At 39.6% G+C, this 222,027-nt stretch overlaps 2 protein-coding genes across 4 annotated transcripts; one reads left to right on the top strand and one right to left on the bottom strand.

The window, feature by feature from the left end:
* Positions 1 to 316: 316 nt before the first annotated feature.
* VIT (vitrin) lies at positions 317 to 101,771 on the top strand. 2 transcript variants are annotated; one of them, XM_026018949.2, is made up of 15 exons: positions 317 to 870; positions 22,049 to 22,118; positions 30,988 to 31,053; positions 43,607 to 43,763; positions 49,710 to 49,843; positions 54,828 to 54,905; positions 60,420 to 60,611; positions 65,608 to 65,664; positions 72,355 to 72,399; positions 73,908 to 73,970; positions 77,657 to 77,804; positions 90,810 to 90,913; positions 93,675 to 93,901; positions 96,422 to 96,935; positions 100,426 to 101,771. In XM_026018949.2, the coding sequence occupies exons 2-15, from the start codon at positions 22,067 to 22,069 to the stop codon at positions 100,602 to 100,604; spliced, it is 2,016 nt and encodes a 671-aa protein (XP_025874734.1). In that variant the 5' UTR covers positions 317 to 870; positions 22,049 to 22,066; the 3' UTR covers positions 100,605 to 101,771. The 2 variants fall into 2 exon arrangements, with proteins under 2 accessions (XP_025874734.1, XP_025874735.1); XM_026018950.2 differs by lacking the exon at positions 72,355 to 72,399 and having other exon boundaries at positions 593 to 870.
* A 28,540-nt stretch (positions 101,772 to 130,311) lies between these two features.
* On the bottom strand, positions 130,312 to 220,721 carry STRN (striatin). 2 transcript variants are annotated; one of them, XM_026018916.2, is made up of 19 exons: positions 220,309 to 220,659; positions 190,251 to 190,354; positions 181,975 to 182,048; positions 172,828 to 172,906; positions 170,107 to 170,274; positions 168,055 to 168,190; positions 162,390 to 162,525; positions 158,488 to 158,598; positions 156,371 to 156,457; positions 155,782 to 155,925; positions 152,144 to 152,280; positions 145,666 to 145,841; positions 143,703 to 143,750; positions 142,799 to 142,920; positions 139,408 to 139,575; positions 137,491 to 137,631; positions 132,942 to 133,046; positions 131,729 to 131,815; positions 130,312 to 131,622 (listed from the first exon to the last, which is right to left on the bottom strand). In XM_026018916.2, the coding sequence occupies exons 1-19, from the start codon at positions 220,540 to 220,542 to the stop codon at positions 131,453 to 131,455; spliced, it is 2,427 nt and encodes an 808-aa protein (XP_025874701.1). In that variant the 5' UTR covers positions 220,543 to 220,659; the 3' UTR covers positions 130,312 to 131,452. The 2 variants fall into 2 exon arrangements, with proteins under 2 accessions (XP_025874701.1, XP_025874702.1); XM_026018917.2 differs by lacking the exon at positions 156,371 to 156,457 and having other exon boundaries at positions 220,309 to 220,721.
* Positions 220,722 to 222,027: the final 1,306 nt, after the last annotated feature.

Genomic DNA, 222,027 nt, shown 5'->3' with positions numbered 1-222,027 from the left:
TGTTTTGCATCTGAATCCCTTCAGTTTAATCGGTGATACCAATAATAACTAAAATCGGCAGATTTCACTTATGATGTAAGCTCGCCACCATCAGTTTTTTGAAACATGAGTCAGGTTTTGCCTTCCACTATTCTTATCTTGTGTCCCGTTACTAGCAGCATGGACTACAGTCATTTCATTAAGCTTGCCAAAATGCAGAAAGGACCTAAGCGAGCTAAACAAAGAAAAAAATAAACAAATAACATTACTATGTAGGAAAAGTGTTTTCAACTCCAAGACTGAGAGTCCAGTAGGACCAGCTTTGTATTGGCACAGTGTTCTTTCCTTATGCAGTTTAATCAGCTGCTCACTAGCATTTGAAAAAGAAAGAGAAAATTTAATTGCCCCGTTTAAGTCCTTTTTAAAGCCTACTTTTTATTTCCCATTTTTTCTAAGCACGTCTCTTCTGCTTTTTAGAATTTCTAATTATAGAATTTGCTTACTGAAAATGTGTGCTTTAGGCTAGAAATGAATATTTAGAAATCCTTACCCCAAAGAAAAGCAAGTGGGAGTGGAAATTTGAAAGAGGACCGCCTAATTCAGCACTAAAACCAGTGTGAGAAGCAGTGTGTGAGAGTGTGTGTGTGTGTGAGCATGTGCATGTGTGTGTGTGTGTGTGTGTGGCTAAATGTGCTTTTCAAAGTGCTGAGAGGTTGATGGGAATGTTTGATTAGCTCCTCTGAGAAAAGAGAAAAGTTGCTTGGACCTCTCCTTGTTTCTTCTTTAGAATAATTTGGATGGAATTTGTGATGCAGAAAAGCTTAAGGAAAAAAGGATATCCATTCTGTGTGGTGGAAAATTTTTGAAAAAAAATTGCTTTCTTCAAACAAGGTATGTCTGATGAATTACTAAGCTATGTAGATAGTTTGCTTTCCATTCCTTATTATAAAAACTTTAAAGTGTATTTATCTTTAAGAAAGTACAATGTATACCTTGACCAAGTCATCAGTCTGTACAAACTTTAGTCTTAGGAGAATTGGGAGGGGAGTGGGGGTAATTGACATCCTTGTAAATGACTAATATTATGTATATCAACTATAACTAAATTGTGCTGAGATAAGATCAGAATAAAATTTTTGAACATATTTTTAAACCAATTTAATGATGGTTAAAATAAGTTGAAAAGTATGACCTAAGTCTCTTTATTCTGCTGCCCGTTTTTATACCTTGCTTCCTCTATGGAATATGATAGCAATGTAACAAATTGCTTCCAACAATGGATGAAAAGCAGTGCAAGAAAGGGATTCATTGATGCTAAGTGAAGAGAAATTATTTAGCGTGGATCTAAACTTCTCTCAGACAGATCTCAGTGGAATGTGGCTAGATGTACAATTCTGTATCTTGTTTCCACTAGAAGTGTTTTCTTAGGCTGAATGCTTCTTTAACTGATAAGCCCCAGAAAGGGCTGGCATTGTTAAGTCTACTATTGTAGCTCAACTTTGCACAGCGAAACCGGGTACGAAATCTCTTTTAAGCATGATTTGTGTCAAACCAGTATAAACATGAAATAAATGCCTCAAGCACAGGTTAAACAGAGAGGATAAGATTGAACAGTTAGCCTCAATGGTTTGCTCCAAAAAACCCAGGCATCTTTGCCATCCCCAGATTGAGAGTGGAATTCCAGATTTTCTTTGGGTTTATTGTAAAAATAAAACCAGGCATTCTTGGCCATGGTGGTTATTCAAAAATGTGAGCGCTAAGAAAATAGCATTTTGCCATTACGTTGTGTTGCAATAAATTTGGAAGTTTTGGTGGTAAAGTTCTGAGGTTGTTTTTCCCTCGTCTCTTGAAAGATGAAAACACCCCATAGCAAAGCAAGATCAGACGCTATTTGTGTATTTTCTCGTTATATGTGTTAGCTGCAAATGGTAACTATGCATCCTCCGGTAAGGAAAGCTGGAAGTGTCTGTCTTTTATTTTTTGAATTAAAATACCCTCTTTTGTGAAAGGGCTTTTGACAGAGAATTGCAAGACTAAAGGGCTGCATTTTTAATTGCAATGTGCTAGTTTCCCAGACTAAGCTTGATTTAAATATATCTTACACTTTACCATGGAAAGGAAACACCTAAGGAACATTGGAAATGCTTAGTATCTATCCTGAAATAGCATTTACTTTATGAATATCACTTGGAAAATCTAGTTATCTTTTTTGCCAACTTACTGATTACATGAAGAATAGTTTCTTTCAGAAAAAAAATACATGGGGTTTAAGATGGCTTATGAATAACATTAGGAATACTTGTGCTCTTCTCATCTGTAATTCCTGTATGACATATTGGTACACAGAAAAGTAGTAGGGTTGGGCGCACTGTTCCAAGCCAGGTAACAGTTCTGTCACTACCTGGCTGTGTTATCTTGGGAAAGGTATGTGGCATCTCTTGGTTTTTGTTTTCCCATCAGAAAAGCAGAAATAGCAATGTCTGCCCACACCTCTCCCAGGGTGGTCATGAGGTCCAATACTGATTCTCAGCTCCAAAGGGTTTGGAAACATGAAGAGCTCTATAGAAATGTAATCGTCCCCCCACCCCATGTATTCAAAAACAGATTACACTGGAAGGAGTCATTGATTTCAAAATAAATGTTTTGTGGCCTCCGGGATGTTACTTGTGCCCACGTGTATAACTTCTCTCCTTGCTTTACTTGGAAGCATAAGCCAGGTTGTACAGCAGTGGGTACAGGACAGAGCACACACTGATCTGTCAGTAGGGCATTCTAGCTGTGTGACCTGGGGGAGGTTACTCAACATCTCTGAGTCTCCATGTCCTCACATAGGAAATGAAGAAGGTGGACAAGATAGTTTCTAAGTTTCCCTCCTAACACTATGGCTCTGTGCACTGGGACCTCTCCAGTATCAAATATGGGCAGGCCTCTGTATATTAAGAAGTGAAGAAGTATCAAAGTGGGGTTTGGAACCTGTGGTATATTAAAAATATTTATGTTTACCTAACCTAAAACTTTTTGACATATACACAAGTGAAATGTACTGTAATTGCATATTCTATAAGTGTAACACAACTGTGTATATATTTACTATAATATAATAATAAATATAATATAATATAATATAATATAATATAATATAATATAATATAATATAATATAATAAATATATAACTGTGTATATATTTACTATAATATAATAATAAATATAATATAATATAATATAATATAATATTATAATATAATATTACTAAGGACAGTGTGGTCCAAACTGTATAACAGACTTCTTCAGTTTTCTGGTGCATTTCTTTTTTTTTTTAAGATTTTATTTATTTATTAGAGAGAGAATGAGAAAGCACAATCAGGGGGAGTGGTAGGCAGAGGGAGAAGAAGAAGCAGACTTCTCGCTGAGCAGGGAGCACAATGCAGGGATGTTTGGGTGGCTCGGTGGTTGGGCGTCTGCCTTCAGCTCAGGCTGTGGTCCCTGGGTCCTAGGATGGAGTCTCGCATCAGGCTCCCTGCAGGGAGCCTGCTTGTTCCTCTGTCTGTGTCTCTGCCCTTCTCTCTGTGTCTCTTATGAATGAATAGATAGAAAATCTTTAAAAAAAAAAAAAAAAAGAGAGAGAGAGAGAGAGAGAGAGCCACCCTTGCACCCCTTCTGGTGCATTTCTATGACTTATCTGTGTACCCTCATGTGGAGATAATGTCAAATACCTAAATTTAAGGCCTTCCATGCAAGGCCAAGGCCACGTGGCCCTCCTGTGCTATGTGGATCCTGTGGAAGTTTGTCTGGCAGGAGGATCTGGCCTTCCTTAAATGTCTTAACTTCGGCAAGTTCCTTACACTTCCTTGGGTCTCAGTTTTCTCATCTGTAAAAGGTGTCTGTTATTAGCACCTTCCTCATAGGATTGTGGCAACAAGCTTCAATTAGTGCTTGCTACACCATCAGCACCGAATGTTAGAAATCTCTTCTTTATTATATATGACTAGAATGAAGAAATAAGATCAGCTGTGAAACAAATCAGTTGTAATATTCTTCAGACTTTTAAACATTAACTTTGTGGATGTGGTAAGCAAATGGATTTGTGAAATTATGTGATATTAATATAATTATTAGACACGTGTTGCCATTTCTTTGTCCAGAGGATGTGAGCTAATTAATCAATCAGCAAAGAGAGGCAAGCTCTGTGATGCCTGTAATCTGAGAAACCCCAAAGGCCCCCCTCTCTTTGCCTAAGAATGGGTCCCTCTGTGGTCTGTGGAAGGTGGGTGGAATCCCTGACCCTCTGAACGTAAGGAGGGTGGGCAGGAGAATTGCACAGGGAACCTGCTCCATTTTGCAGGTACAAAAGGTCCGGGTGCATGTGATGATGGGCAGCTTCTGTCAGTGCAGGGAATAGGTAAAGAAAGGAGCAACAGACCAGGACAAATTTAAGTGAAGCATCAGAAATGGCCGTTTGATATGGTGCTGGCTATTAATTTTTAATTAAGCTGCAGGAGCGCATGCCCATAGCCAGGGCCTCTGCAGCCACTTGTCAGCCAGGATCCAACCCTAACTCCTGTCACTTACCTGTACCACTGGGCTCACCTGCAGCTAGCCAATCCAGCTGTGCACCTGTACCCTGCTGGCCTGACTCCTGTCACCAGCCTCTACTGCTGTTCACAGTCCATGGCGAGACTGCAGCCACAGGAGTACACGAGGACGATCAGGGACCTACACCTGCTAGTGCACCAGCAGGTGGGCCTGACCCTTGCCATGACATATGTGTCTGCACCTGGCCCACCCACAACAGACCCTGGAAGCCTCTGCGTGCACACCACCAGCACTGGCCATCACCACTGCCTGCCCTGGTCTCTAGCCTCTGGATCCTGAGGTATCACTAAGGACTCAAACAGCCTTTGCAGATACCCCAACATGCTCAGCAAGGACTACTCAGTTGTCAATGTTGTGGACCCCAGCAGCCAGAGCTGTCAAGACATCACACCTCCCTGGAACTAGAGCTACCACGAGCCCCTACACTTGTTGCCTTGCACCACCTGCCTACCCCAGCACACCTCTATCCGTCCGTGAAGTCACCTGACCAAAGTAACATTCCTCACTGGAGTCAGGCCATACAGTCTAGAAGAGGTAACTGTATACCTATCCAAAGCTATGAGCCTCATTAAGAACCAGGGAAATGACATTGCCAGAGGAACACAGTAAACTTCCAGTAACTAACTGACCCTCAAGAAATGGAGATACATGAACTACCCCAACAAAGAATTCATAAGAGAATACAGCTAAAGAATTTAATGACATCAGGAAAACATTACAAGAACAAAATAAACTCAACAAAGACACGGATGACATAAAAAAAGAACCAAACAAATTCTGGAACTGAAGCATTAAATTTTAATTAAAAAATACACACACTCACACACTTAAGTCAGTCTGAGATCACCTAGATGAGTTCCTGTTTACAGACCAGGAGGTGAAGGATCAAAATCCAATGAGATTCCCAGGGCCCCATGTTCACAATGGAGCAAAGACTATTTCTGTCTTGTTTATTGCATTTTTCTACGGTTACCTCAACCATTAAACAAACAGTTGCGGATACGGGATTTAGAATTTGTTTTTAATCAACTAGAAAACTTTTCCACTTCAACAGTCTGCAAATCTTGAAGAAATCCTTAGAGACTGCCTATCTAAAGTGCTTGGGGCTGCTTGGGAAGTGCACAAAGCAGGCACCAGGTGATGCTCTGAGTTGAGATCTATAAAAGCTGCACATCATGTGGCAACCTGCACGCGGCAAATCACCCAAGCAGCAGGTGTTGTGGCTCAGCTGAAATCCATTGCCACATTCCAGGGCTAATACCTTGAGGGAGAAAGGTGAACTGAGATAATGGGATGCCAAAGTCCTTTTCTAAGTCAAACCTACAAGCCATGGCCTTGGAACAAAGGAAATAATGGTTTGGCTTAGATTCAGGGTAGGGAATATTTTGGTGTTTGTGTTTTATTTTGGTGTTACAATTTTTTAAGATGGGTAGCCTCAATCCTGCTTCCTATGGCTTCACTAGATGCTTTTTGCAATTCCTTTTAAAAAATACTAGATATCATCCCTCAGCCATTCGATTGGTTCAGTTGTCCTACAGTCATCTAGAAGATTTTCATGAGAATGGGTAGGAGATCCTTATAAATCTCTGAGAGAAAAGGCAGGAACACAAGTGTAGAATTGCTCCCTCTCTGGGGCCCTAGAAGAATTTAGCTTAATGGTAGTCACAAACCCATGTGGTTCCTTCACCAACAAGTCCCCAAATCAAGCCATGATTAACCTGGGCAGCACCTTGTTGAGAAAGATTCAATTGGTTGCTTCACCTCTGTAAAGTCTTCAGCTAGAGTCTAAGTGCAAGAGGATATAGATAAAAATGATGAGAACTATGATGGTACTTATGATTAATCACCACTGAACAATAAAAAATAGTATTTGCTAGCACCCACACAGCTTTCTTGTGTGCCAGACAGACACTGGTTTAAGCTCTCTTCATATATTCACTCATTTAATCCTAACAGCAATCCTATGAGGTAGGTTGTAACTGCTCCTATTCTCCAGATGAGAAATCTGGGGCACTGAGAAGTTAAGGGAGTTGTCCAAGGTCACACAGCTAGTAAGCAATGGAGTTCAACCTCAAACCCCAGCAGTTTGTTTCTAAAGTTCGCGTTCTTAACATACCAGGCAACAAGTGCACATGGTCCTGGTTCTTCTGTCACTGCACCAAATTAATCTTTGCCATCCCTAAAAACATCACTTTCAAGCCAAGGAAATTCCAGAGAAACCATTCCTTTTCTGCAAGTAGAGACACAGGAGTCATAGTGATGGGGAGGAGTAGGAACAAGGACCTCACAGGAGATGGGCTGTCAAGAAGAGAGGTTTTTATTTCTGTCATTTGTACATGAGCTCCTGACTTAAGAATGCTTTTCAGGTGTTTTGGGAAGAGCTGACTCTCGGGGGAAAGGCTGAGGGAGCAGACCTCGTTATCAAGCCCTATGAGTAGCTGGTCCCTAGAAAGGTGTCCTTTATCTTCACTCCAGAGCTAAGTTAGCAGCAAGTCACAGAAACTTATTTCCTAATGATTCAGACTACTTCAGAAAAGCACTTTCCCTGATAAGGGGCTTTACACTGACAAGACTCTAGTAAAAATTTCTCAAATTCCTCCCTTCAGTGAGAGAAAGGCTAAAGTTTTGTGTGGACATGTGGTAAAAATTCATAAAAACTACCCTTCAGGCTATAGTGAGAAGGGACTCTTTCTGCATTCTTTCTTCTCAGAGTCAAAAAAGAAAAAAAGAGAGAGAGAGAGAAACTATTCCTTCAGGGGAACCCAATGTATAGTTTCCAAGAGATCAGGTCACTGGCATCTCAATGCTAAGTGAATTCCCTCCTCTGGATTCCTTTGTGTCCCAGACAGAGAAAACAGGCTTTGGAAGTAAAGGTGTGAGTCAGCTTGCCCAGACTGGCTTTGCTTGTATAACAGAGTGAGTGAATCTATAGTCCAAAAGGTAAAAGGAATTTGGGGAAGCAGAGACAACACCAAACAACAGGAACAACAAATATTTATTGGGCCACCATCATGTGCCATGCATAATTCTACAGGCTTAGGAAGAAGAGTGAACAAAATAGTCTCCATCCTCCTAGAGGTTGCTGATCTGAGGAGCACACAATAAACAGACACACATGAGCGGTCCAGTAGTCTTACAGGCTATGAAAACCTAAGAACATAGAATAAGGGGGCTGGGCAGAGCAGTGAGATGAAAGTGATGATTTGCCTTGCATGATTAGATAAATGTCTGATAAAGGGATATTTAAACAGAGAAAGAGGTGAAGAAAACCGGGGTGCAACCTATGTGGATGCTTGGGAGAAGAACAATCCAGGCAGACAAAAGAGCAAATGCAAAGGCCCTGAGGTAGCACCATGCTTGGGAGGGCTGAGTTGTCTGAAACAGGCAGAGAGAATGAAGAGGAAAGGTAATGTCGAGGTATTTGGACAAGGAGACAAGGAAAGCACTAGCCTAATGCTCCTCAAGTTCCCCCAGAAGTCCCCCCACCCCCGTCCAGTCACACACTCCACATGCAGTTCTTGCCTCTGCCCTGGATGAAATCTGAGTAGGTCCCTTAATATTTCAGGCCACATTCAGAATTTTTAAAAAGGCCTTACCCACATTACACCCCCGCACAATCAGTTTAGTCATCAATATGGGTGTAGCACTTACATAATGCTTAAAAACCTCACAGTGGCTTTCACAGTTTGAAGTTTCTCTCTGTCCTGGGCCTAACTGCTGCTGTGGGGAAGGGGGCGGGACTAATTCTCTCTTCCTCTGCCTTGTCCTCTAACCCCCTTCCCCTCGGCTGCGGGCAACAGTATCTTCACACCCAGAGGAAAGGTAAGGGGACAGAAGGGCCTTGTCAGTGATACTGCCATAAACTTAGCATCCGGGCTCCTTGGGCTTGGCAGGCTCGAACAGGCATTTCTTGTTCTGTGGGTTCAGAGATGCTCCCAGTGCGTTGGGCACCCCAGATGTTGCTAACATGGATCTGCTCTGGCACATCTGGGGGTGTACGGTTCCTCACGCAGCCTCTGAGCTACCTGCAGTCTCTCCGCCGAGCCTCCTGCTGTGGCCTCCTCAGCCCTCCACGCGCCTGGCTTGGGCAGGACCTAGAGGGACCCCAGGCTGACGCTCACACAGAGCCGGGTTTGCCACAAGCTCTTCCCTCTCCCATAGATGTCTTAACCACAAGCCAGACACCACTCTCAGACACCCCCAAGCCCAAGAGACACAACCACCCAGTCATTTCAGATGGGGCTACTGGACACCCAAGCTGGACTTCCAAAGAGAGTGGCCAAGAGCCAGGATGCCTGGCTGACGGCCTCCCTGCAGACTATCCCAGCGTTGTAGCAGCCAAGAGGGAAGCTGGAGCCTGGACAGCAGGGATGGCTTTAGGAAAAGTTGTTGGCATTTCCCCTCCTCCTCCTGCACCCCAGATGCAGGAGGGGAGCAGGAGCACCAGAGAGAAGTGGGAGGGCCGGCAGGGAGACCGCTTGGGAACATGGAGTGGTTCTCATGTAGTCTCAGCTGAAGCTAAGACAAAGGGTCATCCCATTTTAACATCTCATTACACAGTCAATTACAATACACTCAAATGTTTATTTAGATGGGTGTGTTATGCCTGGTTAAACTTAAAAATATGCCTGGTGCATCACTTTACCCTAAATAACTTGTGTGTGAGAGAGAAAGCTCTATGTGAGTTCAGGCCCAGATAGGAATCAGAAAATCTTCTGACCTTACAGCCAAGACAACTGTATCACACAACGTCTGTATTTGAGAGTGTGCATCTGAACTATTGTCAGTAGAGTATTTCAAAAAGCCTAGGATTGTGTCAGGATTGAAAAGGAAGGTGAACCCATCCTGGAGGGTGATAGAATGAAGCAGTGAGTGGGGTTAAATGTGAGACCTGGGATGGGACTCTGGTGCTGCCCCGTGTCCATTCCAACCTTGGACAGCTCACTAAATTCTCTAAACCTCAATGTCCTACTCTGAAAAATGGGCATAGTCGTGCTTAGCCAGGAGGATCAGCGCGGCCATTAAACGAGATGGCCTGGGTGCAGTGGGGGGCCCGTGGTAAGCGTTCACCAAATGAAGTTGTGGTTATAGGGGTGGACTACGAACTTCTAAAGCTTCCAATGAAGAACAAAGAAACTGACCCCATCTCATGTAGCAGGCTACTAGACAGCAGGATGAAAACTGTCGAGACATCAAAGGAGGCTGGAAGGCTCCCACAGACCTGAGAATGGTCTGGAAAGGGCCTCTGGAGTGTGATACTGCATGCTAGAGACCTGGGTCCTCTGCTTCAAAATGACTCCTTCTGCTGGTCCCCACCGACTGCCAGGACTTAATCCTCCATCATCTCAATTGCTCAGCCATAGTGACAGCCCCCCCACACCCTGCTTCCTTCCAACCCCCCACCCCTGGAGCCTCTGGTTGCTGGGATTCCAGAACATGCTCTGCACTCGCCTCTCTGCGGCCTGGGGACAACTGGGACCCTGTCATCTGAGATGAACCCACTCGTTAGCAGGAGGCTGACGAGAAGAAGATGCTATGGATCTTACAGGCACACCCTCATCTTCCTTCCCACCTCAGCTGGAAGGCTATACAAGACCTGAAAATGTTTTTTCTGTGCCTCAGAATTGAAGGCGGACCAAAAAGCACAGAGTGTTCGGGCCAGTCGAGGCTCTGGGGATGGCAGCTGGACTGATCCAAAGACACAGCTCCCAATTCACAGTGCATGGCCCCTTGGCAACCACAAACCTCAAGGCCCAAGGGAGAAAACCCACTGGGAGGAGGCAAGACTAATCCACAGTGTCAAATGCATTAGGTAAAGAAGCTTCTGATGAGAGAAGCTCATCTTCCAAAGCTCTATGAGAATCTTTTAAATGCACGCGGTTTCCAGAGTAACTGAGAGGAACAGTCACGGTCCACCTCGTCTTTTACTGAGGTCCTCAGCCCTTCCCCCAGATTTACTGCCCTTCCATTACGGAGGATAAATAACTCTTGGAAGGAGTTCTTTAGAGCTCATCTGGGGCCATGCCTGCAAACTAGTATTTTTTTCCTACTGGCAATATAAGATCTAAACTACCACTTCAGAAACGTAATTACTGTTTGCAGCCTCACTAGAAATCACTATTGGTCGAAGCCTTTGTGGATGTGGTAAGCATTACCATATGTCAGGTTCTTAACGAGTTACAAAATGATGGTCTGCAACATGCACACCAAAAAGGCTTTCCCTTTTTGGTTTTCTGACATGTAGAAACAGGCCACATGGATCGCTGAACCTAACGGCATGGGCACATCTCCGTCGTGGAACACAGGGACGACCTGTCTCATCCAGCCACTGCCCACGAGTAAATATCTCTGCTTTAGGATTTGACCTGACTGTGCCTGGTAATCAAAAGTGGTCCTGGAGAAAGTGATCCTGAGTTGTTCACATCTTAGTTATTTTTGAAAAATCACCTATATTTATAGAAAATTCCTAGGTTGGAACATTGGTAAGCATAACATTTTCAGAAATACTTAGAGGGGAAAAATTCTCGCAAACCAGAGTTTCTCAACCCTGGATAATTCTTTGTTGCGGGGGCTGTCCTGTGCCCTTTAGGATGTTTAGCAGCATCCCTGGTCTCCACCCACTAGAGGTAGAGGCCCCACCCCGATTTGTGACAACCAAAAATATCCTCAAACATTGCCAAGTTTTGGGGGGCAGGGGCTGTGAACTCTTGGTTCTGAACCATGGTCATAAGTATCCCAAGAACCCCACAGTGACATTCTGATGGCATAGTGTCAAGGTTACCCACTCCCATGGTTGCCTCCCAGAGCACTCCAGGTGGGTGGGCCATGTTCCTTGTTCTCTGTGGGCTGCCATAGCTTATGGGATTCTTTGTCACACTTCTTCCCAGAGCCTCACTCCAGAGCTGGATACAGCCTCTCAAACCCCTGCTTGATGCTACCAACCGGCAGGCAGACACAGGTGCCCTTTTTATTTTAAGTGTTTTCATTTTGCTACTAATCATTTCAGGGAAACAGATAACTAAAACAACAGAGATGAGAAGGGTTTGAACCAAAGCTTCAAGAAATAGAAACCAACGCCAACTGGCAGGAGCCAAAGGGCCCAGAAACATCTATGTCATGCGCAGGAGGCTGAGGCCAGCTGGACCTCCTTCAGACTGGAAATGGGATCTGGGAGGTGGCCAGAAACCAAAGCAGCATCTCCCCCTGCTTCTCCCAGGGCCACAGGCTTTCTCTTCTCTCTTTCTGCCTTCACCTTCTATTTAGGATCCCACGTGGCCTTCAGGTTGGCTCCTACAGTTTTCAAGGCTTTCAGGGTCCGGATTCCAAAATCCCAAGGGAGATCCTGATTGACTTCAGTTATCTTTTCTTGCCAGACCAGCTGAGTCACTTAATTTCAGCAAGTGTTATTTCTGCAACTGACTATAGAGACATTTATTTCAGGGGTCTTCTTAAAAATTTTTTTCAAATTTTATTTATTTATTCATGAGAGACACACAGAGAGAGAGGCAGAGACCTAGGTAGAGGGAGAAGCGGGCTCCTGATGCGGAACTTGATGGCAGGACCCTGGGATCATGACCTGAGCCAAAAGCAGACCTTCAACCACTGAGCCACACAGGTGCCCTCAGGGATCTTTTGAGATTAAAGTCCTAGATGTCACCAGGCACTTAAATATGCAAAATACTACACAAATGAAGAGTGGAGTTTTTATTTTATGATAATATTACACAATAAATCATGGCATTATTTGGAATTTACACTAACAGTTATGTGAGAGGTTCATAGAGTAAAAAGAGCACGAGACTAAAATAGAGATCTGGCCTTAGACAAGTCACTTCACTGCTCTGAATTATAGGGAGAATAATGTCCATTCTGTCTCCTCGAGAGCTTTGTAGGTGACTCAGATGAGAGAATTGTTGAGACAGCATCTCACAGTCTCTGGCATTATTACAGCCTTTTCTAGTTAAAAAGACAGGTACTGTGAGTTAGGAAGCAGTCAGAAAAACATTTTTAGCTGCAAGCCCAACCGAAGGGGAAATACATGATCTCATATGTCAGGTGGTCCAGAGGTGGGCCTAGCTCCCAGGCACAAGACTGGCAGAGCTCTAGCTCCATTTCTCTGTGATTCACTTGGCTACCTTCCCCCTTTTTGTATTGGCCTTTTCCTCACACTGACTTGTCTCATGGTCACAAGATGGCTGCCAGCAGACCAACAAGGGAGGCAACTTCTCTCCCCAAAAAACAAAAGACTAAGTCTTTCCGTTCTGTGCATCTGATACAACTCAGAACACGGCCCACCCTTAAACTAGGCGCCATCACTTAGGGAGTGTTGCTGTGCCGATGCCTTCAAGTCTGAGGCAATCCTCAGCAAGAGGGAAAATGTATATGAGCAATTCTTGGCTTAGATTGGGAATCAGGATCCACCTCAGAATCTGGGGATGGAGCAGCTTCCTCTGAGTCATCTGTGTATATTTATTCCTTTTATCAAATTGGGGTTGTGTTAAGAAAGAGGAAGTGGAGGCGCCGTTGCTCTGCCTAGGCAGCCAACAGCATCCAGTCTACACAGCCTGATGCAGAGCACATCTTCAAGTAGCCTGGTGCATTCTTCGGAGCCAATGTGGAGAAAAGGCAAAATCTCCCCTGCCTTCCTTGCCTATTTGGCTTGCACTTTTCTCTTGGCATTTCTTTAAGATAAAAGAAGGCTCAGTCGGTTAAGCATCTGACTCTTGATTTTGGCTCAGGTCATGATCTCAGGGTTGTGAGACTGAGCCTTGTATTGTGCCCCGTGCTGGGCATGGAGCCTGCTTAAGATTCTCTCTCCCCCCTCCCCCTTCCACCCCCTCTAAAATTAGTAAATAAATCTTAAAAAATAAAAAAAGATTAAAGAAGGAAGGAATTGGAAACGGAAAGAGAGAAAAACTACCATGCTTTCTGACTCACTCCTATGTGCTCTTCCATCCTGTGCCCCTTCCCGCTCCTTCACAAAATCCTAGGGGATTGTAATAGTGACTGCTGGTGTCATGGCAACAGGAAATGCAGTGTTTCAGGCCCAACCCAGAGGAATACGATCTATGTGAAAGTTTATACGCAGATTGAGGCTGCCTCCATATTGTAAAGGCCCCTCCTAGGACTCCTTCCTTTTTCAGACCTTGTTAGATCAACCCACATCCATTGACAAACAACTGAGGCTTTATATCAGGCAGAGATGGAGAAAGCAAGGCTGCAGATGTGGCCTCTCCCCATTCAGAGATGTCTGTCCTCAGGGAATTTCTGGCATTTTGGAAATACAGCACAAGCCTCTTATAACTATTAAATGTTTCCAGATGGACACTGGTTCTTTCCGTTTTGTGGACAAAGAGTGTTATTAGGTGCTCCCCCTTGTAGCGTCATAGATCAGACGAACACCAGCATTGCATCAATCTTATACGCCCACTAGGGCCGATTTTCTGCAAGTGAGGGGCTCAAGTAAATCTCCAGGGGGCTTATTAAAAATGATGAATGCAAAAATCATTTTTAAGTCTTCCATGTCTCCCTATTGCCTAAAGGATCAATTGCACATTCTTCAGGCGTGACATTCAAGGCCAACGTGGCCCCTTCTTCCCTCTCAACAATCTGATTCCTCTCCTGGCCTCTCAGAGCACCTCCCACTTCCTGAAGCTGCTCCATCTCCTGGGTCCTGTCCTTCCCTCACCACTCATTGCCTTCCAACCTGCCAGTTCAACTAATTCAAGCCCCTTCTAATCTCTGTGCCCCAGGCCTATTTGACCATCCACCCCTTTTGCCATCACTGTTTGCTCTTCGGCAGGGATTCTCAACTCTGGCTACACAGGAGAGTCACCTGGGGAGCTTTAAGACAACATCAATACCAACTCAGACCAATGACCTAAGAAAAGATGAGGGAAGTGCACTTGCTTATTATGAAACAACCATAGTAAGTGGTGAAATGCAAATGTAAGGCTCTGGACTCAGGATGACTGATTTGAAGTCCAGCTCCTCTTCTGTCCAGCCTTGTGACCTTGGGCAAAGTACCCACCCTCTATATGCCTCCATGTTTCTACCTCTAAAATTAAGGCAGAAAGTATCCCCCGCCTCATTGGGTTGTTATAAAGATTAAACAAATTAATAAATTACTGACTCTTAGCATGTGTTAGTTATGATAAGGGAACATCAGATTCCCTCTAGAAGACTCCAGGCAACAAATGTGATGAGTGGACCTACGTCTTGTTCCTCTCTACCTAGCACAGAGCACATATACAACTTTTTTTGAATGATGAATTGGATGCACAAATGAAGATGAATTTTGGGACGCCTGGGTGGCTCAGTGGTTGAGTGTCTGCCTTCAGCTCAGGGCATGATCCTGGGGTCCTGGGATCAAGACCCATATCAAGTTCCCCTCAAGGAGCCTGATTCTCCTTCTGCTTATGTCTCTTCCTCTCTGTGTGTGTCTCTCATGTATAAATAAATAAAATCTTTTAAAAAGTGAAGGTAAATTTTGACTTTAGGAGATCAGAGAGACTTCTAAGGAAGAGGTGGCATCTGAGCTGAGCCTCAGATAGGCTTGTGGGAGGCAGATGAGGAGTGGAAAGGTATTCCAGAAAGAGCAATAGCATGAGCACAGGACAAGACCCCAAGGTGCTGCATGTAGAAAAAGACCCTTCTCTGACCTCAGGTGTGCTGGGGTCTAAGGAGAGGATTATAGGAAAGAATTGCAGTGTGATAGTTTGAATTGAAGTTGGGCCAATTTCAGGAAGAGTTTTAATGCCTAACTGGAATTCAGGCTTTACTCTGTAGAGGATGAGTGGACGGTGAAGGACTCGGAGAGGGTGAATGGACAATCTGACTCATACTTTAGGAAGCTGGTCCTCCCCAGCTGGAGGGAAGGGTGACCTGGAGCCAGAAAGCAGAGAGCAAAAAGTAGGTTAGGAGATTATTGCAGCTTCTCATTTGATATCATTATCTACGTTCAATCTTCAAAAAAAAAAAAAAAAGGTGTTCTATTAATTTCTGACTTATTAACGTTTGTGCATGAAGTAAGGATTTAAATAGAACAAAACCATCAGACTCACTTCTGTCTCTGATCACCACTTACCAGATCTCTTTCTCCAAAGCAATCATTGTTATTAAAATCTTTAAAAACTATAGGAGAGTACTATAGACCATTGTACACCACCAAATTGGATAATCTAGCTGAAGTGGACAAATTCTAGAAACACAAAGCCTACCAAGACTGTGAAGGAATAGAAACTCTGAATAGATCCATAGCTAGTAAGGAGATTGAATCAGTAATCAAAAATCTGACAACCAAAAGCCCCAGGTCGGATTGCTTCTCTGGTGAATTCTACCAAAATTTAAAGAACTAACACCAAAGCTTCCATACTTTTCCCCAAAAATAAAGATAAGGGACTAAGTCATCCTATGAGAGCATCATTATCCAGATACCAAATCAGATAAAGGTACTACAAGAAAACTACAGTATCCCCTACTGATACAATAGTCCTTATAAATACTGATGCAAAACACTAGCAAATTGAATTCAGCAGCATATTAAAATAATTATACAACATGACCAATGGGATTTATTCCTGGAATGCAAGCATATTTGAACATACACAAAAATTAATTAATGTCACACACCATGTTAATAGAATAAACAGTGAAAAAAACAAATACATGATCATCTCAACCAATACAGAGAAAGCATTTGGCAAAATTTAACACCTGTCATGATGAAAATACTCAGCAAACTAGGAATAGAAGGAAACTACCTGAACATAGTAAAAACCATATAGGAAATCTCACAGCAAACCTCATGCTCATGGTGAAAGACTAAAGGTTTCTCCTCTAAGATCAGGAACAAGGCAGGGATGCCCACCTGTTTTTCCACTTCTATTCAACATGGCACTGGAAGTTCTAGCCAGAGGAATTAGGCAAGAGAGAGAAATAAAAGACATCCAAAATGTAAGGAAGAAATGAAATTATCTCTTGCAGATGATATGAACTCATGTAGAAAATCCTAAAGATTCTACAACAAAATTGTTAGGATGGAAAAAAAATTGTTAGAATAAATAAATGAATTAAGTCAAAGTAGTAGGATACAAAGTCAACACACAAAAAACAGTTGCATCTTTATACATGAACAACAATCTAAAAAGGAAATTAAGAAAATAATTCCATTTACAATAGCATCAAAAACAATAAAATACTTAGGAATTAATTCAACCAAGAAGGTTAAAGACTTGTACAATGGAAACTAAGAACCCTGCTATGACATCCAAAGAAACTAAAGAAGGCATAAATAAATAGAAACATATTCCATATTCATGGATTGGAATACTTAATATTGTTAACATCTAAACACTACCAAAATCAATCTACAAATTCAATACAATACCTATCAAAATCCTCGTGATTTTTTTTTTGCAGAAATTGAAAAAACCCATCTGAAAATTTATATGGAACCTCAAGGGACACCAATTAGCCAAAACAGTCTTGAAAAAGAAAAGGCAAGCTGAAGGATGAACAATTCCTGATCAAGAAAACTTACTACAAAGCTATAGTAATCACAATAATGTGAGATTAGCATAGAGACAGACATATATATCAATGAAATAGACTAGAGAGCCAGAAATTAACACTTAAACATCATGGTCAAATGATTTTTGACAAGGGTGCCAAGACCATTCAAAAGAGAAAAGATAGTCTCTTCAACTCAAGTCTCTTTCTTGCCAGGAAAAGAGATATCCACATGCAAAAAAGAACAAAGTTGGACTCTTACCTAACACCATAAATAAGTACTGACTCAAATGGATTAAAAATCTAATTGTAATACCTTAAACTATAAAACTCTTAGAAGAAAACAGATGGCAAAAGATGCACAACATTGGATTTGGCAATGATTTCTTGGATATGACATCCAAAGGCATAGAAAACAAAAGAAAAATAATTAGTCTTCATGAAAACTTTTAAATCTTGCGCTTCCAAGACACTCTAAACAAAGCACAGAAAAAGGGAGAAAATATTTGCATATCATATATGATAAGATTAATATGATCCAGTGATTTCCCTTTGAGGTATAATCATGAAAGAATTGAAAGCAGGGTTTCAAAGAGATAGTTGTACATCCATGTTTGTAGCAGTGTTTTTCGCAAAAACTGAAATGCAGAAGCAACCCAAGAGTTCATCAACAGATGAACAGATAAGTAAACTATGGCTTATATATACAATGTAATATTGCCTTAAAAAGAAAGAAATTCTGACATATGCTACAACATGGATGAGCCCTGAAAACATTATACTATTTGAAATGGGCCAATCACAAAAAGACACTATGACTCCACCTAAGTGAAGGACTTAGAAGAGACAAAATCCTAGAGGCAGAATGCAGAATGGTGGTTGCCAGGGGCTTGGGTGAAGGGGGAAATGGGGAGTTTTTGTTTCATGGGCGTGGAATTTCAGTTTTACAAGACAGAAAGAGTTCTGGAAATGGATGATGCTGATGATGGCATAATATGAATGTATCTAATCCAGCTAAACGGTAGTCTTAAAAAATGGTTAAGATAGTACATTTTACATGTGTGTATTTTATCACAATAAAAAAAATGGGAGAAAAAAACTGAAGAAGTATATAAATATAAGGCAATGTTATTATTTGTTACCAACTTGCTCTTACCTAACTCGGGGCAACAAGAGATCAAATTAAATTGGCTGGCTACTCTACTTACATTAGTATGTATTTTTATCTCACAATCAAGCTTCATTTGCCTAATCAGAGCTTCATACTCAGGATTCCACATTACATTTCATGGTACAAGCCATAAATTCACGAATCAGTAACATATTCTTTTGGAAACTCCCATTGTTTTGTTTCTGTTGGAACCTGTGTGAGCACATGGGATCGTGGGGTTCCAACATTACTGCACATGCCACAGGTTCGTGGCAAAGGACAGCCTGCAGGCACTATGTGACAGTAGTGGTGGCCATCCTCATTCCCACCTCTGGAATGGCTAAGAGACGGTTCAAAAATTTTACACATATTTCAAAAGGCACATTTATATTTTAAGTGTATGAGTCAATAGACCAAGCAAGGAGAGAAATTGGAAGTGGTGAGAAAGAGGCCTGAAAACATTCTGATTCCAAGAGATCAGAGTGATTCTGGTCAGGTTCCATTAGGAGCGAGTCAGCATTTGGGTGGTAACTCCTCCAGGGTTAGAGTGTTTCCTGGAATCCTGTTTGTTTTTATCCACCCCTCCCAGCATGTAAAGATCAGATCCCTCATGTCTCCTAAAGTTGTAAGACTGAAAGCATTTCTCTCTACAATCCATCTTTCCTGTTCGTGGACTATCGATAATACTTATTGAGATATAAATCACATGCCATAAGTTGAAAGTGTACAATTCACTAGTTTTTAGGATATTCACAAGATTGTTTTGTTTCCTTTTTTTAAATTTCCTAGGGAAAGGAGAGAGCCTTAACTACTCACTCACTGATTCATTGTGTATTTATTGAGCATATTAAAAAATCAAATAAAAATCCCTGCCCTCATGGAGCTTGCATTCTAGTGGAGAACACAAACAATAAACAAGTAAAATAAGTAAACTGTAAAGTATGTCAGTGGCAGTAGTGACATGAAAAAAATAATAGAAAAAATAGGGTATACCAGTTGGTGATGGATAGGACATGGATTATAAATTTAAGCTGGGTGGTAAGGGGATGTCTCAGGAGAAGGTAACATTTAAGCAAAGACTTGAAATAAATGAGGGAGTAAATCATGTTCTCATTTGGGGGAAGACATCCAGGTAGAGGAAACAGTAAATGCAGATACCATGAGATGTATGTTCTAGAAGCAGCCAGGAGGCCAGTGTGCCCAGAGCTCAATAAGTGAGGGGCATATGGAGGGGTGAGTGGAAATGAGGTCAGGGGGCCACTTGTCATAAGCCACTTGTCAAGACTTAGGCTTTGATTCTGAGTAAGACCACTTTCGAGTTGTGATCTGAGAAATGCTGTGAACCGATGCACTTTGAACTGGGTCATGCTGGCTGAGGTATGGATTGTGGAGCCAGAGGGAGAAGGGAACAGCCTCATTAGGAGACTGGTTGCAATAATCCAGGTGACAGGAGGTGTAGCCTGGAGCAGATGGCAATGGGAAAGGTGAGAAGACAGGGCCGGTTTCTGCATAGAGTATAAATGTAGACCAACAAGGCTTGGCTGCTAGATAAGATATGGGGAGAGAGAAGGAGAAATAAAGGTGACTTGAAATCTGCAAAGCTGAACAATAACAACCGATTGGTGGGACTGGGTTAGGTGGATGCAGTAGGGTAACTTCATATACTGCATTCATCCCCTAAGAAAGGTAATTGTGTAGGCCTGAAAACGTGTGTCATTCTGGAGCTTCTCAAAATAGTCAAAGACAAACAAAATTTTACTTATCACCCTATTTCTAAAACACAACCCTCCCCCCCAAAAAAATAAAAATAAAACACAATCCAGCTATTTAAAATTGCAAATAGATTGTATATACGGTTTTATTTCTATTTTGAAGCTAAAAACTGTTATCTGCCTATTATGTAACCAATAGTCAACTACCTTTATCAGGAAATTTAACACATTGCAATTGTTGCTGGAAATTAGCAAAATCATCAGTTCCGTTTGAGGCTACTCTTACTGCCCAATTTAATTGTTTGTCATAAAATCTTTCATATACTAAACAGTTTTATTTAAGTTAATTGCATCAAGTACATGTAGTACTACCTCAACCATAATTTTATAATTGCTTTTTGTTAATAAAATCTGCATAGTCCTGAATCTAAATGTTGGATATAAGCTTGCAGTGGACCTAGCCAGTACCAGATTGTGTTTCCAATTCTCTACTTGGTGGCTTCAAAATCAACCATGGAAGATTTACACACAGAAATCAACAAACGCTACAAATTGGGGCTCTCCTGCCCCCACCAGAGAGCACATTTAGCAGCTCACCACTGGGCATAGGGGCATGTAGAGTATGAATGCCAGATTTAGGCTCCACAGTGGTGGCACTGGGCAGAGAGGATGTAGCAGGAGCCATCCACCCCAGAGGGTAGAGGTGCTTTATTCTTGACATTGCTTAGAATTGCTAGCCTGGAAAGATAATAAAGAAACAGACCAACCTTAAGCTTTAAATTCTCTATGGACAATGTTCTTCCTTATTGCTTGTGCCCAGGGCAGATCCTTCCTACCACTCTCACCTCCAATCTGGTCCCACTGACTGTCTGGTCACCATGGGTGTGACATTCAACTTTTCTAAGCCTTAATTTCCTGAAGGGATCATAAATTTACCACACTGGCTTATCGTGAAGATTCGAGACCATGCAGAGTATATGCTCTGTATGTAATGCAAAATGAACAAACCTTTTGGGGTTTCTCATAGCCTCAAGAGAAGGAGGAAACCCCGTATATATCAACAGTATCTTTATATCTACTCTGATTTCCAACTTCTGAGCCCCTGCCAATGCTGTTCCTTCCACTTGAGGTCACTTCTCCCTATTTCTGCATGTTCAAACTGTCTTTCAAAATTGATCTAATTGCTATCACCTCTAGGAGACTTTCTCTTATTCCCAAGGCTGACATAATCTCTCCTTCCTCTAAAATTCCCTTGCTTCTTGGGGAACCTCTGGCACTATCTCAGACCTACTGGATTAGAATCTGCATTTTGACAAGACCCCCAGGTGATTCCTGGGGTAAGATTCAGGAAATCTTGCTCTGAACCACCACCAGTCCTCAAACTTGTCAGCACTTTGGAATTACCTAGGGAGTTTTTAAAAACTTAATGTCTAGATCCCACCTTGAGAGATTCTGATTCAACTGGTCTGAGGTGCAGCCTGGGCAACCAGAGTCTTTTAAAACTCCCAGATGATACTAATATACAGCAAAGTTTGAGAACCACTGGTCTACAAACTCCCCTTACACTCCTTTATGGAGCCTGCACACTTTCTAATGTTATGGTTACTTGTGTCTACGTATGTTTTCCCACTTCTCTTAAACTGTAAGTCTTTTAAGAGCAAGAACTATTTCCTCGCTCGATTTTCATTACCTCCTCCCTAACAATACCTAGCCATATAATAGGAATTTAATAAATATTTATTAGATGAATGATACATGCATCATTTATTTATAATCTAAAAAGGTCCTCTCAATACCATAAGTGTAACTTTTCTCTTAATTTGAAGACTGATTGAACATATTCCTGAAATTATAGAGTTATATCCTCTTCAGTTCTAAGACCAAATCTCTGAAGAATGGGGGCTGGTGACTAGAATGGGTTTTCTACCTAAGGATGGACTGTCTGCGTACCAGTGAGGCTGGACTCCTTAGAGAAAGTTGCAGCTTGGAATCCAGAGACTCCAGGGAGCAGTGCAAAATGAAGCAGCCCCTCCCTACACTCCACACATCCAATTCAGAACTCTTGGCTGAAATGTGATGGTGTTATTGTTTCTTCCTCTCCAGGGTGCCATTTTGATATTTATGGGGATTGTTGTCCTCACTATGAAGGCATCTGTTATTGAAATGTTCCTTGGTAAGTACTTTTATATGTGTATCTGGATACACTTTTAACATTTTCCTAAGGTCCAAAGGATCTTGCCAAGAAAAGGTTTAAACCAAGACAGAACATATAAACAGCACAGCATATCTTTTTATGATAAACATTTTAGAGAGAAGTTTAAGTGATAATGTTAAGTGTAGATCAAATTCAGGATGTACATGTGTATATATATTTGTATAAAGCAAATATATGTAACGTGTATATATATATATATCACACGCATATACACACACATTATCTTGCATTCTTCAGCAACTAGCAAATATTTCAGATAGAGTGTATTTATAGATTCTGAATTTGCGAATCTTGTTATTTATTTCTCAAAAGAAAATTCTTATCACTGACATGGCCTTATTCATACCATCGGTGACTCATGCTTTTAGAGATGAAACCCTTATCCATTATCAGCAGAGAACACAATTTTGGGGAGGCTCTCTAGAAGCAGCAGCTCACCCAGAAGAGAGAAAGGGGTTGATGGGTTTAGCATTAAGCCCAAGGGTAACCTTCTGTTAATCTTGACCCTGCTGCGCCCTGGCCATGTCAGATAGAGAGACTCTGTGGGTCACTGTGATACTATTGCCAGGGAAGACGCCAAGAACTTTCAGGCAGTCTATTCATTTGCTGGGGCTGCCACAACAAAATACCACAAACCGGGTGATTTAAAATGGCACAATTTTATTCTCGCACAGTCCTGAAAGCTAGAAGTCCAAAACCAAAGTGTCAACAGGGTTGGTTTCCTCAGAGGGCAGTGATGGAGACTCTGTTCCATGCCTCTCTCCCAACTTCTGGAGGTTGACTGGCCATCTTTGGCACTTCCTAGCATCACCTCAATCTCTGCCTTCATCTTCACATGGCATTCCTCCTCTGTGTGGTTGGGTATTCCCTTCTTATAATGCTAGTCATATTGGATTAGGGGCCCAACTAACCCAGTACAACCTCATCAGAACTTAGATGATTATATCTGCCACCAACCTATTTCAAAATGAGGTAAGATTCGGTTTTGGGGCCTGGGACTTCAACATATGAATTTAGAAGGGACAAAATTCAACCTATAATGTAGTCAGAATGTTCAAGGTCTGTGAAGAAGGAGTCTACACAGCAGAGTTGAGGAATGGAAGAAAAAGAGGTGACACTGGGAAAGCAAGACGGCTCTCATGTGGTGGAAGGAGACTAGACTGAGAGCCAAAGGGAACATACGGGTTCTGGTCCAGACTCCTCCACCGACCTGCTAAAGATTATTCACCCTGGAAGCTCAGGCTCCTTCATTCCCCTTTGAGAGGCTGCCCCTCCCCCACTCCCCCAATGGTTAGTAGGTTTCTTTTTTTTTTTTTTTTAAGATTTTATTTATTTATTCATGAAAGACACACAGAGAGAGAGGCAGAGACACAGGCAGAGGGAGATGCAGGCTCCATGCAGGGAGCCCGATGTGGGACTTGATCTCGGGTATCCAGGATCATGCCCTGGGCCAAAGGGAGGCGCCAAACCACTGAGCCACCCAGGGATCCCCTGGTTAGTAGGTTTCTTATGCAGGACAGATGGAGAGTCAGGAATAGGAAGGCCTTAGCTCCTGTAGAACACACAAAACGGCAAACCCTGAGGCCATTTCATAGTCTGCGTGTCCCCATATCACAGAACCAAAAAGAGAGATTTGACTGTCCTTCCTTGTCCCCAGCCTCTCACCGCCTGCCTTTCTGCAAAACTCTCTCCCCTCAGGGCTCCTCACTCAGAAGGCGAGAAATCAAAGCAGGCAAAGGAGACTCCTGTCACACAATGCCCTCTCTGTGTCCTCACAGGTCTGCCTCCCCAGTATCTCTCTTATTCATCTGCTCATCTCCATCCCAGGGCCATTTCTGTTACTCTCCTCAGTACTGAGACAGCCTCACTGCCCCAAATCCTGACTCCTTCTCCACCACACCTCAATTAATCTCTCTAGAAGCCATGTCTGATCACTACTCTTGATTTAAACTCCTCAGTGTTTCCCCTTTGTCTTTGGGATGGGGACCACATCTCTAAGAGTGCCTTGCTTGCTGGGGAGGCCTTCCTGATACAGACCTTGCTGTCTTCTCTCCTTGCTCCCCACACAGTCCACTCTGGCTTCCAAAGACCTGAAAAGTACTGACCTTCTCAGTCCCCTGAGGCTCACATCATTTCTCCCTTCCAGCCTCTGACCATACTGCATCCCTGGCCTGGAATGCTCTTCCTCTTGCCCCCACACCCCCACAAGCCCTACTTGTCCTCAGGGAGCTTCCTTCCACCCTCCCTCTGATTAGGCCATCTTCCTAAGGGCTTCCACTGTGTCCTGTATTGATTCTCATCATACCTGCATGGTATTCACCTTGACACACTAGGCTGGCTCCCCCAAAGCTGTGAATTCATTGAAGACAGGAGCTGTGTCTTGCTCATTGCTGCATTTTCAGTGCTCAGCACATCTCACAGGCACTCAGGAAATAATGTGAAATAAATTACTTTCCTCAAGGATGGTAGATTTATAAGGTATCAGAGTCCAACTCTGTACCCAATTCCAATGTGTGGGGTTTTTCTCCATACCACGCAATTCACCAACACCAGTTGGGTCTCCTACGTTTGACTCAATTTTGACACTATCTACCTGGAAACATCATCAAATTCTACTGGCTAAGAGCTCAGTCCTACGAGACTGCCACACACAACCCCCCTGCAGATGCCAACTGCCAGTCCAGGTTGTCACTGTGCTTCTGATTGATTGACTATAAATCAGAGGTTCCCATGATCCCCTCTTTGGATTTGATTACTTTGCTAGAGTGGCTCACAGAACTCAAGAAACCAATTTACTCACCACTCACCAGATTGCCAGTTTATTACAAAGAATATTAAAGAATACAAACTAACAGCCAGAAAAAGAGATACATAGGGCAAGGTCCCAAACAAATGAACTTCTGTTCCCCTAGAGTTTGGGATCCAGCAGAGTAGCATGTAGAAGCATTCTGATTCATCAACATGGAAGCTCTCTGAACTCTGTCTTTTTGTTTTTTTATGGAGGCTTCAGTACTTAGGCATGATTGATTAACTCATTGGCCTCTGGTGATTGATTCAAACTTCAGCCCCTCTCCCCTGCCCAGAAATCAGAGAGTGGGACTGAAACCCTCTATTTGAAGTTGGTTCCCCTGGCAACTAGCTCCCTCATCTTTAGGGGATTCTCAGAAGTTATTACCTCATTAATATAAACTCAACTGTGATTGAAAGGCACTTGTTTTAAATAACAAGACACCTGTCTCACATTTATGGCTCTGATTTCAGGAACAGAGGACAAGAAACCAAATATTATAACAGCAGGTGCCCCTATTGCTCTTATCAGTCAGGAAATTTCAAGAGTTTGGGAAGCTATGACCCAGAAACTTGGCCAAAAGACTCAAATAAATATTTACTATAAACCAAATTCCACACAGTACTATCCAATGATCCCCCCAAAACCATCTAAATTAGTGTCAATTAGGTGTTTAATATTTTTCAGAGCTAGCATGTTTGTTTTAGACATAGATGAATTTCTGATACAGCAGAGTTTTGGAGCACTGCATATAATCAACAACTGCACTTACCAGGAGCAAGTGGAATAAATGGGCTGAGGCAGTAGCCTGCAAATTTCCATTCTGGTTCCAAGTTCTGCCCCCAAAGAAGTGCAGCTTTAGTCAAGGTGTTAACCTTGACCTTTGTTTCTTTTTTATAAAATAAAGGGATAGTCTACACAGCTCCTCTCAGCTTTAATATTCTGTGATTTGAAGCATAATTTTATGATTTATGTGATTGTAGAGAATAAGTTGTCCTGTCTTTGTTATGAAGCTCTGATTTATTTGATGCTAGATGTTTCATTGAGTACATAGAGTACATAATACCAAATTAAATCACGGGGGAGATCTGAACTGCTTTAAAATGATCTGCTTTGTAAATCAGTATTCAGGAAGGCATTGTGGACACCAAAAGAGAACCAGGGCTGGACAGCGTTTAAAGTGATAAAAACAGATTTTAATCAGGAACTACTGTAATAGAGGAGATCTCACTATAGAACCGGGCTCAATTCCAAAGACAACAAGGAACATGGAGATTTCTACCCAAGCAGCAGGTTGTAGGAGTTGGTGGCTGGAAATTACTGAGAGAAGACATCAAGGGTGGGGGATTCTTGCTAAATCTACCTGACATGATTCTTGCTAAAGGCAGACTAGGGTGAATCAAGAATGGGGGATTCTTTCTAAACAAGATTCTTGCTAAAACCAGGTGATGCAGGACCAACAAAGAAGGACACTAAAGCCCAAGTTCAAGGGCCAGTTGAGAAAAGGACTTGGAGGAGCCCCATTAAAGTTTGGTCAAGGATAGAGTCCTTGTCAACACCATTGGAGTTAGTATCTGGAGGGGCTCTGGAAGGATCTAACCAGGAGTTTATGGGCTACACTGGGGCATTTCTATAAAAGTTACTGATACATAATAAGTAAGTACCTCCTGATTTGATCATTGATTAGATATCCTGGCACTTCATGTCTTTTCTTGAAAGAAAGTGAATTCTGATTGTAATTCATTACTGGCCCGGAAAACTGGGATATGAGTGCCCATTAACTCTACTGATGATTTTGGTATGCATCTTTTATTATCATAAGTCTATAGAATTTCAATATGACCCAATTAAAAAACTATTTATCTTGCCTTTTTCTAATTGTAAAGGAAATGTATTCTACATAAAGTATGGGATTTATATATGGAATATACTATAAAATGGGGAAAATATAGAAAATATAAAAATGACAATTCCATCATTATCAACATTTTGGTATGTTTGTTCCACTTATTTCTCTCTGTATATATTCTAATTTTGTCAGAATCATTCTTCAGGTTAGAGCTGAGCACTTGCCAGTTCATCTAATATTCTTTAACACATCATTTGTAATAAATGCTCAGGATACTCCTACTGTTGGGACATTTCCAACATTTCATTATTTCTAGATTGCTGTTATAAATAATGCTGTAGTGAACATTTTTACATAAATTTTGTCTCTATCTCTAATTACAACTTGGGATATATTCCTAGGGGTATATTTCCTGGGACAAAGAATATAACTATTTTTAAGGCTATTGAAATACATTACCAAATGGCCTTCCAGAATGACTCCACCTGCTTAGACTTCACCTGCAGTGTACCTAAATGCCCTAATCTCAAATCCATGCCAGGATTAAATATAATCTTGTGTTCAGTATTTACTGACATGGTATGGGAAACTATCCTATTGTTTGGCTTTAGCTTGTATTTTTTACCATTAATGAGACTGAACATTGTTTTAAGCTAATTCATTTGCATTTCTCTATCCATAAACTATCAGGATGATAATTTATTTAAATTGAATTTTAAGGGCAGCCCCGGTGGCGCAGCGGTTTAGCGCCGCCTGCAGCCCGGGGTGTGATCCTGGAGACCCGGGATTGAGTCCACATCAGGCTCGCTGCATGGAGCCTGCTTCTCCCTCTGCCTGTGTCTCTGCCTCTCTCTCTCTCTCTCTCTCTGTGTGTGTCTCTATGAATAAATAAAATAAAATCTTTAAAAAAATTGAATTTTAAAACAATTATGCATCAGCCATCTTAACTATACTGATGGTTCCTCTAGAGGAAGTGAGAGGTGGGAGGAAATCTTTTATTTGAAAAAGTAATTTCAACATTTAGTTTGTTTTGAAATTTCAAGCAGCACCACTGTCAAAGGATGAGAACTTTATTCAGTATTATTCAGAACTAGAACACTAAATTTTTAACAATTGGAAAGTATTGCTGCAAATTTCGTAAACCATGATTGCCTTGGAACTTTGGACTCTAGACTTAATTTCCTCAAGCCTTCTAGACACTAATAGCCTCAGTAGCCTGATAAAGTGTTACTTGTGGTAGATCTATAGTTCACTTTGTACTTGGAAGTGAGTATCAGCCATCCATCCCCATGCTCTGCCTGGCTTCCTTAGAAAAGCAACACAAGACTGATTTTTTCCTTTCCCAAATTCACCACTTCCAGCATGGTAAGAGAAGCCTTACAGATGAGGAATGAAGACTCTAGGGCACAAGCATATTTTCAGCCTTATTGACCAACCCTCCCCCTGAGGAGTGGTTTCTGGGGAGTTTTAATTAACAAGCATCTAAGCTGAGGAGAGGGCCTCTGTGTACCATTGAAAATAATGACTTTATTAACCACTGTGGTAAAACTGAACCCAGCTATGCATGTTTTCAGCCTGGAGGGTGGTGGGTGAGCAAATGCAAGTGATGGGGAGGTCTTACTGAAATATTTATAGTCCTAATGATATGGAGACTTATAAACCACTTGCCACAGGCACACAGGCCCAGAAGGACAGTTTTTGGTTTTCCACAAGAACTGATACCCAAATGTATTACTATTTCAATTATTTCTTCTAATTAACTTGCTTAATCTTCTTCTACATTTTTATTTAGTACTTGTTTTCTAAAATATTCTAGGATTCGTCATTTTTTGTGTATAGAATGAAGATGTATCTTCACACAGAGGTAAATGACATAGAGACTACTATAAAAATTAGACCTCCAGGACGCTCACACCCACCCAAACCCCAGAAGTAAACAACACCTAAAAAATGTCTGCCTTCATTCCTCTTGGCTAGACTTCTGGTTCGTATTCAGTTTTCTTTCATGTGTCTGTTCTTGCAGGACATGGTATGTCAACTGTCCAGCCTCAGCTAATGGTACTGGTCAAAACTGGGGATAATTTAGGAACTGCATCATTGGTGCAGATTAGCTAGATAATCACAAGATAAATAAAAATTTTCTTAACAAACCCTAGTGACAGTTTACTTCAAAGGTAGTTGCCAATTCAAGAATTCCTAAGTCCATGTATGCCTAAATTGAACATCTATGTTGTGTTCACACACACACACACACACACACACACACACCAGGAAGTAGAATGCCTATTTGATTATCTCTCCATGGACTCTGGAGTGCCAGCTCTACCCAGAAAGTGAGTTTCTCAAAAAAGTAGCTACAATAGAGGCAGGTTAAGCAGTGGGTAAAGTAGTAGGATGCCCAGAGAGGAAGGAAAGAAGAATGGAGAATTGACTAGCCTTTTGAAAGGAAAATATTGCTTTTCCATCTACAGGTAGAATTAGCATTGGTACAGAGATACGATCATTGTCAGATGTTGTTAATAAGAAAATGCTATGAGAGGGCAGCCCGGGTGGCTCAGCAGTTGAGCATTTGCCTTCAGCTCAGGGCATGATACTGTCCTGGGATTGAGTCCCATGTTAGGCTCCCTGCATGGAGCCTGCTTCTCCCTTTGCCTGTGTCTCTGCTTTCTCTCTCTCTCTGTCTCTCATGAATACATTTTTTTAAATGCTATGAGAAATGTTCACAATACATATCAAAATTTTAAGTGGGCATATCTTTCAGACAAGAAATCCTATCTGGTGGGATCCCTGGGTGGCGCAGTAGTTTAGCGCCTGCCTTTGACCCAGGGCGCGATCCTGGAGACTCAGGATGGAGTCCACGTCGGGCTCCCTGTGTGGGGCCTGCTTCTCCCTCTGCCTGTGTCTCTGCCTCTCTCTCTCTGTGTCTATCATGAATAAATAAATAAAATCTTTAAAAAAATAAATCCTATTTGGAAATTTATGTAGAGGAAATAACAAAGGATCGAGGCAAAGATGAATCAGAAGTTGATTAAATTATGATCCATCCATACAGTACAATACCATTCAGGCCCTTAAAATTATTGTGAAGGAACATTTGACGACAAGAAAAAAATGTTTGTATTTTTACTTGTACTTACTTAAGTACAAGTAAGTTATAAAACATTGTAAACACCATGAGCATGATCAAATGTTTGCTTAAAAGTACTCTCATGAATATGTAGATGTATAGAGAAAAACGAAAATGTTATGCTTTTGTCTCATCTATGTTTTCTGCACCGTTCTTTGTGTTTTTTACATTCTTCTATGAGGAACATGCACTATTCTGATAATAAGAAAAAAACTGGTCAATTTTGTTTTGTTTTTTTTTAAACACAAGGCTCAAATTGGTAATGCAACTCAGAATTTAAAAGGATAAAGACGTCCCCCTTCTTGCTCTGTTGTTATATTTCCTGAAGAGAACAGTATCCAAAAGCTGTTCTGCTCCTGTTTCTGAGGAGGAAGGTCATCTACCTGCAGGTGGCCTTGTGGGAGCACAGAACAAGGTGCTGTTACAGTGGACCACCAGAGGTCACTCAGGTCACCCCTCAGACCTTGTGACCAGTCCCCCCCTCTTCTCCCTAGCCCCCTTTCCCCTTGTCTTCCTTTCCTAGACAGCCCTCCCTGGGGCTTTTTACAGATCCCCTCCAATCCACTCTCCTTCCCGCACACACGAACACACAAACACACACACACACACACACACACACACACGTGGGTACGTGCGCACACCCATTACACAGTTCTCTGACCAGTTGGAAATTAGTCATTTGGAAACTCAATGTGGAACAGAGGAAAGAGTGCAAGCAGGGCCTGGTGCTCAGCCTACCTCCATCGTTTATTTCTGGCACCAAGCAGTGAGTGGCTTCTCAGATCCCACATTTTCTCCTTTGGGGAATAAAGAGGGCAGAGTTGGTGTGGTGAAACACAAAGAAGCAAAACAGAGAACAGGTGCCCAAGAGGCATTTTTGGAAGCCTCCTTCAGCAGGAGCCAAGACAAGTACACAAACTATTCACCTTATTTCCCCAGGGAACATTAGTTCCATCCATAAGAATATTGTAACATGTGATGAAAGCCGAGATAAGGGTCAGAAGGGAGAAAGTATTTAGGTAAAATGATATTGACTAGATTTTCTTTCACTTTCTCCATGTAGTTTTGCTGGTGACTGGAATACACTCAAATAAAGATACGACCAAGAAGATTAAAAGGCCCAAGTTCAGTAAGTAAAATTGCAATTCCTTATTAGCGTAAGGCTTGCGTCTCCCATGTAGAGGGCTGTTATATTTGTTTCAGATAATTTGGAAGTCTGGGGGTTTTTCTGTCTTACTTCGATTGCTTTGCATTCAGACTGATGACTAATGATCATTGTTTATCACCTACTTTGTTCCAAAAAGCACTTGAGATAGGAGTGCTGATTTTAGGTGAAAGATATATGGTTCCATTATACTGGAAAATTTGAAAATGCACATACAAAGACCAGGCAACACTATATCTCTATGGCTAGGCTGGAGTAGGTATTTTCTTGCCATTGAAATGTCAATTCCCCATACCAGAAAATTCAGTCTCGCTAATACAAACCAGCCTTCCTTCCAGCATGCTCTGGGATCAGAAGGTAAATCTCACAGAAAAGCCCATAAAGTTTCACATCTACTCAGTGGAAAGAGGAAAAATAAATTTCATTTTTGGATGGTATATCAGTTAAGATTAGATGCCAGAAAATCTACAATAACAATTGCTTAAATAAGACTGAAGTCTCTTTGTCTCTCCTGTAAACATAGTCAGTCTGGGCTTTAATGGAAGCTTTGTAATCTTCAGAGACCCAGGCTCCTTCTGTCTTGTCATTCTGCTTTCCTCAACATGGCTCTTGACTCATTGTCCAAAATGGGTGCTTCAGCTCTACCCATCATGTCTACATTCCAGGCAGTAGGAAGGGATGAAGAAGGATGCAAACCCATCTTCTTTAAAGATAAGCCTAGTATGAATAAAGGACATGGAATCTTTAAAAAAATAAAATAAAAAAAATAAAATAAAATAAAAAATAAATAAAGATAAGCCTAGGAAATCAAATACACCGCTTCTACTTAAATACCACTGGCCAGCATTAAGGGAGAATGAGAAATGTCTTGATTTCAAGCATCTACATGCCTAAGCTAAAAGTAAGGGGTTTGTATTACAGGAAAGAAGGAAGAATGGATCAGGAAATCACTAGCAGGACAGGACATAGATGGAAATGCTCACACTCAAATGGTATAAGCACACTGAGATATCTGGACCTAAATCTGTAGACTTGATGGAGGCCTAAGTTAAGGCATATTTATAAAGGACCATAAGAGAAATGCTATAGATACGGTTAACTTTGTGTGCACTCCGCAACCGAAACTTCTTTGTAGGCATCAAGTCTAGATGATTGAAATCAGCAACATTAATAATTCGAAGTAAAAGAAAGATATTTGCTTCGCACACCATTCTTTTTTCCTTTTGCTCCTTTAAACCCTCCATGTGGGATTTCCTGTTGAAATGAGACCAAAAGGGCAGCCAGCCACAGCCTCCAAGCCGAAAATACTAAAAAAGGAATCAGTTGCTTATTTATTCCTGTCAGTACCAAGAGCCAAGAGAATCAGCCCAGGGGCAGATGTGTGTTCAAAACAATGATTGGGTTAATATGGAGACAAATGCACACCCAAGTATGAATTCCTTTGGGCTGTTCCCAGTATCTTCATTAACTCATATACAAAAATCTTGAAAAGGTCCATGATTACCATGACAACGGTTTTCAGTGACTATGAAAGGCTGTGCTAAATGACCCAAGGGCAAACCTCTTTGAGAGATCTCAAATGGATTGAGTTTCTGATATGCTAAATTCTAACCTTATACTCAAAATCTCCCTGGTGATACAGCACATTTGAATCAATAAATGCATGAGGCCTTTTCTCTAATTAGAAACTCTGGCACAATCATTAAATAAGTGGGGGGGAGGGGTGGAGATACAATGAAGGTAATAGGATATTCCCAAACCATGGCAGTATCTGATTCTTTACCTCAGGAGTATTTCCAACTGACTGTCTATAGCTTGAGGCCAAAGCAGTTTTTCTTTTTTTTTTCAAGGTTGCCAGTCTGCCACTAAGGTCCAGGTGACTGATGGCAAGGAGGCATGCCATTCATTAATTTTATAAGTATTTATTGGGTGCCCACCAAGTATCAGGTACCATATATGATACAACAGTGATTATGACTCTGTCTTTGCCCTCACAGAGATCAAAATCTAGAACGAAAGACAAGTCACCAGGCAGCAAAAGGTACTCCAAGAATGTGGAGGAGAAGCTGTATATCTGGGAGGGCTTCCTGGAGGAAGCAACCTATCTACACTGATATTTGAAGACCAAATAGGTATAGACTGGCAGAAATGAGGAGAAAAGAGTGTTACAAGCAGAGAGAAAAACAGCATGCCCAAAACCTAAAGAGTGGAAAGAGCTAAAAAGCAGTCCAATATGACTGAAATATAGAGTAGAAAGTAAATGTATTGAGACTGAGATGGAGGGGTAAGCAGGTGTCAGATCATGGAGAGCTTTGTTACCACCACGTCCAGGAATCGGACTTCCTGATGAGGGTAATGGGAATATCTCAGTACAGTTATTTTGATATAATTCGCATAAATCCAAAGGGGATTTTTGGGAGAACATGGGGTGGCTCTTGGGGTGGCAGCTGGAACTCCCTGGAACTGTTCCACCGATGAAAAGTCCTCAAGAATCAGTACTTCTGCTTCTCTCTATTGCCTCACTGCTTCCTTCAACTCTCTCTGTGTTCCCTCTCTCCCTTCCCTCTATTTTCCCTCCCCCAACTCTGTGAACACTGTGTTTTTCAATACTGAGTCCAAATTCCTGGGAGAGAGAACCAAATTGCATCATCTCAGGCTACAGGGTGGTTCTCAGAGAAGAGGAAGCTGGTTAGGGTTGCGCTAGGAAAACGAGACCATCCTGCCAACAACAACAACAACACAACCCTTTCTGCCAACAAATGAAGAGAAAGGAGAAAGAACGCAATTTGTTAGAAAACGCATACAGACTTATGTGCATGTGCAGGGACAGTGAAAGTATCTACCAAGTCTGAACACAAAGGTGTACAGTGAAGTGGAAGACAGAAGAATTATATCTTCTCTCATCTCCCTGAGAGATGAATGCATGCACCTTGTGGCTGTCCCCTGTCCACCTGGACCCCCCCTGAGCCCCTCCTGGCAATAAGTATACACGGATCCATGGATCAGAAGGTTGAAGACTTTGCATCATAAAATCAAAAGGTGGGCCCTTTTTCTGGCCCAAATTTCAAGGAGACACCCTACCCTACAAGGAAAAAGTAGGGAGGCAGTGGCCTCTGTCTCCCTCCTCCAGGGAACACTTCATCATTTTACTCTTACAGCTGACATCTCAAAGTATACCTTACAGGGAGCTACTAAAGAGTTTTAAGCAGAAAGGGGAAATCATAAAAGCAAGGCTTTCAACAAATCACTTTGGCCTCAGTGTGAGAACAGACCGAGTCAGGAACCTTCAGTTCCTGGACCAGCAGCACCAACCCTGCCCAGCCCAGACTGTGGGAATCAGGCACGCGTGGGCCGGGGCCCAGCCATCCGTGTTTTAGCAAGTCCTCCAGTCATTCCAGTGCCTGCTGGAATCTGAGAACCCGTGGAACAAAGAGCTATCCCAGATGAGGGTTGCTTCCAGATCCGAATGCAGAATCACAGGTACTCTTCATTGCCCTCTGAGCTCTCTTCTAGCCAGCCCTCTGCTAGCGCCTGTTCATTTAAGACTAATGGTTCTCACCACCCAGAGGAGTGAAGGTAAAATAGCAAGAAGAAAGTAATCTGAGAGTTGGTTAGTGGACACTGCCCCCTACTATGCGTGCAGCGCTGCTCTTGACTCTTGAGGATCTAGTACCCAAGACCCAGTGCCATGAGTTGGCAGAGCCAGATTGGAAATGCATGTCTGTGTGAGGTGCCACCCCAGATGCTTTCCCTGTGCCTCCTCCCAAACTACCAGGACCAAGGAATGAAATACCTGTTGCCTGGAGCCAGAGGAGGGTGTGGGATGAACACAGGCTGACTGAATAGGAATAAAGTAGAAGAGATGTGAAGATAACAGGAAAAGGAGGAACTAGCATGGATATCTTCCTTTGGTCTGGCTGGAAGCCATACGCTATATGAGTGCATCTCTTCGGCATACAGGTAGGGTTACTCTGCTTTAGGTAATTGTCACATTCTCTCCTCCATACTTCTTTTCATTTCTATTTCTTCTCATCTCCTTTCCTTTTTTTCCATCTCTTTGGTCTACCCATGGCCCTCCAGAGGCCCTCATGGACATCACTTAGCTCCACTGGGGGCCCTTTGGACCAATAAGGTAGTACATGTAGAAAATAATCTGGCATGGGGGTTTTACAAAAGGGAAAGCAAAGAAAAGAAGGAAGGAAGGAAGGAAGGAAGGAAGGAAGGAAGGAAGGAAGGAAGAAAGAAAGAAGAAGAAAGAAAGGAAGGAAGAAAGAAAGAAAGAAAGAAAGAAAGAAAGAAAGAAAGAAGAAAGAAAGAAAAGAAAGAAAAAGATCATTTCTCACAAACCTACTCTTCCCACTTACACAAGATCATTCATTTCAAGCTAATATTTTGCTTTCACTTACACAGTTGTATTGGGCACAATGTTATTCCATCATAGTTGGCTTATCACATTGCCTCATTTTCCACATCAAATCAAGTCTGACTCCAAACTGCCAACTCCTAGGGGCTGAGAAATTAAAATTCCATCACTACAGGGGCTTCCTCCTTCCCTGTACCAGCCCCTGGAAGGCCTATGCAATCTACAACACTCAGAGAGGTCCTCTGCACTGCTCAGCATCCAAGCCCATGATACCTGTAGAAGTTGGGCCCTCCATTGTTTCCTGAATGGTGGCAGCTTGGGAAAGATGGGGAAGTCCCACACCTAAGGCTTCAACCTAAGAGGGCACCACACCAGGTATTGCTCCAAGATGATGCTCCTCCAAGGCAGCTGTCAGGGAACAGGGACATTTTCCCTACTGGGACCTACCAGCCCACTCTCACCTTCCCAGTGTTGGAAGATCATTTTCTCTACATTGCTCTTTGGGCTGACCAAGCCCAGGGCCCTCAAACAAGGGGAATTTGTAGAGACTAATTATTAATGCCTGAGGGAGAGTTTTCTTTGGGTAATTCTGCCTCCTCTCTTGCAATCTTGACTTTGGGAGGTGGGAAAAGACAATTGCCAATTTCTTCTAAGAAGAAATACCTTCTTAGAATAGTATGAGGGGGAAAAATACAATGAAAATAAACATAAGTTAATGTCTCAGTAAATTAACCTGCTGTGTGATCCATGGTAAAGGTCACCATACTATATGAAATGAGAGTTTTACCAAGTTTATTTTTAGAGGTGATTTTTCAAGGTTTTCATTGCTCTGTTATGTTTCAGAGCCATGGAGCTGACCTTACTTAGAGGAACCTCAGTGGTAGATTTAGCCAGCACAAACCTACTCAAGCAGTTTCTAAGAAATGACCAAAATGTGGCTGCATTTTTTTTTCTTGATTGTGGAAGGCTACAAATAATGATTGAAGGGTTTAGGTGTGTTCATAACACTCTTATCCTAAAGCAATCACGATACCTTATGAATTTTAAGGTTTAACTTCATTTATGTGTAGATTACACATTAAAAGGGTCTACTCTTCAACTCATGAATATTTCAGCCCACGGTGTAAAAAACACATCATAAGTTTCCCCTTAAATTATGTCCATCAACTCTAAAACAATCCCCGCCTGTCAGTGTCTATAGAGAAAGAAAAGCTTTCAAGTTATCAAATCTCAATAGCTTTTCTACATGTAAGAAAGCCTGAGAAGAGCCTCAGAAGCAATGGCTTCAGAATTAAGTGGGTTTAGCTGAGTTGCCATCACACAGGCGAGAGCCATGATGATCAGCTCCTTGGAACATGTTACCAGCTTTCCATCCTGCAGTTTCTCTGACTTTATTGAGCACTTGATCTTATATCAGATAAAATAAAAGTATGCAAAGGTGAGACTTTCTGGACCCAATTCCCATTGCCAAAACACACACTAAACTGGTTTAGATGGCTCCTGTGTACACTGCACTTCCTCTGCTCTGTACTTGTCACATATCTTATAGAGCTTTTTCAGTCTATCTTGACAGCTAGACCAAAAGCAACATGAAGACATGATTAGTGTTCCCTGAGGGTTTGCTGAATGGATGGACAAATGAAGAGCAAAAACCCACTATAAAAAAGCAAAATGTGGTAAATTATTACATAAGAATAACAAGGGATATATAAATAGGATTCCTACTGATCTCATAAAGGAGCCTTTGAGGTAGGACATGAATGATAAGTAGAATTTTACAGGCAGAGGTAGGTGGGAGGGCTTTCCAGGTAGACTAAGCAGAAACATCCTGGGGAAAAAGTGGAAGATGAGGTCAGGAAAAAGTGAGTGATGCAGTTGGTTTAAGTGTGGGAGGTCATGGGAGATGCAGCAGGGAGGTAGAGTAGGACTAGTCAAGGCCAGTCAGAGGAGCTTTGTTCTTGGCCATTCATTACTGCGGGGACCCTCAGAGTCTTCTGAGCCATCTACATGATGAAGCCAACAGTCAGCAAAATAAGCAATAGTAAGATATTCTCCACAGGCAGTGAAGCTACATTCTGAAATATTTCCACTACGTCTGAATCTGTTGAAATAGGCTTAGCTTGTGGTGAAATGTACAACATTTAATTCACAGAGTTCTCTCCAATAAGTTAACCTTAATACCTTGTAAGGCATGGAAAGATCTTTGCAATCAACCCTGAAAGGTTGATGATTCCCAGCGGTACTGCCTTGGGCATGAAGAGGTAATTGTTCTGGGACTTGGTTATTTAGTGCATCGGACACTGATGAAGAGATACACAGCTCTAGGTGGTTTTCAGATTTGGGTATAACATGCACACAGCTTCTTGAGTAGGTTCACATGTTGTTAGCTGTAGCAACTTGTAAGGAATCCCTGGTGTGTGCTTGCTTCCTCAGATACCAGTGCCTTCTCCACACAAATTGGGGTGTGTGTGTGTGCCCTTTCTCAGACCATGAAAAAGGAAGAGGATTAACTTTCTAGCCCTCCTTCTGATGTGGGAGTGAGAAGTGCACTGTTTTGCAGATTTTTAGTTGAATAAACTCTATCATGGCAATTCTCAATAATAACAGGAAAACAATGGGATAAACGCACAGATGCATACACACATGTGCGTGCACACAAATACATAACCTATACACAAGAAATATTCACCTGGTGATGGTTATCAGTGATCTTTGCATTAAGAAAAGCCCTGTAGGATCAGAGTATAGGGGACACCTGGGTGGCTCAGTCAGTTAAGCAGTGAAGCCTCTGCCTTCTGCTCAGGTCATGATCCCAGGGTCCTGGGACTGTGCTGCCTGCTAAGCAAGGAGTCTGCTTCTCCCTCTCCCTCTGCCTGCCACTCCCCCCAGCTTGTGCTCTCTCTTTCTCTCTGTCAAATAAATAAAATCTTTAAAAAAAAGATTAGAGTATGGAACAGCAATTTAACTCTTTCTCTTCAGTTGGAAGAAGCACCCAGGTAGAGGTGACAAAGTCTTGGCTTTAGAGCCAGAGGGCCTGAGTTCAGGTGCTCCCTCTGCCACTTACTTGGTATCTGACCTTGAACAACTTACTTTTCTGAAATACAGCAACAATATACCTTTCAAGGTTTTGGAAGGGGCAAGTGAAAAAAATGTGTACTAGAGTCCTTTGTAAACTAAAAATAGGTTATTTTTAGAGATACAAACTTTTGCAGTTGCCCAAAAGCTCTGTTGCCCAGATAGATTAACCTCTGTTATCCGATCATGCCTTCATCATTGTCTTTCCATGGCATATGGATAAAGGTATTTTCTCAAACCTGATTAGAAGGACCAACCTTCACAGATTTTTTGAAGTACTTAAAGCTTGAGCTTGGAGTTACCTGTTGTGGGATATGCTTCTTACTGGGCCTGTCCTTATAAACAATTTCCATCATATGTCTTATTTTTCCCTCAACTGTTGCTTGATGTGTCTCAGGTAGATTCCCCACTGAGCATAGAGATTGATGTGGGGCTTGATCTCAGGAACCTGAGATCATGACTTGAGCCAAAACCAATAGTCAGATACTTAACTGATTGAGTCACCCAGGTACCCCTCAGCAGACATTCTTGATCAGCAGTAAACAAAACAGACAAAAATCCCTACCTTTGGAAAGTATATATTCTAGTATATGAATGAAGATACAACTGAAACTGGGACCTTGAAAAGTAGTAGCATTTAAACAGATAAAAGGAAAAGGGTTCCAGGTAGAAATGATATGAGGCAAGTTTGCAAGATAATATGCATTTGAAAAGTACCAGGAACAATATTGGCAATCCCAGAAGTTCCATGGAGGAGACTATGGAAAAGTCTTAAGAATTTTAGAATTTTTCCACAATCAGCAAAAAAGGTACTGATGGTTTTTATCCAAAGATTCAAGTGGTTGAGGACTGTTTTTAAAAAATGGGAAAGAATGCTTTGCAAAAGAATTCAGTGTAAAGGAAAGATTACCATGATCTGATCACTGGGTGTCAGGATCAGGGATAAGGAAACATTCATCTTCAAATTTTATTTAATGGTCATTTCTATTTCATTAAATTAACATTTTTGTATAATTCTCCCGAAAGAGGATTTTGCTCTAATTAGATATCATAGTCTAACAAAATCAAATTTCATATCAAAGCTACTTATGTGTAAGTGCTTTTATGTTATAACAATTCCTCCTCATAAACAGCCAGGAGGCAAGCTTACAATGGCTTTCTCTTAACTGATTAAGAAATCTGTTTTCCAAAAGCAATGTAGCTTGCCTGAAATCAGCAAAAAGATGAATGGAAAACAGCAAGTAGTAGAGTATTCCCTTTGATTTGGCCTGCAATGTCATAGGCTTATTGTATGTGACATCCCCCTGTCTGATAACCCATCATCCGATCCGTTATTAGATCAGGCGGGGGACCCAACCCAGGGCAGAAGCATGTGCAGTCCTGCCTCTAAGATTTCAGTGTTACATGAAATAGTGGCTCAGACAGTACCTGTTTTGCCCAGGAACCTCCGAGATCCATACTGCAAACACAGGACCTCAGTGAGCAGCATCTGTAGGTCATCCTTTAGTTCTAAACATCCAGGTTGCAAGTGGTTTTCTTTTGCCTGTGGCTGGTGCCAAGGACCCCTGCAAAGAAATCCTTGGCAGATTGCTGGATGCTCTAATGTTGAGTTTGGTCACGAAAGTGATAGTAACCATGAGAAGGCAAGGCATCCTCTGAGGGAGAAGAAGAGCACATGGCCAAGGAACAGGTCTCTGTGCAAAGATTCCACCCAAGCAGTTCTACGCAACCCCAGGATCTCTGTGACTTTAGCCCAGGGCTCCCTCACTATCACGGTAACTATTCACTCAGGAAGGAATGGAAGAGGCTCTTGCTCTTGCCTTACTTTCTGCAGAGGTTCCTGGTGGGAAACCTTTTGACGACTTCTAAGTGCTCCTCAACAGTGGTCAACAGTGGGAAGGTAGTGCCCTCCCATCCCCAAACTCTGGGCATTGGCCAAATGTTGGCCAATGTCCTGCTCCCTTCAGACCTGAGGACAATACCTCTTGAGCTGCCTTAATTTTGACTTGTCCCCTGAAGGAAGTCTTATGCCTGCACATCTGAGGTAACACCCAGAGAAGGATAAAGGGAGATATGAAAATGAATCCAAACAACAAAAGAGAAAGAGAAAGAAAACCTAAGCTGTAAGATCAAGTAGTTGAAAAGTGCTCCAAGGAAATGCAAAGAGAATCACTTAGTTTGGGCCTTAAGCGGATGGAGGAAAAATTCTCAGAGGTTACAAGAAAACAGACTACTTGACAAACAACCGGGAGAATTCTGGAAAGAACTGAACCGTGGTTTCCATACTCAAAGAAGAGTGGCCAAAAAGACGCAAATGGCTACTTCTTCCCGAGGCTGGATTCAGACATTACACTTTCCAGTGATTTTGGCAATTACTGTTAATTAGCTCACTCTCTCCAGCTTAATTTTCTGTGCAAATGTAACAAACATTTGACCTTTAGCCACACTTTGCCATTGCACCCTGTTTTTCCAAAACACATGAGCCTATGTGCTTGATTCCATTTTTCCCTGCTATGGGTTGAGTTAATTCACTGATTTTACTAATCCAACTGGGTGCAGTTAAAACAGATCTTATTTTATGTACTTCCTTTGTAAAAACTGAGACAAAACAAACAAACAAAACCCCTTAGGATAAAGGGGAACTTGATTAGCAGGAAGCAAAATATTCCCCTGTGATGTTTTTCCCCTTTGTCTTTTTAAACCAACTCATTCACAGAAAACCCTTTGCATGTACTGTGAACACCCTGAATCTTTCAATAGCTTTGATCCTTAGGTCACACACATGCAATTAAGCTTCTAGATAGGCCCCCATATATTCCACTCCGGGAGATTGGGGTTGGCCTGCCAGGAGAGCCAAAACCTCCAGGAGCCAATGTCACATCCAAATTACATCCCAGTTAATGGAGCTGGTCACCTCCTAGGTCAAATACCTAAGAACCAAGAAGACATGCTCCATTTTGTGTCCGTGTGAAGGAGCAGATGCACTTGGGAGCAGAGAAGTGGTGTGCAGAAGGGAGGAGAGCTGAACACATCCGATTACACCCAGGGATCAATGAACTCATTTAAGGAGAGACTACCCTGGCATCCCCAGCCCCCAAATTGCCTTAAAAAAATATGTGTGTGTATGTGTGTGTGTGTGTGTGTGTGTGTGTGTGTATTCTAAGGCTCAGAATAGTAAATGCAGCCTTGAGTATCAGGATTTAAAAGAATGAAAGATAAAAGGAAAACAGCTTTGGAGAGGAAGCAACCTGTGGTGGGCAGGAGAAAACCGCACGCTGTTCCCAGCGCAGCTCTCTGCTTCTTAACCTAGACCACAAATTGTCTGAGCCTGTGATCAGCCTGCCCACCCCCACCCCCACCCCACCCCCACCCCCGCCCCCAGGGTAAGGGCTTCCACCCCTGCCCACCCCTGCCCAGCCCTGCCCAGCCCTGCCCAGCCAAGGTCGGCTGGGAGGAGTGTTTAGGAAAAAGAGCAGGAGTTCTAACTTCACTTCTCTCTGCCCTGAGTGAAAACCCAACTCTGCTCTGTTCAGGTACATAAGGGTTAAAAGGAAAAAAAAAAAAAAAAAAAAGAGTGTGTGTGTTTTGGATGCAGCTGGAAGCCATTAACAACTCTGAGACCATCTCCTAACCCAGTCAGAGGGTGGGTGGGCTGGCAGAGAGCCTGGATCCCTGTGTGTAATCACGGACGCTTAGCCCTGGGCGGGGCTTGATTCCTACCTCCCGCCCAATGCAGAAATCCCCTCTCCAATTGCTCAGTCCCTGCTTGCGCACTTCCCGCTCACGCACTGCTTCATGAGGCAGCCTGTTCCTTTGGGGACAGCTTCAGTCACTAGAAAGTTCTTTGCAAAATTTGCCTCTGTAAGAAAGTCTCCCCTTTAGTTCTAGCTTGGCCCCCTGGTGTCATTGGCACATAGCAGTCCTACTTGTGAAGGCAGTGACCACTTGACTCCTCCAAATACCTCCTTGTGGCCACACAACCTGGTGGGCTGGCCAGCCCTCACATCTGATGGGTTCTGGACTCCTCCTGAGCCTGCTCAGTCTCTGAACTAGGCTCCCATTTCAGAGTCCCCTGTGAAGAACAGGGCCTGAACGGAATATATTCCCAGCTACGGGGCACCAGTACAGCATCATCTAGGAGGCCTTTACTTTCAGGAGTTTTGAGGGCAAGTTTTTCAGGAATGATGCAGCTATGCCCCCTTTTGGGTCCTGCCACTAGAGAATCCATGCCACCTCATTCCTAGGCAGGTTTTCAGCTCTCGAAGACTTGCCTGATGGATGGTTCTAGACTGGCAATGGCTGTAACAAAGCCAGAAAGGAGAGACGAAAGAATGAACTTCCCCTGGATGCTCCTTGGGAGAGTTCCTAGCTTTCCACCAAGTGTTGAGGCAAATGAGTAAAGATCACTCTCATCTTAACCCAGGATCCAGGACCTGTTATCTAGGACCATGATCAAAGATCTCTTTCATTATCTCTCTCCCCTGCCCAGAAACCTTCCATTTGTGCCCCACCTCCTGAATGGAACACAAGCACTGAAGCCTCCCTTGCCTGGCCTAGCCCTGTTAATCCTCGTTCTCCTACCCAGCTCTAGCATAGGGCCTCCGCACCAGCAGGCCAACCTCGTCCTGGCCACCTGGCCCTGGGCCCATGGTCCCTCATTTACTCTTCCTGAAATACTTTCCCTTTGTCCTGTAAGCCTGTCTAAGAGGTCTCTTCCTGGACTAGCCCCAGAGCATCTGAAAAACCAGTGTTCTCCAGCCATGGGCTTAAGGTGACATTTCTGACCCCTTGAGGCAGTCTTTTCCCAGACCTCTCCTCTTCAATTGTCTGGAGAAGCACAAGATTCCAACTCTGTTTTTGTTCTCAGCAGGTTAAATGCAATGGATGGTGACTGTTGTTCTTTTAGTCTGAGGAATGTCCTAATTATATCTTTGCTTTCATTATATGGAAAGGACTCAGGGTCAGCCCAGGCTCTGGCTTTTGGAGATTAAGCAAATGAGCAGTTATGACCTAACAGAGTTACCCCCATATAAAGTTGATACCACTAGGTGTAATTTTGACCTCATTTTGCTTTCCCAGATGTGCCTCAGATCAACTGTGATGTCAAAGCTGGAAAGATAATCAATCCTGAGTTCGTTGTAAAATGTCCAGCAGGATGCCAAGACCCCAAATACCATGTTTATGGCACAGACATCTATGCGTCCTACTCCAGTGTGTGTGGTGCTGCGATTCACAGGTGGGTAACTCCAAGCAGTCAGGCTGTGGGCAGAGAGTTCCCAGTGCAGGGTTGCCTGATTTAGCAAGCAAAACGGTACAAATGTAACTGAGTATCCTGTACCACCTATGGCTTATGGCAACCGTATCCCAAGGGATTACCAGAAGCCATGTGTGGTCCTGGATCTCCTTTCACAGCGCTCTGTGGAAAGCAACGACTTCCCTTTACACCAAGGAGGAGAATTCTTACTCTCTCATGTTCGTGACAAGGAAACCAAAGTTCTCGGTGACATAAAGCACATTTTTTTCTACCTGTGTGTGCTGAGTAAGGAAATAATAGGGATGCGACTAAGGATGGCCTGTAAGTCAGAAGAAATGTCACAGCTGCGGTGAATGGCCGGGAGACAAGTAGAACAGGAAACATGAGGAGGAGGGTGACAGGTGGTACTGCTTAGTCAGCTGTTGGTTTAGGATCCAGGGAGGAGGACAGGAAGCGGGACATGCTTCAAACTAAGTCGCTGCCTAAATGAGGAGAGCCAGAAGTGACCTTCACAGAATTCAAAGGCCTCTTCTGCTCAGGCTGAGAGTCCAAACACAGGGGAGAGCCTGTTTACTTTAAATCTTTGACAACAAGGCTCACGTGTCTGTGTCGTGCACCTCATTTATATCACCTTACGTAATCTTCGAGGTTCCCTGTGCAGTAGCTGCTACTTGTAACCACATCCTAAAGAGGGAGAGGCTGACTAGCTTTTCTAACACTGCACTAGTAAAAAAAAACAAAAAAAAAAAAAAAAAAAAACACTCAAGTGAGGTCTCGAACCTCAGTCCAGCACCCACACTCCTAACCACCACTTTGAGACATGACTGCCAAATCAATGCTCAGCCACTGGATACTGGGAAAAGTTACTTCAGTCTTGGACTTCAGTATCTTTTTCCTTCTATTGTGTACTGGCCGTGTGATGGATCTGCTATAGCCCTGCCAGAGAGAGGGGGAAAGACAGAAAATTTACTCCTTCTGGAGGTCTCGTCAATAGCTTCTCAGAAATTTGGAGGGGCAGCAAGAATGAAGTCTACATGTAAAATAAGATTTAAGAATTACTAGCAGCAAAAAACAAAAAACAACAACAAAAAAAGAATTACTAGCAGCATCTGTGGGTCATCCTCATTTTACCACTGCCGCAGGGGGTTGATGAGCTGACTGATTCTTGAGTGAGAGCAGAACTCTGAAGGCTCTATTACGGAGAAGTAGGGAACCGTTCAAGAGAAACTATACCAAACACTGTTTCTTTTTTTTTTTTTAAGATTTTATTTATTGATTCATGAGACAGAGAGAGAGAGAGAGAGAGGCAGAGACACAGGCAGAGGGAGAAGGAGGCTCCCTGAGGGGAGCCCGATGCAGGACTCAATCCCAGGACCCCAGGATCACGACCTGAGCCAAAGTATCAACCACTGAGCCACCCAGGTGCCCCTCAAACACTGTTTCTTAACTCCAGACTATGGAAAAAATATCTTGCTTTCAGTCTGAAAGAAATTTCAGGCAAAAAAGGAAAGGTACACAAGTCTACACACACACGCACACACACATGTGCGTGAGTACACATGAGCATGCTTACACAAATGCATGCTCACACGCATCCTTATACACACATGGGCTTGCCCAGACAGCTCCCGCACCAGGAACACTCTCTAGTCCATGTCTATGCAGACACTGATGTCTGCTGGCAGGCCTGGGCCTATCTTAAGGCCGCCTCTGTTTTTCCAGCAGGGATCCAGAATGGTTGGCACTTGCTTCCTCTGGCCCTTTGCCGCCTCTGTCTCACCTCTCGATGTCTCCCATGCAGGACAGAGTCGCATGAGTTAATTCAACCTCACAGAGATGTCATCATAATCACAGTAATCCCTTGCACTACAATTTTCTCTCCTTCTAGCATCATCTCAGCCCCAGGAGGCTGCTGTTAACATCCCCATTTGTTAGAAGAGGAGCTGAGAAATAGGGAAGTTAATTAAATTGCTAGTAAGTTGCACATTTGGGATTAGAGCTCATGTCCCCTGACTTCCAGTCAAGAGCTGGAGTGACACATTTATGTAAGAATGGAGCGGTGGGGGTGGGGGTGGGGGTCCCAGCACAGCTTAATACACAAAGTGAGGACAGGAGCTGGATGTAGGACCAGTAAGAGCTGGGAATGGCTTTATGATGGATGGACACACCCCTGGGGACAGAGTAAGAAGGGCGGTTGACAAGGACCAGAACCCAGCAATCCCAGTGTTTGGGTTGGAGTGTAGGAACCTGTGGAGAGAATATGGAGGAGGGGAGGTGGCTGGAGGAGGAGAACTTGAATGTTTCAAAAAACAAGATTTGCTGCTTGAGCAACCAAGTGCCCTAGTAGCTCCCTGGACCAGGGTCTGCTTTGGTGGGAAGCTCTATTTGGAAAGAAGCATCACTGTCCATGGGGAAGATGAATAGAGGTCTTAAGGCAGAACAGACAGGAATTTTGGATGCTCTCAGTTTTGTTCTTCACAAACAGAACAAGTCTCTTTTCAGAAGGCAGAATTTAAGGCAGAGAAGATGAGTAGAAAATGCACATGGGGCCTCGATTATTGGCCTCTCAGAGTGCCCCACGGTCAGGGGAGGCTGAATAGAGCTTACTTTGGTTTAGACATTCAGATTTAGTTTTAGGATTTAATATTCATATAATATATCATAATCAGATGTCTTATTATGAGTGATTCCCTTGATTCTTTCAAACCAAAGGAATGATGAACATATTGGAGGCATCGTGTTTTGGCTCCATCTCGTCCTGAATTAACCTCTGCTTTTAGAGTGGGACTAAGTGCTGGGGAGAGGGAAGGTTTCTCCCCAATGGGGCAACAAGGAGGCCTCCCCATGCAGAGCACTCTTCATGCTGATTTCTGACTAGATGCTCATCCCAAATGGCAACTGTCCCAAACCAAGCCTTTTCCTCCAAACCATGCAGTTGACCCTCAGCTTAGCCCAATGCCCTGGTCCCAGAGTGAGGAAGGTACGTCCAGAATCACTCAGGGCATCTGAGGAATCTAAGGAAGTAGAACTGGTTTTGCTCTTTCAGAGAATATATACAAGGTGCCTATCTCTGATTGAATACAGAAAGGAGATCACATTTACATAAATTTTCCAAAGTACCATGGCTCCTGTCTGCTTCATAAGTGAAACCACCACCTCTTGCAGGATCTTTCTCTTCTCCAGTGTTTCCTACAATGGTTGAGTCTCTGGTACATTCCATCTTCATGGACTGCTGTTAGCCATTCCCATTCCCATGGACCATTGACCTCCCCGGCATCTACCCTCCTCTAGAATATCTGAGAAGATCCACATCCTCCACTCAAGTCCACTCTCAAGATGAGGCATCCCTCTTGTCTGCGACAGGGCAATCTCATGAGCACACCAGAGTTCTGCACCAAACCTTCCCCAAAGTCTGGGTTTTCGGTTTTACAACACCTTCATAAGGGGCATCAGCAGCCCTGTCCAGCTTGAGGGTCCTTCCGATTTCCTTGAACAGCCAGGGGGAAGCTCAACACAGGGCCTCCCTTCCCTCAGTCCAAGTGGTAGCAAATGTGCTTCTGATCTTACAGGAACAAGTGCGCACACACACATTTCCTCAATACAACTGACTTTAAAACCAAAGGCAGAATAATTTCTCAGGAGGGAAAGAAAAAAGGTGCTACTTCTATCTTCCCCCATTAATTCTAAGTAAAGGGAGCATGGATAATTTTTTTAAATAATTAGAATTTTCAGCCTACATGAGTGCCGTGCTTATAAATGTTGAACTACCAGCAACCCAAAAGCAAGGGAAGTGCTCATTTACCAACTTCAGCGGTATAAATATTCCCACCATGGCTGATTTCAAGCTACAGTGTGAAATGAACCAACTCTCACAATCCTGAAATGTCAACAATTGGTTCTTATAAACCAGTGTGGGCAGCATCCATGCACCACTGACAGGCCTTCCAATGCAGAAGCATAATATACTGTCTTTTCCATAAGAGCATTTCTAATCCAGTTGGGAGACAAAATCAACTCAAGCAAACTTTAGGAAATAGCACAAGACTAAGTAAAATCAGAGTCTTGGTTGAGAGACAAGATTCTAAGGCCTCATTGGGAAGGGATGTAGCGGTCTTTTCAGAATCTCTGTGGAGAAGAAAGTGTTGGGTGCTGATGGGCCCAGGCCTCGTCAAGCAGAAGTGGGAGTTGGTTTTCCAGAGTGAAAGAGCAGTGTGAACAGACACACGAGTGGAACCAGGTGCTCTGTTGGAGGAGCAGAGACCAGCCTGGCTGCAGCTGGGAGACATGAGGTGACTGCTTCTGAGCTCCCAAAAGAAGAGAAGGCAGGGTTGAAAAGATTTGGGAAGATGAGGAGTTGGCATCAGGAGGTGCTTATGCTTTTGGACTCTGAGAGGCAACTGTGACCAAATGGAATAAACCCAGGATTCCAAGGTCAGCTAGACCTTGGTTTGCATCCCTGCCTTGCAATTTTCTAGTTACAAAATCTGGGCTGAGTCACTCCACCGGTCCAAGCCCAATTCTGTGAAATGGGAGCAATAGCATTGCCCTCCGCTCTGCAACTCACAGGTCTGCCAGCAGCACCCAGTGAGAAACCTTACGTGGGCATGACTTGAAAGCAATTAAGTGTTCTACACGTCAAGTACTATTAGCACTTTCTTTCCTTCTGGGTCATTGAGCAGTTGAGCGTTGAAAATTCTTGACTCATGGGGGTGGGAGGGCAGGAAACGGCAACGCTCTCATTCCTGGAGGGAAGGGAGGGTGTTAATGAGAACAAACCTCAGCGCATTTTTAGCTCCCTCTGTGCCATAAATCACGGATACCCACGGGAGCCATTTTAGGTTTTGGGGCGAGGAAATGACAATGTGAAGTGATGCTCAGGAACCAGAAGGAAGGCCCTGCTTCACAGGACAAGGCAAACACATAGATAGGTCAGTCGCTGTCATCTCGGGATTTAAAACCTTCAAAATCCTAGAAATTAAAGAAACAATTGCTAGTCCTTGGGGAATCTTTTTTAATGAGTTCGGTTTCTCTACACACCTTCCTTCCCTGGCCCAGAATGGAAGGAGTAATTTGCTTGGTAAAATGTCATGGCCGCCTTTCGAAATAACCGGAGTCATTCTGCGAGGTCACGAAACCACACTAGAAATTGTCAGGAAAGAAGTTTTACTTAAAAAGAACTAGTGGGAATGAGGAAACCAAGGAAAAGAAATTTGAGGCGTGGTGACCAAGAGAAATTGCTGCCTGACAGAACCACCAGGTCCCTGTGATAAGAAAGAGGATGTCTGACCTGGAGGTCAGATGCTGGGCCATGTGATGGAGGAGCCATTCTTGGGGGGTACAAGTAGGGGGCTGCAAGTTAAGGCAAATCTTTTCTTAATCTCAAAGCTTTCATATCTTTATTTTTCTTTTTAAGATTTATTTATTTGGGCAGCCCGGGTGGCTCAGCGGTTTAGCACTGCCTTCAGCCCAGGGTGTGATCCTGGAGACCAGGGATCGAGTCCCACATCGGGCTCCCTGCATGGAGCCTGCTTCTCTCTCTGCCTGTGTCTCTGCCTCTTTCTCTCTCTCTCTCTCAAATAAATAAATAAAATCTTAAAAATATTTTAAAAAATAAATGAAATGCAACAAAAATAAATAAGGTTTTTTACAAAATATTTTTTTATTTATTCAGGAGAGACACAGAGAGATAGAAGCAGAGACATGGGCAGAGGGAGAAGCAGGCTTCCCACAGGGAGCCCGATGCAGTGCTCAATCCCAGATCCCGGGTGCCAGGATCATGCCCTGAGCCAAAGACAGACGCTCAACTGCTGAGCCACCCAGGCGTCCCCACCTTCGTATCTTAAAATAAAGATAGACGCTGGTTGGATAATCTGCTGATTGTGTCAAATGATGTTTTCCAGTTCTTCATATTTTTGTTTCTCCCCACAGTGGTGTGCTTGATAATTCAGGAGGGAAAATACTTGTTCGGAAAGTTGCTGGACAATCTGGCTATAAAGGGAGTTATTCCAATGGCATCCAGTCGCTGTCCCTGCCACGCTGGAGAGAGTCCTTCATCGTCTCAGGTATGCCCACGCTCTGGGAAGCGCTGCCATGCCTGGGCGCTTGGCTTACGTGACCTCGCGGGATGAAATGTGCTCTACATTCTGTTGGTTTTAGTTTATGGCTCAGCTCATTTCATAAAAAATCTGAAGCATTAGCTCTTCTGATAATTAAGATCATGAAATAATAAATTATAATTACCGTGATAAATCACTACAAAGTCGGGAAATATTAAAAGGCTCCAATTGCTCATTTGAAACACACTGAAGCTATCTGTAATCCAAACTTTTAATGAAGTGAATTATATTTCATAACTTGGGTTTTTTTAACTACTCCTTTGGTTAGGCCAAATATGTCTCATATCTCGATCCTCATTCCTTAATATTTCTGATAAATGGATAGGGATATAGGCTCTTAGAGAACCAAGCTACAATTTTGAGATTTCTTTTTATTTCATTCATTGTATTGCTAGTCAGTTCCTGCTATCTAGCTCCTTAGGATTTTTGCAGATAATCATTTTTACTCTTTTTGTCCCTCTTCTGATGAAGTAATATCAGTGAGGTAATGACTAGTGTGCTTTCACAGCAAAAAGGTGACTGAGTATCTCTGGATTATCATGACCTGCCCTTGCCCATTTTTGTGAAATTACCCAACCTAGCCTTTTATTTTGAAATGTTTTTAGTTGAAAGAAAAATGGAAAGAATACTACAATGAATACCCATATTCCCTTCACCTAGGAACATTTGCTTTATCTATCTACTTATCATTTATTTTATTTCATTCTAATCCATGTGAAAATAAGCTGAAGGCATTATGACACTTTATTCCTCAATACTTCAGGACAGATCTGGTAAAAACAAGAACATTTTCTTAAATACCACGATACCAGTACCAAACCTAAAAAATTAACATTGACATAATATTATCTAACAAATAGTTATCCAATTATATCCAGTTATCCTAAAATAGTCTTCATAGTAAATTCCTCCTCCTCCTCCTCTCTCCTTCCCTCCCCTCTTTGTTTCTTTGTTCCTTTCTTTTGGATCCATGATCTAATAAAAATCATCTGTTACATTTAGTTATCACATTTATCTACTCTCTTTTAATCTAGAACTAGCTACCACCACACTACCTTCTTTGGTCATGAATGACAATGGCATTTTAGAAGTCCTAGCCAGTTGTCTAGTCTATGTCTCCCAATCTGGACCACAAACATGTCCAACTATTTCCTCATGATTGGATTCAGGTTAAATATTTTGCCAAGTTTGCTACGCAGGTAGTATCATAGTATATCCATTGTGCGTATCACAATGGCCATCTCAGAAGGCACAATAATGTCAGTTTGTCGAATTGTTGTTGATGTTAAACTTAACTGCTTGGATACTTTATAACATCTCTCCATGTTAAAGATTGTTGTAATTAATAAGTAATCTGTAGGGTAATACTTCCAAACAGCATGAATAGCTCATTCCCCAACAAATTCACCCAGTGGTTTTAATTTCTGTTGATGATCCTTGCAGTAGCAAGAATTGCACTAGAAATTGAAAAAGCATAATTGTTCTAATTCTGTCATTCCCATTTATTAGCAAGTATTCTTATATAAAGAAAAGAGGTATTTCCTCCTCTCCACACCTATTTTACAAGTACCAATATGGACCCATGGATGTTTTCGAAAATATGTTATAATCAATTATCATCATTATTCTTTTTGGCACTCAAATTTTCCATGTTTGGCCAGCGGGAGCCCTTCACGCTTTTCCGACATGTCCTCGTTGGTATTTGAGCACAACACAGTGTTCTATCATTGTCTTATACTTGCCTTACTCTCGGCCTTGAATCTCCATTTTCTTCAAAAAGGCTTCACATGACTTTAAACTATATTCTAACAGAGCTTCCTGGCATCCCAACAAGATTAGCAGCCATGCGACTCTCCTGAGCAACTACCAATGGAAGATCAATGAAGTGAGGAAGAGAGAAATGTTTTGTAATATAGTAGGCCTTCCAGTCTAGGTATTTTTCTGGTACCTTTCTGTATCCCATACCCCAACTCCTACTATCCTCCCAATTAGCAGAGTGTTAATAGAACTACAAACAGACCTTTTAGGATTTTTCACAACTTGAGCAATACCTGTTTCCTCTTGCCTGCCAAATTCTGCAAAACCAGGGTTCAAATTATACTGGTTTCTCTGTCAGATTTGAACCAGGGTTCAAATTATACTGGTTTCTCTGTCAGATAGTGACAGTACTGTGAGTATTTAGATTAGGGGCCATATGAAAATGCTAATATCTAGAATACAAATTTGTCAAGTATAGAGAGAAATATAATCTATACATAGGTGTTTACCAAACAGCTCCTGGCTAAATAAGAGTGTTTTCATCTTAAGTGTATAGCCTGCAATTTAAGAATCCCAACAGGGATGCCTGGGTGGCTCAGTGGTTGAGCGTCTGCCTTTGGCCCAGGGTGTGATCCTGGAGTCCCGGGATCGAGTGCTACATCAGGCTCCCTGCATGGAGCCTGCTTCTCCCACTGCCGTGTCTCTGCCTGCCTCTCTCTGTGTCTCTAATTAATGAATAAATAAATAAATAAATAAATAAATAAAATCTTTTTAAAAAAAATAGAATCCCAACAGAGGTTTGAAAAGAAAAATTAACTCCAAGACAGTAGAGATGTTTTGGGTTTTGGTTATTTTTTTAAAGATTTATTTATTTATTTATTTATTTATTTATTTATTTATTTATTTATGAGAGAGAGAGAGAGAGAGAGAGAGGCGCTTCCTTGCAGGGAGCCTGACATGGGACTCGATCCCGGGACTCCAGGATCATGCCCTGGGCTGAAGGCATGTGCTAAAATGCTGAGCAACCCAGGGATCCCTGATGTTTTGGTTTTGTAAATGAAAATCAATCTGCTGAGATTATTCCCTGTGGATTTCAACCTCCATCTCCCCTCATTTCACCTAGTGACATTTAACTCAAACACTTTTTGCCAATTATAACAAACATGTGTGCTTCTGCAATGGCTAGGAGTCTCTTTCGGATGGGTGAATTGGGAGAGCACAGTGCCCATAAAGGCATTGACCAGCCAACAGCCAAGGCAGGCTCCCCACTATTTGGAGGCTCAAGGCTACCAAGTTTAGCTGGATTGGGTCAGAATCCTCCTCTGAAGGCCCAGATACCTCTATGACCTCTCTCTAGGTTTTAATTTCTAATCTTCACACATCACTGTGCTCCTTTTAGTTCCTTTACTTCGATGGGCTGGGATGGGAGCAGGATATAGGATGTGCATTTTTGCTCTGCACAAACTTTTGACAGTCCAGGGATGGGAAAGGTCAGAGAGGAACCTCCTAATACTGCCCATTTGTTCTTTGATCCACATTTCAGAAAACTGAGCTCATGTTCCTTTTCCTTTCTGAATAGAAGCAGAAAGAACCATAGGATTTTTAGATGTGAGAAGAATAGTAAACAAAGGGAGACCATGTCTCTGCAGTGGCTCTCTGTTGAAAGAGCAAGGCACACAGCCGTGGGGCCCTCTTCAAGGCCGAAATAACCTCAATCACTGTTATTTGGAGGAGGCTCAGACAAGGGTGGGGGACCTGGAAATGCCAAGCTCTGTTCCCAGGGGACTTTAATGAGATGAAATAACTCCGTAAGCCCAAACATTGTGCCTCATTCCCACTTTGAGTGATATTTATAGGTAATACCAGCATAGAATCTTCACATCTCTCTGGTAACATCTAGTTCCAAAACATTTTAACTTTTTTTTTCCATTAAATCCCTACAACTTAATGTATGAAATTGGTCCATATCGTTGTCCATATTTTCCGAATGAGAAAAATGAGAGTCTCAGGGATTGAGGCAATTACTTAATGGCAAATAGAAACAGAAACTGAGATGTTCTTATTCCCAGTTTCAGACCCGTTCTGAACCCCTGTCATTCTTTCTACTTCATGACTCTGCAATCCCTTGTGTCAATAGGGCTTTTTGCAAAATCTTCCGCTAGACTCTTGCACCCCTCAGGCTCTCCATACCATCTCCTCCCTGAGCCTATCCTACAAAACTACTAGGTTGCGAGTTAAAATGCTTTCATTATCAGATGTAAATATTAGATTACAGGTGAGATGCCTCTGAACTGTAACAGAGATCTAGGCATTAAGATATTAATTCTCTGAAGAAATAGTTAGTGAGCATCTCCTGTGTGCCAGACACTTCTCTAGGCCCAGATTCAACAGTTACCAAGTGAGACAGATTCCCTGCCTTCAAGAGGGCTTCTAGACTCCAAGTGACACTTTCCATCTCACTGTGGGGCAAAACCCCTATGGTGGAATGTCCAGCATTGTCTCCTGACAGAGGAAGGCTTTGTAGGAAGCAGCCTTCTCGGGGAATTTCCAGTCCTATCAGGTTTGGTACCTTCTTAACCCAACCCCAATCACCCGATAGTTTTTCTTTTTTATGCCTCCTTTGTTTCCCTGATACATATTAACATTCCTTCTCCTCTGGCCTCTAAATTATCTTTCCCTAGGTGGGCAACAAATGCTTATTTTGAAATCTTTTAGGTTTTTCTAGTGTCATGGCTCCCACAGGGTCTGGGAAAGGGAGAGAGAGCCATTCTGCACAGCCAATCTGTGACCAGAGCTCTGGAGCATGCAGGAGGAGAGAGCACGGGGAGTGTTCTTACATTCATCTACTGACCTAATTAAACATTCAACACCCCATGTACGAAAACCTTAGCTTATGTGTCACATCTCCATGAGTGGAATAAGGGTTGCTAGTGTGAATCCTAAGTCATGGAGATTTTATTGCTTCCTTTCTAATATTAATAAAACACAGGCTATACAGGAAAACAAAACATCACTTGACTTTCTTATCATAATCAACAATTCAGCTGGGGGGAGACCAACAGATTTATTGAACTCAAGAGAGAGACATAGGAAGGAGGGAATCAGCTTACTAGAACAGAGCCATCTAAAACTTCTAGCTCTAGAAATAAATCATTCTTTTTCTTTTTTGCAGAAGGTAAACCCCAAAAGGATGTAACCTACCCATCGGCTCTTACATATTCATCATCAAAAAGCCCCACTGCCAAAACAGGCAAGTGTTCATGAGAGTTTTCACCTACATTGTCTGAGTTTTTAAACGCTGAGTTTTAGGAGGTAGGGTAGAAATTGAAGGGGGGATAACGAGTGGGGATAACTGGGTGATGGGAGGTAAGGAGGCCACGTGATGTGATACACACTGGGTATTATACTGTATGTTGGCAAATTGAATTTAAATTTTAAAAATTGTCTGAATGACAACAACAAAAAGAAATTAACATCCTAAGTGGTCAAGCTCCACTGACTCCAGAAATATTTTAGCAGATGCCAAGAACAGGGGCACAGACATCAAGGAGATAGATGGCTATGCATATGGCTAAAGAGTGATGCTTTCATTTTGGGGTTTTGTTTTTGCAATTCCAAGATTATCTCTATGTTTGTGTCATTTTCATTCAGAATGATTGTTGCCTTCAATTGTACTGTATTGTTGCTTTAGAGGATGACAGGACATTCTGTCTAGAAATGTCCCCCTGACAGCTGAAAGCATACCTCTCTGCTAAGGTATGAAATAAAGGGCAGCAAAGGGGATGGGGTGGTGTATGTATTCACAGAAAGCAGATAATCGAAATAACCCAGACAAAGATACACTGTTTATGAGGTTGAGCCTACCCAGCTTCATGTGAACCACAAGCGAAGTACAGGTAGACCTCAGGCCAGGAAAATACCATTTCCTAGGTTTCTGTGTTAAAGTGGGAACTTGGCCCTGCATGACTATGTCTTTGAGGACACTTGGATTTCCCACACAAAGAAAAGGGATCAATTTCCTTTTCTAACATAAACATAATAAGGGTACTTAGGGTTCACCAAGCTTCTAGAGGAACTGCTCCTTAAAATTATAGTCTCATTAAAGAATAAGTTTCGCTAATTCAAATAAAAAATTCCTGTGAGAACCATAAAAGGATGGCCCCCTTTGTGGCAACCCGAATGATAAAATTCCTATAGGGATTAGGGGGAGCAGATTAGATGAAGATGTGAGGGCCAGCAGTTAGTTGTTCTCGCCTTGCCCCCCCCCCCGCCCCCCCACAAAACCGCTTCCTAATCCCTCCAAGACTGTGAGTTAACAGGAAAATCAGGTTAGGATGACCCCCTCAAAGCATAATAACCTTCTTCCATGGGAAAATATCTCACTCAAAAAATAGAAAGCACCTTAAAAAAATAAAAATAAAAAAGCATCTTGATGTGCCTGGTGCAGCTCCTGCTGGGGATGGATGTTCCTAAGATTTAAACGCTATTTCCCCAGGCAGTTAGCAACCATCAGGCAGGCAGCTGTTACTTGGCTAGAGTCTCCAGCTACTCCGAGCTAAATAAAAACAGGTAAGTGTTGTTTTGTGGAAGCTCACCAAACCTGAGAAGGCACATTGCTGGCACTCCAGCAAGAGAAAGGATAGTAAATCTTTACTAGAGGCTACTGAGCTAGTGGTGGGAGGATCCTCTCCTGGTTCATCTTGGCCACCTGCCCAGCCTCTCCCACCAGAGGAAAATCAAGCTGAAGTTTATGATAATATGCTTGACTTCCTAACACCTTCCTGCCCCTCACTGCCTGTGCTCACTGAGGCTACCCGTCCTTGAGAGTCAGCCAGCTTCCACCAGAACTCTAGGGGGACTTTGGGCCACCCTCTGATGGGAACCACATCTGGGAACCTTGAGGCTATTCATGACTTGCCTTCCACCTTGTTCCTCTTTTGAGGAAAAATATATGGAATTTGGAATCAAACAAATGTGGGTCCAAATTCTGGCTCTGCTACCTATGGTCTGTGAGACCTTATGTATAGAATTTCTTGGGCAGCCCGGGTGGCTCAGTGGTTTAGCACCGCCTTCAGCCCGGGGCGTGATCCTGGAGACCTGGGATCGAGTCTCGCATCAGGCTTCCTGCATGAAGCCTGTTTCTCCCTCTGCCTGTTTCTCCCTCTGCCTGTGTCTCTGCCTCTCTCTCTCATGAATAAATAAAAATTAAAAGATCTTAGAAAAAAAAAAAAAAGAATGTCTTGATCTCTTGGAAAATATACTACTTACCCTAAAAATAGGAATTCTTGGATTGGCTTCCAAGATTATGATTAATATCAAATATGAATGCTTATGTAAAAGAGGCGTTCAGAGTGGTGCATAGTAGATGCTCAGTGAATATTACATTTCCTGCCCTCATGTATAGCCTTGAGGCCTGTAGTGAGTATTGGCGAGAAGATCCAAATCCTCCCCATCACTCTGAACTCCAGGCATTGCTATAAACTGGCTTCAATGCCTTTTTCATGGCACCTCACATTTGACACCTACGGAAACACTGGGGGAAGGGGACATGATATATAACATGATGATAAATGTCAGCTAGTGCTATTTATCGAGTACCTACCATGTGCTAAGCACTGTGCAGGACCCTTACAGACATGATCTTTAATTATGACAACAGCCCTGCCGGGTAGGTCTGACCATCTCCATTTTACAGCTAAAGAACCGGGCTCAAAGAACTTTAGTGGCCAAGCTGGTGAGGGCTGAAGTCAGGAGTCCAGGTGCTATGAAGAATTCACTTTGGGGATCCCTGGGTGGCTCAGGGGTTTAGCACCTGCCTTTGGCCCAGGGCACAATCCTGGAGTTCCGGGATCGAGTCCCGTGTTGGGCTCCTGGCATGGAGCCTCCTTCTCCCTCCTCCTGTGTCTCTGCCTCTCTCTCTCTCTCTCTCTCTCTCTCTCTATGTCTATCATAAATAAATAAATAAATCTTAAAAAAAAAAGAATTCACTTTGGTCACATCAGGCATTATGTTCAATGAGGAATTGGGAGCAATTGGAGTAGAGCTCTTTCTCTGTTTTCATCTTAAAGACAGTTCTATTCTGTGCAGGAGAGCAAGCAGAAACAACAGCCCATGGAAGACCATGGAAACCAGAGATGGACCTGTTGGTTGAATTGATGACATGCTTGAAAATATCTGTGTTTTAAGCAAGTAACACAAATGGCTGCCATCAAGATATTTAATGTCCTCCAGAAATCAGTATTAGCAAAAGAAGACTAGGGTATTTAGAAACCTCAGTATTAGCCAATGATGTGAGAAAAAGATAATTCATAGTTTCAATATCTAATAAGTGTAAGGCGACAAAAATGTTCATTATTGCTAGTAGAAATTTTATTTTCAATTGTGGCTTAATGAATAATTTTTGCAAGTAAAATATACTCACTGTAGGTTTTATATATTTCTTTCTAAATTAATAATTTTATCCTATTTCATAAACTATACAAGTCATCTGTTAAATGGCTTTTCTCTGTATGAAGTAGATCCAAGCTGGGCCTGCATCCCCATGCCAAGGCGCAAATAACTTCAGAGCACTTACCGGAGGGTAAGATAGAAGACTACTTTGGAGAAACTAGAAACTCGCCTAGGACTTATTATGAACACCCAATTCCTTTTGAAGTTACGGAAATATCATAAATCACGCAGGTTCAGTTTTGCCCAAAGATGTCATGAAGACTGGGTGAACCCCCCAAGGCCAGTGCCAGCACTTTAGCAATTTGTCTGGCAGGCAGATTTAAAGGTGACCAGATGTTAGCAACCACAGGGTAAATGAGAGATCTGTGTCTTGCCCCGATGGCCTAACGTCTACAAGAGCAGACCGAGTGGCCACACTCCAACCCATGCCTAGGCACCATCTGTCAACCTGCTCTCCTGAGTCAGTGCTGTGATTCCCACAGAAGGTGACAGCCGCAGGGTGGCAGACACACACATGCCAGAGCTGAGTAGTGGGCCTAAATGCCCCATCACACATTTGTCTGCATGGTTGGTCCAAGGCCAGCATGGTGTACACTGTCAAAGGGGAAGTTGGATGGTTCACAGGAAGAGTGCAGCACCTTCTTATCTCAGGTGCTATCCCCTTGGCTGCTGTTCCGTGTGCCAAAGAATGCAGTATCCCTAAGCAGAGCAGGAGCTAGAGCTAGGATGCTGTGGGTGAGCTGAAAAACAGCCCCCACCAAAGTACCCATGTCCTAGTCCATGAAATCTGTGGATTCTTCTGCATATGGCAAAACTAAAAATGGAGGAGGGAGATGGCTTTGTGGATGGGATTAAGTTAAGGATCTTTCGTGGGGAGATTATCCTGAATTAGCTGGGGTGGGGGGCAGCACAGAGGGAGATTTGATAACACACGGAGGAGAAGGTCATGTGAAGATGGAGCAGAGAGAAACCTGAGGATGTCAGCCTTGAAGCCTGGAGGGGTATGGCCACCAGCCAAGGAATGCCAGCAGCCAGATGAGGGAAGAAGCAGAAAGCAGAGCCTCCCGAGGGAGCCTCAGAGCCTCCCGAGGGAGTTCAGCCCGGCAATACTGATTTCCAACATTTGGCCTCCAAAAGTGTGAGAGAATAAATTTTTGCTGCTTTAAGCCACGGAGTTTGTGGCAATCTGTTATAGCAGCCCTAGGAATCGATTACAGATGCACTGGTATTAAAGCTGGCATACCCCGGCCGTGGGGCTCAGGAGATACATGTAACTGGGAGCCTTGTTCCCTCCCAGGACTGGGGACCACTGTTCAGTTTCAGAACCATTTTGTGTCTCCTTCTGGCACAGACCCACGGTTGTCAGTTCAATATGCAATGCCCAGTGGGTAGCCACTTGCCCCCTTGCTCTGAACATTCAGAGAAGCTGTCAGGGCCCCCAGAGTACTAACAAATTAAGACTTGTTTAAAACCATGGAAACAATTTAAATCATTACACATGAGTACAATTTAGAAGTAGAATCTGGGATGGTCCTTACCATCCAATTATTTCTGTTACCCTATTTTACAGATGAGAAAATGGGGGCCCAGAGGAGTTAGCTGACTAGTCATGAACCAATTTAAGCCAGAACACCTACAATGTATTCTCTAAGAGTAAGTCGTAGTGAAAGCCCCGAAGGTTCTTTCCATTCCTAGGTCAGTGCTAACTTCCACAGAAGAAAGGAAGGAAGGGAAGAAGGGAGGAAAGGAGGAAAAGAAAAGAGAGAGAGAGAGAGAGAAAGAGTGGGAAAAAAGAGAGGGAGGAAGGGAGTGCCTGGGTGACTCAGTTGGTTAAGAGTCTACCTTTGACTCAAGTTCCTGGGATCAAGCCCCACATCTGGCTCCCTGCTCAGTGGGGAGCCTGCTTCTCCCTCTCCCTCTGCCCCTCCTTCACTTGTGTTCTCTCTTTCTCTCTGTCTCTCAAATAAATAAATAAAATCTTTAAAAAAAAAAAAAAAAGGGAGGGGGGAGAAAGAAAGTTTATGAACCACCGCTTCTGGTGTCTTGCAAATTAATTTGGCAGTTAATCGTGTTCTACATTGCTATAGTATTTAACCGCTGTTTAAATAGTTTATTGTTATTTAGTGTTTGGTTTATTGGCTCATTGCTCCATCCAGATTGTACATTCCTTTCAGACAGGTGGTTTTTATCTTCCGCAACAACTAGCACAGGTCTTTGCTCAAAGCCAGTATTCAATAAGCATTTATTTTGTCTCTGTCCTCAAGAGCCTTCCAGCCATTTTGTAGGGCCCAGTGTAATTTTGCCTTCTTTACAGGTGAGGCCACAAAGGCCTATCAGAAGCCATCAGTTCCAGGAACGACTGCACAGTCAGTAACCCTGGTGCAGGTAACGGGAGCCACTGCCAGCGAAGCCAGCCACACCAGTCTGCCAAAGCCATCCCCATCTGCAGTTTCTACCACCAGCAACCTCAGATCACAGCCCATGGGCTACAGGAGCTGGGAGCTGGGTCAGTAGGTAGACTGTGTGTTGTCATGTGCTAGAAAAGTAGGAGACTGGGCTTTCAGAGTAACGGTCTGAATGCTTGTGTGGAGAGCCCATCTTGAGAGCCAGGTGAGAGGTAATGTAAGACCTGGGCCAGGAGTATGTCCAGACTCAAGTGTAGACTTGAACCTAATACTAATTCAGGACCAGGCTAAGAGCTAATCAAACCATGTAGAAGGAGCTGAAGAGACTTAATAACAGGACTACTGTTGTCATACTGTGGAAGGTAGGAGAAGGTAGGATCTTACATGAAACTTTCCCATTGCAAAATCCTCATTTCTACAAAAGCCAAGTTGAAGGAATAGTAGGTTTCAGCATAAATACTGTTGGGTTTTGTTTTAAGTGATGCACTGTATACTCCTAGAAGTCTTCAAATATTACAGGCAATATTACAATATTACAATAAAACAAAAAACTCCTATGGGAATAACCAGATAGCTAAATTTTTATTCCTTTTCTGATTGCTTCTTAGGCATCCATCTCTTAAATCATATTTTAGGTTTTACCAAAGTCAGTTTTATGAAATTAATCTTGGCATTATATCAAAAAAGGGTCTTAAGAGCTCACCTGGTAACCCAGTGTCTAGTTTCTACATGCTTATATGCAAGCCACCCTTGGCTAATAAGCACCCATCTCACTTCTAAATGTCTGCTGATAAGAGTCTAGAAAATTCTGCAGCAGCAGGAGTGACACTACTGTCTTAGCAGGTTTTTCTAAATATTTCCCACCTGGGGCTATTTTTCCCTTCTAGGAGAAAGTACCTGGGACTTGTTCTCCTTAGCCTCACCTCCAACTTCCAGACATTACTGCCACACAGCATGGCCCTTCCCCCTTCCATATCAGAGCCCAGCCATCTATCTATTCATCTTTTTCTCTAACAAATAACATCAGCACTTGTAACATGCTAGATACTCTTCAAAGCACCTTACAAATACCAGCCTAGGAAATCCTCCTCATAGCTCTATGAAGTAGACCTACAACTTCTACTTTGACTAATCCCTTGTACTGGTGAGGAAACCAGGGAGTAGAGTAGGGAGGATGTTGGCCTAGGCCACCCACCTGAGAAGCAGCAGAGCTGCGATGGCACCCCAGCAGCTGGGTTCTCCTGTGACTGTTCTGCAGGAGGTACTCCTGCCATAAACAAACACCCTAGGCACAAACAAAGCTATCAAAGAAGCAGGGGCCTGCTCCACCTGGGCGTGCATGGGGCATCAGACACTGTCAGATGTCAGGCACCAGCAACTCCTACTATGATTAATACTAACAATGATGAAGCATACAGTCTGGGTTTTCCTGTGCCCAGCACCCTGTGCACCATATTATTCAATGTTCCTAATTATGAACCAAGGAGTATTATTAGTCCAATGAATGACCCATGGAAAAAGCGATGGTACAAAGTCCCCAAATAAAAATACCATAAAAATAGCATCTGGAACGCATAGGACACCCCCCATCCTGTTCCTATGGACCCCCAGATGACATGAGCACAGACACACAGCACCTGGCAGCAGCAGAAGTAGTTGGGAAGAAAGCATGCCTGGTGGGGGAGTCCCATGGCCAAGAGTTTTCCTTTTTCTGAACTTCAGGCTCTTGACTTTTAGAGCCCTTGATTCTTTCAAAGACCTTGGATTACTTGAGTAAGTTGTTTGCTCCTGGTGCCTCCTTGGAGGAGGGTCAGCTTTTACACAACACATGTAACTAAACACGTGGCATATTTATTTGGCTACGAAGGGAGCCTGGAAACTCAGTGCCACACTCACTGGCCTGTGCTTGTAGAAACCTCAACCACCTCAGGTTGTGGCTCCCAACCTGGCAAAGCCTCATTATTCCTGGCCAGGGAACAGGGCCGTTGGACAGCAGCCTCCCAGCCCACTGGCTTTCCTCTTCCACCTCGCCCAGCACCCGCGTCCTTGCTGCCCCACACACTGCCAGGCAAACACTCGGAGCAAGCGCTCCATGCCATGCTGTAGCCCCTGTGGCTGCCAAGAAAGGGGCCAAACTGGGAAGAGAGGACAGAGAAAAAAATTCTATTGCCTACTCAAAGGATTTTCTGTAGGAACAAAGAGAAATGAAAGTGGAGGTTTGAGTGCCTGTGTCTTTTTGTTAATGACAGTTAACTGAGTTACTTTCCACATCTCACACAATTCACCCATTTAAAGTGTACGATCCAGTGGTTCTTAGTATATTCACAAAGTTGCGCAACCATCACTATGATTGAGTCTAGAACATTTTTTCATCCCAAAAAGAAGCTCTGTGCCCCTTAACTAATCCCAACCTCCCCAGCCCCAGGTAATTGCCAGTCTACTTTCATGAGTGCCTGTATCAATGTATGGCTATAGATATTTGCTGTGATATTTTAGCTCAACTATATTAAATAATATTTAGTACACAGTTAATCCCTTTTCCTCTTCAAATGAATTGAGAATGTCCTGCCAACTATAACAGAGCAACTCTCCTACTGCTGATAGACAAGTGAGTTGTTGTTACTGCATTTATTAAGGGCTTTTTCCTCTCTTTTATATGTGACCAACCTCAAAAGATTCTAGAAGCTGGTTGTGGAAGGGATGTCCAAGTAAAACCTAACTTATTCATTCAACAAAAATTTATTGAGTGCCTCTTATGTGTCATGCACTGTTCTGGGATCTTGGGCTACACCTGTGAACACATCCTACCAAAGATCCCTGCAACAGGTCACTTCAGCTTTGGACATCTAGAAGAGTGTGTCCAGAATAGAAACAATCTGCATTTGGAGTCTGGGAGTCATCTTTGCTCTGCAATGAGATAAAGAGCTGCCTCTCAGACACAACATAGGAAACTGCAGGGAGTCTAGTGGAAAGTGGAAACTTTGTAGTGGGAAAAGACAGAGGCTCTCCCAGCCCAGGAAGAGGAGTAGTCACAGGTGGAAGAATAAGGAAAATGAAGGGGACACCCCTTAACAGACCGATGAACAGGCAAACCTAACAAGATAGCAAGGAATGAGTCAAGGCTGTGGGCAAGGGAGCCAAGAGCCAGAGCAATAGAGACTTCTCAGAGGGACAGGAGTGAGGCTATTCCTCATGGGAGACGCCATAGAAACCCACAGGGACCAGGCACCTGCAGAGCCGCATCCCAGGGCCAGAGGGGGCAGTTTGTAGAACCAGATCCACAGATATGCCAAAGAACGTGTTCTGGAAAAGGCCTGCTGCAAGGTCAGCTGTATCTACCATAGGCTTACGAGGGTTGAGGTAGCTCTGCTGAACATTATTTTAAGAAAATCCTTTCAAGAACTGCCACAGTTGCCTCAGGAGACCTAACAGATTAAATCTGCCCACAGGGTAGACCTGGGAAGTGGAGTGGGAACTGCAGAGTGCCGCCTAGTGGCAAGGCATGCTGATGGCCATGGTCATTCACCTTTCCAGGGAGGAGCAAGACCAGCATCAAAAACTGCCCATCCCCTCCACACACGATTTCCCTTCTCACCAACATTTATCTCCTCTTCGAAAGTTCATCTTCTTTTAAAGTATCAGAACTTTTTTCTTAAAATCCAGTCTTACAAGTAGTAAGGAAAAAATGAACCTTCCCATAGAAAAATAGGTGAAGGGCATGACCAGGCAAGCCACAATGGAAGAACTAGAAAAGACCAATAAATACAACAAAAGTTGTTCAACCTCACCAGAAGTCCAATAAATGCAAATTAAGCAATAACATGTCTTTTTTTTTTTTTTTCGCCAATTCACGTGAGAAACTAATAATACATGGTTTGGGCAAGAACATGGGGAAAAAACAACCCTAAATTTGCACTTACCACAGTATATCCTAAGGTGATTATCATCTGAGGGTGAAAAGGAGCCTGGACACAGATGTCATTTCTAATAGAAAAATAAGTATAAGTGGATTAATTGCCCACCACCAGAATGGTTAAAGCAATTACCACACAGCTATTAATATTTTGATGAATATGTGCATTTACTGACATGAGATTGGCCTGATTGACTTAACGGATCGTTAAGTTAAAGAAGGAGGCTACAAGACAGCACAGGCAGTGATCTCATTTTGGTGCCTATGTGTCGTATGTGAGAATGTGTGCATAGAGAAAGGGATCCAATGCTTTGTACCGTAGTTGTATACCAGTACCTGCAGGATAGAGGGATTGCAGGCGAGTTCTTCCTATCATGCTATAGATTTTTACAGTGAGCATGTGCTATCTTTACAAGTAGAGGGAAAACAAAGGTATTTGGACATTGTATTCAAGTAATTGGAACAAAGTCAACGCGAGTGAAACGTTGATTGTGGACAGATTCAGATTTTGGAGGAACTGATATTATTCCCTGAACTTCTCTCTCTTCCTCTCCATGAAACTTGGTTCTTTTTCCTCAGCTCATTTTGACATGGCTCCCTTCCCGGCCCCAAATGGACTTTGCATCTCTCTACAAAATCCCCCACCCCTCTCCTCCCTTTCAGAGCCTTGCTTCAGAGAAAGTGCCTGATAAATAATGAATACTGAAGTGTACTTGATTTTCTCCCAAAGTAATTAAGGATAACCCATTGTGTACCTTTAAAATGACTGAAAACTAATGTTATTTGCATCAATACCGTGTTCACGCCATTTAAGCAAATTGCTAAATGTTAAGTGACATTGCTACTGGAGGATTGCTTTCGCCTCCTCAGGAGTGGCACCGTTGAAGAGAATTTTTGTAAGTATAGTGACGTGTAAAAAAACAATATGGCACTTTAATAAAAGATACTTACTTTGACAATCGTGAAATACAAGGGTTGTTATTACCTGGAATTTTGAGTCTGTGTTTTGAGCTAACTCCCCTCTCTCTTTTTTCCATTTCAGTGCCTCCTTGGGGCAGGTCCAGACCGCCCAAGGACAAAGCTTTACCTTAGTTCTGACCTTGGCAGTGTCTTGCTGGGTTGGATCATGGAAAGAATGAGAACTGATTAAAATTCATGCTCTGACCAGTCCCATGTTATTACAGATCTCTGGTCTACCAGCAGCGATGCAAGTGGCCAAAACAGCCCCCGCGCCAATGCAGGTAAGAGCCTGAATTCACCTTTCTAGCTTCTGGGGGAAGTTAAGCGTTTTTATGTAAGGTTTGTCTTTCCAGGTCCTTGCCATTTGATTTAGGTTTGGACAGAGAACCTTAAACCAGTGATTCCAACAGAAGATACCACTCAAGGGCCCAACTTGTAAGGAAACTTGAAAGGGAAGCAAGGGAGCTATTAAATAAGCAAGGCTTTCACCAATTGCCATTCCCTTGAGGCAGTTTTGTGGAGGTTGTGATAGAACTTCCTGAGGATTCAGTAACTAGGCTCTTATAAAGCTGAAAAGGGATACTCTCTGGGGTTTGTACTGGAGGAACTAGGGTAAAAGAAAGAGAACATTTTGTAGTGTTGTCTAGGAAAGGGCAGAGCTGATTTGCCAGGGTGCTCCTCTGATAGAGGGAATAGAAACGCATTCTCTCGCCTCCAGGAATTCTATGAATTATGACACCCCCGGCTCTCCTTTCCTCACTTCTGTGTGCATCCTTTAAAGGTTTGGCCCAAACACTGAGATTGCAGAGGGATGAGGCAAATGCCCTTCTTGCAACGCCCGGAGGCCAGCAGAGATTAGAAAGGAAAATCGAGCAGGGCTGGATGCTTTCTACAAATTCTGCTCAGGGCTTGGGCCACAAGCTGATACACTTGATAGAAGTACACAATACCTTTTTGCAGCCACGGGGCACTGCCCTGGGAAGCCCGGACCTCCCAAGGAAAGGAGCTCATGTCTTACTTTTGCAGGGGGCTACTAGGATGTCCTCCACACGTTAAAAGATTCCTAGAGACTGTAGGTTCCGTTTTGCTTTGATACTGGATCAGAGCAGCAGCTCCATGTGGTCCCCCAAACAGGACTAGCATCTAGGAGTGGCACAGGTGTACCTTTGCCAAAGCACATGTTGCTGTCCTGGACAAAAGATTTTAAGAATCAGGTCGCTGGGCAAAGCAAGGACTCCCCTAGGCCATCTTAGCCCTCTCCCGGCCCATGGGGCTCTTCAGGCAGCCAAGCATGGGGCACTCTCTCCTCCTGTCCCGTTGGCTAGGATCTTTGACTCCTCCACAACTCTCAAAAGGAGAGCAAACCACAGACAGCTCAACTGACTTCCAAGGAAAAGCTGACCCAGGGGCACTTTTTATCAAGAGGAAAATTAAGGGAAGAGAGCAGACTGCTGGTTGCATGTAAATCAGCCAATGCTGTATAATCCCCTCGGGTGGCCAAAGTCAGGATTATCCCAGAGCTGCTTTCCAGAAACCTACCAGAGCACAGGTCAACCTGGAGACCATTGCTGCCCCAGGGCACTTGCACATTCCCTACTCCTCACATGCTCCCTGCTAGCCTCTGCAGCTCATCTCCACATCACCAGAGTGTGCGGGCAGGCCAAGGGGTTTTCACCTCAAGGGAAATGTCTGTTTGCTTTGTCTATTCTTAGTGTGCCAAAGAGAAAAGCTCTAGCAGTCCGGACACTCAATAGCGTTCCTGGGCTGAGTCTGTTTGAGAGGTCCCAGAAGGGCAACCTATGCCCTCACCTTGCACACCCCAGAACCTGCCTCTGGGATTGAGCTCAAATTTGACCCAGACACACCACCGCAAATCAGACATGGTTCAGGGGGTGGTCGGCATCGAGGCACATTACCTGATCTCCAGCTCCTATTTTTTTTTACTGCCAACAACCCCAGGTTATTTTCCGTGTTTGATCCCATTCCCTTTTGCTACCCTTACTGCCTCTGGTTCTCTAGCTGTGAGCCCCTGTTTTGTTCCCATTCTCCTGCATGCTCCCAGCAGTTATGTTCTCTCTCAAGCCTCACAGATGCTCCCCACTCCCTTTGTACCCTCAAATCCTACCTGTTTCTGTCACTCCTCTCCCTCCATCCTCATATCCCTGGCACTTTGCTCTGAGCCTCCCACCCACTCCCAGGGAGCCCTTGGCCTCTGGAGTGCCTCCTAGACCGAGGGGAACCCAGACTTCACTGGTCCCATAGCCTCCTGGGGGCTCCTGCAGGCTTCTCTCCCAGGACAGAAGCTACTCGTACACTGTGCGAAAAGGCAGCCCAGAACGTTTGGGGTTCTTAGATGCCCTCTGCAGGCGCTCACACCAGAGGTAATCATGTCTATCAGGCAAGTCACCCAATTCTTTGGCTAGAAAACCATCAAAACATGGAATTGGGAAGAATTGCATAAAGTGCATCTGGTCTCATTCCCCATCAAACAAATGAGTCCCTTGTGGCATGCCAGATAGAGGCCTTTGCCCCAGGTCAGGTTACTTTGAGTGAGCAGCCAGGGGATTCCCTGCCCCTCACTGTTAGACAGAACTATCTAGAACTTAGGGCCACAGATCTGAATTTGTCTAACTAGAGCTTGTCCGAGGACTCTGCTTTCAGGGATTCTGTGAGGACCTCGCATCTCCTACTGCACAATTCTTTGTGTACTTCAACCAAACACATATCACACAGAATGATGAACAGATATCAGATCTGGGAGGTCTTTTATTATGCCAGACATTGAAGAAAATTGTTACACTTCTTACCAAATTGTTTTTAAATAACAGCTATTTCCATAGAAAGTATGTTAAAACACAATAGCTCTATTTTTAAATGGGAAAATAGTTAATATTTTTTTCAAATGAAAGAATGCATTATTTCAATTTCTAACATGATTAAAAACAATAGATATGACCCCCACAAACAACATCCCTTTGGAGTCTTCAATTATTTTTAAGAGCATGAATTTGAGAGCCTTTCAAATATACGAAAGAAGCTTTCATGTCCACCTTTAGGGCTCATCTTTTCTAGGATAAATGTCTCCAGTTCCTCCCACAGGTCCTTCTGTGACTGGTGGTACACCCAGTTAGCTACACTACAGTCCTTTCATGACTCAGAATAAGGCAGAGCAGGTCATGATGCCACAGGGGCCGTGTGCCAGGGAACTGCCTCTCTCAGCCTAACCTGCCTCCACTAAAACAACTCAAGTTGCATTTGGGAGATGTCCTGTCAACCCATCAGTTAATCTCCTCCTGAACTGGCGATGACTCAAGTCACCAGGACTTTTTTCTCCTGCACTTCTAGAGAAGTGGGTCACACCAATCCCACTTTTGTGCAGTTGAGTTTTTGAACCCAACTTAGAACATCACACTTATCACTATGAAATTCTCCATTAGTTTCATCTCTTGCAATCTTTGTGAATTTAATTCTGTCATTTAGTGTATTAACTACCCTTCCAACTTTTCTGTCATCCACAAAATTGATTAACATGCCGCTTGCTTCTATTCTTATCACTGATAAAAATACACCTCATTGGACCAAATCTCATGAGCCCCACTAAATACCTCATCTGTGTTTAGGGCAACCAATTAACAGATACAAGCAGCTATATATGGACCTAATGAGGTAGTCATTGACCTCAACACTTCATCCTCTGCTCCACAGGACACCAGACTTAAAACCAATGAATGATTCCTGCTACCCTTCCTGCTGTGCCTTCTGCCCACAGATGTAACCTCACCTCCAATTTAAGCCACCCCCCCCCCCCTGCAGAGGAACTGTTCTACAATTTGAAATATGTATGTTTACTGAGCATGCTGTATGTCAGGCACTGTGCTGTGGGTTAGAACTACAAAGATGAACTGGATATTTTCAGATCCTAGAATGGTGCCTCTACGGGTAGAAGTTCCCATATTCTGGTCTTCCACAGTCATTGGCAAGCCCACTGCCCCTTCTAGCCCCCACTGCCAGATCCTACCCCCTCCTCCAAGCCCTCTGGGTGGGGACAGAGGCCACCTTGCTAGCATGGCTGCTCCTGCTATATTCCCCAGGGGAGGGAGGGGTGCTCCCGATGGCTTCAGTTAGAATGCAGTGACTTTTCCTCAGAACCATTCTGCTTCATGCTACCGTATTTGATCGAATAAGCTTCACTGGCCTGGAAAGCGAACCATGGAGTTAATGTTTACATGAGAAAAGACTGCCAGGTCCCAAACCAGTATCCCCCACTGAGCTTGGAGGGTAACCTGTGTGTAAACCCAGGACCACGGATGCTTCTCAGGGATGACAGCTCATGCCCAGAACCCGCGGCCTATCCTCAGCCCTCTCTGATAGCCCCTGTGCAATAGGCCGTGGGCACGGTGACACCTTTGGCACAGCCAGCTGCTCTCTGAGCACCCGCCGTTCCACTATAGCAAGAGAGAGTTGTCCAAGGGAGACGTGTGGCCCAGGGCAGGAAGCCAGGCTGAAGGGCCAGAGGTGTGGAGGTGCCCCAGCTCCAGAAGCCTGCTGCTTCTCAGACTGCCACCTCCTCACACCCCCACTCCAGGGGAATCTCCGGGTGGGGGTGGGGGGAACCAGGGGGCTGAAGGGGCACCTGTGCTTCTGCCCCATAAAACTTTAGAGGCCTAAGGGCCATGTGTTGCAGCTCCCGCTTGGGTCCTGGGCTGGTGGCTTCCAGATGTGCAGGGAACAGAAGCTGTAACCAGTGCAAAGGTCACCTTCAGGGTCTCAGAGCAGGGATTTCGGGCCCTCTCCTTTAGTATGAGTTGTGGTTTCTCTTCAGGGCCTATCCCAGTACCCTAACATGCTGACGTGGCCCTCACTCCTGTGTGACAAACAGGTGGTGGTTAATCGCGGGCTCCAGATCCCAGCCTTCCAATTCAGCTCCATCTCTCCCTGTGCATCAGTTTCCTCACCTCTAAAATGGGGGTCATAGTTCTAACCTGACTCACAGGGTTATTGTGACTTAACCTTGCAAAGTGCTTGGTCATTGCTTGACACTAAGCACGCTCTCCCTGTTAATGGTTCTACGTTCTTACCACGGGAATCCTTCAGAGCCGGCACCTCTTAGACACTGATAGTATCGATGCGATGACCAAGAGAGGACTGCCACAAAAATAAGTCCCTGTGTTGTAAGACTGCCTTACACTTTTCCCTCCATGGGAGGCAGGGCAGGACAAGTGCTGATGACCTCAGCTTTACACAGGAGAAAACTAAAGGTCAGAGAAGGTAGCGAGTCCCCCCAGCTCCCGGCTGGGTTTCTGTAGGCACCGGATGGGCCTTCTCACGCCTTTTATCCTCACATCACCTGGTTCCTCCCGACACCAGAATGTAAGTGTTCTCACAAACTTACGTGCCATTACTACCAAGTCCAAAAACACCAAGCCTCAGCTGTCCAAATATTTGTCAGCCCTCAGCTTTTGGAGAAAAATGATTTGGTTCATACTTGTCCCAAATAAATAGAAGCGGCACCAACAGAAGGACCAGCTCGCAGGACAGGATGTGAGGGCGTGGAGACCCCTGCTGAAATATGTTGGGCATTCTGATTCTCTGTAGCCTTTGAGGGGACTGAAAGCTTCAGGTGAAAACAGAGACACCACCAGCCCTCCAGGGTGGGGGGGGGGGGGGGGGGGGGCGGTCATTTGTTGTTGTTGTTCCTGTAGGGAAAGGACAGGTTTTTGCCAGTAGGTGGCGATAGAGAAATAAGGCTAAAGAAGCCAAAGGTTTAAACTCTAAAGCATAAATTTGAACTGGGAGATCATCTCATCCAACCTGCTAATGTTATTCAAAGAAATTAAGGCTCACAGAAGGTGTGCAACTTGTTTAAGATCACACACCTGAGTAATGGCTGAGCCAAATTAAACTCCGTTCTCACCGTGAAATCTGAATGTGCACGAACACAGTCTGCCTTTCAAAACAGCCTGGCATCTCCATCATACAAAGGGAAATATCACTTCTTTCCAGTGTGTTAATCACTGCAGCATGCAGCGAAACTGCTGGGCTCATTAGGCCCTCAGAGTTCGGGTTTCTGAGCTGGAGAGTTGGGGAGAGGAGGAAGGGACAGAAGGAGAGAAACAGCTATCGTTGGTGTCCTCAAGAGGCTTCATAACACCTTTGTGCTGCCTCTGAGCCCCTCCTGGCCATGACTCCCCCAAAACCATCAGGGACCACAGGCTAAGAATCCCCCCCTTCCTGACCACCCCTTCCACTTTATCAGCACCAGTTTATAGTGGAGGCGTTAAACATTTTACTGCGGATAGAAATGCCAGGTGCCGCTCTGCTTTCTTCTGCTTGCGGCGCGCAGTGAGAAGCAGAGACTCAGGAAATGAATGGACTACCTGCCCCCTGAAGCGGCCAGATTTGTTCTGAATAGTTCTAAGGAAGAGAACATAAACAGATGGGTGAGTCAAATGTACCTCAAATGACTGTGGGCACATATTGGGTGCTGAAAAAGTGTGGATGGAGCGTTGGATTAAGATTTTAGATCAAAATGAAAAAACTTTCTGACAGTCTCAATGGTTCAAGAAGGAATGTACTATCTTGATTGGGTATATGATGAATTCCCTGTCTCTATTTAAGCACCAACCATCCAGTCACTTGGTACGGATGTTGTAGAAGCATGCTGGGGGGATTGGTTTGGATCGGATGAGCTTGTAGGTCCCCTTGAATCCCTGGATTCCTATTTTCTATGATTCTTGATGCACAGTGAATGAAAGGAAAGGGCAAACACGTTTCTGTCTTTGGTTTTCAAAGCTTTCCAAGGGGAAAATCCTATAGGTTTTAGGTGGCCTCATCTCAAAGTCTGGTCCCATGTTCTTTTACTGAACTTTCTGCCACAGCTGGAAGATGTCATCATCCTGGCACTTCATTTGAGAGCTTCTGCTGGTTTTACCTAAATAACAAGTTTGCTTCTTTTTAATTTTGAAAATTAGGGGAAATGGACTTGTGGAAACCTGGATCGGTCCTTTTAGATGCAGGTAATTATACAGCCCAACCTCCTGGCCATGACTAGATGGAGACACATAGGACTACAGAATTAGGAGAATCTGATAACCCAGCTGGTGGTGCAGAGGCCACTGCTGTGCATTGGATAACAAAAGGGAAATGAGAAACATGAAGACTAAGACCCACAGGGGAGTGAGTTCCTTGCCCCAGAATTAGGTTTCGATGCTCACTCCATCTGGAGGCACACCCTGACTTCCCTCTATTCCCTCTTCCTTCCTTGCAAAGTGGGATCCAGCTTTCCCTTCCTGTGAATGAGTGTTGTTCACTGTTTACTGAATTAAGTGTTTGGAACTCCAACAGCAAACCCAGCTCTTGGTCTGCGGGCAGATTTCACTGTTAGGGGGAGACAACAGGGTGGAGGAGAGAACGCTGGCCTCTCATTTCTTCTTCCAATAGGGAGCCTCAGACAGTTTCCCTGAGAGGCTCCTGGCTGAGAAAGGCCATTAGACACCCAAAGCGAATTTTTAAAATGATGCGAGGAAGTGGGATGAGCAGACTGACCTTTCATGGAAAGATGAAATCATGTGCTTGGCAAATTGGAAAAACTAATAAGCCTAGAGAAAGCTCATGGCAGCCAAGAGGGAGCAGAGCCCCCTTCCTGCTCTGCTAGAGCCTCTAGGAGGATGCTCCCAGGCATCCGGAAAACCAGGAGACCAACTGACCAACTTCTGGTGCTGCCTGAGAAACTCACTGGCCTTCCCAAGCCTGAAAAGATTCTTATTGATCATCTTTATACCCTTAGATGTTACATGTGTGAACTTGGCTCCCATGTAAATGGCTCTAAAGACCCCAAGGATGAAATTCAACATACACACACACACACACACACACACACACACACACACACTCCCCAAGCACAAAACCCTTTTGCAGCTTTACCTCTAAACTCAGGCTGTAGAGGGGAGGGATTGCTTTCTGGACCCTCTTATTTATTTGCATTACTGGATCTTAGGTCCTCCCCTGCAGTCTATATCTGCACTGCCCCCCCCATTAGACTGTCTAAGTGTCTCACCCATCTTTGTTCATTGACTCAGTCACCAAATGTTGACCAAGGACCTACATGTGGTAGGCACAGTGAAGGTTTACATGATGAGCAAGACACATGCCCTGACCTTGAGATTTTCAGAATTTTACAGAAGGATAATTTCCACTGGCAAAGTGCTTACGGCTTGCAGATAAGGAAACTAAGGCTCAGATAGATTCAGTTAACAGGCAGTAGGGAACAGACCCAAGTCTTCTGACTTCAAACACTCTGAGCACCCAGGAGAGTCCTGTGTCATTAGTAGGCTGTCAGTAATTCATTCTTATCTCTGAAGGCGGGGGTGGTGTGGAGAAGAGCACAGTCAGCCTTAAACCAAGCCCCCCCCCCCCCCCCCCGCCCCCAAGCTGGGTGTGAATATCCATTATGTCCCCATCCCTGGGGTAAAGCCAGATGCTTCCTGTTCTTGTAAGTCACCAAAAGTTTTACTGCTCTTTCCAGGATTTGTTCCAAAAGAAGAATTAAGCACACAGTCTTTGGAGCCAGTATCCCAGGGAGATCCAAGTAAGTGAACGGACAACTAGAAACCCAGAGTGACTGTGACATCCGATCTGCTCCCCTCTCTCCCCACTCCTCCCACGCAAACCCACTTCTCTCCCACCCTGGATCTATTTATCTCCTCTCTTCTGTCACTTTGTTCTAAGGGGAAAGGGGAGCTAATGGAGGATTTAAACTGTGTGCACCAGGGGTAAAGGATCAGACTTTTTAAACATTACTATGGCAACAGGGTGGGATGTGAAGGGGAGACAAAGGAGTGGGGGTAAAAGAAGAGACTGCTTTGCCAGGAGGGTCAGTAGCCCAGTGGTCATGATGGCAGACAGAGCCATGAGCTGGAAGTGGATATGGGGAGAAATAGGCAGATTTGGAAGATAGAGAAGGAAGACTCTAGAGGATTGGAGGTGGAGGTATGAGAGAGGAAGCCAAGGAAGATGATTTGAGCAACTGGGATAAATGGTACCTCCATGAGGACCTCTAGGGGTGGGGTCAGTGGGGGCAGGGAGGTTGTTTCTGTCTGCCATCTTCCACAAGACATCAGGTCTAGGAGACAGTTGACTACCCAGAACTGACTGAGAAGGAGCAGCCCACCTGGGAATTCAGAGTTGGAAGATGATGAGCTAAGGTTCAAAACCAAGGTTATGAAAAACAGGAAAGGTGACCTAGGGAAACCAGAGGCCTTAAACCCGAACACCAGCACCAAACAGGTGGAGGAGCCACCTGAAGATACCAGGGAAGAAGGAAAGGAGGAAAATCAAGAGGCAGTTGACTGTTGCAGGCCAAGGAGATCACCTGCAGATTCCTTCAGAAAGTTGTGGCAAGTCAGCCACCAGTGGGCCATGAGTCCCAACCCCACTGGGTATGAGAATCAACTGAAGACATTTTTAAAAAATCAAGAGGCCAAATTCCTGGCTCATACCTCCTGAATCACACTCACCCTAGATCTTGCTACTCTGGGTATGGTCTGACCACATCAGTGTCACCTGGGGGCTTGTTAGAACTGCAAAATCTCATGCTCTACCTCAGACCTACTGAATCAAGGGATTTCTTTGCACATCAAACCTTGAGAAGCACAACTCAGAGAGATTTCTGGGCACCTTTATTTGTTGAAGCTGCAAAAGTGACTCTGATATATATTCAAGGTTAAGAAATACTGGCCTAATGTATTGAACAACACAAAGCATTAATCTATAAAATTATATCATGTTGGATAAAACCAAAGCAATTAAGAAAATTGGTAGATTGATTCCTGTAGACACTATATCGTACCTTTTCTTCCTTGTCCTCCAACCTCTGTCCTCTGTGATAGCAATAAATTGCTCATGCTGAACGCTTAGTAACTCAATCCTGTCCTGTAGTATTGATGTCATCTTCATATCGGCATGTTTTCATCCCAATATGAGAAAGCCACCGGGTCTCAGGGAGCGCACGCTCAGAGCTGAAACCAGGATCATTAGAGCAGCCTGGGAAATGGAGAGCACAGGTGATTCCAATGTCAGCCGTCAGGGTCATGAGTAAAGAGAGCCAAGCAAGTAGAGAGCATCTCAACTTCTTAAAACCTAGCTATGAAATGAATACTTCCATCTTGAGCATGGTTCCAGATGTAAGAAATAAGAAAAAAATGGTCTATGAAGAAGTGAAACAGGGTCTCAAGATCCATGTGCTTTATTTACTGAAAAAGAAAATCACCTTTGGGCCTTATTCTAATTAACCACTTTTTTTTTTTTTTTTTTTTGAGTTTTTATTTTAAAAGGCATATTGAACTAGTCTGCTGACAGCTGGAAGAAAAACCCCTGTTCAGGAGTGCTTCTCAAATTGTAATGGGACAGAGATCACCTGGAGATCTTGTTAAAATGGGGGGGATCTGATTCTGTAAGTCTGGGTGGAGCCTGGGGGGGTCCTCATTTTTTAGCAACCCGCAAGCGTGGTGAGCAAGGAGCCCTGAAGAACACCACTGCCACCTGCTGGCAACAATTCTCATTGCAAAGCTCAGGAGTAGGAAAGAACGGGTGGGCCTTGTGTAGGATACAAATCACAAGCCATAGAACAGTTCTGCTTCTTTTCTCCTTTTTCCCAGGCTTCCGTGGTATCTTTAAGCCTCACTTCTTGATTTTATTTGATTCTTCCGGTCTTCATCTCAAGGATCATGCTTTGGCATAGGCAGTTTGGGGGCAAAGGACAGGAGAAGTTAGCTGAACAGGAAGAGTTGTCAGGCACCGACTGTCCAGGCAGACAGGAAATAAAAGTTTGCAAGATCCGCTAATGAGCCAAGGCACTAATTCCAGATGGAGCAGAGTCAGCCAGGCCCAGAGAGGTCCCTGTCATCGCCTACTTCTCTGGCTTTTATTGCCATGCACCAGAGCAAGATAATGAAGCACATTCCCAGATATAACTTATTTCCTTGATCTGCCAATTCTGTAGTATCACTCTTTCATAAATATTTCTCATCAGTTCTGCTTAAAACTGTGTCAACTCATATTCATTTCTTGCTCTCATTTAATATATGCATATATCCCTCCCTGCTTACTGGTCTCCTTCTGAGGATTGGGAGGACCCAGTCACATGGAAGCGATGCAACACACATGGGAGAGAAGAGAAGCCTGAGAGTGGCCTCGTGAGTGATCATGAGGCTGCCTAAGGAGATCCAGGCTTGTCCAGGCAGCTGCACGCCCAAGCACAAAGGGCAGCACTGGCCTGAGTGTCCTTGCGGATTCTCCAGCCCAGAAATTCCTAATATCAGAGTGTCCTTCTCTCTCCTTTTCCCCATAGAACTCTATTTTGAAATATTTTTGTCTCTCAGACTGCAGGTGTTAAACGATTCATTCCCCCACTTGTTTATTAATCAAAGGGATATATATAGCTCCCAATAAGAACTTCTGATCAGAATTGAATAATCAGTTTTATCATACTAAGATGATGTAATTTCAGTGAAGAGCAGAGAAGATACCATATACCAGGTTATATGGCTTTCGACCAATTCCCACAGTGTTTGAAAGGTCTAGAATAGCTTTCAGCCCCCACCTCCATCATAACCTTCATATATTCAAAGAGGTCCAGAGATCCTAGCCAGAACCAGCCCTAGTCTTTATCACAACTAAAAGAAAGGAAAAAATTCGAAGACTGCTACAAACAAGTACTGATATGTATAGATACATGTGGGTAATTCCATGGTTGCCTCACCCAGGAAAGTGAAGGAGAAGATTGGTATCAATTTCTCATTCTACCGTTCCTGACCTTCCCTCCTCACTAGCCTTGCAGATTTCATACCTTTATAAAAATTCAACACATAATTCTACAAAATTAAGATGAGAGTAAGAGACCGCAAGGTCCTGAGACTCAGTCTTGGTGAATTCTACATCTGGGGGTTGACACTGACATGGTCCGAGCCGAGGAAAGTATCCTTAGGGCTTTCCCACACTTGACTGGAAGGCCATTGCTTCTGAAGGCTGTAAGTGTGGCTGATACAGAGAATTTCTAAAGTTATAGAAATAAGTACTAGTCCAAGTGTCCCGGACCTTGGTGCCCAGGGAAAATCTGTCAAGAAGTTAAATAAATGAATATACCCTGCATCTTGCCACAACTTTCTACTTTCTTTTCATTGGATTCTCAGGGGGCTCTGGTGGAGAGAGGAGAGAAAGCCCAGGTTAATGCAATGAGGGGTCATCAGAATAACAGAGCCCTTTTCCATTCCTCAGACTGCAAAATCGACTTGTCATTTTTAATTGACGGGAGCTCCAGCATTGGCAAACGTCGATTCCGAATCCAAAAGCAGTTCCTGGCTGATGTTGCCCAAACTCTTGACATTGGCCCTGCTGGTCCGCTGATGGGTGTTGTTCAGTATGGGTAAGTGCTGTTCTTAATCCAGAAATCAAACGATGTTGCATGCTGAATGTTGTGCCACGAATCATACCAACGCATCCTACAGCACATATTCATCCTCCTCCCTGATACGGATTAAACAACAGAAATGGAAGCAATTCAGGTGATATTTAAGAAATCTGACTCTTCCAGGAGGGAAGGACAGGTTAATGAACATGTGGAAGTAAATGGCATTTGCACTCATGCTTGGTAGAGAGAGTATTTATTTGGGAATGAGGAGAGCTGGATTCAAGTCTTAGCTCAGTCAATAATACGCTGCATGGCCTCAGGTCAGGGCTTCACCTCTCTGTCCTCAGTTTCCTTACCTGTAGACCAAGAAGGTGGACTGCACCCAGTGCTCCCTCCTGTCCACTTATAAGTAAGAGGCATCAAAAATATGGTGCTGTAGGTTGACTTTCTCTTTTCTCCGTGTGACCTGCTACTGGAAAACCTCCCCAGGTAATGGAGCAGACAGGCAGGCTGGGGAGTTGGTCCCGTCGGTCAGCTGAGCACCAGGTGACTGTGTCCATTCCGTTATTCTAGTTAGGGTAGAAACTGAGCATTCATACTGACATCCACTCTCAACCTTTCCTCTTATTTGGGGTCATAAGTCAATCTTATTTCATAATAATAGGCCTTTCTCCAAAGCAGATATACAGATGTTGGCAGATAAGCAAACAATTGAAAGAGCAAACAAGCATAAATCTCAAATAATTGATGGAACCATTAAGGGCAGGAGAGCAATCTCACTTTCCACAAAGGACCTTCGTACACAATATGACCTCTTCTTCTCCACAGATCTTCAGCTTAACCTTAGCAATAGAAACTAACACAGACCCTGGTGACTCTTGCTCAGAAGCCTCAAAAACGTAAGAACACTTATACCTGACAACAATCAGAGGATCTCCAGATCTTTCAAAATTTCCCAAGGATCTCCAGCAGTAGTATTTTAATCAAGGTTGTTATAACAAAGGCCCTAGAATATTTATTTTTGAACTGTAAAAAGAAATAATCAAAACCCCTTTATTTTCATAAGAACTTATAACATTTGTACTTTTAGCACTAAATCCCAATAACACATTTAGTAATATCTTCTATTCCCGTGAAAAATTTTTCCCAAAGAAAAATTAGTAGTTGAGCTACCTGGCACTTGTATATAGTCAGAGTCAAATATATGAAAATAACCAATTGCTGCAAATGTCAACTCTCAATGTCAAAGGATCTATCTTGAGGACTTTAACTTGAAATAGAAAAATAAGATTTTTCTTTGGTCATTGTTTTCTTGTTTTCGAAATGTCAACCTATTTTCATTCCTGCATTACTTTTTAAAGATAGCAAACAGAGAGCAGGCTTCTCTAGGGAGGAAATGTAAGCATTTTCGTGCCAGATGTCCCCAGTCAATTTTATGGGGGGGTTCAAAGCTTGGTGTGTCATCTTGCATTAAAAATAGCTGCTTTAAAAGCTGTGTATACCAAGGTTTATAGTATAATATGAAAATAAGGTAATAAATATGTCAAGGAAAAGAAAAATGGCAGGAGAATGGTGCGTGTGCCAGTGAGAAGGTGGATGAACAAGCAAATGTAGCAAGGAAGGAAAACCATTTTAGTCAAGGCCCCCCACCCCACAGAAGACCATCCCCCAACCCCCCACCCTCTGCCATTTTCCTAATGTGATTACCAATTTCACTTTCTAAAACTGCCTTGCTATTCATCTTTTTTGCATCCTGGGTCCTTACTTAATTTAGAACACTTAAGAGAAATTGTGTCTGTTTTCCTTCACTTGATGCTCATAGAAGGTAATCAATCATCTGCACCCTCCTTAGCCGCGGGGTGGAGTGGAAAGTACAATGAACTAGTGACAGTATATCTTGAATTCTGGCCTTAGCTCTGCTGTGTGACCTTAAGCAGGTCCTCTAACCTCTCCATGTGAGTGCTGCCATCTGTAAAGTACTGGGGGTGCATGGGATGATTTATTAGGGCTTTGCCAAACCTGACGTTCTGTGATTCAGTGACTGGCTCTGTACTGGGAAGACAACCAATAAATGAATGTTGGGCTAACAGACTAGATGAGCCGCCTCTCCCCTCTAGCTTTGGTTCCGGTTAGGTAGAGTGATTTCTAATGACACAATGTTTTGCACGGAGGTAATGGATCCGTCAGTGGAATGTGGGAAATACAATAAATTGGAGGGTGGTATAAGAAGGGTATGATGAGGTGCAAGGGGAGATCCATGTGCCCAGCTAAAATTGCTTTTGATTTCAGCTGCCTGGCTCCCTCCCTGAGAGGCTCCCTCCAATCCTTTGACTAACAGTCTTAGTGTATAAAGAGGGAGGGAGTGGGGCAAGAAAGGGGAGGAGGCAGGAGTCCTCCCAGATGTGGGGCCTGTGTTTCTGGCAAAGGAAAAGCAGGAAGAGCCAATACTTGGTGGGTTGGGAATCTGATTCTTCTCCTGGTGTTTTGGGTTCTCAGCAGATTCCAATGCCCACCTTACCATCCCTGGGATCAGCCCTGTTCTCTCAGAATCGCAGAGCCTTGGGACCATAGATAGCTCTTGTTTTCAACTCCTCATGTTATAGAGAGGAAATGAGGCTCTACAAGAAATGGCCAGCCCTGGGATGCCTGGATGGCTCAGCTGGTTAAGCACTGCTGCCTGTGGCTTGGGTAGTGACCCCAGGGTCCCACCTTGGGCTCCCTGCTCAGCAGACAGCCTGCTTCTCCCCCTGTCTGCCACTCCCCTTGCATATGCTCTTTCTCTCTCACATAAATAAATAAAATCTTTAAAAAGAAAGAAAGAAATGACCGTCCCATAAAGAATGAGCACTCCAAGGAGAGGCATGGGCTGGGAAGGAGCTGGCCGGGCAGGAGTCCCCACACCTTGGAATCTCTGCTCATGCATGCCACGCTTCTGGGCCCCCTGCCCGCAGCCACCAGCCACCAGCTTCCCAGAAGTTTCCTTTTCTGCTTTTCTTTAGGAGGGCTGAGTCAGAATTTAGACTTCTACAGCTAAATTAAGACTTTTAAATTTAGAATTTAAAAGCCTCAACTATTAACAGGAAACAAAACGCAAATACAAAATAAAAATACTGGAAGTATTAAAAATGGTCTGATTTATGGAATGCAGTACTCATTCCGAATCCTGATTCTGACATATCCTACACAAAAATCTTTCGGGTGCAAGAAACAGAAAACCAGTCCACGTAAGCCAGGTGCAGGGAGGCTGATGTCATAGGACTGACAGGTGTTTGATCCTTCTCTCCCTTCTCTTCCTTGGCCTCTCCGTGTCCTTCTGTCCACTCCATTCTCCTCTAGGCTGACCAACAGGCTTGTGGTTTCTGCTCCTCCATAACTTCACCTTGCACAACCTGGGTTTCTTCTCCTGATCCAGGCCAGGGGGAGCCTCAACACTGTGGTACCAGCATGTTCCCTTCCCCAGGTCCCATCTTCCCTGCACACAAAGGAGCCCGTAACCCACAACTGCACTAACCTCTCAGCAAGCACAGATTTCCTTCCACAATCATCACTCCCCTCCCATAAGAGAGGCGGTGCTGCCCTCAGAAAAGTTGAGTGACTTTCCTAAGAGCACACAGCTAAATGCATGACCGCTGGGGAGAGGGCAAATACTAAATCTTGGGTTAATCCCTAAAATGTCAAACAAAATTGACTTCAAAGTGAAGATTTTGCTCATCTGCCCAGAAAGCTTCTGATAATTGAGGTTTTCCACCAAGCTAAAGACCTAGATGCTGTGCTTAGACAAAAAGCCAAGGACCAGGGCACTTTGGTGGCTCAGTGGTTGAGCATCTTCCTTTGCCTCAGATCATGATCCCAGGGTTGATCCAGTCCCACATCGGGCTCCCCCCATGGAGCCTGCATCTCCCTCTGCCTGTGTCTCTGCCTCTCTCTCTCTCTCTCTCTCTCTCTCTCTCTCTCTCTCTCTCTCTGTGTGTGTGTGACTATCATAAATAAAAATTTAAAAAAAAAACAACAAACAAACAAACAAAAAAAAAAAAAAAACAAAGAAAAGCCAAGAACTAAGCCCTTGTCTTAGTTCTAATAGAGAAGTACACAGCCAACAGGCTCGTGATCACACTTAATACCAATAGAGACACTGAAAGGCTAAATGAAAGGACAGCCAGAGCAAGTAGCTATTAGGTGAACTCGAATCTGCAGAATGAATGAAGCCAAGCCACTTGCGTTTTCACTGCAGCCTGGATCCACGTGTGCTAGGTGCCCCTGGACCTTCCAGATGATTTTATTTTCGTCCTCAGTTTCAGTATAAATGGAATAGAATTGCACATGTTCTTTTGAACTTTGTAATCAACCTTGGGATACCAACAGTGGGAAAACAGTTATAGAACAAAGCCAAATGTTGGTTTTTCTTCATTTCAACATGAAATAGACTTTTTCTTTGCTCACAATTCTGTAACAGCTGCCCAGGGTTTTGGAAAGTGGCTCTGGGGTGGGCTGTGCATCGTTACTCTTCTTACCTAGCAGCCCTGGACCGCAGAGCTTCAGTGGCACACTCAGCCGCCCCCTCCCTCCCTGCCACCCCGTCCCGGAAGGAAGGATGCCCAGAGGCTCCCATGGATTAGCTGAGCCTCCATGTGTGGGACAGAGTGGAGGGGAGAACAAGTATCAGGACTGGTATCATAGGCAGAATAGTGGCCCCCAAACTTGTCCACCTGGAACATGTGAATATGTTGCCTCACATGGCAGAAAGGGACTTTGTAGATGTGATTAAAGTTAAGGACCCTGAGATGGGGAGATTATCCTGGATTATCAAGTGTTCTAATCACCTGAGACCTTAAAAGCAGAGAGACCTTAAAAGCTATTATCAGTCAGAGGAACATATGACCATGGAAGAATGGTCAGAGATAGATGACTGCTGGCTTTGAAGATGGAAGAAGGGAGCCATGAGCAAGGAATGCAAGCAGCCTTAGATGATGGAAAAGACAAGGAAATGGGACCCGCCACCCCCGCCCAGAGCCTCCAGAAGGGAACACAGCCCTTCCAGGGAGACCATGTCAGACTTCTAACCTCCATAACTGTAAGGTAATAAGTGTCTAAGCCACTGGGTTTATGGTCATTTGTTACAGCAGAAATAGGGAACTAATTCACCTGGCAAGGAGGACCATTCTGGCACTTTCTCTTGAGTCTGCAGCAAAGGAGAAGTGGATAGGGCTGGAGCATGAGACACAACTCTGTGGGGCTCAGAGCAAGAAGGTGCTGCCCAGGCCCTAACTTCACACTGGTATTACCTAGGGAGCTTTAAAGCTGTCTATGCCCGGGTCCAATTTCAGATTTATTAAACCAGCATCTAGTAAATACCCAGGAATTGATGTTTCAGTCTGTAATTCCAGTCTGTTGCCAAGAGGGTAAGAGACAGTTCAGCTTCCCAGGAGTAGAGTGGCCCCACTGCCCAGAACCCAGATCTCTCCAATACCTATGCTGGTCTTCTTGCACCCTACACTGCCTTTACAGAAACTAACAGGATCCCGGAGCAGCTGCCTGTCATCCGCCTAGAAAGGCTCTCCAGGGCCTAATGGCACTTGTAAAGACTGTGCCTCTACCCTCCTTTCTAAGAGACAGGGACATGAGCCCTTCAGCCTCATTCCTCAGGGACACAGTCTCAAGGCTGAGTGAGCTATGAATAACATTTATACAAAAATCCTATGCTTTTTCTATTTCTCACCATTCAGTTCTCCCGGAGGTACAAATAAAACAAAGACTACAATTGACTTCCAGCACTTCCACTCTAGGGTTCCCCATATAGCCCCATCACACATTGACTGGGCTTATCACAGAGCTCCCCTGAGATCATTCACCCTACATCCCTAGATCCCTAGATCATTCTGCTAGAGAAGCAGATGGCCACCTTAATGCACATTAGAACCACTTGGGGAGCTTTTGAAAATCCCAATTCCCAGACCAAACCTCAGATCGATTAAATCAGAATTTCTGAGTGTGGGACCCAGGCAGCATTAATTTTTAGGGCTCCCCAGGTGATTCTATTGTGCAACCAGAGTGCAGGCACAGATATTCCCATAGGCCTGTGCCGTCAACTGGTGAATCCTCTCCCAGCTATGTACCTCCTCCTCCTTTTCTTAGCCTTTTTCACACTTTCTCCAGACTATTTCTCCCCCTCCTCTTATCACTGGCCACCCACTGCTGCTTTTCTTAATTCTTACAGCATCCTCTAAGACATTGCTACTCAAAGTGTGATCCACGGTATCCACTGGGAGGCTGTTAGGCAGAACCTCAGACCTCACCGTGGACCTTTAGAATCAGAATCTACATTAGACATGGTCCCTGGGTGGCCAGGCACATGCCTGAGTTCAGGAAGTGCCAAACACTGTGTCTGTTGCAGACATTCCAGGTCACAGACAATGCTTCCAAGCTCTGTGACGCAGTTACAGACCAGCGAGCCTAAGAGTCCGTTTGTTCCAGAGTGACTCTCAGATTAGCAGATTGCATGTCCACATTTTCCCCAGCAGGAAGAGGTATGCAGGTTGATTTTCTACTTTTTTGGTGGATGAATTGAATTACTGTTATTAATTACAAGAAACGTTCATCTAAAAACAAAATTTGATTATAAGACCCTGCTTCCCATCTCTGATCCTAAGAAATGTAAGACCAGTGTCCTTTCCAAAGGAGCTGGTTGTACAAAGTCCATCAGCAGGTTGGCCCAGGCTACTGGGTTGGCCATGTCCGCTCAGTCCCTTGAGAAGTTGGTGGCGAAATAATTTTTGTTCTGAGCCAGGTAATGCACTCAAGGAGTAAGTTTGAGTTCCCAACCTGCAGTTCCTGGCATGTCCTTGGGCAACCAGGGTCACTTTAGAACGTCTCCCTAATTTCACAGGCATGGTTCATCTCGGTGCCTAAGGCCATACATCATTACATTTTAGCATTAAGAAAATGAAAAGATTCAATATACTCAGGTTATTTTATTGCTAACCTCAGGGTGATGATGCCTTGTTGGAGGAAACAGTTTTGAAAAGTCTGAGCTATAGGAGATCTGATCAGTTAATATGTCTCTACTGGCATGAAAATTCCCTTGAAAGGCTCACTCAGTGTGACTGGAAACTACTTTGGGCTAAAGCAGTAGCATCTGGGATATGAACTGAAGGGGCCTCAGAAGTCCTCCAGACTGCAGGGCTTCCCAAACTCCCCTGAGTATAGGATTCACTTGGATCCCTTGCTTAAAACAAACAGACGAACAAAAATGCCCACCTCCAGTGCAGACCTCCTGAATTGAGCTTCTTCTGAGAAGATCTGGTGCCTGTGGATTTTAACAAGTGCCTCAGGTGATTTTTACCATCAGGAAAGCCTGGAAATACTGACATCCATCCCAGTGCCCTGCCCCTAGGTCCCAAGCCTTCCCAGGGATCACCTGCAACTATTTCTAACAGGCATTCTTTTTTCTTAAACATGCACAGGGTAATAATTTCCTGTTGCATAAAGTATTCCTTTCTGTGCAAAAATTCTCACTCCCTATAATCTCTCAGCTTCTTTTCCAAACAGAACAATTAGTTATGTATTCCTTGAGCTATAAGCCTTTGTTTGTTTTCTTCTTTTTCCAAAGGAAATCTTTGATATTGCTCGGGAAAAAAAAAAGTTTTCTTTTAATGAGATCTTGTAATAAAATTACAAATTAAAAGTTTGCTTATGGGATGTCTGGGTGGCTCAGCAGTTTAGCACCTGCCTTTGGCCCAGGGCATGATCCTTGAGTCCCAGGATGGAGTCCCACATTGGGCTCCCTGCATGGAGCCTGCTTCTCCCTCTGCCTGGGTCTCTGCCTCTCCTTCTCTCTCTCTGTGTGTGTGTCTTTCATGAATAAATAAAATCTTAAAAAATAAATAAAAGTTTGCTTACATAGAAATATAGTTGAACTTTTAAAAAAAAGATTTTATTTATTTATTCATGAGAGACGCAGTGAGAGAGAGAGGCAGAGACACAGGCAGAGGGAGAAGCAGACTCCATGCAGGGAGCCCGATGTGGGACTCAATCCCAGGGCTCCAGGATAACGCCCTGGACCAAAGGCAGGCACTAAACCACTGAGCCATCCAGAGATCCCCCATAGTTGAACTTTTTAACTAGTCTCTGTCTCTGAAAAGTAACCTGGTTAGGGTGTCAGGCCACCAGCCCATATTTCCTGAAAAAGAATACATACACCCATGTGTTCTAGTACCAGGAGCTGCTACAGTTTGCAGATTAAAGACATATCAATCATTCTTATGATTTAATTACATTTCAATTTAGCAAAGATTTATTGAGTGTTTACCATGCACTAAACTCTATGTCATTTGCAGGGGATACTAATGTAAAATTCTTCTAAGTGGTTTGATTACATTTGTCTATAAGTCTCTTGATGGATGGCTCAGTAGCTTTGCCCCTAATAATAATTGTAGCAATGGGAGAGTTTCAAAGGTCCTCTGATCCAAACTTTCAGTCCATTAAAAATAAATCAACAAATATGTCAGAGATTATATTTTTCAGGACTTCATCTACTAAGGGAGGCAATATTTTTAAAAGAAATAACATTAAATAAAATTAAAAGCATCTATTCATTGGGTATGTGAATAGCTCATCTGTCTGCCTCTGTAGATGGATTCATCTACCTCTGTGATGTAATAAGGGAAGAGAAGGATCAGTGTGGAGCTCTGAAGCAGTTTTCAACTCCACTAGGGATGATCCAAGAGAGGAGAGGACATTTGAACTTTCTTCCTGTCATTTATTTATGCCACCACTACCTATTATCCGCTGTATGCTAAGCACTAGGGATAGAAAATACTAAGACATAGCGCCTGTTCTCAAATAGGTTAGCAGTCGATTTTCATGACTTGTGGCTTCCATATTTGCAAGCAAATTCTCACTGTACTTCTATAGCCATCTGCAGACTACCATAGCATCGGGGTGGGATTTGAGTTGCTTGACATATGGTCCCAGCCAAGGTCAAACAAGACAAAGCTCTGCCTTCTTGTTTCAGCTGCCATACTGTAAATTCCTTGTTGCAATCTATTTAATGCCACATTTTTCATATGTTTGTGCTTTTTATTGGTGATTTCACTATTTTAAATGGCCCCCAAGTATAGTGCTGAAATGCTCACTAATGTTCTAAGCACAAGAAGGCTATGATGTACTTGAAATTACGACTCTTCAGTAAGTTTCCTTCAGGCATGAGTTCAGTATTAATGAACCAATGATTCGATACTTTCAGAAAAAGAAAGAGGAAAATCACTGATCTGTATGTGATTCTGCTCCGAAAAGTGCTAAAGTAATGACTAGAATGCCTGATGAAGCTATGGAAAAGTAGTTGAACTTATGAATTCATGAAGTGACAACTGATGTGAAAAAAACCCGAAAAACATAATGGACAGCATTGTGAGGCTTAAAAGCCAAAGAATTTATAGTAACATTACCCAGGGTCAGAAAGCTGTTAAACCCTTCTCAGCTGGTATTTCATTAGACAGAAATATTACATGTAATTAATTATTTTTAAATAATTAATTTTTAAAACATTAAATTAGATGTCTTCCAACAGAAATGGACATTAAACAAGTTTATATATCGATCTACTGCGGAAAATGTTGGACCAGAGGAGCACAGGACCCTAAGCCAGTATCTCCCCTAGGAGCAATGGCTCAGTATTTGCTCATATGAAGTTTGCAGCAACTTTATAGAACATAACTACTGCAAATAAGGAGACCTGGCTGTATATATAGTATGGGGAAGAGACAGGTAATCGATTGCTCTGCAAAGGGATCAATAATAAGGCAGCCTCCTGAGAAGCATTCCAGGGGATGCCACAGATGTGATGAAGCAACTAAATTCTACATTTAAATACATTTTTTTTCTGGAAAAACTTTTGGAAGAAAATTTTATATTTTTGCTTTTTAAATTATTTATGTATAAGCAACACCTTATGATTAGCTATGATTTCTTCACAACCATCAGACATTCTCAGGAAATCTTGCAAGGGAGAAAATCCAGCCCACAAATCATTTTCAAATGTATTAAACTTTTAAGAGTTTAAAATTTTGCAATTAATGAAGTATGTATTGTGTTATGTTTGGTAGACAATTATATAGTTGTCAATACTGATTTTGCAATTTTTCATTTTATAGCCAATAATATTTTGTTTGTTTTGGCTCGATTCATATTTTATTTTTCAGGTCTTGAGAAAGTTCATTTTCCTTGGTCACCAAGGGAAGATCAAGACTTTGGGAACTCTGAAGCTTATGCAATAACCCTTTTAAGAAAAAGAGTACAAAATTAGGCCCCTTGGAAGAGGTATTATTAGCTCCCACATTAATTTGCCTCTGATCAGCATGACAGCCTATTGAATAAAAGGTCCTCTGCAGAGGCTGCTCTGGGTACAGAAAGACCAGGTAGGAAGCTATAGCAATAGTTCAAGATAGTAAAGCTCAAAGTCCAAACTTGAGGATAGAAAGGATGGGAGAGAGACAAGAGATATTTAAGAGGTTGGTCTGACAGGCATTTGGCAAAGAGGGTATGTCAGAAGGTGTCCAGAATGCATTCTGCTGGGCTGAGTCAGAAGAGGGAATACAGAGGGGCATATGGGTGGTGGTATAGAGCAGATTTTTAAGGTGCTGTGGTGTGCAAGGTGCTGTGGGTAGAGAAGCAGAGTCAAGTGTGGAGACTGTCTGCTGGGCAGGGGGCAGGTGGCAGGGAGCAGGAGCTCGAGGGTGAGCAGTTTGGGTTTCCCAGATGAGGAGATTGATGAGCAAGAACACAAAGCTAAGAAACCAGGAAATAGTGAGACACGAAGACAGCACCATATGAACGTTATGGGTTGGAATTAAATTATGGATGGGCTTTTGAAAGCCAAAATAGGAGGTTTTACAATGAGAGCCTCTGATGATTTTTGAGCAGAGGTATTTTCCACGCAGAGCTGAACATGAGGAAGAGGGTTTATTTTTTAGCAGATATGCGTACAGTTGGCTTTGCAGAGACCAAATAGAGACTCTCATCATAGAAACAGCAAGAAGCAGAGTGTATGAGCTCGGAGGGTCCCTGCAGACATTTGGAGGAGGGAGAAAGGCAAATCCTGCATGGAGGAGCCTCCAGGACTTTACAGACAGGACTCACAGGCCCTGTGATGAGCAAGTAAAGGTGGAGCCCAGGGTTTGAGCCTTGATGGCAAGGGGGCAAGTTCAGCATTCACTGCAGCAGATCTGTAAAAAGCATAAACCCAGAAGCCCTTGAGCCTAGAGGGAACGGAAAGCACAACCTGCACAGGGGCTGGGTGACCGCAGCTCAGGTGGGCCAGGCTTCACACCGCACACGGGTTGAGAGTCACCCACGTTCGCCCATTCTGCGGTTTGCTTCGTCATTGTTGTTGTTTGTTTTCATTTAATCCTTTTCATCTGGTGGCATTTCAGCTGGCTGGGTTTGGCGCCAACACCCATCTCCCTGAGCTTCCTTGAAATTTGCTTGTGTTCCCCGAAGGGAGCCGGTCCTCCTGGTTTCCTCTCACAGAGATAAGCCTGCCTTCGGGGCACTTGGCTTGGGTTTCGGCTAAGGACCAGCCTGTGTCACTGGAGGACAGAGGGTCACACTACCAGCCTCCAGGAGTTCTTCCCAGAGATCACCTTGAGATAGTGAGAAAAGTTGGAAAACAGGTATAGAGCAGGGAAGGGAAGTGGGGTGAGGCAGAGGATGACTCCTGTCTGTCCTAGAGAAGCTACATCCCCCAAAGAGCATGCTAAGAATCTACTGTAAGTCACCTTGGATTCCCACCTCAACTGCCTAAAGCTGTTTCTCCCAAGACCTATTCCTGCTGTGTTTGTGGAAAGGCTACTTTTAAAAGTCTTTTCCCTAAAAAAAAAAAAAAAAAGTGGGGGGCATCTGAGTTATTCAGTCAATTAAGCAGCCAAATCTCAATCTCAACTCAGGTCTTGAGTTCAAGCTCCACATTGGGCTCCACACAGGGTGTGGGTCTACTTTAAAAAGGGGGGGGCTCTACCTCCCCTTGAAGGCTTAATAACCTGTAGGTATGACCTGCTACATAATTTGCAAAGCCCTATTTTCAAAAATTAAGGATTTCAAGAAGGCAGCATCAGAGCACGGTACCAAGTGCAGGCTCTTCTGGAGTGCCTGGTCCCATGTGACCCTAGAGGTCACACTCACTTGAAACCTGGCCAATGGCTAAGTGTCAGTGCTTTGTGAGATGTATTTTTACTGTGCATCCTCACTTAATCATGGGTGTGGGAGTGCACACCCACCCAACAGGGAGCCCCCCTTCTGCCCAGCCCCCTTTCCACCTAGTCATAAAACATTCACACCCTCTGCTCAGCTGCTGCTGCCCAGCTTACCTGCAGAGGCTCCTCTCTAGAGAAGGATTCTCATTCTGGTTCTCTACTTAATTTACTCCATCTCCTCTCCAGCTGACCTTTTGGTTAATAGAAGTTAACCTTTTGGATAAGATTTGAATATTCTCACCCAGTTACAGGAACCATAAAATGAAAAAATGAGGGGATGTCTTCTCCTGGATGCCACAGTTAAGATGCAATTCCAGTGTAGGGGTAACACAGGGAGTGGCTATTAGCTGGGGTTTTCTCCCTGGAGAGGAGGGTCTGGGGCAGCCTAGGGACATCCTGACATTTGCAAAATCCTACTTGACAATCGTCTTGTTTTTTAGCAGTATGAATGTTGCAATCTTTGCTTTTACCTAGTTAAGGAAACTGAAGCCCAGAGAAGTTAAGTGACTTCCCAAGGTCACACAGCAAGAAGGCAGCACAATCAAAACTAGAACCCTGAGTCCTAGATCAGACCACTTTTCTCTACACACACTGAGGAGGACCCCAGTCCATCTCACTGTTACTTCTGTCTATAGTGGGGCATTTTATAAAATACAGCTTAAGGCTTTGAAGCAGCTTCCATTCTATTTATATGTAAAAGAATCAACTTGATTTCTGCTTTCCTCTAAATATAATAAATTTCCAGTAATTTTTAATTCTCATTCTCACTCTTCAGAGACAACCCTGCTGCCCAATTTAATCTCAGGACTCATATGAATTCCCGGGATCTGAAGACTGCCATAGAGAAAATCACCCAGAGAGGAGGGCTTTCTAATGCAGGTATGCGATCTGAATTCAGATCATTCTATTTTGTTTCCACAGTTCTCCTCTGTGTGATTGTCTTCTAATATCCTATATAGGAGGAGGAAAAAATAGTGATAAGCCATCAAGATATGACTCACATAATATCTGTAACTTTTCCAAAGTATCATCATAGATTCAGGGGCAAGAATCATTATTACACGTATTCTGGAGAGCTCCAGAATGCCTAGTTCCTTGAGTCAGCAGCTTTCTTCCGGACAAGCAGGACTACTATTATAACTGTTTCCTGATTGGCTGACAAATTATCAACTATGTAACATTAAATGTTATAACCAATTCCATTCAGAAAGCTCCGCAGCACCCCTTGGGGGTCTTCTTCCAGTGAGCTCCTGTTACAGTGATGACTCTACAAAGAGAAACAGGTTCTTTGTTTCAAGCAGAGTCTCCTGAGATGTCTGACTGAGCCTTGGTGGCTGGGAGGTGGGGTGGCAGGTTTACAAGAAGTCTAAGTCTGGCCCAAATTCAGTTCGGTTAGTGAAAAATGCTAACCAAACTTGGCCGAGTCACTGCTATCCCAGATTCCAAATCAATATCACGTCATTGCAAATATGGTGGAGTTGATTTCTGATTTGTTTTCAATTGAATACTTAGATCGGTGACATTCCAGTAATGTATCATGGAATAAAACTTTGAAACTTCAGAAGACACCCTAGATCCTTGATGGGATTAGAGTGTTATCTTAATAAAATTACATACCTTTTTCAGGAGATAACGTGTTCTGTCTCTGCCCTGTACTGATCAGGCTTTGGCTCAGAGAACAGGATCCATTTTAGCTGGTTTAAGTGGAAAGGGATTTATTCCTAGGTACTAAACTGTTTTGAGGATAGCCTAAAGGGCTGAAGAAACTAGCTCAAGGCTGAACTTTGAGAGATGACTTCTGACGGTCTCCTGCAGAACACAGACCTCCAAGGAGCTACTGTGTCTTCCAAGATCAGGAAATTGCATTCTCAATTCTGCCAGCAGAGCCTCCTGGGAGATCTGATCAGCCAGGAAGCCACTACACTCAAGAAACTTCTGCTACAGCAGTCAACCCCAAAACCAGGCCTTACATGCTCCATTCACACCCACAAAACACATGTTCTGCATGCTCCGACTTCATTAGCAACAAAACTAGAGACCAGGCATAGATTCTTCTAGCACCACCCAGAGAAGTCAAGTACCTACAGGTGCTCATCAGTAGAAATAGGAGAGTCAAAAATATGGTTTCTTCCTTATTTCCATCTTCTAAATCTCATGTGTGTGCACTGATTCATGAAATTAGCACAAATCCAGGGCTATAGCTGCAAGGGAGTCTCAACAATGTAGTTTTCAGATTTTTAGCCTCAGCTTTCAAGACTTGCTGGAAGGTGGATGGGGTATGGGTTAAGCACTAATGGACCATGTCCTCCAAATTTGAGATTGGATGAAGCCAGAGGTGTGCTCTGTTTACAAGCATCTAACATTTAGCTAGATGGGACTGCTGGGTGCTTTGGGCCTTCAAGGACATTATTCCTTGGCCATGAAGACAGTTCTCAGCAATGAAGAGTCCCTCTTAGCTGTTGTGCTCTATGCAGCCAGATCATACAGGCCTCCGCAACATTTCTCCAGTTCCTACATATGTAACTATTTGAACTCTTCATTTAATGGGTAAGATTACAGTAGCCAGTGGAGCCAGGATCCTGGCCAAAACCAAAAAGCATGGAGTATAATGACATTAATCCTAAAGACTTAAGATGGTTGTTCTTAACTTTTATTTAGATTGAGAACCCCTTTGAGAATCTCCTGAAAGCTATCCTCCTACCCAACTAAATACTTAGGGACACAAACTATGGTGTATCATGTCAGGGGATTTGTGGAGACACACCCCCAATGTCCCACAAGGGTCCAGAGAGCCTGGGTAAAGAGCCCTGCCTTATTATATACAGTCATGCTAACTCTACAGTGACCTGGTCATTCCAATTTGTCCAGGAGCATATGGGGCTTCCAGCACTTAACCTGGGAGAGTCCCAGTAAACTGGGACAACTTGACTGAAAAATTTCTGAGGTCCTGGACAATGTGAAACAAGTGCTTTGGGAAGCCATGGTGGCAGCTCTGTTATATACCCCCAGCTGTGGCTTTCAGGTGAAATGGAAATCTGGAGACCCACCAGGGTCCCCATGGCCAGGGCTAGAACACAGTCCTCAGTTCTCAGTGGTACAGTACTTCCTGGGCCAGCCAGACCCATGCCCCTCACCTAGAACTGGACAGAAGACATCATGGTACCTGGAACACAGCCTTCCACCCCCAGCGGCTCGTGGTGCACTAGGTTGGCGAACCCCCAGCTGGAGGCAGGAAAGAGGCTCCTGCCCCACCAGGCCAACCCCTCCCAGACAGAACTTTGTGTGCTTCCAGCACCCACACAAAGAAGAGACCCTCTTACTCTCATGGAAGTCTTTCTCATGTTTGCTGGTCCCTAAATTTTTTTTTTTAATAACAGAGATTTAGAAGTGAAAGACTTAAAGTGAAATGAGAGAGGGAAGCAGGTGGTGGTGATGGTTTTACAACATTGTGAATTTGCTTAAAACCCCTGAACTATACACCTCAGAATAGTTAATGTGGTTAAAAAGAGGGAAAAACAAACACATGAAGGGAGGGCAGGAGTGGGTTTTTCTGACCCTCTGGAAGCCACTGGGATCTTGCCTGTATTTCCAATCTGTGTGATCACTGTCACTCCAACCACAAGTTCTCTGTTTCTTCCAGGCCGGGCCATCTCCTATGTGACCAAGAACTTCTTTTCCAAGGCTAATGGGAACAGAGGCGGGGCTCCCAATGTGGCCGTGGTGATTGTGGACGGCTGGCCCACAGACAAGGTGGAGGAGGCTTCGAGGTTCGCAAGAGAGTCAGGAATCAACATTTTCTTCATCACCATCGAAGGTGCCACTGAGAATGAGAAGCAGTACGTGACAGAGCCCAACTTCTCGAATAAGGTATGGAACTGCCCCCAGGGACCCACCCGAAGTCCACATCCACTGTCTTTTGCACCCTGTAAACAGCCATCAAGACTGTTCTCATTCCTTCAAACAAGCGTGGAGCTCACTTCTAGGCAGGGAAGCCTCCAGTGAAGGGCTAGTAAGTCTGGAACCTGGAATTACTTTCTCAGGGCAAGACCCCTCACTGACCCTGTGGACTGAGCAATAGTACCTTGGGAGGAGGGGTGTCCCCGAGGTCTCAGATAGAGGCTCCCCAGGCTCCCCGCACAGCCCCAGGGAACCTCCACCAGACGGCCCAGGAGGGCTTCACATGAGCATGCACATGGGCACACATGTACTTGCTTACCCACGTGTGCATGCATGTGCACACACACACACACACAACCAATTAAACAACCTGATAAACAAGAAAAGGAAGACATTGGATCAGGTCAGGGAGATCAGGTTTTCAACCCCTGCTCCTGGGTTCTGTGGAGAGCTAGCAGCAGATAGAGGCAAGACAGATAGGGATCCAGGCCTCTGAACCCACTCCACCAGAGCAGCTCACCTTTTTGTACATTTTACACAGTGGGACTCCACACAAACCTGCCTCCAAAGAGAAGGCCCCAGCTTGAAAAAGAAAGGAAGGGAGGAAGGAAGAGAAGAAGGGGAATGCCTTGTACTAGCTTGTCCTTGATGCCCTTCCAGTTTTAATCGTCTGTGTTCCGAGAGGGCTCAACCTCCTGCACCGTAGCACGCTGCTGACCACTTCATCATCCGTGAAATTCTCATCTCCTTTGACTTCCAGGACACAGTGTGCCTCTTATTTCATTTTTTCTCTCCTCTTTCCCTACTTGTACCCTAAATGTAGACTTCCCCAGACTCATTCTTGGCCCTCTCCTCCTCTCTCACTAGACTCTATTCCCCTGGAGTCCATCCCAGGCCGCAGCTTCCATCTTCACTCACAAGCAATAGACACCTCATCCTGTGCCCATCCCTGGGCTCTCCCAAGCTCTGTAGCCATCTGTTTCCAACCAATTGTTTTTCTCCACCTGATGTCCTGAAGAACCTTAAATCCTACATGTAAAAATCTAAGTGCATCCTCTTTCCCACCAAATCCACTCCTCCTCTGGACTGTACGAGAATGGCCCCGCGCTGTCCCAGAGGTGCAGAGTCATCCCAGGATGCCTCATCAGCTCCCAGTGCCACCTCCCTAGGTCAAGCTAGCATTCTACCTCTGGTCTCTCTCCCTCTTGGGGCTCCTCAGTTTAGTGTAAATTTCACAGTGAAGCCCGCTCATGTTTATGATGGCTTTTCTAGTCCCATGGGGTCCCTGCTCCAAACCCTTCATCATCCCCCATCACTCTTGAGGCCTTCTGGAGTGTGGTCCTGCCCCACCTCTGCAGCCTGCTGTCCCCTGCCCACACCCAACACCACCATCCTCTCCATCCGCAACCACAACTAGTGCCTGATGGGACTCCCTCTGCTCCATCCAGTGGCTAGAACTCAGTTCAGCCTAGATACTCATCTCAAATACCACCGAGTCCATGGAAAGATTTATAACCCCCTTTTAGGTTTTACAAACAAATCAAACATATTTCCTAAGACATTTTAAAATCATTTCTTGTTTTAAAATAAATTATTATTTCTACCACTTTATCTCTAGTCACCAGGTCTCTGTGACTGTCCCCATGACCCCCAGAGAGACAGCAGCAAGGAGAAAACACTCCACTTTAGGAACATAGGCCAGGTCCCTTCCAGGAGCACACAGGCTCAATGTTTATTTGCAGCTGCCTTAAGTTTTTTCTGGAACAAACTTGGGCACAAGTCAATAAACATTCATTTGTCTGGAGGCAGGCTCGTCTGGAGGCAGGGTCATCTGGAGGACGGAGCTTGGGTTTTGAAAGCAGAGAGATCTGTGTTCCAGTCTCAGGGACTCAGGATATCCCTTCACAGCTGGCCTTCAGTCTGTTCCTTCATGAAGGAGGGTTACATCCACTTCATAGGGTTAGGGTGGGGGTTTATGAAAGAATCTCTCCAAGAACTTCTAGTGTGACTCCTGACATATGTGTGGGACCCCTTGTTGCTGGGCACAGGCCTGCTCTGGAAACACTTCTTTAGCTATTTCTCATGTGTCTTGTTTTCCTGATCAAAACAAAAACTTTCCTTAATCCGCTCGTACGGTGGTGCCCACCAGTGCCAATCTTCCGGCCGGCTGCCAGTACAAATGAACCGAGGGGCCCAGAGAAGCATAAACAGGAAGCCAAAACCAGTGATTCACCTCTCTCTAAGGATTGGCTTAACCAATGGCTCTGCCCTAACGCAGAGACCCAGCTGAGGGAGTAGGACTGAGTCCAGGGGGCAGTTGGGGAATCATTGCCCCAGTGAGCACCCGACTGGGTGGATGGAAGTCGAAAAAGAGCTGTAGGAAGATGAGTGCAAAAATCCAAGAGTCTGTTGCTTCTTTCTGCACCTGCCCCGGTGATGAGGGTAACAGTGATAGACTGGGGCATCCGACACCCTCCCCCTGTCTTCCAGGCTGTGTGCAGGACAAACGGCTTCTACTCGCTCAACGTGCAGAGCTGGTTCAGCCTCCACAAGACCGTGCAGCCACTGGTGAAGCGGGTCTGTGACACCGACCGCTTGGCCTGCAGCAAGACGTGCCTGAACTCCGCCGACATCGGCTTCGTCATCGACGGCTCCAGCAGCGTGGGGACGGGCAACTTCCGCACCGTTCTCCAGTTTGTGGCCAACCTCAGCAAGGAGTTTGAGATTTCAGACATAGACACGCGAATCGGGGCGGTGCAGTACACCTACGAGCAGCGGCTGGAGTTTGGATTTGAGGATTACAATACCAAGTCCGACATCCTCAATGCCATCAAGAGGGTGGGATACTGGAGTGGTGGCACCAGCACGGGGGCTGCCATCAACTATGCCCTGGAGCAGCTCTTCAAGAAGTCCAAGCCCAACAAGAGGAAGTTAATGATCCTCATCACTGATGGGAGGTCCTATGATGATGTCCGAATACCAGCCATGGTCGCCCATCACAAGGGTAAGCTGGTCCCCCTGACCAGTCCAGTGCTGAGCATCTCCGGGGCATGGTGGGCCAGTGGCACAAGGAAGGGGCTGGTTTGTGAGGCACTGGTTTTGTCTACCGCTTAATGAAATGCTCAAACTCGTAGGGAACACATTAGGGGTGGTGTTAAACACTACCGGCCTCTCTGAGCAGCAAAGGAAAAAGGCAGGGAGCCCCAAGGCGGTTTCCAAAGTGTCATGGCGAACCCCAGGCCTACAGATGACTAGGACCAGTAACCCTCTCTTTACATCCAACACTCTGAGGCCTTACACACGGAGGTGTGACACACTAAAAAGGAATTTGACTCATTATTTTAAGCTCCCCTGAAGACCACCAAATTGTGTTTGAAATTTGAAGAAAAGTAGTGTTTTAAAAACAAAGTACTACTACTTATTATTTTTATTCATGAGAGACATAGAGAGAGAGGCAGAGACACAGGCAGAGGGAGAAGCCAGCTCCCCATGGGGAAGCCTGATGTGAGATTCATCCCGAGACCCCGGGATCACAACCTGAGCCAAAGGCAAATGCTCAACCACTGAGCCACCCAGGTGCCCCCAAGACTACTGTTTGTAAGCAACTGCTAGCCAGATGTTGGAGGTTTTGAGGAGATCTCAAAGAAATTTTCATCCAAAATATTTATAGAGATACTTCCAAATAAAGATTTGTAAGAGGGCAACAGACATTTAAAACCATGAAAAATAGCAAAATGTTTTTGTAAATGTTTAGAAACTTAGCCACATTAATGCCTTTTCCACATAATCAGTGTTTAATCACCGTTTTCAAAAGTACCATAAAATATCATGAAAATACCAACCTGAAGAAAGCCCCCAAGTGATAGTAATAATAGTAATGATAATAAAAGTAAAATAAGTTGTCAGTGAACACCAAAGACCCAGAGATAAGTGCTAGTGTACAAGACTCACTTCTGTGCCTGCATTCGGTTGTTAGCTTGCAGGATTTTTGGTCTTCTTTAAAGCTGCTTCTAATCCTTCCCTAAACAAGGAGAGGCAAAACAAATAAGCCTCAGTGAACCAGCAGTTCTCCCTTCTGGAAACCAAAGTACCAGACACCAGGCTCAAGCAGTGATTTACCCTTGTAGAGCCCGTGGGGGGTACTCACGTGGCGAGATGGTGGATGGCCTGAGCGCCTGCAGACACGGCAGCCCTTGAGCTCATGTCAGCAGAGTGAAGATGGTTTCAGGCTCAGGAGCAACCTACTCAAAATTCTAAAGGGAGTGGGCAGAGCCAGGTGGGCCAGCTTTGACTACAAGCCCAGGGCTCTCCTGTTACCTCCAAACATCTGTCTCCGGCTCACATTCAGCTCCACTCTTACTTATTTTTTTAAGTCGACCTCCTTTGGGCCTCACCCAAAGGATATCCTTGGCATCCTCATTAGGAGAAGAGAAGATTGAGGGAGATGTTCTGGGAAGCTTTAAAGGGCTAGGAGCAATAGATGCAAATTATATGGCGACAGTCAGCTTTGTGTCCCTAGGAGTGTCCAGGCCAGGTCTGGGTGACCATCTGTTGGAATTGCCAGTAGAAGGTTCTCTACAAGAGTGGACTCCAGGATCTGAAAAGCTAAATTTCTAATACTGTTTGAGTTGTCTTTATTGGGGAGCAGCCTTTCAATCTTTGTGCAAAAACAAAGGCTTAGTCAATTTAAGCCATGCTCTGCAGCAAATCTGTTCCCACTGCCAGCATTTTTAAGCCCATTGGCAGCATTTTTAAGCCCAATGTTCGTAGACAACAACATAGACATATTCAGAGAGAAGACACCGGAGAGGTTAAGAGAAGGGCCTGGCAGCTTAAATGCAGCTTAATGAGCCACAGCTGAAGAACAGCATAGGCCAGAACTATGTGAGGTGTGGATGGCTCTCCAATCAGCAAAACAAGACACTGGGAAGATGCTGGAGATGGTGGCATGGGCTGCCGTGGGTGGCTAGGCAGAAAGGCCACACCCTGGCTCCTTCCTCTGTTTCATGGCCATGTAGCTGACCCTACTCTGCCAGCCTGGAGGTGGCATAGGAACAGGCTATTGTACAGCAAGGTTAAGCTCCTGCTGACCAGTTGCCCCCAACCCCAGTCAAGAACCATCCACCAGACAGTCTCCTGGTTTCCCCACTGAGAATAGATGCCTAGTCTCTGAGTCTGTCCTTTCCTCCCTGGGGCTTCTTGCACCCCACTGCAGTCCTACACCTGTAATCCCCTTGTACACTTTCCCATTTGCATCTAGACATGTTTGGATCCCTCCCTAAAAAAGCAAAAACAAACTCTGACATCATGTTCTGCTCCACTTCCCACCTACCTCCTTCCCTAATAGCCAAACTTTCAGAAAGGGTTAGCCCTATGTGCTATGCCCACATCCTCATTTCTTTTTCACTCTCAACTCACAGAAACTCATTTGGTTTCCGTGGCATCCACATTCCTGAAATTGCTCTTACCAAGCTACCAATGTCTTGGTTTTTCTAAACCCAACGAGCACTTTTTTATTTTAATCTCTTGTGACCTCCCTGCAACATTCAACCTTGTTGATCACTCCCTTACCTTGAAAACCTTTCTTCACATCAGTGATGGAGCAGATGCTAGGTCACCATCTCTCTGGGCCCTTGTGCAAGGGCTTCTATGCTGGAAATGACATTGCATTTTATAGCTTGTAAAGTCAACTTCAAGCCTTAAATAATTCAATTCCACTGTTTTAGTGAAGAAGATCTTGACCTGACTTTTGATTCATTTAAAACTGAGGGGAGGGGTGCCTGGATGGCACAGTTGGTTAAGCATTCAACTCTTGGTTTCAGCTCAGGTCATGACCTCTGGGTCAGTAGCTCAAGCCCCACATTGGGCTCCATGCTCAGCACGGAATCTGCTTAGAGTTTCTGTCTGCCTCTCCCTTTGCCCCCCCAACCCCCAGCTAAAATGAATAAGTCTTTAAAAATAATACTAAAATAAAATAATACAATAAAATAAAACTGAGGGGAGCCTGGTTGGCTCAGTCAGAGAAGCATGAGACTCTTGATCTCGGGGTTGTGAGTTTGAGCCCTACATCGGGTGTGGAGATTCCTTAAAAAAATAAAATAAAATCTTTAAAACAAATAAATAAATAAATGAAACTGAGATTTTGTTTGGCTTTACACACAGGTAGAGCAGGCATGTACTATGTGATGGCATCAAGTTTTACTTGTCCCAAAATAATATCACCTCTATTGCCCCTGAACAAGAAAATCTTATATATTTACTCCATTTTGCCTGGGTTTTTTTCCTCCCAAAGATCATAAACTCCTATGAGATAACAACTATATCAATTCTGTTACTGTTGGCATATAGCAGATGTTTATGCTTTGGGGAATATTTCTGATTTTGAATTTGTTTGCATTCCAACACAATAGCCGACAGAACAACAGAAAGGCAAGGGTTCATTAGCAGTACCTCTTCTTGGGCACATTTGCTTCATCTAAACTTTGTCCCCACAGGAGTGATCACCTATGCAATAGGTGTTGCATGGGCTGCACAGGACGAGCTGGAAGTCATCGCCACTCACCCTGCCAACGACCACTCTTTCTTTGTAGATGAGTTTGACCACCTGTACAAATTTGTTCCCAAGGTCATCCAGAGCATTTGCACAGAGTTCAACTCACAGCCTCGGAACTGAATTCAGAGCAGGTAAAGCACCAGTAAATGCTGCTTTCCCAACGGGCTCTGGTGCAACCCCCAATGCTTTATGGGGCAGCAGGTCATGTAGGGCTTGGAGAACGGATGTGCTATTATTATTCTCTGCCAGTGTGGTTTTGCATGCTTCAAGAATTGAGGTGAGGAAGATGATCATAAGTTTATAGAATGAGGCTAAATGATACATCATTTTGAGGGTGCTGGGGATTTACATTTTGACAATTGTTTTCAAAGTAAATGTTCAGACTAGGGTGCAGAACTTATGACAGGCTTAACTAGAGTTTTGGTGAGGTTTTTTCCATTTTTACTTCTAATTAGGATTCTGTAATCCTCAACAAATTTCCCTTTTACTATGGCAGTATAGGAATTGCTTAATTAAGTATTTTAAAGGGTTACATGCAATCATTCTGACTGTGTCAGGGAGAGATGGAGAGTGTTCACAGGGTTTGTGTCAGGACCGCTCTCCACTCTTCTCATTCCCAGAGCACCTGCTACGCACTCACTCCCAGCCCACAGTAACAACACAACCATGGGCATGCAGATAAAATGTGGCAGCAGCATAGCCACTCCTGATTTACCTCCTCTTCTCTATTATCTGATTCACTGTATACTGCATCCTATAGCTTTAGGAGCAGTTGAGGAACGGCCCTGGAGGACTAAGGTGATCTGGCCCAATAGCAGTGCATGAGGCTGCTGCTCTTAGCCCAAGCTGCAAACTTAGAATCTCTTGGGAGACTATGATGCTGGTTCCCAGGCCCCATTCCAATAGCTATGGAATCTGGATCTATGGGGCTGAAGCCTGAGCAGTGGCATGTTTGAAGAGCTATCTGGTAACATTGCTGTGCTGCCATGGATGGAGAACCACTGAGCTACTTCTGAGCGGTCAGCATGATAGAGGTTTCCTGGGAGAGCCCCTGTTTATGCCTGTTGTCTTGGGTCCCACCCAGTGTTCGCATTTGTGCTGCATTTGTCATTTGTTAACCAGATGGTATCATTAATAGTTGCGTTACAATAAGCCAGGACGGGGTTTAGTTGAGCTCCACTTTTTATTTCCAGCTTCTGCCAAGGATTCATCTATTAGGATATGAAGTCTGTGTGTGATGGGGGAGTGTTCAAAATAATCATTAATAAAGATGACTTACTTAACAAATCATGTCTTGTAAAAATGTGTGTTAAAAGATGCTGCTATGAATGGAGGAAAAGAAATAATACCTGTGCTGATTCTTGGGACAAAATATTTATATAAGCAATTTGAAGATCTCATCCATTTAGCAGAATTTGCTTCAAGCTTACCAAATTTCTCAGTACCTGGAGAGTGTATAATCAACTCAGTCAAAAATATTGATGTCTACAGAGAAGAATCAATTAAAGGTGTCAGCAATTTCAAATTCACTAACCATAAATTTTACCTAAAAGCAACTGCCAACAAATTTGTTCAAAAACCTCAAAATACAAAAACTATTTTCAAAAAAGAAATTCTTTATAAAGATACCAGTGACACAACTGCTAGTGAGAGATTCAGCTAAGAAACTGAACTTAAATAAATATAAGGGAGAATTATTCTGCCTATGTTTTTGAATATGCAGAATCAAAAGTTTCAATGTCTCTTCAATGTATACATATAAGTTTTTTAATTTTTTGAAAGAAAATTTATTTTGAAAAATAGTTTTGGGGTTTTTTATTTTGCTTTTTTGTTTTTAGATTTTATTTATTTATTCATGAGAAACACAGAGAGAGAGGCAGAGATATAGGCAAAAGGGGGAAGTAGGACTCAGGGGATGCTCAACCCCTGAGCCACCAAGGTGCCCCATGGAAAATAGTTTTTGAATATAATGATTTTATAGGGGCCTTAACACAAAAGCCAATTTGTCATCAATACATAAATATTTCCAAAAATAATATAATCTTATTATTTTGGTGTCCTCTTTCATTAACAAAATTGTCCCAAGTGGGAAAATAAATTATATGGCTACTCTTGTTATAGGTATCATAGTTGTTGTTTTTTTAAGATTTTATTTATTTATTCATGAGAGAGAGGCAGAGACAAAGGCAGAGGGAGAAGCAGGCTCCATGCAGGGAGCCCAATGTTGGACTCCATCCCAGGTATCCAGGATCCCGTGGGCTGAAGGAGACGCTAAACCGCTGAGCCACCCCGGCAGCCCTAGGTATCTTAGTTTTAAAGATAAATGAAACCTCTCTAAATGGGTCCGTTGTCAGCAAATATTTGAGTGTGTGTGTGTGTGTGTGTGTGTAGGAAAGGAACATCAGAGGTGAGGTAGTCAAGGCACCTGGAGGCTGTGGTGTGGTGTCATCTGAGTTGTCTGAGCATCCGTTCAAGTCACCAAAGATGGCAATGGGAGTTGGGATGGAGAGAGCAGAAGTGAGCCAAGCTTCACCACCTTCAGTGAATGAGAAGTGATCCAGCTGGGAGGAAAACAACAGTGATAAGGTTGGATGGCTGAGGTCAGATCTTCAAGGGAGCTGGGGACTTTGTGGAAGGAAGGAGGGAGACTGGAAAGGGGGCAAGGAGCAGGCCTGTCCTCTCCCAATCCTAGGCCTGAATATCAATAGCCTCCCCTTGGAGGTTGCAGATGAGTGGGAGGCAAGAAAGGGCTGAAGCTTCTGGGAGCTCACTGGCAGCAGAGGGGAGTGCCCCACCATGCAGTGGGAAGGCTGACATGGGAGTGGGGCTGGATCAGATCAGAGTTGCACAGAGCAGTTTGGAGATAGGGGTCCTGGTGGTGATGGGTGACCTGGGAAGCTTGTATATAAATCCGCCTTACTCAAGCCAAACCATGCCTACCTAATACTGCTGGGGTAGAGCCAGAATCTGAATACTAGAAACAGAACCTTAGAGATGTCAAACTGTCCAATGGCAAAAAAGGAAAACCAGGCCAGTGGAAGGTCACGCAGATACAAAGGGACAGAACTACAATTCAGATCTCTGTCTTCCAGTTGACTCATTTGACTGCCTTTCGGTGGGGTCAGAACTCCCACCCCCGCCTCCATCCCTGTGTTACACACACACACCTGGGTCTGCCCTCTGCAGGCTCTGGATCAGCCTTTGCAAAGCATTCTGGTCCTGCAGACTCAGAGCCAATCTCCTAAGGCAATTCTAACTTTCATTCCATGGTCTCAGCAGAAAAGCTCCGCTGTGCCCTCTCTCCTCCAGGGCAACCCACATAAGCAGACAAGGAGCATTGGGCCAGCTTTTCTGTGTACACATGATGTCTAAACTCCACTTAAACTTAATTTTCCCAACTCTCAGGAGCCCTTTGAAAAAGTTTCTTTGCTAAAAGTTTCATAATAAGGCTCTGCTAAAAATGTCCAGCCAAACGGATAAGGTTGAGGGTTCAGGTATTTCTTATTTCTTTGGGCTCTTTAAACCCTTTTGAACAGGACAAAACCTTCATGAAGCAAGTTTTCCAGCAACAATCTCAAGGGTCTGGCATGGGTTTATAAAGAAGACAATGCTTCAGTGTGCAAGGACTTTCCAGCCTCACAGAGGAGTTTCCAACTAATAATGTTATTTTCTCCTCACAATCCTAAGAAAAGTTCTCCCCTTAGATTACCAACAAATAAATGTAGTAAGTAGGAAATATGCTTGAAAGCATGAATTCAATTACTTTGGAAGGAGGCATTTATTCAACTAATGCCTTTGAGGAATTCAGTCCAGTGGGAAACACCACCAAACGAACAACTAAAATCATGTCATTATTATCATGGGATCATGCACTAAGTGTGCATGGCTGGTGATTGTAAACAATCTCATGAGTAATAAAAATCATCCTAGTGCCTGACAGTTAATTTGCTGCACACTGGACACTATTCTAAGGGCTTCTCACGTATTAACTCACTTATCTTATCCCTATGACTTGCTGAGAGAGTTACTATTATTCTCATTTTACAGATCATGAAACCGAGGCATGGAGGTGTCAAGTAACTTGCCCAAGGTCACAGAGCTGGTAGGGGCAGATCTGGGAATTAAACCCAGACAATCTGACTCCAGGGTCTATATACTTAACCACTTTGCTTCTTGTTAATGGTGGCTGCACAGAAGGTTCTCTAGTAAGCTTGACAATTTAAAGTACACGTATAATTCTGCAAAGCATACTCTCAGGATTTATTAAACATACAAAGTGAAGAGTCTGTTTAATGTCCAGGCACACGATGCTTCTACCCATCACTCCCCTTGACTCTCTGGACAGCCACTTTGCCCTCACTTTTTTTTTTAAGACTTTGTTTATTTGAAAAAGAGAGAGTGAGTGACTGAGAGAGCACGAGTGGGGGGAGAAGGAGAGAGAGAGAGAGGAATATGCAGACTCTCCGCTGAGCAGGGAGCCCAACATGGGGCTCAATCCGAGGACCTTGGTTGGGATCATGACCTGAGCTGAAGGCAGATGACTGACTGAGCCACCCAGGCGCCCCACACCTTGTCCTCACTTAAGATAAGTGATTTTAATCTATTGTCCACAGTCCCTGCAGCTCCCTGAACACATCAGGCTCCCCCATCCTATTGTTAAACTCCAATTATCCTTCAAGTCTTAGTCCAAATGCCACCTCTTCTTTGGAGTCCTGACTTGCTCAGATAGACTTATGCTCTCTGGATACAGAATCCTGACCCACCCACTTTCTAGCAACTTCCTTAGTCCCTTATTAGCAGACCCAATTCATACGTGTCATCCAGGGACATGGAAGGCAGGGAATGAGAACTTTAAATCAAAGCCACCCAACAGTGCCAACCCCTAATTCAATGGCACTGGTAGAATGGGAGGCAGAGATAATTCAGGAAGAGAGAAACAGGGTATGGGGGCAAGAGGAAAAGAGAATCTTCTTCTATCCCCTCCACACCACTCTTTAGAATGCCCTTCCGAGGTTCACTGCAATATCTTACCGTCACTCTTTTTCTAGGACCAGAACCCCCTTTGGGTATCTACCCACAGGGTAACTCTGTTCCTCACCTTCTGCTCTCACTTTCTGCAGAAAGGAAAACTCTTTTTTTTTTTTTTCCATTTACCTTCTTGGGTCTCTTTCAACATACATGTTTTCTTTCAACAAATACCTATTATGTGTCAGGCATTGTAATAGGCACTGGGGTACACAGCTGAATAAAACCTGGTCCTGCCCAAGGAGCTTAGAGGCTAGTGTGGGAGATACACAGATCAACAGCGAACATCTGGTTAATACGATAGGAGACGGCACACTTGGGGAGGCTTCCTGAGTTGTCTGCTTTAGCCAAGCAAGGAAAGATGGAGAAGGTGTCCCAGCAGAGGGAATGACAGGAGCAAAGGTGAGGAGGCAGGACACAGTGTGTCACACAGAGTGACAGCATGAGTGTGAGGTGTCAGGAAATGAAGCTGGGGAGAAAGGCAGGGGCCAGGCCATGGGAGGCTACATTGGTTAAAACTCTCTCCGTGGCAAGTAACAGAAACTCCATTCATAGTAGCTCACGCAAAGGGAGTTTTTGGAAGGAATTGGAGTAACTCATGAACCCCAGGGTCAGGGAGAGAGCAGAACCTCAGAAAGGGGAGGAGAGACAGGAGCAGGACAGATGAGCCCAGCAGCCCTCTCATTCTACTCTCCTCCAGAATGATCTTCATCTGGAAAGTGTTGAACAATCCTGCAGAGAGGGAACAGAGCGAAACTTCCTACCCATTAAGGACTGACCCCCTAGAGCAACCTCCTTTGGGAGTGGCAGGACCACCCAGGAAACCATGAGGACGTGGCTGTGGGGACAGGCACTCACATTGTTCTATCTGACCACCTTGCAGTTCATAACCTTGGGAGGTTCCTTGAATCACCCAGTTGTCTTGAATGCTAGTACCTGCATGTGCACAGGTTCCAGCTTTGGGAAAACCAACTACAGGCTGAATAAAAGTCTTCCAGCGACACAGTCTCCCTCTGCTTTGTTCAGACACTTCACCCCCAGGAAATCAATGACAGTCTCTCTAAGACTTTCACTTCTCTCCACTTTGATGGCTACACTTCTGTTATTTGTCTGTAGGCCAGTGGCCTTTGAAAACTGTTCAGATGGTCAGGGAAGCCGAAGCGTTGATTCTGGGATCCACTCCTGTTTTAGTCTGAAGGCCCGACTGAGGAGAAATGTACTATTTAAATGACAAACCACATGGAAAACAGTAAGGTTGAAAGATCAGCATTTCAATGCATGCTTTTCTTCCCTCCCTCTCTCCTTTCCTTTCTTTTTTCTTTTTCTTTCTTTCTTTCTTTCTTTCTTTCTTTCTTTCTTTCTTTCTTTCTTTCTTTTCTTTTCTTTCTTTCTTCTTTCTTTCTTTCTTTCTTTTTCTTTCTTTCTTTCTTTCTTTCCTCCTTTCCTTCCTTCTTTTCTTCCTTTCTTTCATGTCCTGTAATTGAAAACTTCTGAGCTTAGCTTTATCCCCACCATCCCTCTTAAACAAACTGGGCCCAAAGGCACTAAGCTGCCCAAGTAAGCAAATGCTATACTCAGCTTGGCAGCTGAGACTTTCTTATAAAAAGTACAATTCCAGCTGAATAGCTTCTTTCTGTCACTGCTCTAGTTTCATGCATGGTTGAGGTGAGCAGGGTGTATTCAGGTTAATGGCAAATTTGAACCTGGGTTCTCAACAAAGAGCCTTTACATGACTGCCCAGGATACAGAAACTGGGAAGGTCTGGAAGCCATGGAAACTGTGCAAACACCAAAACAAGACCCAAAATCAATTTAATTGTTGTTAGTCTGACATCCCCAAGGCATCTGTAAACCTGTATCCTGATACTACGATATCGATTTTTTCAATTATCCTAATACTCTACAAGTTCCCCCATGAAATCTTGGTGAAAGGGAGTTTCTTTCCCACCTCAATAGGGAGGTTGTGTGGCATTTTAAAGCCAAAGAGGGAACGGGGACAAGTCAAAGGCTACAAACCACTGTGGTAATGACTGTCTAAGACACACACCAAGCAAAATAAATGAGCAGACAGCAATTTCTAAAGGGCAAAGTGGCAGTGCAGTTTGGTTTTCTCCTAGGAGAATACCCTCATTGAACCAGGAGACACCCATCGCGTGGAAACCCTAGGGGACCTTTTCAGCTCCTATGACCCAAATGCAAGGCCTGGAACACCCACAGGCCTGTTTCCCTCTGCAGGGAGGCGGCATTCTCCTGAAGTGAAAAATCACCCTTTTCATCTGGGAGTTGTTCTGATCCTGGACACAAAATGCTGGTAAAGCCATGGCAGCCTCAGGCGGAAAGGAAGGATGCCCACATGGGCAGCAGCCAAGAGTGTCCTGGCGTGACCACAGGTGTGTTCATGAGCCGTTCTGAAGCATACCTCAAGTCCCCAAAGATGGTTGGTCCTGCAGTATGCCAGTGAGGACAAAGCAATACCATTGAGTAATCAGTTACTGTTCATAGGATTTGCCTTCATATCCACAGGCTGAGGATGCCTGGGGCAACCCTGGTGACAAGAGTAAAACCAATCAGACATCAGTGACAAAGTCCCAATGGGGCACTAATTGTGCTATCAGACTTGCACTCACCATGTCATGCCTAGGATTTATTTTCCATCCAGCCCCTTCTTAGGGTTTAACTGAAGCTTATAAAGAGAATCCACCGCTCTCTAGAATTGGTGTCCTGCCACTCATGTTGCCTGTCATCTCGCTTCTTTCGTTTTGATGTCCTGTGGGACAAGAGAGCCTGACTGTGTAATAGGCTTTCTTAATCCAATAAGGTTGGTTGTGTCCTTACCTGTCAAACCTATTGCAGAGTGGCAAGCCCACCTAGCCATGAAAGTAATTCCTGTTACATGGGGACTACTAGCTACTTGACAGCTGCTGTTTTTTCCAGATTTCTGCAAAGCCCTTCCTACCACAACAGGTTTATTTTACTCTCCTTTGTCTAGTTTCTTAATGTGAAAGCTGAGGTCACTGAGCTGAGAGCTTTCTTCTTTTCTCATATAGCTTAGTGCTATAAATTTCCCTCTGAGTGCTCTTCAGTTGCATCCACAAATTTTGGTATGTTGTGTTTTCATTTTCATTCAGGTCAAAATATTTTTCCCAAATATATTTTTCAAAATATTTTTAATCAAGTTTACTTTTTATTTTTTATTTAACCCAAGAGGTTTCTGGTTGTCCCTGATCCTGCATACTCACAAGAATGCCAAGGCCTACTACCTCAGTCAACTATCCCAGATACAAATGATCTGCCAGTGGTTGAGGAACTCTTTCTTACTAAAGAGTAAAGTGGGGACTCCTGGGTGACTCAGCGTGAGCGTCTGCCTTCGGCCCAGGGCATGATCCTGGAATCAGGGGATGGAGTCCCACATCAGGCTCCCTGCATGGAGCCTGCTTCTCTCTCTGTCTCTGTCTCTCTCTCTCTCTCTCTTTCAGAAATAAATAAAAATAATAAAGTAAAATAAAGAATAAAGTGCAGAACAAAGAATTCTCTCTTCAGATCTATGAATGTTTGCAATTATACGGCCTTCACCACACTAGGCTGGTACCCTGAAAGCCTGGGCTGGGATGATGCATAAGTTTTGCCTGGTCAACTGATAGTAATGACTGCCTAAAGAAGCATATGAAGAGACATTTTGAGCCCAAGGACCCTTAAAGAAAGAGATGTTAAAATCAGTTAGTGATATCGGTCATAGCAGAGGGATGGGGCAAGGTCAGCTCTCATGGTTGGAATCCACTCACTTCTATAGTTTAAAGAGCAAAGCTGCATCTTGAAAAGCACACTTTGAGAAAGAAAAGGGAGCTTTCTTAGGTTTTCCTCCTAAATATGGCATTGCCTATAAATTCTTTTAAATAAATCTCTTCATTTTCTGGGAAAAATTAGAAGTGGAGAAAATTAGTTTTTAGTTTGACTCCTTTTCTAAGGAGGTTCCTAAATAAATCACCTGGAAAGATTCAGGTTAAGAATGTTTTTAAACCAAGAGTTCTTTGTAATATGTTGCTTTTGGTTACCAGGCCCAGAATTCTCCACAGTGAAGCTTCTTGCAGCAGGCCAGGCACTGTTAGCAGCTGCCTTAGGTTTAATGGGGTGGGGATGAGGAGAAAGAGAGCTGAGAAGCTGGCTTTCCTGAGGGGCTTCCGTATGCCTGGCACTATCTTTGAAGGACTTAATTAGGATAATAGATGTGAAGGTACCATTTTTTAGAGGGGAAAGTAGACTCAGAGAATCTCTTGTCCCAGGGTCCCATATCAGATAAATGGCAGATTAAACCCAAGTCTATCTCAGAGGGGGGAAAAAAATCATTTAAGTAAATACAGTATAATTTAAGTAAATGCAATAAAATCATGCATGAATATTTTGGGAAAAACAGCAATTATTTAAGGTTTGCTACCTATAAAAGAAAACAAAGCCAATAAGCTAAAAAGCCATGGAACGAAATAAAGTGAAACTATGAAGAAAGAAAGCTCAAATTTACAAATTCTGAATAAGAATGTGGATGAACAAAGGATGTCTAAAATGTGAAGTCAGAAATATAGAATCACTTAAAGAAATACTGTTTTCGAGCTTGCAAGTATATATAGAAACTTCTCAAATACTAGGTAAGAACAAGTTTCCTGATGAAAACAGAAATCTTTTATTTTTCCCTCACTGAAGAACACAGATCTTCTTGACTCTGGAAGCAGATCAGCCACCTGGATGGTAGTGGCTATTTCTCATTACCCAGAGAGCCCTTTTGTCATTTTTCATGGGTGTGGGAAGCTCCGGTTCCTCCACCTATGTGGACAGGAGCTTGTTTGCAGCACTTGCCAGAACAGCCTTCATTTTATTCATCTCCTCAAAAATACAGCTTATGTTTTCATTGACTTTCTCTTTCGTTTTTCTTTACATTTTATTGATTTCTGCTTTTATCTTTGTAATTCCCTTTGTTTAGCTGACTTTGGGTTTATTTTACTCTTTTTTGTCTAGTTTCTTAATGTGAAAGCTGAGGTCACTGAGCTGAGAGCTTTCTTCTTTTCTCATATAGTTTAGTGCTATAAATTTCCCTCTGAGTACTCTTCAGTTGTATCCACAAATTTTGGTATGTTGTGTTTTCATCTTCATTCAGGTCAAAATATTTTTTCCAAATATATTTTTCAAAATATTTTTAATCAAGTTTACCTTTTATTTTTTAAAAGATTTTATTTATTTATTCGTGAGAGACTCAGAGAGAGGCAGAGACATAGGCAGAGGGAGAAGCAGGCTCCCTGCGGAAATCCCCATGTGGGACTCGATCCCAGGACCCCAGGATCACGCCCTGAGCCGAAGGCAGATGCTTACCCACTGAGCCATCCAGACGTCTCTCAAGTTTACTTTTTAGAGTTTTATGCTAATAATATAATTGAGCAGGAAAGTACAGAAATTTCTTATATACTCCTTGCCTCCTCCCCCCCACACACACACAGCCTCCCCACTGTCAAGTTCTCAGAGCCAGGTGGTATATTTATTACAATAGAGGAGCCTACAGGGACGCATCCAAAGCTCAGTTTACGTTAGAGTCCACTCTTGGTGTTGTACATTCTATGAGTTTGGACCAATGTATGAGGACATGTATCGGCCATGATAGTATCATACAAATAGTTTCAGTGCCCTAAAATTCTGAGTTCCCCTATTCATCCCTCCTCCCCCAAGTCCTCGAAAATGACTGATCTTTTTACTATCTCTGTAGTTTCCAGAATGCTATACTATTGAGATCATATCTTCCACTTGGTGATATGCATGTAAGTCTCCACCATGTCTTCTCATGGCTTTACAATTCATTTCTTTTTAGTGCTGAATAATATTCCATTTTCTGGATGTTCCACCGTTTGTTTACCCATTCACTTACCAGAGGACATCTCAGTTTCTTCTAAGTTTCGGCAATTATTAATAAAGCTGTTATAATATCCTTATGCATGTTTTTGTATGAGTATAACCTTTCAACTCAGTTGGGTAAATACCAAGGAGCATTATTGCTGGATTGTATGCTAAGAGCAGGTCTAGTGTTGTAAGAAACTGCTTAACTGTCTCCCAAAGTAGCAGTAGTACCATGAGCATTCCCACCATCAGTGAATGAGATTTCTTGTCCCACTTCCTCACCAGGCAAAATACTTTTTAATTTTCCTTTGACCTTTTGGTTATGAAGAAGTGTGTTATTTAGTTTCCAAATATTTGGGAATTTTCCAGACATCTTTTTTTATTGGCTTCTTATTTAATTTTACTGGGGCTGGTGAACATGCTTTGTATGATTTGGACCCTCTTCAATATATTGAGACTTGTTTTATGGCTCAGAATCTTGGTAAATGTACTTGGCACAGGAAAAAAAGTGCTTTCTGCTGTTGTTGGGTAGAATGCTCTATAAATGTTATTGGGGTGGTAGTGTTACCCAAATCTTCCAACCTAATTACCTTTCTGCCTGCCTGTTCTCTCAGTTATTGAGAGAAGTATTGAAATCTCCAACAATAATTGTAGATTTGTCTGTTTCTCTTTTCATTCTATCAGTTTTTACTCCATTTATTCTGAAGCTCTTGACTAGGTGCATACACTTTTAGGATTGTTATGTTATCTTGATGGATTAAACTCTTAGTCATTATGAAATAAACCTCTTCATCCCTTTCTATGAAATCTATTTTGTCTGATGCTAATATAGTCACTGAGGCTTTCTTTTGATATGGAATATCTTTTTCTATCCTTTTGCTTTTAACTTATTTGAATCTTTATGTTTAAAGTGGATTTCTTGTATACAGCATTTTATGTAGTCAAGATCTCATTATTTGTATATAATTTGTCAATCTTGCCTTTTAATTATGACGTTTACACCATTTACATTTAATGTGATTATGTGGTAATCTAGCACCTTGATATTTGTTTTCTATTTGTCATACTTGTTCATTGTTCCCTTTTCCTGTCTTCTTTTGAATTAATTGAATATCTTATTATTATTCTATGTTGTCTCCTTTTGTTTTGCTTATTAGCTATTGTTTTTTGGGTAGCCAATTGGGTGGCACAATTAACCATCTGACTCCTGGTTTTGGCTCAGGTCGTGACCACAGGGTAGTGAGATCGAGCCCTGTGTCAGGGCATGGAGTCTGCTTAAGACTCTCTCTCCATCTCCCTCTACCCCCCTCTCCCCCTAAAATAAATAAATCATAGGGTTTTTTTTTAAAGTGGTTGCTTTAAAGTCAATGGAACACATCTAAAATTTATATTATACTACTTCACAAATAATATAAGAAACTTCCAATATCATACTTCTATTTACCCTCTTCCAGCCTTTGCATTATTATTCTCATATATTTCACTTCTACATTTGTTTTCTAATCCTCTGTATATTATTTCTTGCTTTTAATTGTCAATTATCATTTAAAGTGATGTAAAAAGTAGGAAGAAGTAATTTTTCTTACCATCCTGCACCAATTCCATTTACTATCAATTTCCTCCTGCCTGAAGGACTTGCTTTAATGTATCTGTTAGGCATGAATACTTTTGGCACTTATGGATCTTTGCCTTTGTTTTTCAAAGATACTTTTACTGGGTATAGAATTGCAAGTTGACAGGGTTTTCTCTTTCCAGTGTTTTAAAGATGTTGTTTCTCTGTCTTCTAGTGTATCAATATAGTTATGAAACATTTAAATGGCAATGTTCACTAATTATACAAAATGTGTTAATTCTGGGTTATTTCCAATGTATTACATTTACTCCTCATTTGGGGTTGAGTTTTCTCCTTCTTTACATATTGATAATTGGATCCCAAACATTATGAATTTACCTTTTTGAGAACTAGGCTTTCTTGTACATGTGTATGTGTATGTGTATTTGAGATTTTCATGTCTTACTTTTAAACTTTAAGACAGAACCAAAGCAACCTTTAACCTAGGGCTGAATTTTTATACAGCAATGAGGTAATAATGCCCTTCTGAGTCCTTTACATCATGCCTCAAACTTTATAATATATTCCACTGTGCCTGGTGGAAACATGAACTATTTCCAACCCTGTGTGACATCAGAGGATTGTTCTGCATATTTATTAGGTGACTCTTTCCTCAGTCCCTGATAGGTTTCTCATATACTTATACTTATCAATACTTACCTAAAGACTTGGGGAAGACCCAGTTCAGATCTCCAGAGCTTTCCTGTAGCATTCTGTCCTGCAAACTCTAGATCTCTTGGATTCACCAAACTCCCAACTCTCTCTCTTCAACTCACAGAGAACTCTAGAGTCTGCCTAAGTTGTTCCTCCCTGCACTGGGTCATGGACAATTTCTTTACCTCTCTCTCAGGAATTATTGCCTTGCATTTGGCTGTTTTTCAGTGTCTTAAAACTACTGATTTTTTTTCTCCTTTATTGTTTAAAGGGGAAGATCAATCTGGTCTGATACTTCACTTGGCCAAAAGAATAATTTGGTCTTTCATTTTAAACAGCAAAGGAGGTCTATACTTTTTATATCATAAGGTCGAAATTTAGGTGTTTTGGGGTACTGGTTGGCCCAAAGAATTTGTGCCTAAGGATTATTTATTTATTTATTTATTTATTTATTTATTTATTTATGATAGTCACACACAGAGAGAGAGAGAGAGGCAGAGACATAGGCAGAGGGAGAAGCAGGCTCCATGCACCGGGAGCCCGACGTGGGATTCGATCCCGGGTCTCCAGGATCACGCCCTGGGCCAAAAGCAGACGCTAAACCGCTGCACCACCCAGGGATCCCTGTTTATTTTTTTACGATATTTCTTAAGGTGGTTTTTTGCTTTTTTTTTTTTTTTTTTTTTTGTTGTTGTTTTAGCATCTTCAGGAAAACAAACCAACTTCTTCTAAGGTATAAAAGACAATCCTCTTGGAATAGAAAGAATACAAGACTCATGCATCAACTGATAGAAAATTTAACAATCTTAGAGACAAACTCAAGGCTATATCTAAGACAACGGGGTTCTTCAGGATTTGTGTGAAAGGAAACCTACTTATGAGGGTTTGTATGATCATTCTTCAGGGAGTAAGTGAATCCAAAACAGGGAACGAACAAACTAGATTAAAATGATTGTGATATCATATGAAAAAAGCAAACGTCTCATTTAGGAGGTGATCTGAGGCACTGTTCTCAAGAGTTGGGATATTAGGACTCAGCGTCTACAAATTACATATATTACCTTTTATAATTGGGGTGAGAGAGGAAAAATGAGGGAAAATCCAAAATAGAAATGAGCAATTAAAGAGATTCCTGTTTAATGGGGCATTTGTGAAAGACAACATTGTTGTCTAACCCTAAAGCCATTTGAAATCAATTTCTCACTGCTATCTCCTGCTACAGAAGCTAAAAAGTGAGATACTAACTTTTTCAACATCCATTAAACATAGAGAGGCAATGTTGTGGCCAGTTAGATACATGGAGATATCTGCTGGAGGGCCACTGGGGCAGATTTCCTTTGTTGCCAGAAAAAGAAAAGTCCTAATTAGTACTACTACCTTTCCCATTCTTTACCTCCTTTTTGCCTTGAACTTGGATAACATGACTGGTATTGTGTAAGCCATCTTCAAATCAAACAACAGATAAAAATCCAATACTCTAAGAAGCGCAGAAGAGGACTAAAAAGAGCCTGGGTCCTTCTTGACATTTTGAACAGTTGAACCAATGCTAACAACTCCTTTACACTGAACTTCTATTTTTTAGGCTATTCTCTGTTGGGTTTTCTCAAATCTAAAAGCTATTCTATTCCTTGCTGATACAGAAACAAAAGGTAAATTGGCAGGGCTGCACTGTGTCATCTGCACATTGAAGACAAATTAGTCCAATATTAATGACTAATGACCTGGTAATAAGACAGTCATAGTGGCTAACATCCATGACCCTTTCCTTATTATTCTTTGCCATTTGTTTTACATGTTTGTACCTAGAGAGATTGTTTAAATTGGTGGAAACTGTCCACTGAATATATTATCAGGAAACAAACTACTCTTCCAAGTGACACACAAAAAAGAGATGCTGGGTAAAGCAACAAGACTTGAGGAGAGGGGAAAAAGAACTGGTGTCCTGTGTTTCTAGGTAAGGGAAGGGAAATGGATAATCTGAGTAATATCTCCTCAGTTACTGATGCAGAAGTCTTCAGACGGGATTCTGAGCAAATTCTTGATCCACCTTAGTTTTCTGCTCCTCGTTCTTCAACTTGCCAAGAGGAATTGGATGTGAAAAATGAGTACTTTTTTTTCCTGAACTTCTTGAAAATTAAGAAACACACATAGATAATCCTTGGGTGGTAAGAATAAAAAATCATAATGCCACAAAGAGAAGAAATGACAAGAAACATAAAATACACAGACCTGTAGAAAGTAAATGTAAAAACCTAGAAGAAATGAAATATTTCCTATGAAATATAAATTATCAGAATTAATCCAAGTAGTGAATATTTTGAACCAAAGATATTGCAAAAGCAATTAAAAATCCTACCTCTAGAAAAGAAGGCCTCAGGACCAAAAGATTTCTCAGCCAAGTTTCATCTAATCTTTAACATAATTTCAATGATCTCTTATTTAAACAATTCCAAAGTGTAGGAAAAGATGAAAAGTTCCCCAATTCATTCTAAGAAACACGTATTGCTTTCTAAAAACATTTTATTCAAGTATAATATACATACAGAAAAGTGTACATATAAGTGTAAATTAGATGAATTTTAATGAACTAAATAATCCAACATAAACAAGCACCCAGATAAACAAAATATTACCAGCACTGCAGAAGTCCCCCTCAGACTCTCTTTCAGACACTATCTCCTTCTCTACCTATTTCTCACTGAAGATAACCAATCTCCTGACTTCTAACAGTTAACATAGATTATTAGCTTTGCCCATTTTTATACTTTATATTATGGAAAGCATACCGTATTCTTTTATAGTTGCCTTTTTAGGCTCAACATGTTTCCAAGATTCATCCATATGTTGCATGTACTTATAAACTGTTCATTCTCGTTGCTGTGTAATATTCCATTGTATGAATACTAAAATGTATATCTATCCATTCTACAATAAATGGACTTTTAGGTAGTTCCTGGTTTGAAGCTATTAATGTTGCTATAAACATTCTAAAACATATCTTTTGGTGTACATATGTGTGCATTTTATTGTGTTTGCCCAGAAACAGAATTACTAGATTTCATATGTCCACTTTATAGATTCATCAAAATGGTTCTCCAACATGTCTGAATAAATTTGCATTCTCATTGGCAGTGAGTGAGTGAGCCTTCTGATTAGTCACACATTTTGTTAGCCTGCATAATTTTTTACACCTAATAAAAAGTCCACTGAAGAAACCTATAGACCAATTTCACTTAGGAATATGCATGCTAAAGTTTTAAATAAAATATTAGCAACTGGAAAACTGATTTATAAAAGAAAGAGTAACACATTATGACCAAGTAGGTTTTATTCCAAGAAGACAAGAGTGGCTTAATGTCAGTAACTCCACAATCTAGCTAGCCAACCAACAGATTAAAGGACAGTAACACAAAACCACATCAAAAAAAAAAAAAAGCTGAAAAGGCATTTGATAAAATTCAGCAACTATTTCTATTAAAATCTCTTAGTAAAACAGTAAAGAATTTATTTAAATAAGATCATTTATAAAATAGCAACACAAACATTCAAAATAGCTAAATATGCAAACTATTTCAATTAAAATCAATAGCACTAGAGATGCCTGCTCTCACCATTATCACTTAACACTATAAGGGAGTTTCTAGACAATAAAGATTCTTTCAGAAGAAAAGAATCTTTCAAACACTGGAAAAAAGTTATGTTTGTGATTGTGTGAGAGTGTCATTATATTTCCGACTGTCATTACTATATTTCTAAAAATCCCAACATACTGTAGTGAAAACTTCTGGAATTAATGAGAAAATGTGGCAAGTATATCTAATAAATGTGTTGTATACAAGGTAACCACGCACACACACAAATAGGCTTTTTATTTATAATAAGCCTTTAGAAATGGAAATGGAAAAAAATCCATTCTCAATAATGACCAAAAGACTAAGAAACAAGACTACATTTAATAAAAAAAAGACACAGGACTTAAGTGAAGAAAAGTCTCAAATCTTAATCTTACTAATGATATAGACAAGATCTAAGCAAACAGAAAATGATACAATTTTGTTAGTTCTTAGAAGACAATACCAATATGTCAAATTTCTCAAAATTAATCTTTAAATTTAATGGAGTTTCAATCCCTAGTTGTTTGAAATGATCACAAACTTAAAATTCCTGATTATAACCAATAAAGGTAGTAAAAAGAACAGTAGCCAAGAGTAGGGGTGGGACAAAGCTCTGCTGGGCCATTTTATAAAGCCACTGTATACAAACATAAAGTCACCATAATTAAATCCATGATATTGCCATAATAAAGAGTACTGTAAGTGAAAAAGCATAGTATATTGAGAAATCTCATTATATATTAAAAATTAATATATGACAAAGTCGGGATTTCACTTCATTGGAAAAAGATAATTTAGCAAGAAGTGCTGGAGCAAATGGCGATCCACTTGGAAGAAAGTAAAGCTGGATCCAAAGCTTGCATTCTATACAAAAACAAATTCCAAATGGAGTAAAGACAAATGTAAAAAAACACTAACAACAAAAACCAAGAATAAAATGCTAAGCCATTCTAGAAGACTACACATGCCACCCAGGGGAGAAGACCTTAATCAATACAGAATACTTTGCAATTCTTATATGTCCATATTTTTAACAATAATGTAAGGTTTTGAATGGAAAAAGGTAAATTGACAAATTACAGTTTGGAGAAAATTTGCAAATAATATGATGAAGTGTTTACATATAATGTAGAAAGAACACATAATTTTTTTAAAAAGGGGCACATATAAGCAAAATGTTAATAAAAAATGAAGTGGATGAAAAATAAAAATGAGTAAAAATTTAAAATGTGAATAAAAAGATGCAAATATGCAATTCACCTTAAGAGTGAAATCCAAATGGCTTGATTTTCTATGGAAAAAGTACTTACTGATATTAGTGGTCAATAGATAACTTATAAGAGTTGCAAAAACAGTTTGCAACCAATGGTAGAAAGGCTTAATATATGTAATATACAACAATCTCCTATGGACTAGTTAAATAAAAAGATAAAAAGGCAAATACTATAGAAACAGGGACATAAATGTAAAAACATAAAAATATGAATATTTGTGGTAGACAGAATTCTAAGATGGCTCCCATGATCTTTGCCCCTGGGTTACTCCCATGATAAAGCTACATTTACAGAGCAAAGGGAGTTTGTGGAAGTAATTAAGGTTACTAACCAATAGACCTTAACATACAGAAGTTATCTAGGTGGGCCTACTTTAGGCACATGAGCCCTTTTAAGTAGAGTTTTCTCTGGTTCTTAGAAGAGAAAACACAGAATCAAGTATGAGAAGGATCTGATGAATCTCTGCTAACTTTGAAAATGGCAGGGGTGTAGTGTTACATACAAGGACTAGAGAGTAACCTCTAAAAGCTGAAAAGAACCTCTGGCTAACAGCCAGCAAGGAAAGAGACCTCCATCCTACAACCATCCTCCAATTGTAAAGTTTGAAATTCGGCCAACAACATGAATGAGCTTGGAAGTGAATTCTTCTCCAGATCATTTAGTTAAGAGCCCAGCCCGGCACACACCTTCATTTCAGCCTTAGCGGACACTAAACAGAGGGACCAGTCAAGCCTGCTTGAAGTTCTAACCTACATAACTATGAGATAATAAATGGGTATTGTTCTAAGCTGCTCAATTTGTAGTAACTTGTTATACATCAAACAAAAACCTAATGCAAAAGGTAATTGAATTATAAATGAAATCCAAATAACTGAAGAACATATGAAAAGTTATATAGATTTACAGGAATCAGGAAAATGTAAATAAAATAATATGGAGAAATCACTGTACACACTACCAGTCTTTTTTTTCTATTAAAAAAAAAAAAGCTACAGCAGCTACTGCTAGTGGGTATAAAGGGTAACGGTATTTTTATACTGTACCTTTGCTGATGAAAACATAAATTGCTCCAGCCTCTTTTGGGAAAGTCTGTCAATACTCATTAAAATTTTTTAAATCTGCATCTGTCTCAACCCAGCAATCCTACTACAAGGAATCTATTCCATAGAAGTGAAACCATCATAGTCATGAATATATGCCCAGGCACAATTACCATAATAGTAAATCTGGTAGCAAAGTAAATGTGCAACAATTATGGAAAAAGTTTAAGACCTCATCATCATCATATTCATCATTAAAAAGAAGGAAAAAACAGCTATAAGATAGACGTGGAGGAATTTCCACCACATATTATTGGATGAGAAAAGATGCAGAGGATATGTATTACCTCATTTATTTAAAGCAAACAGACCCACCAAAAAAACTCATTTATATAAGATTGTGTGTGTATTTTAAGGAATGTAAAAGAAACCTATGTATGTACAGACTTGTAAGTTGCTCAAAATACACACTGAATTTTAAAAGCAAGTTGTGGAGAACATGTAGAATAAGATAAAACTCCTGTGTACACGTATTTGTTTGCACATGAATAGAGGTACATATATCACGTTATTCTTACAAGGGCTGTGGGAGTGAAATGGCGTGGTGGGATGTGATGAGTTCTGCTATTGTGTGTCTTCATTACTTATTTAATGCTCTTTTCTGTTGCTCTTTAAGTTAATTACTTAGGTAATTTCTATGGCCAACATGAGGCTCAAACGTAGGACCCCAAGATCAAGAGTTGCATGCTCTTCCAATTGAGCCAGCCAGGCACCCCCTTGTGTTGCCCTTTTAATTAATTGTATTGATTTAGATTGTGTCACTTTTTATGTATTTATTTTTATTTTTTAAAGATTCATTTACTTATTTATTCATGAGAGACACACAGAGAGAGAGGCAGAGACACAGGCAGAGGGAAAAGCAGGCTCTATGCAGGGAGCCCGATGTGGGACTCGATCCCAGGACTCCAGGATCACAAGCGCCGAAGGCGGCGCTAAACCGCTGAGGCACCCCAGCTGCCCATGTGTCACTTTTTACATCTGAGAAACATCATCTCCTTTCCCTTTGCTTATCCTTAGCACTTCACTCTAATATTCTATATTTTTAAACCTATATATTATTCATTGTTTTCCCCAACGAAATCGTAAGCCACATCAGGTAAAGGATTTTGTCTGTTTGCTGTTGAACGCCAGCACCTGGATGGCCTGGCACATAGCAGGTACTGGAATATTGAGGGAAGTAATGTTTTATGTACAACTTCTTCTTTAGGGCTACTCTTAATGTTCATTTTAAGACCTCACTTCTCCTAAATACCTCATATTCTAGAAGTTATCAGGAGTGTGACAGAAAAACATGACAGGAAGTCTGAATTCAGGAAGGGAATAATTATTATTTGTTGGATGCTTATTACCGCCCAGCATTTTATGTTTTGTATCTATTACCTCAAATCAATTGACCAGGCAGATTTATAATCTTTTCATAGATGAGAAGCCAACTCAAGAGTTAGCTTGACTAGTTTCACTGACATTAAATGTCCTGTATCCAGGCCAAAATCCTGTTCTTTCCTTTGTGCTGTACTGATCTTAAAAGAATCGTGTTTTGATAATTAAAAAAGAGATAATAGTTCTTACATAATACACAGGTTTAGCATTGAGAATTGAACATTCTATACACACAATTCACTTAATGATTTAAGTCATCTGATTGTTCTATATAAATAGTCTGTGTCTAACTTGTTGACTAGGTTACTTCTGAAGCGATTAAGCTCTTCAACTCCAGGTGGCAAGCCACCGGGGCCCTGGCAGAGTGGTAGCAGCAAGCCAAGACAACACAGAGCTCTTCCTGGGACAGTTAATAAATATTTAGATAATTATCATCGACTGTTCTAGACAAAAAAGCAGCCCTGAAACCGTCCTGAGGGATTTGTCCTAGATTCTTCAAATTTAAGGCAAGCTCCCCAGAGGAATGCCTTTCTTGACAATCTTCTGCTGGGAGGAGCTTCAGACTTCTTTGGGTAAAAAAGCAGCCAGTTTGGAAAAGCAGGACTGAGGGTCACAAGGAAAGGGTGCTGGACTTGGCCTGGACCCAAGACAGTCCTGGCAGGTTGAGGTTTCGGACTGCAGGAGCTGCCCCTCAGGGGATCAAAAGCCACTGGGGTGGTGGTCGGAAGGTTGGGGAAAGAAAGGGCACTATTACCGGGTTCAGACACATCTCATTTCCCCCCAACGTGCTCTGCTCAATTCCAACACAGGCAGACCTGAAGTGTGCAGCAGCAGGAGGGTGGTGTCTTTGGCATTCTGTTGCCACCTTCCAGGTGACATCCAAATTCCTCCCTAATTAGGGTGCAGACCTCAATCTTAGGATCAACTTCACAGATCTAAATACATTTGAGATTGGCTAGGGACTGGCAGAGATGGTTTTTTTTTTTTTTTGTCTTTGAAGATCTGATCTGGATAGAGTTTTGAAAATGTGCTGATTACTCAACCAACAGTTACTGAGCACTTTTTATATGGTAAGGCTAAGTGGACTGTAAGAAAAACAAATGAGGAGTTCATGGACACTGAAGCAAACACATAATCCTAAACTGTTATAGTTTGTTAGGTGACAGTGAGCAATACTTAATATGTAAAATCTGAGTTGAGGATGGCATAGAATGAAGGCATTCATAAAAAAAACTCATCACAACCTGCTCCCTAAACCACAAAAAATCCACAAGATTTTGAAAGATAATATATAAAATAAACACATCTTCCTTGCTAGTCTTTGCACTTCCAAAATAATTTTTAAAAATCACACAAAATAAAGTTTGGGTTTATCTGCAGAGGCAAGCTGTATGTGCCTTGCATACATCAAGAACACAAAACTGTGTGGATCTCTTTCAATTTCAAAAGTAAAATCATTTCTGCTTCCAGAAAGCAATGATGTTCCTAAAGAGAAAAAAAATCTGCTTGTAGGGCTTATTTTTTTCTAATTGGAATCATTAGAAGTGCATTCCCAAGTTGTCTTGCTTGTTTAAAAAGGCTGACCAAAATGAATAAAAGCAAGCTTGAATGTTTTAGAGTTGGGAGAAAGCTCAATTCTCCTTTCTTCTGACCCTGAGATCTACAAGGAAACTGAATAGGTACTGTTTCACTGAAAAACAAAGTTTCCACTTAAATGAATTAAGTAGTATTTTAGCAGAAAGTGTGTACTTTCAAAACTCCTGAATGGCAATCGGCAGAATCTAACCCTAAGGCTGATGGCTCTAAGGGGACATTGCTAATTAAGATTATTTATATGGCACTTATTAATTTTATCATACTAGTCTCCATGTTGACCCGCAAACTATGTACAAACATACTGCTTTTCCAGGCAGTGCAAATACAGAGACATTTACCAGTTGTCTAACAAAGCAGTTGAGTACTGTATCAGGAATGTTTTTCATAAATGATTGTCAAAAGATATGAGAACAATGATTTTTTTCATACACATTGAATGAAATTATTCCCACAGAACATCTGAAATATGAGTTCAAAAGTCTAGAAAAATACGCAAATATATTTTTAAATGCTTTTGAGAGCATAGTCAAAATCACTCAAAACGGAACTCATCCTACAAAAATGATTCTCCAATCTTTTCATGAGATAATCACTTGGCCACATAAGAACATTTCTTTCATGTCTTCATTCTGACATGCAAATGGTGTAACATACCTGGGCGTATATTAATATGGCTTCCTAAAATATAATAAAAACTATGTTGTCTGACACTTTACCAGGGGGCCCTAGGACACTTTTGATGTAAAAAATTTTAATTTAGGTAACAGGGACCAATGACAAGCCAGAATTGGAACCATTCACTTTTGTAGGCCAAAAGATCTCAAGAGGTCATTGTTGTAGGCCATTAAAAGAGAAAGGAAGACAATGAGTGGTGAGTCCAGATTACAGGGCTGGCGACTTTTCCTTCTTGGTGTGGTGCTTCTTTGCCACACACTCACCCAAAGTAAACTTTCTGATATTTCTTTTGCTTTAAGGTAAATTAACCTTGTTTATTTATGAAATGTTACTGCCTTGGTCCCACTTCTATCAGAAGTAGCTAGATGTCAGTATACTTTAACATTTCAACACATCTAAGTCACAAGCTGCTTGCTTTTACAACTTACACTTAACACAAAATTTTGCGGGGATCCCTGGGTGGCGCAGTGGTTTGGCGCTTGCCTTTGGCCCAGGGCGCGATCCTGGAGACCCGGGATCGAATCCCATGTCGGGCTCCCGGTGCATGGAGCTTGCTTCTCCCTCTGCCTGTGTCTCTGCCTCTCTCTCTCTCTCTCTCTGTGACTATCATAAATAAATAAAAATTAAAAAAAAAAACATAAAGTTTTGCTTTCCAGGGCACTTGGGTGGCTCAGTTGGTTATGTATCCAACTCGATTTCTGCTCAGGTCATGATCTCAGGGTCATGAGATCAAACCCCACATCCTCTGTGCTCAGCGGGGAGTCTGCTTGAGACCTTTTCCCTCGGCCCCTCCTCCACTCTCTTGCTCTCAAGTAAATAAATCTTTTAAAAATCTTTTTTGCTTTCCATGCAGTTTTTTTAATTAAAGAAAGTTTTTCAGTTTGGGAAATTTCATTTGTGAATGATGGGTTTCTCTTACCATTACCCTTAATTTGATGCTATTATATGAGGTAATTCAAAAATATCTTTGGTTTGAGGTTGGAGATTAGAAAGCTGGTCTATATACTGGATCTTATGAGGGCATGTAAAACTTTGGCACATAAATGAACAATACTAATTCTAGTACTCCAAGTGCTATTTAACAGATGTTTTACTGTGGGTTCTCCTTTACATTACTGGATTAATTACCTCTTTAAAGAGGCACACAGGAAAAGTCAATGTGGAGTTAGCATCTGGACCAACCTTCAATGTAAGGTGGATGGCTAAATCAAGGACAAGAACATTTTCTACAAAATAGGCCCTTCCTGTTAACAGGATATTGCAGATTTTGTTCACTCAAATAGATCTTTCAAGTCTGACTGAGGCCACCATTACCTTCGGTCTAATTAAACAGATAAGATTAAGAAAGGGCTTTTTAGGTTGTAGGATCTTAGTGAAACAAAGGGAGTCATTCTCTGTATGGTGGATTTTGAACTGTTTGGTTTTGAAAGCATACAAAATATACTAAATTAAAATTTGTGTTCTGGAAAATATGGATTCCAATTTTCAGACCTGCAGGTCTGTGCTTCCCCATAAAACTGGAGTATCCCGATCATTGTAAGCAACAGGTGTAACTAAGAAGTAACAAGTGGAGGGACGCTTCATGGTTACTGTTTGGATTAAATGATGTTTCCAGATCCTTAGGTGTTCCCGGGGACTACCCTTCTTTGCCACACTCTCACCCAAGGCTCCAGAACAACTCCAAGGCCCCTCAAAACTTCGGTGATGGTCTTGAGAAACCCAATGCAGGTCAGAATATCACTCTGAGGTACCCCAGTGGGTCCACCAAAGTATGAAATTTTAGCATTCTCCTACCTTCTGAACTAGATTACTCTAAAATCATTCCAGCAAATGTCTCAATTCTCATTAAAAGGGACAAAAGGGATATCTCTGACACAACTAAAAAAATGTGTACATGCTAAAAAAAAAATAACACTCATTACTACAGCAGCATACAAAACATCAAGGAACAGCAGATAGTTTCAAGGACACTCAGATTACACATAACATTATGGCTTCAGATTGGAACATAGATTGTGAGTTGTGGGCAGAGAAAGCCTTTGAAAAATGTTGATTTGAAGAAGGGGAAGGGGAAGGCTTATGTTTAGTCTGTTAAGTAGCCAAAAAACCCCAAAGTTATTAAATTTATGTGTGTATAATTTTTAAAAAATATGTAATTGAACACTTGAAAAAATATACATGTCCCTGAAAATATCACTGACCTAATCTTATGGGGTATTTTAATTTTATTGGCTTTCCAAAGGTTCAAACTCTATAATGATAAATTTCTCTACCTTCCTCACAATCAATAACTAGGACTGGGTCATTACTTTGAACTCACATCTACTTTTTCTAATATCCCTTAATTTCTCTGCATGCCTCTTCTACCCGCCCCCACCAAAAAAACAAAACAAAACAAAACAAACAAAATTAAGATGTATTAAAATATTTTAACTGCAAATCCACTAGGTTCCAAAATATTTCAATTCATGAGACACCTATAGCACATTATCTATATTTGTACACTTTATTTAAAAACAAATAATACACTTAGAGCCACCAAAAAAAAAAAAAAATAATTAGCTTATCCATACCCTGAATTTACAAAAGAAACTTCTTGCACCACAAAAATTAGCATTTGGATTAATTTACATTAATTAGTATTATAACTAAATTTAAAAATACCTGAAGATCAAACAATCTGGTCCAGGGCTCACCAGTTAGGGGGATGGGGAATTGAGGGTATGGAGAAAAGAAGTTACTGAGGAATCTGAACTGATGATGCCCTGAAGTCAGCTCTAGTAAACTGAAGTTGAAAAGACATAAAGTAACCAGTAGATTTCAGGATTACAAAGAAGTGGTTCCTCCTAAAAACAGATATTAGATCATATAGTTGGAATGGGTGTAGGGATACTTCTTAATTTGGATTGAAAAAAGTGTGTGGAGAGGGGGGTTGTTATTTGTTTCTCACAAGAGGCAAACTTCAGCCAAACAATGAGAAGAAAGTAGGAAGGGGGGCATGTGGTAGACCGAAGGCTTTCTGACTGCTGATAATACCGAATTTAGCAGATCTGTACAAGTCAACTAAAATACCATTCTCTGAGACATTTTCAGAAAGGAGCTACCAACCAGGGAAAAATCATTCTACATTAACAAGGCACTCACTGGTTCACAGCCTGTTAAAAATCCAGGCAGACATTAAAGTTAATCTAAATTAAAATGAACTTTCTAATTTGCATCAGAAGGATGACAAGCATGTGGTCCCAGTTAAATCAAATCTAAAGCTGGACTAGCAAAGATCCAGAAAATTCTGACCCCTAAGCACCACTTCAGGAATACTCCTATAATAAATAAGTGGAATCTAGGGATTTCTATTTGGCCTAAATTTTTTTTTCTTAAGATTAAGAACAGAAACAAAAATGGAACAAAAGCAAAAAACAAAACTGATGCAATCTGTTAAATACTTTGTCAATCTGATGTCCCTGACACTGACATGGAGGTCCAGCTGGATGATGGATATGGCCAATTAAACTTTCAGTGCTGAAAGTAAAAATGATTCAAATCATTTATGGAGGCCTGTCCTTTGTTTTTAAAGAGGAACATGTTTCCTGGACCTTCCCCTTAAAGGAACTTCTGGAATTGATACATTTCACAAAAATATACATACAATTTCTGTCAGCTACTACTTTTGTACAACCTGAATCCCAGTGTCAAACACGTAAAGTACTACAATTATATAAATAACTAGACAAATAACATAGTAACAAAGGCAACTTCTGAGTAAATAAAATTAATGATTATGGACTTAATAGCCTTGAAATAGCTTTCAAAGAATAAAGCAAGCTGAAGAAAACTGTACTTAGAGCTCTTTTTCTTTGTAACTTCAGTAACAGTTTGGCTCTTGGTTGAAAATATCACATATACCAACCACAGATTAACTATATCCACTCACTATCAACCTTAATGATAAATTTTAAGAAGTTCTTTCAAAAGAAAACCAAAACTCTATTAAGTCTTTCAATCTGATTTGTGACATCTTAGTTCAATATAACTTAAATGACAAAGCCTGAGAAAAGCACCAACATAGATTTTTAAATTGCATCCAATCATCATTTCAGATGTCATAAAGATTTGCTTTAGTTAAAATGGCAGCAATGACAAAGAGGTAGATATGAAAGATGTCATTTAAACACTACTCTTAGGTGGTATTTTAACTTTTAACTAGTTCAGGTATCTAAAAATAATTTTTACTAGCTGAATCTTCATCACATAAGAATTTCATGGCATGCTTTGAAGGGAAATATATGAAGTACTAAAAAAGAGGGCCTTTAGAAAGTACATTTTTTAAAAAATTAATTTACTTAGCCAACATTTGATGAGATCCCATAATTTTGGTGAACCGAGTTTCTCCTTTTACCTGAACTTGACTATAGTGAAAGAATAGTTATTTTCCTCTCTACTGAAATTTCTAGGAATTCACATTCAAAATCCTTGGAAAGTACATGTGGTGCTCAGAAGAGCACAAAGACAACGCATGAAATGTCCCCTGAAATCCTAGAAGTTGAGCAGATACACTGAAGACACTGATGGTCACAAATCAGGACCGTCACAGATTGGCAAACACACACCCAAACATACACACACACACACACACACACACACACACACACTTTCTCTCTCATAGCCCCCCGCCCCCCCAACTCAATCCTCATCCTCACTGTAAGGCTGCATTTGTATTTTATTTTAAAGGCACCTCTCATTCTCTAGCTATTGCCTTCTTGATGATATCTGTTTTGTTAAAAATCCTGAATGTTCAATGGAAATAGTTCAGTACTGAGAATGGAATATTTTTCAATTCACATTTGAATAGCCAGGTTTTCTTACATTCAGATTTTAATAAACTAGAATGACAGTCTTTAAAACAAGCATGCTAGCCTATAATGAATATAGTATATACAGTAATTTAAACATTTAGAACTATATATTATACTGCAAAAGCAAACAGCACAACACTCATCATACTCATTATTACCTGCGGTGTACACTATCCCTAAAAACGAAAATACAAAACAGTAAAATGCACCTATGGTTTATATATATATATGTGTGTGTGTGTGTGTGTATGTGTGCGTACACACACACATACACACACACACATATATGAAGTCTATATATATTATATATATTCCTACAATATATATAATATATATTTATAAAATATACATACATTTTAGACATTTTCAAATAAATCTTTATCATTATCTCCAAAACAAATTTATAGCAAGAATACTGAAGGAATGAGAGTCAGATAAACAAAAAATTTTTCACAAAGTTCATTATCAGTGATGCAGCATAATTTCCCCCCTTTTAGTCATAACTAAAATGATTATAAAAGCTAAATACTTTGCATAACTAATTATCTGTTTAATGGCAAAAATTGCTAAACTTGTTCAATAGAAAAATACTGAAGGTCATTATATCACTTATGTTAAATATATGTCTAGGGTTCGAGTAGCAAATGAGCTCCATATGACAGTTGGGTTTTGAGAAGGGTGCTGCAAGCTCCCAGAGATGTATCCATAGCATATGAAAATAAGGCAGGGACCCACATCTCCTGCGGATTTTCAGACTATCCCAATACGTTTCATCCAAAATATTTACAAACCAAATGCTATGAAAGCATTTCAATGACTGTTTGAATCTTGAATTTGTTCGTTTTGTGGATTTCTGTTAAATTCTCAATAGGCTGGGAGGAAAATCAGACCCATGTTTATGCTTCTGGCTGGTTGGAAGACAGCTTTGGCTCATTTCTAGGCTGGGATTATACAGTGCTAGTGGAGAAGAATCTGTTTCTGTGTACAGTCTCCAATGGCATGGCATTGGCTTGCTAAAGAACTTTCAACAGTTCCATCATTTGCACTATGGTCTACGTATCTCATGGTCATTTTCCACTCACTAACAGAAAAATTTCAACCATGAGGTATAAGATGAAGGGAAAAAGAATACCTTGGTTTTGCGAATTTCAGTGACATTAAGTAAAGCAGGCACTGAAGACCTTGGGAGGTAATTAAAGCAGTAACTGGTAGAACAATAGCTTAAACCATCATAAATATGCCAAGTGAGGGCACCTGACTGAATTTTCCAGTATCCTTCTATAAATGTTAGGTTAGCAACACCATTTTTTCACTCAGAACCAAAAGAGGAATGCACCAAATAAAATGTGGAATTTTGCATCTGCATGGGAATAATATAAACATTCACCTGGTAGCTCAAGTCCAGGTCAATTCATTTGATTATACAAAGGAGTCCCTTGAGCCCATTGTTAACCAAAGCACAGATGAAATGACAAGGTTGCTGTGTCAAAATATTAAAGCATATCTGTATATCGATCAGGCAAATCCAGCACACATCTTTAAAGAAAATTTGCCTGTATACTGTAAAACTCTAGAGGCAGAAAAGCAGAAATTTTAATGAAAAACTGTCAATTACTATCCATATCACCACCAGAATACATCTTCAAGAAGTAGATATACATGTTATCAGAAGTGTCATTGATATGACAATGGAATATGTAGGGAGAGGAATGTAGGAATTATATTAAAAGATTAAATTCTTTATGGATATGGATTTAAAGGTGAGGAACTATCATACATACATTTTGCTGAAAATTTGGGCATTAGTAATTTATTTCTCATTTCTACATTGGTCTCTGACATTTGGGGTAAACAAGAGAGTGTGAAGACAAGTGAGAGAGCTGTAGGGATGATGTCTATATATTCAGTCCAAAGAGTGGGGTCATGGGAATCCCAAGACATGTAGGTCACAGGATAGGTGAGCTCAGGGAAGCCTGGTCCTTTATGACAATATTCTCCAGAAATGATATTGATATATTGCCTATTAAAACACTCTGGGTTTTCCAATTAAGGAATGGAAGAGAAGTAGGGGAAGGGAAAGAGAACGAGAACTCTTTAGCCAAAGTTATGCACCAAACTCTTCCATCCAGATTTCCAGATTCCCCTTATTGAATATATTAATGGAGGACTTCTGGGGTACAAAAGAGTTGCTTTATTTAGTCCAGCAAAGACAGCTGCCTGACATTAACCAAACCCTTTGGGTTGTTAAAACATAATAACTTTAAACTGTTTTTGGTAGATGTCAGATAATTTGAACATGAGAGACAAAGAGCAAGAGGTCATCTGAAGCATGGTTTGTGGGTTTTGACCAATGTGAGTACTCACAGATAATTTCCAACTTTTCAACCACTGAAAGGTCTGATTTCATCGATAGGAGATAACCATTCTGGTACTATAAATATCACATGAATAAAGTGAATTTTAAAATTAACAGAGAGTATTATAAAGATATGCCCTGCCTGCCCTTAAAAATAAACAGAATCTCAAACTTGAATAAGTTAAACCCATTAGTAAAAGCAGACTCTATCAACTATTCATAACGGTGACTGTTTTTGACAGCTAAACTTTACAATGGTACCAAATCTATTTTCAAAAATGTAATACAATATAGAAATCTGCTTACAAACTAAATATTTGTTTAGTATTTCTGAATAATAATATATTTAACATATTATTGCATTTCTTTTTTTTTCCCCTAATAGGTAAAATGCTTTGCCAGGTGCTTTATGTGCACAGATGAAAGGAGAGCTAAATTAAAAACTCATTTTAACACTGCCTGGTCATTACGCACATAGGGGTTAGTACAGCAGATATGGTAAAGATTACTGTTTTGACTACCTAATGTGTTTAACAAGATTCTCAGGGGAGAACTAGGTCTAAATTTCTGTTCTTCCTCTACTCATTCTCAGTCATCAAGCTTTTTAATTATCCCTTAAAGCATGCCCTATTTACTCAATAGGGACAGGCTAAACTTATGTTCGCTCAGGCCTGCCTAGCGAATTAGAACAACCTCAGAAATAAAAGCTCCTATTTGGGGGAAAATTTGAAACAGTTTTCAGGCTCACAGATTCAGCTGAGCTTGCAGCAACCTGAACAAACCTTAGTTTTAGAAAACAGTATACGAATTGCAAAACTATACTTTAACAAATGTTCTCTGTGCTCCTTCAGCAGAACAAAAGGGCAGGAAAGGTTGATTCTTGCCCTGGTCTTCTGTATCTCTTTTGTGCAGTTGATTATTTATAAAGAACTAGAAGGTGAAGATGATGCATTGTGTCATACAAAGACTTTAGCCAGTGCATCAGCCCCAGCACTGGCTATATAGCATTTGGATGGATGGAAAGCTACATCATGAATTGATTCTTCAAACTTTTTCCGATGAGCTGTGAATTCTTGGATACATGTCTTACTTTCTAGGTTCCATAAACGTATTGAACAGTCATGGCCTGCAACAAAAGGAAAAAAAAACAAAAGAAAAGAAATTGAAAGGAAATATTACATTAACATGAAAATGATAAGGATAAATAAGTAATCCATAGTTGATGTACTTACTGCCAGACATCAAGTACAAGCCATTAGGATCAACTGCTAGACTTGTAACAGCTTCTAGGTGGGCTACCATGGAGTGGATGAGTTTGCCTTTGGAAAAAAGAGATTATTGCTCTTTATTAATAGTTTTCCTTATCCTGAATTATACGCCAGCTACCACGTTACACTGATTTCTCCAGTCACCTCTCTGAATACTTACTGCATTAATAGCTTTTTCCATCACAGCTCAACAATGTGTCTCCCTCCCCACTCTAGCCATGGTAATGAAGAAAAACAAAAGCTCAAATTTCAGATTATATTTTTGTCTTCCAAATAACAATATAAAAGTCATTTGTACACAAATATTCTTCGAGTCATGTTCATTAACTCAGACATTACTAAACAGCTACTTTGCATCCTTTAGCTACAGGTAAATTATATGGGTTGTGAGAACAGAAGAGACTGAGACAAAGATAAAGGAACAGAGAAAATCTGGCCACAGTTTTAGTGGAAATAACATATGGGAAGGGATTAAAATATTAAATTACTCATCACTCACAGCTAAGCAAAGTCAGCAAAAGTCAACAGTAGATACTCAGGTAAATTTGGCTGATAATATGGAGTGTTCTCCTATCAACACAGCTCTTCAGGAATTTCTTTTAAACTAGTGAAATGCAATTCAATAAAAAAATGGGAAAGCCCACACATCCTAATTCAAATCAATCAGAACCAGACAGTCCATATAATAATACAGAAAAGAGTTGTCCACAGGACATCAAATCAAGTCAACCAAATGACTTGGGTTTCCAACTCCAATACTAAAGCTATGCAAACACTGAACAATTTTAAACAAAATATGATAGAATGATCATATGCCTCTACTTCCAACATGTTTCTACTTTTTCCCAATATATTCACAGCAAGAGATCCGTTTTACTGCTATTTGAATGACCTTTTCATTGTATCCCTATTCATAATCTTGACTCTAGGGACAAAACATAGTATCTACTTATTAAATAAACCAAGATGATTCTATATAGTACCATGAAGACTAGTTCTTAGCAGATTTGGACAGATTAAACAGAAATTGAGCTGGGAGTGTCTATATCTGTTTTCATGCCTACTCTTGGACTATGCAGCCACTAAGAGACACCCAAATCAGCGTACTTATAGTGGGGTTTGTGTTTTTTTGTTTTTTGTTTTTGCTTTATCACTGATCACTTTGCAAAACACTTACCTGTATTGTTATCATAGAATTTGATGTGCCTGTCTTCATGAGCAGTAATGCTGATGGGAAGAGTGGGATGGCTGATGACTCTATTTATTTGGCAGGAAGAACTGGCTGCAAAAAAGAAAAAAAGAGCAACAAAGTTAGTCAAAACTACTAATTTCTTCACACAAGGGAACTGAATATTCACCTAGGAGACTAAAAAAGTAAATGATTTGACTTTAATTTGTTTTTAGTTCATTTTTAATGTTTTAGAAAAGAACTGCCTGAGCAATACCATACTAACAAATACAGAAGTACCCACAAACGAGAATTTTCTTTTCCACCTGCAATCAATTGGGGCCACCCAGGCTTTAGCCTAGGGTCACTGACATATCTCATTCTCTGATCATCTGCAATACTTCTACTGCTTTAATAAAGTTCCATCATTACTTACATGTAGACGATACTCAAATTTAAATCTCCACCTTTCTAGATACAGAGCATTTTTTTTAAGATTTTATTTATTTATTCATTCATGGCAGACACACAGAGAGAGAGAGAGAGAGAGAGAGAGAGAGAGAGAGGCAGAGACACAGGCAGAGGGAGAAACAGCCTCCATGCAGGGAGACTGATGTGGGACTCGATTCCGGGTCTCCAGGATCACACCCCAGGCTGAAGGCGGCGCTAAACTGCTCGGCCACCGGGGCTGCCCGATACAGAGCTCTTTATCACATAGTTATCATCTGAAGACAAATATGACAAAGAGAGCTTCTGACCTCTTCAATTTCTTTCTCGTAATAGAAATGGTCATCAGGGCAGCTGGGTGGCTGAGTCAGTTGTGTCCAACTCTTGATTTTGGCTCAGGTCATGATCTCAGGGTGGTGAGATTTAGCGCTGTGTCAGGCTCAGTGCAGACTCTGCTTGAGATTCTCTCTCTCCCCCTCCTCCTACTCCTCCCCCAAAACTTGCGTGTGCACATGTGCACACACGCTCCCTCTAAAATAAATAAAATCTTAAAAAAAAAAGAAATGGTCATCATTTAACAGGCTATCATGTTTGGAATCTTAAAACAGCATCCTGACTATTATGTGCACTATATAGTAACTTTAAAGAATTTCAATTATATGCACAATGAGACAGGCAGGCCACATGTCCTTAGGTCCTTATCACAGTGTATGAACCAAGGTCTAGAAAAAGTTGTGACTCCCCCAAAATCATGTGACAAAGCCAGTACCAATATTAGATGGCTCATGCAAATCACACTGCTGCCAAAAATGGTACCTAAACTATCACAGGTCCTTCTGAAAATCTTTTATCAAAAGGAAATCAATCATTAAAAAACCCTTTTAATTAGTAAGTTTTGTTAAGACCCCCCTTTTTTTTTTCAAGGAAAAAACTATATATAAAGGTAACACTAAAGATATATCAAAGTTAAAATAATCATGTCATGGTCCAGGGAGAGGAAGGGATGACCTTCTTATAAAGCACATTATTGGGAGATCTAGCAAATTTGAATATAAATGATAATTTAGACAATAGCATTTTGTTACTGTTAAATTTCCTGATTTTGATTATATGCTATGTCAAAGAATGTCTTTTCTTTTTTAAAAAGATTTTATTTATTTATTCATGAGAGACACAGAGAGAGGCAGAGACATAGGCAGAATTCTGGAGAAGCAGGGCCCTCACAGGGAACCTGACGTAGGACTCGATCCCTGAACTGGGATCATGCCCTGAGCCAAAGGCAGACCCTCAACCGCTGAGCCACCTAGGCATCCCGACAATGTCCTTATTCTTAGGAATTACACGCTAAAGGCTCTAGGGCTCTACACAGTGTTATGATGTCTCTTAAGTGGTTCAGAATCTAAAATTATATACATATACAGAGAATGATAAAGCAAATGTCACAATGTGCAAAATGCTAAAAACTGAATCTGGATGAAGGGTGGCTAGTGGCTAGTTTTTGTATTATTTTTGAAGCTTTTCCAAATATTTAAAATTATTTCCAAAAAGAGATACAATTTTTTAAATCTTAGAATAGTTATTATGAATTTATATTCACATAATGGAAAATATAGATAATTTTGGTAAAAATAGCTGTAATATTAAGTGTACTCTATTAGATTTTCTTGTGGTTCCTAAAAATATGACATCTTAAAAACTGAAGATAGTCTTTTCCCAGTGTTAATGGCAAGGGGCCATCCAGCCTGTTATGTAAGAATAAAAAAAAACAGTCATTGACCATGTAGAGTAAGCTCTGGGTCAGTTATACTCAATTTAAATGGACCTAAACAAAGAGTTTAGTTTCAAAAGTCAGCCTAGATTTTTCCCCCCTCCAGAGATAACACACCATTGAGCAATATCCTCTGTAAGATCTAGCAGGAAAGTAACAATAGAAAAAAAATACTTTAAGGAAAACATCCCATGTATTCTGAGAAAGAGGTTTCTGAGAATTGTGTTGTGATTTAGAAAATAATTATGATAGAAATCAAAAGATGGAAGCAGGTAAAAGAGTTTTTATTTAATAATACCTTTAAGGACATGTCTCCACTTAATGGTAAATCAGACAAGTAAGCAAAATGCAAAGAACACTAGAAATCAATTGAAGGCCTACAAGCATCATTCTAACAATGAATCTAAATCCTCCAAGTATTCATATTCAGCTCACAACTTAGAAATACTTTACTTTTCACTGGATCAAAAGTACTCAATTACCTGCTTCAACTACCTATGATGAGTTTTTCAGTCAAATCACCACTGAAATTAAAGAATAGAAAGCTAGTTTATTCTGATTTTTTAAAACAAAAATCCTTCACCCTTTTAAACTCTATAAGAAATTTACTTTCACCTTGAAACATGTTTTTGGTCAGAACTTTAATTCAAAAAAAATACCTGCTAAATTCCAGAAAAGAACAATGTAGTCAAATATTAATAGGGGTAGTCATGGTAGAAAGGAATAAAAGACTAAATTAAATCTGCTTTATACAACTCTAAAGTAATAAAACTGATAATTTAGGAAATGTCAAGACATATTATAACTCAAAATAATTATCAATTACTCCAATAATGCTGCCTTTGTTCAAAACATCTTTGGCAGTTTTCTTCAGAAAATGTTTCCAGTATAGGGCAAAAAGATCTATGACTTTTTAGTCATATGCTTTAGGGATAAAATGGGATTGCCTAGCTCAGTTTATCCATCTCATCCACCAGACTTGACGTCTTATTAATTTATAGCAGTCATTAAAAATCAATTATTTACCACTCAGGACATCCAAAGAATAGACCAATCTCGCGGTAATTCCAAAATGTTCACATTTTTCTTAGTTTTATATTGTTTTCTGTATTTTACTCCTGTAACTTTAGGTCATATAATTAAAATGGCTTTAAATTTACTGAGAGCCTAAAACTTGTATTTCTTGGCAAAAGAAATTCTCTTATTCCTATTCCATAATCTCTTATTTTTTGTCTCTCTCTTTTACATCCAAATAGTTCAAAACTCTATTAATGTCTACTTCCCAAACAATTCTCACAGGACCTCAGGAAAGAACAAAGGACAATGGACTGGGAAGAGAAAACGAAGAAAGCCAAAACGGAATGAGGGAAATTTTTGAGAGAAAAGGAGTAGAGGGAGAGAGAGACAGACAAACACACACACACGAGAGAAATTTTTGAGAGAAAAGGAGTACAGGGAGAGGGAGAGAGACATACACACACAGAGAGACATGTGCACACTGCAGTAATTCTTTTTAAAGCTAGTTCTTAGACTAAAACAGTACCTGTGTACACAGTTTTCTTTATCAACTGCAACCTAAACTATCACTGCCTAGATGAAGCCTGAAGATAGAAAGCAATGGTTAAAAAAACCAAAAACCAAAAAGATTCTTCTTCACAATCTGAGAAATTATTTCCTGATTTTCTAGTATCCAATAAGAAGCTCCATATTTGAGATTCTGAAAGGCAAAACTTGATCTACATTCTAATCAGGCTGTGTCAAATTACATTACTAATAAAAAATTAAGTTCTAATAGGCTATGTCAAATTACATTATTAATACAAAATTAAGTTGATTTAGAAAATGAAACTGAGAAATGAAAAAGACTTACTTTATATTCAGAATAAATATTATTTTCTTCAAATAGAATTCAAAACTAATCATTTGGTATAAAATAAAACTTGACTCCTCTTTGGAATAGCTCAATTGCTATTCCGAATAGTTCAGTTACAAATGTTCATAAACAGCCCAAAGTCTTAAAATCAACTGTGTTCTGTGATTTAAAAGGCAGAACTCTTTATAATAACAAATATTTTTTGTAGTTGACTCTGGCAGTTATGATTCTGATAAAACTTAAAATTTTGATCCAGGGCAGCCCGGGTGGCTCAGTGGTTTAGTGCCACCTTCAGTCCAGGGCGTGATCCCGGAGACCCGGGATGGATTCCCATGTCGGGCTCCCTGCATAGAGCCTGTTTCTCCCTCTGCATGTGTCTCTGTTTCTGTCTCTCTCTGTCTCTATGAATAAATAAATAAAATCTTAAAAAAAAAAATTGATCCAAACGAAGACTAAGTTGGAATACATACCTGAATCTGGGTTGGATTCTAAAGTGAGAATGCGCTGTTGCGTTTCCATGTTAAAGATGCTTGTATATCCTTTGCTGAATGATGCTACCATATGGCTTGGGTCACTGCTCACCAGATCCACAGAGGCAGGGATTCCCAATTCTAAGAGATGCAAAACATATTCAGAGAATGGCGTTCAGAGGATCTACTTGAAAATGTCCTTATTAATATAGCAAAACAAATAGTCACGAGATTTCCTTAAGAAGTAAAGAAGACTCAACATTAGAATAAAAATTAGCTCATAGCCATTCAATGGAGATTACTTCTTTTGTTACTTTTAGCCCTATTTTATTGTTATTACCTGTTCAGCAGGTCTTCTACCTGTTACTCAGCTAAAATATTAATAGAATTCAAGCCTTTACTAAGTAAATAAATGGAAAACATGTATGGACTACAAGTTTTGTTGCTGCCACCTAACCTGAGGTTTAAAGCGGCATCGTGGAAATTCTTTATTTTAAAAGCCTCTTTTTTTTTTTTTTTTAAATTTTTATTTATTTATGATAGTCACAGAGAGAGAGAGAGGCAGAGACACAGGCAGAGGGAGAAGCAGGCTCCATGCACTGGGAGCCTGACGTGGGATTCGATCCCGGGTCTTCAGGATCGCGCCCTGGGGCAAAGGCAGGCGCTAAACCGCTGCGCCACCCAGGGATCCCTAAAAGCCTATTTCTTATTAGGAATTCTAATTTCAAAGTATTATTATTATTATTATTATTGTTATTATATGTAGAATCATACAAATATCAGAGGCAGGCAACTCATCAGAACCCAGAGGGATAAAGAAGGTATTTTTTTTATCTATCATTTAGAATATGGTAAAACTTGGTTAAATTTGGAGTGTATTTATAAACAGAATAGAATATGTATACATAAATAAATTGGCTCAAAATCTAAAGTAAGGAAACAGTTCAAAAATGTGTATGTTACAGAAGAAGAAATATTAATGGCTAATGAGTACACAAAAAGAGGCTCAAAATAATTAGCCACCAAACTAATGCAAATTAAAACCACAATGAAATACTGCTAAGAACCCACCAGAATGGCTAAAGCTAAACATACTGACAACACCAGATATTAATAATTAAGGATGTAAAGCAACTGAATTCTCACACATTGCTGTCAGTGATATAAAATGGCAAAACCACTTTGGAAATTGGTTTGGCAATTTCACATAAAGATAAATGCATAATACCACTTCTAATACCCAGCAATTCTACTTTTAGTTCTTTATTAGCTCATAAAAAATACATGAATGTTCATTGCAGCTTTGATCATAACAGTCAAAAACTGGAAAAAACCCACATGTCCATCAAGAGGTAAAGAAGCATACACTGATTTAATGAAATACTATTACACATAAAAATACTTACTAGAACATGGATGAATCACAGAAACATTATAGAGTAAAAAGTCAGATACAAGAAGAGTATACATTGTATGATTTCATTTATATGAAATTTTAGAACAGATAAAACCTATCTATGATGAAAGAAATCACAGCCCTGACTGAGAACAGGAAGAGGGACTGGGAAGGACATAAAGAAACTCTAAAAAAGTGAAAGAAATGTTCTAGACTTTGATAGGTGGAAAAGTGATGTATCTGTCAAACTCAATAAAATGTATCCTTAATATCTGGCTTTTACTGTATATAAATAATAACTCGATTTTTTAAAACAATTTTTAATGTGTGCTATTTCACCAAATACTGTGCTTTTAAGAATCACTAAGTTGGAAATTCAAGCAAATATATTTTCATTGCTTAAACACACCCCTTAAAATTAAACTTAGACTGTAACAGCTTGTAGAATCATTTACCTACTTACTTGTTGGATTAGATGTTTTATAAAAGATTCATTAGAATAATTTTTTAAAAGTATGTACCTTGATTATCATTAAATACACTAAGGGCTGGAGCAACCTCAGTTGTATTCCATAAACGGAGAGTGCCATCTGCTGAACAGGACAACAAACGCTGATGTGCTGCACTGTAAGCCAAGCCCCAGACTGCATCAGTGTGACCCAGCAGAGGGCCTCTTAAAACAGAAGGATCTGTACAAAACAGCAAGAATGCAAAGTCAAGAGAAAAAAAAAAAATCATAATGGTACTTAGGTCCCAGAGAAACTAAATATACAGAAAAGAGTACCTGAGAACAGTATAAAACATGCTTCCTAGTTTCTAGTATTCTTCTGAAATGCAGCTATAACCAGAAATAGGCTTGGAAATATGCAAATGTAGAGTCTAGAGTTTATAAGTTAAAATTTTAAAGTATATATTTCTCTCCTTAAAAAAATTAGGTATTTCCCTCACTTCTCCCTTTTTTTCTATTTGTTTAGATTTTTAAAAGGCAGGTTAACACACATCACATGAATTTTATCTACCTTCAGTGAAGCCACCACTCTTCCCTAAGGAAGTGAAGAGGGATCCTTCCTCCCCTGGGCTCTCTCAGGCCACTTCTACTCTTGTCCCTTCTTACTATGAATGGTGGTTATTCCTGGGAGCACCAGACCTCTGCTATTCCTAGTGGACAGGAACTGAGGTCTAGAGGAACCCCCAAATCCTCAAACAGTAATAATGTGTATAATAGGGAAAGAGTAGGAGGAAGGAGGATCACTTACCACCGTTTCATAATAAAAGTCAAACTGGAAACTTTATTACTCCTCACAGTGACTCTATGAAGCAGTACTTTCATGATGGCTCACACATTAGGCTTAAAATGTCAATAATGTTATCTGTCCTCTAGCCTCTCTCTGTCATACCATAAAATATTTATTGAAGACACAATGTGTCAGGCATGATGCTAGGTGCTGGGGCCACCCAGATAACTAAGACACAGTACTATCTTTGTCTCAAAAGACACTGTGGTAAGTACAATAATTGTGACAGACACCAGTTTCCATGGAGAGTAACTGGAGTGAGTGAGAGCTTCCTGGGGAGAACGGCACCTCAAATATATAGCCATTGGCCACTCAAAAGCTAGAGGGAACCCACTGCTGGCAAAGAAGGCAGTACCAACAAAATCATAAGAGGGCAGAAAGCAGGACATGTGAGGGAATTTATCAGCATTACTGAAGCATGAAGTTTAAGGCAGGAAGTAGAAGAGATGCAAGTAACTAGATTAAGGTAGGATTTCTTTTTTTTTTTTTAAGATTTTATTTATTTATTCATGAGAGACAGAGAGAGGCAGAGACATAGGCAGAGGGAGAAGCAGGCTTCCTGCGGGGGCCCCATGCGGGACTCGATCCCAAGACCCCGGGATTACGCCCTGAGCCAAAGGCAGATGCTCAACCACTGAGCCACTCAGGTGCCCCTAAAGTAGAATTTCTACAACATATTAAGGTACTTGGAAATTATTCTGAAAGCAAAATGAACCACTGAAGGGTTTTCGAGGAGCAGTAGGTTTAAGTATTTAATATGGTAGCTTTCACTGTAGTGCAGAAGACAGACTGGAGAGAATCAAGATGAAGGTAACAGGACTGCTTCAGTAGACTGGGAGAATGATGATGTAGACCCAAGAGAGGACAGTGGCAAAAGAGGCAAAACAGAAAGGGTAAATTCAAGAAATATTTAGGGGGTAATATAAAAAAGACTAGGTAATTAATAAGGTGTGGATAGTAAACAGAACAAGGCAAAAAGGATAACTTGTAGGTTTCTAGTTTGGGTAATTTTGGTGGTGCCACCACTAATAAAGAATATATGGGAGAAGAAACACAACACTTGTGGGGAATTTATGGACAATGAGGTGGCCACTTTGAAAAGTTCTGTAGGCAGTGTGAGGCTTAAAGAAGAGATTTATGAGTCAACAGCATGCAAAACCATAGAAGTAGATTCAGTCTACCAAAAAATACGTGTACAAAGCAAAGAATGAATAGGTTCTGGGCCTTGATAAATGCCAATATCTAAGGTGGGAAAAATAAAAGTTTAGGAATGATAGGAGACAGAAATTGTCACAGACTTAAATGTCAAAAAAGCCAATAGTGGACACATTTCCAAAAGGATGGAATAATCTACAGTTTCAGATAGCCAATATATCTAGCAAAATAAAGACTGTAAAATACTTCTTAGATCAGCCAATTAGGGAGTAACTGATAATCTTATCATATTTAAGTGGTACAACCAGATGACAGAATGCACAGTGATGATGCACAAGGAAAGGACATGGAATTAGTAACTCCTGATTGCGTTTTCTAGTCATTACCACCAGAGACAGATGATGAAGAAAAAGCCACACACAGGAAAATGGAATCAAGAAAAGGCTTTCCTTTGCCCACAATAGGAGTTACCTGAATTTACTTATATGCTGAGGGGATAAAAAGAAAAGAGGGCAAGGCTTAAGATGAGATTGAAACAGAGCAAGAGAATCAAGTTCAGTCTCACCAGAAACAAGAGAGAATGAGGTCAAGAGCAAAAGGGGAAGAACTGGTTGGCCTGGGACAGAATGAAGACAACTGATCCTCTTGACAGAGAGATAAAGGAAGTAAGGAAAAACACAAAGGGGGTTTATCTTTCACAAAAGATATGTTAACTGCTTATTAAATAAATGTTGGGAAAAAAATTTTTTATTGAATTTCTTAGGTTTGGTAGTAAAATTATCTAAAGTGAAAATGAAAATAAATATGGTTTTAGGACATATATGACACTCCACTTCATTCTAGAATTTAAGAAAGAACGTAAGAGGAAGCCAAAATAGTCAATTCCTAGACAGTTTTTGCAAGAGAATTAATTAATGGTAACATATAGTGATAGATTATAATGTGGATTTATGTTTCATGGTTCCCAAGACTGAAAAGGGGCACTTCTTACTTTTTAAGGCTTTTCAAGTATTTTGGTGTCATGGAGTTTAAACCATGACATCATTAACCTCTACACACTCCAATAATTGATCAAGAAGATGATGCCAACATTCATTTTCCTTCAGTTATTTGTCAACAATAGTAATGAAACATTATTACAGATTAGTAATAATCTATCAACTAGTGTACAGATGCCTATAAAATGAAAAAAACAACTGCCGATCAAGCCAGCATTTCCAATCAATAAAACTTTGGAGGGGAGGGGTAGAAACTGCTTTTTTGGGAATAACATTTTTTTTTTCTTTTAGCATTATATATCAAATTGATTCCTAAATGCAAGAATCCTTTTTAAGAAAATAAAGACCTTATTCTCTTTTACCAATTTACTTTTAAAAATATCTCATTTTATCCTTGTATATGCTATGGAAAATGTGTAAAAAGAAAACAGTTTATTCTTTCATATCTTCGGGGAAACACCTACCATAAGAGTCATAGGGATCAATGTTGGGGTTGGTGGTATTCCAGCCCTGGATCAGTCCATCAGTACCACCACTGTAACACTGCTCACCATTGCTGCTCATTACCACACAAAGCACTGGACCTCTGGGAGATAAAAATCAATTTCTATTCCCAAAAATCAATCTGATAATAGGACTTGTTAGAAATAAGAATGCTTAATTATTCATATGGCTATTTTTCTGCTTTTTACAATGAATAAAAATACTATAAAAGCATTGCTCATTTTTTTTTCTGCTAAACCAGAGATTGGCAAACTATAGCCGGTGGGCCAAAGGCAGGCAGTTTTTATACAGATCTCAAGCTAAGAATGGTTTTTACATTTTTTAAGGGGTAATTAAACTAAGCTAAAAACAAGAATATACAACAGAAAATATATGGCCTACAAAGCTGAAAAAGTATTTACTATCTGACCCTTTATATAAAAAACATGCCAATCTCTGTGCTAAATCAAGTGAGTTAGTGTATTTCTTAAGCTTACATGAAAATAGGAAAAGCATGCAATATTATCATTATTTAAAAATTCTTCATATTTTTACCTAGATTATCTTTAAGGGAAAAAAAGGTCAGGATTTTTAATATATAGACCTTATTGCATCAACATATTTTAAGCACAAGATATGTAACATTTTAAACATCATCCAAATAAAATCTAATTTCAGCAAGGATCTCTGGTAGGAATAAAGTTGTTTTTAACATTGCATTATCTGCCAGTTTCTTTTACATTTGCCAGAAAAAAAAACAAACAAAACCAAACAAAAATGCTACTAAATACAAAAAATATGTAACATAAATACTCAAGTGAAAGAAAATAATCAGGCTGATATACAGTGATGCTGACTTAAAACAGAGAAAAAGCACATACTTACTTATGAGCCCTGAATGTATAAATAGGTTCCACATCAAGAGAAGTACTCCTAAATCAGAGAGAGAGAGGACTTTTACCACTCCAAGTTTCAGTAGTAAACAGTATTAATGAATATATGCTGCAAAATTGCCTTTAGAAATACCAACACTGTACTAATATACCATTCTCAACCTAGGACACTTAGGAAAGTTTACCTGACACCAATCACATATTTCTGTGGCCTTAAGAAACAAAATCCTTGTTTAGTAATAATACCTGATTATAGTGCTCTTAGCATTGTCATAGTCTATTTGACTATTTGAGAGAACCACACTCAGAAAACAGCATGGGCTTTGAGGAGATAAATTTCTGGATTCAAATAACTGGCTAACTCTAGGCAACTTATCTATTCTTTTGAAACTTCAGATTCCTCTCTATTTAAAACAAAACAGAAAAACTGGGATAATATCAAATACAGGATTAAATGAAATTCTGTAAGTAAAACAGCCTAGGACAGAACCATGCACACAGTAGGATTTCAATAAATGGTACTTTAATTTCTTTGCATTTCCATCAATGCTAATATGTCTGTCTTTGATACTTGGACAAATTGTCCCAGTCATCAGTTTATTCAGTATTCAGAACACTGAATGTATTGATACTCTACATTGCCTAATACTGGCCATGACTGTAAATTGAAACTGGATTTAAAGTCAACTATTTACCATCTCTTATATTGTATTGAAGCTTTTTATAGGCATATGCTTTCTCTCCTCAAGCATTTCCAAAATGTTAAGCTCAAGGTAAACAGACCATGTTAATGTCTGTCAATGTCACAGACCATGTGAAGGTATTATTACTAAGCTATCACCAGCAAGAAACTTGTTTCAATATTTTTCTAAGTTTTAGTCAAGAATATATGAGACATTCACATTCTCTGATCTAATGAGATGCACACTGTAACCAGAGAAATAGAAAGACAAAAGGCACAATTTATAACTAAGAAATAATTTTTCTCTGCTGAAGATATCTGATCCATATAAGAATTCTCTTGGTGTCAGCAAGATCTGGTTGAGCTATCTGAAGAGGAGGGATAAATCAAGAAATCAAGTATTTTATATAGTCTATAGATGACTCACAGTGGGAATGTCACTGATCTCTCAAATTCAGCAACAGCTATCCTCTATCAGTAATAAAACTTCCGTAATCTCCTCCAGTTCACATTTATTTCTACTCTTCTAATAATAAAACTGTCTGACACTGGAGAAAGGCCCTTGTGGGCACATGCTGGGTTCTAGACCACCAGATTCAAGGACACAAGGACAGGGACTCCCTGTAAGCACCCCAGCAAGTGGGGCTAAGACTAGTTTGGTGACTGATAAAAGCGTCTATACCAACCCATGTCTGTTCATGCTTACAGAGGAACGAAGGGACCAAGCCAAGAGCTGGCAGGTAAGTGACAGCAACAATGCTGCCTTTCCAACTATACCTTTTGTGGGTATGAAAAGTGCCTAATGGGATCAAGGCAAAAAGACAAAACCAAAGAGAAGTCCCTCACCCCTCTCAATCAGCCTTCCTTCCCTTCCACACCCTAAGCTCAAACCTAATAAACAATAGGATGGTGTTGGGGTGGGGTTTGAGGATTCTGAACATGCCTACACCTCTTTATAACAGTAGAAATCTTCAGTACAGATAAGGGACTCCACAAATATGACAACCATTTAAAACACTGTATAAGGATTGTAAACAGCATTCAGAAGCTCTGGGAAATTATCAGATAATACCATCTCTCTCTCAGTGTCAGTTTTCCAACCTAATATCAGATTGTGAGTATGAGGGAAAAAATTCTAATTATGTGACAAGGTAAAGAAGAAAGAACTAGAAGAGATACTTGAGAAATTTAATAAGCAAATAATTTGAGCATTTTTCTGCTGAAAAACTAATAATTAAAATACTCAAATACAGTTAAAATAGAATATTCTCACTTTTTGGCTGGGGCTGTTTTCTGCAAATTCCACATTTTTAATGTGTGATCCTCTGATGCTGTTATCAAAACAGGCTCAATGGGGTGGAAAGCAAGGGCTCGAATGCCATCAAAGTGACTTCGTAATGTAAACTTAGGGTTCCACGTCTTCCTCAATGCATCTTTATTATTTGCTATCTATTAAAGAAACAAAAGAAATATACCCATACATTTAGTTCAGGACAGGAAAAAAAGTATATTTCAACATTAATTCTTGCTGATTTGTCATTAAATCATCACGTTTTGCAACTTTCAAAACAATATAATTTCTAAATGTATATAATCAAATCAATAGACAAAATTAATATGCCAACAGTGCTTTTCTTTGAAGAAATATGAATCCTGTAACAAGAAAACAGGTAACAATTCAACATTGAAAGAAAATAACATAAAATAGATCTTCACTAGGATGACTTAAAAAAAAAGATAAGATTTCAACCTAAATTATAGAATAGAAACTAATCTGGGATCAGAGCTGAAAAACTAAGTTACCTTTAAACCTGTTAACAAAAATAAATAAATAAATAAATAAATAAATAAATAAATAAATAAACCTGTTAACATTATAGAATACAATCATACTTCTGAGATTTTCTTTTTTTAAATATTTTTTTTAATTTTTTTTTTTTATTTATTTATGATAGTCACAGAGAGACAGAGAGAGAGGCAGAGACATAGGCAGAGGGAGAAACAGGCTCCATGCACCAGGAGCCTGATGTGGGATTCGATCCCGGGTCTCCAGGATCGCGCCCTGGGCCAAAGGCAAGCGCCAAACCACTGCGCCACCCAGGGATCCCTACTTCTGAGATTTTCAATACTTTCTACAAAGACCCAAATTTTCTTCATGAAATTGGAACAAGATTTATAAACTGGAAACATAAAATGTTAACACTGTAAGAAACAATCAGATGTTACAAAACAATAGATTCCACTCGCAGAACATGTCATGTTGCTTTTCTCCACAAAAACTTCATCCCAACAACTAAAAAAATGCATTTTTTCTCATTCCAACTTTTTTTTTTCATTTCCAACTAATGGTAAAGCCAAAGAAGTTCATGTTTAACTTTACACTAGCACCACATATGAACTCTTCAAACTTTACAACTAACAATTATGCTAGGTTTAAGTAAGAGTAGGGCAAATACTGTTAACACTGGAGAAATATTACCATACTTACAATGACAAAAACAATGATACTAATAATAGCTGCTATTTTAAGCACTATTCATTATTTTACATATTTTTCAAAATCTTAACATGCATTAACTCACTTAACTGTCACAACAACTATGAAGGAATTAACATTATTCCCACTTTATAGACTAGACATATAAGGAAAGGAGAAGTTAAGTGACTTGTCCCCTAGTAAGTGGAGGAGTCAGAATTCAAATCCAAGTGGTCTGGCTTTAGAGATTACATTCTTAATATAAACTATAACTTAGGACCCAGAAGTTTAAAAATTTGCAGAAAAATTTGGATAGAGCATGTCACAATTGGGGCAGTAAAAAGACAAAACAGAGGATGCAAGGAACTACTGTAAGAATTGGAGCTGGTTATCCTTGTGGGGGTAGGGGGGGACCGGGCAGGCAACTAACTAAGTTGACTCTTGTCTGCTCTTATTAAAGAGCTGAAAGATTTCCATATATAAGAACAATTCTATTCTTTCTGAATGTCTTAATGTAGTAGACAGCCACTAAGATGGTCCTCAACTAGCCCTAGCTCCTCATATTTATGTCCTGTGGAGTCCCCTTCTACATCACAGGATTACTCTGTGACCAATAACATAGAGCAAAAACTTTGCATCTTAAGTGTTCTTGCTGACACTGGAGGAAGCCAGTTTGCCATGCTGAGGAACCCACAGAGACCCATGTGGTGTGGAACTAGTCTCAAGCCAATAGCCAGGAAGGAACCAAGGCCTTCCAACAACCACATGAGTGAGCTTGGAGGCAGATCTTCCCCAAGTCAAGTCTTCATTGAAGACTGCAACCCTTGACTACATGTTGACTGTCTCGGACTGTCAGGTCTCTACGAGAGACCAGAACCACACAGCTAAACTATCCCAGACTGCTGACCCCCCAGAAATTACAAAAAATGTTGTTTTAAGTGGTGCAGTTTGTCACACAGCAATAGATTACAACAAGTTTATTAGAACTAGAGACTACTTTCAGAAGTGCAGATATAACACTAAGTTTTTTTTAACTCAGATATGTTAAAAAAAAAAATGACATTTCTCTAGAGACATGACCGAGTTCCATAACATATTGAACTAAATCTTTGTGGGGTTAGTATAGAGAGAACACAAGTTATCTAATGGGAACTTCTGCTTCTAGCTATGATCGACTAGATCATTAGGATCAAGTATGCACTTGAGGACAAGTAAAAAAGCAGAGCTAAAAATTTTTAAATCAAAACCAGCAAGATAGTGAAGAAAAAGCAGACCATAATCCAAGGGAAGACAGAATTCTAAAATGCCTAATATTTGGACTTATTTTTCCCAGAATGTGTTTAGTGATTCCATAGGGATGGCTGAGAGGTCAAGCTGTGCTTCTGACAGTTGTGCAGTGCAAGGAGATATAAACTGGTGTTCAGTGCCTGCCAAGAAAGTGGGGCTTGATGAACCTTCTTGCTTTTTAGGTTTTAAGTTCAAAGGGCTGCATTCTAGATAGAAGAGTTAACTATAAGAATACAATCCCTACAAAAGACATGCACAGAAATCTCACAGAGAAAGACATAGACATGGCCAACAAGCACATGAGAAAATGCTCCGCATCACTTGCCATCAGGGAAATGCAAATCAAAACCATAATGAGATACCACCTCACACCAGTGAGAATGGGGAAAATTAATAAGACAGGAAACGACAAATGTTGGAGAGGATGTGGAGAAAGGGGAACCCTCCTACACTGTTGGTGGCAATGTGAACTGGTGCAGCCACTCTGGAAAACTGTGTGGAGGTTCCTCAAAGAGTTAAAAATAGATCTGCCCTACGACCCAGCAATTGCACTGCTGGGGATTTACCCCAAAGATACAGATGCAATGAAACGCTGGGACAACTGCACCTCGATGTTTATATAGCAGCAATGTCTACAATACCCAAACTGTGGAAGGAGCCTCGGTGTCCATCGAAAGATGAATGGATAAAGATGTGCTCTATGTATACAATGGAATATTCCTCAGCCATTAGAAACGACAAATACCCACCATTTGCTTCGATGTGGATGGAACTGGAGGGTATTATGCTGAGTGAAATAAGTCAATCGGAGAAGGACAAACATTATATGGGCTCATTCATTTGGGGAATATAAAATATAGTGAAAGGGAATAAAGGGGAAGGGAGAAAAAATGAGTGGGAAATATCAGAAAGGGAGACAGAACATGAGAGACTCCTAACTCAGGGAAACGAACTAGGGGTGGTGGAAGGGGAGGTTGGCGGGGGGTGGGGGTGACTGGGTGACGAGCACTGAGGGGGGCACTTGAGGGGATGAGCACTGGGTGTTATTCTATGTATGTTAGCAAACTGAACACCAATAAAAAAAATAAATTTATAAAAAAAAAAGAATACAAGCCCTACAAAGACTACAGATCAGCTTTAGATTATCTGAAAAACTGAAAATGGAATGAGATGATCCAGATTTCTAGTGGCTACAGATATGAGAGAAGCAAATTAAAATATGCTCCCTAAGGGAAGATATCACTCTAGGCCTGAAGTTATTGCTACAGACAACTTTTCAAGTATAGTTATCTGGACATAAAAAAATGCATGTGTAGGATATACATATGCAGGATAATACAGCATAAATGAAAATGAGCAGAAACATAATCATAATTAATGTGTTCAAGAAGAAAAAAGACAACCTTGTAAATTTTGGAAGAAATCTATAAACAGTTAAAAAAAGAATTCTAGAAGCAAACAGTGTAAGACCTAATAGATGGGTTTAATTACAGATATGCATAACTGAAGAGAGAATTAGCGAACCAGAAGATGGGTCATAAAAACATCTAGACTAAAGTATGAAAAACAAAAGATGGAAAATATCCGAGAGGGAGTTGGAGAGAGGATATAGAAAGATTTAGGGATGCCTGGGTGGTTCAGCAGTTGAGCATATGCCTTTGGCTCAGGGCATGATCCCAGGGTTCCGGGATCAAGTCTCACACTGGGCTCCCCGCAGGGAGCCTGCTTCTCCCTCTGCCTGTGTCTCTGCCTCTCTCTCTCTCTCATGAATAAATAAATAAAATCTTATAAAAGAAAAAGAAAAAAGGAAGACCCAACAATAGAGAGTTCCAGAAGGAAAAGAGAGAGAAAGAAGCGCAAAAGCAATATTTGAAGATAAATGGCTGAGAATTTCACACAAAATTGATAAAAATATATTAAGCCAGGGAGGTCTGAGAACTTCAAGAAGGTTAAATAAAAAGAAAACTAAGCTATAGCTGACATTCAAGACATAGGGAGATTATCAGAGAAAAAAAAAAAAATCAGACTACCACTCAATGTCCAATAATAGAAATGACTGATTTTAGCAGAAAACAACAGTGGAAAAGATGAAATTATATATTTAGATTGCTTAAAAATGAAACAAAACAAAAAAACCCTTGCCAACTGGAATTTAATACCAGATGTAATAGTTAACCCACTCAGGCGAAATACAGACAATGTAATAAAACCAGAAACTGAAGAAACTGGGCACCAGCAGACTTTTACCAAAGAGAAATATTAACTGTTCTTAGAGTAAAAGAAAAGTGATCCCAGATGGATAATCAGATGTGCAGGGGGGAATAGAATAAAGCAAAATGAGTAATGTAAAGTGGATAATCCTAACTGAATACTGAATGTACAAAACATTACCTTGTAGGAGATAAATGTCTAGAGAAAATACATAACAAGAATGATATATATTCAGGGTAGGAGGCTTTTTTCCCCCCTTTTTTAAAAGATTTTATTTACTTATTCATCAGAGACAGAGAGAGAGGCAGAAATATTGGCAGAGAAAGAAGTACACTCCCTGCGGAGAGCTTGATGTGAGACTCACAATCCCAGGACCCCAGGATCATGACCTGAGCCAAAGGCAAATAGATGCTCAACCATTGAGCCACCCAGGCGTTCCAGGGTAGTTTAAGTAGTTAAAAGACTTAAAGGTCTTTGCATTAAAATTTTGATAAGGATGTGTGTGGTAATCTCTAGAATAACAATAAAAAAGAGTAATGAAAGAGTACATAATCTCCAAATAATGGGTGCGGGTGAAGAATTAAAAATAATCTGAATATAGGCAAAAATAGAAGAAAAAGGAACATAGAATAGGTAGCACAAATAGATGATGGACTTAAATCTAAATATATCAAGAATTACTTTAAAAAGAAATGGCCTCAGTGCTCCAAATAAAAAAGTTGTGAAAGATTTGATAAAAAAAACAAAAAACAAAAGTCAACTGAGTGTTTTTATATACACAGACATAAAATGTAAAGATATTAAAAACAGAAATACTTTTTTAAAAGGAGTGGAAATGAGACCATTTAAAATTAGGTTGTTATAGTTCCAGGTGAAGAAGAATTGGAGTTGATGGGAGGTTTTTAAAACAAAAAAGAAACAAAACAAAAACCCAACTATGGATTTTAGCTATTTTTGGAGGGAGAACCCAAAGACTTACTAATGAATTTAGCAAAAAGAGTGAGAATTTTTTATTTATAGGAAGAGAAGTGAGTAGTGAAGTTGCTCTTTGGAGTACTTCCTTCTCATATCCACAGTCTGCTTAAGCATCCATCCTATACATCCTATATGGCAAGAGCTATACTGTGTTCTCCAACAAAGATAATGAAGTACCAAAGTGAGAGGATTTTATTTTTTTTTTATTTTTATTTTTTTAGTGAGAGGATTTTAATGGAGATAAGACAGATTGTAAACACTTTATAAAATAAGCAACTGTTTTTCTGACAGTTTACTGTCATTAACAATTATCAATGCATTTATAAACAACTGCGTTGGGGATTAAGTAAATGCATGCATAAAGGCATCAAGATTTCAGTTTTGGTCCAAATCATTGATGGGTCTGCCTTAATATCTGAAAAGAACCCTCTAGACATCGCTGCCTATAACAATAGCTTAAGTCATTTGTAGGCAGGGTATTCATTGATAATATACTAAAGAAGAAACATCTATGTTGGTAGCCTTAAACACAAAACCCAAACTTGGTAATAGAAAAGGAATTCTTTGCTGTATCTAAAACCAATAAACAAGCTATAATGACTTATGGATTTAGGCAAATAATTTTAATCTCTAAGCAATGTGAAAAATACAATCATTTATAATATTTTTATATTTTCAAAGTTTGCAATTAAAATGGAACCAAATTCTATACTTGTGAAGAAGTTTTACCACTGTCTTTTTCTAAAAACTTTTTATTTTTAAGAAATGAGAAAAGAGCAACAAAAATAAAACCACGACTCACATCATAAGTTAGTGAGTCTGCTTCATTGGCCACTGTAAGGCCTGCCAATTCTCCAAGGCCCAGTTCACTTTCCAGGGCTTCATCTGCTCCCATGATGAAGGACTTCCCAGAAGAAGGAGGAAAAGTCAATGCTTCCACTGAAGGGGAAAGACAAAAGAAACATTAAAAAAAAAAAAAAAAAAAACTTTTAAAGTGTAAACAATTAGTCTCTTAAGGGGTATATCTACATTTGATTACTGTTAAATGCTCTTAGACAAAATTCAGTGAACAGAAAACCCTGAAGAACTAGCTGTTTGGTTTTTTTTTAATAGATTCTATTTATTTATTTGAGAGAGAGAGAGAACATGTGTGCATTAGTAGGGGCAGGGGCAGAGGGAGAAAAAGACTCCCCGCTGAGTGAGAAGCCCAACTCTGGGGCTTGATTCCATGACCCTGAGATCTTGACCTGAGCAGAAATCAAGAGTAGGGTGCTTAACTGATTTAGCCACCCTAGGCACCCCAGAACTGGCTGCCTTTTCCATATCTTAACCATAACTAAAAGTATCATCTAATTAGAAAAGTACAACATGAAACAAATCAAATAGATCATTGTCCTTTCTTTTTCACAAAAAAAAGGCTTTTCCTCATTTGATAGTTGTTAATTACTCAAATTATTTCTTTCAATTATTAAACATATATAACAAGTGATCTGAACACTGCTGGTCTCATTCAAAATAAAATTGTTTAATTCTATAACCTAAAGGAATACATAAAATTTCAAATGAAAGTGGTTACAACTGTAAAATATGCCTATATGAGGTAAAATTAATGCTGGTGTTAGAAGTCAGGATTATGTCTGGAGACAAAGGAAGGAGCAGTGATCTGAAGCACAGGCAGGACTTCCAGGGCCCTGGTAATGTTCTGCTTCTTGACTTAGGCAATGGTAAGACAAGTGAACAACTCTAACATTTACTACTGAAAAGGAGGGTTGTCTAAGTTTTAATTTTAATTAATTTTAATGCCAAAATTTCAACCAAATGACCCACATGAGACTAGGAGGCTGGGTCTTCAGCCAGGTGTTTTGTTTGTTTTCATTTCTACTATTTCCAGACAACTTTGTTCAGGCATGAAATAAAAATGATTCTTTAAAAAAAAAAAAAAAAAGACTAAGATTCATGGGATGTGAGCATGTACAATGTTTGGGCTAATTTAAAGAATGCTCTAAAAATAACCAAGTAAAACCTGAAAACAAAAGAAGACAGCAACTCCTTCTACCATGCACCACTGCCTAAGCCAGTAGATGTGAAGGCCAGAGAGAGGGCAACAATGAGCAGAACTCACTTGATTGATCTAGATCTAAGATGCCTTAGAACTTAAGACTACACATGACATTTTATCTGGTATCTAAACATTAGCTCTAATTAGCTTTTACAAAATTACTGAACTGTACCTCTTAAGTATGGCTCTCTGTCTTCTGAATTATTAAAACAAAAAGTAATAAACATTTATAGCATATACGAGCTATAGATGTTTTTTTCTGAAATCAAACTGGAAACCAAGACGCATCAGTCATGGACAATTAAATACACAATATATTTCTTGCCTATTTTTTTGATGCTGAAAACCTTTCACTGAGGAGGAAAGCTTAGGACCAACGTTATAGACCGTAAGTTAGATATTCAACTCCTCAGTTTTAAGGTTCTTAAATATCTATCAAGGGCACTTTCTGTGGCTTACGTAATACTTTCGCACATTTGTTATTTAGTATATAGTACTTAGTCTGCCTCTATTATTAGAATTCTGTCAGATGAAGTCTCTGATAAAACTCTTCAGGAGTTATCAGAATAAAAGAACTAACTTTTCTCCTTATCTAGACATGATCTTAGAATAAATGAAACTGATTAAAATTCTCACATTGACAGTGAGAAGTGAATGTATCTCCTAATGAACAAAACATACCTAACTAATGAGGCCCATGACTTCACATCTTTAATTCAAAAGACATGTCTACATCGAAGAAATTGTACATTTAAACTATAGAGGTGTAAAAAATAAAAATAAAACTATAGAGGTGTAATGTACATGTCTTTGTTATTAAATGTATAAGTAATAAATTCCAAGTATACTATAATTAACTCTAACAAATAACTAACCATGTCATGGTCAAAAATTTCATTTAAAACTTACTCTAATCATAAGTCTCTCCATCAAGGTTCTATCGGTTTAGGTCTCTCTAAAATGTAGTTTAATTTAAAAACCAAGAAAGAAAAACATTTAAGATTTTTCTGTGGCTTTTCCCTGGCTGTTTTGTTCAACATTAATAACTTGAACTGATATGTTCACTGAAAATAACTACAGTATTTCAATTCAAGACAATTTTTAAAAATAGGTTTTGAAAAATATTTATTAAGATTATTTTATGTCATACTAGATTTTTAGCTTATGTAAATATATATATTAAAATCAATTTCTAAATATAAACATTTTATATATTTACAAATAGATAAATCAGAACTTGTATCTAAAAGAAAGAACTGGGCAGCCCCGGTGGCACAGCGGTTTAGCGCCGCCTGCAGCCCAGGGCGTGATCCTGGAGACCCTGGATCAAGTCCCACGTCAGGCTCTCTGCATGGAGCCTGCTTCTCCCTCTGCCTGTGTCTCTGCCTCTCTCTCTCTCTCTCTGTGCATCTCTATGAATAAATAAATTAAAAATCTTTAAAAAATAAAAATAAATAAATAAAAGAAAGAATTGTATTTATATACCATAAGATGGTGCTATGAAAACCTAGGAACCTAAATTTCTAAAAAGGAAATGGTTAAGTATCAAGTGTAAAATATAATATGTAGTCTTAAAGTTATAATTATGAAATTATATAATAAGTTATATAATTTATTTTTGTGGTTTGATGTTAAGTGAATAAAACAAAATAGAATTATTCTATCTGGGAATTGTAACTTTGTAAAATATATATATATGTATACTCATTTAGATGACTGAAAGGACTGAAAGGGAACAAAGTAAAAACAGAAAACAGAAAATGTGACTAGACTTTCAGGTGTCTTTTTTCCCTTTCTCATTTATCAGTGACAAACTGCTTAAATAAAACATTTGAAAATATTTATATGAGTCTCAGGGTAAACATTTACTACTATTTACAGCCTTAATTTTCTCATTGTTGCAATGGGATAAATAAAACAGCCTATGTATACCAATACATGGCTTCTGTGGAGCCAGGGCATGTTCTAAACTAGAATTTAGAGTTGGTCTTTAAGTTTACACACCCTTTTTCAAGTCTAAAAGATTGAAATTGGAATCAAACCCCCTTGAATGTAAGAAAGGTTACATTTGGGAATGCTATGTAGATCAAACATTTGTAAAATAAAATTCTTTTCTTAGATACGTATATCCTGAACTTAGATATGTATATCCCTGTACTTTTTGTGCTCCAGTGTCTTTTTTTTTTTTTTTTAAGAGGAGAAGGAGAGAGACAGAGAGAAATGGTGGGGAGAGGCAGAGGGAGAGAAAGAGAGAATCCCAAGCAGGTTCCACACTAGGCTCAATCTCACAATCCTGAGATCACGACCTGAGCTGAAATCAAGAGTCAGACACTTAACTGAATGAAGCCACCTAGGCACCCCTAGAGGTCTTACATACTTACCTTCATCTGCCCTATTTATCTCATGTTCAGGAAGCCTGGAGCTCGTGGGTCTGGAAGGTGAACCCACAGATGGCTGCAATGAGGGAAGTTCATCAACATCTCTCAAATTAGCAAGCATATCTTGTAGTTTTGACCTATTGGGCCCTAACCCAAAAAAAGGGAGGAAGAGAACAAAAAAGAATAGAATTATCCAACTGCATCAAAATGGTGCCACATATCTTATTCACATCTTCCTACATTCACCTTTAAAACTACCCTACCATATTAAAAAGTATTTTCCAAGTTTTCAAATTATTTTAAGTTTATTTCTTGAGAAGAATTATGTTTTATATATGTTTTAAAAATTAAGCTAATGGAATAATACTGCTATTTGCATGAAAAACAATGTTCATGTGCAATTTGGACCGTTAAAAATACTATTCTATTATCCCTGTATACTGCTCTAAATGCAGATACCACAGATTGTGAAGCTACAGTGTACTGAATTAAACAATAACATCCCTTTCTGTTTGTTTAAGTTGCATTCATTGCCTTACATCCTGAAGCTATGGTACCCGAGGTGAAGTCTCATGCCCTACTGATTACTTACCTGAGCTTTGATTCTTCATTCTCCCACATCCCTGTTTTGACTGTTTTATATAGGATAGAGGCTGAAACAGATCTTCGGTAGTTTTTCCTGTTACAAGTTTAATTAAGAATGGGAAAATCTTACCCATAGTCCATTATGGTTTTTTCCTATACCAGCAAAGAATACAACTACTTTTAAGCAATTTTAACTAATACCTAAAAATATATTTCAAGACAGTATGATTGAAGTACACAATCTGACTGGAAATATTTCTACTAGACCATATCAAAAGGACTCAAACTTTTCCAGAATAATTTTTAATTCAATTAAAAATATTAATGGTGATTTATAAATCCATGCTTCATGTAACAAGTCAAAGCACTGCTTCAGTTCTGTTTCTATCATGTCTTCACCTGTTCTCAGATCACTGTTTTATTAAGATAACATGAACTGATAACGATGACCAAGATGTGCTGAGCCTCACTCTGCAGTCCCTCTATCCACAATGAAACAATTTAAAATTCTCTCCTTGAAGTCAATTTTCCTCCTTATCCAAAAAAACTATATGCTATTTGCCTGCATACTGATCATAATCCCCAAATTGAGAAAACCCAATAGCTTCCATTAGTAGGAATACTGTTCCAGTCAAATGGTGCCATTTTAGATCTTAGGTGCTAAATTCTAACTACAGCAATGCCTTGATATTTGACAAGAACTGAATAATCAATATAATAGATGGATTCTACATAAGACCTAGATATCCTTCCAATTGAGAGATGTTTAACATTTGAAGACATTCATTATTGTAGCATAAAGACATGAAGAAATACCAACTTTAAGCCAATCTGAAATTTAAAATATTTTCTCATTTATGATATTTGCATTAAAATTTCAGTGGAACTGGTTTTGCCATGGCTCTGAAAAATCCTAATAAAGCATGTCTCATTACGGTTTGTTAAGATTAAATTTTTTGTTCATACATTTGGATAAAAGATACAAAATGCTCTTATAATTTAATATTAATCTTTCTCATTGTGATTTAATTTATATTGAGGAGACATCAAATAACATCATCTCTCAGTTATTTAATAGTTGGTATAATGATAACATCAAAACTAGTCACTGACTTTTTATCCATTCAAGCTAAATACTTGTAACACCTAAGATATTTTAAATAAAGATTTAAAAGTTTATCAGTAATGACTACACTACTTTTTCCAACTTTTAAATATATATTTCACTAAAGTGGATTTTATTAATCTTACTTTATACTACTTTAACATCTCAAAGGATGCAATTCCTCTTGCCACAAAAGGGAGACCCATGTTCATAGTGTCAATGAAAGTAGAAACACAAGGAAGTATAGTTTAGCCTTGCTCTCCTAAAAAGGTGTTTTAGATGGGTTTTCAGGGATGCTTGAAAGCCTCTGTATTTCTACTTTAATACTTAATTAACTCTACTGCTAAACCTAATAATTTGTATAATGAGTTACATATGTATATATGATTCACAGGGCTAGCAATTTCATTTTAGCTCCCATTTTTTATATAGTAAACATCTTATCAAAAAGAAAAAGGCTAATTGGTAATATTACTATAAATGAAATTCACCAAAATTTTTAAATTACAAAATAAATACTTTTAAAAGTTGTGTATTTGACTCTTGTGCCCTGTATAGCATATAGTGGTGAGAGCAAATAAACTGTGTGTTATGAACACATAGAATATTCAGGGGTAGAAATTAACTTTCTAGCTCTAGGTCCTAAAAGTATATGCAGTGCAATAATTTTGGTGGATTGCCAGAGGGTCATACTAAATCAGATTTAAAATTATCAAGAATGAAAAATCATTGTGGTAATTAAGCATATACACTTTAAAAATGAAATTAGTACTATGTTTTGAATATAAAGTCCCAACTCTCATGAGGCTCTAGATGTACTATTGGGATATATTAAGATTCATAATCATATGCATAGCTAACCATTTAATTTCAACCCCTGAGAGCAGATGAAAAGGAAAGATATCAGGAGCAGAAAAGAAAAAGAGTAAGTGGTTTTAGGAAAACATTGAAAAAAAAAAAATTGGGGGATGTAAAAGAGGCAAGATTTATGATTTACAGATACAATGTTTTCCACTTACTCTTCACCCCCTTTTTCCCCTTTCTCTCCTTTTTGTATTGTTCCTTGAGTTTGGTAATTACTCCCTGGTCCACATTCCAGGCTTCAGGCACGAGACACTGGTCTTCCTTTTCTAAATAAGTGAAACAAAAGAAACAGCCTTTTTAAATAAAATATTGAACACCATAAATCAATTCACTGTTATGTCACTGAATGACACAACCATTTTCTTCATTGTATCACTAATTTTAAAAAGTTATTGCTTTTAGATGTGTAAATCATAGAAAATCTAGTATCTAAGAAACGACAATCAATTCAATTTCCCAGGTAATAATAAATTTCTCCTGAAAGAAACATAGAAAAAAAATCCTAGAAGATCTGTGTGACTTTTAATAAATTAAGCCCAAAAACTCTAGAAGAAAACCCTCATTTTCTGAATTCAATTAGGATTGACTCACAAAAAATTTATGTAATGAGAGGTTATTATTAAGAGATTATAGAAGTCTTCAATAACCTTTTCACTTTAAAATTTTTATATTTTTGGCATGTGTTCAACTAATGATCTTTCTTTTTACAGTCCTTATAAATAGCACTGTGTATACTTATTAATTGATCTTCATTCAAAACTTAAAGCAATGTAAGTGATTTGTTAATTTACAAATTCTTAAGTAGGAAACTGAGCTTCTAGTAAATAGTAGATAAATTCAATCAATAATTTTCACTATTATAGAAGAATATTTAAAGAATGAGTTATATATTTTATACTTAGTACAAAATTATTTATATACTATGTAATGTGTTAGCTCAGAACTCTCACTTGAACTCCAGAATCATATATCCAACTGCTTACTCTACATTTCCATTAGAAAGTCTAACAGATTATCTCAAATTAAACATGTAAAATCAAATTCCTAATCTTCCAAACCCAGTATGTTTCATCATTGTTGCATTTGCTCAGACCGAAAAATCTCCCTTTCATACTTCACATCGAATATTTCAGAAAATACTGTTTTTCCTACCTTCCAAATATATCCAGAATCTGACTACTTAGCACATGTACTACTTCTCTAGTTATTCTGTCTCTTGCTAGAATTACTACAATAATTGTCCCCTCTCTCTTCACATCAATACTATTGTCAACATGGTGCTCTAGGTAATCTATTCTCAAAAAAGCCAGAATGATGCTTTAAAATAAAAGTGAGATCAGTCACCCTTCTGCTCAAATTCCTCCAGTGGTTCCCCATCTCCCCTGTGTTCTAAAGCCCTACATGATTTAGTCATTTCTTACCACCATATTCCCTTTAGAATCACTCTGCTCCAGCCATTCTGATGATCCTTGAATTCCTCAAGCATATCAAAGTTGCTGCTATCTTGGGGCCATTTGCTGTGGCTTTCTTTTGCCTGAATATTCCTTCCATAGAAACCATACTGCTAACCCACCAATCAACTTTGAATGTTTTGTTCAATGTTACCCTCTAAATTGGACCTACCCCATTACAATTTTAAATTGTAATCTGTCTCCTCCACTTCACCCTGACCCCAGCACTCTCTATCCCCCTTACTCTGTTCTACTTTTTCTATTCTCCAAAGCATCTAACACCTTCTGACATGCTCTATCACTTATGTTTATATTCTCTTAGTAGACTATATGGACCACAGGGGTAGGGATCTTCACCAAATGACTTGGCACACAGAAAGACTTGAGGAAAATTTGTTAAATGACTGGAATAAACCAAAATGAATCAGAACAAACAGGAATCTATGTTTAACAAGTTAAATTTCAATCTGCAGTTTAAAAACCTTAATTGGGCCTCTGAATAGATTAAATACAATAAATTTAAGACTCAACATTTTTAGGGCTCTAACTATATAATCTATCAATAATAAAAAGTCTCTAATTTCCCAGAAAGACCTAACAATTAAAATTGTTAATATTTCACCAATCACGTAATAAATTAAACTGGGTAGCTTTTGAATCCTACAATGTCTTCAGTTTTTTAAATTAAAAGGTAAGCCTTATTGTAATCTTCACTAGACTCTCAACAATAGTAATGGAAGATCATGGAAGATGTGTGGTAAAATCTATTTACTTTTTAGAAATTAACAACATTCTTTACCTAGGTATGTTCACTCCTTTTTTTAAGAGGGTGGGGAGAAATCAATTAAGCACTTTATACGGTTTAAATGTCCATTCAACTAAACAGGATTTGCAATCTAGTTCTATTAATTGCTTAAAAGTGAGTATTTCTGAATATGAATAATGAAATCCTAAAAACATGTAAGGCTAAACTCCTGGTAAAGAAACCTCTAGTCAACTGAAAGATTCTATTCACTCATACTCAGAAATACCCAGTAAACTACTAAAAAGTGAAACAGCTCAAAGGTGGGACTAATCACTCACTCATGTTTTCACCAGTAACTTCACAGAAGGTTAGCTTAAAACATACACATGTATCATAAAATACCCTGGGCTGTGACTCACACTATAAAGCAAAGGAAGTGACACAAGAAACAATGTAGCTGTCTTTGGAGAGAAATGAATCAAAATACCCTAGCAATAAGACTGGCAATGAAAAAAAGCCAACTATCATTTATGCAGATGTATGATTCCTCAGAGAAAGACTTCTGTGTACCACAGTGGATCTAGCTATGCTGGTAGAACTGGTGCCTAAAATACCTGAATAACTTGATATATAAGCTCAGTAGTAACAATACAGAAAAGAGACTTCAATTTCCCCCTGGTTCCCAAACTTTGTTCTGTTGCCAAAAAAAAAAAGAACTAGTCGCTATAAAGCCATTATATACTTCAATAACTAATTATCCCATATAATAATTACCTCCAATTTGCCACAAAAAAAGGGAAAAGTGGCATCATAAGAATTCCTGACAACAAAACCCCAAGGAAAGCCCCCAATTTAAAACTAGACTAGTTGGGCAGCCCTGGTGGCTCAGCGGTTTAATGCTGCCTTCAGCCCAAGGCCTGATCCTGGAGACCCGGGATCAAGTCCCACGTCGGGCTCACTCCGTGGAGCCTGCTTCTCCCTCTGCCTGTGTCTCTGCCTCTCTCTCTCTCTCTCTCTCTCTCTCTCTCAGGAATAAATAAAAAAATAAAGTATTAAAAAAAAACTAGAATAGTTACTGATTCTCTAACCTTACCTGTCTTTAAAGTACATAAAACCACAACTAAGGGAGTCCTGGAATTCTTCAACCTCAAAAGAAAATTTTCCTCTCATTCTTAATATCTCTCTCTCTTCCTCACTCACACTACATATACACACACCTGATGGAACTGATCACTTTGGAAGAACTCATCACAATGATAACAATTCATTTCCAAACCTCTAGAATAATCTATGCTGTATAAGTTTTCCCCAAAATAATTGTTTTACCTCCTGATGTTTTAAAATTTTAAATTTGTTTACAATAATTTGCACCAAAGAATTCTATGCCTTGCACTGATGAAATCTTCCTAGAATGAGTTAACTACAGATTTTTAAATTTATACTTCTTTTGCACAGAAGATGCCAGAGATAAGTCTCTAAAATTCTTTATTACATTCTCATACTCAATTTCCACAATCTAGACTTGCAAGTTCTACTATCTAGGCAGGAAACAGAACATTCTGTATATGGGTTCAAATGCTTTTCATGGTTTATTGCTTATATTAAAAAAATATACATATGAGATAACTAGTTGTATAACTTTCTTTAAATACACACACACACACACACACACACACACACACACACACACACACAGATATACCCTGGATAAAAGGTGCCAGCAGTAAAAGGTTCACAGGATATTCAAAATTTCAACATTATAAGAAATTTGCAGTGTTCTTCAAGATGTTGCCCTTCTGGTAAAATACTAGCTTCTTTTATTTACTTAATATCTCTGGCTGGATCCAGTATGCTTCCTTACCCCATTCTGTTCCATCGCCTGCACTTCTAGACTCACTGTCTCCTTCCTCAGATGCAACCAAGAAGTCAAATTCCTTTAGAGCTTCTTTTGTATCTCGATCTTCACTGCTATCAGGCAATGCTTTTTTCCTAACGATCTAATGAAAAAACATGCTAAATTAAAATTTTAGGATATTTATGAAATTAACTTAAATAAAGGAAAACAGTATCTCTTTATCACTGAATGAGAAAACCCAATTATTGGCTTCTTGAGAAAATATATCTTTGTTATGTTAGTTATAATACTTAATTCAATGTAAAACAGATAATCATTTTAAAAAGATATACATTATACATTTTAAAGTAGTAATTTCAACTTTGTTCAATGATGGCTTGTTTTAAATAAGCTAATGAAATCATATATTGAAAATACTGGAATATAAGACAGGTATTTATAGATAAACAAAAAATGTCCCTGACATACTATTGTACTGAGAACCACAACCATATCTTAACATTTCTTGGATGCAGTCTGTCATTGTACAGACATTCTCATCTAACCAAAAAGAGAAACATTTCATAAAATACAAAAGTTTTACAGAATATAACCACAATAAATGTTAACTCTACTATATTATCCCTTACAAAATCTAAAATCACGAAAGCTACAAACTCAGAAATGCATGCCTCAAGTGTATGGTGCTAGAGAAGGGGAAAAAAACAAAAACAAAAAAACAATCTCCCTGGTATTTCTACTATTGCAACCTTGCATCAATTTTCTCCAATAACTCTCTATATATTCAAATTTTTCTAAAATACTGATCTTCCCAAGTGGGACTTGACTTATAGATTTAATAGTACATATGGCTGCTATGTACTATTAAATAGTTTTATGTTTATGTATTTATGTACTACTATGTTTTATGTACTTAGGAACATTTCTGGATTCACATTTCTGGATTCAGTTGGAGGATTGAAATTTAGGCTGAATGCATGCAGAGATAATTTTTGAGATCTATATGCCAATACTCTTTATGAATTATCTTCTTTTTAATCACCTCCAACACCAGGAGTCCAAAGAAATTAGGATGAATGGTTTGTAGCTTCTTTTGATAAAATGGACTCACTATCTCAGCTTCTCAAGGCCTTAGGTTCTTCACTTCATGTAAAATGGAAATATCATGATCTGATCAAACTTCATTGCTGGGTTACTGAAAGTGTTTTAAATTCATAAGGGTTCAAGAGTGATCAGTAGAACAGAATAGTCTAGAAACATTATAAGAGATAACAAATACCTGACTTGTATGACCCTGTTCTCATGCTTATTCCTAATCAATCACAGCACTTTTCATCTAAGATGAGATACAGACTCAGAAATCCTTCTCAGTGAACCAATATGGAGGATCCTTAAAAAGTTAAAAATAGAACCAACCTACAACCCAGCAACTACACTACAAGGTATTTATCCAAAGGATACAAAAATGCTGATTTGAAGGAGCACATGCACCCCAACGTTTATAGCAGCACTATGAACAATAGCCAAAATATGGAAGAGCCCAAGTATGTCCATCGACAGATGAATGGATAAAGAAGATGTGAGATATATAATGGAATATTACTCTGCCATCAAAAAATGAAATTTTGCCATCTGCAACACCATGGATGGACTACAGTATATTATACTAAGGGAAGTAAGTTGGAGAAAGACAAATATCACATGATTTCACTCCTTTGTAGAATTTAAGAAACAAAACAGATAGAACATAGGGGAAGGGAAGGAAAAAGAAGATAAAAACAAAGAGGGAGGCAAACCATAAGAGACTCTTAACTACAGAAAACAAACTGAGGGTTGCAGGAGGCAGCGGGGAGGTGGGGAGCAGTATGTGCTAAACGCATGATGGGCATTAAGGAGGGCACCTGCTGGAGATGAGCACTGTGTTACATATAACACATAGTGATGAATCACTAAATTCTATTCCTGAAACCAATACTACACTATATGTTAACTAACTTGAATAAAAAAAAAAATCCTTCTCAGTGTAGAACTCCAGGAAGCCACTATCAGGAGAAGAAAGCTGGTGTAGTAGATGAAAGCTGCCCTCACTGTCCTGTTATATATAAAAACTGAACAGGAGAAATCTAGCAATGCTGCGAGAATAACTGATTTATCTATTCAGAATATTTCCCTAAAATCAAGACATACTTTTATGTATTCCATATTCCAATCCCCATCTAGCAAATCTAAAACAAAAAAGCAAGACCAGCTTGACATACTGTGTACAGAAAACCCCATGCTGAAGGTGTATTCTTTTGTAAACCATATGCTAAGATTTTTTCTAATTTTCCCTGGGCAGCCATACTAAGGTAGAAAAGTATCTCTGAAGAGTTATAACAACAGAAGACGATGACCTTCATTGTTCCACAAACTAACATACTGCCTAATCTGTTTTCTTTTACCCTAAAGGCTTGATCCCTCCTTTTTCCTGACCCTGACAGGACACCAGATATGAATTAGAGGGGCCATCACCAACATCCTGTAAATAGAGAATTCTTGTTCTCAATGACTGATGAAAAGAGCAGGGAAAATACAGACGTACTGAATGTCTGAATGTAATTTTCACATTCTAATTACTAAATATGGTATGAAGTCACAAAACTAACTCCTTGGGAAAAAAATGTTTCTAGGTCTCCTCTCCTCCATATAATCTTATGAATGAAGATACAGCAAATTGCAGGCCACTGTCTATCAAGTCTTCCACTTAAATAAACAAAAACTCCTGTGTTTTTAATGGTTAGGTATAGAAGAAAAGTGTGACTACCAACAGAGAGTAGAATTAGTAAATGGGAAGGGGTGGGGTTTGTTGTAATAAACACCTATCACTTTTCCTTACATCTAAGGTTCCACTCCACTCCTACCTCCAATGAGTTTAGAAATCAGCTTAAGATTTATGGCAAACACAAAATACTTATAGGTTGTATAGGGTGACATGAAGATTAAAAAAAGGGATAGATGGCCACTTTGAAACCATTAGAAGAAACATAATACAAATGGGGATGGGACTGTGACTAACAATAGTTAATGATTCTTAATCCCATTCCTCTTAAAGTATCTGAATATAGAGACTAAATCTTGCTAATGAAATTATCCTTCAAACACTTTAAAGTTGATCACTTTTATACACATGTATAATGTTAAGATCATTATTACACTTAACTAATGATACTATGGTGAGAATGCAAAACAATGATGGTAAAGAAAAATAAGGTGAAAAAGTTGATTACAAGGAAGGGAGAGAAAAAGAGGAGGAAAATGATCCAGAACCCAATGAACAATCAAACTCCAATAGAGGGCAAAGAGCAAGAAAAGAGAGCATATGTGGCTACACACAAATGACAGTTACAATACTCTATGTTTCTGCATTTTCTTAGTTGAATCTACTCAACTGTTTTGATTAACAAAATAAAATAATGGTTTAAAAACCTGTTTTAATAAATATTTTAATATGATGATTTTCAGCCATTCTCTCTCTCTACAGCATTCCAATAAATCTTATAAGTCATGCTTAATCATTGCAACATTGAGTTAAACTGCTGGAAAGTCCTTTTGGTATGTAGTTATTAATCTATACCTATGAAAATTAAGGTAATATAGCCTAAGAATTAGCAAAGTTATTACAAAGAAACCAATTATTCGTTTAGAGATATTTTTCCCTGAAAAACTAAAAGGATTTTTTAATCCAGTGCTTAAATGGAGTTAAGCATGTTTATATTAGCTATGCCTTCACTGCTTAATCACAGAATTGCTACAATCTAGCTGCAAGACAAGACTTTGTGAATTCAATTACTTAAAAAGAAACCAGTTTATGGTTAGGAATTTCTAGTACGACCATACTTAAAGTATCATAATCAGTTATCATTTATCAATGAGCCAAAATAAAGTATTTTGATGGGAAAATACCATCTCAATGCAGTTGGCCCAGAGAAATCACAAAACAGTACAAAATTTCCAAATGAACAGGACAGAGAAAAGGTATCATACAAGTTTAGGCATTTTCTTTTACTACAGTAAATTAAAACACATGCTATTACTACCTGTTTAGATAAGAAAAAATGGGGGTGACTACTTGAAGTTCTAATAATATCCATGGCAAGGCTATATCAGCAGAATACTACTGAAGAGTGGTTCAAGGAAACAATAATCTGGAAGTAATAATTTGAGAGTCACTGATGGAGGCAGAGGGCATAAAGAACAGAGAAGCTATACCCAGAAAGCATTTATATCATTTTTCATATATAGCATCTCATTTATTCCTCACAAAATCTTCTGAGGATATAAGATAGGTTTTTATAGTCCCCATTTTATTTATTTTTTTTAATTTTTATTTTTTGGTCAGGGGCAGTCTTTTTTTTTTTAATTTTTATTTATTTATGATAGTCACACACAGAGAGAGAGAGAGAGGCAGAGACACAGGCAGAGGGAGAAGCAGGCTCCATGCACTGGGAGCCCGATGTGGGATTCGATCCCGGGTCTCCAGGATCGTGCCCTGGGCCAAAGGCAGGCGCTAAGCCGCTGCACTACCCAGGGATCCCTAATAGTCCCCATTTTACAAACTAAAACACTAAGCCTGAAGGGTAAGAAGCACAGATAATTAGTGACAGAACTGAGACTTAAACCCAAGGCTTTGAACTCTAGGTCAAGTCGGCTTCACTACCTTGCTTTCTCCCTTATACTCTTCTTAATTAAATAAAATGAAAGAAGAAATGTAAATATTTTCCTAGACAAAGCAAGGAAATCATCCATTACTTAAAAAAGAGAGAGAGGAGGAAGAAGGAAAAAGAGAAAAGAGGAGAAGGAGGAAAAAGTAGGGAGAAAAAAAGAGAACAACAACAACAACAAAAAACAAGAGCTGAAGGTAACAGAATGGAGAAGGGAAGAAAAGGGAGAAGCAGCAAGAGACACTACTTATTCCAAGAACTATCATGGGAAAGTCAATGAATTTATAAAGATCTAAACAAAACTACTGAATAATTCTAAGCAAGTTTGAAGGTATCTAATGAAACAGTTCTAAAATTTTGTTAACATTTGTCTACCAAAGGAACCCAGACAAGAGAGACAAAACCACACTGATTAGAGGTGATGCCAGTCACTATCAGGTACTATAACGGGTCTGTCATTTCTATTGTCTTAAAGCACCAGTAACACTGCACTGTTATAGCACACACATTTTTACCATATTCACCAGCTCTATCAAACTATTAAAATGTTTAATGAGTTAACAAGTCAAAGAGTGAGGACCTTTGAGGAATTCTAAAATTTTTTTAAGTAATCTCTTTACTCAATGTGGAGCTTGAACTCACAACCTGGAGATCAAGAGTCACATGTTCTATCAACTAAGTCAACCAGGTGTCCCAGAGAGTGAAGACCTTTAAGAGAAAGCTACCATCCTAAAAATATTCTTGAATTTGAACTCAATACTAAAACCTCTTAGATTAAATTTCCCCAAATTCATGAAAAAAAGTTAAGGATTTTGGTTGAAGCACATGGATTTTTACTTTAAAAAAATTTTTTTCATGTTGGCAAATTGAACTCCAATAAAAAATTTTTTTTAATTTTTTTTCATTTCGATTATTTTTTAAAGTAAGCCTAATGATTCCTAAAAATATTAATATCTGAGTATCCAACTCACCGTTGAAGTATCAATGATACTTTTCTCTCTTCCATCAATGTCATCATCTTCATCTTCATCACTGAAATCTGCAGCTGCACTTTCAAGGAATTTGAAATTATCCAGCACAGAGGCAGAATCTGTTAACTCGGATTTTCTGGTTTAAAACATGTACACCTTGCTCAGTTAATCTTTAAAACTCAACATTAAGAATTAATCCATGATATGTTGCACTAACTTCTGCTTATATTGTAACTATATCCCTCAAATAACATTATGAACTACACTGATTCTTATCCATTATATTTCCATGGATTTTAATTTGAAAAGCACTATAGGAAGTAGTTACTCTTTTAAAAGTACTTTGCAATCATATCTATTTAGACTAATGTTACTATAAAGGACTCCCTCTCCTGATTCAGTATTCTTTTGATCCTTAAGTCAACCTTGATGTACTTCTTTTTAAAAATATTTTTATTACCTCTACTTCTATTTTTCTCTATTTTTTTCCTCTCTGTAATTATTCCTCTGATATATAAATTTCTATAAAAAAAATAACTAGTGGATAGGTCCGTTTACTCTGACACAATCTTATATCTCTACTGAACAGCTAAGGAGTTGAAAAAATATGCACATAAAATAATGTACAAAAAATATTACTAAAAATAACTTAATCAAAATAATATATTACAAAACTTGATCCTGTTAATGACTATACCATTAACCTTTTTGAAATAGTTGACTTTTCAAATATGTAAGATTTTAATTTAGCTCCCTCAAAATAAATCTAGTAAACAATTTCCTAAAGGCCAGAATAGGATGATTTCTTTCCAGTTCACTTGGAAATGTTTTAGATAGAAAGGCATCTTCTTAAAAAAAATTTAGCCACAACTATGGAAAAATTTTCAAAACAGATAAATATTAAATTTCAAATCTGCTAGGAGCTATGTTTTTTTCCACCCTATTCTGTATCCTTACACAAATCAGACTCAAAATAATCAGACTTAGAATAATACCCTTGCCAGTTTCAAAAGTCAGGTCAAGGGCAAAACACAGACAACTAGAGTGGTCTTTTCTGAACATCATTATAATGACTTACAACAACCCTTTAGGTAAAAGTGTAACCAAGAATAAGGCCTACATTGTTGATGCCTACACAAAGAAACAATAATCTGACATTTGTGTAAATAAGTTAATGTAATCTTAAATATTAATGAATATAGAAGGCTCTAATGATCTTTGTTTATAGAAGTTTGTTTATAAAAGTCCTATTTGTGAACCTTTACAAAATTATGAAACTCATAATTTTAGTTAATGTTCCAAATAACAGAAACTATGTTCTCACTAGAAAATGTACAGAGTTCAACTAAAACCATTCTTATAGTCCAAACATGCATTAAAATGAAGCAAAATAATATTTAGACTTTCAGAGTCTTTGGCTTTTTTATTTAAGAACCATGCCAATTTCTTTTCAATAAAGAATCTCCTTATTTAACTGTTCATGTTCATTTTAAGCAGAATTCCATATGACCGTATGACATGATCCAAAAAAAGCAAAATAAAATATTTCAAACAGCTACTGAATTTTTAACTTATTCTATCAATTAAAAATCTACACTTAAGATATTTTCAAAGGAAAGATAAGTCACAATATTAGTAAAAACATAAATGTGGCTAAGAAAAGATTTACTTCTAAAAAACTTGAGAAATTTATATGATTTCTAGGTCACCAGGATTGAATTTCATTCTTACAGATTTGAACTGAATCTCCAAAAGATGGCCTTTTGTGAAATTCTAATAGTAAGTGACTGAGCTTCAAGATATTAAGATGTTTAAACCCATAAATTTCAAGCAAATAAAAATATCTTTAAAATATTCTTAAAATAATAAGTAACTAATACCTATGGGTTATCTTCTATCAAATGAAATTTCAATTTTTTTATTAAACTTCATAATGAATTATTTCTGTAGCAGTATCTAAAACTGCAAGTATCACAAATGTCACCCAAAAACCAAAAATATTTAATAAAAACTAAAATTTTAGCTAAAAAGCTTTCTAGACAAAATACTTACCCAATCATTGCTGTCTCTTTAACTTCAGCCTCTGTGCCATTTATAACTGAATCCTGATTTTTGTCATCTTCCCTGTCAGTGACATCACTTGAAAAGCCCAACAAAGCTCGCACTCGTTTAGATTTCACATCTAGAATAGTATCTGTGTAACCCACCTCCTGTAGATACCTGCATGTGAAGAAGATCCTTACAATTCAGACATATTGGAATCAGTATTCTCTAACTTAATATGCAAATAAAAGTATTTCTTTAAATTCATTGCCCGCATAAGACTTAACAGTACAGTACTATGCTAGTAAGACTTGCTAATAAATAATCTTCCAGCTGCAGATGGAGCTGTCTCTTGCAGTACCAGCCTCTATGGTCACTGAAAAAAATCAAAGAACTATACAATACACCATTCATTACATTTATCATAAGAAGAAGCTGTTCCTTAATATACCTAATAGCACATTCTTTCTTCTAGGCAGGAATGGAGCAAACTCACTCTCAATTTCTTAATGAAATACTATTTTGCAATAGCAATTACTATATCAGTTTTTTCTTTACATTTCTGATATACAGTGTTATCAATCAATGTCTGAGATCTAGAGAGGATATTTCTAGCATATTTGGTTTCCTCCATGACATACAAGAAAAGTATATTCCAAAGAGTCATTTCGACAGAAAGGAAGCTTTTATCCTAAGACAACTCTAAAATAAAAATAGCCCACAATTCAACTGTGGATGTGGGATGCCTGTGTGCACGTGGGTGTGTGTGTTACAGAGAGGCAGAACCACAGAAAAAAAAAGGGAATAGGTTTGTACTGAAAGCTAGAGCTGGTCTAACGCCCATTTCTGCCATTCTTCCCGTGTAACATTAATTCTCCTGAATCTCAGTTTTCTTCACCCTAAAAGCAACACACCCAGGACAGTATAGAGGATGGCATACAGAAGATACTTGATACCTATTAAGAACAAAGATGACCAAAAAAGACCAAAAGTAGTAGTGGCAGGAATATGAAAAGGGCAAACATAATTAATAATGTCATTAACAAACATGATAGACAATTATTAGGCGTGAACCTGTAAGTAAGCATCAAGTCTATGAAATTGAAGAGAAAACAAAGGTGGACAAGATAACCAGTCTGAGGTCAGTTTATTTCAAGATCTGATATTAACAGATTACAGCTCTAAGAGTTATTTCACAAGGATGTGTGACCAAAATGGAGTAAGTGTATCTTATCAAATCAAGATTCTCATTTTTCAATACTATCCAATATTTATAGAAAGGTTTTGATTAAAATTTGGATAATAAATGTTTATTTAACTTTCCTGAAGTTAATCAGTTCTTCTTACAAACCAACAGAAAGGTGTTAAGTTTTTCTGTTCTTAAACATTTGATTTAAAAAAAAAAAACATTTGATTTATACCTTTCTTTGGCAACAGAACCACATTACAGATAACTGTTTCAAAAACTGCTCTTTCCATAGGTAAGTCGGCTTTACCAAGTAGTTACCTACTTATTCAGTGATAAAATACCACCTTTAAAGGGGCAGATTATGAGTCTTTTATAATTTTTGAAAATTATATCTCAGATTGCTTGCTACGATAATCACTTCTCATAAAAAAAGAAAATCAGCAACTTTAAAATCACTTATTTATGAAAGAAAAACATATACATCATATTTAAGACCAAAGTGAGGGCACTATGAAAACCACTTATTAAATGTTAGTGAATTCTCATTTTTTCCTAACTTTGAATAGATAACAAATACATAAAAGGAGACATTTTAATATTCTCTTCCCATTATTCAAAAGGAATGGCTGGCACAAATTCACTCTGAAAACCATTGGTGTGGACTACTCAAAGGAAACTCAAAAATCCAAAACAGGTAAGTAAATTTTATTTTAGTGAAGCACAAATCAGAATAGCAATTTCAAATATGATATGCAAGAATCAGGCAGTGAGCCCGTTAAGTGGGTTGTAGGCTACCACCTGACATGTGAATCTCCTTCCAGCTTTGTATTCCTCTTTATAGTCTCAAATACATATTTTATTTTTTTTCCTAAATAGTTTTTTTTTTTAAGATTTTATTTATTTATTCATGACAGACAGAGAGAGAGAGAGGCAGAGACACAGGCAGAGGGAGAGAAGCAGGCTCCATGCAGGGAGCCTGACGTGGGACTCAATCCCGGGTCTCCAAGATCACACCCCAGGTGGAAGGCAGCGTTAAACCACTGGGCCACCGGGCTGCCCATCAAATACATATTTTATAGGAGGTATACATGTTAGTGCAAAATTTGCAAATTTGGGAAATTAAAAAAGTTCTTCAATCTATTTAAAATAGGAAGTTTAAAAACATAACACAAAATTACATCTGAATATTATATCTGCAAAAAGTAACTTTAAGAGTATAGAATTCTTTCAAATGTAAATATGTGTATATATTAAAATCTAGAAGCTTAATATTATACTCTGATAAAGTTCACATTATAAAAAGAGAATTTATCCTTGGCAACTCTTATTAGTATTTAATGAAAATAAATTCTACCACTAGGAACAAAAATGTTTACTATGAAAAAGGAACAGTAATTCAATTAAGTGTTTTCATAGCAACAGTCTAATAATAAGAGATAAAGTTATTCTGAGTTGAAAATGAAAATTATATATATAGTTATATATAATAATATTATATATATATATGAAAGTATACTTCTCTTTGACCATGGGATACTTACTGTCTGAGTAGTTGTCGACCCTGTTTCCACATTAACTGGCTATTTTGTTGTGGCTGTACCTCTGTTTCATTACCTTCATCTGGAAAACATTAAATCATAATAAAAGTGCCTTGTTTTATACATTAGAGGGCATCTCAATTCATAAAATTATGTCCAATAAAAAATTTTTAAGATTAAGAATATGCAAACATTCAACAAACTGTAAGGTATGTTTTAGGACAATGTATATTGTTTTTTTTTTTTTAAATCTAATGTCCATAACAAAAGTTATATGAATTCATTATTGCTACAAGATTCGCCTGAGAGTAGCAGAATTAAAATAAAGACAGATTCCCAATCTCTAGTAGCCTGAGAATTTTCTTCCAGGACAAAGACCTATTCAAATCAAGTCACACAATAATGGTCTAATGAAAGTATTATGGAGCACCACATCAGAGCTAGAACAAAGCACTCAGGAATGATGATAGAAAAACCAGTTTGGTAAAGAGTAGATACAGAAGAAATAATTTCAATCCAAATCTATTTCCTTCACTAGTTATTAAATGAAAACTTCAAATATTCTTTTGAAGGCATTCCTTCTTTGAATGAAAACCACCTAAGCCTTGTAAAGCTTAATTCATCATTTGGTAGAAGCTGAATCCTTTCAGGAAGATAGTATAATAAAAAGAGCCTTCTCTGTGACAAATCTGGACTACAGAATTTCCCAACTATACTCTGACTCAACTTTAAAAATACAAAAAAGTTCACACTTTCTATCAGTCCTTGATCAAACTGCAAGAAACTGTGATCTTTTACAGAAGGTTTTATTCAACTGGAGATGTAAGAAAGACTGGGAAAATTTGTTTTATATTTGATGTAAAGCATTTACTGTGTTCCAGATGCTGTGTTAAAAACACATACATTATCTCTTTTAATCTTTACAACCTCAAAAGATAGGTGTTATTACTAACCCTATTTTAAAGATGAAAATGATGAGTTTTACAAGTTAATTGTACTATTTCCAAGTTAGAAACATAGTTTTAAGTACTGAAATCACGTTTGACTCCAAAACTCACATATTTCCCTCTACATGCTATTCCCACTACAGTAAGAAATTAAAATATGTCAATAAGAATTTGATCTTCCATTTTCATTTTTCACCTAAAATAATTAGGCCAAACTCTGTGATATACTAAAGAAATAGCAGTAGACCAGATTGTGGCGGGAGGATTAAGTTACCTCAAAAAGTTAGATTACTTGGGATGACTTTAGAGTACATACTGTAAAAAAAAAAAAAAAAAGGCAAAAATAATGTCCCCATACTAAGGAAAAACAACACACATTTTGTTTCCATTGACTCACAAATTCAGGAACTATGGTTCACAAATGGTTCCACAAATTCAGGAATATAATATGGTATGTTCTAATATATCTCCTTTTGAAGTCAAGTAAATAACCTATACTTGCCAAGTAAAAATACTTACACTGGCATTTTAAAAGACTAAAAATTTCTTATGTGAAAGAACTTTTGAGGTCATCTTATTTCTCATTAGTATAGGCCTCTCTTTACTATCTCTTTACTCAACTGCCTTTGCCTACTTTGGCAACTAGTGATGTTACCGAAGTGTGCCACATGCACTCAATGGAATACTATTCAACAAGGAATGAATTACAGATACACATCAACATGAATGAATCTCAGATTTATTATGCTAAATGAGAAAAGCTAGAATCAGAAGACTTCATATTCCATATCATTCTGGAATTCATAGAACTTTCTGGAAAAGGCAAACTATAGGAACATAAAACAGAGTAGAGGGAAGAAAATTGAGGTTCAGGAGAATTAATGTTACATACGAAGAAACTGGCAGAAACAGGCTTTAGACCCAGCTCTAGCTCTCAGTACAAACCTATTCTATTTTTTTCTATGCTTCTACCTATCTGTAACACACACCTCCACATCCACACAGGCATCCCACATCCACAATTGAATTGTGGGCTATTTTTATTTTAGAGTTGTCTTAGGATAAAAGCTTCCTTTCTGTAGAAATGACTCTTTGGAATATACTCTTCCTGTATGTCATGGAGGAAACCAAATATGCTAGAAATAGCCTCTCTAGATCTCAAACAATTGATTCAATAACACTTTATATCACTTTGTATCAGACGAAGGGGTTGACTACAAAGGGTAGTAGTAACAAGACTATATATGTTTGTGAAAACACTAAAAGGGTAAATTTTACTTATGTAAATTATACCTTCATAAAAAATAAATTAAGCCAAATCAAATAAGAATACATCTTAACCCTCTTTCAAAAAAGTGTATTCACATATTGAGACAAAATCTGACTTCTTGGGTAACGTTTTAAAGAAAAGTCTGAAGTTAAACGAAAAAAAAATTCTTGTACATGTAAACTTTATTTTTCCCACATTTCCTTATCCAAGCTAAAATTCACAACACTGTCTCAATCAACTATCACATTTACTCTTACTTTATCAAGTTTAAAAAAATGACATCATACAAAAGTAAGGATTTTAAAGTGGTAAGAGTTAAACTGCTTGGTAATAAAAACATAGTTCACTGGTACTTCCAGTCAAATTGGAGTAACAGGGATCCAATTTACCCTCCTGCTTGAAACAACTATAAAATGAAATAGATGAAATCATGATTAAGACCCTGAAAGTCAGGCCACAAAGGACAATGATCCCTGAGAGAGAGGAAGCACACAGGTGAGCCCTGTGATCAATCCAGCTTGCTCCCTTGACAGTGTTTCTATATCACGGCATAGAGAGGCCCAGGAACAAAAACAAAAACAACATCTGAAGAAATAATGGCTAAAAGGTTATAAATTTCGCAAAACTATAAACACACAGATCTAAGACACTCAACGAATCCCAAGTACAAGAAACATGGGATGGGGGGAGCACCTGTGACTACACCAAAGCATATCATAATGAAACTGCTTAAAACCAATGACAAAATGGAAACTCTTAAAAGTGCCAGAGAAAAAGGTCACATTCTACATATAGAAGAACAGAGATACGTTTAGTAGAAGATATCTCATCACAAACAATGCAAGCAAGGATGACTTATTCAGACACAGAAAGGCTGAAAGAACTCATTGGCAGCAACCCATATTACAAGATATGCAAAAGTCCCTGAGGCAGATGGAATTGGATACCAGAAAATATGAATCCATACAAAGGAATGATGAGCACTGGAAATATATACTCTTTATATTATTTAAATCTCTTTAAATGAGAATTGACTGTTTAACAAAAATAATAATGTAGTGTGACTTATAACATAATTGAAGCAAAATATGTGAAAACAACTGCCAAAGAGAGAAACCCATGGTTACAAGGCTCTAGAAGTGGTATACTGTCACACTTAAAGACAGACTGCAGTAAATTTTTTAAAAAGTATATCATAAACCCTAAAGCAACCACCAAAATAGCAAAGAGTTACAGCTAATAAGTCAGAAAGAGATAAAATAGAACAACAAAAGAACTACATTATCACAAAAGAAATCTGTAAGAGAGGAAAAGGGATCAAAGAACAGAATGAACAAACAGAAAATAAACAGCAAAAGTGGTAGCTTTAAATCTAATCATATCAGTAGTCACATGAAATGTACATGGTTTAAACATCTCGATTAAAAGGCAGAATTTGTCACTTTGGATAAAAATATTCTATTTTTAATATGTACCTGGCTTCTAATATTAAATAAAGGAAGCTGAAATATGGAAGATAAACAGATTTTAACATAACCTGGGGTAATATTCTCCTAAGGTAAAAATGTAAAGATATGGATATCGAACAAAATTAGGGGGGGAAAGTGAGAAGGGAAACTAATTTTATTATAAAAAATGCCTCAGATCCTTTCACAAAGATGGAGCCTAAGGCAAAGAAGGATGCCCCTGCCCTTCCCAAAGCCAAAGCCTTTGAAAGCCATCCTGAAAGGTGAAAGGCATCCAGGGTCACGAAAAAAAGAAGATCCGCATGTCACCTACATTCCAACGACCCAAGACCCTGAGTCTCTGAAGGCAGCCCAAATATCCTTGAAAGAGAGGCCCCCAGGAGAAATAAGCTTGATCCCTATGCCATCATCAAGTTCCCCAACTACCAAGTCAGCCATAAAGAAAATAGAAAACAACACATTTGTGTTCATTGTGGATGTCAAGGCCAACAAGCACCAGATCAAACCGGCTGCGAAGAAGCTTTAAGACATTGATGTGGCCAAGGTCAACACCTTGATCAGGTCTTATGGATAGAAGAAAGCATATGTTCAACTGGCTCCTGACTATGATGCTTTGGATGCTGCCAACAAAATTGGGATCATCTAAACTGAGTCCAGCTGGCTATAAATCTAAATATAAATTTTTTCACCATAAAGAAAAAAAAGGTCTCAGAAAATGTCTGGATTGTCACTTTAAAAATAAATACTGTAAATGAATAAAAGGACAAAGACTAGAAGAATTCCTGCTTCTTTAAAGTTTACCTTGTTTGGATATACCAACCTCTCCCAGTCATTGTCCTCATCACTGTCACTCACAAATCTCTCAATAACCTGTCACTCACAAATCTCTCAGGACCAGGTTTACCAAGCTTCCTCTGCAACCAAATGTTTACCTCTCTTGAGCAAAGTTAATATTCATGTGGGTGCTCCAATTCAGCCTCCCCACAACCACCACCCTCTCTAGCTGTCATACCTCAGATCTTGTCATGATGAAGAACAGACAGAGACAAATTCCCTCACTGAGCACATCCTTCAGGCTCATACTCCCACCTCACTAGATCTGTCATTTAGCTGAGACCTTAGACCAGAGGCCAGCAAATTACAACCTGCAGGTCAAATGTGGCCTGCCGTACACACTCATTTATGTGTTGTAGCTACCTTCATGTTAGGACGTCAGAGCTGAGTAGCTGCAACAGAGAACGTAGGCATAAAAAAGCCCAAATATGACTATCCAGGCCTTTAAAGGAGAAGTTTGCTGACTAGCTCCAGACCACAGCCTAGCCCCTCACTTTTGCTCATTAGCCTCCTTTTGTCTTCACTTCCTTCCCTCTTTAGTTTTAGTTTGGCCTATCACTCCAATTATTCTTTAGTCAATGTCTCAAATCTCTCATCCCCTTGGTCTCTCCATGAATTCAATGAATTCCATTATGAACTATTTTCATTCTATTTAATTTTTACCCAAACTGTCAAGTATTCAAACCATGCTTCTATATAAACTCATGATCACACAGCTCACCTGGACTCTTAGCTTTTCTCAATCCTACTATTTGTTACAGTTTGCCCTCTTGCTCATTATTATTTAAACCTTCTCTACTTTTCTTAAACCTGTCATACGTTCTTAGCAGGTAATCCAGTCTTACAAATAAAGTTATCATATTAAATACCCATCATCAAAGTGAAACCCAAACCTACAAACCGATCACCTAATTTCTACATTCTTTCTTGGGAACAAAAAAGACATGCTCTTCTCACCACTCTCCAGCTAATTCAGAATCCAATCCCTGTGCTTCTTTAGATACCTTCCTATTTTGAATATCTCTTCTCTCTTTTTATATGCTCCCCCTCTATGAAACACATCACACACACACACATACACACACATACACACACACAATTTCCTTGATCCCATGTGCCTTTTCAGCTCTCTCTCTCCTTCACCTTCACAGTCTAAGCTTCCTGAAAGATAACTACACTTAGTCTTCATTTTCCACTTATCTCTTTGTTTCTACCCTTAACTTTCTCCTAAAACTGCCCACAATAAAGACCCACATGTCACTAAATCCTGAAGCTACTCTTCAGAACCTCTGGCCATTAATCATGGTGCTTTATAGTCCTAATCCCTCTCTTCTCCTGGTTTCTATCCCACCATTAAGATAATTCTTATCATTTCCTTTTCAGCTTTCCATTCTTCTACCAGTTTTTTAAGTGTTGCCATTCCTCAAGGCTCCAGTTCAGGTCCTCTTCTCACTCTGGATAAAGTCTGGAGTTGGGGTGGAAGGGCACCTCTTCCTCCTGTCCAATGACCCGAGTGCCTTTGGTACAACATGTTGATGCCTCTCAAATCTCCATATCAAATCCATACCCCTGGTTTGAGCTCCAGACCCAGAGAGTCTACCAGCCATCTTCACTTGATTGTATAACAAATAAATCTAAAAGTAAACCCATCATCATCCAAATCTACTTCCAATTGAGTTTTTAGAACTATAAGTGTGGGGGTCATCTTTGAGTGTCCCTTTTTTTCATCTCCTACATTGAAACCAGAACTCATTCCTGCAGATTTTACTAAGGATTTCCTGAACACCCAACCCCCTCCTTCATGTCCAGTCAGTAGTCAGTATCCTATCAAGGCAGCCTTCCTCATTTAGTTAGGAGACTGCAACAGTCCTCTCACCAGTCCCCCACCACTGATCCAGCTGCTCTCTGATCCACCTGTTACTGCACTGCTGCCAGTAGGATCTAAGCAAATCTGATCACAAGAGTCCTAATTAACATCCTTCAAATATCTTCTCAAAATTAAGATAAAATGTAAACTCCTTAATATATTTTACAAGACCCTTGTAAGATACTTTACCATCTGCCCCCCAGCTAACTCTCCAACTGCATCTAGAAACACTCCTTCCCTCCCTTTCTCTACTAGCCAATTATTTCTCAAATGTGCCATATTCTTCCCTCTGCCTTTCTCCCACCTCTCATTCAGCAAATATTTAGTAAGTTCACATTCCCTGGCCAATTCTTACTTGTCCTTCAGATGTTAACCTTAAACACCATTTGACTACTTATGACTAGATCTGGTTCCCCTACTATTGTGTTCCATAACACCCATTATCTTCCCCATTATACATGTCATTTTACTGTAATCACTTTTTTCCTATCTTCCCTATAAAAATCCAATAGGGCATTGTTATCTTATTCACTTAATTTGATCCTGGGTTTGACAAGCATTATGTATTTAGTATTTGTAAATAAATAGTTTGAGGGACACCTGGGTGGCTCTGTTAGTTAAACATCTGCCTTTGCAGGTTGTGATCCCAGCATCAGGCTCCCTGCTCAGTGGGGGGTCTGCTTCTCCCTCTCCTGCTGTGCACATGCTCTCTCACTCTTTCTCAAGTAAATAAACAAAATCTTTTTAAAAAGGTATTTGTAAATAAACAGTTTGAAAGATCAGTAGATGGAAACATACTAGGTATTAACTATGTGTTATATATTAAGAAAATAAATCTGAAAGTTAGGAGTTATTTCCACTATTTTTCTCAGTTTCAGATAAGGAGCAGAGTGATCTCCAAAAGATTAAGAAATACCACGGGTAGTGGAATCCCTGGGTGGCTCAGCGGTTAAGCGCCAGCCTTCGGCCCAGGGCGTGATCCTGGAGTCCCGGGATCGAGTCCCACATCAGGCTCCCTCCATGGAGTCTGCTTCTACCTCTGCCTTTGTCTCTGCCTCTCTCTCTCTGTGTGTGTCTCTCATAAATAAATAAATAAAATCTTAAAAAAAAAAGAAGAAGAAAAGAAAAGAAATATCACGGGTATCTAAAGTGTCGAGCAGAGTTAAACTTACATGTATAAGAGTCTAACTTTTTCTAGAACCACACTGTTTACTTATAAACATTTTCTATATGTTACAACTAGACCTTTATACTCCTAAAATGATATCTAAAAATTAGGAAACAAACTTTTTAATATAAAAGTACTGATTAAATCACTTCTGTGAATCAGACAAGATACTTTCAGGACAGCCTTTAACAAATAGTCTGAAATTTAAAAATTTAAGTGCATCTCAAGTCAAAAGAAGAGACACCACAGTAAGAACAATTTAAAAAACAAAGGAAAAAAAACATGCCATTGATCAACTGGTACTGCTCTAAATCTCAAGGATTCAATATTCAGCTGTGGGATTGTGTTAATAACATTACCAAACTAAATTGGTAAAATTGGCAGCACATTCAGAATTTATTTTGTAAGGTTTTTTCCATACATTGTCAACACCAAAGCAGTGTAGTAAAATGGGACTAACATGACTATGGGCCAGCTGGCTGGCTCATCCAAAAGAACACATGATTCTTGATCTTGGGGTTGTGAGTTCAAGCCCCATGCTGGTATAGAGATTACACAAATAAATAAGTAAACTTAAAAAAAAAAAATATATATATATATATATATATATATATATATATATATATATGAATGTTGGGAGTCAATAGACCTGGACTCAGATCTATATTCCCATTACTTAATAGTTATATGACCTTGTGGAAGTTTCTCCACTTTTCTGAGTTCAAATTTCACATAGGTGATATGAGTATAATACCATCCTTATGTATAACTATTTTAAGAATTAAGGTTAACACACATAAAGCCCCTAGAGTACAAGGCATGTATTTCAGGAAATGATATAAACAACGATTGATATCTCCAGATATTTGATCTAGAAATTTAATTTGAAATTGTCAAAATACACTCATTTGAAACATGAATCACTTTTGAACAACTTTTCTTACTATCAGTTATACCTACTAATACGCCAATTGTATCTATATTCCTTCATATCTGATTGTTTACAAAGTGCTATTTTTGTAGAGATGAAGAAGTAGAAGAAGAAAAAAGAAGAAATAACACAAAAAGATAATAAATGTTTTAGCTGTTAAAAGATGGTCTGCCAGCAGAATCTTCTAGGGTAAGAAAGTCCAAAAACAATTTTGCACCTGCCAACTGAGGGATTACGTTGAAGGAATTAGGAATTCCCTGTACTTGAGAAGAGATCTCTGAACTCTATCATTCCTTCTCTTTCTCTCAGGATTTCAAGGGCACGATGTACTTGTACGGCACATCTCAAAGTTCCCATTAATACTGGAGAAACCCAGCAAGACACAGTTATGTTAGTGTTTTACTGTGTTACCCCATGAATTCTGATTCTTCTAGTAAGTATAGAACATAAGGAGAAAATGGGGAGCTAAAAGAAAGGGGAAGAGGGAAAAGGAAGGAAGGTGATGGAAAATCATCCAAATGACACTAAATGATTAGTGTCAAAGTGGGTCAGAAAAAATAATAGCAAGTAATTAGAAATTAATTTGCAATATTATAAATATTGTTGCTACAAATACTGGATATCAACTTCTTTTTAATCACTTAAACTTCCTTTAAAATTAGCTTACCAGAATCATAGCTTGGAGGCTTCATATCTCCCTGATTCAATTCTGTCCCATATTTCAACTTGTGGTATTTGGCTCTAACAAAGAAATAAGAAAACACAAACCATCTTAAAATATATTTAAATGAACTTTAGGATATATAATAGGAGTAGTCATCAATACACAGTAGTCCTGGCTACCTTTCAAAATAAAGAGTCAAAGTCATAAAGTGCTTGTCATTATTATTTTATTGTTGTTATACCATCATGTGTCATTATAACAAATAAAAGAATACTGGGAACCATAAATCTTTCTATAATTATATATAACATTCTAGTTTCTATAGTATTCAAATTTTCTTGTTGATTGCCAAAGTACAATTCTACTATCAAAAGCAATAGATAAGTTTGGATTATGAAACTAACTTGTAGAAGACTAACCTTTCTCAAAATGATGTATTTAAAAAGAAAAGTCATCTAATGGTATGTATATACAACGAAATATTATGCAACTACAACAAAAGGATGAGATCTTGCTATTTATGAAAACATGGATGGACCCAGAGGGTAACATGCTAACAAGTGAAATAAGTCAGACTGAGAAAGACAAATACCAAACGGTTTCACTCACATGTGGAATCTAAAAAACAAAACAAATAAATAAAAAACAGAATCAGATCTACAAATACAGAGAACAAACTGAGAATTACCAGAGGAAAGGAGGGAGGGGCAGGGCAAAACAGGTTAAAGAGACTGGGAGATACAGGTTTGAGTTACAGAATGAATAAGTCACAGGATGAAAGGTACAGCATAGGGAATATAGTCAATGTTATTGTAATAGCATTGCATGGCGACACACAGTAACTACACTTGTGGTAAACACAGCATAACACAGAAATAGAGTCATTGTGCTGCACATCTGAAACTAATATAACAATATGTGTAAACTATACCCAAACTAAAGGTTTTAGGTCATCCATAATACTCTATGCCTTGTCAGGCAATTAAGATTTACCAAGTATGCATCATAGCAAACAATTCAAAGGAGGGAGGGGGAACCAGCCCAAATCACCAATATTGAATAAGTTATTGAAGAAGGAATGAATAATTTTTTTTTAATAGTCAAGATATCCTTTGCCCTTTCAGGAAGAACTGTGAACAGAAATTCTTATCTATTTTCCTTTTAAAGGTAGTTGAATCTATTTTCCTTTTAAAGGTACTTCTGGCTAACCTGATTTCACCATTTCAGATTTAACCATTTGAGACCAGAAAAATAATCCAGATAAGGTTAAAAATTTTAAAGGTCAACCAAAAATGGCCATAACTTAGTAATGTACTTGTATATTTGACTTGTTTGCTTGCCCAAAATATTGAGGCCATTTACAATAAATATTATATGTAATAAGGTTAACAACAGTAATAGTAATTTGAAAAACCAAAGTAAAAAAGTACTAAGGAATATAGCCAAATTTCAAAGTTAATTTTTTTATTACAATATTGAGCACTTAACAGTTTTTATATTTCAAAAAGGTATAAAGGAAATGAAAATTATTTGCTTAAATGAGCAAAGTACTTGAATTCATACTATTCTGCAGTTACAACAGAAAAATAAAAGTCTATATGGAGGAGAATTTTAAGAAAACCTATGAAAATTATTGACAGCTGATGTTTAAGGTAGGTAGCAGATATAGGAGTATAGTCTTTATACATTTTGCGTATGCACAAAATGTTTTGCAATAAAATATACCCACTGGGATCCCTGGGTGGCTCAGCGGTTTGGCGCCTGCCTTTGGCCCAGGGCGTGGTCCTGGAGTCCCGGGATCGAGTCCCACATCAGGTTCCCTGCATGGAGCCTGCTTCTCCCTCTGCCTGTGTCTCTGCCTCTCTCTCTCTCTGTGTCCCTCATGAATGAATAAATAAAATCTTTAAAATATATATATATATATATACCCATTAAAAATAAATTATAAAAATAAAAGAATATTTGTTTTATATATGTGTGTCATAGATATATTTCATATATATAGATTTCTGGAAGATTACATGATACATAAGACATTAGTTAATAAGATTTCCTTTGGGAAGGGAAATCAATGAACTGATACATAAGGGAGACCACAATGTGTTATTTGGTTAATTAACAACATGCATATATTTCTTCTTTATTTTAACTTTTAGTAAATATTTTTGTTCCAAATTAAGTAGAACATCTTTTTCTCTATCCCCAATGCTTCTGTTAATCTTAATGTTAAGATTTCATTACCAGACTAAACATTTCCTAGTTATTTCAATATATTTGTTCCAAATTAAGTAAAACATCTTTTTCTCTATCCCCTATGCTTCTGTTAATCTTAATGTTAAGATTTCATTACCAGACTAAACATTTCCTAGTTATTTCAATGTATTTGTAATACTGTTGATTATTACAGAATAAGATTTACAGCCACTTTATTTTGCTTAGTTACTAAGAACTAAACAAGGTTCTTAATGTAACTGTCAATCTTTAGATTTTTCACCTACCACAAAACAAAGTAACAATACCTCCTAAAAGTCAAATAGCAATTCAAAGTAACTGGTCTGAGGAGGAGGGAATAAAAGTGGCAATAAAATATTATGGAGTTCATTTAAATATACATATATATAGAAAAACATTTCTATACAAAAAATACTGCACTATAGTGCATTCTAGTGGTCTTAGGAAAAACTGCAAGAGTTTATATTAAAAAGAAACTAGAAAATAATCTTTACAATGTATGTAATAGAAATAACATTATGAACTAATATTTCATAAATATTAAACAAAGACAAAGGAAAGAACTATTGTGTTTACCACAGGTTATATTCTCTTGAAGCAGGGTCTCCCTACTGAACTGTTAAATTCACTGAAAAATAATGTATTCCCAGAACCCTTCTCAACTTAGTAACATTCCTTTTGAAGTCAATACACTAAATACCTTTCTCACTCATATTGTTTCTCATGGTTTTAACACTTCATCTCACTGTGTTATCTACCAATCCTCTTGTTCCCTTATCTTTTTGTCTAAATGTGACTATATAAAATAAATAGCAGATCTCATGCCAAACAACTCTATAATACACAGCTAGGCCTCCCAACTGGCCTTTACTGGATAAAACAGCATAAAAATTGTATAATAATAAAAAAAGTCCTATTATAGCTTTGTTTCAAAGTCTATTATTATATAAAATGTGCTAGGAATATAACATAGCACTCCAATTACACTGTAAATATTGATGCTAAAAATAATTTGATGAAATCAATGAATGTTTCTCAATTCTTATGACATGTCAGTCACTGTATTGGCTACTAGGAATAACCTGCAGTTTATTTTTTTTTTTTATTTTTTTATTTTTATTTATTTATGATAGTCACAGAGAGAGAGAGAGAGAGGCAGAGACACAGGCAGAGGGAGAAGCAGGCTCCATGCACCGGGAGCCTGATGTGGGATTCGATCCTGGGTCTCCAGGATCGCGCCCTGGGCCAAAGGCAAGCGCCAAACCACTGCGCCACCCAGGGATCCCTAACCTGCAGTTTATAGTCAATGAAGAGTGGAGGCAAGGAAATGCCTAAGAGAAATTAAAATAAATAAGACAGCATACTGTCTTATGATAAGAGTGATAAGAGTTATGAGTTCTATCAGATGTTGTGGGAAGAGCACCTGGGTGGCTCAGTGGTTGAGCATCTGCCTTTGGCTCAGGTCATGATCCTGGGGTCCTGAGATGAAGTAGATCAAGTCCTGCATCAGGCTTCCTGCAGGGAGCCTGCTTCTCCTTTCTGTTTATGTCTCCTCCTCTCTTTCTGTGTCTCTCATGAATAAATAAAATCTCTTTTAAAAATGTAATAGGAATTTGGATAAGGGATTATCTAATCTATCAAAGGTGGTATCAAGGAGAACTAATCAAAATAAGGTAACATGAGATTTTAGCAAAACCTCAAAAAATCAGGTTTTCCAATCAGAAGAACAGATTGATAAAGAATATTTCTGTCAGAAGAAAAAGTGGGGAAAAAAATTTATCACAGGTCAAAAAAATGTGTGTGTGTACATACAGGACTAGATAGGGGCCTGGCTATAAGAGTTCTAGGAAGAACTTTGAAATAAGTGAGATATTTTTAAGCAGAGATACATCTGTATTTTAAAAAATTAATCCTATGAATTTAGAAGATGAATTCAAATATGGAAATATTAGAGGCAAGGAGGATATATGGGTTTTTACAGTAGTGTACATGAAAGACAGAAATCAGGAAAAATGGAATGTTTCAGAACAGTATTTTATATAGTATTTACGGTCCTTCAGTATAGAAGTTCCAGAGTACATCTTAGACTGCACACTGTATTCCTGAAAAATTAGATGTAAATTTGCTCCTTTTGCATATCCTATCATACTTTAAGGAATGTCTTGATAAATTCACAGCTAGACGAGTAATCTTGCTGTAATGTTAAAGGTTCAGTTTCACTTGAATTTGCATCTTATTTAACTAGGACTACTAAGAAAATCACTAACATGGCAATTCTACACCATGATCCTTACACTTAAGTGTGTTGGGTTAAATGACAAGATGTCTAGAATCTGCTGTGGTAAAACAAATCCAGATGAAGCAAGGCTGACAGGAGCATTATCGCTGAGGCTTGGAGGCGTACACGGAAGATATTTGCCTCTCTACACTGATGGTTCAAATTGTCCTCAATTTTAAAAAAAAAATGTTTTTCTTTAAAAATCTTGGCTTAAAGCATTAGAGAAATAATCTCAGAACCAAAAGAAATGAAATGTTCTAGAACTCTAAATTTTTTAAAAATTCCTAGCATTAAAGCATTAGAAAAATAATTTCAGAGTTAAAGAACTGAAATGTTTCAGAGCTCCAATCTACAAAGAAATGATTTTTTTATTCCTTAATTTACTATACTTAATTAGTGCTATACATCAGGAAAAATCTCAAACCAATACATAAAATTCAGAAGATATAAAATCAGTGACTTTTTCCCAGAATTCCATTAGTTAAAAAAAAAAAATCTTCCGTTGACCCAGTTATCTCTTCTGTTCTTCAAAGTCAAACTACTTGAAAAAATAAGCGACTCTATCAGTCTCCACTTTATCTGTCCTTCTCACCCCTCAATCCCCTGTGATCTGGTTTATGTTCCTGCTACCTCACTGAAGCTGTTCTGGCAAGGATACCAGCAAGCTCCTACCTGACAAATCTAGATGACTATTTTCAGTTTACAACTTACTTGGAGTCTGTTTGGCATCTGCAGTTGTCAAACTCCCACCCTGTTTAGCGCTTCCAATATACTGCTCTGTCCTTCCTCTTCCAACCATTTCTTTGCTGGCTCTTCCTCCTTCTGCCGTTTCCTCAAACATTTCCATTTTCTGTGGCTCTGGCTGATTCTCCTCTTCCCATAATTGTTCTGCTTGTTTCAACTGCTCCTATAACTTTATCCACAATATTCATGCTTCTCAAGTATACATCTCTAGTCCTGAGTCCTATTCCCATATCTGCTTTTCAACCCTTAATTCTTAATCTTTAATTCATTTGATAACTTACAAAACTTCTATTCAAGCCAGCAACCTGGGAATCATTCTTGAATTATCTTTCCTCCTCATCTTCCATACCCAACCATCTCTAATTTTTATGGATTCTATTTAAAATGTTTCATAGCTGATGCCTCCTCTATTCCAGCAGCTACCATGTTATAAATTCTCATCCTAGACTCTTAGACTCTTCCAGCTTCTATTAACAGATCTTTCCAGTCCACCCCCATACTGAGGTCAGAGTGATCTTTCTAAAATCTATTTCACACTATTCCATGCTCCTTTCAATTGCATGACAACTAAATACAGTACGTATTCCTAGACTAGATCCTAGACCAAGAAAAAAAGTACCACAAAAATAATTACTGGGACATTTGAGGGGAAAAAATGCTATAAAGATAATCACTGGAACTATAAATACAGGCTATGGCTATATTAGACAATAGAACTATTTCAACAGTAAACTTCCTTAATTTGATAAAGAGTTATATAAAGGAATCTTCTTGCTATTAGAAGATATATACTGAGGTATTCAGGGGCAAAGGGGTATAATGTCTACATTTAAGCAGCAAATGATTCAGGAAAAAAGCAATGTGCCTACAGAGTGAACATACCAGTAAATACAGAAAAATGTTGTCAACTCGTAAATCCGGGTAAAAGGCATGTAGTTCTTGCAACTTCATATTAGCTTAAGAAATTTTAGAATAAGGGGGATCCCTGGGTGGCTCAGCGGTTTAGCCCCTGCCATTGGCTCAGGGCGTGATCCTGGAGTCCCAGGATCAAGTACTGCATTAGGCACCCTGCATAGAGCCTGCTTCTCCCTCTGCCTGTGTCTCTGCCTCTCTCTCTCTTTCATGAATAAATAAATAAAATCTTAAAAAAAAAGAAATTTTAGAATAAAAGGTTTTGGAAAACTTTCAACATTCCCTATTATATGGAAGATAAAAGTTTGAACTCTTTAGTTAAGTTCACCATGATCTGGATCTTGCCTAGGTCTACTATTTTCACTTACTAAATCACAACTAACATCTTATCATCCAAAAAACAGTGACTGCAAATTTCTGGACACACCAAACTGCTCTGTTCCCTGTCAAACATATCCTATTTCCTGAACTTTGCCTACCTGGCAAACACCTTATTTTTTATGATGCTGTTCAAGTCTCACTTCCTCTCCAATTATATATTCCCTTCTACTTCCACCTTCCAGATCCAAATAACCACTCTATTCTTTGTGACCCCACTGTACCCTGTACAGACATCTCCCATAGCACCTATCATACTGTATTGCACTGTACTTTTGTGGTTTCCAAGTCTGTTTCTTGCTCCTCTGAGCCCTTATGGACCAAGGATAGTGAGCTATGTTTTTATACTCAGCTCCAGCACAGTGCTTAAATTGGATAGATACACCAGTGAATATGTTTAGTGAGAAGGGACATACTTATATACATACATGCGCATGAGCAAACACACACACACACACACACACACACACACACACACACACGGCTAACATCCCTGGTTACTTTAGTATCTGCATATTTTAATTCTCCTGTATCACAAGATAGAATAATACACTGGTAAAGAGTACAGAATTCAGACCTTATGGATCTGAATCACAGCTCTATACAACTTTGCAACTCTACTCAAGTTACTTTGTTTTTAAGCCTCAGGGCAGGGTACATAGCAGTTAAGTTGCCATTATTGCTATTACTCTTTCTATTCAATGACGCCTATAATTTGATTGCTTAAAATCTCAAATATTCCCAAATTGCATGCTTTTAAAAGTTGTTTCCTTCCCCCACTTCTCCAATATAGCTGTCAACCAACCTCTCAAGGAATAAAACAATTATCTATTTTTTACCAAGAGGTCAGCTGGTTTTCAATTTCTTGTGCCATTCAAACATCCTGCATAAAGGTGAAACAAGTTCTAATAAAATTTAATCGGCTCCTTAATATCCATAAGTATTATCTGTTAACTGCTATTTTATGGAAATTTTGCAAACAGTCCACAAATCAACCTCAAAGAAATGAGAAAAGCACATGATCAAAACAAGCAAAATAGAAAATTTCAATATTGCCTATCAAATACTCAATTATCTGAAATGAAAACAAACTATTACCCAAAAACAAAAAATCCAAAGACCACCTGTTAAAAATTAACTTATAATTCATATGGAAATCTCCAAAACTCTCGTCTATGACCTACTGTCCTTTACTTGTGACCTGCGCTTAGTAACCTATTTTAGACACTAGCAATATAGAAAGATAAGACTCACTTCTTAAGAAATATGAATAGCTAATAGCAAAGGAATAAAATACCAAAAAAGTCTAGAAAAGATAAAAAGATTCTCAATACAGTCTGCATTTTTCCCCAAAGAAAACACATCAAATTGAATAATATTAGATGACAAGGGAGTAAGCATTACAGAAATTTCCTTTACAACTCAAAAACAATTTCAATTCCTTAAAGAAATGGACAATGACAGCTCAGAAAGCCAGTAAGTTTCTTAAGAAAGGACAAGGCAGAGGTAAAATGTTGCTAAATTTTTTTTAAAAATCATATAAATCGGTTTATTGGCTATGATTATTAAACATTCACAGTAACATTAACATATTACAATCATTTGTAAATGTGTATTAGAGATACTATTTCCTGAACTCAAAAGTACTAAGTATTAAAATTTGTGTTAGTTTTAGGAATAAGAGAAATTACCCCAATATTTAAAGAGAACATCACCTTCCATTTCACTGAATTACCTTTCCTGTTTAAGAGCATACTCCAGCATTTTGATCCTCCTCACAAGATCCTTCTTCAAATTTTCTTGACCCTTCCTTTCCCCCTGAAGGAAAGCAATCTGAGCCTGAGTGGGAAAAAGAAAAGCAAAACTAAGATTAAACCAAATAAAAAACTTTTTAACTCAGTTGAAGAAAGAAACTTTGGGAGACAGGACACTTAGATACAAATGTCTTTCCTTTTACATGTGTGTCACAAAGTATGTACAGATATAGAAAGGCACTAATTGCAAGGGGAAAAAATTAATTTTTTAATATGCATTTACTTCAGACCAGGGATTTTACAACAGATAGACTGTATCCTCTAAGAGTCTGTTATCTAAAACAATCAATATAAATTTAGACACATGCAAAGTGTACAGTATAGTTTGATCAAGTGTTTATGGCATTGAGGGGGCTTCTTAAAGAGTGAAGATGGGGAAAGGGAGAAAGTAAAATAGTGAGTTCTTGTAATACCATTGCAAAGTAACAGTTCTCAGAGCTTCACCACATATGTAAATCTAATGGATTTAAGACAGTCTTCAAAGAGTCTATTCTGGACTTGCCCTACCAACAATACACAGCTGCCTTTTCTCAATCCCCACCTTTAAGAGATTTAATATGCAGGGGAAAAGTGAAAGTTCAAAAAGGTAAATCAGAGACAAGAGCCCTTCATAGGTTCCTGGCCCCTTCAAAGAATAATTACAGATTAAAAAAAAAATCCCTAATTTTAACATGTAAACAAAACAATAAAACTCTTGTCTTCAGAAAAACAGCTAGGAAAGAGCGGCTCTCCAGAATACCTAAAACACATTTATAATTGAAATAGTATTTTCCACTTAAGGAACTGAAACTATGTTGCAAACACTAACTTGTTAAATAACTCACATAACACCACTAAGAATAGGGCAGAAAGGATTTAAGGGCCCTCAAGGATAGCTATCAGTTTCACTATTCTCTTATGCTTTCCTCTTCCATTTCTATTACATTAACCTAGATAACAATGTTATTTATATTTCCACAGTGCTTTCCATTTAAGTAAGCAAGAATTTATATTTAATGATGACCTTACCACATTCTTAAATTCTGAACTGTCCAACTTAGTTTAGTGAGTCACTAAACTTACTTCTACTCAGTTTGAGTAACACTCCATGCTTTCAGTACCATAATGAACATAAAATCCAATTTATTAAGCGTCTTATAATTTTCAAGATGTACATGGTACTGTTATTGTTTGCATTTCAATAAGTTCTTAAAATGCAATTAAAATGATTATTCTTTTCTTACTGAATTAAAAATAGTCCAAAACAATTGTATTCACAGAGGAAAAGGCATCAAATATCTATACTACCCAAACTTAAGATCATAAAACCTTGTGAAATGATGTACCCTGCAAAATCATTATTTTATGTAAGCAATGTAATAATACATTGTTTTTAAAGCTGACAAAAATGAGGGGTGCTTGGGTGGCTCAGTCAGTTAAGCATCCAACTCTTGATTTCGGCTCAGGATCATGAGATCAAGCATCGAGTCGGGCTCTGTGCTGTGAATGGAACCGTCTTAAGATTCTCTCTCCCTCTCCCTCTATTCCTCATCTCCACCTACTCCCCCACCTTGCACCATGCACCCGCTAAAAAAAGAAATAAAGGCTTGCAAAAATGAAAGTCTTGTCAAAAGGATTTGATGGCTCAACTTGTTTGACCAACTCTATGCTCTCCCATAGAATTCTATATAGTCTTCAAATGGCTTTAATAAAAACACTGATCTAATCTGCATAATTATATAATCAAAATAATAATAAAATTAATGACCAATTTCTTCCTCTCTATTATCCTTTGGCTAGTTTTGTATTTCCGCCACCATTGTTCCTGTAGGATTCTGAAACGTTAGTCCATTAATACTAAAAAGTCTTTACTGTACTCATTCCTGAACCTACCAGATACTCCTTGGGTTCTCAGCACACTTGCTTCCCCATCCTATCAATTCACACATTGTATTAAATATTTAATAAAAATAAAAGACCCACAAGAGAAAGATTACAAAGAAGATGGAGTTACCTAGAAAGACAAACAAAAAAGAGTAATGGAAGTATTGGTGATACTTCTTGGTGATCACAGAACACCTCTGTGATATTTCCACAAAAGATGCATAACCTGAAATCAATCATGAGGAAATATCAGGCAATTTCAAGTTGAGGGACATTTTACATTAATTTTCTTGTAATGTTCAAAACTGTCAGGTCATAAAAGTCAAGAAAAGACTTTTAGACTAAAGGAGACTAAAAAGAAATGAAAACTGGGGTAGCTCAGTGGTTTAGCGCCACGAGGTTGTGATCCTAGAGTCCCGGGTTAGAGTCCCGTGTCGGGCTCCCTGCATGGAGCCTGCTTCTCCCTCTGCCTGTGTCTGTGCCTCTCGCTTTCTGTCTGTCTCTCTCATGAATAAATAAATAAAATCTTTAAAAATATATAAATAAGTAAAAAATAAAAAGACATGAAAACCAAATTCTGAACTGAATTTGGCAATAAAAGGACATTAGGACAAGTGATGAAACATGAATGGGGTCTAAGGGTTAGAGGATAGCAATATATCAGTGTTAATTTCCTGACTTTGATGGTTATATGTCGTTACATAAGAAACTATTTGTTTATAGGAAATAAACACTTAAGTATCTGGTGGAAGGCAACAGCCTATCAGGCTGGCTGGCTCAGGTTGGCTGGCAAATTGCCCTCAAATAGTTCAAGAATAAAAAATTCTGTGTATTACCCTTGCAACTGTTCTATTCATATAAGATGTAAATTTTAATTTTTGAAACAAATACTATGCCATCTTCCTTAATACGATAAAATACAAAAAAAAATTTCAATTCAAAGTCAGCATCATGTATAATGGAAAAACCCAAGAAGTACTGACAATCAGGAACAAAACAAAGATATCCATTTTTCACCACAAATATTTAATTAACCATGTTCTGGAGCTACTAGCCAATATCTTTAGTCAAGAAAGAAAAGTTTAAGAACAGAAAAGAGGAAATAAAATTATCATTATTTGCAAACAATTTGAGTGGATACCAGGAATATCCAAGGAAACTGACTACAAAGTCTTACCAAAAAATAGAGGAATTTTAGTAGTAAAGTGTCTACATATAAAAACAATAAATTAAAACCCATGAGCTATAAAAACAGCAGACACAGAAAACAATCCCATTTATAATAACAAAAATAAGCTGATTAGAATAAATTTTCCAAGGGGAAAAAAAAGCTACGCAAAGAATACAGCACATGACAATTCTGAAGTACACATGGAAAAAAATAAGCAAAATAAATATTTAAAATCCCTAAAAAAATAAAGTAAAAATAAAATAAAATCCTTAAGATACTTTAAAAGATATTATGATTCTACAGTCATTTAAACACTAGTACTGATTCATGAACAGAGAACTATGGTATGGACAATCCAAACACAAACCCAAATATATATAGGAATTTAATATACTCTAAAGGGAACATTGGAGAGCACTGGGGTAAATGTGGGTTTTTCAATAAATATTGATGGGCAGCTATCTAGAAAATATTTCTCACATCAAAACAAATAACAAAAAATTTTCAAAGAACCCCAAAGCACTTGAAGAAAAGGTAGGGTTTGTTTTAATAACCCCAAGGTTAGGAATGCCTTTCTAAGAATAAGACAAAACCCAAAGCCATAAAAAATTAATACATTTTATCTCAAAAAAATATTTACATTTATATGGCAATTAAAAGTTGCCGAAAAACTATTATGAGAGGGATCCCTGGGTGGCGCAGCGGTTTAGCGCCTGCCTTTGGCCCAGGGCGCGATCCTGGAGACCCGGGATCGAATCCCACATCGGGCTCCCTGCATGGAGCCTGTCTCTGCCTCTCTCTCTCTCTCTCTCTGTGACTATCATAAATAAAAATTTAAAAAAAAAAAAACTATTATGAGAAATAAGACAATTCTTTTTTGACAAACGTCAAAACAAAATAGGAAATGCAGTCATCACAAATCACAAGAGTTTGCTTTTCTTATTCAATTAAAAAGCACTTACAACCAGTAAGATAAAAATCCAGGACTCAATAGAAAAACATTCGAAGGACATGTTGATACAAAGGAAATACAAAAAGTGCAAACATATTAAAAAGATGTTTAATGTCACATATAAGAAAAATACCAATAAAAACTATAATCAGATGTCCCCTTTTCCAGTAGACTAAGTTCAACAATGTAATAAAACAATATGTTGAGGAAAAGGGAATTTGATAGTTGGCTGTAGTGATGTAAATTATTTTCACTACAGTGGACAATATGGCAACATCCATCAACTCTGTAAATGCACATACTCTTTACTCAGCATTTTTTTTTTTTTTAAGATTTCTTTTATTCATGAGATACACACAGAGAGGCAGAGATATAGGCAGAGGGAGAAGCAGGCTCCCTGTGGGGAGCCCGGTGTGGAACTCAATCCCAGGACCCCAGGATCAAGACCTGAGCCAAAGGCAGATGCTCAACTACTGAGCCACCCAGACGTCCCTTTACTCAGCAATTCTAATTCTAGATCATTATCCTTCAAATATTTTGGCACACATGTGAAATGATGTACTGAAAGAATACACACAAAAATGTATGTATAATTCAAATGTTCATTCAGAGGGGACTGGTTAAATAAATTAGGAATACAACTAGTGAAAAATCAGGTCCTTAACTAATATCTATTAAAAATGAGGAAGAAACAGTCAATATCTTAAACTTTTTCCCTCTGGAAAACCTCTACTCAGAAAGTTAGAAACAAAAGATCTTAAAACACATGTTCTTACAGACTAATTTCTTCTGTAAAAACCACCTGAGTTTAAAGCATAGTAACTGGTATAAATCTCATTACACTTTCAAAATAAAAAGTAAATCCCAGATAAAGATTTTGCTAATATGGCAGGATACTGTTGTTTGAATTGGATTATTTAAAAGAAAAGGCAGAAGGAAGAGGGGAAACAAGAAGAGACTGAAAGAAAGAATGGAAGAGAAGGGAGGAGAGGAGAGGGGAGAAAAGAATGAAAGAACAAAAGAAAGAGGGAGGGAGGGAAAAGAGGAGATAAAGAAAATAAAGTGGAATACATCTATATACAAAGGAATGCTATGTTTTGATACAAAACAATGTATTTAGATATATTGATACAGAATGATTCCCAAGATAGATTAAATGAAAGACACAGAAAAATGTATATAGTCTGCAAACATTTGGTTTAAAAAAAAAAAAGATACATATACTATTATGCTTCCATGTAGAAGTAATAATTCTGGAATAATTCACAAACATATAGTCATTCTGAATGTCTCCAAAGAAAGTAACCAGGTGGCTGGAAGAAAGAGGATGAGTTAAAACTACCTTTAAATATACATGTCCCTCCTTATACCCTCTGAATGCTGTACCACAAGCATGTTAGTATGTATAGAAGTCTCTTAATTGAAATATGTAAAGACTATTACAGCCAAACAAATACCTTCCCTAGTTCTGGCTCCACAAGTCACCAGTTTGTAGACTTTGTCTTAGATGTTTTAATACAAATACATTATTTTTACAAAGGAGAGAAAAGAAGCACCAAGAGATTGAGTAGTTTATATCCCTAAAAAGCAAAATAGTCTCACAAGGGAACCAAGATGACAGTCTAAGACCATGAATGAATCACCACTGGGAAAACTCAAGACATACACGCAATTAGTGGGAGTATCAGCAACAAGGACGTGATAGAAAAATGCATGGTCCAAAGGACCCCTTAAAAGTTCTCCCTGCACATCACTACAACTACAATCTCTGAAGTAAGAGAGACAGATCTATAAGTTAGAGAGCAAATATATTCCTAACCTCCAATACCGTCCTGTAATATGGAATAGTGATAAATTCAGTTATCTATTTTTTTATTTTATAGGTATACTTCTCTATAAACTATTAAGCTACAATTTGCCTACTTTTTAAAACTCTTGCTTCTGCCTGCACTAATGTCACCTCAACATTCTCACAAAGTGAACTCATCTAAACTTTCCAGAGGTCCTGGAACAAAAGATTAAGACATGAGATTGAAATTATAAGAAAAAAATTAGAAAAATGGAGTAAATTCATAGGTAAGGCATGAAAACAGCTTTCAAATATTATAAATAAAATCATATATATATATATATTTAAATTTTAAGTCATCATACATTCATTTATCTGTTCTAGGAAACCTAATGGTAATGGTACATATATTTGAAAATTTTGGAATTATCCTCAAGGAAAATGAATGTTAGGATTTTCACAATGCCTCGTAAGATTTTTATATTATATACTTAAAACTAGGCCTTCATTTCCTAACATTAGAAATACAAAAGATAAAAACTGGATATTTTATTATTTAAGTCTACATGATAAACATGAATTTTTGTATTATTTTCAACTCCAATTTGTCAAAAGGATATCTATGTGTTATAGAGATCTGTTATATCTGCATACACAGGAGGATCTAATAAACAATATTAAAAGTACCATTTAATCTACTGAAACCATTTAAACTATCTTATACTCTAAAATGATAAAGGGCTCAAATTCAAAATTGAAATCACTGAGTATATTCAAAAAAATACATAAAATATTAGTTTGGGTTGGACACTATTCAGTTCAGTTGTTTCCTGGTCATTTGCTACGGGAGGGAAAGAATATTCATTTTTACAAAAATGTAAAGTAGGAGAAAACTTGACCAATTTGAGTTTCTCACTTTTATTTGAGCGCAAACTCACAAATAATAAATACTTGAAAAGTAAAAGTGAATAATATAGGTTACTTAAGCTAAGAAATAGCATACAATGAAGTTTCAATAATTTGCTTTGTATCTTCATATGTTTATAAGCCATACCTGTTCACTCTGAAAAGGCTTGGATCACATTATTCTCTTAAATTCAGGCTACCAGTTGGTTTTCACTGACATACAACTGTTGCCCCTAGGTAGCCCTCTCTCCTAAATACAGTGTGACCACTTGGAGACAAACTTTACCAAGGGAATCACCTAGAGGACTGGCTAAAGCACAGACTACTGAAACCGAGCTCCAGTCTCAGTCTGGAGTGGGGCCTGAGAATTTGCATTTCTAGCAAGTACCCAGGTGATGCTAATGCTACTATTCTGGGACAACACTTGGAGAACCACTGACCTACACCATCTGTGACATAGTTAGAAGGCCAAAAATAAAGCAAATAGGCCGTTAAAGAACAAGGAACAGAGCTGTCCCAGAACCCCAGCTCTCTACTCTACAGAAGTACAAAGTCTTATATATGCCCTCAAGCTGACAGACAGGACACATTAGCTTTTTTGATTCTCTTCCAAATTTCTCGTTTATGACTACATTTTCAGCAATCTTCTGATGAAAAAATAAAATTGACCATTCTTCATTCAGTTTAATCACATCTTTAGGGGGATCCCTGGGTGGCACAGCGGTTTGGCGCCTGCCTTTGGCCCAGGGCGCGATCCTGGAGACCCGGGATCGAATCCCACATCGGGCTCCCGGTGCATGGAGCCTGCTTCTCCCTCTGCCTATGTCTCTGCCCCTCTCTCTCTCTCTCTCTGTGACTATCATAAATAAATAAAAATTTTTTTAAAAATCACATCTTTAGGGAATACCTACTACCCACCACAGTTCAAATTACTGTAAAGAATATAGGAAAGACAAATAAAACCAAGTTCCTACTCACAATGCACTTTCAATCTAAGAGGGTACAAGACCAGAACACGTTATGTATAGAAAAAAGCTAAGACCAGACAATGGAGTCTCCTAATAAATGAGGATTTGAGTCATAAATTTATTGAAATATTCATATTTATTCATTTAACAGTATTAACTGAGCACCTACCTTGCACCAGGCACAATTATTGACACTTAGGCCTATGGTAATGACAAAATAAAATGGAGCTCCATGTCCAGTGGATGAAACATGTATGTTGAATAAAACATATGTAGACCAGTAGAATATGCTGTATAGAACCAGAAACGCAGTTATAGGCAAAAGTAGTGAACATAAACTCAAAATAGGGGCGCCTGGATGGTTCAGTGGGTTAAGTGTCTGACTCTTTGATTCAGGTCATGATCTCAGGGAGGTGAGACTAAGTGCTCAGGGAGGAGTCTGCTTGAGATTCTCTCTCTCCCTCTGCCCCTCCCCTCCTTCACTCTCCCTAAAAAATAAATCTTAAATAAATAAATAAAACAAACAAATACACAATATACAGATGCCTATTCAAGTCTGGGGTCAAGTACAAATCTGATTTCCTCTCAGAAACTATCTTAATCTAGTATTAATTTTACAGCTAGCTTTATTTATCTTTTAACAAATGAATGAGTTTCCTGAAATCTTCCTCATTAAAGTTCTGTACCATTATTTTTATTTATTTATCTAGCATTCCTTTCCAAAAAAGAGTCGTTGTTTTTTTTTTTTTAGAAGACATATTACATCTGAAATGCCACAAGAGATATAGTGGCTTATTCTATCACAGCAATCCCTCCACCCCTAAATGTATGACTAAAAATATAGATTGTCCTACATAAGAAATTCTCCACTGCCCAAATTCACACTTGAAACACTAAATTACACACATATTATCAACTGATGGCAAAATATAAATAACCATACATCAGCAGGTTTCTTGAGTCCTCACACAGGTTCCCTCTTGCCCCCAACCAATCAAGTCCCACAGCATATCCTCCTTTCTCCCAAATCTTTGTAAATGTTTCTAATGTTTGCACAAGTGAAAAGTCCAGTTTTAAAATATACATATATACATGCAATATACATATATACATGCAAAAGTATTAGATCAACATATTGTACACTATACACTTGCACAATGTTGTATGTCAAATACATCTCAATAAAGCTGGAAAAATATGTACATATTCATATACACATACAGAATGGAGAGAATACGGTATCAATCAAGGGAAGAATCTGCGGATGAGCAATATAATAAAATTGACATTCACAGATTTAAAATTCACAGTTATCACTGTTTGGGAGCCACTGAGAAGACATTCCGTTAAGACAATGAGAGGCTAGAGATCAAATCCAGATTAAATGTGTGAGCCTAGCCTAAATAAGCAACTCATATCTCAAAGTTCATAAGCAGTAACTCTAAAATAATTTTTTTAAACTGAATTTCTTTATAAAAATGCTCCCCCCCCCAACCCCAAAGAAAGCCAAATGACTAGCAGTGGTATTGGAAGTGAAGAAAAATAAACAGACTAAGAAAGTGATAGCTCTTAGAAAAAGAAGGAAATGTCAATTTTGGTAACAGTTTATAACTATGAACGTGAACAAGTCCACCAAATGTTCTACACACACACACACACACACACACACACACACACAAATTACTGACTCAGCAAGTGCTCCAACCTGAGCAAAATCTATTCATCAAAAGAAATAAAACTTTCATTAACATTGAGAAGAATATTAACTTAATAGGAATGTATATACAACAGGACTCTCAAAGGAAATATAATTCAGTGGAAGCAAAGATCCCACACAAAGACCTCTCAATTTTAAAATTTGAGAATTCACAAAGGTCTCAAAGTAACCCTTGCAAATCTCAAGTTTTCTACAGTGTATGATTTTCTTTATAGTTAGAATACTGCAGAGGAGTTCTAAACATGTTTTAGATCAATCAAATTACCTTTGATAGATATACAATCTCTACAGAAATATTCAATATATCTATAGAGATATACAATCTCTAAAAAAACAGTCTTCAAGGGGCAACACTCTTCATATTTAAAGCATTTATTCAATGTATCCGAATCATGATCCTATAAATCTAAAGTGTTATGTAACTAAAGCCCAAATTCTTCCCAATGGAATCTAAGGCTATCTATAATCTGTTCACAACTCACCTGTCTAGCTTTGTCTTCCACATTCCCTTCTCACACATCCTGTGCTCCAATCAAAGCAGACAATCTTTTAGTCTTCAAATATGGCCTAAAATCTGCCAAGCCCATGTCTTGGCTTATGCTCTTCTCTTTGTCCCCACTAGCTCCCTATGGCCCTTCTGAAATTTTAAATTCTATCAATGCCAAGTCTTAGTTTATTTAGCTTAAAGTAATCCCTCCCTTCTCTGAGGTACTCTGAAGAGTACTTATTATTTTCTATTAAAGAAAAACACCTCTATGTGGTAAATACTGTTTTACTACTTTATGGCACTTAAACTAATGTTCAGTCAGGAGGCAAGAAAATAAGCACTTTGGAATACCAAGGATTCTGCTAAACACAGTTTAAGTATGCAACTAATCTAATTTTCTGTTATTACTTTTTTTATATTACTGTTTTTATACCATCATTTTCATTGAGTTTATTACAGAAGTAAAAATAATAACTAAGTAAAAAAAAATCAATTCAAGTAAATTTACCCTTACTTATTTAACCATTGTAGATTTTGTGGACTGGCTACTCAAAATACACATTCCAACGCCCTTTCTTTTCTTTTCTTTTTTTTTTTTTTTAAGATTTTAATTTATTTATTCAGAGAGAGAGACAGAGGCAGAGACACAGGCAGAGGGAGAAGCAGGCTCCAGGCAGGGAGCCTGATGTGGGACTCGATCTGGGTCTCCAGGATCATACCCCGGGCTGCAAGCAACACTAAACCACTGCGCCACCGGAGCTGCCCTCCAAACCCCTTTCTATCTTGTAACTTCCCACTATAGAATCTGGAAAGTAAAATTCATGCTTTTTGGTTTCTGTTGGCCAGACATGGCTATGTAACCAATGAGAGATATATATGGATACCTGCTGGGGATGGGAGAAGCTACTTATGGGAAAGTTTACCATTCACTAAAAAAGTAGACATACTCCAAAATACATTCAGACATCTTTCTGCTGCTTTTCACTGGGGTCTTGATGTCTGTAACTATAGCAATCCTGTAATCATAAGTAACAAGAAAGAAGACAAGAAGCCAACATGCTGGGGGTGAAGGATGACAGACGGAGAAGAATAACAGAAAAGGCCTAGTTACTTCATGTCATCACTGAATAACTACACCAGCTTATGTCAGAGAAAAAGACTACCCACCACCAGACTTGTGGGAAAAATAGAACCTTTGTCACATCTGTGCTATAATAAGGTTTATTTGCAGCCAAAAGCATTCCTGATATTCATTTCACTATAGTTGGGCATTCAGACTAATTTTTTACTAGTACAAAATAAACTGCTAATGATGTTCTTCATGCATCTAGACTTTTAAAGTTTAATTCCAGTGTAGTTAACATACAGTGTTATATTAGTTTCAGGGGTACAATATAGTTAATCAACAGTTCTATACGTTACTCAGCACTCATGATAAGTGCACTACTTAATCCCCATTACCCATTTCACCCATCCTCACACCCCTCCCCTCTGGTAACCATCAGTGTGTTCTCTATAGTTAGAAGTCTTTCTTGGTTTGTCTCTCTTTTTTTTTTTTCCTTTGCTCATTTTGTTTTGCTTCTTAAATTCCACTTATGAGTGAAATCATACGGTATTTGTCTTTCTCTAACATTTCATTTAACACTATACTCTCTAGATCCATCTATGTTGTTGCAGATTTCATTCTTTTTTATGGCTGAAAAATATCCACCGTCTGTGTGTACATACACACACACCACAACTTCTTTATCCATTCATCTATCAATGCACACTTGGATTGCTTCCATAATTTGGCTATAGTAAGAAATACTGCAATAAATATAAGGGTGCATGTATCACTCTGAATTAGTGTTTTTGTATTTTGGGGGATAAATACCTAAGAGTGTGATTACTGGATCATAGGATACTTGTGGGTTTTTTTTTTTTTTTGGTGGTTTTTTTTTTACTTTTTGAGAAACCTCCATACTATTTTCCACAGGGGCTCCACCAGTTTGCATTCTCACCAGCAGTGCACAAAGGTTCCTTTTTCTCCACATCCTCTCCAACACTGGTGGTTTCTTGTGTTTTTGATTTTAGACATTCTGACAGGTGTGAGGTGGTATTTCACTGTGGTTTTCATTTACATTTCCCTGATGATGAGTGAAATTGAGCACCTTTTCATGTGTCTGTTGGCCAGCTGATGTCATCTTTGGAGAAATATCTATGTATGCTTTCTGCCCATTTGTTAATTGGATTGTTTTTTGAGTGTTGAGTTGTATCAGTTCTTTACGTATTTTGGACACTAATTTCTTATTGGATATGTTCTTTGCAAATATCTTCTCCCATTCAGTATGTTGCCTTTCATCCATATAGGCCTTTAAGGATATTATTTATTTCTCTGGGAAAGACTGCAACAAACTGAATTATGATATGAGGTCAAAGTCTGTTTCCTGACAGACACTGACCATTTGATAATACCAACAACAATGTATGAGAGTAAAGTTTAACATCTTGCCTAGGATTGAGCGTTATTAATTTTTTAAAATTAATAGAAAAAAGTTTTCTCATTACTTTAATGAATAATTCTTTTAAGATACTGAGTTCGTGTCATGTTGACTATTGTCCTATAACAGAACCATGAAATACTCATGAAGAGTAGTTCAATAAGCTGTATTTTTATTGCTTTAAAAATTTTTTTTCATTAAAAAAATACTATAAAATGGAAAAAAATTCAAATTTTATATAAACATACAAAGAAAAAACCAACAAATCCATTCCTTTACCCCTATCCCAACTACCTAGAGATAACCAATGTGAAGAGTTTCCTGCATTCTCTTCTGAACTTTCCTGTAAGCAGACAGATAAGCAAAACTGACATCTGGTTTGGTTATATAATTACTGAAAGAACAGGAACTACAACTATGCATATATGAAAATAAATGAAATTAATGAAACTTATCTTTTATTGAGTTCTTTTTAGGTTATATTTTTCTAAATAAGTTTTTTATTGACTCATTTCATTGTCACACAAAAACACAAAATAATAAATTATATGCAAACCAATCATATCTAAAACATAAATGTGTATACTAACAGATCTGAAGAAAACACAAATGCTAGAGAGTTAAATTTAAAGACCTTGTAGTGAAGGAGGGTAAGACTGAAATGTAAGTTTACATGTTGCTGATTTGACTATTAAGGTGGGCACTCCCTGAAGGCAGTTGGCAAGACAGCACCTGATCTTCCAGACTAGAAATATATCTGGTAATCTTGATTATCATGCACAAATCCATAACCTGTCCCAAATCAATTAAGTTAGCTACAAGTATATGTGTGTCTATAGATATATATGTAGATATCTCTATGTGTCTGTGTCTGTGTGTATATATATATTCTTTTTATTCATTCATAAAGATCCAGAAAATATGCTTTTTAAAAATTAAACCCATTACATAAAACAATGCCTATTATTTTAAGTAATATTCCTAATATAAATACAAATCCCAATAACTTCATCTTAACCTACTTTACAAGTATTAGATTTATTTAGCTTTCATAAATAAAACCAGCATTCTGTTTCTTGCTAAAACTGTAATACTAACCTAAAAACTTACCAAAAATAAATTATAGAAAAAGAGGAAAAACTGATCCCACTTGTAAATATAAGTAGATATTCCATGCTCTCATAAAGCATATGAATATGAAATTTAGAGAACAAGAAACCCAAAAGGCTGACAAGCTTAGAAAGAGATGCTTGTTCTCAGTAATAATCAGAAAAATGCAAGTTAATATGAATAGGAGATATAACTTTATATTTAATGAGACTAGCAAGTAGTAGAATTCTAGACATGATCAGGCACTGCTAGCATAAATGCAGACAAGGGCATTCATTCTCAAAAGCAATTGGCAACTTAGATAAATTAGGTTTATGTATACCCAACAAACCATTACTATGTTAAGGAAATTCTCAAACAGTTCAAAGTAATGGAGTTAATATACACAAAATATCTCATATGAATCTTCTTAAAAAGAAAAAATGACACAATTTGATTTTTGTAAAGAAAGAACACATGTACAGAAAAAATATTTTACAAAGAGAAAAATGGAAGGAGAATTGAAAAGAATGAACATTAAAATAGATAAGTAGATTAAAAAAGAGAGCAATGAACAATTATTGCCAAGGTAAATGCAAGTTCAATAAAAAACCCAAGTGTGTATGTTTATGTGTGTATACATAAAATTCTGGAGGGATACACACTAAATTGTTAGTAGAATTTATCTCTAAATAGTAGGTTTGTGAAAAGGATTGGTGAGAGGTAGGGGTTCTTTCTACTCTTTACCTCTCTCAATATCTTGTGTTTTATATATATATATATACACCTATTCTTTCTTTTATGTATTATGTATTATTTTATGTATAAGATTTTATGTATTAGAGAGAGAGAGAGAGAGAGAGAGAGAGAGAAAGCATGTGTGCATAAGCAAGGTGGAGAGGCAGAGGAAGAGGGACCAAGCAGACTCCCTGCTGAGCAGGAAGCTCAGCATTCTGGGATCATGACCTGAGCCTAAGGCAGACACTTAACAGACTGAGCCACTCAGGCTCCACCACCTATTGTTATCTTAAAGAAATCATTCCTTCTTCTTCTTTATTTATTTATTTTAAGATTATATTTATTTATTTGACAGAGAGAAAGTATAAGCAGGGGAGTGGCCGGCAGAGGGAGAGGGGAGAAGCAGGCTCCTGGTTGAGCAGGGAGCTTGATGCAGGGCTAAATCCCAGGATCCAAAGATCATGATCTGAGCCGAAGGCAGACGCTTAACCAACTGAGGCATCCAGGCACCCAGAAATCATTTCTTCTGACAAAGATTCTCTTCTCAACCAAACTTCAGTTAGGCTCCTCTGAGCCGGTTTGCTTGACTAAGCCAGATCTTTGGACTTCCATGTCCACCTGCACATCCCCCAATTTTAGCAACAATCATAACTAAATCAGTGTGGCAGGAATCCCTCACCTTCAATATCTCACCACCTTTAACATCTAATCAATTTCCTCACCCCTCCCATACCGCAGGTCACATGTGGTCACCCTGGCAGGCCTTCAGCAAGAATCTTCTCAGTTTAACCAGAATCCCCCTAATCCTGATGCTTCCTCTTCATAATTTACATCCACCCACTGCCCCAACCCCTTTGGCTATAAATTCCTAATTTTTCTTGTTGTATTCAGAATTGAGCCCAGTTCTATCCTGAGGTCTCTTTCCTCATGTTTCAATAGCCCTTGATTAAAATCTGCTTGTACTACCTTAACTATGTCCAGCTCTGGTTTTCTTTAACACTGCTAAATGTAAAATTTAGGCAGTTTCTAAAAATAAAGTCTAAGTTTAACTCTGAATTCTAAGTAAGGATTAAAACTTTCTTTTTTGTAGAAAAATTGGTGGTTTCTAGTCAGTGATTCATGCTCTAAATCTCTTCTCTAATCCATGTTACAGCAAACTTACAAAAACATTTTAAAGATATATATATATATATATATATTTTTTTTTTTTTTTAATTTGAGAGGAGAGCATGTGTAGGCATGGAGTGGAAGGGACAAACAGCAAAGGAGACTCCCTGCTGAGCAGGAAGCCGGTGGGGGGCTAATCCCAGGACCCTGGGATCCTCCCCTCAGCCTAAAGCAGACACTTAACTGACTGTCTGAGCCACCCAGGCACCTCTACAAAAACATTTTAAAAAAATCAATATAGATTCCTTAACTAGGGATGTCAAGCTTTATTTAAAAAAGCTTTTATTAATAAGTACCTGATTTTCAAACATCATAAAAAATATGTATACAAAAAATCAGGTCAAAATATCAAAGTAACCATTTTTATTCAACCAAATAAACAAGGGAACACAGAGTAGGGAAAATAGAAAAAACTTATTAGACATAAAAAATACCTGAGATAAACCATTTAAGCTTTGATGCATACGGACTTTTAATGATCAATAAATTCCTGCTTTCATTTTGGAAAAAAAAAAAAGCCAGGAACATAATTTTTCCCGATAACTCAGGACCAGAACTATACACACCAATTATTGAACTGTATTGTACAAATATTCAATGTTCAATGTTCTTTGATGTGGATGTTGGGAGATTCCTACTCCTGGTTCTCTCACTAATCTGTGTGATCTTATTAAAGTTACTTTTCTTACCCTCAGTTTCCTCAACTACACAGGGAGAGTCTAACATTCTGTGATTATATGGTACTGAAGATGATATGGGGAAAACAAAACTAAGTCCTGATCCCAAGACAATGAGTATTTTTTTTTAATTTCTATTTATTTGCATTCTGTTAATTTGCATGGGAGACTAATTATATACAACTGAATTAATATCTTCCAAGGCAGTATTACTTTGGCTATTTTTTTTTTTAAATTATCGCTGAATTCAAGATAATAGCCACCTTCCAAAAGATATCCTCACCATCCAGAATAATTATCCTTTTCTCTATAGTTATTAGTGTTTTTTGGTCAGCAGCAAGGCAGGGTTTTTTTCTGTATTATTAGTCAGGGGCTCCTTCTTGTGAATTTGAACTCAATTATAATATCATCATTATTAACACATCATGTTAATACACATATTATGTGTATTAATACACATACACATACTACGATAGGAGTTAGATTTTAAAAAATAGTAAGGTACAGAGGAAGTTGCTAAAGCTCCAAGAGGACAGGGACTGTCCTCAATGCCCAGAACAGTCACTTGCGTGTAGCAGATGCTCAATAAATGTTTGTTAAATTAACTGAACAGATTCATAAAAAGCAAGTAAACAGTAAGAGATAGCACACCCTAATTGCCAAATGACAAAAACAAGTACTAAAAAAGTAACAATCAAAACCAAAACCTCTTTGTGTTGAAATAGGACTTCCAAACTAAGTTTGAATAAAGAATATATAAATCTGAAAGAACACAAATTATGAGGTGGTGGAAGTACATTCCAGAATGACAAAACTTTTGAGCAATAATTAAAAAAAAAAAAGTAAACATGACTTATGTGCAAAGCAAGATTAAATAAACTATGTTGGTTTAGAAAGTGTACCCTAACAGGTAGGAAATATAAGCATCCTAATCATGGAAGAGATTTGAAACCTACTACAGGCAAAAAGAAAAAAAATATCTTGAACACATTATTATTTTTATAAGCTTGAGAAGGAATATTGTGTAAAATTACCTTGGCCAAGGGAGAGACCAGAGATAAAAATTAAGAAGGTCCCTACTGCAGTCATCCAGGTATGAGGTGATGGGGATCTGAACTAGGTTAACAATAGTATTAAGAATTAAATGATTAAAAGTGGATTTAAAATATTAAATCAAAAAAAATAAATAAATAAAATAAAATATTAAATCAAGTTTACAAAACCAGATGCATAGCTGGGAAAGTGAGGACAGAAGAGTGAAACACTGACTCAAAGCTAAATCTGGGTTTCTAGAAAGGGTAAATTAGGAGTTGAGTATGGGGAGGAGAGGCAACTTGGGAGAAGGAATTTAGAAAGGCTGCATGAGTTTCAAGTCATAGCAGGTCATCCAGGTGATATTAGCAAGAAATCAGACATGCAGAATTTTAACTGTGGAAAAAGATCAGGACTACCCAGAAATGTAATTTTATAAGGCATTTATCTATACAAAAAGAATCAACTAGTAACCCAAAAGAGAGAAAGAGAACAAAGAAACTGAGAAGGAAGAAAATGAGACTAGTAGAAAACCAAATGTACTAAATGTGGTCTGTACAGAGAAATTAATAGTGAAATGAGAGAGAACAAGATAGGATGACAGTACTAACGGATAAGAGAGCTGAGAAAGGGGTTTCTTTTGTTGTCACTATTGGTTTTGTTGGTTTTTACATGGGAAAAACTAAAATGGCATGGCCACAGTAAAACACCATGGCATAATGGACTCAGGTCTATCTAAAGTTGAGAATCATCACTTGGTTATAAGCTCCATGTGACATGGAACTATATCTGCTTGTTTTCCACTGTTACCCGTAATGTATTTTCTATGAGGCTTTGGCAACTTTGGTATTTCCATACTTTAGCCTTTTTTGTGCTCATTCTCACTTACTTGGCTAGCTATAATTATGGACCTCGGAAACTAAACTTCAATTTTTGATGAAAAGAAGCAGGCTTAGGGATTAAAAAGGCAGAATTTTAAACTACAGAAAACTACGGCATTTCTATTCTATTAAAGTAATAGAGCTTTAAAAAGTTTAAAATCACAATATATTAGTAATGCAACTATAAACAAAATTGGAAAAGTAGAATACAAAGTAATGAAAACCACACAGTTAATTTAAAGCCAGATTTATCCTCACAGAAAATAATATTCAATTCGTTATCTATTTAGAAGGAATAAGAAACATATATAAAATTTGAAGGCATGAGTTTCAGAAAAGAAAAAAAAAAATGTTATCTGACCCTGTTGACTATAAAGGCTTTTCAGGACATAATGCCAAAGACATTTCCCGGCAGTCAGTGTTTCAACACACAAAAGGAGAAGAAAACAAACCTACACTCACAACTACCAAAGCCCAAGCACCATTTGCTACAGCTAACATCAAGCTGCAATTATGAAGCCAGTGGCATCCCTAAAATGAGCTCTGTCAGAATGACTTGGCAGGACCTAGGCAATGCTCTACACAACAGAATAGAGATACTACTTGCTCTCAAAGTCTCCTTCCAGGAGTAGCCATAAGGCAGAACTAGCTAGCAGCAAGAGGGACAGATACACTGCTCCCCTACATACCGCCATATATCATACACTCACAAAATATGACAAACACTGTAAATATCAAAGATATCTGAGACACAAGACCTGCCGTTACAGCCACAACTTACCTGAGAGATAGGATATACATATTCAAAACACATATATTTAATAAATATTCAGTAACAATGTAGCCTCATATATGATTTAAGAACCATTTATTAAGGTGCTACTACATGCCAGTAGCTGCTAGACCTTAGAGAGATAAAAATGCCCTTAAGTGACTCAGAACCTAGTGAGCAAACAAATATGGAAAGTACGAAATGGGTGGTATAACTAAAACAAAGGTTCCCACCACTAATCCTCTCTTAACCAAACCTCTAGATTAACCAGTATTCTTCAGTCCCTTTGTAAAACACTGCCCAATGCCCTGGCACACTAAATATTCACAGCTGGAGTAAGCTGTTCTTTATAGTTCACCCATCCACTGCGGTTATCTCAGTCAAGTTGTATAAGCTCACCAAGAGTCAACCTGGTTTCCTCCCAAACCTGTTTATGTCAATTGCACTTGTTGCTTTGATTAGATAATTCAATTAAATATTACATAAAGCAATAAAACACAGGTATGAAAAGAAAGACTAAGTTGAATGCTTTGGAAAGACAAGACAACAAAGACCTACAGAAAATACAGCTGTCACATGTTGGTGACACAACTGTAAAAGACTAGGGAAAAGTCATAAAAATCCATGATTCTACACTGTATACTCAAGGAAAACCAAAACTAGAGATCACAAGCAATGCATTAGTTTTTAGCATTAGCAATCACAAAACAATTATATGTAGTTTATTCAAGAAAGACAACACACAATTCTAATCAACATTCTAAAAAAAAAAAAGCGAAGAGCAGGTGGGCTTGGTCTTACAGTGGCAAATGAGTATACATTTATGTATTTTTTAACTTAAGTGACTTGGTATCATTTCAACCAGGATTAACTGCCCAACCACTGGTCAGGATAGTGTCAGTCTTATACTTACAAGCTTTTGGGGGAGCATGAGCATGATTATGTCTGGAGGTCAGAGAGGTTTTCCCCAAAGAAGAGAAACTGAATCTTGCTTGGAAGAGGATAAGAAATCACCAGGCAGACAAGTGAGGGAAAAATACCCCAACTCTACACTGACTGACAAGCATGAGAAAACAAGAAAAATGTCAAAATACTTCCTTCCATTTACCATGTCCAGGCCTATCACTCAAACTTTTCTTATGGCAAATTATTTATCCTCTCTCATCCACGAATTAGGGAATGAGTAGTAATACCTCCCACAAAGAGTTTTGCAAAGATTAAAATAGATTACACATATGAAGTACTCCGCACTGTACCCAGCACATGACATGCTAAGAGGCCAATAACAAAAAGCTATTATTATTTTTGGAGGATAAAGAAGAAAGGAAGGGAAACAAGATAAGTATCAGGTTCAAGTACTGGGATCATGGTCCGTCTTCCCCAACTAATCTAAAATTCAGTAAGTGTACTGACCCAGATCTCTAGGCTCCTCCTTGTTCCCTTTTAGCTTTATATGAATCCACATTCCTTGGGAGCAGGTTTTGGTTGTGTATATAATTTAGGCTCCTTTGCTGACTCCTTAACCTTCTCATTGAGGAAATACAAACAACAAAAAAAATAAGAACAAGTCCCAGACTGGGCTGTAATTTTCCATTAGGTGAACCTGCTATCACTCTTGTGGAATCTGACATCTTGTTTTTTTCTCCCAACTAGATATGCTGGTATTGGATCCAATTTCTGTCCCATGTAAATGAGTACTAATGGAACCTGTACGTAACGCTCCCCCCGCCCTTTCCTTGAATCTCTGTAGTGCAGTTATGCCAAGAACCTATTCGCCACACCCAAAATACCTCTTTCACCCAACCCTATCCAATATTTCCCAAAGCTCCTCTTAATTCCAGGGCTTCTACTCCTTTACTTTTCTCCCAATCTTACCTACAAAAAAACAAAATCTTATTTTTCCTTGTGCCATACTGCTTTTAGCCAACTCTAACAATAAATTTTCCTCATTTATCAATATTTTCTAATATTCCATCATCCTTTTCAGATAAGATACTTTTGTAATGAAAGTTACACAGAATGAAGTCTGTCAAAGAAAGTGACTTTATCTCTTCAAATACCTTAATGCATAACAGTAAATACAGAGTTGACATATTATTTTGTCCAAACAGAATATGTAGGCTAAGAATGACCTAATAACTGAAGCACTACACAAAAGCTGACATATGGTCAATAAACACCAACTATATTTTAAAAAAATACACATACACACAGAGAACTTAATTAGGCTACTCGCAGGACAAGCTGAAAAAGATCCAAATTTGCAGACTTTCTTAAAGAAATAAACATCTTATATTAGTATTCCCTACACAAAAATAAAATTATTAAAAGAAACTAGAGTGACACAATGTTAAACACTTTTGAGGAACATAAATTGTTGAAGACTTTCCTGAGTCCCTTAAAATAGTCATTTCACTAAATTGTTCTGCTTGAAGAAAAGTTTAAAATATGAGAAGAATTTATATTATGACAGCTACTCAAAGCATAATTAATCATCTCAATATTGCAATCCACTTGGCTACTTCAGATCAGAAGCAGCTACACAGGGTGAGGGACTGATAAAAGGATATGATGTGATATAGAGAACAATGCCCAGGCCAGAGTAGCAGGACTCTTGGGTTCTAAACTAAATCTCCGCCAACTCACAAGACAATTTACTTCATCTCTCTCTGTGGCCCTACTGATAAAACAAAGGATGAAGACTACTGAAGATCTAAGGTCCCTCAAGAGGTAAAATATTCTTAGTCTAATGAAAAGAACAGAAAATTGAGAGTAGAGATATGGGGGAGGGGGTGCCAAAAAAGGGTGCTGGGGGGTAGGGTGTGGGTGTGTGTGTGTGCCCTAGAATTCTACAATTATAAGTGCTAAAATGAAGACTACAGATAAAATGGGCACTAAGGAGGGCACTTGATGGGATGAGTACTGGGTGTTATACTATATGCTGGCAAATTGAATTTAAATAAAATATTTCAAAAACAAACAAACAAACAAAAAAATACATGCTCTAGGAATTAAGAACAGTTCACGTGCACAGTTTCTCCCTCCTGCTTCTGTCTGCTCCCGCTACCCCTCTGCTCGGTCTCTTCTTTTCTTCTACCTCCTTCCCCAGCTTCTCTCTTGCCTCAGATTTCTCTCTTGAACTCCAAAGTATCCTCTATTCCTATCCCCAGTCCTCAATGCTTACAAGTTATTATCACCTATTACTCTACACCTCTCTGGCCTGTCCCTTACTTCCAATACTGTCAGTTTATTGTCTTTAAACCACTACAAGCAGGGCAAAGAGAATCGAAGTAGCCATTATATGCCAAATGGATCCCTTAAACTAGATCTTGGTCTCTAAAATTTAATTTAAATAAATAACACAGTTAAAAGCATTCTCTCCATAGAAATCTCAACCAGCAAGAGCAAACCTATTATGGGTCACATACTTTGCATACTTGATCTTTTTAAAATTACAACTACTCTTGTTCGGTGGGTATATTAGAATTCAAAATTGACAAAGATGAGGCCTCAAGAAATTATATACTGGAAATGATGGAGTTAAGACCCATACTATCCACAGCCACATTATGATTGGCAATAGATTGTTTTGTCAAATAGACCACCAAAGCAAGAAACTCTAAGGATCCCAAGGGCAAGTTTATTTCTAATGGCCCAGAACTGAAACCTAGACACCATTAAAAACACTCATAAACCAATCAAAAAGTATGGCTAAAATCAAGAAGAGAATAAGCTTTTGACAAAGGGAAATTATTCTAGATTATTTGGACTTTCAAACAACTTTCAAAGGCTGATTAGTAAAAGGGTTTGTTTGTTTTAAATTCTGCTTAAGTTACCAAGATTTTGGAGAAAAGTTATAGTCTCCTCTCCTACCACCGAAACTCAGAAGAAGACTTAGAAGGTAAATAAAGTTTGGGGCTAAATTAGGATCTCTCTTAATAAAGAAACATTATCAATGATATTTCTCCACAATTACTGCGCTATTCCTGTCCATTTTTGAAAGTAAGAGAATTCAGTTTCTAGTAACAGTGTCCTGAATTAACGCTTCTACTGAAAGCAGCTAAAAATTCTGGACATTTTTACACCCATCTAAAAGGCAAAGCTGATAAGAAGAAATTATTTGGCCAAAGCTGAAGGGAAAATGAAAACTTAGTTAAGAGAACAAATGCCACTTTTGCCCTTTGGGTACTGGCCAAATGGAACGAACCTTCAGCCTTACAGGACCTCAAGGGCAAAAATCAAAGACCAGGACCATCCAGTGTGAAAAGTCTAACAGGTGACATGCCTCTCACATTTAGCTAAGACCCTAAGGAGCTTATACCTTCAAGGCAAAGGTGAAGTACCCTGGTTCTCAACTGTATTTGGAACCAAAATTTGCATCAGCAGGGTGGTCAAGCAACTCAAGCAATGAATTTATTTTAAATGGTATTCTGGATTGGTAATGCCTCCAAAAACCTACCAGAAGCAAACGCAAAGAACTTCTGAAGAAGATACCTTTATTTGAGACCTCAGATTAGTCTTACACTTTTTCAAGGACCGCAAGCAGCACACAAAGATAACCATGCATACAAAGAAACAAATCATCACGAACAAGTACCAGCAAAAACAAAAGATCACAGAAAGGTACCTCCAAGACCTCAGAAATAGGAAATACAGAGATACCAACTATAAAATAACTATAATTACTAGGTTTAAATAATAAAAGATGACTTGGGGTGCCTGGGTGGTTCAGTTAAGCAACTGACCTTGGTTTCAGCTCAGATCATGATCTCAGGGTCCTGAGATAAGCCCCATGTCAGGCCCCATGCTTGGCACAGAGTCCGCCTGAAATTCCTTTCCCCTTCCCCTCCCCCCATCCGCATACACACACTCTCTCTCTCTAAAATAATAATAAATAAAATAAAATAAAATAAAATAAAATAAAATAAAATAAAAATATGACCTGAAAATATCTTCAGGGAACAGGAAACTATTAAGAAAAGATCCAGTAGATTCAAAAAGGAACCAAATTGAACTTCAGTAACAATCAAAATTAGAAATTCATTGGCTGGCTTTAAAAGATTCAACTGAAGAGAAAATTAATAGACTGGAAGATAAATCAGAATAAACAGATAAAGAATGTCTAAGATACATGTAACCAGACACCCAAAAGAAAAGGGGGTTAGGAGCAGAAATCTAAAAAGATAATGACTGAGGATTTTGCAGATTTTTCAAGGAGCCTAACAAAGTTACAAACAAACAAACAAACAAAAAAAAAACTATATCCTGATACATCAGAATAAAACTACAGAACACCAAAGTCAATATAAAAAAAACATTAAATGTAGCCAATAAAATAAGCTAGACAACAGAAGAACAGAGTAAAATATCCATATCTGTTGTTTCAAATAAAAAGAAAAATGATAAGCAAGCATTAGTGTGACTGATTATCTTAGAAAGTTCTACAGATAAAGCAAGATAATATATCTGAAAGGGCTTAAAAAAAATACTGTAAAGGTATTTGGAGACTTAAGTGATAGCTTGTATAAAACCTATTTTATTCTTGGTCATTCACCCTCTCCGTGGGGCCTCACTTTACCTACAAAAGAAAGTTGCAGCTGAATTGTTTCCAAAGTTCATTCTAGCTCAAAGATTATTCTATCATTATCTCTCTCAGTCAGAGGGAGGTGAATCAAATTATAATATTCTACTGGCTAAAAATAATATGCTAGCTATCATCAGAAAGAATAATAGACATTATATCCCAAATTCTATAAAAAGCCATCCATATCTGGAATACTAATACATGTGTTAAAATCATCACACTATACATGTAAAATCAGAAATGAACAACTAAAGCAGTGGTTCTCAATCCTTGCTGCATATGAGGACTACCAGGGAGCTCAAAAAAATACTAATACCAAGGGCCCTAAATCCTAAGATTCTGATTTAATTGGTCTGAGGTAGAGCCCAGGGAATGAGTTATTTTAAAAGTTCCCCCAGATTAAAATTGAGCTAAAGCTGAGAAATATCCTGTGTACAAAATTATACCATACCACAGTGGAGTTCACCTGCTCCAAGTTTAAAGGATGTTGTTTAAAGAGCTGAATAAAACCAAAGATCAGTTTTATAAAGTAGTTAGTAAATATACATGATTTGTTACCCAAGACATCATGCAATGTTAAGATAAACACCCTCAGAAAAATCTACACAAATTCCAAGATAACAGATGCATATTAAATTATAAGGAAAGGAAATAGAATTGAAGTATACAATCAATGTCGTGAGGCTGACGGTAAAGGCAACAATTCACTCCTATGAAACACCCTTTAGCACCACCATCAGACCTGGAATATTAGACTGCCTGGTCCAGGATGGCACTTACATGCTCTAGCCTTAGAAGAGCTCTAAAGATCATGCTTTTTTCTCTGGAGACAAGGACATAAAAAAGAATGCAAATTTAACATCATGTATTTGCTACCATTTATTCATTCAGCACTTTTGTGTTGCGCCAGCCCTCTCTGGGGTATTTTAAAACATCTCATTTAATTCTCACAAGGTAGTTTATTATCTTCACCTTATACATGAGAAAACGAAGGTTCTCAAAGGTCAGAATTTGCTTGCCACTTTTGCCATAGAGTAAAATAGTAAGTCTTAGAGAAAAGATTGAAACCAGGTCTATGCCACATTCTCCCTCACCATAATTGTAAATAATATCACAAAATAAACTGTCATTTTAAGTGCTGTATCCATCTAAACGCTAAGTAAATCTTAACAGTCCTTTGCAGCTACTCAGTCAAAATAATTTTGAATCATACTTGACTCCTCTTTTCCGCACATTCTATTATTCTTCAGCATATCTTGTTGGTTTCTATCTTCAAAAATGTACTTGGAATCCATTATATCTTGAAAATGTATCAAAATATATATTTACCTATTCCATCACTACCACCTTAGTACATCTCCAGCCTGGATGATTAAAATAGCCCCCTAACTAGACTCCCTAATTCATGTACTCTTGTCTTCCCTCTAAGTGTATTCTAAATCCTTGTAAAGGGTTCCTTTTAAAGACGGTATTGCTCTTTTGCTCAAAACATTTCAACAGTTGCCCATCTGGCAAAGGTAAAATCAAGGATCCTTACAATGGGCAAGACCCAGTATCTCTGTCATTTCTTCCATGCTTCTTCTCTCTAGCCACATGTGCCTCATTATTCCTCAAACATTGTAAGTATGCTCCCTTCCCCCTACTGTTCTCTCAGGGCCTAGAACATTCTTTCCTTACTTTCTTTCACCTTTTCAAGTCTTGCTCAAATGGCATCTCATCAGTTAAGCCCCAGTTCATCCTCTCAAGCATTTCATATCCAACTTATACCATGTTATCATGGTGCTCACTACCATCCAATATATTGTATACATAGGTATACAATACCTATGCCTTCCTCCAGAATTTAAGCTGCATGAAAGTAGGACCTACTTTAATCACTCTTGTGTCTCAAGTGCCTAGAACAGGAGATGACACAAAGCAGGTGATTGAAAAACCTCTGTTTAATGAAAATATGAATCAGTAATGCCAAAATACAGATTAATAAACACTGTGGTAGACAGTCTCTGTGCCTCATGCCCTAAGCTACTCAATCATATCATCTTTTCACACAATTTTAGCATTTCCAGGTAAATGGCAGAGCCCCCGCCCCCCCCCACTACACACGCACTCAAAATCTAAGGCCAATAAATTTTATTTATTTATATGCCCGCTCTCTGTTAAGTCAGTAATTTCAAATTAAGTTCTCATTACCTTATAAAGTTCTTTCTTCCTGCTATTCTCCCCATTCACTGCTAGCTCTCCTCTTCAATGCTATTCTAAGAAAATTTAAGCCCCCAAAGCTATAAATACTGATTTTTCTGCATCTTGCTTGTTTTATCACTCCTTCACTGCATGCTCCTTTGAGGTCATCTAGCTCAATGTCTCACATATAGAAAATTATCTCAAATGTTATGATTAGTATTCCAACTCTACTTCCTTTCACAAACATAAAGCTCAGTAATAATCCTAACCATTCTTTTCCAATAAATTACCTATTTTCATCTGAATGATGGTAATGAGGTGGGAGAGAGATTATCAAAAATAAAGAGAATTCTACATTAACCAAGATGGGCAAAGGGTAAGGGTAGGAGGGGAATGACAAGTCTGTGGCACAACATAGCTGGTTCCTTCCTCCCAAGGCCTGAAGAAGGGAGGAAGTGGTAAAGGCGGGCCAGGTAGATGAAAACTTGGATTGGCTTGCACAACTCTGCCCTGGCAACCTGAAAGAGCAGGACGGACAGGTTCCTGAAGGGAGAAATTAGACAATCTTAAACGTATTTTTGTTGACTTTGGTGTTAATGGCTTGAGAAGAGATTAAAAAATCAAAAGGGGCACACTAACTGATCCAAATTTCATCATCATTCATTCAACTCTCACTTCCCATCATTTTTTTCTAGGAAAATTCCAATGGCAAAAGAAAAATGAAAGGAGATGTTCATATTTAATGATGTTGATGAAATGATTTTAAAAATATATTTTAAATTGTGAGATTCCTGCAAACTCTCTCCACCAAAATACAAAAGCAGAACAAAAATACATGATATTTGTCTGTCTAGAAAATATGACACATTTTTAACGTTTAATGTTCCTCCACAGATGCTTAAGTTAACCTGAGCACAAACCAAATATACTGTAAAAATGTAGTGCCTTCAAGGTGATGAGCACCAATGGGAAACCTACTTGAACTTTAACATTTGCCATAAATAACCTGGGAAGTAGCGTGCCCACATGCCTGTGTGTGTGTGTGTGTTTAAAACTAAAGAGTAGGGATGCCTGGGTGGCTCAACGGTTGAGCGTCTGCCTTTGGCCCAGGGCCTGATCCTGGATTCCGGGGATCGAGTCCGGGGATAGGGCTCCTTGCATGCAGCCTGCTTCTCTCCCCGCTGCTTTGTCTCAGCCTCTCTTTCTGTGTCTCTCGTGAATAAGTAAATAAAATCTTAAAGAAAAATAAAATAAAACTGAAGAGTGACTACAATTAATACCACAGGTAAACTGAAAAGTTAAAATGGAGGAGTGGATGAGGAGCACTGGGAGATCTGACAAGGGGTGAGAGGAGCTGGAAATTCCCAAACCTCCACAAGTAAGAAGAATTATCTTGCTTTTGACCGAATTAGTGTGACTCACCTTCCCTAAACTGGAAATTAAAATTTAAGCAGTCACATACAAAAATCATTCTTCACACCTGAATAATGTCAAAAATTAAAGCCTACCTTTCGCACTTTTTTGAAGTCTGAAATCCACAAGCCCATTTACAGAACACATTACTAATAAAGTAAATTACTAATAAATTTGAAAAGGCATGTAAGTCTGCTTGTTATTTATAAATATATAATATTTATATATTATGGTCACATTTATTTTGAGAAAAATTACAAATATCATAGACTAGATACTGAAGTACCTAACAGTAGAAATAAAAAAGCTGCCAAAGAATATAAACATACAATTGTAGGGGATCCCTGGGTGGCGCAGCGGTTTAGCGCCTGCCTTTGGCCCAGGGCGCAATCCTGGAGACCCGGGATCAAGTCCCACGTCAGGCTCCCGGTGCATGGAGCCTGCTTCTCCCTCTGCCTGTGTCTCTGCCTCTCTCTCTCTCTCTCTCATAAATAAATAAATAAACATACAATTGTAGAAATAAAGAAAGAGAAAAAATTTTAATAACTATGGGTCATTGCCTTGATTCATTCAACTCCTCCCAGAGGCCTTCCTTAACGACCACATCTAAAATAAAATAGCTGCCCTATCGCACTCTATTTCCTGTGCCTGATTTATTTTCTCATCCAAGTTGCCACTAGGTTCAGTATATCATACACTTGCATTTGCTGACTTTGCCTGCCTACTAAAATGTAAGCTCTATGAGGGCAGAATTGCTGTCAGTTTTGTTAATACCAGGGCCTAAAGGCACACAGCTGGCGCTCAATAAATGTACTGAATAAATAAAAGATGAAACTGAAGTTCAGAGAGGCCAAAGGATTTCCTCAAGGTCAGTGCTAGCAGCAAGCACAGCGATTAGGTACTATAACTCGGTCTACTCCCTCTTTCCACAGCCACTTCCACTACGCCGAAACACCCTGTTCCAGCACATGATTCTATTTAACAGATTTCTCCCTTTTTTAAGTGCCAAAGAAAATACATGTTACCAAAAAAAGTGACACACTGGGTAGCGTTTTAACTTCAAGTGTTTCACCAACCAAAACTATACTCAGATTTCATAAGCACACAGGATTAGCCAGTAAAACAGAAAGGCAGAGCTACTACTCAGTTAAGTTCCCTGTGAAATTGGTGCATGCCTTGGTAGTTTTAAGAACGAGCCACTGAAACCCACTTAGCAATTCAGAAGGGCCAGTAAACTATCAGCCTCACTTTCTGCGAAGAGCCCACAACAGCTCCTTCCTGGATATACTTTATCTCGCAGATTATGCAAGGGAAATGTAACCAACTTTAGAGTCCCTCTTAGTTCCTTTCAAAGTACAAGCCAATCTCACTAAACACTGGACATAAAATCAACCCTTGGGAAGTTTCAGATTCCGAGGACAGGAACCCATCCCCGAACCATCACCTGACTGTGGTCATCTAGGTCCTTCAATCGAAATCCGTGAACCTGAAATACCTAAAAGGAACGCGGGAGGAGGTAAGGAAGAGGAGAGAGAAAAACATTTACATGCATCAAAAAAGGACCGGATATTCCGACTGATACTTTGGCCCAACAGGAGCTCCTCGCCTCAAGGCGAGGCCCCACGGACACGACTTGGTGCTGTCTTCATCACCTTCTTTCCAGAGACAGGAGCCAACTACCAATACCTTTCGCAAGGAACATCGCTAGACCTAGGATGGGACTCACTGGGGCAGAGGATGATTTGCTCGACGTCTCTCAGAAACTACTGTCAGCCCAATTAGTAAACCGAAAGGGACGACCTGAAATGTGGGACGGCGAGAGAGTTGAAAGGAGACGGAGTTAAGAGTGAGAAACGGAGCAGACGGAAAGGAGCGGGGACGGTAAACAACGCATCAAGGGCGGGAATGGGAAGCCGGTCAAGGAAGTGGGGTCGGCGAAAGGCAAAGGTGAAGGGGGTAAAGGGGCGCGGTGGTGGGTGGGCTGGGCGGGAGGCAAAGGGGGAGGGGACGAGCGGGGGGGGAGGGGGGAGGGGGAAGGGTCCTGGGCGGGGCGGGGCGGAAGGCAGCGAAGAGGCGGGATGAGGAGGGCCAGGCCGGGAGGGTCTTTACCTGCAGCTCCGCCCGCTCCACCTCCCACTGGGCTCTCTCCACCTCGAAGCGGGCCCACTCGTGCTGCAGGAAGTGCAGGATCCCGGGGAGGCTGTACTGGGCTCGCGCCGCCCCCGCCGCAGCCGCCCCGTCGCCAGCCGCGGCAGCCTCCGCCAGAGGCCCGAGACTCTTGGCACCGCCGGCGCCCGGGTGGTTGTTGCTGAAGAAGACGCCGGGACCCGCCTGCTCGTCCATGGCGGCCGCAGGAACCCCGGGAGCTGCCCAGGCGCCCAGCAGCGGAGGCAACGGCGGCGGCCAGCAGCGCCTCCTCCTGCCTCCGCCGCTCCCCGCCCACACCCCAGTCAGCAGGGAGCAGCCGCCTGGGCGCGGGGGCCGGCCGAGCCCGGGACGGGCCGGGAAATGGGTCAACTGCGGCGCGCGGGAGGCCCGGGGCTTGCTGGGAAATGTAGTCGCGGGGCGTGGCGGCGGCGAGCGCGGCGGCGGCGGCGGCGGCGGCGGCCTGTGGGGCTGCCCGCGGCTGGGGCGCGGCCGCAGCCCCGCCCCCCCGGGTCCGCCGGGTCCGCCCCTGCGCGCGGCGGGGGGGGGGGGGGGTGCAGGGGGGCCCCGCCGGCCCGGAGCGCGCGGGTTTCCTCGCCAGTCCCCCCGCCTCCTCGCACGCGGAAGTTCTCAGGCGGCGCGCCCTGTTGCACACACACACACGCACACGCGGAAGTTGCGGCGCCAAGATACCGGCTGAGCTGCCCGTCTCTCGGGGCTTCCTGGTGGTTCTGCTGAGGAGCAGGCGGGGCGGGGCTCGGAGGTCCGGCTGCGGGACCGGGGGTCGCCCGCTGACTGGCCCCCACTCCCCTTGGCTCCGGCCGCAGGGCCGCTCTGGCTGCAGCGGCTCCTCGGTGCTGGATGCCTGCTTATCGCTGTCGCTCCTCTCTCGTTTTCTCTCGGGGTTCAGACCTGTTGCCTGCTCCGTTTTCACGAATAAGGAGCTCTAATCACCCCTCTCTCCTACACTAGCTCCCCACCCCCTTCCAGCTCCAGAGTCGGGGTCGCCGGCGCCTCCTCTGAAGCCCCTTCTCCTGCAGGCAGTCTTGCCAGTCCTAATCCTGGAAAGCTTCCCCTACCCAAGGCGGTTGTCTGCGTCTCCTTTTGCCTGCCTTCTCCCGCGCAGTTCTTACTCAGTCCAACTCGTACATATTTGATCGTCGGTTATTTCTGTCGCTGTGGATGTAGAGGTAAATGACACGGTTCCTGTCGTTCAAAGGGAGATTGATTGCCAGTTCTCACAGTGCTTCAGGTCAACACTCCCTGAGAGAACAAAGTCCCCTTCTCTTCTCTGCAACGGTCTTAGGTATTCAGGCGCTTCTCCCTTTTCGCTTGTCCCGGTTCCAGGTTCTCTCCCCTGGTTCACCTGCTTAGCCCTACCAAGGGTGCACCAAAGTCCTTTCAAGGGTTTCTCTGTTAAGTGTTATCCTCCGAAGCCCCTGAAATTATGTCACCATGAGTTCACACTGCAAACACAGTGAAAGGAAGGCGCCTGGGAAAAGTTAACAAATAATGAAATGAAGCCCTTATCTTGTCCTCATAATGAGTTATTAGTAATTCTTTTGTTTTTGTGGAATGGACTTCTGGAAGACCAGACCTGATGGCTGTGAAAAAAAATTTAAACATTTAGGCTGGTTATTGACATGTCAGGGAAGGACATCCTGTTCCTGTCCTCCCCTCCCC

The sequence above is a fragment of the Vulpes vulpes genome, chromosome 8 (genome assembly GCF_048418805.1).
Source record: "Vulpes vulpes isolate BD-2025 chromosome 8, VulVul3, whole genome shotgun sequence".
NCBI lineage: Eukaryota > Metazoa > Chordata > Mammalia > Carnivora > Canidae > Vulpes > Vulpes vulpes.
Note: the sequence above shows the minus strand (reverse complement) of the source record. Positions and strands in the feature narration are given on the sequence as shown.

Coding starts and splice junctions, on each gene's coding strand:
- VIT (XM_026018949.2), top strand. CDS start 22,067: ATGGGGATTGTTGTCCTCACTATGAAGGCATCTGTTATTGAAATGTTC. Junction 65,665..72,354: donor CAGCCCCCGCGCCAATGCAG/GTAAGAGCCTGA, acceptor TTTGAAAATTAG/GGGAAATGGACTTGTGGAAA. Junction 72,400..73,907: donor ATCGGTCCTTTTAGATGCAG/GTAATTATACAG, acceptor TGCTCTTTCCAG/GATTTGTTCCAAAAGAAGAA.
- STRN (XM_026018916.2), bottom strand. CDS start 220,542: ATGGACGAGCAGGCGGGTCCCGGCGTCTTCTTCAGCAACAACCACCCG. Junction 182,049..190,250: donor TATGCTCTTAAACAGGAAAG/GTAATTCAGTGA, acceptor TTTCTTTGTTAG/AGCCAAATACCACAAGTTGA. Junction 143,751..145,665: donor AAAACAGCCCCAGCCAAAAA/GTGAGAATATTC, acceptor TCTCTGATTTAG/GAGTACTTCTCTTGATGTGG.